The sequence below is a fragment of the Rhyacophila brunnea genome, unplaced genomic scaffold, assembly GCF_057557595.1.
Source record: "Rhyacophila brunnea isolate RB1 unplaced genomic scaffold, BYU_Rbru_1.0 scaffold_5, whole genome shotgun sequence".
Taxonomy (NCBI): Eukaryota; Metazoa; Arthropoda; class Insecta; order Trichoptera; family Rhyacophilidae; genus Rhyacophila; species Rhyacophila brunnea.
The window spans coordinates 3253700-3501605 of NW_028233170.1; the positions used below are offsets into that span (position 1 = coordinate 3253700).

Genomic DNA, 247906 nt, shown 5'->3' on the forward strand with positions numbered 1-247906 from the left:
ACACTTCCAAGCCGATTCATAATTTGAACTTTGCCATGGTACAAAGTATAAGATAAACCAACTAATGGCATCTATTTTTTTGTATTATTTTCGAGTCAGATAATACCGTGTGCATGCAGGCCGGGGGGTGTATTGGTGATGCAGATACGGCGTGCGGCTGTGTGCGTATTTATCGAAGAGAGATTATTCGAACGCAGTCACTTCATTGGAAGCCCTCTATACGCGAACATCACTAGCGCGATTTCATTGTTTCAAGTTTGAAAATCGGTCGTTACATTTTCGTTTTCCCGCGCTCACGTGTGACATTTCTGTTGTTCTGTTGGTTTTGTTTCTGGAGCTGTTAACACAGGTGAGTTTTGTTATTAATAAATTATTATTTTCCTGTTAGAATGGCAACACAGAAAGTGCGTGAACAACAATGCTCGAATAATAACAAATATTTATAATGAGTGTTTGTTTGATAATCGCTTTTGTAAAGTGTTCAATAATATTCACGAAGATAATACTGCGCATTATTTAGAAAACAATAGCTCAATTTTAAATATTTATAAATGTAGTGACGAATTTATCGATGTAATAAATTTACAAAATTAATGCTAATACAACGAATATAGAAAATGAATTAACAATTTTGTATAGTATAATAGTTGTTATTTAATAATAATTGAATACGTTCGTGACAAATTTACTAATATTTTATATTTAAATTTATCAAATAAGATATTTTACTATTATGCAAGTAATTATTATTCCGAATAAAAGTGAAATTTATTGTTTATCATCGGCAGTGATTTATTAACAAATTTAGAAAGTATTTTTTTACCATGACCAAAGCATCATTGGACAGAGCAAGTTCTAAATTATAGATCTCATAATAAAAGTTTGAATCTGTCTTATTTGTGACTCATTCGCGAGGTTACCATCCCTTCATGTGAATAAGATGGTGTGACAAAATAGTAATACTTTGAATTCAACATTTTAATTTAATAAAACAGTCGACATGTTTTTTTTAAATCTAGTCGGGGTCATCACTTATCTACTTCATAGGTTAAATTTATACTTAAAATAATCAGTTTCTTACGTCACTTTTAAATAATTACGAGTAATTATATTTTTGGATATCAACACATGGATTTAATTTAATGAATATTGAAGTCTAATTATATACATATTATGTATATACCTACTTAGTTTTATAATTGACACAAATAATAAAATATGTTTAGGAAAATGCTGGAAATTATTGTGTATTATAATATTCTTTGATCAATATTTAATGGTAATAATGGTCAATTCAAAATATTTAATAATAATGAAAGAATATTGTAATATATATATTCCATTGCGATTTCTTTTTTCGGTTTATAAGGATACGTTGAAGATGCAGACTCTTTTAACGAAACCCATCAATTTTGTACTCATCATAAATTCTCTGACTAAAGGATATCCAACTATATATTATAATAATATGTATTATATTATATATTGTTTGTAGGTATATATTCAAATCAGACAAAAACAATATCCATACTCTTAGGTGGATAGATACATGTTAGATTATAATTGTCTAATAAGGGTTTATCCATATATGAAGTTGTAAGATTTTTTGTATTTTTTGACGTAGGTACTCCATCGTCATATTAACTTTGTCTCAAAATATTTTACCCCTCCTTTCAATAATAAATAACAATATTTTATTATCTCAAACAAACAATTAAACATAATATTATATTACATTGATAATTATATGGTGAATTATTAAATTATAGTTACATATATTACTATATAAAAAACCAATAAAATTATAAAAATGTTTATATTTTGTTGGGTTTATGATGTATTTTTTTTACAAAAACAACCCCACAATGACGTTTTTGTCACAAACCATCACATTATATCCGACCATATTGCTCCCTTTAGGGTGTGACGCCATATATGGACGACTATTAAGTTATAAGTATTATTTATACGAATTTTCACACATAATTTATTTTGTTTAATTTGTCATTCATGCGTCATAACAATATAACGTTGAACGACCCTTCTCCGACATGTTGAATAGGTACCCACTGACATAATATTATAGAATGACATAAGTTGAACATAAAAGCTATGAATTTATATTTTCGTAATACTTCCACGGTACCATAGCATAGAAAAATTATATTCATATATTAATTAACCATACCTCTCCTAACCTAGCACGATTTAAATGTGGACCTTGGCAAAAGAAGTGCCTACGTCGATATGTTTTCCAGTACAAGCGCCTTTCAAACTTATTAATTGATAGTTTTAATAACTATATATTATATAGCATACACTATAGATTTTTTGTTTTGTTAGTAAATTATAAATAGACAAGTAAATTATTTGGAAAAGACTAAAAAATAAAGTACTTTTCAACACTTAACTCAGTGTGAGCAAATTATGATATCATCAGCCTGAATTTATCCACTGCTGGATGAAGGCCTCTCCATACTGGTACATTATGATATAAGCACTTCTTTTACCAAAATAGAGTTGCCACATAACTTTGCACTCCAGATCGAGGGTGAATATGATGTAATATATTCTAAAAATATGTTTTATACATAATATAATATTATCTATTTATTTATTACTAAGTGAATATTATTTGATCTAATTTTATGCGACGTAATCTGGCAAATAGGCGTATTGGTGTAGTAGAAATGCAAAAAAGTGTAAAGTTATAAAACGTAAACTCTAATATTGTTTGAATTAAGTTTACAAAAGCAATCTCAATAAAGTCGAATGGGTCAAAATAGTCATTTTGATAATGGGTAATTTTATTAAGCATAGTTCGAAAAGTCATCAATTAAGTATTAATTCCAAAAATAATCATTCATATTGTAATAAATATTGATTGTTAAAACAACAGTAGAAATTGATAAAGATATTATTTTCATACTTAGGTACTTAAAAACAAAATGATTTTATTATAACAATCTAAATATTCTAAATAGTTACATTCAGCGATTTTTTACCTGGTAATAATTCTCAATCTATATTAATATTTAATAATAAAACTTTGATCTTCACAAGTGTACTTATGTGAGATGCAAGAATTATTGCATAGTAACCAAAATTACTGAAAACTAAGCTTATTTATTTGGTAATAATAATTTAATTTATACGGGCAATGATAATAATTTTGTATATAAATAATGATGTCTATATACTTACGTCAATCGATTTTTTATCGCAGTAATATTAAAAAAAATGAAACAATTCATTACTACTCTAATATAACATATATTGGGTACCTACTTCGATATTTTAAAAGAATTTTGTCCGTTGAGTGAAATGTATCTTTAAGTTTTCCTTTTTCTGCACAGTGATTTTTTCTTTATTTTATTACCACGTTTTTCTTAGCTCGTATTCTTGTTTATCCAGTACAAATCTTGCAATCGATTTTTAACTAACTTCCCGAATAGCTAGACATTTGAAACTTTTAGAATATATCAGAACTTTCTTCGGTTAACTCTTAATACTTTCATATATACTTTTTTAGGACGATTCAGTGCCGGGACAACTGGGCGCCACGCAATCGAATGAGATTCGAAAATAAATAGACGATCGTGAATTATAGGTACTTTAAAAAATATATTTAATATTATTATTTATATTTGAATTATTATATTATTATTAAATAATTGGTTGGAATTTAAATATGCACACGTAAATAATGATTTATATTGTGCATATGTTTAAGTTCCAACGAGAAGAGAGTCCTTTTATTTTATTACGTTTATATTAGCTCATACTCTTGTTTGTCCAGTACAAATTTTTTCTTGTTTGTCCAAGATTTGTATTGGACGATTGAAGATTTTTAACGAAGACATTTGAAACTTTTATAATATATCAGAACACGATGCCAATGCATTCTTTTAATACGTGTAGCCATCTTTAAGTAGAATTGAATTCATTTTCAGTTAATTCTGTTTTGTATGGAAAGTTTTTTCAGAAAAATCCGTAAAAAGTAAAAGACTATTATTGGTTGCTAAGGGGGTGGTCCTAGCAACTAAATTTGTAATATATACACGTTATTATGGAAATCAAAATGAAATGTCAAAATGACATTTCAGTATTCTATATTATTTGTTTGTTTGTTTCTTATTTACTTCATATCAAATACAAGTTTGAGCATATTGAGCATAATAATTCAAGAGAAAATTTAAAAACGTCGTATATAAAAAGTTCTTTTTATCTTGTAATTATTTTTTATTTTCTCATTTAATGTCAGAAATGTTTTTCTTTTACATTTAACACGATAATTATGAAGTTTTAATTTAGGTACCTACTTGGCGCCTTCATTTTCAGTGTCAAAATTATGCCAAAAAATAAACTGTTTTGCAGAAAAAAAAACTAGACTAGACGGTCTATACCAGTAATTTAAAAATACGTTAAAATATATAAAGTTTCTGTACCTTTTATGTATAACTTGGACAAAAACCTCTCTTATAGAGAGTAATAATATATTTACACAATATACATGATAATATTATGCTAAAGAGTGGACTTGCTAAACATATTTTCATGTTAACAGAGTTTATTAGAATTTTTTTAATAATATGACAGTCATACTTTAGAATTTAATCTAGATAGTTTATATTATACATGTATTAAATATATTTAAATAAAATTATCATAATAATCAGCCCAGGTTAATCCACTAGTAGATGAAAGCCCCCCTAGCTCTTTCCACTCTTCTCGGCGCCTAGTTCTTTGCTGCCTCGTACATCGACCAAATTTTATAAGTTCGTCTGTCAAGCGGGTTTTAGGAAATCCTAGTGATAGTTTAGTGCCCTGTATGACGGCATTTTGACGTAAAACATAAAGAATTCATGCGGTATCGAACATTTCTGTAGGGCAACTATGATATTAATATAAGAATGCTCGATTAATAAAAATAATCGTGAAAGCATTTTTTCGTATGTAAATTAGGGTTACCGATTGGATCATATTATCGAGCTCTTTTATCCATTTAATTATAGCGTAAATTTTAATCAATAAGTGAGTGTGTTAATAGTAATATTTTAATTTATTTTGAAAAGCTGCATCGACTAAATAATATGTTTTATTTGATTTTATTTACAATTGAATTACAAGGCATACACAGCCCAATTCAGGCTCATGATTTTCAAGAAATAAATAATACAAATAGGAAATAATGTTATTTCTTCCCTTCGCTCTGTGTTTGAATTGCACATACTTGTAACGTTGAGGAAATCGAAGGAAAATGTGCCTTGGAATCGGGAACACTGTTGAGGAGTGAGCTTTGCCGAGAATTAACGGATCGCGCAATAAATATAAAGTTTTTTAATGAATAACCAGATACAATATATCGTGGGTTGCTGCCAAAAGTTGTCGATAATTTAGGTATTTAGAGTAACGGATTATGTGTATATTTATTATATAAATATGTATGCTAGAAAAAATCATACACATAAAACACCACGGAATCAGCATTATGCCTCATTTTATAGGGCATGTGAAACTTTCAAATTGCAGTTAGGTACTCCATAACATGATTTTGAGACTTAGCAACTTTTTACAGTAGCCGCCCCATTCCAATGATAACGTGTTGAGTGCGTCATTGAGAATATAAAATCATCAAAGTATTTAACTGAACACCTGAAAAATATATTTATACCATCTAGTGCAGGGCTCGAAATGGACCGAAACGCACCGGAGCGCCGTTCCGGTTCGTGAAATATGTAAAGTTATCGCTCCGTATCATGGACAAAATAATTTGACCGTCTGAGCTAGATATGCCATAAATATAACAAAAAATCTAGCACACTTGTGTTTATAAAATACACATAAAATTTGATAACATTGTTAATATCCCCAGAAAATTTTTGAGCGCTCCGGTTCGTAAACTTTTTCATTTCGAGCGCTGATCTAGTGTCAGAAAATCCAACTAAAATAATTAAGAAAATCCATGCCATACAAGTCCCTATGTGCTAATGGCTAAGAAAAATTAAACAAAAAGAAATGAGATGTACGTTCAATTTGTATTTTTTGAGAATATGAAAGGCACTGACTGCCATCTGACAACACTCATGTTTTATATGAAAGTAACCGAAGACGATAACATGGATTGATGGTATTTGTTTTAATAAATTTATATTTTTGTTTTTACACAGTTTAAAGTTATATAACTTAGTATCTCGGCACTCAGTGCTTTATTTATAACATGTTTTTGAATTACAATGTTTGCCAACAATTAGGTAATATTATTAATACCTATTTCTAGGCAAAGTTTAAGAACACTCCACACTAAAACTAAAAGTAAATTTCATCTCCCTATGTTTTTATATACTTAGAAAAATATTTCTTTTGATTTATGTATATGTCTATATCAGTGGCGAAGGGTGAAGGTAGGCTATTAAGATCCCCAATAAATAGTACGCATTAAACTTTGTTAGTCATACGTATATTTGTTTTTTATATTATTTATATATTTTGTTGGTTAGTTTTTGAAAAATCAATTAAACCCTGCCTTACCCAACCATAATAGTTTTGGTATATTTTGGGCGATACGACAAAATAGTGCACACTATTTCAGTCATACTTATTTGTTTTCGTTGGATTAGGAATACATATTACACATACTATTGGTTCATTTTTTTAAATTCATTAAGCCCTGCCTGAACCAAACTATAATAGATAAAAAAGATTATTCTATCTACAAAATATATACAGTTATGTATGATTTAATTGAATATTTATAGATATTTTATAGATAGAAGAGTAATTTTTGGCTATTGTCTATTATGGCTTGATTTTTGAAGGGTTTGATCGAATTTAAAAAAACTGACCAACACCATCTGTAAATTGTAGTCGTATTTCAATGAAAACAAATACGAATGGCTGACAAAGTTTAATGTGCACTATTTATGGCGGATCTTAACAGCCTACCTACACCCTTCGCCACTGGTTTATATGTCTGTCTGTAACGCATGAAAGAGAACATATTATATAAATCAATGTGTAAGAAAGAGCGAGGTAAGACGTATTAAACGGGCATGGTTAGAGAAAATTCTAAATTCGAAAAATAAACTAACAAGCAGATAATAAAGAAAATGTTTATTTTAATCGGGAAAGAAAACTAATGATAAACTACTCTCATAATAGTTTGACAGATGCTTACAGTGCAGTATCGAATATGGTTATCCAGTAATAAAGTATAAATGTGATTTTATATTCTACGTATAGGTACGATTTTAATCAAAATAATTTATGTTGTAGAACTTAGCTACATCCAATAATGTTGACAGGTGGCACTACCACCTGGTATTTTTAGTAAGTATACCTATTATATTAATTGGCACAACGTAGCGATGCAAAATAGCAGAATACTATTACTATATCTAAAGGACATTGCTCCACACAACGAAAATTAATGCAAGCATTATAATATTGTAATTGATGTAATAAGTAACATTGAAAAAAGCGAAAGCTGAAATTGTCGTAATAGTCAGTGGTGTTATCATAAATATTAATAATGTATTCGGTCTAAATAAATACATTGCAACACTTTTTTGACCACACTGTCGAATTACTCGGTAAAAAACAATTCTTGGCGAGTAAGCGCTGCATGAGTATTTATTAATATTGTTTATTATTACTGTATAAAAATCGATTCATCTAAGCAGTGTCTCCCAACGTGGGGCACCTAGGGGCAATTTGAATGTTTTGGGTGGCAATGTGCAAATCATTAATATTTGGTACATTTTTTGTTTGTTAAAAAACGCATTTTCGAATTTTTTTTATTGATATTGCAACCATGAGTTTCCGAAAAAATTATTGTTGCCATTCCCATCATAATATTAAGTTGAATGCGGTGCTTTAGCGCTGTAAATGATTTGTTAGTTTTGTTACTGAAAAAAAAAAGAAATCGTTTTGATATCACAAACTGTGGAGATTTAAGATTAAAATTGACCAAATTAGTACCTCATATAAAAACACTTTGTGGCTCATATCAAGCACAAGGATCGCACTAATTTTCTTCCGAGTCGTACATACAATATAATATACATAAGTACTGACTTACTAAAGTTAAATTAAAAATAATATTGCCTATGCGCATTTTTTATTTGAAGCAATTCATTTTTTTCAGAATTTGTTAGTAATTATGAAATTTTGAAAGGGGGGGGGGGGAGAACATGGAGATTTTTGAAGCGTGGAAATGGGGCATGGTACAAATAAAGTTGGGAAACACTGTCTATATGTCATATACAATAATATCTATTCTGAATTTTAACGCAATCAAAATTCAAACGGATCTTTTAAAACCGTTAATATCTTTCGCTCCGGACAATCAACGACTGCTATCGGTGGCTATGGAGGGTAGTTTATCATATTTATGTATTGAGGTTTATAATCCTTACAATAAGTTAGTTGTAATCGTAATAAGTGCCATGTTTTAACAGCACCACTCTTAGCTGTGTTAATTTTTAGAGCAAGATAGACAGTTTTGAAAGTTTAGACGGCTACATTTTTGTAACGACTATAATAACTCAATACATACTTATGAAAAAACTACCCTCGACAGCTGCCGATAGCAGTCTTATGTATAGAATAGATGCGCAGATGTGTATGTCTTCTAAAAAAGTCGGAGTGAAAGAAAAATTTGTTGCAAGCTAATACTAAAATAATATCAATATTTCACCCTGACATACAAAAAACGTATCTTTTTAGTACACAGCCTTATTTACACAGCGCTTACAAGTAGTTTGTCAATATATAACAATAGTGCATGGCTTGTAGTGGTTACACGATTTTTAATTTTTAATGAACTTACATGGCATTTTTATAACCATTAAAAATATATATATTGCAGCGTAGCACTCAGTTGTCAAAAAAAAAATACAACAGATCACTTTGTTAAAACGTGTACAGAATGAATAGTGCATACTTAATATTATTTATTTATAATAACAACATTACGATCCTGATAGATGCATACTAATTAATTCAATATATTAATTTATTATTGTCTACTTCATACTTTAAACTCATTAAAGAAACAGCATTGGATTGTAGTTAAGCGACCATACATTGTATAATCACGTGAATTTGTTTAGCGTTGACATCTTTGTTGTTCAACACTGTTTCATAATAATATGAGTGATTTGCAATTAGATTTTCTTTCATTGTATTAATTTTGTTTTGAGGTTAAGTTTTGTTTTGAGAGAAAATGTCAACAGATAAATAAATTGCCATAAAGTTGTGATTATATTGAGATGCATGTCGTGTACTGTCACGCTGTCACGGCGACAAATTTAGTCTATGGTTTCGTTATTTTGAACGAACACGATCTCTGTAAATTCAATGATGGAGTAACCTAGTAACGAGTCTGTAAATTCAATAATATTTAGAACGGAACCCTACCCGCAGACCATAGATTATAGAAAACATTATTGTAGAAAATACATAGTTCCAACCGCTAAAAACAAAAAAACACGCGATTTTGACATGATTCGAAAATGTGTAGGCACGTAGAAAATGATAATAAAACGTTCATCGTGCATGCAGTGTGGTACAACGTAAGGTGACCTCATTGTTGTTCTGGTGATTTCGGCAGATTTTGCTAACTGACAATGTGCGTTTAAAGGTTCAAAATGTGCTAGGGATGGAAGCATCATTCAACACCAAGAGAAGCGACATTACACACATTTTTTCCGTAGAGGCAGCTTACTGTGACGTCACGTGATAGTACGCGGCATGCACCTCAATATATTTCGCGCTTAACGCACTAAGCAAAGTATGTGGATTAATAATCGAGGACTAATTGAGGTGGTGAGGATTGAAATGATACAAATTCATCGCTGACTAAGTTGAGTAAATCGATTTCATAGGTATCTATATTATGCATTTATAAATTCTACATAACTGTTTTCAATACGACAAAATTGCGCATATTTTTTCATTCATACTTATTTGTTTTTGTTGGATTAAGAATACATACACACATTGTTGGTTCAATTTTTTAAATTCATTAAGCCCTGTTTTGATAATGGTTTTACAACCGAAATAGCTATCGACAATTTTTTTTTAAAAAAAAACCTGTAGAATTTAATATTATTTAAGTATATTTTAATTTCTTGTAAAACGGAATTCTACCAAGTAAATTCTAACTTAATTAACAATAAATTATTATTCTATCTTTAAAATATCCAAAGCTATCTATGATTTAATTGCATAATTTTAGATATTTTATAGATAGACGAGTATTTTTTGACTATTATTTATCTATTATGGCTTGGTTTTGCAGGGTTCATTGAATTTTTAAAACTAACCAACAGCATCTGTACACTGTAGTCTTATTTCAATGTCATTTTTTTTCAATTTAATTTAATTTAATTTCAGTCTTATTACGTATGACTGACAAAGTTTATTGTGTACTATTTATGGCGGATCCTAACAGCCTACCTCACCCGTCACCACTGGTATATTTATAATGTATCTAATCCAGTTTTATAATATAAATGCATAACCTTTTCATACGATACAATTGTATTTTTAAAAATCTTGTTCCATGCATAAATTCCACGGCTTAAGAGACAACTGTTCAACAATCAGACCGCCGTGGGTGTTGTAATCTCTACCCGATTAATGTGATATCGATTATTGTAAATAACTAGCTAAAATGATAATCAAACGTACCAAACGGCATGAATATAGGAGTAGGTTAGTTAATACACAGAGAAAATTACGATTTTATCGTTAATGTAATAATAATTTAGTGAATCTAGAATTTATTACATCTTATTTCTCAAAGAGTGTTTACTATCGTTTATGAAATATTAAAACATTAAAAAAAATACGGTAAATGTGCCGCAGAGGTGGACATTAGATTTTACAACATTCTTTTTAGACCAAACCTAACCTAACCAAACCTAACCTAACCTAACTTAATCTAACCTACCCCAACCTAATATTACCTCATATAATATTTCTTCTTCTTATTGTGTCATCCCCTAGCGGAGGTCGGCCACCATCAAGGCGATCTTATCTTTGTCGTCTGCTACCCGGAACAGTTCGGTGGAGCTGCACTCGTACCAATCACGGAGGTTTTTAAGTCATGAAATGCGGCGCCGTCTTCTGCTACGCTTCCCATTGATCTTTCCTTGAATGACAAGTTGGGGAATGATGTATTTTTGTTTGTCCTCTCATAATGTGGCCGAGGTATTGTAGTTTCCTGGTTTTGATACTACGTATAACTTATCGGTCCTTCCCCATTCGATTGAGAACTTTAACATTTGTCACCCGGTCAGTCCAAGGAATTTTGAGAATGCGTCTATACAGCCACTTCTCGAAAGCTTCAAGTCTCTGTGACATCTATTGGTTTAGCGTCCATACTTCCATAATATAATCTTAGTTTGTGATAATGGTGTATCAAAATATTTGAATATTTCAAATTTTCAATTAACCATTATTAGATCGAAAAGCCGATGCGCCGACAGAAAAAGGTATTTATTATAATTGTCTACATGGAATAAACTGTTTTCGTTAAAAATATATTATAAAAGCTCGTGTCCACCTCTGCGGCACAATTACCAAAAATATGATTATAACTTAAAAAGATTGCTTTGTGTAAAAAATCCCTGTCATGTATCATAGCTCATATTATATTATGAGTCACAAGACAAAGTTTATTGATTAAAATAAATCATACATTATGAAAAACTATAAAATTACACCAGTATGTAAACATTTCTATAACAGTGTGTCTTTTTGTAATGTTTTACATTTTTTTAGTCATACAAAAATTGAGACTTTGCAGTCGGGAGGTGCCGAGCCCCATAATATTAGTTAACAGACGCGCACATAGAAAAATGGTTTGGGGGAAGGTCCATGTTGAAAAAATATAATATTTTTTTTGGTACTGTTCGGTTATACGGAATACAGCGGAATACGCATTTTGAAAATACCCGATATACTGGATTATTTGTTAGTTTGGGTTATTTTAGGTTAGGTTAGGTTAGGTTTGGTTAGGTTAACCTAACAAATAATCCAGTTTATCGGCTATTTTCAAAATGTGTTTTCCGCTGTATTCCGTATAACCGAACAGTACCCTAAGGGTGTTTGTCTACGAGTTATTCCAAGCCGTCGCATTCACAGGTTATCGAATGCGAGCGCCATACTTAATAGGATCGTTAGTGTCCGTTTGTGGCGTCCGTGCTGTATTGCTTTTTAGACATGCCGCATTTAAATATTAAAACCAACGTTACATAAACATGGATTTATTTATATAATTTATGAGTGACACTAGTCTTCCAGTGGCCACAAGTCGTGCATGTCGTAGAATGCCGAGAGGAGTGTTGCCAACCCGTTCAGAAGGTATTCGACAGCCAAATCATCCGGGTCACTTCTCGGTCCTGACAAATAAGTAATGTTCTATTTACATACTTAAATAATTTGTATTTTTTTCCATTTCTGCGGTGGGTCCAGAACCCGAAACCCCCCCCCCCCCTTTGTATGCGTGCCTGTTAGTTAATAATATAAAAGGTACACCACTAATGTTGAATTACATACTTGGACAAAAATCTTTCCGATTACCGTTTTTAAAAGCGGTGAATGTTAGCAACATTGTTGTCATGACAAAAGCATAGATAATAAAATCACACTATCCAATCTTTAATTAATTGAATATTGTTTTATTATTATTATTATTGATCAGACATAGTTTATATGATAATACGGGGGGGGGGGGGTATAACCAGTGTTGTCAACTGTTTTTTTGGTCAGATCTAAAAAAATAACATCTTTGTAGGAAAAAAATGTATCAGGCAATTAGTAATAAATGTAGCGTTTTTGAGACCGCAAATTTCTAATACCCCAAAATACAGCATCAAATTTCCTTAAACAACTTCATTCATGTACCTACAATATATTTTAATAATTAAATGAATGTTGAATTTATGATAGTATTAAACGATTAATAAATATCGCACATTAGATTATTTTAGTTATATGAATTAATATTAACGAAACAAATTCTTCTTCAATTTTCAAGAAGAAAATGTTCGAGGAGCAGAACTAACCTGCCATTGGTGATGCCAATTGGGAGGGCAATAACTCTGTTCAACCAAATCGCTTCGGATGTTGATATATTCCACCTACGTGAGGATGAGTATATAAATTCTTAAAACAGGGTCCACTTAGCTCATTCGGTGTACTCCCATGATTTATAATTTTTTTTTTTATAATTTTGGTAGGTAACTTTTACTTTACTTTTCATACTATTTTTGTGATAGTGCATATATTTATATCTTCTTTACACTGTTTCTTTGTTTTTAAATGTCATATTGTGAACGTCTTAAATTTATAATTTGTAATGTTCACAGTGTGTATAAAAAAAGAAGAAAAATTTGAATTGAAATGAATTGCATGAAAAAAAAATCTAGATTGTCTGGTTACCTTTTTTGGTCCTAAATGATTGGCCTATAATATTTTATTTATTGAGGAAAATAAACAAGTCAACAAGTATATTTCATACCGCTAGGTGATTAGGGTATCTCTATCCAGAAAATTTTTCTTTTATTTTTTTGACAATTTTTTTTTGTATTTTTTTATTATTTGGCATACAAAAATACCTATAACCCCAAAATTTTAACCCTCCTACCCCACCCTCCCATTTTTTAATAGCGATTTTATTATTTTTGTGTGAACAAATTTAACCGTCGTTCGTATTTCAAACAGAACGAAATTATTTATGTTGTTGAATGACAGATGGCGCTATGTCCGAGAAGAATTCAAGAGAAGCGTCGCGTCATTTTGACATTTCATTCGGCATATCACAACGCAGTGCGTGCAAAATTTTGTACGATTTATTTTAATTTATCTATTTTTATGTGCGTGTATTACAGTGTACAATGCCAGCAAGACGCAAGGGGGGCCATTTAGGCCGTCGAACGAATAAAGCAACAAACATGCGAAATAGTAGAGCAGAAAGAACAGACGAACAAATCCAACAAGAGAACAAAAACGTGCGTGTAAGCATGTCGCAATTGCGTGCATCTCAATCATAAGAGGCACGAGCTGAACGAAATCAACAACGACAATTGGAACGGAGCCAAGCGCGCCGGTTCGTAGTTAACACACGCAGAGCAAATGACCGACAACGCCAACAAGTACATCGAACATTTACATCCGCTTCGTTCCTTCGTCTCGCATTCGAGTACGAGCCAGATATTGAATATTCCGCTCATCCGAAAGTGCTGATTGGTGCTATGGACAAAGAATGTCCCCATTGTCATGCGCTCAAATTCAAACATGAGTCAGCCGGGATGTGTTGCGCATCAGGAAAAGTGCAACTACCAGAAATTGAGATACCACCAGAACCATTGAACGGCTTGCTCACCGGCACGGTTCCAGATTCAAACCTGTTCCTCAAGTCCATTCGCACATTCAATTCATGCTTCCAAATGACTTCGTTTGGAGCAACAGAAATAGTTCACAATACTGCGGCAAATGGTCAACAATTCCATTCTACGTTCAAAATCAAAGGCCAAGTATACCACAAAGTAGGCTCATTGCTGCCAATGCCAAACGAACCACATAAATTTTTATAAATCTACTTCATGGGCGGTGAGGACATCAATCATGTGGATGCACGTTGCGGCTACAATGGCCTCAATTCGCCCTGTTGAATGAGCACAATGAATTATTGAAATTCTTCAAAGCACACATGCACGAATTGCAAAGTGACAATCACGCTAGTGTCATCAATCCTGATAAAACACCAGCTGGAGAGCACGTGCGTCGATTCAATGCACCTGTTGTTGACGACATTGCTGGAATCATGGTTGGCGACCGCACATCGACGCGAGAAATCGTGATTCGAAGAAGAAACAATAATCTGGAGTTCATCGCTGACATACACCGTTCATACGACGCTCTCCAATATCCGATAATTTTCTGGAAGGGATAAGACGGATATTGCATAAACATTAAACAACAAGATCCTGTCACAGGTAATTCATGCATTATGAACATCATTAGTCATTTTGAATTGAGAAAATGAATGGTTGATGTTTTTTTGTTTTTATCGGCGGTCATCGTCTACAACGCTCTATTCCTCTTTCTGTCATAGATCCCATCCCCACACACTTACGATACATTCGTTATTTTTTATTTAACAACCAAAATATTCACTAGAAATAATTTATATGGCAGAACAACGTTTGCGGGGTCAGCTAGTAATAATATATAAACATAGTAAGTTTAAATCACACACATTATTTCCATAGTGTAAACAATATTGTTACAAAGTTAAATCTAATAGTAAAAGTATAGAACAGAAGAATACAATATAAATAAACATAACGATGGATATAATCATTGATATTTTTTAACGAATATATAACAAGAAATCTTCGAAGAATTTTCGTATCCCTTTTGTCATACTTTTATTAACAACACCTGTTGGTACTGTAGAAAGAAAAGTGTAGGTATAGTGGAAAATGCAATATACTTATTTAAATAATAATTACCAACAGGTACCTAAATGATTATTGACAATCGCTTCTTGCTAATATTTTATTATATTATGCAAGCTATTACAAAAGCATTGCATAGTCGGCTTCATACACGTGTTCTGCATGGGAACAGTGAAAACGATAATATGTGTGCAGATGTAATAATATTTGTTTCGATAAGTGATAACCTGCCACCGATTGACAGCGGTGTTGTATCACATCACTTTAATGTATTAATCGCAACTTCTGGTTTGTTTATTACTATGCTACAATGTTCACATTCGATGGAGAGTGTTAGATCTACAAGGGTGATTCACAATAATTATGGATCAAGTCCAATTTTCATAAAATTCGATTTTTTTTATTTCAATGGCTAGATAAAATATATTTCTATATTGTGTATTAATATCACAATCGTAGCTTGACAATTTTCCGCATACATGGTAATACTTGTATTGATAAGACATAAAATTGAATGTGAATAATGTCCATTTTGACAGTTCCTTCAGCAGTATAAAGAGGTGTTTACAAAAATTGATTTGCTTATATTAATAAAGCCTGAATACACTTTATATTTCGACTATTTATTTTAATTGATCCATGTACTATCAAAATATGGTAAGTACCTATATATAGTGAAAACATTCCTGAATTTTACAAAAGGGGTTTTAACTTTAGGTCCAAATATTTCAGGATCCATTTTGATGGACCACCCATATGTCTCTCAGTATCGAAGGGTGGAGGTAGGGTGTTAAGATCCATCATAAATAGTGCATATTAAATTTTGTTAGTCGTATGTATTTGTTTTTATTGAACTAAGACTACAATTTACAGATGGTGTTGGTCAGTTTTTAAAAATCAATTAATCCCTGCCTACTCGAAACCGTATTAGTTTTGGTATAATTTGGGCGATACGACAAAATTATGCACACCTTTTCATTCATACTTATTTGTTTTCGTTAGTTTAAGAAAACATAATATTACACAATATATTGTTGGTTCATTTTTTTAAATTCATTAAGCCCTGCCTAAATTAAAATATAATAGATAAAAATATTATTCTATCTATAAAATATCCAAAGTTATGTATGACTTAATTGCATAATTTTAGATATTATATAGATAGCCGAGTATTTTTTTTACTATTGTTTATTATGGCTTGGTTTTGCAGGGTTTAATTGAATTTTAAAAAAACCAACCAACACTGACTGTAAATTGTAGTCTTATTTCAATGAATACGAATACGACTGACAAAGTTTAGTATTCACTATTTATAGCGGATCTCAACAGCCTACCTCCTTCCTGCGTCACTATCGTCTCTACATTAGAGCTAAAAGTCTAGAAATCAAATTTGAAAATAGATACAAGAGAATATTTTGAATATTATTGTAGAATTACAAGGGGGGCTGACAGGCCTCTGTTATGGGGACCAGGGTCTGGGGGGGGGGGGGGTCCACCGTGGCTGATGAACTTGATTAGGGGTTGCAATACCCAATGAATATATCAATACCGGTATTCGTCAAAACTTATAATAGAAAAAAAAGTACCTGTTAAGTACTAAAATCTATTTATAATATTAATACTTTCGACCGAAGGTACTTGATGGTATTTGAATTTAAATTCTAATGGATTAAAGCTCTGTACTATTCCATGTAATAGTAAAGAGCTTGAATCCATTAGAATAGAAATCAAAATCTATTTGAAATACTATTTTTTTGCAATCTACCTACATTTATTATGTTGACTTTTATAAATATTTAAGAACTGTTAATTTTTACAAAATACTAGTCCGGATACAGGAAAATCTTTCTGAAATACAACGTTTGTTGGATGTACTATCAACGTTGGATCAATAGTGAGTTATAGAATAATTGGAGACATTTGCGACGAATGTCCTATTTTTTGAAATATGTTAATTCATCGCAGATTTGTTTTAATATTAGGTAACTTTTGTTGGTTTCAGTCAATATATTTGTGTTTTGGCAGCATACAATTTATATACTGAATATATATTTATACAATATAGGTAAATAATGAAAAAATAACATTTATTCATTTTCGAAAACATATGCTTATGCTAAAAAACGTATGCTTTCTCAATACCGAAAATACCGGTATTTCGGATTTTTGAAACCGGTATTTCGGTATCGATAAATAATTTAATACCGGTTTTGAAATCCCTTAACTTGATAAGTGAAATAAACACAAACCACAAAATCACTCTAATGATTAAAAATGAGTCCTGCGGCACTATTTTTAGTATATGGTTGTGTGATTAAATTTTTGATTATCGTATGCCGATATTCAAAAAACTATAATATTATATAATTCAAGTGGACGTATTCAAGCACACAAAACATTGCTAAAAATATTCCGAATACCCTTAATTTTACCTGGAACACCATTTGGAAAACGTTTTTGTAGAGCGTCACACTTCTCGTAACCCTAGCGATAGGTAGGTGGGTCCGCAAAGATCGTCTGCTACGCTTACCATTGATTTTTCCTTGAATGACATGTGGCCGAGGTACTGTAGTTTCCTGTTATGTCTTTGCTAATGTAAATAAACAAGATGGCAGGCTTTGTTTTGGTTATTTACTTATGTGGGTATATGCTGTTATTTGGTATGTTTTGTGAAATGTGAATGCAAAGGATTTCAAGTTTTATTTAGTAGGTTTATTAAATTAAATGAAAGCACATTTTGAGAAAACTTATGCTAGATTTAACTAATAAAAATACCAATAACCTAATATGAAATAATAAGATGATGGCTGTCAATAAACGGATATTTTATTACAAATTTCTTAAAAATAAATCATTTACATAATCCATAAAATGATTTTTTTTTATAAATATTTTTTAGGTATATTATATTCATTAATTAAATGCTTTAAAATGTAAATTATTAATACAATGTAGTCATGTATCGAATTTTGTTGCTAGATCTCTCTAATCAGTCTAATCGAATTATACTCGAAGTATCACTGTATTTTGTCTTAGCTACAGTGTCAATCGGCAATTTTCATTGATTTCCACTGGCTTCAATTCTTAATTAATCGGATGGATCATCATAGTTCCATCAGACCATCTTAACAACGATTAATAATATATGTTTTTAATAGATAAAATTATTATACCCAACTATCACACCTTCGTATCTGTCAAAACAGCTTACAATAATACGACAAGAAGAACATAACTTGGGAGATTATTATTGTCATATTATGTATTAAATTAAAGATAATAATTCAAATATTTTTGCAAATTATTACGTAGATAATAATCGTTAGACTTTGGGCGCATAACAAAAGTGTTTGTTATCTGTGAAGTTGAAGGTCGTAGTTTTTCTCATAAATTTATTTATTATATTTATTTTTAAATCGATACAATGTCGCACAAAAAAGAGAATTTCGCTGTCATTCTTATTTTGTCGTTATCTGTCATATATTGAAATTAATAACGATGCTTTTCCATTATCGGACGAGTAAATCACGTTCGATATATACATTTATTACTAACAAAATAGTTTTGTGACTGTATTGCATGTAAATAAATAAGGTTTTATACTTTCATCCTAGATACAGCGGCAAACACATTTTGAAAATAGCCGATATACTGGATTATTTGTTAGTTTGGGTAAGGTTGGGTTTGGTTAAGTGAGGTTAGGTTAAGTTAGGTTAGGTTATTGTAACAAATCAACACAATCGTATTTTTTTTTTCAAATAAATTTTCTAGTAAGTGTATAGTAGTAGTTTTACAGCGCGGCTTCGAGCGGAATGCAGAAACATTTGTCATAACTAAAATTTCCTTAGCAGAAAACACTATGCAGAAACACTGTCCTTAGTTAAGATCATTTTTATTGAAAATAATACCATATTTAAAAATTCTCGTTAGGTAAATTAGGTAAATTATTTTATAATTGTTAAACGATGACAAAAATATGACAACTGCATTTTATAAATGCAATAACTATAAATACATATTAATATTTAATTATAATACTCTTATGTTTCCGTTATAAGTCATTATACGTGATTCCACAGGCACCACAAGATTTTTTTTAACATTGTAACACTAGCATCAAGTGTCATTCTTCATCTGGTATTTTGTATTTCTGCGGCCAGCCCGCATTAAAAATAAAATAATATTCTGCAAGTACATGCCAAACGAATTAACACTATCAATATCCATATTGAGATACATTGTTAAATGAATTTGAGTGTATGGACTGTGTTATAGACATGCGAATTTATTTTGACAGCAGCTGTCAGTGGTAAATGGTAATACAGAAGGGGGCGTGTTCATAACAAAAGTAGTCAATGGTTAAGGATTCCTTAACTCTATACTCAGGATTGTCTATAGTTTATTCATGCTTTTCGGCGACTTATCCTTAAGAACGAAATCTTAGATTGTACATTCCGCTCTTAAGCGTCAGCGAATAGCGTTGTGGGTCCCAGGTTTAAATCCTGGGTCTTGCAAGTACATATATGGTTTTTCAATTTGTGTATGAGTCAGAGTTTGGACCTAATAGGTTGAGCAAGTGGCTGACATCCATTTTGTCGAAAAAAATCAAAATCTGTTAATACAAACCTCCACTCTGAGGCCATGTCCGTTCCTAATAGGATTATAATATGGGCCTCCACAGAAGGGAGGTTTGTATCAACAGATTTTGTTTTTACGAGAAATCGATGTCAACCTATTAGGTCCATACTCTGACTCATACACAAATTAAAAAAAACAATATGTGTACTCGCCAGATCCAGGATTCGAACCTGGGACCCACGACACTGTAGACCGACGTTTAAGCCGCGCGGCCATCGCGGTGGCTGATTATGTATATTAAATAGTAAACACTTCAAAATGTTAAATCATATTTATTTATTACGGATTCCACAATTATTATTATAATACAAATTAGTGACAAAACACACTGCAAGTGGCCATGCGATGCGTACGTGGCGCGAGAGGCGTAAAAACCGTTTACTTTGTGAAAGAGCGTAGTGCGCAAAACAAATTGCGGCCGCAACTAAGACCAGTGTCATCGAAGCAGATATTTTCTATCGGTGCCAATTATGCCAATAAGCAGTGTGGTGTGATTCCTAGCATTAGAACAGTAAGTTCTTTTTGTATTCTTTTTACAGACAATTTTTGTGATAGCGGATGACAACGATTCTTCAATATAGTCAAAGAAAAAGATAATAATATTTCCAATATAAAGTTGAACCTGCTGAAGACAAAATTAATGGTGCTGTAATACGTATGCACTGCTTTAAAAGCCGTCAATCGAGTTTCGTAGGTACGACTGTCTTTGATAACCCACACATTTCACTTTGCACAATATGGCCGCGTAACGTAACTCGGAAATTACTTTCGCATGTGAGAACTAATCGAAAATACAAAGCAATAAATAATTTCGACCGCCATTTCTCCGGAAGTATTGTCGGAACCGCGGGCTATCGATTTAATATTAGACAATCGATATTATATAGCTACGAATGATGGTACTTTATTTTCACATTATCGTTTCATTGCAGTCGATACATTTAATATGTTAACATAATATTGTATCATTAATAGAAGTGTAATATTATTCAATGCATAGTTCGAAAATTGAAAGTATTAAGTTTGATAGTAATTAGTAATTAGAGTAAAAAAAAAGTAGAAGTCTGTTGAATATCATAAATTATGCTTGCTTAATATGAGCGATCCATATTTATTTTGACGTTGATGGTATATTTTTAAATCGAACAAAAATACTTTGGTTCACCTTAAAGTAGGTATCATCAGTATATTGACAAATATGATAAGTTATTATTCACAATTAGTCCAATATTATTCTTCTTCGGTGGCGCTACAGCTCAAGTCGAGCCCTGGCCTCCTCCACCGCCGTCCTCCAGCCGGAACGGTCCTTCGCACGTCTTTCCCAGTTCATGATTTTTAGCAGCTGGTTGGCATCTTTTGTAATGTTGTCACCCCATCGTGTGCGAAGCTTTCCTACTGGCCTTTTCCCCCCTGGGTTTCTTTCGAGGATCTTCTTCGGTATCCGTGACTCAGGCATTCGCTGGACATGGCCTGCCCAGTTCAGCCTCTAGAATTTTATGAAGGTGGAGAGTTTTGAATCTTGGTGTAAGCGGTATAGTTCCATGTTGTACCTAATTCTCCACTCCCCGCTATCATTCATGGGTCCGTATATTCGCCTCAGGATCTTTCTCTCAAATCAATCCACAATTTTAACTGCTTTCACATTTAGCGTCCATGACTTGCACCCGTGTGCAACGACTGTGCGTATGACGGTTTTATATAGCCGGGTGTTAGTTTTTCTGTGGACATTTCTGGATTTGAATATGGGCAGCAATGAGAAGTACGATTTATTTGCAGCGGTTATACGGGCTTTTATTTCTTCCAGTTCCTCGTTTTCTTTTGTAATATTGGAACCCAGGTATGTGAACCGGTTGACAACCTCAAATTGATGGTTTCCAAAACTGGTCCAATATAGCCTTATATATTCCAATATAGTCTTATATGAGATTCACGCGGTAAATTAAGGGTTCCTTCCGCAAAGGTTACTGGTTCTAGTAGGACATGCTTTTGACAAATGGATTAAATATGATTAGCTAAAAATAGGTACCCAGGTAAACCCAGATTAACGAAAAAAATGTAAACATTTTTAATGTGAGAGTTAAAATATTTCCACTTTCTTGTAGGTTGTATTTATTTTGAATCTCAGCTGTAGAGACAAAATAAGATCATCTTTCAACACTAACGAATTTCCTTGAACAGTAAGAATTTTAACTTTAAGATGAAATTTGCAGGGCGAAAAAATTCGCCTGTGGCGCATTATCGTATTTGCTATAAAGAAAATTAATTATTTACTTGACATTACAACATAATAAACTGTCTGCCGATTACTTTGTTTTTCATAAAATAACGTTTCATAATGCATATTGGAGTGTATCCTGTATGATGCAATTTCATATATATAGTATAACTTATTCTCTATAACTCCTTAGTTAGAAGCAGACTTGAGATTGGGTCTATCGTTTGGGCCCCGCATCAGTTGAAGTACGGCCTTATGGTGGAGAGAGTCCAAAAGAAATTTTTAAGACTCCTTTACTTTCGGCTGTATGGATATTATCCGTGGCTCTATCCGACTGATTTTCTCTTAGGGATGCTTACATACTGTAGTTTAAAATTTAGAAGGTTTTAGGATCTTTATTTAGCTACATATTTTTTCAGACTTATGCGCGGCGTAAATGTGAACTCCGCCATTCTTGGTGGTGTTGGCTTGTGTGTCTCTGATAATTACCTTAGGAATCGAGGGCATCCGTTGTTTGTTCTCCCACGGTGCAGAACTAACCTGCCATTAGTAATGCCAATTGGGAGGGCAGTAACCATGTATAATAAAATCGCTTCGAAAATTGATATATTCCACTTACGTGAGGGTGAATTTAGGTGGACGTTGTTTTATAAGTTTTTAAGATAGGGTCTATCAAAGTTCACTCTGTGTGCTTCCATCTACTTTTATTTTGTTACTTATTTTATTTATTTTATTACTTATTCTCTATATTCTTATTTTTAAAAATTATTAACACTTATTTTATGTCATGTCGTGAACGCTTTGAATTTATAATTTGTTATGTTCATTATATGTAAAATAAATAAATTTGAATTGATTTGATTTAATTTGACATTACTAATATTACCGTATTGCTACTTGATAAGTACCTACTTATACCTCAGATTTATAATATTATCACTAATTCCATATAATATTCAGTAATATCCATCGAAGGTTTGATACAGAATTCTTACATAAAATGTTGAAGATGTTTGAATTATGTATGTATAATTCACTATTAACCTTGTCATTAGAACAAACGGTTTTCGCGCCAACTAACTTTCAAACGTACATATTCCGATATATTCTAACATGTTCGTAATAAATAACATATTTTCCTAAATTTTACGTAAGTATCCAAGTTTTATTTGTTTGATTTGGATGATGGCACAACTATTACACAACTTTGTTTGAGTATTCTAATGATTAAACAATGTTTTACAGAATCAATAACGGATATCCTTCTTTAAAATGGATAAATAAAAAAAACAAACAGAAATATAGCACGCAACAATTTGATAAGTGCATTGTAAACAATCAATGTACTTAAAAGGATACATGCTACATCAGTGAAATACAACAAAGTCACAATGAGACACTCATTTTCATATCAATCACCTTACGAATTATACAACATATCGTCACTGTTATGGCAGATGACACTAATTCGAAAAAATGGCATATTGAATTAGTTATACCAAAATGTTCCTTATTTCAAACTTTACCGTCTGGAAACCTTCTTAATAAATAAACAGTCTTTATTTTAAAGTCATCCTTTTTACGATTACTTAACAAACTCACATGATAGACCATTTCAAACATTTTAACAACTTCAAAGTCAAATTACTCAAAACTAGTATTCTCCAGTTAGTGTGTTCTGCCAGAACAGAGACGATATTATTATGATTGTTTCTAAATGTTGCTATGTTTTTGTAAATATTAAGTATTTTTAAAACTATGTTTATTTATCCAATCTTCGAAAGTTAATTTATAACCCATCGCAAATAAAATATCAAACCTTTACGTCGAAATATGGAAGAAATAAAAGCAGTAATCGTCTAGTTTATTATATCTATTATATCGTAATAATAATGAGTCGAACGCATCTATTCGATAAACAAGACAGCTATCGGCCGCTATCGGCAGCTATCAAGGGTAGTTCTGTATCAAAGTATTAGCACTTATTTTAAAAATTACAATAACTTAGTTGTAATTATTACAATAAGTGCTATGTTTCAACAGCACCTATCTTGGCCGTGGTAAATTTTAGAGCGAGATAGACAGTTTTGACTGCTTTGACGGCAAACTTATTGTAATTATTCCAATAAGTGTTAATACTTCGATATAAAACTACCCTAGATAGCTGCCGTAGCGGCCGACAGCAGTCTTGTATATAGAATAGATGTGCAGATAGTAATATAATGTGTAAAAATCGCGTATGTTTTATGAGTATACTGGTAGGGTCAAATTATTTTACGGCCTATCTAATATTTTTAAAAAGTTATCAATATTAAATAATGTAATTTCAGAAATAATATTTTTTAGGATAGTACATAAACTCTTGTTGAGTCAATAACATACATACACAAACGAAGTAAATATGCCGTATACATAATATGTAGCGACTTGCCACAACGTGAAAAGGCGCTTTTACTCGAGCATATGCATGATGTAGGTGGTTTAACATTTGGTCACTTTTTCCACGAGATCAGTTTAGGGATAACTTAACCTATCACCTCCACGAACTGGCTGACGCGTGTCTGGTTTACTTCATTTTTAAGGTTTAATTAATTCAGAAATAATGGGCAGGGGTAGTTGAGTTGTTTACACGTCATAAATCTGTTACTAACGAGCATCGTCTTTTTTGTTTTCAGAATCGTCAATATGTCGGTACCAAGCGACTTCAGAATCGAGACTGATCCTCTAAGCCCAGAAACCATCGCGATAGCGGAAACTGAGCTGAGAGAGACACCGGAGAGGGTTAAGGAAGCCACGCAGCTCCTCCGGGAGATGTTACAGGCTGACAAAACCCTCCACTTCAGAGATGATGACGAGTTCCTCCTCATCTTCCTTAGACCCTGCAAGTTCTACCCGGAAAGCGCATTGGCATTGGTGAGAATTAAATTCATATTTATTCGACTCAGCAAACCACATCTTTATTCATATTTTTAATGTTTATGTCCTTCCTTTGATTAGATTAGATAACCCTGATATTTCACCTTATTTTTAATTTTTATATTCACATTTTCAAACAAGAATGCACTAATTACTTCTAGCGCAAAACTAGCACAAATATTTGTAAAATCTTACTGAATTAGATTTTTATGCCAAATTTATCGTTTTTAGCATTTACTTTTTTTTAACGGGTAGTTATTTCGAAAATAATATTACATTACTTGTCCGGTAGTGACAAAATTTTTGAAAATTTTTGAAAAAAGTTCTGTGACAAAATGTGATATGATGTAGGAGATGTTAGAATGATTCACCTATTCTGAAAACGATTTTCTAAATCCAATCAGAATATTAGCACTCTGATATCCTGATATTATTCCTCAAATAATCAGTTAACCATTGTCTTATTTTCATCATTACTTTTATGCCATTACTAAGAAACACAGTAACTTCAGGCTTTGCCAACAATCTCCTTCCATCTAAAGCAGGGGTAGTCAACCTTTTTATACCTACCGTCCACTTTTTATCACTATTAGTAGTAATTTTTTTAACCGAACACCGGTTCCACAGTAATGGTGATTTATAAAGTAGAGAAGTAACTTTATTTTATAAAATTTATGAAGCAGAGTTTTGTGAATGTTTTTAAAACCCCTACCTTCCACCATGAAAGCTGGAACGCCCACTAGTGGGATGTAGGGACCAGTTTGACTACCCCTGGTCTAAAGCAATCCTGTACGGAACCTGTTGCTTTAATCAGTATTAAAATACTTTGGCGCATGCCCTCGTGACGTCCTCTTTCGATGCCACCAGTGATAAATTTTTTCTCCTGGCTGGTCGCATATTTTCTTACTATATGACTGAAGAATTGGTCTTTTTGGAACAATGCGTCTTTTGCAGTTGATTGAAACATTATTCGATGCCAAAATTTTCCGGTATATAGACGTCTCTACTCCTGGCCGGAACATCTCTTCCAACACCGCTATTCTTCATTATCTGAAAGTCCAGGTTTCAAAGCCGTATAGGGAGATTGAACATATTTAACTAATAATGGACACTACATCTGAATAATACAATTATTACTACCCTCGTAAACGACACTTGTATTCATCTGTTATCAACTCATACAAATTAAATTTCACTGTTTTGTAATGCTTTTAAAACTTTTACCTACAATTATCATCATTAGCCCGGACCAATCCACTGCTGGATTAAACCCTCTCCTAACTCCCTACAATTTTTTCGGTATCTAACTGTTCGCTGTCACGTACATTCACCTAACTTTACGAGTTTGTCTATCCAGTGTGTTTTAGGGCCTTCCAACTTAGCACCTTTTGCGACATATCCGTTATCGGATATTGGCGATGATTTTGAGCATCATTTCCAAGTATGTTGCTACTCTGAAGAGAGTTGTAAATTTTACCATATAAAATATATTTTATACTCTACCTATGCACCTAGTTCAGAAATGAATTCTACCTCCATTGTAATCATTGATATACTACTGGATGAATCATATGCTTCTTAAAATGACGCCTGATTTTCAGCGAGTCGGCCTTTGTTAAAACTTACTGGGTAAGCCCGATCTAGTTTGCATCTTACTCTAACTAATAGTGAGCGCATGACGACTTGCTCTGTCTGCTTTGCGTTGCAGACACCCTTAGGTTCACTATTCTAAGAACGCAAATTTAGTTTTACAGCCATGGCAATACGGGTGAAATTCGGGAATCCATGTTATCGGTCTTAACGCATTATACCTACAAGGAAATATTATAAGACGATATTCATATTATCTTTTGTGGTACACTTTTAAAATGACACTTGTATGGGAACTGCTCATCTAGTAGTATATCAATGATTGTAATATAATTACACATTTAAAATTCACGTTCATTTCTTTGACTTATTTATATATAGTATCCACGTTAATATAGAGATTTTATATCTAATGCACTATTCATCAGTAAGTCAATGACTAGATATTTTTCAAGATTTCTCATTTCTATTTAAGTCTAGAAAATCGGCTGCTATTCTTTAATATCCAATACATCCTTATTGTTGACCATGTCATTTCCTGACAATAACATTTTTTCTACGAAGCAATAGCGTACATTTATGTGCCTATTTGTTCGAAATTAATGTAAAATTTATTACTTTGGGATATGAAATTAATTCTCTATATTTTTGTGAATATACATACTACAATGTAAATAATGAATAGTTAGTGCCTTACAAGTGCCGAGATGTCAAATATTAGATAACACAACGGAGTTATTTATGTCATGTAAGTAAATATGGATAGTTACCTATAGAAAAAAATAACAAAATAATTCAAGGTAATTTCATGAATAGCAACATGTATCTGAAATAATACGTTATTAGCTTGAGATTTTCGGATTCGCGGAAGGATTAGTTTGCTTACTCACATATTATCTCCAAAAAGATATAAGTATATTGTTTTCTAAATATTGTAAGATAATAAAATATATTTCGGAGAAAGATTTCGATCATTTTTAAACTAAATAGTATCAAAGTATGTAGGTAGGTACATACATATCTTTAAGTCAAAGAGATTGGATTTTAAGAAGATTATAAACTTTGGTAAATATACCGAATTACCGCACCGTAAACATAGATTTATCATTGCGCAAACAGTTTGTTACAATAAGAGCTGTTAGAACCATAATTTTGTTTAAAGGTTTATTTCCGGATCCGGTTCTATCAAATCTTTCCACCAAGACTTCAGAACTTATAACTACTTATATAGTTATAGGATACTAGATAGTTTATCTTATTTAAAGTAGGCGTCTATGCAATTCTATCGTTATCAGGCGGATCATAATATAATCGATGATTTAGTGCAAATATATTGTATCTACAGTTTTGTATGTTTTAAAAAAATCAAATTTTAAGATTTGAGATTTATGAGAAATGTACATATTATTATGTAATTGAATGACACAATATCTTCTCAACTATCTGATTTGGACATACAATATTTTTGCAGCATAAAGATACGATGTAGACCAGTAGTCCTCGTGTGCGGCCACCAGCGCTTTTCAGAATAATATTTCAAAAATTTATTTATAAAATTGGTTGAATACACATGACTTGTCTTAAATTTCTTTCCACGCTTAAATGATTCATAATATGTTTTTGTGATGAAATCATGTGTAAATTGGCAACAATTGCTTTATTAATATTGTCAATTTTTCCTACTACTGTATACTGTGAAAGATCATTCAGTGTAATGCACTTCATAAAAAAACAAATATCGAAGCCAGTTGACTGATGTAAACTTGAAGCAGCCATGAGGCTCGCATTGGAAAAATAGTATTGAAGAATTTCCATTTGCATTATTTTTTAATAACTCGATACGAGTATGTACCTACTAAAGTGTTCAAATGTCTTTTATTAAAAAATATCTCTCTTCTTGGTCGTGCACTCATGGCTGAGGATCGTGACCACATTTAAATTTCGCCATCCTTTGAGCTACCAAGACTTTCCATCCTTCTCGATCTTCCGCTTCTCTCAGGGCAGAATGGATGGTGCCCCCAGTCAGCTCTTTCACTTGGTCGCTCCATCGCGCAGACGCTCTTCCTCTGCTACGCCTTCCCTGGAGGCTACCCAAAACTACCAGTCTCTCCAGGTTGTCCGGTCCGCGCCTGACAATATGTCCAAAAAACTGCAGAATTCTTCTCAGACATATCGTCGAGAGCCGTATACTAGTCTACAAATATAATATACTATATATAATATACTATATAGTCTACAAATATAATGTAATATACTAGTCTACAAATAAATTGATCCATTTTTTAGTAAATCAAATTTAGCTTTAATTTTTTCAATCACAACAAAAGTAAAATTTGGTGCGGCCACCAGACGTTTCCATAGAACTGTCAATGTCAATTGTGCGGCCACAGTTAAATATCACGTGAGAACCACTAATGTAGACCAACGTAGATAAAAACTGGATATACAATATCTTTGCACTGAGCAACCACAATTTGTAGGTATACAACCACACTAGTGAAAATACATTTTACATACATCGGAATGTATTACTAAAAACAATAGAATAAAATATTACAATATGAATAATCAATAAACAATTGAACGGAAGACAGATATTCTTAAAGTTATCCATTTTCGGTTCATTTATTCTGGTGTTTCAGACTCAATTATTTGTCTATGAGCTGCTGCATTAAGCTCGTGGAGTCTTTGTAGAGTTCTTCCTCATTCACAATGTTTTGATTTTCTGATTGATTGTGTATGATGCTTAAGGTTACACTAGGTTACAGCACCCTATTCCTATTATAATTACCCTTAAATCTTTTAGAGAACATACTAATTTCTCTTAATCACTTGATATGCCAATACCGCACTGTAAACATCTGTCAAACTATTATGAGAGTATCATTTGTTTTCTTTCACAACATGATTAAAATGAACGATTATTTGATTTTTAGTTATGTGTATCTTGACTCTATATAAGCCACTTCCTTTTTCCGTATATTTACTACCTACTATATGAAGTATGGATACTGTAGGCGATGTAATCCAAGTTGCCGATATCAGCCTCTCAAAGATAGGCGCGTATCTTAGGGACTTACGCACCTAAGTATGGTTCTACATCACGCTCTTAGTGGTCGTTTCTTCAGCTTCACTTTCATAATTCCATGCTTTATAATTTTTGGTACCTATTTACATTTTATTGTACCGTTTTTGTGATTCTGCATATACTTCTTTCTTCTTAATGCGATTTATTTGTTTTTTTTTAATGTCATGTTGTGAACGCCTAAAATTTATAATTTATATTATAATGTTCACTGTAGTGGCGAAGGGTGGAGGTAGGCTGTTAAGATCCGACATAAATTGTGCCACACTGAACTTTGTCAGTCAAACGTATTTGTTTTCATTTAACTAAGACTATAATATTGTGTAGATAGTGTTGGTTATTTTTAAAATTCAATTCAACCCATCCTAATCCATGCTATAGTAGATAATAGTAAAAAAATATTCGTTTATCTATAAAATATCTAAAATTATGCCATTAAACCATGCATAATTTTAAATATTTTATTGATTATGGCTTGGGTAGAAAGAAACTAACCATAACCATCTATAATATGTATTTTTAATTCAACGAAAACAAATAAGTATGACTGCAAAAGCGTGCACTATTTTTACCGGATCGCCCATAGCATACCTCAACTAATATGGTTTGGTTTAGGCAGGGTTTAATTGAATTTTAAAAACTAACCAGCACCATCTGCAATAATTGTATTCATAGTTTAATGAAAATAAATAAGTATAACTGACAAATAGGACTGATTATGTCGAATCTTAACAGCCTACCTCCACCCCTCGCCACTGGTTCACTTATGTAAAAATAAATACATTTAAAATTTTAAAATAATGATATGTTTAGAATCCACCTTCTAGAGAAGGTTAGCTTCAACATATTTAGTAGGTATTGCATGTTAGTATGACGTTTAGTTATTATCTGCAATACTGTATTTTATTATCTTCGTGCGGAAAATCGGAAAATTCCAATGTAAGACGCAAGTAGGTAGTCATATAATCTCTTTTTATATTCACATACAATTACACCATCCGATAAGGCATTTTGTCACTGATTTATCCGTGAGTTAGGTCATTATTTGTAGGTAATTTGACAGAATTGTTCAATTTATTTATATTTTTATTAAATTGACCAAAAGATAATAACAGTATGATTGTATATATTTTTTAAATTATACTTTATTAGCTGAAGAAGATGACATCTCATTAGTTTTATATTAATTTAAAATAAAACAAAAAATACAAGCATGCAGTTTGTTTGCGGTACGAAGTTCAGCAATAAGTATGTCATTCTATATTTTACCAGTTACATTATTCGTATTATGCAGGGTTCACCGAAAATTGACCGCTAGCGAAAAATAGAGTTCATTGTCTCTTGTTTTAATTTCAAGTTTTTGAAGTTGTACTTCTTTTGGCGCGTTTGTGAAATCAGATCACACGAAAAAAAACGCACTCGATCGGTTTCGAACTACCGATTGTTCAGTTATCAGCCGAACGCACTACCTTTACGCCACAGTATGATACTGCAATCGTGACGATTATACATAATAATATTCCAGTTTAGAATTGTTCCGTTGCCTAGGCAGTGAATTTATCATTGTAGGCCATTTGCAATTCCTTATGTAAACAAACGATTAAATGTCAGAGTGACAGTTGGTACTTTAAAAATAAAAACAACGTGAAACCATTATATAATTTAGTAATATAAGTTAAAGTGTATAGAAATAAACCAACGGCGTTCCAATAAGCGGTACTTTTTCTTGAGTGTGTAATTTAACAAGATAATTAAGAGCTAGTCAAAGAATTTAGTTTATCACAAGTTTTGTGTTTGTTTTGTTACGCCAAAGAAGTATAACTTCTAACGCGCGTACATAAGTACACACACCGATTTTTTTTATAGTTTCTGCATTATTCAAGTATATATAAATAAAAATATCTACTTGTGTAACTAAAGAATTTAGACTCTTTGGATAGAATGAGTCTTAATCATACACATTTCGAAGGAAGTTCAATTTTCGAATCGAACGTTTATACACGTGGTTGGTTATATTAGTGGCAAGTTAGTTATTATTTTCTTCTTCGATAATAATTATTGGCAGGTCCAAAAACAGAATGGTGACATGCATTCTGGTTTGAAATTTGTTGCATTGTTTACATAACCTACTTAATATTCTGCACTTCTCGGGATTTTACGTGGTTATTCATTCAACAAATAATGGTAAACGTGTTGTTTTGGTCTGTCTACATACAATCGACGTGGGTGTATCTTTCTAAAAGTATGTACCTATAGCTGTATTTTATGCGGCAATGTGCTTGAAGATGCATGATACTATGTCAAATTTTAGTCGAGTTTAATTATACACAATACAATGCTATGAATGTAAGTTTATTCAAGGGTTATTTTGGAAATATCCGCAAATATAATCATGTATATAGGAAACTAATTGGGTGAATCTGAAATTATAGTGATACTATGTCAAAGTACAATGTTCTCTTCAAATGAACCTGCAATGCGGTCACTTGTAGCCAGGGAGCACAGAATTAATGGAAACTGAAATGCCTAACCTGTGTGGAGTAACAGGCAACAGATATTGAGTGTGGAAAAATATGGGATACACTTAAAAACATGTGTAAAGAATACGTCATTCTATGCTTGCCTTTCGTTTTGATAACTGCTCTTGGTTTATGTAATATTAGTGTATTTGAAGGTTGCAACGCACACTGTTGCGCGGCTATAATGTGTGTTTCATTGCCGTAGGACACTCACACATTCAAAACACTGCTTCAAAATGTAGTGTAGCCTATTTGAATTATATTTATTTATCTGTTCTGTGCTTGTAGCTAACTTAACAGTAGACCACATATTGTCTCATTTTTCTTCAATTTTATATCGACCGTAGAAAGGAAAAATGACGTAACCCACACAAATCAAAATTTTCAGGAAAACGTTTTTGTTATGTATTTCGGTCACAGTTAAAATATAAAATCGACATAAGCTTGAAGTGAATGATAATTATTAGTTTTTATATTTCTAGGCATTGAGTTAATTGAAAAAAAACGACAAATATAATATTCGTTTTTCCTACTTCATTTCTCTTTCTTTTTTAAAATTTCCAGCTAAATTTAGATTATAAATCGGCGTTTGCAGATTATATTCTTTGGACACAACGTTCTTAATTTTAGTCGTGTACTACGTAATTATCCAATAAAACCTATCTTGAAAAATCTGAGGGTTGCGTCCTTTTTCCTTTCAACAGTCGATATATTTAGGCTGTAACTTATTTATTTATTAACCATATAAAAGAAAATAAATTATTGTGGCATAGCTTGTCTATTTAAATTAAGTTGCCAGGACATTCCAATAAATTATATTATATTCACTAATAAATTCTACTATACGCTACTAACTGTCTAAAATGTTAACAAAAAATAAACATTATACATAATTAATAATTGTTGCTATCATCAAACATAATGTAGTTTTAACAAAAAAAAACTAGCATTGGTATAATGACAAATAATTTACTAGCCAGTAAGCATCGTTAAAAATAAATGGTTTTGAAAAAATAATGATACACGGTAATTTGTGTGAGAATTTCAGTAAAATAATTACGAGATTCATTAGTGACTAAACAATATTTTTGACATGTTCAATGAAAAATTATAATATGTAATATTTCCAAGAAAAAATCAGTTTTCTGTAGATAAGTATTATGAATTTCAATAAGCAGGTACCTAACAGAAGCAGATTCACTGCTATGTATGTACCTACTCTGAGTGCTTGCAATCGTAGACCCTCAAAATTAAAAAAAGCTAACATACCACAATATTTTTTAACAGTTTTTTAAAATGTTGACACATGATAATGCTTTTTTACTTATTATGGAACCGTTTATTACACATAATGAATGCAATATTAATTGGTTACTGAGGAAAATACTATATAGCCATGACCCAAACATGGGACTCTGAAAAAACGATAAAGGTTAAATGCTATGTATCTTCAGTCATGTTATATGGAATGGAGGCGTGGACATCGGGGAACTCAGAAATAATGAGAACTGAAATACCTAACGGGTGTGGAGAAGCACGCAACCGATCTATAGTGCGGAAAAATACGGGATAAACTTAAATACGTGTCAAGAATACGTCATACGTTGAATACTGACAACTGCTCTCGGTTTATGTAATGACGCTCATTTAATATTGGTGTATTGAAGGTTGCAACATACACTATTGCAGGTCTATAATGCGAGGTTCATTTTCGTAGAACACTCAACATTCAAAACCTTGCGTCAAAATGTACTGTATTGGGAATTCTATGACACACACAGAAACAACGCTAAGGAAACTTCAAGCTTTCGTTATGTGGGTGTATAGACGTATTCTCTGTATCAGCTTGATGAAAAAGACCAATGAAATAATCAGGGAAATTAAATTTGAAAGTTGGCATACTTTGGCCACATCATGCGGCATCCCGAGAGATATCAAATTCTTCGTCTCGCCATTGCAGGGAAGACTTTCGGTAAGCGAAGCCCTGGTAGATGACGAAAGTACTGGCTGAAAAACCTCATAAACATCCCAGCCCATTTAGAGTAGTGATGGACAGGAAGAGAATGGCCGAACTCATCCTGGCGTCTGATAACGGATATTGCAAATGATCATCATGTTTTAGTTCAATCCTCAGTACGTTAATTATTAACGAATTTTTACATAGTATTTATTTTTTATACTTGTGTTATACAGTAGCACTAATCCATGTTGATACTGTATGCTTGTTTGATATTCTATCACAAAGAGCATAACATGCTGTGATAAACAATACTTATTCTAAGTAATTTTACAAAAGTCGTTTTTACAATCAATAATATCTATCGTTAAAATGCATAAACTCGACTAGAATACCGTCAATAGCTGTGTAAATATTTATAAATCTTATATATATATAATGATGTATGGTGAGATAGTGCATGGTGTCCACCTATTTTATTGATCAAAACAGGTATTTTAATCTTACAACTACATAATATACACTTTTGTATAATGTTTAAAAACAAAAGACATTAATATAAATGCTATTTGATGTTTGTTTTAAGTTTAATTTTACTAAGGTACTCGTACCTACTAAAAATAGAGTAGATATTTCATTTGCACGATATTAGTTCATTTATGTACATAATTATTACATATTCTGTTAATATTAACCAAGGGTAACATTTATTTTGTAAATATTTTTTGTTCGATAATACACGAAAACAAAGTTAGTAAGTATAGATATTGAAATTGCCTTGATTTTAAAATTACAAAAGTTGGTTTTGAGGCTGTTATTATAATATTATAATTATCAGCGTGAATCTATCCACTGCTGGACGAAGGAAACTCAAAACTGAGTTTCATTGCCACGCACGTCTGCTGAATTTAACAATTATTCAATTCAGCGGCCTCTAGCTCTACCTCTTGGACGTTTTCTACCTTAATCTGCATTAATTGAGTCACAAGAGTTTTGATTTTTCGACTTTTTCGTTTCTTGAAATTCAAAAATATTTTCTCTCTCGAGAATTTGAGATTTGTGTATTGATTATTGATTTCTCGAGAATTCTTGAGATATAAATTTATTTCTTTTTTTAAATCATCCAGCCCAAATTATCTATTGATAATTATCAATTTCGAGACTATACTTATAGGTATTCTTGTCAAAATATTTTTGTTCACCGACGAATTTAAAATAATCCATTCCGGTCAAAAGTCAAGTGCTTTTTTTAATCTTTTTTTCAATTCCGATCATAATAAGATCATATGGACCTCCACAGAGAGGAGGTTTGTATTGACAGATTTTGTTTTTACGAGAAATGGATGTCGGCCACTTGCTCAATTTATTAGGTCCATACTCTGACTCATACACAAATTGAAAAATGTGTACATATTTGCCATTTTTTAATTGTGTCGTTTTTTTTTTTCAATCGGCGAAGTTTTTATAATATTGTAAAGTCACAGTACATATATTGTGATTTTCTTAAATCTTGAGCATTTCTTCGAATATTTCAATGCTTCTACATATTACTGAGTACTGTTTCCTTACTACTTTGTTACTACACTAGTGTTGAAAGGAAGAGAAAAAAATAAATATTCATCCAGCATTGAATCGAGAGTGATTGTGTTTTATGTAGCCAAAATCGTAACTTACGTACAATTAATAATTATTCTTGTGTTTCACTTATTATCGCGATAATTCAATGGAATGATTCATCGATGAGATAATAATCAAGGTTTGTGGGAATGCGAGACTAACGACCGAGAATACTGAATACAGCCAGAGGAGGCCTTCATCCGTTCGTTAATCAAGAATGTGTATGATGATTGTGTTTTATGTAGCCAACATCGCAACTTGCATACAATTAATAACTACTTGTTATTTACATACTGGTCGTGACAGCAATTCAATTATTATTAGTCATGACGAGGGCATCGGACACGTTGTCACTAAAATTACGTATACCTTCTTACACGTTTCCAATAATCCATAAGTATATTGTTATTCATTTTGATTTACACCAAGTACAAAGGATATGCAAGACGAATATTAAAATGTATTTTAAAAAAATAATATTATCATCAACAAATAAATATATGTTTACCAATCAACATATACATAAATCGATATGTTATTGGCCTGTGTTCAAAATAGAAAATTGTACGTCCTATCCACAATCAAATCATGTTTTATTTATTCAGAAAAAAAACTTATAACTTAGCGAATAACCAACTACATGATTGAAGTGTTTTACTTATTGTTCTCTAAGTTTTAGTAATAATTTTTAAGTTGTTCGAAAAAACTATTAACTATAACTAAATAGTAGTGGCGAAGGGTGGAGGTAGGCTGTGACGATCTGACATAAATGGTGCATACTAAACTTTGTCAGTAATACTTATTTGTTTTCATTGAATTAAGAATACAAAATATTGCAGATGGTGCTGGTTAATTTTTAAAAGTCGATTAAGCCCTGCATTACCAAACCATAATAGTTGGGGTATGTTATGGGCGATATGACAAAAATAGTGCATACTTTTTCAGTTACACTTATTTGTTTTCGCTGAATAAGAATACATATTACAAATGCAGATGGTTAGTTTTTTTTAATTCATTAAGCCCTGCTTACCAAACCATAATGGATAAAAGATATTCTTCCATCTATAAAAATCACATATGATTTAATTGCATAATAGGAATATTGCGGACAATTAAAATTCTGGAACTTGGTAAAAGAAGTCCATATGTCGATATGATATTATGTTTTCCATTACAAGCGATTATTTAATGCCTTCCAGACTTATTAATTAATAATTTTAATAATATGCACTATAGATTTTTTTTGTTTTTATAGAAAAAAATCAATATTTGAACATTTTTAAGAACTTTTAAAACACTTAGCTCAAAATGAGCAAATTTTTTCATAGGGACTTCTTTTACTAAGGCCCAGAATTATATATTTTGGTTTGGTTTACGCAGGATTTAATTTGATTTTTAAAACTATTCACTACCATCTGCAATTTGTATTCTTAGTTCATTTAAATCAAATAAGTATGACTGAAAAAGTTTAGTGTGCACATTTATGTCGAATCATTCGACTCGAATCGCAACAGCCTACTTACACACTAACTGAAATATCAGTTAAGCAGTTAGGTAAAGTGGTAAAGATAAAAAATAAGATCTTATTGTCAAGTAATCGTGTCAAAAAAAACAGATTTTTGAAATATTTTGGTCATAGTTACTAATTAATATTCTGGCATCTATCATTGAAAGTTCCTCATTTCATGAATCAGGTATTTATTAAATTATATAAAAAAGGCATTCGGTATTTTGTTCTTTATTCAAAATTTATTTTATAATTGAAATTATAGATAAGATAATAAATAAATTTTTAATTTTCTCAGTAACCGGATCTGAGTTTTTTTTAATGATTTCATTATGGGTGACAAGAGACTTTGATAACAGTAATGACGATTCACTTGAATAATTATTGATAATACGGATTTAATAAAAATACGGTTTATTAAATATTAATTATAATAAAATGTATAATGATAAACTTCAGTGAAATGAACAAAAACTGAAATTCGAGATATTTTTCGGTTATCTTTCTCCACCGCGTGTACCGTTGATCTTTCCTTGGATATACTTAAACTAGAGTCTGTTAGAGGCGGCTGTACTTTTGTCCTCTAAAAATGACGTAATATAGGTACTGTAGTGTTCTAGTTATTATACTACATATAACTTCTTTCCTGTTAATATTAGTGGCACGGTTAGTACAAGGATTTTGGAAAATCCGTCTAACTATAATATATCGAAAGCCTCAACACACAAACATATTTTATGACTTATAGCATATGCCAAAAAAAGAATTATATACTTAACAGCAAACAATGCGGAGTTTAATGTCTAGTACCTACTGCTAACACATAATAGATAGAAATTCGAAAGCCAGTCGCCATGTACCAAGTTTTAACAAGAAATACAAAGCCCTCTGATTGTTTTAAAATATTACCAATAGTGAATGCACGTTGCATTTACGTGACAAACTTTAATTCAAATTAATATACAGACATCATGACGTTTAGTACCAGTTTTAGGTTATACTTATAATAATATATCACAATAAACCGTTTTTAAAAAATGATTATTATTTCATATTGAAAAAATGGTTCAAGGTTTCCGCAAAGCATTAGAAGTATGAGCAATACACAACGATCGGAACTCGCAAGTTCATGCCGCCGTCTGATTATAGACGGCCTTGCACATGTGTAAGATATTAAAATAATTTATTGCTTAACCGAATTCCTATAGGCTATTCCCCAATACACTATATTTTGACGCAGGGTTTTGAATGTGTGAGTGTCCAACGAAAATGAACCACACATTATAGACGTGCAATAGTGTGTTGCATCCTTCAAATATACCAATACTGACTCAGCGTCAATGCATAAACAGAGAGCAGTTATCAGACCGAAGGACAAGCGTATTCTTTATACGTGTTTAAGTTTATTCCATATTCTTCCACACTCGAGAATTGTTGCCTGTTTCTCCATACCCGTTAGGTATTTCAGTTCCCTGGTTTAACACATGTTTAAGTTTTCTTTACATTTATTCAAACTCGTAACTCTTAACTTCGAGAATTGTACCTTGTTACAACAATACCCAGAAGATAACGCACTTCCATTATTTTTGTGTACCCTGATTGCGAAATAGTCGTCACATTTTTGGATGTTTTATTATTATATTATTTGGTCGTGTGCGGAAACTTATACATATGCAGTTGGCCGTATCACATTTCACTGTGAATGTTGTATCGGATATACATGGCCGTATATTAAAGACTGTCCAACCTATTTGGGTCGTGCTGACATAAAATTCATGTCTAAATAAAACACGGTTCTTGTCGGTTTAGGCCCTCCTCCCACGGCGCAACTGAAATCTGGTGGAACTGGTTGGTGATGGTACTCATAAACTGACCAATGCGATGATTCGCACACGGCGCTACTGAAACCACTTGATATAATAATCACATAACCTCAAACTGTCAAACTGGACCACCAGCTGTTTTGTACAAAAACCAACAACACGCACGCTGCCGCGTTTACTTGAATAAAATTAGGTTATTTCAATTATGCTTGTCTTGTACTTTTGACGTCTTGTGTTGTAAATGGTTTTTATAGCATGACACTTGTTCGCAGTGCTACCAATTTTGGTACCACTGTTTTACGGTGACTGGAAACTTCAGAGACCGCGCGACTAGCATGTCGCATCTCTTCGCAACCGTTTTGAAGCTGAGAGATTTCGGTCTCGCCGTCAGCGAGCCGCCATTGAAATACATTAGCTAGATACTGGCTGGAATTTTAGTTTCAGTTCCGACGGACATAAGTTGCGCCGTGGGAGGATGGCCTTACTCTTTACAAGAAGCCAGCTGCAAACAAATTTTGAAAATAGCCGATATACTGGATTATTTGTTAGGTTAGGTTAGGTTAGATTTTTATTCTTGAATTCATGAATTTTGCCAAAATCAGCTATGAAAATTGAATCAATGTTCATATTGAATCAAATAAAATTGGAAACCGTAAGTATAGTTTACGGTCATCTCTTTCCGATAAGAAAACTCACGGCGAACTGTACCACGGTGAAATGTTTTACGTAGAATTTACATGTAACCTTATTTGGTAAGTATATCTAGTTAGAAATTTTAAAGTATTATATATATTTTTGAATCTATGTGTAATGCATGGTAGGTATCTTACACGTCTTGTTTCAATGCTAATGTAAAAGAATATAATATAATTATTATTTTTATGTAATACATGAGAAATATTTACATGTTTATTACAATCTTATCAACATGCCCAGTTTACGTTAGTGACTACTGAATGACTCCGATAATAGTACATGCCATTTAAATATGTTACATTATCTGAAAAATTCACTATCTTTCCAGTAATATCCTATATAGTTCAATGTGTTACAATTAAATGAGTAAAAAACACTTTGAACTCTTCAATAAACAAAATCACTTGTAAAATTATTTCTGTATCTTTCAGAGCAAAAGGACTTATGTCAGTTTTGTTGCAGCTGAGATAATCGCATTTAAAATAATATATAATAATAATACGATAAAAACGTTATTATCGCATTGAAAAAACTGTAGCTCAGAAGTTCATTGATATTCATTTAACCTATTTTGCGGTTACTCGGGAAAAGTACTTACGTCAGTCTGGTTGCAACTGAGATAATCGCTTTTGAAATAAATCATAGTGTTCATATAGACTAAATCGTCACTGTTCTGGCAGAAGACACTAATTCGAAATAATGACATATTGAGTTAGTTATACCAAAATGTTCCTTATTTCAAATTTTACCGTCTGGAAACCTTCTTAATAAATAAACAGTCTTTATTTTAAAGTCATCCTTTTTACGATTACTTAATAAACTCAGATGATAGACCATTTCAAACATTTTAACAACTTCAAAGTCAAATTACTCAAAACTAGTATTCTCCAGTTAGTGTGTTCTGCCAGAGCAGAGACGAAATTATGTGTACCAATTAACCGCGCGCGCAAAGATCCAACCGTAGTATATCGCATCGATCAACGAATTGTCTTGATTTTAGAATATGCACAAAAATAGAAGCTAAATAAAATCTTCATTAAAATCACGTGTGCTCTCCACCTACACGTTTTTATATTATTTAATAAATTATAGTTCAATTATTGATAATGTGCATAATCTAAAATTTTAAATACAACTATTAGGCATTTAAATTGACGTAATATATATACATAATTTGAAAAGACCTCAGATATACTTACTAGAAAAAAACTTTTTGCAAAAATATGACGCCCGACGGGATTTGAACATGTAACCACTGTATTCGCGCCAATGTGCCTATCATCCTAATTTATCTAGTAGTTCATACACGAAATGCTTATCAAATTGCGTTAATGTTGGCTATTGGTATTTGTGTTTTAAATCAAGGTATACTACCCTCCACGTAACCATGCAATTTGGAATAGATTTTTTTGAATTATTTGATGAAATCAGCCGATCAGCCGCCTAGCATTTACTAATACATTAATACGGAATGCGTATTTCACACAAATCTTATCACTGTGTACAATTGCAAAGTTACGTGGTGGATACTATATCAATTAAGTGCTCTAATTCCTAACCGCCTCCCGGATCACTCCAAATTTTAGTTATATAACGTTCTCGCACTTATAATTCAATATGTAAACGATTTCTTTTATTCAACGAACAATTCACATGCTTTGAGAATGTAATTTTTTTTATATTATTGAACATACATAATTTTAAAACACCTCAGATATATACAGACTGCTTTGACTGCTCTTAACGAACTTTTGTTCGTTAAGATTTGACAAAATTAAACAAGTGCAATTCTGTCAAAAAATGTGTTTTAAATAATATTTATCCATAGTCGGAGTGAAGGGTTATAGGACAGTTCATATTAATATATAAGTACATATTAATAATATGATATTATGAATAATGTTACAGATTAGACAATCATTAATGGACTTTGAATGTTTTATCAATAAATAATAATAAGTATTAGAATTGTTTACCAGGCCTTGTTATCGAATCTCTTTGATTCATACACATTTTGTACAATGTGGCTTATAACGATAATGAAAATACATGCAATCTTAGACAATCTAAATAACGCATAAAATGAGTCTAAAGGTTTTATTATTAGTTTTTGTTTATAATAAAAGAATGAATAAACATAAGCTTCGAAAACTTGCATGAAGGAATTTGTTCGAATGTAAATTTTTCGAAAGCATCAGGTCGATATAGGATAGAAAGAAAAGTTTCGATACTACATTAATATTTTATTAATTTTAATTGTATATTACTGTCGATACGATACGATAAATCTAAAATAATAAAATTATTAACAGATAAAGCACCGCCGCAGTTCCGCTTTGGTTTCCGACTCGGTTACATGTAAATTGTACGTAAAACATTTCACCGTAGCACAGTTCGCCGTGAGTTTTCTTTCTGGAAGAGATAACCTTCTACTATACGGTCTCCAATTTTATTAGATTCAATATGAACATTAATTCAATTTTCATAATATCTTAAGAATCAAAACATAACCTAACCTAACATAAACTAACCTAACAAATGATCCAGTATATCGGGTATTTTCAAAATTTGTTTGCTGCTGGATTCGTGTAAGTAAAGTGTAAACCGACAAGAACCGTGTTTTATTTAGACATACATTTTATGTCAGTACTATATGACCCAAATAGGTCGGACGGTATTTAATATACGGCCATATAGTTCCGATACAATATTTCACGGTGAAGTGTAATACGGCGAACTGCAGACGTACAAGTTTCCGGAGACGTTACGACTCCATGTCAAATTCAGGCAGCTAGACGTACCAGTGCATTGTTTGCTATAACTAATACTATTGAAATCTCCAATTACTAATCTTAATTATTTTCTTGCAGATGAGAAGAATAGCTGAATTCAAGAAAACGAATGCAGATATTTTAGATGGACTAATGCCAATTCACGAGAAAGACGCCCTACTCGACAGTAATATCGTCAATATCCTCAAAGGACGTGATCACAAAGGAAGAAGAGTTCTTGTGGTAAATGTTGGAGGTAAAGAGTCCTGTTCAGTCTTCTTAACAAATATTTTTTAGATATACATAATTTTAGTGCACGTCTGAATATACTTTTAAGTCTTTTAACCCTTAAATGCATTTAGGAAACCCCTTAAAGTACATATTACTTTTCTAATTGATCGGTTAATATTATTTAAAATTAACTGTGGCACCTGTGAATAAAAACTATAACAATTTTGAACGAAAAAAGTAAGATCGAACCTGCATCTCTCGGGTATCGCGCCCACGCACATAGGCCACTATGCTCAAGGAGTCATACTTAATTGCGACAAATTTTAGCTAAAGGCTTTTAATGTTTCTGAAACGTTTTATAAATTGAGCTACTATTGGCGATCGGTTTTTGTATTTTTAAATCAAAGTAGGTATCACTTTAATAACAAACTGACGTCACGGATCACTCCAAGATTTTTTGTTGTAACTTACTTGAACTTGCTAATGCGTCAAAAAGATTTTTTCTATTAGTTATAATAATATATCTCAGAAGTGATTTCAGAATTATGTACGTTCAATATTCTTAAATCTTGTGAATTATTTGTTGACTAAAAAAATAGTTAATTAAAAAGAATAATAACGTTGAAAGGCAACAATATGGAACTAAGTGCTAATTGAAACTTAAAAAACATTCATATTATCTACAACATTAAAAAAAATCTTAAACCATGACAAAACTTTGACCAATCGACTCCCTCTCTCAGTCGTTATTAACTGATTGTTTTTTTTGTCCATTGACAGGTTCATGGGACCCCAAAAAGGTCAGTACAGACCAAATCTTTAGGCTATTCTACCTTATCCACGAAGCTGCCATGCTGGAACCAGAGAGCCAAGTTCGAGGAGTAGTTGTTGTCATGGACTTCGAAGGAATGGGAAGAACTCAGGTGAGGCTTGGTCTTTAATAAGTACAATACTAATTATAATATTTAACAAATCGAAAGTAGCTAAGTTATAAACATAACCCATTTAGCACGCGTGAATTGAAAACAGAGAATGTCGACTGGAGTGCTATACACAAAATAAATATTATTTTATTTATAATACAATGCATATTCACCATTCGCAGTCGGTTGGTATTAGTCTGAGGAATTGAAAAGAAGTCAGAGCATAAACCGATTCCTGATTGTTTCAAACAGTTCGGTCAACGTCGGGAAATTCAAGCTGATGTGAAGATGTGTGTACGTAGAAACAATACGTAATCTACATACATACATGCCCACAACGAAAGTTACAACTAACCATTGCCGACTCAAATAGAAAGCCGATACATTCATAACGGCTGGTCTTACTTTTTCCGCCCCCCCCGTTGTTGTCTATGTATGAACTGTCATTGCCTGTCATTGTTCTATAGAGTGCTCATACTGACGCGTATGTCGTATTCACACAGGGAATGGTTTGATTTGAATAGATGAGTTACATGATAAATAATACACTAGCATTAACACACCTTCTACAAATGAAATGCATAAACAAATGTTACGTATTTTTTGAAAATCGATATTACTACCGGTTTTTGTGTGAAGGACTAGTCTGACTTTGACAGTTGATGAATAACAGGAATGTGTATTATTTATAATTTAATAATATATTTGATTTGAGAATTTTTTATAATTCAATTTGAAACGAGAAAGGGCGAATCAATATGTCAAGCAATCAGAGATCTGATTTTGACAGCTGAAAAGTGGACCACTCGTTGCTTGTGCAAAAAGTTATGCTCAGGCTTTATTAATCTAAAGATGGCGGTGAACTAACCCATAGGTAACAAATTAGTTACAACAAAGCTAATAATAATTATGGAAAGCTATAAGTCAAGTGTTTATAAACCTAACATTAATAATAGTCACTGATAGCAACAAACAAGTTCAAAAGGCCGTCTGGTGTCTGGTGTATAATATTATTGTAACCTATTTTCTTAACAAATAAGTAACTTTAAAAAATATTTTATTAGATTATGTTGACGAAAGGTTGTCTCCGTAGCAAGATGATTTTATAAATAAATAAATGTCTCACTTATAATATTGAAATGTTTATATTTATTATCCAAGAAATGAGTACGAAGGTACGTGGTAATTTTTATGTAGATTGTAATCAGTTCTAATAAATGGATAAGTGGCTCTCGTGGTGCAATGCGTAAGGCGATGGCCTTCCACCCGAGGGTTCTGGGTTCGACCCAGTGAGGACACAATATTTATGTGATTTTCTCAAAGGCTGGGTGTTTGTGATTATTTAAAATTACTAACAACCACCTTGTACGAAAAAGCAAGAACATGGTTATTAATAATTCTAAAAAAATATGTGGTACGAAACCTGTCCACAGTTTGACGGATGGCTTGTTCACATGGACGATTATGTGCGCCATAAAAATTACGAAGTTGTCTGTAAGTTGCACGAATCTACAAGTGATTTTCAAAGTTAATTTTGATAACTTGGTATCGTTGTTCAATTATTATGACTCTATTCATGATGATTTGCCAAACTGTACTGAGTATAAAAGTGAGCTCACAGCTCGGGTTGAGAGTTAACCCTTTCGCAAGCTTTGTATAAGCAAAAAAACACCGCTATATCGTAGTCATGAGGCTGAAGTGAGATAAACGCACATTAAAAATTTGCTCTAATAGTAAAAAAAAGTTGCCTGCGCTCTATTTCAATTCACGACTATAACATTCTAAAATATATAGTTATGAAATACCATAATAATTATTGATTATTATTTGTCAATACTCGAGAACTCCATAGTTCAAATATATGTTTTCAACAATACAAAAAATTGCTAAAATTACACATAGAGCCTATATTTTTTTCTTGAACACCATTTGAAAAATGCTTATATGGTGTCTAACCTTAGCCATATGTAGACGGGCCTGCTAATGATTCTAGCCTGGGGCCCGTTTCAGGATGTGGAGGCCATGATCGTAGTTGTCAGTAGTAGACTTGCGGATTATAAAGCCGCATTCAGACCAAGCGAGCTAATGTTTGTTCTTCCCCCACTCCAGCGAAATTCTCTTGACGTAAACGCTTTTTGTTGAGCGAGCATAGTCTAAATGCGGCTTTAGGAGAAACGAGAGAACATTGTCAACGTTTGGGGTAATGAAGCTGTTCTGATCAGTGAAGTTTATGACCTTCATTAGTTAGAATAACCACTAATAAAAATAATAATCGCATAAAACGATCACGTCGGTGTTGCGATGATTAAAAAATACATTTTTTTTTGAATTTTCAGGCAATGAGTTTCTCACCAGCATTTTCAAAGAAACTCATCACATTCATTCAGGAAGCCATGCCCCTTAGACTGAAAGAAGTTCATTTCGTCAAGGAGTCATTCCTGTTCAACATTGTTTGGCAGTTCTTCAAACCGTTCGTGAACTCCAAACTCAGAAACAGAGTAAGTTACCTAACACAATAATACTTCGCATATGTACACCACACTCACCGAAAGAATAATTTAGATTCTACAGGAGTTATAGTCTTATTTTTTCATGACGTGCATTTTAATATTACATTATAGTATGTATGGCTTTATTATTTTGATAGTTTAATAATCTATATCGTAATAGATTTTTGGGTTTCTAGCGTGTGTACTTCTTCCTTCTTTCCTCGAGGTTTCGAGCTCGTTGCTCGACGTTTGCATCCATATACCTACAACACTACACTCCATCGTAAAACATAAACCATCTCTTGATAATGGCCTCTGTAATGAGGAAAAAAGGAAGGTGGACACGGTGGAAACCCAAAAATCTGTTACGATAAAAAACAACCGTGAAAGTCTCAAATATTATAATTATAGTTTAATGTATTTTGTGGACGAGCGCAATATGCGAGGAATGATTATTTAATTGGGGGATTATTATATTTGTGAACTGCTTGATTGAAAGGTTTGATATCGACTAATAATTACATCTAATACAATGTAATAAGATAAGTTCGAGTATGTATGGCTTATTATTTTGATAGTTGTATATTGTGGAATGTGGACTATGCGAAACAGAATATGCGAGGAATGATAATTTAAATGAGAGATTATTTACTGCTTGATTGAAAGACTTGATACCGACTAATCATTACATCTAATACAAAGTAATATGATAAGTTCGATTGACGAGTACGTCTGAGAGCGTTAGTTCTATTTTATGTTGATAGATGTTACTACAGATTTTATAGCAGTAGTGGCGAACCTATGGTACACGTGTCACTAGTGGCACGCGAGATGATTTTGCATGGCAGGCGAATGAATCGAAAAATCCTATAATAACAATAAATGACAGATTGCATTGTATAAAATATAGCAGGTAAATACTCTTACGTTTAATGTAAATATATAATTGGATAGATCAATCGTTTGGCTTTATGCGTCACATTATCGTAATATTGTAATATTATTGCACCAACCTCATCAGGCGGCGGGGGAAGTCGTGCCACGAGCCTCTGATTTTGATCGATTTACAATGCTTGAGACTACTGTAGAGAGAGAATGCCTGATCTGATCGGAGCAATTTTTGTGCTAATTTATGCGTAAAGAATCAAACTAAGCAATCCAAAAATGGCTGTACCAAATAAGAAACAGAAAGTTGGTGGAGCTTGTAGTAGTAATTCTGGCCAGTTTCAGGGACAGTTTCAAAATTGGTGTACCGAAATGTATGGCGTAATTGAAAAAAAAGTGATATAGCTATATCTATGCTATGTTCTATTGGAAATATCTAGATTCTAGAATATCATATTTTTATTATATTTTTTCTCCATAAAAACCTGCTCGGCACATCAGACAGTCGAAAAATAATATTTGAGAAATTTTGGCACGCGTACGTAAAAAAGTTAGCCAACCCTGCTCTATAGAGTCTTATACCCTATGCGTATTATGAAATGTAACCGCATGGCTGTGCTCATACAAAATGACGTCTTTGGACGTCCCGCTTTACGGGATTTTACAAACGTAAATCAATTATTTTAAACATACAAATATGTTGAACACACAACGACACATATTGGGAATATTGTCACATACTCAGAATTGAAACAGAATTAGTTTTTACCACTTGATACGTCAATTAATTGATTTCATTTTTTATATTTTTGCAATAAAATTCGCGGCGTGCATGTACCGCCAAACATACACCTACCGGCAGTAAAAAGGTTAAACGCATTTACGCAAAGAATTCTCTCCAAAGTCGGTTGTAGGAAAAAAGCGCATTTCTAGTGAATATAAAATGCATCAAAATAGCTGTCTTCAACTGACAAATTATTTATTTGCATTATTTTGCAGAGCCTGTAATTTCTATGTTGTTTTTCTTGATAAATTTATCAATAATATTATTTCTGTTTCCAGATGCACTTCCACGGATCCAAGATGTCGTCTCTCCACAAGCACTTGAACCCAAGCCACCTGCCCTCCAATTACGGAGGCGAATTACCAGCCATCGATTACTCCGGAGCAGAATGGTTCCCGGTTGTCCAGCAGCATTTAGATCACATAGAGGCGTGGAACTCTTATGGATTCGCTAAAGAATAATTTATTTTATAATATCATAGGACCAGTAAATAATTATTTACATTTATTATAGTAGAAGCTCGATTGATTCTTAAATTGTATGCCTAATTACAAACTATATTTTACAAAAAAACAAATATGTTGTTACGAATATCTTTCGAAGATCAGAAAACTGTTTTCAACTTTAAATTTAAATGAATAAATAAAAAAAATAATAATTTAAGGTTACATAATAATTTAAGGTTACATATCAACAGTTGGTGATGATTTAACATTTTGATTCCATAAGTATAACGTTAAAATATTAGATTTTCTTAAAACATACAAGATTGGATATAATATAGCATATTTGCATAATTTTGAAAAACACTTCTGAGAAAATATATTATATTATAACCAATAGAAAAAATCTTTTTGAAAAAAGTAAGACACCCGGCAGGAATCGAACCTGCATCTCTTGGGTTTACGCCCCGTCCGCGCATTGTCCACTATGCTACTAGGTGACATGTTAATTACGACAAATTTTAACTATTTGCCTTTTAATACCTGCTCATCAGCGCTCTTCCAAATCAAGCTACTATTGGCAATTGGTTTTTGTTTATTAAATCAAAGTAGGTACCTACTACTTCGATTACTAACCGACGTCACGGATCTCTCCAATATTTTAAGATGTAACTTACTCGAACTTGCTAATGAGTTAAAGAACGCTGATGAGCAGGTATTATAAAAGGTAAATAGTTTAAATTTGTCGTAATTAGTATGACACCTAGTAGTATAGTGGACGGGGCCCGAGATACAGGTTCGATTTTTGCCGGGTGTCTTACTTTTCCCAAAAAGATTTTTTCTATTGGTTATAATATAATATATTTTCTCAGAAGTGTTTTTCAAAATTATGTATGTTCAATAATTAGAATGGTACATTCTTAAATCTTGTGAATGTTATAAATGAAATCGTTAACTAGCATATTTGCATTAACACGTCATTGATATTGTGTGTACAGGGAATGAGATTTAGCTGATCGACTTTTGTGGATGCATTAGCAATGAAAAAAACATTAATTATAAAAAAAATCTTAAAATACTCGCAGCACTGAGGTTTAACGGTACACATTTGGATAGCACTTGAAATGGAAAAATTTACGAAGCATTCGATAATTTTCAGAAAATATTCACATATTTTTCTAATTTTATGTATATTTCATAAAAATTAGTGTGTTAGATTTTTTGTTATATGGCCCACATATAATCACTATGTCAAATTATGTTTTCCACGAGACGACGAGATAATCTCGAGGCTTTCATGTACCGGAAAGATGTTAAGATGAAAAGATGTGCTCTGCAACTGGATATACAACAATATATGTGCACTACCCCATCCATAATAGAAAAGTACGATCATCTTGACATAAATTGGATGTATTTTATGTCCTCATACATGACGTTTATTGTAAATTGTAGTGTGTTTTGGATAATCGAGTTTCTACTAGGCATATTAGATTAGACCAAAGCGTTACATTATTCAATAACTGTTTAACTGCAGTGACAATAAGCAATAATGAGTAATTATATTAAGAAAACTAATAATATTTTTTTTGAATATAAAATATGGATAGGTATTCAATTTATTAGTGCTTATGTCCGAAATCTACTAAATTGCGTTCAATTCAAGCGTAAATGTAACTGTAAGCCGGCTCTCTCATCTAAACTCACCTCGTCTGCCGCACAGCCATAAATCAAAACTAATAGTAACATCATTGCGATGCTGCATATGAAGACCACGCACATCTAGCTAGCGACAGTCACGCGTAACCTCTCTAAATGTATATATATATTTGAATGTGACAACCGGCGAGCCAGTATAGGAATAACCAATTCGTAGGTGTGTGTATGCGTTGTGGCGTCTTCGACTTCAAACTAAAAAGTCGCATTCGACCAATCTGCAGAGCTCCATTTGGCAACGTGTGTTTTGTGAATAACGATGACGTCACATCGACGTATTCGATACGTTGCAGACGAGACGAGTTTTGATGTGCGAGTCAGCTTAGTGTGTGTATGAGATATTGATATGCAGTGTACTTAAAACTATTCCATTATTATGAACGTACACATTGCATTCATTGAACGCATTAGTAAATTTGAGATGCAATGAGAAATTTTGAATATTACATTATTTACGTATGCACTTTTATATAAGTACCTAATTGATAAGTTCCAGTTATAAAAAAACATAATCTTTACCTGTATTGCACTGTTGCAATTGAAAAGAGTAAACGTGGACTGCCAATATATCATAATTTTATAAAAGTAAATTTTATACGAATTAGAAAAAATCCTTTTTATTAAATTTTGCCTTATATTAAATTTGATCAGAAGGAGATATTTTGATTACCTTGTAGTGTAACCCTCAGATCGCTAGATTATGTAAAAATCTTAAAAATATAGTTTTTGGCAAACGTTAATAATATAATTAAAAGCCTACTTTAATGACAAAATCAATCGATAAAGCAACAAATTTCAGATTTGAAACCATGATTACTCACTGAATTTTTTTTCAAAAACAATGTTTGAATGTTGTAAAGGCATGTATTAAATACACCAAACTGCATTATTAACTCAATATTGACCAAAACGGACATCCTACTTTGTGCAAGTCATCTATGTATTAGACAAAATTTATCTGGAAGGTAACGCAGTAGCCAAAGCAAAATATGTGTACATTTAGACACATACAATAATATGTGGTTAACCTATTCGAAAAACTAATTAAATTAATTATTATTGTACATAAAAATACATACAAGTAAATGATATAACATCACTTACAAATTTTAGGCTGATTAATCCCATGATGAAGGTGCTATTTAGCATTAAAAAAATGTTTATAAATTTATTGTAAGTAATTAAAAAAAAATGATTTTTTGTGTAATCGATAAAAACTTTTAGAGGCTGTGAGAAGATTATCTTTCTCCATATTAAATCAGACATGTTTTTTGTAAGACACTGATCGAATTAAGCATTAATTATAATAATTGTTATAATATTATATTATTCCGAAATACAAAATGTTTTACATAATATTATAATCATGTATGCCATTAGATTAAGTTAAACTAACAATATATCGATTGAAGAAAGAAAAAAGGAGTTAACTCACAGTTTTTTTAAAAATAGGTTTTAATGGATAATAACATAGAACACGGTTAAATACAGACAAAAAAGATGTAATATTGTAATAGATCCACCAGGAGATATAAGTTACCCACGGAGTGACGGCGCTACATGCTAGCATTTGACGTATCATTCAACACTTTTTAAACTGTGATGAGCTTAGTTCTAAATTCCATTTATGATGGTAGATCTATAGCACCAAATTGCGAATTATTATCTAAATTTGTCTCATTTTTTTTTTTTTTTTTGGACCGAAAACTATAACAAAAACGTTATTGTGCGTCCTGTAAAATTTGATTTGTATTGGCTAACTACAATATAGCGGGTTTTGATTAAGAAGTAAAACTTGCTAAAAGGTTAACTGTCAAACCGAGCTATGCGCTCACTTTCTGCCATTTATGCTCAGTATAATAACTGCTCTGTCAAATCATCACGAATAGAGTCATGCGTGTGGGTTCGGTCCTTTGTCCTTTTAACTCTCGATAATATGTACCTAGGCCAAAAGAAACTGGAAAAGTTCTTCTGTTCTTGAAATTCCTTCCAATACTTACATTCCTTGAATTCTAAATATCTACTATAAAAACATTAAATATATTACTGAATATCCAACGTTATATTATATAGCTATTAATAGAGTAAATTATTTGCTTGTTAAAAATACAGTTTGTTTCTCAATTTATTGTGGCAGATAGAAGCATCGATGAAAATATTTAAAAACTCTCAATTATTATCTTATATTATTTTTACCCACTTTCACTGCACACGTTAAACGGTTACAAAAAACTGAAAAAAATAAATGAAAATATAATAATATCTAATATCCGAACACTCAGTATGTTGCATTAGGGCACAGTCATACAATACAAACTATGTACCTACCGCGAATTTAATTGTGTGAACAGGTTTAGGTACTACTAGCTACAATTAGTATTCTTCATTTTACCGAAATTGAGTTTTTTTTAATTAGATAATATACACGTCTGAATCATATTATATATAGGGTAATTAAAAGATATTTTCTCATTCAAATAATATTAATAACGTGTCCATTTTGTCTTTGATTTTCAATAAATTCAAATTCTTCAAATTTCATTTTCTCAAATAATACGAAATCAGGAAATTATTATTAAAAATATTATTATTCTGTACCTACACTAACTAGCCCATTAAATAGAATAAAACAAGTTTTTATTAGGTTTAGGTTTAGTGTGTGACTTCTCAAATACTTATGTACTAATAAAATAATAGGTATTATAATCTTTCCACTGTCAATACTAATTAATTCAACTGGAATTTACATGGTAGAAATTTATTTTTATAATTATATTAAATAAAATTAAAAGCTGTGAAATCATCATGCTTATATATTCTTTTTTAAACATTCCAATATTTTTTTTTCATGCTTGCAAATTAAGTAATGATATTTAATTAATTTAATTTTGATATATAATCATGTTGAAAGACTGTTGAAAGAATGTATTTTGGATAATATATAAAAAATTGCTCATTAAATATATTTTAAGATGGATGGTGGTGTATGTTTTGATTATAAATGTTTGAAAGCCAAAGAAAGTCATAGTTTCAATTGATTATGCTAAATAGATATTATTATATTATAGGTACTTTTAAGTACATATTCTTATATACCTATATATTTTGTATAAAAATGTTTAAGATAATTATTACTGAATCTAATTTTAAGTTATATTTAGAAACGTGTTGAGTTTTGTCTTTCAGTAATAAATCAGTAATAATTTGAAATATAATTTTTACATCGAAATTGAGTACATTTTTAATATTATTAAATTGTAATAAGATATTAATTATAGTAAGTTACCATAACCGGAATAAAAAAATCTATAAACATGTTGTTTTTTTATTTTTTTTATTGGCGATGTATTATGAATTTGACCTATTGAAATAAATCAATTTTGTCAAATTAAAGGACGATCCTTGGGTGGTCGGGTCATTTACTTTCTTCTCAGGGTTAGCACATTCCAAGGGGCGGAAAATGAAGGTAGACAAGTAAGTAATGTCACCAAGATGTTGGACGACACCACACTGATAAGAAGTCAAAGGTTGGTTGAACTAGATCACGAAAATTTATGGTCGAAGTTGAAATACGGTACAATTTTCCATAGATGAATTAGGTTGGATTAATTCATCCACGGAATATGGAGTTTCGTATGTTTCCTTGACTAACTTTTGAAATTGAAATGCGCGCGCTGCACTGGCGTGAAAATAGTAGTTTCTTGTAACTATTTCATGTAGCGCCATCTTATGGGTTGAACTATTATAATATACAATGTTATATCTAATTATTAATCTATCTTTTGTTAAGTAGATGTCGCTAATACCGCGAAAGGTAGATTTTTAAAATATTAATCAAATCATATTTAGGTACTCGGCATGTACGAAGTTTAAAGACTTTAATTGCATAGCTAGTAGAAATAATGAAATATAGTACTTATCTATTATTGAAATTACATAAGTTAAGAATGGAAAGGGGTGGTAGGAATTTCAATTCTGATTTTTGCATTTTGTCTGGAAAGTGTGAAATACTTATGTACTTACTAGGTATATAGACTAAACATTGCGAGCATTTTTGTAGTTGCCCAAATCTCCGTCCTCATATACATTGCATTGCGTAAATAATTCATGGTCGTCAGGCGCAAGCCCTTGAGATTTTTTACATAATAACAAAAATACGAATTTAATAATTATTATACCGAATATAAAGATACTCACCATTCTCTTGCAGGCAGTGGCATCTATTGATGTAAGTTTTTAATTTAGTCAAACATGATGATGTTTATAATCAATATACTATATAATGGAACTGATAGGTGTCGCAGTTAAACATCAGAAATATGTTGGTGATAATATAAATAATAATATGAAAAATCACCACCCACCATAGATAGCGCAGAGAGATAGATAGGCACGTTGCGCCTCTGGCAAAACAGGTCACTGATTTTAATTACAGTGAATAGAAAAAGATTATGATGTTCTTTCAAATAGGTAATTATAAGTACCTAGATTTATTATGCACCTACTTGAATGTATTTAGTCCTTGCAGTTCAGTGTCCATTGGATTATGGAGTTGTTGAATATCAACACACTGTAATCAAAAATTGCATGACACAACTAGACATTTTAAAATGTTACGACTATAAATAAAACTATTTTTTTCCATTAGGGGAAATTTGTGATGTCTGTTTATCTCAGGTCGACCCGCCACGCCGCACCCCCCCCCCCCCAGAACCCGGGCCCCCAATCTAAAGCCCCGTCAGAGCCCCCCCTTACTCTCTTACTCTGACCATGACCCCCACATCTGGAAGTGGTCCACTAGGCGAAGATCCTTGCCGGGCCCCCTACTCATGCTAGGATTAAACGTAGTGGGACGCTCTAAATAGTCTATATAATAGTTTTCTAAATGTTGTTTCAGGTCAAATTTATTATATATATGGGTATTCGGTGGTTAAATGTTAATACCCTTTAATACATTGGACGCTAAAGACGCGCCCAGCGCGTAACGATTAGGTGGCCATTCGATATAATTAGCATGCTATTTAAATGTGGTAATTAAAAAGTAATTATCTAGTCAGCAGTCAATGTGTTCGGTAAAAAAAGCAGGCGTTTTTTTTCCCATTAGAGCAAATTTGTGATGTGTGTTTATTTTACTTATCAGGTCGACACGCCACTGGAGATGAAGGCACCCATAGACACAACGGTCAGAAAACGAAAAAAATTGAATTAATGTGAACGTTCTCCATATTAGATGGAAAGACAATATAAATTTGATGCCAAGGATGAAAAGGGATAAAGAAAAAATAATCAAAGAACTAAAAACTAGAACGTTTAAACCTTTGTATTATAAACATTCAAGGGAAGATTTATGGTAATGGTAGGTGATCGTACTATTCGCACGTTCAAAATCTCATAGACTAAACCAGTCTAGCTCAGCACTCCATTGTTGTTTAGAACCAGAGCGTTGGAGCAGACCCTTTTTTGAGTTGCTCCGGGCCCTAATACTTGTTCCGGCTCCGCTCCGGGTAAAAAGTTTTAATAAGCATTAGTATATTATGTATATAAATGTTTAAAAAATAAGTAGTTTTAAAATAATCGTCATTTTCATTACTTATTAATTCTATGAAATGAAATTTCCGGCAGCAAATAGTCTCTGATTACTTGCCTCTTCTGTCAAAAAAATGAGGCTATTTATCACTCGGCAGTGTTGCCATATTTCAAATAATTCCAGTGCTGCAAAGTGTCATTTTAGGACGAAAATTTAATAAGCATTAAAAAAAGATCCGGAGCATTGGTGCACTACAATTTTTCGGTGCTCCGGCTCCGCTCCTGTTCCAGGTAAAATCCCATTGCTCCAGTGCTCCGTGCTCCTGCTCCAAGCTCCGCTCCAACGCTCTGTTTAGAACAGCGTTATACAGGGAAAAGGTAACCAACATAATCGCAGGAGTCCGATAACGGATATAGTCGGATATGGAACAGTAAGTCAACAGTCATGTCATCCATCGGCCGTATATAGTATACTATATAATATAATTCGTTTTTGAGTAAAATTATGATTGTGTATTATATATATATATATATAGTATTAAGCTAATATACAGGGAACTCAGAATTTTATTGTTCTGTGGTAATTACAGTAATAATAGGAACATCGAGTGACATAATAAAAAATTATATGCAATTTACTGGTAAAATTTACATTCAAATTAATAATGTGTCTAAAACAATAAAAATGAATTAAAATCTAATAACTTCCGGATTGATAATGATAACATTTCATTAAAATATCGTCACCTTACTATTAAGACCTCGTAAGTCCTATATTATGGAAAAATGAAGTTAGTTCGACAAAATTTAAACAAAAATCATATTAAAACCTCGGTTCTCTAGAGATTAGTATGCTATCCATCTATCAATAAATTTTAAAAACTCGTAAGTCTCGTAGTTTCAAACATGGAATTAAAACCTCGTATTTCAAAATCAGTGTTAGTAGATTCATCGATTAGAGAGATGTTTAAAATATTGTTTTAAATTTTTTTTTCGACCATATCCACAAAGTAGAGGTTTATATTAACAGATTTTGTTTTTTACGAGAAATGGATGTCAGACACTTGCTCAACCTATTAGGTCCATACCCTTATTCACACACAAATTGAAAAACAATATGTGTACTTGCCATACCCAGGATTCGAACCTGAGACCCACGGCGTGATAGTCCAACGCTCAAGCCGCGCGGCCACCGTGGGTGTTTTTAATACTTACGTTTTTTCTTCCCCTCAACATTCTTCTCAAACAGACTTTCGAGGTTTTAATAGTAAGGTGACGATACGGTTTAATCATTTCTATCTAATGTACAATAAACGTTGTTTGATCATTCGGTTCTAATGTATTTATTTTTATTTAGGTATATCGAATCAAGATTCGGCGTGGTCACACTATGTATGGATAATTTAATAACGAATGGTCACTGCTGCGTGTGTAAATTGACCCTTTTGAACTCGCAGACCGCTTCCTTTGTCCTCCATACAAATGTTAAATTAAGAAATGCACTTTTTCGACACTACAGTGTTTCATATTATTTCGTCGTTGTACGTATCTGGTACATAATGACAGAACACTGTGCTTTTATTCATACATTTACCTATACAGTGATGGCAAACATATGGCACGCGAATGTTTTATTTTGAAGAAAAAAAATATTACCGACTTATTAAGATTTATAAAGTTTTACAAATACATATATAGGCAATATGATACTAAAAAAGAATGTAAATAAAATATCCAATCAATATACCGAATGAAATTTATCGGCAGTCTTTCAAAATATAACAGCTGCTTGTTATCTTGCCTCAAAAATAATCGCTAAAAATGGCAAACCGTTCAGTGATGGAAATATATTATGAAAGAAACGAGGATAAATGCTATCATGATCTCTTTGAAAATTTAAAAAATAGGGGAAAAAATATTCAAAGAACAAAATATATGGCTTTGGCTAGAAACATGGTGAAAGATAGATTCTCAAGAACTCCATTGTAATTTTTAAACCTTTTAAATAGAATTCTTAAAAACTATTTTTTTCCATGAAAAACTGCTTGCCACGTCCAGACAGTCGAAAAATAATATTTGGGAAATTTTGTCATGCGTACGTAAAAAGGTTCGCCAATCCTGACGTATAACGTTGAACTGCTCAGGTCATTCAGATACAGCTATACTTGTATTAATTTGTCTTGGTTCTTCGTATGTTACGATATTAAATATCAACAAAATGTATTTTCATAGCGATGATCTGTTTTTGAAAAAAACATCTTTTAGGATTTAGATTTGCAAGCTTTTTTTAGTTATTCCTACCATCATATTTTCCCGTCTGAATTAAAATTTGGGAGTACATTTGGTTTTCTGCAACCCAGCGGGTCCCGATTAGAACCGGACGTAAGCATGTTTTTCCCGAGTCGGCGGAAATAAAGTACTCGTATCTTCTTCGTTGGGACCTCATGACTGAGAATGGTGATCCAGATGATTTGGCCATCCGACAGCATTCTCCACGGCTTCGCTCCGTCACTCTTGGCATTAAGCTGGATATGTCCTTTGTAAGTGTACCTATATAACCTGTGGCATTCTTGACATGGTCTGTCGATTTGTAGGGAGTTCTTCTTCGCCCTCGCTGATCCAATGTCATGGATGTTTCCAGGTTTTGGTATTCTCTACGTTTTATATGGGTAGTAAAATTTTTAAATAAAAGTACAAAACTGTGTTTTTTAAGAAAAAAATATACCTACTTATAAATTTGCATTTCTGGAAATTCAAGAATAATTCTGGAAATTAAGAATACTTATTTTCTTGCGAATTCGGTTTTTTGATTTCTCGAAATCGTCATTACTACGAAATCACCTCTTCTTGCCAATTAAAAAAAATCATTTAATTAAAAAAAAGAGTCATTTTCTTTTTTTTTTAACGAGAAATCATTTTTTTGAGAAAAACCATTCATTTTTAAAATTCCGGTTGCGGTTGACTGTTTAGCCTAGTAATCTCTCGATTTCACGAGAATCTCATTCTTTAAATATGAGAATTCTCGAAAAATTTCGGAAAATTATTTTCTCGAGTTTCGAAAATGCCTTTTCTGAATATTTATCGAGAATACCCGATATGAGATTTCTCGATCGGAACCTCTAATTTAAATGACTTCGTGATAGAATGAGACGAACGGTCATCGTAGCTATACTATATCGCAGTGCTCCGCAACCTTTTCCAACCCATGGCACACCAAAGGCCTTCCCAGAATTCCGCGGCACACTACACGTAAAACAATTTATACACCAAAACATGGACTCCACATCCTGAAGGGGGACCCCAGACCAAGATCTTTGGCGCCCCCCCCTACCTATCGCTAAGGTTAAAGACAGTGTGATACTCTAAAATAGCGTTTTTCAAATAGTGTTCCAGGTCAAATTAATGGTATTGATTTTAGGTTTAGCGATTTTTTGTATGGTTATATTCTAGTCATATAATTAGTGTTAGTTGTCGGGTTAGGAATAATTATTTGTCGAGTAATAATAATAATAATAATAAATTGTGTCCTACAATCACATGTTTAAAAATATTAATACTTACTAGCGTAGTAAAATAGCGCCGCAGGCGACTTTTTTGACTCGAAAATGGGAGCTGAACTGCGATAGCTTTGTCGGAAATCCGAGGATATTTTTTATTAACGAAATCCAGAAAATAGCCAATGGAACATCGGCGAACTTTTTTAGCGTCCCGTCGTTTGTCAATTCAACAAATTCCTCTCGAATTTATAGGAAAAGCGCTTCTATAGAATTTTCGCCATTGGTTGCAAAAGGGTTTCGTATCCTGTCGCATTTATTGTATGAAAGTACTGATGAAATTTCTTTTGCAGCAAAGTCAAATGTTTTTGAGACGGATCTAAAATTAATTGCTTGTTTTCAATGGTGGTTTGGTAGTTCCTTTGGAACATTTGTAGAGATTCTTGTCTTAACTCCTTCTGCCAAAGTTCTATTTTATTTTTGACTTCTTCTAATTTATCAGAGCTCGTCAATATATTTTCATTCTGACCTGGCATTGTTTTATTAAGTTCATGCAAATGCTCAAATATATTACCAGCCATGTACAAAAATTTGGATATTGCACCGCGGCACACCTAGCATCGTCTCGCGGCACACCGTTTGCGGAGCACTGCTATATCGAATGACGTATAATCTAGTACTCAAAAAATAATTAAATGAACATTATAATATTATAATATGTATGGTAAAAACTAGAAATGAATTCTAATTATTGTATGCTGACGTCACTTCACTACTTGATCTCTATCCGGAACTTAATTCAAGTCATATCTTATATTAATCATCTTTTATAATGTATGAAGTAATATTAAAATCATCGAGGTTCCATTATTGAGATGTTATGAAATTAAACACAATTCATTTACACTTTCTTTGATTGAAACGCCTCAGGGCACTGCTAATGTGCATACATGTAACTTAAATAGAGACTACGTAGGTACGTCATCAAAATTAATTCAAAGAATTCGTATTTATATATTATTATGTACATAAATGCGTAACAATATTTTTCTTGTATTCAGTTTGTAATATTATCGTATTATAATAGGGTCTGCGATCCCGGGATTTCGATTGATTTGTTGATTCCAAAATTACGGGATTTAAGATGTTAGGCCATGGGTGCCCAAATTTTTCAGCAGCCGGGCCAGATTCTAAAGATGAGACTTCCTACCGGGCCGCACAACCATTTTTTTATTATACAAAACAAAAAAGAAATATATATTATATATTAATAAAATAAAACAAAAATGAGAATCCAACATATTTAAGAGATTAGACTTTTTTTAAATAATAAAAAATAAACAAACTAATATAAAAATAATAAATTTTAGTGAGAAGTTTGTATTTTGTGTGGTAGAACTAAGTGAATCAATATCGATATCGAGTGAGGTTATTCCTACACGCAAACAGTTTTCCAAATGCACATCAGTGATTCGTGTTCTCATTCGGGATTTGATATGCTTCATCCGACTAAAAAGCTGTTCACACGTGTAAGTGTTTCCAAATAGCGAAGTCATCATTAGAGCATGTTTGTAAAATGAAGGATATTTTCTCCTTGTCCATATATGTTTTGTAAAACTCTTCCAAACCAACCTAATGGAATTTCTCCTTCAACTGTTCATCGCAACATATTTCACAATGTTCCATTTGTAAATTTCCGGTTATAAAACTTTTATTTAATTCTTTAGTTCGAAGCAGACTTGAGAGTGGGTCTATTGTTTGGGCACCGCACCAGTTGAAGTATGGCCTTATGGTGGAGAGGGTACAGAAGAAATTCTTGAGACTCCTTTACTTGAGGTTGTATGGATACTATCCGTGGCTTTATCCAACTGACTTTCTCTTAGGCATGCTTACATACTGCAGTCTGCAATTTAGAAGAAATCTTTATTTAGCTACGTATTTTTTTCGACTTATACAAGGTATAAATGAGAACTCTGCCATTCTGGGCAGTGTTGACCTGTGTGTCCCTGATAACTATCTTAGAAATAGAGACCATCAATTGTTTATTCTCCCAAGGTGCAGAACCAACCTGCCACTGGTAATGCCAATTGGGAGAGTGATAACTATGTTCAACGAAATTGCTTCGGGTGTTGATATATTCCACCTACGTGAGAATGAGTTTAGATGGATGTTGTTTTATAAATTCTTAAAATAGGGTCTGCTTACTCATCCGGTGTACTTCCTTGTACCTATCTAATTCATCTACTGATATATCTCTTATTTTTATGTAATACTGTTATATTTATATATCTTTGTTTCTAAATGTCATGTTGTGAACGTCTTAAACTTATAATTTGTAATGTCCACAACATGTTAAAAAAATAAATGAATTGAATTGAATTGAATATATTTCCGATACAATATTTCACGGTGAAGTGTGATACGGTGAACAGCATACGTACAAGTTTCCGGACACGACACACACCTTAGCTATTATATTATGATAAGTATAAAAAACTATTATTTTTAGCTAAACAGTATTATTTAGTGCATCGACAAGAATGTTGACAGGTGGCACTGCCCCTACAAATTATATGATAATATTGTTATTTAACCTTTTATACCCTAATTTATTATTAATTATGGAGAAAATACACCGAATTTTCATATTTTACTTGTCGGTAACTTTTATTATTATTTTTATAAAAGTGTAATAATTATAAGTGAAGGAATTATCTACTTTTATCGTTATGATGAAAAACAATTCACTCGCTTTCATAGATCCCGGGATTTGCCGGAATATTTGGAAATACTAATACCGGAATTCAATAATATTCTATCCCAGATTGCAAACCCTACTTATAACAAATTAATTCTACATTTTTTCTTGAATCGTATAGAATAAATTTAAATTAAAGGGAACAACGTTGTGGTAAGGTGATTTTAAAAGAACAGGTTTAAAAGGTCACGTAGTGTAAGCCCTTCGTTGACCCTTTTCCATATAAAACGACAAAAATAATCGAATGAATATTGCACAAGTTGGCATTTATATTATAGAAAATTAAAATATTCATTGGCTTAGGTAACTTACAACATTATGATTGTTACGATTTGGTTACTCAAAGAGAAATTTTAACTATGAAAGCATTCCCGTGTACCTACTACAACAGCAGGCATGTGCAACTTGAAATGAAGATACTGATAACTCAGAAACAATGGGATCTGAAGTACCTGTGTGGAGAAGTAGGCAACCGATCTCGAGCGTGGAAGATTACGTGATAAGCTTAAACACGTATCAAGAATATGTTATACGACGAAAATGACAACCGTATCCGGAAATTTGTACGTAAACAGTTCACCGCAGGACACTTATTCGTCCGCCGCAGTACGTGAACCATGAGTTCGTGAAACATTTAATCAAATGACGAGTTCTTCGTAGAACATTTCACCGTGGAGTATATTTGTACGTATGCTACAACATGTGGAGATGTCTTTATTAAGTTGGGTTAGGTTAGGTTAGGGTTAATCTAATTGGAACCGTACTATTTGCAAACTATCGCCGCATTTTGTAAGATACGTACAAATGTATTCCACGGTAAAATGTTCAACGAAAAACTCGTCATTTGATAAAATGTTTTACGGAGTCATGTATCACGTACTGCGGCGCACGAATAAGTGTCCCACGATGAACTGCATACGTACAACTCACATGTAACCTATGACAATAGCGTATCTATTTTATACACAAGACTGCTTTCGGCCGCTACGGCAGCTATCTTACGGTAGTTAGGCGTCTAAACAGTCCAAACTATCTCTCTCTAAAGTCTATTTCTCTCTAAAATTTAGCATATCCGAAAGAGGTGCTGTTAAAACATAGCACTGTAATTATTACAACTAACTTATTATAATTTTTGCGATAAGTGCTAATACTTCGATACAAATCTACCCTAGATAGCTGCCGTAGCGGCCGAAAGCAGTCTTGTGTACAGAATAGATGACGGTTTATGCATTGACTGTCATTTAATATTGGTGTATTGAAGGTTGCAACACACACTATTGCATGTGTATAATGCGTGGGTCATTTTTGTAGGACACTCACATATTCAAAACAATTCGTCAAAATATAGTATATTGGAATATAGTCTATCGGAATTATATTTATTAATCTGTTCTGTGGAATCAAAACTTGCAGTTATCTGGCATACTTGACGTGACGTAACCATTTATTTTTTTCCTCTAAACGGGACAACTTTGAAAGTGTATTCAAGAAAACGCATATTTCTTCATAATTTTTATTTATTAGGTAATGAAAAGAACAGAAATGAACACGTGAAAATAAATAATTTGTGTGGTCCTATATTTTTCTGAAGAACAAAGTACATATTATTTGGTTTTGTTTTTTTTTTTTTAATAAGAATGAAATTTTTGACAGGACTTCTTAAAATTTAATTTGGTAATTAACATTGCTTTAAGAACTGCGACTTGCAACTGTGACTATCGATTTTTTAATTTGTCGCGCCTTTTTTTGAAATATTATTACCGTGAGTTGCTCTCCTTCCGAAAACGGGACATTTCGGCGTCCCGAAGGTGTGCTGGCTAGTGCAGGAGACTACGGGATAGGCTACCTTAAAACGGGACGTGTGGTCACGTTAGGCATACTATACTCTTTCTTCCATTATAATTTATCGAACTTAAAACTTTAACATATGACTTAAACAAACGTATTATTATAATTTTTTTTTTTTTATTTTATTTATTAAGAAAAACAAACAGGTAACTTATGGTAAAGCTAATAACAGAATAATGATAGTTGCTTTAATTACTTTGTCATAAATAAATCAATGTGTATTTGGAAATACATGCTTACGACAAACGTCAGTGTGACTTCTGGGTCTGCATTTCGTTGAATATCAGGCGAGTACTGCATGAAGTACCTACAGCTTCAAGGAATCCTGAAGCTGTTAGCACATCATGCTGGAACGTTGTTTACTTTTCATCATTTTGAGATAATATGTAAATGCAGATTCACACAAATAAGTTGAACCGAAAAATAAGTGTATAATTTCACTGCCAAACTGTCAAACTATTATCCTACTGTGCAAATAGCCTACTGCGTGACCGTAAGAAAAACTAAACCTCAGTTTAAAACGTGAGGATTGACACATTCTCTTTCTCTCACTCCAACGGTAGTCAGTGAGTGATGTAATATGAATCAAGTGATACGACGGGGTAAAATGGGTTTCATTGTAGTCAATTTCAAAACGGTTGTCATGTAACCTGAGCAGGGCTCGAAATGAACCGGAGCGCACCGGAGCGCCGTTCCGGTTCGTGAAATCGGTAAAATTATCGCTCCGTCTCGTGGAAAAAAATATTTTGACCGTCTGAGCTAGATATGCCATATATAATAGAAAATCTAATACGTATTTTAATAAAATACACATAGAATTTGATAACTATGTAAATATCTTTCGAAAATTGTCGAGCGCTCCGGTTCGTAAACTTTTCCATTTCAAACGCTGAACCTGAGTAAGTTAATAAAAATATGAATGGTCAATGCTTCCCCTTCCAAAGCTCAATGAAATCATTATAATTATTATATGACGTACAATTATAATATGAGAGTGGAACAGAGAGAAAACGCACTAAACGTTCACTTATAAAATTCTAAATTTGAACAATCGAACGAATCGTTTATTTTAATATTAAAGAAAACAAATGACATTCTTATAATAGTTTGACAAGCGCTTACAGTGCAGTAATAGCATTAAAATAGGTGTCGAGAAACTATTGTGTTACTCAAGAGATGTAAGGGTAATTCTAATTGAGATAGGATGATGTAACCTACTGTAACCTTAAGCAATATACACAATCTATCAGAAAATAGAAACATTGTGGATGAGGAAGAACTCTATAAAGTCTCCGCAAGGCTGATGCAACAGCTCACAGACAAAATAACTGAGTCTGAAACACCAGAACAAAGATAGTAAGACAAAACATACACATAACATATGAGCGAGAGAGACATGGATAAAACGTATGAGAATGTTGACAGGTGGTACTGCTACGTGGTAGTACCTAATATTATATTAAAAGTGGATGTGCCTACACGCTTTTATGTTAATTCCAAGACTCGATTCTTATGGACCCATCCCATGAGTGACTAATTGGACATAGCTGTGCCTACTACACTCTACGTCTACACTCTACACTCAGTGTTTCCCAAGTTTTCAACTTATGTGTACCCCTTCTATAATTTTCGTAACACTGAGTACCCCTCGTCAAAAAAACAATTGCATATACTTTAGTAACATTCAAAATATATTTATTTTTTTCCTTTTTTAGTTCATAAACAAAATACTAATAAACGGAATATAAAATTCATTCATAATAAAATAAATAAAAGTTATATTATAAATAACATTCATTATAATCAATGAGAAGAATTAAATTGTTTATCTTGAGACAGATCATCATAATTTGGTTCACTGGTTGTAAATTTTAATCTGAAATGCTGTTCCATATCCAAATGCACAAATGATGAAAAAGCAACTTCATATAGACATGAAGTTGGAAAAGGCAAGATGTATTTCAGGACTTTCTCTGTTAAAACTGGATAAACATGTTGCATTTGCAACCAAAATGATATTAAAGCACACTCCTTATATTTATTTTTCAAGAATCCGTCTAAAGCTAATTCCAACAATTGCTCTTCTTATGCATGCGATATATCTTCTAGCATGGATGTTGTATTGATGTCGTATTAATGCTTGTTGCACCAGGCGCAGCCAAAGCCCGGTGCAGCGCGTACCCCCACCAAACTCTTCCCGTACCCTAGGGGGTACGCGTACCACACTTTGGGAAACACTGCAGGAACAAATTGTGTTTTGATGAAGGCATACACATAAATATATATACATACTTATATAAGATGTATTCGTTATAATTATTGTGATTACAATATCGTTCTAAATCATAATATATAACAAAAGTAGTATTTTTTTCCCATTTATTTTGTTAACTACTAAGTACTACAAAAAATGCGTTTTATTAAATTAAAACAACAAAAGTAGTCTTATTGTAATATACATACTACTAAAAATGAACAAAATATATCTTTTGAAAACATTCGAAATATTAAATTGAACATCGTGTACTTAGTAAATAAAATTATGAACGTAGTATCTATTCCTATAATATAGTATTTATATTAAACTTAGTAATAAAACAAGTCTTTATCTGAGCCCGCGTCATAAAATCAAAATTAGGTTTTTTTTTTAAATCTTGACGTTTTACTATTAATCTCTTTAAACACGAAAATACCAGACATCATATTTCTCAGATAATTTCCTTGTTTCGTCATCGATTCAAGTACCACAAGTACATGGTTCGATGTAATTTTGCAATTTGCTTACCTCATTATCCTATCGCTCTTCATACCTTTAAAGTTTAAGCATAGTGAAAACTCATGGTCCAAGAAACTATTTTTTCTATTTAACGAATAATTCACATGATTTAAAAACGCTTCATATAGTTATAATGCCTGCTATAAATAAAACCTTCGAAAAAAATATGACGCCCGGCGTGATTGAACCTACATCCGCTGGATTCGCGCCAATGTGCTTTACAACAATGAGTAATTTAGCCAGACGTTTGTTGGTAATTAATATAATTGATACCTTGATAAAAGTCACTAAAGCCGATTAACAAATAATTACTAGATAAAAAGTACTTTTTATATACCACGTTTTTAAATTTTCTGTTGAATCATATAAACTTGACAATTCTATGTATTATGTCTTATGACAAATAAGGCAATTGTCAACAAATCATTTTTTTGCTATTTTGCAACAAACACATATAGAATACTGAAATGTCATTTTGATTTCTATAGTAACGCACGTATATATTAATAATTTAGTTGCTAGGACCACCCCCTTAGCAACCAATACTAGTGGATTGGATTACGGATTTCTACTGAAATAACTTTTCATACAAAACAGAATTAACTGAAAATGAATTCAATTCTACTTAAATATGGCTAAAAGTATTGAAAAAATGCATTGGCATCGTGTTCTGATATATTTTAAAAGTTTAAAATGTCTAGCTAGTCGGGAAGTTAGTTAAAAATCGATTGCAAGATTTGTACTGGATAAACAACCACCGGACAAACAAGAATACGAGCTAAGAAAAACGTGATAAAATAATGCATTTTGCTGTGCGCTTGAATATGTAAATACTTTTAGTTAGTTTCATCGTAATTAGATAAGACCCACGCGGCTCAATTGGGCTTCTCAGTTTGTTACGTTATGATCTCATGTTGCGATGACGTTGATGTAATTTATAGACTTCTTGTTTCGTGGCATACCTGGACCTCACGCGCCACACACTTTGACAGACTCTGCTCTGGATGAAACATATACACTGGAAAACAAAATGTGAACTTACCAGGATACACGTTCAATAGTAATTTTTACGACATTGCACACTGTTAAAATGTTGACGTCATACGTGTGAGATCAATAATATCATTGTTTATAAATATACTAAATATAAATGTACATAATTATTGTTATATCATCAAGGCCCCCACAAAAGGAGGGCTGACAGGGCTCTACCCTGTACCGCGATTTCCTAACTATCGACTCGTGTGGCACCAGACGACATGACGTAATTGTGACGTCAGCCAATACACGCTCGAGGCATGCCGCCCAGCGCACAGTGCTCACCATAGATATTAATATGATGAAACACCTATATGTGTATGGTGACAATGAATAGCGCCACTGTCTGAGTAGCGTTATTTTCTCGAATGCTATTATCACTCCGGTAGTACGTCACAATGATGTCATATGACGTCATGTCGACCGGGCAGCTGGCACTCGCAAGTTCTAACATATGGGGCCTGGGGGTCCGTGCTCAGGAAAGGCCCGGCGTGGCTAGTCGACCAGATAAGTGATATAAACACATATCATGACCTCTCTCTAATAGTAAAATATATAATATAATTATATATATAATAAATAATAGTATAGCGCTATTTTTCTTCAATAATATTAATATTTAAATGTGGTTGTACGATATAATTTTTAATTGTGTATCGATACTCGGTAACTCCATAGTTCAAATTGATGTATTAAATATATAAAAAAAATATTAAATAATAAATAATTTATCGCTTACACCATTTGGAAAACGCTACTGAAGAACGTCACACTGCTTTCATCTTTAGCGATAGGTAGGTGGGCCCGCCAAAGATCTTACTTAGCCTGGGGACCCGCTTCAGGATGTCAAGGGCCATGGTCTGAGTATACAAGAGATCCAAGTGCATGGGACACCAAGTTTAATCGGCTTTAAAGTTAAGTAGGAATGCAATTATTGTGTATTTTGCGATAAATAATATTTTGCAAACTTTTTATGCAGCTTCTGTCTTCTGTTTCAAATTCACCTTCGATTTTTTCTTCGTAAAATTTTTTCAAATTCTCATTATCGATGATTTCTCGAGATTCGAGATTGACAGTTTTTTTATTATATACCTCAGGAATAAAATTGTCAAGGCGAGATTTATCGATATTAACATCTACTAGCTGAGCCAGCTGGCTCTCGCCAGTCTTTCTCGCTAGTAACATCTATAATGTATTATAATCATGGCCCACACATCCTGGAGCGGGTCCCCAGGCTAGGATCTTTGGCAGGCCCCCCTACCTGTCGTTAATAATAAAGGCAGCGTGACGCTCTACAGTAGCGTTTTCCAAATGTTGTACACGGTAAAATTAATGTGTACCTATATATATTATATTTAGTGTTTTATTGTATATTTTTATACATCAATTCGAATTATGGAGGTGTTGAGTATTGATGCACAATTAAAAATTATATCGTACAACCACAAATTTTAAATAATAATATTATTGAAGGAAAGTAGCGCCGAGCAGGCGACTTTTTTTTACTATTAAAGCAAATTTGTGATGTGTGTTTATTTCACTTACTTGGTCGACGAGCCTTGCCGGCCCCCTCCTGAACCCGGCCCCCTCCTGAACCCGGGCCCTAGGCTAGAGCCCGGTCATCCCCTCCCCCATTGTAGGGACCATGATTATAATTCACTGAGAGAGCTTATTACTGATAGATACAAAACCTACTAAAGAAAAGAAAAGTTCACGAAAAATATTGATCCACATATAAATACTATGAATATAAATAAACAATAAGATGTATTTGTTTGTTTATATTTTATCTGCCTAGAAAAGTATACATTTAATCGAGTGAGATCCCAGGCTTTCTGTCAATAAAGATTTCCACCTGCTTCTTGCACGAATTGGCACGAAGAATTCCGAAAATGCGACGAGACTTCACGAAGTCCCGCTCGAGTACTTAGTGGCAGCGCCGTTTCGCGCTCGAGCTCGCATTCGAAATTCAAAACAATGTAATATATTTCGCGCTGCAGAAAAGAGCGCGCTCCTTCCTAGTTTCATCTACAAACATAGATTTTACTTTTAATGCAGATACATTTGAATTTAGAACATTTTATAAAACAGTGAAATTATTTACTAATCAGTGTCGTGTTAGTTCAGTGTTGTCAGGTTGTCATACATAATTCGTTTATAATAAAATATCATCAACTATACACAATCTTGCGTGAGTCATTTTATGATTTGAATCTGTAGGTATTGTATTGGTCTCTTTTGATTAACTATAATCATTCGTAGTCCGAATACAGGCACGGTTGGACGGTTTCAATACAATTTGGTGATTATCTGTTCTAGTTGTTCGAAAAAGTCATTGTAGTATACACAATATGTGTTTAATACAATAGTGAAAGTTTGTGGTTTACTTGATTTAATTGTTATTCAGAAAACAATAATAGTATTGTGCAAAATGTAAATATTTTATTAATGTACAATAATAATTAATCTTATTAACATTAAGTGAAGACATAATATCAATGTAAACATTATATATTGGTTTATAAATTCACTTTGTTTGTGTTAATTGTTAATTCTTGGTGGAAGAATATTATATTAATTTAAAAAAATACAATATAAGTAATTTTATATATTACTTATACATTAATGTCGTAAAGGATATTTTCTGATATATGTACACTGTATATTAAATAATATATTTCATCATACCAAATTCCAATTTTGAAATAAATTATTTCACTACATTACACTAATTCTATACTTACAAGATTTTAAAAACAAATGAATATAATATGGAATTTTATTTCATTTACATTACGTACTGACGTAGAATTAGGAAGGTATATTTTATTAAAATATTCACTTTTTCGTTACATACCTATTATTGATGATGACTATGATGATAATATTCCAATTTTATGTAGGTACCTAATAATGAAACTAAAATTAAATATTTTTACTACACTAATTTAATTTTGCCAGTCTCACATCACGCCATATTTAACTCCCATACGGAGTAGTACTAGACAGGTAGTATAATTATTAATACTTAATATCGTTTTAGGCCGGTCTCGTTCGCAGGGATATTGTCAACTGAGTAAACTCACCAGTTAATTGTCATCGAGTAGTGTGTGGTATTTTTTAATTGTTTAATTAATACAAGTACCATAATATAAACAAAATACATATTTTAATATATGGCATTATTATGGCTTTAGTTTAGAGGACCAATTTTATTAATAGTGTTCGTATTTATCTCTACAAAAATGACGCGATTCGGTTAAAGTGTTGCGGTTACAATGCGTTTATGAAATATTTCAATACAAATATGAAAACGTATATTATAATATATTCCATTTGATAATATGTTATAGATATTATAAAAATGTAATGTACCTAAACAGTTAGGAACCACATTCATTGTGCAGATAAACTACAAACTAAGATTTTTTGGTACTGTTCGGTTAAAGCGGATACAGCGGAAAACGCATTTTGAAAATAGCCAATAAACTATATTATTTGTTAGTTTGGGATAGTTTAGGTTAGGTTAGGTTGGGTTAGGTTAGGTTTGGTTAGGTTAACCTAACAAATAATCCAGTTTATCGGCTATTTTCAAAATGCGTTTTCCGCTGTATCCGCTTTAACCGAACAGTACCGATTTTTTTGTTATTTCGTTTGATCTGACGTAAAATCCAATGATTAATTTAAAAAGAAAACTAAGGCGCTGTCTAGTACGAGTAGGTACGTAACAATGGTAACCAAGTTGTGTAAAATAGACTACTTCTAACCAAATAATATGCGATGGTAATTATTCTACATTTTTCAATCAACAGATTTAAATATCCTGTAAATGTAGTCTTGGTGTTTTACCAATAATTACTATTCTAGAAATATTGATATTAATATTGCGTTTATTAATGTTTTAAGTGACTGAGGGTAGACGAGTCAGGCCAATTATTATATCCGTTGATATGATAGCTATAAAAACATATTACGTTAAGTCCATGGGATATTATTACAATGTTGGGAATAAAATTCTTAAATATAATATCGTCTCTGTTCTGGCAGAACACACTACCTGGAGAATACTAGTTTTGAGTAATTTGACTTTGAAGTTGTTAAAATGTTTGAAATGGTCTATAATGTGAGTTTATTAAGTAATCGTAAAAAGGATGACTTGAAAATAATGACTGTTTATTTATTTAGAAGGTTTCCAGACGGTAAAGTTTGAAATAAGGAACATTTTGGTATAACTAACTCAATATGTCATTTTTTCGAATTAGTGTATTCTGCCAGAACAGTGACGATATATTATATTCTCGTACAAAGTCGCTACTTGAATCCTGTTACTCGAATGAATAGTGATATAAAAACTCCTTCCAAGCCATTTTTAATTATATGTTACAATTGTTACATAAATACTTAATTTTTATTGTACTTCCGTATGTACAGCGTATATATTTAGATTTACTCTATAAACTCGATCAATACATAACTGATAAATTTAACTTACAATAAAATTATTAGCTAAAATTGTTATGACGACATCTAAACATATTTTATAAAAAACTATATTTAAGCGAATAATTTGATTTCGTCAGATTTTATCAGTTCACTAACAACGACATGACCTATAATTATTATGATTTCATTGCATTCTATAATATATTATAATAAATAGTTATATGTACTACTTATTAAAATATATATAAACAGGAATTGGATATCATGTTTATCTATTGAGGGTAGATAACATTGTAAAATTAAACGATTTTGGAAATATTAAAATACGTATATGGAAACTCTCGCGATGTGTGGCATAATTTTCTTCATATTTACATGTATTAAAATACGTTAAATTTAGATAATATAAATAATCAGATTCTTCTCAATAAAAGTGTATTATATTCTACTTGTATTCATTATTTATTATTAAAAAATAGTTATTTATCGAAAAATATAAATAAACTTATCTAAAATATAGTTTAATTAAAACACATAAATCGTTCACATAAGTCCGTTAGCCTTAACATAATTAATTTTATTTGTAATTCAAACAGAGATATCGTTTTATTGTTTATATTACACTAATTGAGCAATAACACAATTGTAAATAAAATAAATTAGCGGACGTATTGAAATATTTACCTATCTCTGATTTAAAAATTTAGTTGTGTTACTAAAAGTTATGTAGATTAAATTTGGTAATTCGGGTTGAAACTTTTTTGTTTGCTTTGTTTATTTCAAAAGATCCAAAGATAACTTTTATTCATTCGAAGGTGTGTTTGTAAACAGCTGGCAATATTACTAACCTTAATTTATCAAAGACGTAACGACAAAATATGTTTATAAACCATTGTAATATAATATAATATCACGTAAACGCCAGTTCAATTAATAATTAATTAGTTGAACGAAATTTTAGTTTCGGAAGTCAATTGACTCTCTACGTTAAGTTTGCATAAAATTAGGTAAATCTTCCGTAAATTTTTGGCGGATAAAAATCGGATCTACAAACAACACAACTAAAAAGAAAATAAATTAAAACCTATTTATAGAAAATGAATACACACACAATTTAAGAATGTAAGATTATTTTTTTTTAAATAGAAAATCATTGAAATTACATAATTTTGAAAAGCCTTAGAAACATGTTTATTAGAAATATTCTAGAAAAAATAGGACCAAGTTTCAAATATACATTTTAACTCTCCGGATAAGTATTCCCGATAACTGCCGTCTTACGAATAATAACTACGTTATCTGAGAATTGTTTCATATTCCTTCATAAAATAGCTACGATCTTTATAATTTGAATCAATTGTATAACATTAATTGAGTAAGGAGTATAATTGCACACAAAAAAATACTTGCAGTTGCATATCTTAAAAAGTCCCATATAATTTTAACTAAAAGCATAGTTTTAGAACACAACACACATACGTATTGTTGTTTTTCGGTTTCATTATCAAAGTTTTAAAGATAAATTTTAGGATAATAATAATACATTTAAAAACTGTATATATATTAATGCTTAATAGGATATATTATTGTTGATGGATTTGTACAATTTGTATTTTACTGACATACATTTATAATATCTAAAATCGACACTTACTAGGTCAGTAAAATCTACCTTGAAACCTATAATGAATTCACTTCCCTTTTGATCAACATAAGGTTACATACCTACATCATGAATGGAATTGATGTAATTCGAAATTCGTGATGTATACTTCTATAAAAAATATACGTATACGTGTTTAAGTGTTTGTGTCAAACAAAAAAATACAATATCGATTAAACTTCTAATCGGACAAGCACATTTATTTGGGGGCGTTCTAAAATATTGTCATTTGACATACAAAGAATAATAACACTATGTTGTTGGTCGGGGGATTGTATTATTATAAATATAGTAAATTGGATATACTCGTTTTGGAGCTGGAAAGTATGTCAAAACTATTTTTCATTGTTTGAAACTAGGGATTGCAATACTTACCGGTATTTACGAATACCGGTTTGAAAATTAAAAAAAAACGGTATTAAAATAGGAGAATAATTACAAAATAAAAATAACTTTTTATATACAACGTTTTTAAATATTCTGTTGAATTATCATGCTCAATATGCTCAAACTTGTACTTGATATGAAGTAAATAAAAAACAAACAAATATAGAATACTGAAATGTCATTTTGATTTTCATAGTAACGCACGTAGATATTAATAATTTAGTTGCTAGGCCCACCCGGTTAGCAACCAATAATAGTGGATTGGATTACGGACTTCTTTCGAAATAACTTTTCATACAAAACAGAATTAACTGAAAATGAATTCAATTCTACTTAAAGATGGCTAAAAGTATTAAAATAATGCATTGGCATCGTGTTCTGATATATTCTAAAAGTTTCAAATGTCTATCTAGTCGGGAAGTTAGTTAAAAATCGATTGCAAGATTTGTACTATATAAACAACCACCGGACAAATAAGAATACGAACTAATAAAAACGTTATAAAATGATTGAATGATCGCAGAATAGTGAAATGATACCAAAAATGTCCACTATATATTTTTATATATTTCACTTTAATGAAAATTTTTAGCAAGCAAGGAAAAGATCTTTATTTTGGTTTTATGATAGAATTTATCATTTCGAGCCGAAAAGTTAATGACTCCAAGAAAAAAAATGAAGAATACTTACCGGTATATGAAATACCGAAATACCTGTATTGCAATCTCTAATTGAAACTCAAGTACACGCTTCTTATTATTAAGTATTTGATTTGATAATGGTTGTGTAGTGTATAGAAATGAAACAATATAAACAAGTTAATAATATTATGTTTAGTTTAAATGAAGATTTAAGTATGGCGATTCCCTATTAATTTGAAATGGACATGGATAAATTTGCCTGTTCGCGCGTCTGTTTCCAATGCATTTTTATTACTTTGTTTCTACAGCCGTTTAAAATTAAAATAACGTACTTAATGTAAATATGTTGGTCTGTTTTATAAGCTAAATTGCGTATCGTTTTTTCTCAACAGTGTATTAAAAAAATAGCCCATTTTATAATAAAAGGCCAGAAGAGATAAGATAACAATAGTAATTTACTTGTTTAGGATAAAACTTGTCGGTCAAGTAAACATTTAAATAATAGTATGCGCAATAAATTTAATATGATACAAATATTGATTGATGTTTGAACCTTTGTTACGTACCTACATAATAATCTATAATGGTAAGACTATTTTCGGAATGTCTCTACATCAAAAATGATTAAATCTAAAAAAAATACGCATTTATTTTTAATACGAGTAGTATAAAATTATTTTAATACAATAATTTACGTATTATTATTGACGGCTATATGAAATTCTACGTACCTATAACATTTCACCGTGAGACAGATCGCCCTGAACTTTCTTATCGGAAAAAGAAGGCCGTATACTATACGGTCTCCAATTTTATTATATTCAATATGCACATTAATTCAATTTTTATAACTGATTTTGGCAAGAATGAAAACCTAGCCTAAACTGACAAATAATCCAGTAAGTATATCGGCCATTTTCAAAATTTGTTTGCTGCTAGCTTGCTGTAAAGTGTAAACCGACAAGAGCCGTGTTTAATTTAGAAATGAATTTTATGTCATTACTATACGACCCAAAGAGGTAGGACGGTCTTTTATATACGGCCATATATTTCCGATACAACATTTCACGGCAAACTGCATAAGTACAAGTTTCCGGACACGTCTACTGATAGGGATAATAAATCAAATGATAGGATTTAATTTGAATTTCAGTTATTATTTCATGATGTTATCATTCAATTCTTGGTGGAAATACATAATAAAGTTTTTCTTATTTTAAACCATGTCCGATCCTAAGAAGATCATGCGGACCTCCACGGAATGGAGGTTGTATTAACAGATTTTTTTACGAGAAATTGATGTTAGTCACTTGCTCAACCTCAATGTATATTAACTAGAATCAAGGACATTGTGGGTATCTACTTTTTCCGACCATTTCCGATCCTAATAAGATCATAAATGGGCCTCCACAGTATGGAGGTTTGTATTACAAGATTTTATTTTTACGAGAAATGGATGTCAGCCACTTGCTCAACCTATTAGGTCCATACTCTGACTATACACAAATTGAAAATAATAGGCCGACACCTAAACCGCGCAGCCATCGTGGGCTGTTACTTACCTACTTACTCTACATAATTTAACATTGATTAGGACCGATTTCGTTCACTAAAATGGACAATGTTAACTGATGCATTAATGTTTTTTTTCTGCTTACAGACACGGCATGCCTACATTGTTTAATGATTAATAAAGCACTGTGTGTCTATTTGCACAAACGGTTGCGTATGTGATAGATCTCCCGTGTTTCAAGCTGTAAATTAGGGGCGTGATCCTACGCCTGGCAACAAATGCGTGTTGAATTTTCAATATGTGTTTGGGCGAATGACTAAAAACTGTTCCTCGTAAAGAAATCGGTTACATTACGTATTTTTACTATACTGATTTCCGATTTGGAGAGTGGCCAATTTAGATAAAATGGCGGAGAGAATAATACATTTTTTGGAAAATGATTATCAATATATTAAATTTAAATTTAGTGTGAAAAATAGTCATCATAGCTTGGTCATTTAGAATTTATTCAGATTTCGCGTGTGTCATGATCATTAATTAACCTGGATCAATCCTCTGCTGGATCCAAACTGATTCCATTCATCAGCCACGAACTGCCCCAGAAATTAACTACATATTTAATTAGACGGTCATTTTGCCTCTACGTCTATTTTTGTTATGGTTTGTGTGTGCACCTACCAAATCATAGTTGAAAATAATTACAAGATAAAAAGAATTTTTTATATACAACGTTTTTAAATTTTCTGTTGAATCATATAAACTTGCGTTGACTAGCTTAAACGATCAAAAAAAATGTATTTGATAGAAATAATACTGAAATGTCATTTTGACACTCACATTGATTTCCATAGTAACGCACGTATATATTAATGATTTCCTAGCAACCAATAATAGTGGATTGGCTTACGGATTTCTTCCGAAACAACTTTTCATACAAAACAGAATTAACTGAAAATGAATTTAATTCTACTTAAAAATGGATAAAAGTATTATAAAAATGCATTGCAATTGTGTTCTGATATATTTTAAAAGTTTCAAATGCCTAGCTACTAGCTAGTCGGGAAGTTAGTTAAAAATCGATTGCAAGATTTGTACCGGTCAAACAACCACCGGACAAATAAGAATACGACCTAAGAAAAACGTTGTAAAAATACATGTTTCTCGTCACTAGACATATTGACATTTTATTATTACATATCCAATTAATAATCCTCCATTCATCATCAATTACTGAAAATAAAATATTTGTGTTACATGGAAATACGTTCAAATTTATCCTTGCAAATTAAAGGTAATAACGGAAATAAAAGAAATCCGCCTTCTTATGATTTCATTTCGAAAATATTAATTTATCATATTTGAAAGGTATTAATAATGTACATAGTATGCCTAAGGTCATTTTATATATAATTATTATAAATTTTAAAGATTTACCTGTAGGGGCAGGTGTATAAGAACAAATCTTTGTTAAATATTATATTGATTGAATTATATAAAATCTGTTTTATTTTGTTCAGCATGTTTTATAAAAAAACGCAAAAAATACGTTTTCCAGTATAAAACAATGAATGTGGGCATAATAATATATGTACAGAATATGAAATGGTGAATTGCCATCCACACAACCATTCAATTCAAACGTATAAGTATTAAAAATAGCATGTCAATTTGATAATCATCTTGTTCTGTTCATTGCGGACGCATTTATCATTAGTGCAAAAACGTTTTAACCAAAAATAATTACAAGATAAAAAGAACTTTTTATATACCACGTTTTTAAATTTTCTGTTGAATCATATAAACTTGACAATTCTATGTATTAATAAAAACTTTCTATTGTACTTGATAGAAATACTGAATAAATATTATAGAATACAGAAATGTCATTTTGACATTTCATATTGATTTCCATAGTAACGCACGTATATATTAATAATTTAGTTGCTAGGACCCCCTTAGCAACCAATAATAGTGTTTTACTTTTTTACGATTTTTTTCCGAAATAACTTTCCATACAAAACAGAATTAACTGAAAATGAATTCAATTCTCCTTAAATATGGCTAAATGTATTAAAAGAATGCATTGTCATCGTGTTCTGGTATATTCTAAAAGTTTCAAATGTCTAGCTAGTCGGAAAGTTAGTTAAAAATCGATTGCAAGATTTCTATTGGACAAACACGAAAAAAATTGTACTGAACAAACAAGAATACGAGCTAATAAAAACGTGGTAATTAATATTGTTGTATCATCCACGGTGGCCGAGCGGCTTAAGCGTTGGACTATCATGCCGTGGGTCCCAGGTTCGAATCCTGGATCTGACAAGTAGACATTTTGTTTTTCAATTTGTGTGTGAGTCGGGGTATGGACCTAATAGGTTGAGCAAGTGGCTGACATCCATTTCTCGTAAAAAACAAAATCTGTTAATACAAACCTCTACTCTGTGGAGGCCCATATATTATGATCCTATTAGGATCGGACATGGCCGGATTCAATATTGTTTACTCCTGTCGTCAGCTATATATAAAATACAAAAATGTTAGTTTGATTTCATTTTCCTACTTGGCATCAACTGGCATCTACAATAGAATACAAATTTTGTTTGTTTAAATTACCTTTCCTGGCAATTCCAATTTCAAATTTTCCCGACTGATAAAGTTTGAATATTATTTTGGATTCGATTTTAATTTCTTTTGTTTTATTTTGCTGTCAAAATTATTTTCATTTTGACGTGTTGTATGTATGTACGTAATTTTATTATTACTGACAATTTATGATTTTGGAGTTGACCAATTTGAACAACGAATTTTATGTGGTCGTTTTTACTGTCAAAAAAGAGTAGTTTCATCACGGAGTAACTGTTGCTTACGTATTATTGGGACAATGACGATGACATTTTAAATAATTTCATCTCGTAAATAATCCATTATCGACGTAACATCCTTAGTACCCTTTTGGCGAAATAATAAGAACTAACTATGTACCTAACTGTTGTTTGTATCAAATTTATTCAAAGTTGGTTAACTTCCATGACGATCGTTATCCATCATTTCTCAATTTTTGCCTTTGACTTGTTCAGGCTTTATGCACATGGTATGTGGCAGTTAATGAAATACGGATTACGAAAAAAAATCGGTATGAATGTTTCGAAAGTTCAGATAGTTTGTTTGTTTAAATAGATTTCTACCATTCCTCATAAATTCAAATCAATAGCAGTATTAATAATTACAAACGAATACAGGTAGATTATTTAGAATAGCCACAGAAACTTGTATATTTGGAGTTTGAAAAAATACGTGTAATGAAAGTATATGGAAAGGTTGTTTCTGATTCAAAATAACAGGAAATGATCACAATAAAAATTGTACAAAAAGTGATTAAAAGTTATATTATAAACTGTTTATATTATATACTTAGAATTTTTTTAAAGTAATATTTATATAAAAATTACCTTATTATATATTTAGTTTTTCGCCGCGGATCTAAAACATTACATACAAATTAACCCTACTGACAAGTAATTTAGTGTAGCTATATATTTTATTATTTCATCGGAAGTAGCGAAGCGAGGTTTTGAGGAATTTTGTGATTGAAGAATGCAACTTTGTACGATGTGGGCTGTGGGCTGTCCAAACTACATTTAATTTGATAAAAATATTTTTTGCAGATATGAAAATCTGTTGTGTTTCAAACAAATGATTATGCATGTGATTTTTTGCAGCGGCAAAAAGTTTATTAACCTAATTTGTATATATTTGTCTGAACTATTATTAAGAAAGTTTTGTACTGTTAGTCTAATTCGTTAGGCACACGGCCCGCACCGCGATGGATGTGGTTGTGTGTTGTCACATTCGGTACAAATATTTTTGTAATATGTATACTCATAACACACTTTCTAGTTATTACAAAGTGAACCTATTATATGTATAGTATGTTCAATAAAACATAATACATTTTTAATTCTTGTGAATTATACATTGAATGAAAAACTAATATAACACGTCTTTTGTTTCATGTACAATCCAGCAATTTGTTGAGTGAGTGAAGTGATAGTGAATTAATAAGGCGAATTAAAAAAACAATAATTTTTAAAATGTCTTTGGAAATCGATTGTAACAATGTGCCTTACATTAAAATAGGACAATACAAGATTCAATTGGAAAAGGAAGAGTTTTCCCCCCTTGTCAGGGAAAAGGCACGAAAGGAACTGAGGGAAACACCGGAAAACGTGGAAAATGGACTACGAGATCTGAGATATCTTCTAAAAGGTAAGAATGCAATAATAGTCATCATTATTAATTAACATATAAGTGAAAAACTGGAAATTATTTAAAACAGTTAGTTATGTAACTGTTTATTAGCATATGCTATATGTAGAAGTAATTAATTTCTTTATCATCTAAATGTGGGCAGCTGCAGATTCGTCAGCAGGGTGGGACACAAAAAATGCGGTAAAAACATAAACGCATGTTCACAATAATAAACTTTTATATTTGAGAGAGTGTTTTTATAACAATTAATATATTTATAAGTCATAAGTTGATAAAATTTGAATTGATAATCTTCAAAAAAAGACAATAAAATTAAACCTCATTGACGACCTTACAATATTGTTATTTGTTATGTTCATCATCATTTATTTGTTTAGAAAAAGAGTATTACGGCATTACAGCGATTGGCCAATGCGCCATAATACTTAATAAATACAAAATCTGAATTACAAATAACAACTAATATAACAAGAAAGTAGAAAAGACAGCAAGTATTTATATAAATATTAAAGAAACATGATAATATATACAATCATAAATTTAACCTATTTAACACGTCCACAAACATTATATAGTTAATAAAAAATAAATCAACCTTTATGGTGCCATCAAATAACATAATCATCATCATCATCAGGGGCGCGACAATCCGGTGTGGGTCTTGGCCTCCTCCAACAGCTCCCTCCACCTGTACCTATCCAGTGTGGCCGCTTTCCAATTCGGTACCCCGAGAATTCGGCAGTCAATGGCAGCTCCATTCAACCAGCGAATCTTTGGCCTGCCTCTTCTTCTACGCCCTATTGGATTGCTGGATATCCACTCTCTTTGCCGGTTCATTGTCATTCATACGGTGCACATGACCTAGCCATCGCAGTCTCCCAATCTTAGTTGATTGAACTGCGCTGCAATCTTCGTACAGCCCGTAGAGCTCAGCATTATATCTTCTCCTCCAATTGGTGCCGTCCCTGATCGGTCCATATATATGGCGGAGAATTTTTCTTTCAAAAATGTTAATGTCCAGGTTTCCGATGCGTAGGTGAGCACTGGCTTTACAAGTGTCTTGTAAAGAGAGCTTTTAGTTCGGCGAGGTAGTATACGGGACATAAAATATCTTAACAGGCCAAAGTAGCATTTATTCGCAGACATGATTCTCTTGTTGATTTCTTCTGTAATATATATATTCACCTCAATCAAAAAACCTTGCAATAAATTATCAGAATAAAATATTACGTTAAAGGGTAAAGATACACGGACAAGAATAAAATGACATCTGAAGGAAATTAAAATCAATATATTTTTCGACCTTCATAATACTTATTTATAATTTGATTGTTCACCTTAAATTAAAATAATATATGGGAACATTTAAAAAAAATATTATATCTTTATAAAAAAAAGTATAATGATTAGGAAAAATGTCTATCTGTTAGTTTATATGTTTGCATCCTGTCTATACAACTATGTTACTATAGTATTGAAATAGTATAGCAAGCTCATTTCTATTTCATTAAATTTGTCCTAAGTTTTCTATGTAGGTAAATCTAGGCATGTAATGAAGTATTTATTATGTGATTATGTACTGTATGACTATAATATATGACAAAATAATAATATATAATATATGTATCAAAAAATAAGGGAATTGAGTAACCTTTTGGCCGTGGCTGTAGTTTGCCACGTAAATGAAGCGCGAATTCAATATTGGTAATATTTGAGGACGTTCACCAGGATTTGTATTTCTTGCGTTTAATGTCGCCATAAAGTCATTCACCAAGACTGCCTTCAAAATCTTAGTATAATAAGGCGACAGGGTTTCGCGTTTCGGTGAACAATGGTCACAGTAACAGTTCGTCTTATCAGTAGCGGTTTAATACACGTGGATGCTCCAGGCGCTGACTGATTTCAAAACCTCCATACGATTGACATTAAGCTTAAACTTTTACCATAAGATATAAATTGTTTTTTTTGAAAGTATAAAATTTAAAAAGATTTTTTTTTGACCATGCTCGATCCTAATATGGATGTCAGCCACTTGCTTAACCTATTATGTCGATACTATTACTCATACGAAACTTAAAAAACAAAATGTGTAGAATTGTAGATACTTGCCAGACCCAGGGCTCGAACCTGGGACCGATGATGCTATATGCCGACGCTTAAGCCGCTCGGCCATCGTGGGTTAGATTTTATTACTCGCAATTAATTTGCATACACATGTATTTTATTGGTTTATATTTTATGACAAGCTTGGAGGCTACTAGATGAGCAGGCCCTGAGTGTTAAAAATATATCAATATTGTTGCACTGTATTTTATTTAATTGAAAATATCCAATCGTGGAAACCTTTCTGACGAATCGACTACCACTTGGTCTGCAAGGAAACTGCCACTGCTTTTGTTATCAATGTTATCATCAAACTTTGAGCATATTAATGAATAAATTACTTAAGCCATTTTTTGTATCCGCATCGTTTAAAGTCGAAAAAAATGCAAGTAGTAACTCGTAATTGACGGCTTATGAGCTTAATCCGTTATATTTTTGATCTGTATTAATCCTAGTTAGACTATTTAAGTCATATACTTAAAAAAATCATAAAGCTTTACATTCTTATGTGATAATAAGATAAGAATATTGTGTTTAACAAAAAATATATATGATAGGTACAATACAATTAGCTACCTAATATTTGATTGATTGAATATGATAAAAAATAATCCATGCTTTGTTTATGATAACATTGTATCATAATATAGATAAGAAAAATATTTAAAAACGATTCCTTTGTAAGGTGCTGTATTATGTAAATGTATATTACTTAAAATGTTATAAATACTTTTTTTATCATCATCAGCCAGCAGCATTACTTTAATATGTATGGTACTTTAATATGGTGAATGGCAGAAAACTCGACATGATTTCGATTCGACGGGCAGGTAATTGATAATATGTACTTAATTTACGGTCGGATCCGACCATATTTATTTTATTATGGTACTAATTTAAGCATCCAATAAACCATTATAATAGTGGTAATTATACACGGTTACATAATTGATTCTTAACTCTTTCAAATAAAACAAACCCGAGGAAGTTATATTTTGAACGCGACGCTTCTTCAAAATCTGACCTCAGGTGTAAGAATATGTGAGATGTTAGTAGTCGCTTTCACTGGCATGCTAAAAAGACGTGAATTTCAAACAAAAATCAAACTGGCTTTGATTTTATCAATCGATAATGATTACAATAACATACCGGGTCACATATTGTGTTACCGATGTATTATTATGATGGTAACAACTGGGTATCTTCTCTTTCACCCTGTCACGACCCAGCATTGGGGCATAGGTCAAGCACAAGTTTGTGCCACTTACCTCGATCCATCGCCAACTCTTGCGCCTCCCGCCATTCCAGACATTCAGCGCGTAGATCGCTTTCCTAGCATCACTGCAGGGTGAGGGAGGGCCGGCCACGATGGCGGAACCCTCGAGGCTGTGCCACAAGGATACGAAGTGTCGCACTTCTTTCTACTTTCTAAGAAAATCTTATTGTACCTACCAAAAATTCATAAAACACGATTTATCACCGTTGTCAGACGGAGTTGAACCACTGCTAGATGCTATGCCTCTCCTAGCTATTTACACTCGTATTGATCCCTAGTTTTTCGCTGTCATGTAAATTCACTTGACCAGGTAAGTTCGTTGATTCAGTATATTTTACTTGCCCCTTGGGTATGACTGTATTATTTGTCCACTCGTCGGTCGACATTTCCGGCATTTATTGTCATTTTATCCCATGGCGTGTTCTTATATATTGGGTTAATTTGAGGCCTTTCCTTGTTATACCAGACACGCATATTTCCATGCCACGTTGTTCCAATTGTAGTTTCTTGATTTATCTTAGATTGAGGCTCTACGTTTCACATATCGTATACGAGAGTACTGGAAGGACATATTATTATAATACGTTGGATTCTTTATATAATTTAGATGCACTATAACGTTAGTGTTAGAGATACTATTCAGTTAACAAAATGCGCTTCATGCGTACCTACTTACGCATGCATATATAAATTATCTCTAACTAAAAGCAACCCTGGGATAAGTAAACAATACTAGTTTTGAGATAATTGAACTTTAACGCTTGTTTCATTCAAATAAAATAGTTAACTATATAATTTTGAAAACATTTCTGAAAAAATATAAATAACCAATAGAAAAAATCTTTTTTGAAAAAAAATACGACACCCAGCTGGAATCGAGCCTGCGTCTTTCGGGATTCGCGTCCACGCACATCGACCACAATGCTAGGTATCCAATCTAATTGCGACAAAATTTAACTAATGTCTCTTACAAAACTCACTGAAGCGCTTTCCAAATTGAGTTACTATTGGCAATCGGCTTTTGTATTTTAAATCAAAGTAGGTATTAATTACTTTAATTACTAGCCGACGTCAAAAAAGATTTTTTCAAATGGTTGTATATTTTCTCAAAAGTGTTGTCAAAATTATGTATGTTCAATAAAAAGAATATTACATTCTTAAATCTTGTGAATTATTCGTTGAATTAAAAAAATAGTCAGTTAAATATATGTTTATTTTGTTGATTTCTGCATTTTCTAATAAATGATAACTTCACTATGTAGGTGTAGCTTCAAGCAATCGATCGGCAAACTTAAAATTGACTTTTTTACTATATCTCGGTATACGTAGTTGTTATAATTATAGCGAAAGAGGATTGATAGACGTATTCAAACACATACTATTTATATACCTAGCAAATTGTAGAGGTACATCATTTTAAAAGAAGTAGAAACGTACAAAAAAACACAGTGATAAAAGTATATCCGTAAAAATGCGATTACATATGAAAACAGTCACATTTTCAATATATGCGGCGAAGAATTTTCCAATCGAAGAATTATGAGCGAAGAATAATCTGATAAATATTATTGCATAGTTCATTCCACCCTATTTCACAAAGGCGCATCACTATTTTATGAAATGTGTACAGCACACACCAGCGGTCGATCTTAGGGACGACTGCGGGTTAACTTCTTTAGTATTCTTAACTATGTTATTAAGACAATACTAAAATAATTTATTTAAATAATCCTTTGTATAATACGCCATATATATCTAATTTATCATATTATTATCGTCGATACACTTTTCCCAGCGATTTTCAATAGCTTCGATACTTTGTTTATATTGTAAATCGTCGATCTCCTCAAAATAGTCATCAACCGCAGACTCCACCTCTTCATTGTTGGCAAATCTTTTACCACCGAGCCATTTTTTCAAGTTTGGAAACAGAAAATAATCCGAGGAGGCTAAATCTGGCAAATAAGATGCTCGAGGAAGCAATTCGAACTTTAACTCATTGATTTTGGCCATCGCGATAACGGATGTGTGAACTGGTGCATTGTTCTGATGGAACAAAACTTTCTTTTTCGCCAAATGTGGTTGTTTTTTCTTGATTTCATCACTCAAAAGCTGCAATAAGCTTGCATAATATACGCCGTTGATTGATTTTCCTTTCTGAAGATAATCAATGAAAATTACCCCACGCGCATCCCAAAAAACTGGCGCCATGACCTTGCCTGCAGATGCAACTGTCTTCGCCTTCTTTGGAACCGATTCTCCCCTTTCAGTCCATTGTTTTGACTGTTTCTTCGTCTCAGGTGTAAAGTGATGGACCCATGTTTCATTCACGGTTATGAATAGATGCAAAAACTCTGCTTTATTGCTGTGAAATTTCGCCAAACACTCGATTGAAACTTCCTCACGATGCTGTTTTTGTTCCATTGTGAGTAATCGCGGCACCCATCTTGCGCACAGCTTTCTCTTGTCAAAATGTCAATGTGTGATGTACAGCACTTTTTGAAATGCCTACCATGTCTACTAGCTCGCGCAATTTCAGTCGACGTTCATCCAATACCATTTTGTGGATTTTCGTCACCATTTCTGGCGTGGTCACCTCATTTGGTCGACCACTGCGATGTTCGTCTTGGCAGCTTGTCCGGCCTCGTTTAAACTCAGCCACCCAATATTTTACTGTTGTAAATAAAGGTGCAGACACCCCCAGAGTAGAATCTAGCGCCACTTTGATATTGGTTGGACTGAAACCTTTAAAATGAAAGTATTGTATCACATAACGATGACCAATTTTTTCCATGTTTACAAATTCACCGATAACGTTCACTGTTGATGGCTGACAAACAATTACTGAACAACGTAGCGTCGTAAAACTTCAAACTTAAGCTTTATAAGGTTGGTATTTCCTATCATGGTCATTATTTTCAAACAACTACTGCCACATATACGTCAGATCGGGTACTTCTGGGACTACCCGGTATATATATGTCTGTTATCTATGGGTCCTACTCACCTATCATCTAAAATCAAAATCATTATAAAAATTAGTAATAATAATGATATTATCAATCACTTGTCAATCTTATATTAGGTATGTTGTATTGTTATCGGTAAGATTATTAATATTCCGCCAGACGTGTACTTAATTCGGTAGGATGTACTATGTAATAATATTATTCTGTTATCTAATGTCTAAAGTCAAAATTATCTCAATGCGGGTGTTAGTTTATATTGTATGTTAAATGAAGTAGGTATTTTCAATATAAACAAATGTCGGCGATTTTAAATTCATGACTGTATACAATAACAAACAAAAAAAGTTTACGCTCTGCGAAAACGTTTTAACTTGTGCCAAATGTTAGTTTGTAATAAAATAACGCATACGGGCTGCTATGTTATCATGATGTAAATAATTAATCTTCTTTCAACACTGGAAAAAAGATTTATTTATGAAATCGGTTTAAATATCATAATATTATCAAAATTGACGAATGGTTTTATGGTGGAGGGCGTTCAAAAGATTTTTTTTGAGACTCCTTTACTTTAGGCCAGGGATGGCAAATATGATTTGATCGGCGTGCCAAATTAAGCCGTTTTTTTTTAATTCGTGGAGCGGGCCATTCCTTTTTATGTGTACACTCTTGATATAATCTAGCTATATCATATTTTATTGAATATAAAAAAAATATACACATACAATGAAAGAAAATTAGGTAATATAAAAACATTTAATAACACACTAATTTTTGTTTCATATTATTCGCTTTATATATCAGACCTATTTGTCGTTGATTGCAAATTAATACGTCATGCTACTGAATCTTCCTATGTCAACATACTAATCTTTGAATGTACATGATTCAATATAGAAAAAAAAAATACTTTTACATGAGTATATGGAAGAAAAAATGGTTAACAGCGTTAACAGATATAAAAGTATCAGGAATGCTTTTCCATGCTTTTAATATTATGTTTTTAATTCGGCATTCCGATTCATCAATTTGAGAAGTCGATGACATACCAATTCTTCAATGCATTTTCACATGTTTACATTTTTTTCAGCCCAAACAGGATCAGATTGCAAATCAATAATTTCAGTACATTTACATCAACATGATTTCGCTTTGATTTTATATTTTCCTGCAGTAAACATTTTGAATATTAAAAAATAAAAGGAATTATTTTTTTTGGCGTGCCGTCGAAATTTTTTAGCCTGCCAGTTTGGGCACGCGTACCACGTATTTGCCATCGCTGCTTTAGGCTGTATGGATATTATCCGACTCATTTTCTCTTAGTTATGTTTATTATTATACTGTAGTTATAAAGTTTGAAGAGATCTTGGCTACATTTTTTTATGACTTATACGCGATGTAAACAAGGACTCTGCCATTATTGATAAGATTTGCTTGTATATTCCTGATGAAACGGGAGCATCAGCTGTTGTTAAATGTCCTTCTATGGTGCAGAACTAACCTGATATTGGTAATAATATTTGGTAGGGTAATATGGTATATTTCACCAAATCGTTTTGGATATAACATGCAGATATATTCCACTTGCGTGAGAGTTATATTAGGTGGACGTTTTTAAAAATATTAAAACAAGGTCTATTTATTTAGATCATTTTGCCAGTAACAGTAACTAGCTCAGTAACTATGTATTATTCTTATTACTCTGTTTTAATTTAAACATTTTTATCACCTACGGTTACATAATTGTTTTCTTTATTTTTTCGTGTAATACTGTGATCGCCTTGAATTTATTAATTTTAATGTTCACTCAATGTAAAATAATAAGAAAAAAACATTTTAATTTATATCCGAGTGGAGACGGGGTATTCCTGACAGGTGTGGCTGACATTTCATTTTAATTTTAATTATTTGTTAATAATATTTACATATTATTAAGATTTGATTTCGTGAATTAACGATAAAAAAATCAGCCTGACTACTCATATAATACAGAACACAATACGTAAATAGTTTGTTGATTTATCTATAATATAAATATTTGCAAATTAATGAAGGGTCTGTCTGATTTCGATCTATTTGCTTTTTGATAACATTTTGACTACTTATATGCTACCTAAATGAAAACAGTACTTTTGTTTGTCTATTCGTCTGTTTATTCCGTTATGAATTGACTGGACTGTACTTGGACTGGTGCCAATTTAATAGAGTTTCATCGTAATAGGTAACTCAAAAGGTTACTGCTGGTGAAAGGAAAGGGTGAAGCTAGGTGCGTGTGGACGGGCGTACGCCTGTATCCAATCATTGTCGAATAACGCAATTGCAACAATTCATTACGAGTAGTAAACTACAGTGACCAACCAGATATGCGCGGTGGAGTATCTAAGTGAGATTCCGTAATAACCAACAAATTATTATCTATCTCAATAATTTGAAAAAAGAATCAAATCGAATCAGTTTATTTCTTCATTGTTTATTATGTGTACTTTTTATTTAGGTATTTTCCGGGGACAAAGTCGCTGCCTGTCGCAATAAATAATACAAAGTAATAATATTGTTTATATCTATGATTTGCATGCTGTATGTTTTATATTATAGGTTATAAGTTTATCATATCATAAGTTTATTAAGTAGGTAGGTACTTATCCAATACTTCTTATGATTCATTGATGTATACGATTTGTTTTCTCGCAATTACAAATAAATAACTAGCAACAACGTTATTATTATTGAATATCAGTAGTAATTATTATTTCCACACGCAGTGAGGCGTGGATTATAGAATCATTATGGGTAGATAGATTCATCATATCCTTACACTATTATGGTTTCTGCTTTATGTTTATATTTATTTAATATTAAATATAAATATTACTTGAACCGTTTAACCTTGGACGATCTACTTCAGGTTTTTAACCTATACGGCTACCTACCTAAACATTTGCAAAGTGAATATAATACTTGAGACATTTTAATAATAATAATAATAATATGTATTTAAAATAATAAAAAAGTCTTAACTATGACGTATATTATGCATGATATCAAATAGCGAATGGAGATAACCGCTTTGAATCCAGAAAATTACACCAGTCAATTCTTGACTGGACACGATAGCTTCGCTGGCAGGCTCTATTATAGTCTATTAACTTGATCTCAACCCGTTCTACATGTCCATGTTGCGAAGAAATAAGAGATGCAAGTCACATCCTCTAGGAATATCCTAAAATGTATACGGAAAGGGAAGAACTGATTGAGTAGGTTCAACTAGGCCCAATTGGCCACGCGCACCTGATTGCAACAGAGGCCAATTTTGCGGCATTTGAAAAATTTGCAGCGGCGTATGGGGAGCGGGATAATCCCGACTCCTCCGTAGAATCAGAATAAAATCTTGAGTATCAGTACGCGGGTACACATGGCGCACGATGCCGGCGGCCAGCAGAGCTGGACCTCACTTTTTCACTTTCTTTCTAGAGTCAGTCTTAAGCACCGAGGTGCATGGTTGCAATAATCGGTCCCGTGCGGCTCCGTTAGGGACGAAATGTGAGCAATTAAAAATTCATTATGTCGCAATACAGCGCTGCGGAAGGCGGCCGTGCATAATCCACGCCTGTACAGACACGGCGGATATAGGAGGGTGTATTGTAGCTGTTGAGATCATCGGACCGTCCGACCTGGTCGCCACAAAGGTCAATTTTGTGGCATACAGAATATGTGCTGCTTCATATTGCCAACGTGAAGTTCTCTTCACCCAGATTTTTCGGCAGTTTTGTATTAGCTTTTGTTACTTCATACAAATTTTAATTTTACCTCTACGTGCTCTCCTCTCCCTTGGTTACCTACTCTTAACTTAAAGTCATGTAAATTCAGTCAAAACATGTTTGAGTGCATGGCGACCTCACTCTTGGGTAACTGTTCCTAAGTCATTCCCAGTCAAAAAAATGATGCTACACATACGTAGGGTCCCATGATACGCCCGATTAAGGCCGGGTGTGGTGCCAGGTGGCTGTGGTTTAGTGGGGCCATTAATTTCAGTGTTTATGGATGAACTTGCGTAGATTTAAATCTATATTACAAGCAATCATTCGTAGAGTATATCTACGTTTTATAACTTCGCACGTTTTTGGACTTTTTACTACACTGATACGCCTATTTGCCTGATTACCTCGCATAAAATTAGATCAAATGATATTCAATTGCATTAATATATGTAGGAATAAGAAAATAAATAGATAATAATTATATGTCAAAAAAATAAATATATTTCAACAATTTCATCCTAGACCTGGAGTGCAAAGTTATGAAGAAACAACGCTACACGTCACATTATTAATGATATATTTTGTGTGTAAATTACAAATATTAGCTAAACATTAAACGGTCGAATAGTTAGGTGTTCTATCTAGTTTAAAATCTTGCCAATACAATTATTTTAGAATAATTTCTTTCAAATAAAATAATAACAATCGAAGTATAAATTTTAAACAACATACAGTAATATTCATATATGAAAATAATATAATGATCTTAGGTTTTATTGTAATCATTATAATACTTATATAAATCAGTGATGAATAATCTTTTTATCAATAGCACCAATTTTATCTATTATTCTAATGTCAATCGGGAAAAACTATCGCGAATAAAAATTATCTTTTAAGTCTAGACATATTAGCATTTTACATTTAAATATATCTAGGTACTCCAGTCGTTTTCCACCGAGTATAATATTATCATGTATTATATTGGTACATATTTATTAGATAAAACTCAGTATTAGCGAAATTGAGATCGTTGTTGTTGTTGTTGAATGATAAATATTTTTCTCGTATAAAATGTAATGAATTTAAGGATGTGGGAAAATCTACCCTGATGTTTTGTGAATAGAGATACTATCATATAGTTTGATACAATCATTGCACATAATAATATTTTCATGATATCGGTATTATGTTGCAGTGCAACAATTTGCTAACTTTATATCGAAAATTTTAATTTAAGAGTTATTTAATATATATAATATTCTTGATAACACCACAACATGCCAAGAGACACAATAAAAGTAGCAATAAGTATGTAAAAGTACTCTTTCAGAATATTCACAGTGTTAGTATTGATCTTTGTGCAAACTAGTGTATGTATTTGGCAGTGGCGAAGGTTGGAGGAGGCTGTTAAGAATCGACATAAATAATACACACTAAACTTTGTCAGTCAAATGTATTTGTTTTGTATTAAATTTGATAGTGTTTGCTAATTTATAAAATTTACTTAAATCCTGCTTAATCTAAGCCATAGTAGATAATATTCAAAAATATTCATTTATCTAAAATTATACCAATAAACAATACATAATTAAAGATATTTTATAGATAAAAGAATATTTTTTATCGGTTATGGTTTGATAATTTGATATAATATTTCATAGGCGGGGCAGAATGAATAAAAAAGAACTAACCAACACCATCCGTAATATTATAATGTATTCTTAATTCAACGAAAACAAATAAGTACGACTAAAAAAGTGTGCATAATTTTTGTCGGATCGCCCATAGCATACCTATTTATTTACCTATTATTATGTATTGGTTAGGCAGGGTTTAATTGAATTTTTAAAACTAATCAGCACCATCTGCAAATTGTATTCTTAGTTCAATGAAAACAAATAATTAGTATGACTAACATCTTAACAGCCTACCTCCACCCCTCGCCACTGGTATTAGGTAATAGAAGTGAAACAATCACAAACACGCAGACTTTGAAAAAATCATATAAAAATATTGTGACCTCTACGGGAATCGACCCCGGAGCCCCCGGGTGAAAGATCAGCGCCTTACTTACCGGACTACGAGGGCTGTCAAAATTTGTCAATAGCATGGATGGTCGGCCGTATTTTGTGCGCCATTAATCTAAAACAACTTCAGTTATTAGATTTGATATTTGTAAAAAAAATTTACATCATTCATATAGGAAGACCCGGTAATTGGAGAAGTGTGGCGAGAGACCGGAGTGAGTGGAGAGCGGTTGTGGAGGAGGCCAAATCCCACCCCGGGATGTAGCGCCGTGAAAGAAGAAGACGAAGAAAAAATAATTACAATTTTTAGCTCGTTAAAATATGTATTGAAAGTAGTCAAATTTACTCGATAGTATTGAGTAAAATGTTTAGCACGAATGAGCACATAAATAAGTGTAGGAAGAGGAAAACAATAACAAAATGAAGTGCATTTTATATACTTTTATAGACAGTGTATTCTCGATTGTCCTCCCTTACGAAGTGTTTTACTTCCCTGTCCCTATTATAATACCCACACGGGTATCATGATATTTAGTACGCACACAAAAAAATAATGAAGTACATATATGCGGATAGAAAGTTCTATTAATTAATGACGTATCTATCAAGCATATCATTATGTGAAACATTAATATATCATTATTGATAAGAACACAGCAATTAGTTGGACGAACCATATGGTTTATGTGTCGTAAAGACATCTTATATAATATATCTACGTAGTTATTGCAAATAAGTAATTACCAGTGACAGACTATTCATTAGCAGTCATGTATACTGAGTGCCCCTTGGATATTTTGCTCTCAGATTCTAGTATTGGTTTATAATTTATATTTTAAATCGTATATAATATAATGATACATTCGATGCCTATCTAGAATAATTATTATTAATAACATCAAATCATTAATTATTTATTGATTAGTTTTATTGTGGAATTACAGTTGTTGACCAATGCATCACACATTATAAAATGTAATACAAAAAGAATGTATGTATGGCAGATAATATTATTACGTCCAACTTTGCAGACAAAAGATATCATTAAAATAAGTGAGAATTTTACACAATGAATGTTATATGATGAAAAAACGAGATTTCGAACTCAAGTATATTAAACAAAAAAATAGGCCATTGCAATACTGCAGCATGACAGTGCATTTATTATGAGGCTACAATTCTTCAGCTTACAATCACCTACATAAAGCAAATAAGAAAAATTAATATTAACATAAACTACGGGGACTAGTTTATATATTATATTATGAAACTGTGGTAAAAAAAATGTACTGACGATTAATGTATTTTATAAGTAAGCAATTGGCGACACTTTTGAAAAATCGCATTCATTAATTAATTGTAACTATTAAAACACCGTGCATCCAATCGGTTATTTAAGTTTCTCTACAAAATTTCAACTTTGAGGTACCTAAATGACTACCTATCTAATCTTGGTCGTTCCCTCGTGGCTATCCTGCAATGCAATCATGTTCCGAGCGACAAAGTTTCTCCACCCCTCTCGGTCTTCTCCATATCCACCCGTCTGCGATTTGTGCACGGTCACCTTCCATGACGCTATAGTATAAATATATAAAATACTGAAAAGATTTTAGTGCCATACTTCCTCGTACCGTAATGAAGCTGCACGGGACTGATGTAGCAATTATGCGCCTTGGTGTTTAAAAAAGAGTATAGAAATTAAAAAAAACCTTGACTTGCTCTGTCGTCTCTCAGGGCAAAGTGAAGGCTGTCCCCAGTACACTCCTTCACACTGTCGCTCTAGCGCGCCAATGCTCTTCCTCTGCATCATCTTACCCGGAGGTACCCCAAAACCACCAGGTATCCGGTCCACACCGAATAATATGTATAATTTGAACATTTAAAAGAGTGAAAAAATGGAAATAAGCCTTTTTGTTTTTTTCTTATCAACACATATTGTGTACTAGTACTGCTTTGTCTTTTTACTTAGCAGGGCAGAGTAGCGTTAGAATAAAATCATAATATTGTATGTATCATCAAGAAATTTTAAGTGTATCATCGAATTCTCTGACAAGTGTTATTTTACAATCGATAAGTCGTGATTCTCAAACCGGTGATTATCGAACCGTCCCATCAACTAGGCATAAAATTATTTCAAAGCGTGAATTACCAATATATAAATGAAGTACAGAACGTACTTGCATGGTCGAATCTATAAGTTCCACTTCTACCGTGCGTATTATACATATTAATAATATATTATCAAAATTATTGACAGCACAAAATGCCCAGTCCAAAATGTATTCATTTTATTTTTGTTATGCTTAAGTGATACAACTAGATATTGTTATGTTAGAGGATTTTCAATACTTATATGTATATTTTTAAAGATTGTAATGACACAATGTAATTAGTTGGTTGAAAGCCATCATCTATATAATTTAAAATACAGCAATCATTTTGATTGCAGCTACTTAATCCGCAGTTGGTAATGAGGATTACAGCCTGCTTCATCTTTTTTCTGACGGTTTCAAGCTGTATTGATGTATTTTTTTTATATCCGTCTGTCTACAGCAAAAAAACTAATCTTTTAAGGAAATCTTGCAAATTAAGTAGGTATCTCCTGTTTTTTTCTACCAGTATATTATTTATTTCAATGTGAACATTTTGCTTTTGTGAATTGTTCAGTTAATTACACGCAACACTGATTATTTATGAGTAAATTATTCATTAAAATATAATAAACAAAAGAGGTAAAAAGAATACTAATAATGTTCTATATTTAAAATATTAATATTACTGACTGTATAAACATTAAGGCTATACTTCAGTTGAAGAAAGATCGTGGTTAGGCGATGCGCGGATTGTGCGAACGACGCGTGCTGAACGAAATATAATTTGTCATACAAATTCAAGATGCGTTCATTTAATGTTATGTTTATTGTTATATTACTAATAATAATAGTATATTCATTGTCATGTTTTCTTTTTCAAGTACATACGTACAGTTTTTTAGTCATCTTTACATGATTTAAGAATATATTCATCCGATGCAATGACAAAACAAATCGTCGTGCGCACACCTCGACCGTCGGTCTCCGATTGGCGAGACAGGCGACGAGTGTGAAATTTCGTCGCACCTACTGTTGAAAATTATTTGCCGTTTCACTGAAGTACGCTCTTAAATTTATTTATTATATTTGGCAACATTTGATCATAAAATAAATAATAGGTACGTAATTTTATTAAAATAAATTACAAGCATGCTTAGGTTCACTGATGGTTGGTTTTTTGACTGATTTTTTAAAAATATTTCCTTAAAATAACGAGGTGACAATGATATTAATAATACTAATAATAGGTATTTAATTTTTGCGCATCTATTCTGTATACAAGGCTGATATCGGCCGCTGTCGGCGGCTATCGAGGGTACTTTATTATATCTATGTATTGACGTATTACACCCACGGTGGCCGCGCGGCTTAAGCGTTCGACTATAACGTCGTAGGTTTCAGGTTCGAATCCTGGGTCTGGCAAGTACACGTCATATTCTTTTTCAATTTGTGTGTGAGTCAGAGTATGGACCTAATAGGTTGAGCAAGTGGCTGACATCTATTTCTCGTAAAATACAAAATCTGTTAATACAAACCTTTACTCTGTGGAGGCCCGTATGATCCTATTAGGATTGGACACGGTCGGATTATTATGTATGGATACCGTAGGCAACGCAATCTAAGTTGCCGATATTGGCCTCTTAAAGGTAGGCGCGTCTCTTAGTGGCTTACGCCTATAAGTGTGGTTATGCATCGCGCTCTTTGGCGCCATGGGTAAATAATATTTGGCACCCTAAGTGGAGGTCTACGTGGAGTTTTTTTTTTATTAGAATTTGGTGTAGTTTTATTTTTATTTTTGAGAATCTTTTATTCAATAAAGCCTCTATAAGTGTGTTAGTCATTTTTGCAGGTTCATGTTAGTATTTTTTTTTTAGAATTATTAATAACCATATCCTTGCTTTTTCGTACAAGGTGGTTGTTAGTAATTTTGAACAATCACAAACACCCAGGCTTTGAGAAAAACACATAAATATTGTGTGTCCTGACCGGGAATCGAACCCAGGAACTCTCGGGTGGAAGATAAGCGCCTTACGCACTGCACCATGAGAGCCGCCTCATATTAGTATTAATTATATTGTTCAAAATTATATGTGGTACGTACTTTCTCCTACAAGTCTTCAATCATTTAAAAAGTTGATAATTATGATTAGGAATTACGATATAGTTCAAGTGGTTAAATACTTTTTAAATTATTAATTTAATATATGTCTTGATCATTGGACATTGTCGAAAAAAAAATGACGTATTATTGATTTGATTTAATAAAACGATTTTTTTTAGTACTTATTCCACTTTTAATAATTACCTCTGGAACAGTTTCTTCCACCTCAGAGGGACATTTTCAACTGAATAATCTTGCAATTAATTAATAAAACAGGTATCAAAACAAATTTAAGATGCGGTGCTATTCAAATTGCGTTTTATTAAATTAAATCAATAATACAATGAATTGACAGTTAACACAAAAAAAAATATTGATGTATTATAATTGCTACAATAATTTAGCCGTTTAAGCTGTCTATCTCGCTCTAAAAGTTAACACAGCCAAGAGAGGTGCTGTTGAAACATTGCATTTATTGTAACAATTACAACTAATTTATTGTAACAATTATAATACCTCAATACATAAATTTGATACACTACCCTCGATAGCCGCCGATAGCGACCGATATCAGCCTTGTGTATAGAATCGATGCGCTGAAGTAGTCTATAGAGGCCCATGGGGGTTGTAAAGGGTTCAGAAGAATAAGGTTTTATACACATCTAGATTTTATAACGTGATGTTTAGTGTGGTTGAATTGGTAGTCGTATAAAAAATAATGTTCTGTTCGTTGGCGCAGTGAAAGATGGTGGTTAAGCTACAACATACGGCCGTAGCCATAAATTGACAAACTATAATTAAATTAGGGAGTAAAATTATGTTAACGCGTGTGTTTGAACATGTACCTAATCGATTTTTTTTTTATTTTTTTTTAAACGGTACATGTTCAAACACGCGCGTCAATATCGTTTTACTCCCTACTTTAATTATAGTTTGTCAATTTATGGCTACGGCCGTATGTTGTAGCTTAACTACTGGGGAATGACAAAAGCAATGGCGTTTTTCAAAAAAACACTACCTTATTCTTAGGTCAATAATTATTATAAAGCAATCATTATTCATAAGATGTTTATCACACTTGAATGATCAAAGACATAGCTTATAATAAGTATCTTTAGAATCATCTTCAAATGTGTTAATCTTGCCGATTTTTTGAATAATAAAATGCCTAATTCTTGTCAAATTTGGGATCACAGAGATTATCAATATATTTTTTTATCGTAAATATTTTACTAAAATTATGTCGTCATAAATTATACTAATGGTTTTATAAATGCGATTAAAAATTAATAAATGTAAAAAATCTTATCATCACTGCACATTCATGTACCGAAATATGACTATATTCTGAGCGAGAGGTTTAAAAGAATACTATTTTATGTAACAAAAATACTTTATGCAGTCATCAAATGTTTGAAATAAGGCTTCAAAATTATATAAATAGATTATCTACAACGTTTAAGGAGTGTCCAGGATCATGGTTTGAAAATACAATAAAAACTCAATTTTGACCTACGACGAGCATGTGGGCCGTTAAGGTATTACATAAAGTTATCTTTAAAATCTCTTTATTTTGCCATCAGCAAAATAACAATTACACGTATTACATACGTACTTAAGAATTTGATAACATCAGATAAATTTGAAATCCAATAACCTCGAAGTATATCCTAAATGAAGTAATAATAAAATTTATATCCATCGGGGAACGTAGAATATTTCGTAATTTTTAAGCCTGTCCGTTTAAGTATGTACTTAATAAATCGCGAAACCATTCGTATTTAGAAATAATAAGAAATCTTACTTTGTAATGTCGGTAAGGATTTTGGGTTAACAATTGAAATAGCCTTCAGCGATATTTTCGAAATGATAGCAATAACTAATAACATTCTAATTAATTCAAGTCATTAATACTGCCCTAAAATAAATAACATTATGGGTAGGTATGTTATTTGGAACATACATGGTAGTTAGCGAGACTTACACCTGCATTTATTGCATTCTGGGAAGTGTGTTTTACTAATTAATCAACCGGTGCAATATTATTATATTATAAAAGTGAAAATATGTTGGTTTGATTGCCTTTTCCGACTTAGCATCAACACCTACATATAAATAATTACAAGATAAAAATAACTTTTTATATACCACGTTTTTAAATTTTCTGTTGAATCATATAAACTTGACAATTCTATGTATTAATAAAAATACTTTTTTTGTAGTTGACAGAAATACTGAAATGTCATTTTGACATTTCATATTGATTTCCATAGTAACGCACGTATATAATAATTATTTAGTTGCTAGGACCCCCTTAGCAACCAATAATAGTGTTTTACTTATAACGAATTTTTTCCGAAACATACAAAACAGAATTAACTGAAAATGAATTCAATTCTGCTTAAAGATGGCCAAAAGTATTAAAAGAATGCATTGTCGTCGTGTTCTGATATATTCTAAAAGTTTCAAATGTCTAGCTAGTCCGGAAGTTAGTTAAACATCTTCAATCGTACAATACAAATCTTGGACAAACAAGAAAAAAAAATGTACTGGATACACAAGAAAAAATCTGTACAGGACAAACAAGAATACGAGCTAATAAAAACGTGGTAAAAATACACAGTGTGTTTGTTGAAGTTACGTCCTACCTTTCCTGCAAATTCTAATTTAAAATTTTCACGACAGATGAAGTTTTAATTTGATGTTCTTTTGTTTGATTTAGCTGTCAGAATTATTTTTATTTTGACATGTTGTATGCCTAGATATACATTTAAGTAAGATAAAATACGTATATCGATCAATGAAATGACCTCATTATTATATTAAGCCGAAATTTATTATGTAACAATTATGCGTTCGAGTTGTATGTAAAATTCCGTCAATAGTGGAGACCATATTTTGTAATTTTAAATCAAGGTATTTACAATACTAACTGTGATCGGTAGACGGTGTCAAGATCTATCCAAATTTTAGTCTTAACGTACTTGCACTTGTTAATACTTAATTTTATTAAACTACTTATAAAAACAATAGCCACCTATATTTTAAAAAAACACGAATAAGTATGTTTTTTAATTATTCCTTTATATTCCTTCAATTATATTAATAGTGAATGCAACATTCTTATTTTTTGTATTATTCATTAAATCAACATTAAATGTAGATAAATGACTAGGGTTTTATATAATAGATACTAATATTTCCAAAAATACAGTTAGTGATAATACTGATAATTAATAACGTAGACCTCATTCAAATATTTTTTTATTTAATCATAGCAGACGGGTTTCGTCCGTCAAGAGAATTATAGTGTAGATATGTCTGTGATTTCGAAATATTTGCCTTCCGATCACCATTCTTCGCATGATACTTTGATGGGCACACTTTTTTTTTAATTTGTCTGTCTGTCAGTTTGGTCCACCTCAAAAACTACACATTTAGTAAGTACTTACCTAACTACTATTTCATATCAATATTTCAAAAGGTTTCGAACGAGAGATAAAACAACCCAAAAAATAACGCACGAGTAGGTAAAGTGGTCAGATATCAGCGGTGGATAGGTGAGATGTATATTTTACTGATTTGAAAAAAAAACAAGTATTTTATATTTTTGTATTTCATATGGACGAATTTGCGGCTTATTGCTAGTAAGTAATAATGATTGAAAAAAAAAGTTTGATAAAGATATTATTACTGTTCTTGTTTACAATGTTCCTTATTTTTTATGTCACAGTCCAAACGTCCAAATTAAAATTTAAACTAGGTCGCTTAAATTTGGACACGTTACGTATCGTGATCTTGACATTTACCTACTTTTAAACAGAATTGGGCAATCTTCTATAGGTCGAGGTAATGAACCTTCTAGGAAATATGATGAAAACATAATATATTTTATCGACAATCTGTAATGCAACAGTTCACTTCGAATGTTTAATTTTAAGTTTAATTAGTATCTACATATTCCACAATTATTATTACAATATTATCAAGACCGGTTTCAATACTTTGGTGTCAATACATTTCTTTTGACGTCGATAATTTCTTTGGATACGATACCAATTTACCAGTGGGTCTATTCCATACACAAGGCGGTTATCGACGGCTATAGTGATAAATATTATCACTGTATCATATTTTAAGCTAATTTATAATTTCGCGCAGTACGCTCTTGGCAACATAGGAGAATAGTTTGACGATGAGTGCAATAAGCATAGAGAGAAAACTTATCATGACTACAATTAATAGGTACATTCCACAAAAAAATCGAAAGAGATAAAAAATTTCATTTCTGTATTTCAAAATAAGTATCTAAAATTAAATTTAATTTATTGGCGTAGAAAAAACTTTTCTGAAATGTAGAATTTTCAATAAGTAATATACTTGAAGGCTAAAAGCCTTCAAACTATAGTGTAATTTGACGGTAGGTATCACAATAATCTATAAAAAACATGGCACTTTTACGTACAGACTATTACAGCCTTTGAACATATTTTTTTACAGCCTGCTAGTTACTATCTGTAGGATATATTGCGACGACTATTGCATTACACACACGATGGCTGAGCAACGTCGTGTGTCCCAGGTTCGAATCCTGGGTCTGGGAAATACACATATTGTTTTTCAATTTGTGTTTGAGTCAGAGTGTGGACCTAATAGGTTGAGCAAGTGGCTAACATCCATTTCTCGTACAAACAAAATCTGTTAATACAAATCTCCATTTCGTGGAGGCCCATAATATTATGATCTTATTGAGATCGGACATGGTAAAGAAAAAAATACAATAATATTATATATCGATTCCTTTGTAAGTCTGTTACTGATATAATGTAATATATAAATTATTTTTGACAAAGTAGGCTTTACATAATTATTTTTATTAGACAGATAGTGAAATTTAATTTACAGTTGCAACCATTAGCTGGTTTGTTCACCTATTATAGATATATCATCATAAATCGTCCGGTGTTCGAATTTAGAACTAAGCTCACTACAGTAGCTATATCTATAACAAGTATTGAATAATATGTCAAATATAATGTTTGAGGCTTTCACGGTTATTTTTTATCGTAGTAGATTTTTGGGTTTCCACCGTGTGTCCTTCTTCCTTCTTTACTCGACGTTTCGGGCTCGTTGCAGAGGCCATTATCAAGAGATGCTATGTCAAATGTTAGCATGTGGCGCCCTCACTTATACTGGTAGATCTATAGTTGCTGTATAGTGTATACAATGTGTTATAATGTGCGATATGAATACTCAGTTAATTATGTTTATAAACCACGTTGTATTAATCCAATTAGAAAAACACAGCGGATCACGTTAATCTTTATTATTAAAAAAATAGAAACGTTGCATGGTTCATACCGGAAAAATCAATTATAACTTATAATAATTCTCCGTCCGCAGTGACACACAAAGTACTGCATACAACGTACAGGAAAACTTAAATCGAAAATCTACATCGCAGCCACTTTCACGAAAATTAACATTTTATATTTTTTACCGTCTTACATCAAGGACTACTGTGAAAAAAGACTTGGTATAATATCATGTTTTCAGAACGCCTCTTTACATAATATATTCCAAATGTCTTTTTCAATATTTACATATGTATTATAAGTACATATTCTACAAAAATTAATCAGAAATATATTGTCCTCCTGCCATGGTTTAGTGTTTCCCAAACTTTTTCATATCACGGCCCCTCCTCCACAGCTATAAAAAGCCGTACTCGGCATTAATTATTACCATATATAAGTACATATTATTATTAATCACAAACAAATTCAAATAAATAAATTATTGTACGTAAAGCCTATAAAACAATTTAATGGGAGGGATGTGGTTGCAAGTTTTTACATAACAAATCAATATCGGGTTTAATGTTATCAATGGTAATTCGCAGATAATCTTCCAAAGTCTATGTTGAAAGACATGACCTGTGCATATTTTTTTATTATGAGTTTTGATGTAAATGATGTTTCGTATAGGTGTAAAAGAGTTGTGGTTACTAATGCCACTCTTGCAATATTGATAGACGAATTATCTTGTTAATCAAAATTTTGAAATATTTATTCCATTAAATTCCATTTTAAGCAAATTATCTGATCTGACATCGATCAATTAAGTCTTCTTGAGCTGCTCACGTAATATGATCATGATTTTATCTGACAAATTAATATACGTATATTCATAATTAAAAATAGTTGTTGTTCTAATAAAATATTTAGCGACCCATGACTTCGGGAAGTACGGAGGCCAGACGTCACTGGTTGTGTGTTCATTACAGGGTTGTCTTGACATGACAGCAGCACAGAATGATGCATACCGAGGCGCACTAATAGCCAGGCCGTGACACGAAACTGAAACATCGAAGCCAGTGCTAATTAATGCTCATACTTCGAATGAAAACTGGTAAAATGTTTGATGAAAATCATGATTATTGCATATTGAAATAAATGGTAATAATTTTAAAGAAATATACAATCGAAATTGTTTATTGCAAACAAGCTACCTACCGCATTGCATTCGGAGTTAATCGATAACTAGCACTTCCATCGTAGTTTACAGTATCGTTTCATGGCTTGCAGCCGTCTAGTCACATGTCCTATACTCGCACCATCGATTGATGGGAATGCACCCCCGGCTACGGTATAGATATTTGGTCCATGTAGTGAAAATAAAAATAATCATATTCAAAGCACGTTTATGACCTTGTTTGTACCGGCACATCACTATACCATTTTTTTTTTTTAAATCGTCGCACATTTGCAAAAAAAGTTGTTCATTTAAATTACCAGTAACAAACCAGGTATGCCGTAATAAAAGTGAAAGTGAAATATTAGGCACAATGATCTCATTTTAAATCAGATTTTTTTTTCTCATGCACGTAGAAAACCCTCACAAACAATGACATACTTACATAATGATATCTCGATGAAATACAATATTACGTTTATTATGTCTACAATAGAATGCCAATTACTGGGTGTGGTTTAAAATCATTTTAACTGAATACTAAGTGTAATGTTTTAAAAATGTATTTTAATATTACTACCATAATGTGGTTTTGGAATACTGGTATTATTATTATGTTAGTACAAGAATATGTATTTATTGCTAGAGTGAGAAGGAAGATATTATCGTCTCTTTCTGTAAGCTACATAATGTTATAGTTATATTATGAACAAGGAGAAACCGTTTATTTTAATGGTGTAACTGAAATAACTTTTGGTTAAAAAAGTTTTTATAATGAAGAAGAAGATACAGATGAAATCTTTTTTTTTAATTCAGAGATAGCACATTCCATTGTAGTGGTGACTGTATCCATATGATTGAAGTGAAATGCCAGTCGAAAGGGCCTGGCCAGTTTTTACACGTCTGACAAAACATTATTTTATCCATAACCTAAACCGGAGATTCGGAATGAGAATTGTAAGATAATATTGTGTATTCTTGGGCCTACTATATAAGTGAAGATACGAATACTCACAGAAATAACGCTTGGTAAATCAGAAACTTTCGACATTTGGGTTTATAATGTGCATGGTTATGAATGCAGGGCATAAAAAAGGGCGAAGAAATAGTCAGCTAAGTAAAAACTAGAAATTTTGCGTACTCTGATCAGAAAATGCCTCATCCCGAGATATATCTCCCTGGCAGAAGACGTCCTTTTTTAAGGATCTAAGATACTAGTTTGACAGCAAGTACTCCATACTTGCTTAGAACGGCGATAGATAGAGGAAAAATGAGAAAATCTTCACCGACATAATACATGATAACGGATATAGCACAGAAAGATAAAAAAATCTGCTTATCGTAATTGGTAGAAGGGAAATTACCATTTTCGTTAGTGAAAAGACGATAGTATGGACCTCAACAGAGTGGGGATTATCTCTCAGTCATTTGAATGTTGTTAGCCATATATGCCAAATCCATAAGACATTGTTGTGGATCAAACAAATATATAAAATAACATGGACAGGAGTGCCACCAAGTGGGTGTGCTAGGGGTGTGTAAGGAGGCGGCAAAAGTCTGAAAAATATTTTCAATGATATTATTCCATAATATAATAAAGTTAAATATTATTTTATAGATTGCGCTTTCGTGTTCAATTGATATAAATTTATCGATTTAAGACGCTCTATATTATAATTCAGAATGTTATATTATTTTATAAGTATAATATGTTAGATATTTTGGAGACAATACAATAATTGTTTCAACTTTTCTTTGACCTAAGTCATTTTTCAACATTTTATGAGGGGGTGCTTATAGGTGTGTATAATACAACGATAGAGATGTTGCATGGAAATATGCAAAAAAAGCATAATCGAGGGACGGTCTATTTTGACGGGTAGAAAATTGAGGTAAAAATGCTTTGATTTACCAAATTTTTTGTCAATTAGTCTGAATCTTCAATAATCGATATCTTCGATAATTCTATAATCAGCGTCGAATTTACGTTTGAACAACGGCTTTGAAAAATGTGAAATTTTGAATAGTTTTCTTGATTTTTTGCTCTTTCTAACTACGAATATTTTGACTGATACGCGTTAAATTGATGACTAGTACTCACATAATTTTGACAACGTTTTAAACCATGCATATTAATTCGCGTTGGGGTAGCTGTTTCGTCTGTTGTAAAGTTTTATTTTTTAGACTCATTTTTTTTTTGAGGGCCTGGGCTTATAGCTTCTTTAGCCCTATAGTAAATCCGACCCTGCTGAGCATAACAAAGCTGGTATATGATGGTAGCATTGCTGGCGTATCCAACAGCCGCGTCTAGTTCTGTAGACAGGTAGTGAACTTTCGCAAAATGCTTCTCTTGCAATGGCCAAGTGACCCACTGCTAGAAAAATACCTGTCTACCTATATTTCTCTCAATTACATCATATGATTCAAAGGAAATTACATGGCTCACCCTAGTACCAGTTAAGTTGTTTTATCCATATTTGTACATATAAATAATATCAGCGATTTTGATGTGATTTTTTTTAATAGAGAAATAGCCAATAAGAAAATGTTTTTTTGTTTTTATCCTACAAAATACTAACCCAAATTTATTATATTATTTGACTTTAATTGCAGGGATTTTATTATGTTGTAGATAAGATTTTGGCTTAATTTTTCTGACAAATCTATTGAATCACATTCATTAAGTTTAATCGCCCCTGAGAAGAGTTTATTTCTATGTTATATAAGCAATACTATAAGAATTATACCCACGATGGTAACGCGGCTTAAGCGTCCGCCTATAACATCGTGGGTCCCAGGTTAGAATCCTGGATATGGCAAGTACACATATTATTGAGTCAGGGTATGGACCTAATAGGTTGAGCAAGTGGCTGACATCCATTTCTCATAAAAACAAAATCTCCTCCACTCTGTGAGGCCCATATTATGATCTTATTTGAATCGGACATGGTCGGAAAAAAAAAGAATAATAATAATAGTACAATCGAAAAAACCGATACTTCCTAATTATTTATTCAGCTTTTATAAAAATATCTTTCTTTTCATAATTTATTATGAAGACAATTACAGTTGAATTTTCTATGTTTTTGCTCTCCTGTAATTAAAAAAAATGTACACATTTTCGCTAGTTTGACAGGCAGTTTATTAAATATAATATAAATAATCTGTTCTTTGTTAATTATCCAGGACAATCGCACATTCAAAACCTATCGTATAGCCTATCTGAATTATAATTATCAATCTGTTCTGTGATTATATCCCAGTGATGAATAAGTATATGGCGTGTAATACCTACTAAATGTTTTGTTTTAATTATTTCCAGATGAAGCTGGGTTGACCGTTCCGTTGGAAGAAGACGAATTTTTGTTGAAGTTTCTAAGACCCTGTAAATTTTATCCTGAAAGCGCGCTAGAGCAGGTAATTATAAACAAACCTAGATATTATTATAACAAGGGGGGGGGGGGTCTGACAGGGCTCTAGTCTATTGGTCAAACAGATATGTGAAATAAATACACATCACAAATTTGTTCTAATAGTATAAAAAGCAGTGACGTCTCGTGGGGGTAGGCCACTGACATTAATATGGACGACGCATCTGGAAAGAAAAATGACACTCACTTTTTTGTCGGGTCTGCCGAATGGCATAATCCGTTCTAACGTCATTACAATAAAGGTGATATTGCTATAAATTCCCGATGCTTTGTGTCGGGTCTGCCGAATGGTTCGGTTCGAACGGGTTCGCTCAAATGATGATTGTCACTAGAAACACTGTTCTAACGCCATTACAATAAAAGTGATATTGCTATAAATTTCCGATGCGTGATGTCGCATAATGGAAATTGCGTGACGTCTACCTATACATGTGCGAATGTCACTATGCGTGAATTTATTTGCCAACTACTGTATTGAGTGAGTTGTCCATTAATAATGTCATTGGGGTAGGCAGATTGAGCGTCGCTTGGCGGCGACAGTTACCCAAAAGGCGGCAATTCGATAATAATTACTCGGTATATATAGAAATAGCTACATAAACTTAGTAATAACGGAAATAAGAGAGATTTTCTTGTCGGGTTCGCGATGTCTAGTTTACTTCCGTTGTCCTTGTACGACACGTTCTTGGTGAACAGTAATTACACGTGCATACCTAATTTAAAATGGATCCAAATATGTTTGCAAGTCACTCACGAGTTTTGGAAGTTGTCAAGAGTATTTTTAAATGTACCTCTCTGAAACTGTGGACTCGCAATATTGTCTATTGAAGCAGAGATGGCATTTAAATTAGATTTAGTGGTATATATATATATTGTTAGTAATGTATCCATATAACACATTTCTTAGATATTGGAGTCACAAAAGGATGATATAAAGTTCTATGTATAAAAATGTGGCGGCATTTTTTCTAGGGACGTCACTGATAAAAAGTCACCTGCAGCGCTATTTCACAAAGGGATTATTAACATTTATAAAATAGGGTTGTAAGATGCAATTGTGTTGATACTTAATAACTCCATAATTCAAGTAGATTTGTATTAAAACTACAAAAATCGCTAAAAATAAACTGAAGGCCCTTACTTTTATCTCTAACACAATTTTGAAAACGCTTAGGTTGTGCATCATACATGATATTAAACTTAGCGATAGATAGGGAGGCCGCCAAAGATATGGTGGGCGCTTTAAGATGTGGGGTCCATGATTATAACTCACAATAATAATTAATTCTTGATGTGTAGAACAATACGAAGTGCATTTGCTATGTCGTACTACTATGAATATCTAGCGGTAAAATATGAAATATTGTGCAATTTTATTTATAATTTACTGACATTTGAAAGAAGTTATCAAAGTACATTTAAATTTAATTTAAATTAAAATACATAAAAGATTTCAAGTTATAAACATTTTTATTGTTATAAAAATCGATGTTTTTAAAATTAATCTAAAAAATCTTAAAATTATGAATTTATCAAAAATTATTTCTGTAAACGTCACTACAAAGTCATAATGTAAGTAATAATAAAATGGGATTGCGTAACGTTGTTTTTTAATTGTAAGGTTATCTTTGACTTTGAATATTTTTTTTCCTTTTTAGTGCATAGTTCTAGTTTAGATACATAATAATATGACTGTATTAATTAAAACACTTTAAAATATAAATTATGAAAAAGGTGTCGAATTACAAGCTTTGTATTTTTCCGCTAGGTGCCTCAACCTTTCAATTCGTAAATTATCTTTTTTAAATTTAAAAAAATATATTGCTTTTTAATGTTTTAGGTCGGAACCTATGTATCAATTATGTACACTTTTAAAACAAATTCAAAATATTTTTTTTATTAGAATTGTATGTTATTCTGCAACAAAAATTACACTCCACACTAAGAAAAATGAAAATCAATACCTACATTAGAGGTAATACATCAGCTGGCTAGTGATGTGTTACTTAGGTGATATGCTTGACATATACATACGACAGCTCCCCATACCATTAATCCACTATACAAATTGATTTCTTTGGTATTTCAGATTAGAAAATTCTACGAGTTCAAGAAAAAGCATCCAAAAAGCTGCTACGGGCTTCTTCCTAGCAAAGAAAGAAACGTTTTTCAGCAGGGAGTCATTGGTTTCCAAGAACTACGCGACAATAATGGATCTAGAATATTGACAATACAATCAGGAGGTATGTTATAAATATATATAATGAAAATTAACTTGTATAGGTACTTGGAAAAATGGATGTATGGTATCTGAGAGTACAATAAAACTAGTTTTAAATATTAGGTATTATTTTAAAGTAGTTGAATAAATTATTTTTGATTTTAAAAATTACATACTATGTTAATACTTATAATAATATGTTCCCAAGTAGTTCGTAATATGGAATCCGCTGTGCAGAGTTGCATATTTGTGATCACACACTCCCTATCAGTTGTCACACACCCCCTAGGATAGGGATGGTACACACGTGGATATTTTACGTCAAATAAAATAAATCTATACAAATTATTTTTGTTGTAAATGTCAGCTGTAAACAGAGGTGTTTTTGGTGTTCGGGTTACACATAAATTTAATAATTTATCTTTGTCGAATCAGAGAGATTTTTTTCTTTCTACTTTTGGGTAAAAATATGTTAGTCATCAGTGAATTTTAACATTTTCAAAATCTGTGCTTAATTATATGTACTGCAAACGTACTTTTAGATCTTGAGTTTTATTCGTTGAATAAAAATTATTCAATTAATATTTAAACTAAAATTCGGAGAGATTAAGCGCTGTCAAAGAATCAAATTTACTAGTGTCCATTATATTGGTTTAATATTAAGATTACGAACAATAAAAATCAATGTGGAAGTTAATAAATTTCTTTCTTTTTTCTTTCGACCATGTCCGATCCTAATAGAATCATATTATGGGCCTCCACAGAGTAGAGGTTTGTATTAATAGATTTTGTTTCTTACGAGAAATGGATGTCAGCCACTTGCTCAACCTATTAGGTACATACACTGACAGACACAAATTGAAAAACAATATGTGTATTTGCCAGACCTAGAATTTACGGCGTACGGCGCTATAGCCCAACGCTTAAGCCGCGCGGCCACATGGGTGTAAATAAATAAATTAACCATAAATTTCAGATATTTTAAAATATTGATTTAATTGAATATGTAGGAGTGTGGGACGTACCCTCGGTCGAAGGTTCCTTTCAAATATAATGACCTTTGTGTCATCTGACGTGTATATTAAGTGTCTAACTATAATGTTTTCAGTCAAATGGAAACCCAGCGAGTGCTCGTTAGACGAAATGTTCAAGGGAATGCAAATCGCTCTGGAAGCGGCGATGGTGGAACCGAAGACCCAAGTTGGTGGAGTGGTCGTCATACTGGATATGAGAGGATTCTCGCTGACGCACGTTGTTCAGTTCACTCCATCTTTTGCGAAGACTATCGTAGACTGGATTCAGGTTTGTTAAAAGATTGTGTAAAAAAAAAGTGTTAAGAATTTTAAGAATAATAATTTGGTCACAGCTAGGGTTTTCAACCGTCTCCGGGATTGTCCCGGAAAAAAATCTCGGCTCCAGATCCCCGGTGAATCTGAACTGGGACGTATATACCCTGTAGTTTTAAATTCGGATTAGAAAAGTCTTACCAACCCTAATATAATTATAGTATTTTTACTATTTATAATTCTATGTACATTATAAAAAGGTATGCTACGCTAAAATTACTAAAATTTCGCGATTTCCATTTTATAATTCTGAAATAGACGATAAATAATTTAGCGAGGCCAGAAATTTTTTTGGACGAAAGACCTAAAAATGAAAAATTTTGAACGGAATTCGGATTTTTATTCAATAATGAGTATTCTCAACTTAAGAATCTGTGTAGTATAACTTTTGTTGAAATACTATAGTCTATAATTTTCTGACAAAAAGATCTCTACCACTAGGTGAGAACAAAATGTTACACCTGGAAAATTTGAAGTAATGCTAAATAAATAAGAGACTCCGCTCGGACGGATAAAAAAGTTTTATGAAGACGAAGTAAAAAAAAAAGTTCCGACTTCTTTTTTGAAAATTGAATCTAAAAAAAAGGTTTCGGCTGTCAATACCTATCAAATTTATTTCATACTTGTACCGGAATTGTTAGAAAATTTGGCACCCCGATTCACAGCTGCTGACAATGTGATGAAGTAACGAAAACTGAAAAAATTGCATTACTTACAAATTAATCTATGTTGTTATTAATAAAACAATACTATACATTCAAAATTCATTTAGGTGTCAGGAATTATCTTGACAATGTCTGCATTTTAAACATTGTTTATAGAATTGACTGTATCTAAAATTGCCTTTACAATGCCAATGATGCTACTGTCGAACAAGTACTACTTGTCCACGTGTTAAAACGGTGAACTAACAACCTCTTCCAGTGCAGCTTATCACACTTCCGTTTTCAAATAAGGAACACCCCCAAATTTATCATTTCAATTTACGCTTCCGTCGTGTACGGATCTGTCAATTTACGTAATTTGAAGTTTTGTATAATAAAAATATGTCTAAAACGATCAGGAGTGATATTAAAATTATTATCAGTAAACTTTTGGCTTATTGCGAAGAAGAAAAGTAGTAGCACTTAAAAGGAGGACCAATACATTATTTAAACACGCCTCTAGCACGCGTTGCCGCCATGACAGTTACGTCACTAGAAGTCTTCTACATGCGATTACAGCGACTTCCTGTTATCGGACAATAGTATGAAGCTTGTTACAAAAGAATCGGTACGGTTCGGTTTTGAGGAATACAGCGGAAAACACATTTTGAATATACGCGATATACTGGATTATTTGTTAGTTTAGGTTAGGTTAGTTTGGGTTAGGTTAGGTTAGGTTTGGTTTGGTTAGGTTAACCTAACAAATAATCCAGTATATCGGCTATTTTCAAAATGTGTTTTCCGCTGTATTCCTCATAACCGAACTGTACCAAAGAATCTGCTATGAAAAATAACTTACAGCTAATTTAATCATACTGTTTGTAGTCCTTTTCATATTCATTTGCACCGTCTTCTAGAGAAGGTTTTTTTCAGTGTATTTCATTAATTTAAATATTTATTTGTTTCTTAACAGGAATCCATACCTCTCCGCTTAAAAGGTATACACATAGTAAATCAACCCTACATTTTCAACATGGTATTCGCTATATTCAAACCACTGCTCAAGGAAAAGCTTAGAAAAAGAATTCATTTCCACGGTGAAGACAGAGCCTCTCTGATGAAGTTTGTGCCCGGGAAAGCCTTACGAACAGAATTCGGTGGAACGATGGATATGCCTGATGTTCCAGGAAATCTACTGTGTGATTTACTATGCAAATATGAAGATGACTTTAAACGTGAGTTCATAATTATGTTATTTTAATCGCTCATATTATCACGTATTTCACACGTTTTTTCACCAATTTTGTTGATTGTGCCACATTTTCACTGTAATTTAGGTATTCATATTCTTAGAGTCTCATATCATTTTAATAGAATATCTAAAGTAGTCTCATAGTCGTTATACTATAGTGGCGAAGAGTGGAGGTAAGCTATTAGGATCCGACATAAATTAGTAGTGCACTAAACTTTGTCAGTCATACTTATTTGTTTTCATTGAACTAAGACTAAAATTGCAGATGGTGACGGTCAATTCTTAAAATTCAATTAAACTATCCATTCAATTAAAGGATTCGTTTGGGGTTAAGTAAGACGTAATAACTGTGTTACTTGACGATATTTGACAGCTTGCAGTTAACGCGGTCATGGGTGGTCATGTTAAAAAGATCATGCCTGACAGTTAACTTCTCGGGTTAATTAATTTTCCTGAATACGAACATTTATCTTACAAATATTTATCACTTTTTTTTATTGATTAAGTTAATCGCTATTATGTGAGAATTGTCCCGATTATATCCATGTCAACGCCATGCGAACGTGATATCTCGTAGTTATTGCATGTCTTATCCTTTAATTGGATTTAATTTGCCATCTATTAATTTTCCCGGCTTCTTAAATGGTCATAATATGAGATATTTCATAAATAGTTTGATGTTGTTGGATCAAGTAATGACATACGTTCACTCCAATCAGTCTAATAGTGATAATCCTGGCACAATGTTCGTTTGAGAAATAAGGCTTTAATTTTTCTCCTCTACTGACCTTGTGTTTCTTAGCAGTCACGCAGAATAATCATGGTTAAGCGGATGCAGTATTGTCGATAGTATGGTTTGACGTATATTATTTTAGTTTGTACCAGGACCTAATGTATTTTTTATTATTTTTCTTCCAGTGGCTGATACCTACGGATATGAAAGGAGTCCTGATTGCAAGTCGTAATATCGAAATGGACCAACGATGTCTACCTTAAATTGTGACCATACTATGTAAAATGTTCTTATAATATTCAGTATGTCAATGTATTGTTATGAGGCTAATGTGATTATATTTTATATTTTTTTACCATAATTTAGTATACGTGTTAATTTCGACTGTAATTTGTGACATTAATATTAACGAGTTTGCTAAGCCAAAAGGACGTATCTGTATAAGTCAACAGGACAGTATTTTAAAATAAGAATTTTACACACTTAAAATAATTTTAACTACGTCACAGAATAAATAACTCTTGATGCCCTTTTAGGAGTTGAACAATATTCAACTCTGTACAGTCTAACCCTATAAATAATTAATTATCACTGTAACGTCACTTACGCCCTTTTGGATTCGCAACCTCGATATGATACTTATAACTTATGATTGTGTTAATACAAATAAGGTTGATGTGATTTATATTAAAATACTTAAATAAGTAAATTAAAAGTATAAAGAAATAATAATCCAATCACTTTTGATTATCGGGTGTTTTATTTAATTCAATGAATAATACACCGTTTAGACGTGCATGGATTTACTGCTGACAGTACGTATTATCGCGGCCATTATAATAGAATGCACGTATTAAACAAGTTGCAAAATTGCCTGTATGGTTAAAAAAAGTTTGAAAGCTTCTGCATTTCACAATAATTATTATTAATATTTGCATGGTGGGTGAACATGCGCAGTAGAGCGATAGTGGCGAACCTGCTGGAAGAAATACGAACTACACCACACAGAATATTTTGACGTCTACAAATTATCTACAACCTTGTCCGAACCTGTCTGAATCTGTCAAATAGCATCAATACGATGACAACATCGCGATTCACTCACACTTGAAGAATGAGATTGGAGAGACCGTCAGCACTTTTACGTGTAGATTGTTATTATCGCGATAGTTTAATATACATACTATCGATGCAAGTAAATCCATGCACTATAATGTTTATTAAATGTAAATATTTTTTTTATTCATCGAACAATTCACTAGACTTATGAATGTAACATTATTATTATTGAACATATATAATTTGAAAACACCTCAGAAAATAAATAACCATTACGAGAAATGGATGTTAGCCACTTTCTCAACGTACTATGGGATTCGAACCCGGATCCCAGAACATTTAAAGTCGACGCGGTAACCGCTCGGCTATCGTGGGCGTACTACTTATATCTACCATAAAATATAATGAAAATACATAATTATATATAATATATAATATACTTTTCCGTCAATAAATGCGATTATGAAGTGGTGTAATCTCCAAAGCGTTCATGAACTGATCAGCGTTGCCAACTTAGAGTTTTTCTTGCCAGATCTACCATTTTTGAATAGCTTGCAAATATTGCATCTGGCGTATGGCGTTAAATCTAGCGTTTTTCGATGGGTACCACAAATAGCTGTAAACTTCTCATAATAAAGCCAGAATATTATACCAGCACATCTATTCTATACACAAGAATGCTATCGGCCGAGCACTTATTGTAACAATTTCAAGAAGTTAGTTGTAATTGTTTCAATAAATTCTATGTTTTAACGGCACCTGTCTTGGTTGTGATAAATTTTAGAGCGAGATGGACAGTTTTGACTGTTAAGACGGCCAACTTATTGTAACAATTATAATACTTCAATACAAACATATGATAAACTACTGTCTTGTGTATAGAACATATGCGCAGATTTGCATGAACATCGACATGTTGGCCTTTTGTAACCTGTATATTATGAATGTGACATACAAAATGATGATACAATTTCTTACCTGCATTAATTTTGAATTCTATTTTGACAGTTGCTCAATACGAAATTATTTTTCGATCTTGTTAAAAGAAGGTTATTAATTACGAGATATTTTTTTTGAAATGCTAGTTTCTAGACACTTTTTGAGTTTTGGGAAAATCGAACGATTTTTTTCCATCTGGCTTATTTTCTTATCCTATCCGGCATATTTTTGTGAGTGGCAGTTGGCAACACTGGAACTGTTACGACTGGGCCTGGGTGGGGGAATGTACCACAATTTTAAAACCAACGATAGAAGATAATACGAAAATACCAAAAAAATACTTATTTTCAATTAATTAACTAGATATTACTTAGTAATATAGTTTAAGGGGAGAACGATTGTGCTTTGCGTGACATAAATCATTGTTTAAAAAGCGAACATTGTCCATTAAAATATATTTTTACTAAATGAATAAAATGATTATTATAACAATGTTTTTTTGAAAAAAAAAACAATGCACTCTACAAGACAGTAACTAAATCTTTCAAACATAAAATGTAGTGATATAAAATAAATGTATCCAATATTATTTAATAACATAATTACTTATTCTCCTGATTTTTTAATACCTCCTGATTTGATATAAACAGAAAGAATTTATTGTACATACATTATTTCTTATAAAATATCGATTTTTTTAAATAAATAGAAGAAGAACCTAAAACTATGAATTAATCAAAAATCTTTTATGTACCCTTGCAGAATACTTACTAAGATGAGATCCACATTTTGTAACTTTTTTTTTACTTTGAATAAAAATTATGTTTCTTATTAATGTATATAGATACGTATTAATTAATTAAATCGCTTTAAAATATAAATTTTAAAAAATATGTTTCAAATAAATTGTATGTTTCGTATTTTTATCATTCATAATTCTGGACCCGAAACCCTCCCCCCTCGCGCCTGGTGAATGACATTGTTTTAAGTATGTATTTGTCAAGAAATAATAATATTATTATTGAATATATTAGGTACATATGTTTTCAAAACTTATTAGATATTGAAAATTGTAATCTATATTTTTCTAAGAAATATAAATCTATTTATCATTATCGACTCATTTTCTGAACTTTCAATAGTTTTAAATAATAGCTCTGTTTACCTTTTATTATAATCCAAAAAGACATAATTAAGTTAAAAAAAATTAAAAACGAAATTATGAATAATTAGCTAAAAGTAAAAGCATCTCTAAAAAAAGTAAAGGTATAAGTAATTATTTTAGTCTAATTTCTACAAAGGTTGGTAACATAAATGAAATCATCATAGCGATCTCCATATTTTTTGAGACCTTTGACTGGAACAACAAGGTTATGTTTTTAAAACAAGTAAGTATTTACCATAATCGCTTCTATGGACCTTCATATTTATTAAGAGTGTTATATTAACACACTTTTTCGGGGAATGGGGAATGGTTAGAAGCCATTCATGTAATCTATTGGAGCCTAACACTAAATCAAAAACAATGTGCATTTTTTGTGTCCACAGCAAAATAGAACTGGTGATCAGAGACAGCGGTCTACTCACCAGGCCACAGAGGGAGTAAATTAATATATTACTAATATTGATTTATTTTAAAAATAATGTGAAAATTACAAGTTATCGATTAAAGATCTTTACAATATGGAGTATAAACTTAAAACAAGTATCTAATATAAAACAAAGACTTGCGTCTACTTTAAAAACAATATTATATACAGCACAGCACTGAAAATGTCTACGTCAATGGAGAATGCAAAAGTTTTACAGCCCTTGTTATTTCTTGGTGCCTGCTAAGCGTGTGACTAGGTGATACATATGGCACGTGAATACTAAATATGTGCATCTAAAATCATGTTATTAGATTCTTTGGTCATATTCATCAATTATTCATCTACTGCCTGGTTCTCTTTTTTGTAGACTTCTTAGTATGATAAATTGAATTAGGTGATATTTTTCACAACTCCAGTTTTATGGATTAATAGTGTAATATATCTAGAATAAATTTTATTCTCCATAATATCGTGTTTTCTTCATCTTGCCCTTCCTAAATATTTGAAGCATGATGACGTATCATATTACATATTATATTATTATTATTATCGCATGCAACACTCAAAGACGGTTTTTTTCAGTAGGGGTTTTAGACAAGACTCTCAAGGTGCTAACAGATTTAAAGGATCCCTTGTAAAAATATTGCTCACACAATAAACCCTAATATTAATCATTGTAAATATTGCAAATGTTGCCAAGATTTACCTAGGTCTGAGGCTATGTATGATAGAAAACGTTGTCATGTTATTTCAATTGTTTCCTACGATATTGAAGTATGCACACTAAATCAAGAGATGGGTTGAAGCTTTCGAGTTGCGACTGTCTATACAGTACATTGCATCCTCAAAATTCCTGGGACTGATCGGGTGAAAAATTTTGAAGTTCTCAATCGAATGGGAAAGGACCAAAAAGTTCTGTGTAATATCAACACCAGAAAACTACAGTACCTCTACTATATTCTTAGAGGACAAAAGTACAGCATTCCCCAGCTTATCATCCAAGGAAAGATCAACGGTAAGCGTAGCAGAGGACAACGTCGCATCTTCCGTGATTGGTACGAGGGCAGCTACACTGAAGTTTCCCGGGTAGCAGCTGATGATAAGGTAAAGATCGCCTTGGTGGTAATATTGAATGATGAAAAAAAAACAGCGTTGTAAGAAGGTATCCATTGTTTATTTTAAAAATAGATTTATAAATAGGAACTATTTTTAAATAAAAAAAATAACCCATCCATAGGAATGTACATAAATAAAAAAAAGAAAATTTGGTTAAAAGTAGGTACAGTTATAAAACATAATTTCAGTACAAAATCTATTCTGTAATAAAAATTATAATTTTATTAATAATGTTGTCTTATAAAAACCGCCATTTATAAATTCTACAAATTTTGGCTAGTTTCCTAAAATTAATCGAGCGATTGCTGCACTTCAATGTATGCCAATCGACGATTTTATAAGTACTTATATAAATAACACCTAAAAGATTTTCATATAATTTAATGAAAACCACCAATATTACTAACATTTAGCATCACAATATTCGCTTCAACTTTAAGACTAATAGCCTTAAAAATACATACATTAATTAGTATTTGTTAAAGTATAAATTACAATATGAATATTGAAAATTTTTGGCAAGACAATAATAAAAATATTAGTTAATTTATCCACAATATTTTTTGAAATAATACATACATTACAGATTGAGGAACCGGTTGTTTATACAATATTAACTTATAGAAGTATGTAAGAATATTATATTCGTCGGATTGAATTTTTCGTGACATGATAAAGAAGAAAAAACTCATCAATTTTATTTTAATTATACCCCTAATATATCCAGCTCCTCAATTATTACGGTTGAGAATAAAATATTATATAAATTATATATGTAGTGCCAGTTATAGTAATTTACAAATCAATGTCCTAGTTTTAACACCACGTATACCGTTTTTTCAGTATTTATTTTTTAGTGCCAAATATTCATTCTGACATTTTGATCATACTACAGGAGCTTGCGACAACCTCATACAATATGCTTTTCAATTTCATTACATGAAAATTTGTTATTATTTAATATACAATCTATTTCTTTACATAGTAGCATATAAGTATTATTATAACAGTATAATATTACACAATAATTATTATAGGTCAGTTTATCCAAAAAACATGTCAGTAAATGTTAAAATAGATATATTCCTTTTTGTGTAAATTTTACAAAGTGAGCATTACGTGGTATCAGTTATATCAGTAACAGGCCACACGTTACTTAGGGGTGGAAAATAATAAGGAATGAATACTATAGCGACCGTTTTCCACTATGTGGACGATGCGGTCAGAATGTACCGACATATTGATTTAAAGAAATCACAAGGGAGCCTCGAAACTTGTTAGTGCCTCAGACCTTCCCGTACCTAAAACCATCGCTGTTTTAGAGCGAGTTTCGTATAAATGCTTCAATCCTCAGTATATTATAATTTGTTGCATTTGTCAGTTTTAGGTGTGCACCTAAAAATTTTGTATACAATTTAGACTAAAAGGAACGTCACTACGTGGTATTGAAACTAGACCATGGAAAAATATATATTTTTATGGTTTATTATATGACACAATTATTATGACATTATGGGTATTAATCATTAAATTTTTAACTGACCCGCAGTTTTTTATTTATATTTTTAATAATTTTGGATTAGAATATGAATATAAAACATTGAATGAAAAACAAACTTTATTCATTTAATTTACCATACTGTATGAATTCGAGCTATATAAAAAAATCTATGGCTAAAACAGTTCATATTTATGTATACTTACTTGCTTCGATTTAAAAATATAAAGTATACAGTACAAAAATAGTTAGACTTTCTTAATAACATTTCAAACTCTCATTAAAATTATTGTACTCAATGTAAACATACTAAGTATAATGGATAAAAAATGTATTATTTTTGTAAAGGTACTGTTATAACATTTTTACACATTATTCCGTTTTCCAAGCCTCTTAAAATTTAAAACTACAGTTGACATAGATACTAAAAATAAATGAGTCCCAGATAAACGCATCTTAGTAATAATAAAATAATTATAAATAAAATACATTTACAATTTACAAATACAAATTTAATAAAAATGTTTTTTAATTAGTGACAAGCTTGACTGAGACTCTTTAAAATGTTCATTAAAACTATTTCAGTTACTTCAAAGATTTCTTCTTGTAGCCGTACGAGTTGATAGCTGGAAAAAATAAAAATAAATGTTATAAGTTAATCATATTAATAATATTAACCACATGTTATTAGGTATATTAGTGAACAAGACGAATAGAATTATTTTCCAAAATATAATGCAGAATACAATTATTAGTACTGTCCAACAGGATCTTCTTGGCTACGTGTTAAAACTGTGAACTAACAAGCTCCTCCTATTTTTAACTGCACTCCGATTGAAGCGTCTTCCGGTTAACGATGAGTTGTCCACGTGTTAAAACTGTGAACTAACAAGCTCCTCCCACTTTTAACCGCACGTCTTATTATTCTTGTTAGAACGGCTGCTTAACGTCGAAAACTCTGCATTACGATCTTAATATTTATAGTATTTGAATCTTTGATGCCACCTACCAGTGGCGAAGGGTGGAGGTAGGCTGTTAAAATTCGTCATAAATAGTGCGCACAAAACTTTGCTAGTGATACTTATTTCCTTATTTGTTTTCATTGAACTAAGAATAAAGTTTCCAGATGGTGCTGGTTAGTTTTTATATTCGATTAAACGCTGCCTAAACCAAACCATAATAGTTTATGTATACTATGAGCGATCCGACAAAATAGTGTACAGTTTTCAATCCTACTTATTTTTTATTTTCGTTGAATTAAGAATACATATTACAGATGGTGTTAGTTAGTTTTTTTTAAATACACGAAGCCCTGCAAACCACACCATTATCGATAAAAATATTCTTCCGTCTATAAAATATCTAAAAAGGTTTAACGGCATAATTTTAGATATTTTGTAGATAAACGAATATGTTGACTATTATCTACTATGGCTTGGATAAGGGAGGGTTTAATTGATTTTTAAACATTAACATTGTAGTCTTAGTTCAATGAAAACAGATATGTTTGCCTGACAAAGTTTAGTGTGCACTATTTACGTCGGATCGTAGCAGCCTACCTCCACCCTTCGCCACTGCCACATAGCCCAATCATTTTAAAAACATAACTTATATGTTACTATAAACTACCTTTGTATTCATCGTCGCACTTGAGCAATAACTCAAGCCACTGTGGTCCAGTGATTCCAGGCGTTTCCAGGGTTCCACCATATTGGGGAGGCAGGCACTTGGGGCTAACGTGCTTGTGAAGAGAATTCCTATCAGTTCCGTGGAAGATGATGCGGCTCTTCAGTTTCTCCCGGAGGAAAGGCTTGAAGAGAGCGAATACCATGTTGAAGATGTAGGGCTGGTTGACTATGTGGATTCCCTTTATTCTGAGGGGTACGCTATCCTGAAATTCGAAAAACATCCATGAGTGCTTTTGTGAATAATAAAAACACTGTTGCAATAAGTGCACATTAAATTTGATCAAAATAATATAGGTACAGTGAAAACAAAACAATGATTCGGTTGGTTGATGCTGTGATTGCGGATATTTAGCCCTGCTAGTACTACTAATCACCCGGCAGTCGGTGTGCCCGTAGCGCTGACAACGGTATACGTATTCGTACGCATACAATCATGGCCCCCACACCCTGAAGTGGGCCCCCAGGCCAGGATCTTTGGTAGCTCCCCCTACCTATCACTAAGAATAAAGGAAGTATGGCACTCTACAGTAACTTTTCCAAATGGTGTTCTAGATAAAATTAAGAGTATTTAGTATCTATATTTTTAGTAATTTTTAGTATTTTTTAAAACATCCACTTGAATTATTTAATTGTCGAGTATCGAGACACATTAAAAATTGCATTGCATAACTATATGTACTGAAATCACAATCAACATTAATGTTTGAAGTAAATTAGCGCCGCAGACAACTTTCTGTGATGTGTGTTTATCTCACTTATCTGCATGACCCACCACGCCGGGCCCTCCTGAGTCCCGGCCACCAGGCTAGAGCCCTGTCAGCCCCCCTTTGTGGGAGCCATGCATACAAGCCACGAACAGAATCATTGTTTTGTTTTACTTGTAGGTGCAATGTTTTCACACCTAGTAAATAAAAATAGAATACACATTAATAAAAATATTTCACGTTTAAAGTGATCAATCAAACATATAAGAAAGGTTTTGTTTAAATAGAACCGTTTAGCTATGAATCCTTACTATAATAATGTTTTTGCAGATAAATTAATACTGTTAAGCTTAAATTTCATTTGGCGCTGTCATCCAATTTATGGCTAAGTAAGTGATGACAATGCAGACGACGCTGCACCAAAGCAGAGCTTTCTTGGTTTCAAATAGATTCCTATGAGATGTAGGCCTTGTTCACATGGCATGTGTCTCGCCGCGATTTGCCGCGTGTGGACGGCTCAATGAGGTCACATGTACTTGGAATGCGCGCGAGTCAAAACGCGTCATGTGGACAAGGCCTTAGACGATAAAGGTAAGACAAAGGTAAGCAGAGAATAGATGCATTTGATACTGAGTATTATGCACGGTTAAACGGACAAACGAATCAATCATCGGCAATATTCACATTTGAGACAGACTCTCTGTGGTTTGCTTGAATCAGGCTCTAAAATCTTTTAGTTAGTTATATCCCGCGGGTCGAAGATCGGAGAGGATAAGAAAGAGCTCATTCTATAATATGATTGGCCAAAACAAAAGTGACACATACATCTACTTGTAAATGCATTAATATCACACTTGTGTGGTTTTCCCAGTTGTTGTGTTTATAATAAACAATCTTCACGTATATTATTATACAGACACGACGTTTCAATGGATTTTAATCAAAGCATCTTTTAACTGGTCAAATTATATTTTGATTATATTAGCACAAATATTGATTTGGGATTGTTTTCATTATTCAAATTGTATGGTCTGTATCACTTATGGGGGGGAGCGAGGGGACAGTCTGTATAATAATATAATGTATAATATAGTGCTGTTTTTAATTTATGATTTTTCCCCAATATGCATGTATCTTTTGGCACGCCACCCATTATTAAAAAAGATTAAATTGTTTTTCAAGTTTTTTGGCGCGTAAAAACGTTTGGCACCGCTGGTCTATGTAACGTGGTATGCAAGAGTTTCCGACGGTTCGCTCGATAAAAACAGCGCCGTGTGTTTTAGCATTTAGTCATGAGACCCTGACGAAGAAGAAAAGAGTAGGTACAGCAAATCTCACAATAATACCATAATAGAAGAATTCAGAACTGTTTCATAAAAATCTCTCACCGTGAAATATTTTAATAGATAAAAAATATATTTTATGTCTCACAAAGGAGACATTTAATTTTTTGCGACGTAGAACTGAAATCTTAATTATCACGCGGTGTTTGTGGAAAATATGATAGTATGTTACTAATTAATAATATGTTGGTTTTATTATTGAATTCATCAGTTACAGGTGTGGAAGCCACTAATTGCATTGTCATTTGCAAATCGTTTCATGAAGTATTTTACAGGTGATGTAATTAGTAGCAGTGACCTTCACCTCGCGGATGGGTTTTCAGTCATAAAACTCATAAAGATATTTTAAAAAGATTAATAGTCATATAACAGTCATTAAAATATAATTAATGATGCATAGAGCGGTGATGGATCCTTTTCCATTTCAATGTCGATGTTTATTTAGTAATTATTGAGTTTTGCACTTACGTCAACTGTAAATCAATCAGTTTATAAAAAATATAATTTATTATAATTAAAAAATAAAGTTTTTTTCCCTAAGCCCAATATCACATTTATAATATTCGCAGTGGCAAATTGTGCAGATATCAGTGGCGTGCATTCCATAGATTATGTATGTGCAGAGCACTTCCAGAAATAATCGAACTATGTAATGATATTGTGGAATTACAGTCGCACTTGGTTATTAAGATCACAGACGTAGCGAGATCTCGGATGTAATGAGGAAACATTAATTGACATTTCAGTTTATGATTTACTACATACATTTATTCACTTGTATAACGAGCTACTTCTTGGGTATACCGAGCAAAACTATTAATGTATCGATCGTTTAAAAACAACATCGCCGACCCTAAGCAATAAAATCCGTCCATCGGGTAGATCGATGCTGCCGGGATCGAATTACATGTATGACAGTTACGTGTCGAAGTAGGTACCTAATTGGTGTTTTCGCCGACAACATTGAAAAAATATACACGCATATGGTTGAAAATGCATGTAAAAAATCCAAGCGTTGTGCAGTCAGTAGGTATCTACCAGCGTCGGCTACCGGAGGCTCAGCACTTCATTACAATAGACAACTTCTTTTGTAGTTTATGAATGCTATGGTTGTTTCGGGGATTTTTACGATATAGAACGTGGCGCGAAAAATGTTATATAACGATAAAACGAGTAATGTTTATAACAAACAAATTCAGTTGGTCACATCTTTCTCGTAATAACCAAGTTCGACTGTATTATTATAGTATGTAGTAAGTGATGATTTATTACCTGGAGCCAATCGACTATCCTCTTGGCGAAGGGTGGGGTGAACTGCCAAACCTGTTGCAAGGAAAGGCCATCCATATCGAATACGACGACGGCTCCTGCTACTTGGGTTTCTGGCTCCAGCATGGCCGCCTCCAGAAAGAGGACGCATCCTTTGAACACCTCGTCTAAGCTGCATTTATTGTGCTTCCATTTTTCTGAAAAAAGTTTATGTATTTATTACCACAGAAACAATATGTAAATAATATTATTAATATAAATATGGCGATAAACAATGTAAGCTTAAACGTTGGTCAATGAACGACAAACAATAATTATACAGATACCGAATAATTTAACATTGTTTAAATTTAGATTCAATGAGTAGATAATTATTCCAAAATTTAAAAACAGACTTCATGCAGAAATGTAAATTAAAATTCTATGGTAGGTATGTACCTACATAATAATGCCATTTACCAAAAACAAATTGTAAAAAACTTCATTATTTATTTTATTTATTTAAAAAAGACACGTTAAGTACATAAGAAATTATTAATTCAGGACGTACACAACATGACATTTAGAATAAAAATTACAAGTAATCAGTTAAGAAAAAATAAGGTAGAGAAAAAAACAATAAAGCAAAAAATAGTTTTATACAAAAGAAATAAAATAAAAAAAACAACAAAAATTATAACTAATCCTGAGTTCCAATCACGCTAGACTCTAGCAGCTAGAGAAATTGGTGATATTTTGCCTTGTGAAAAAGAGAGTTCAAAAGATTTTTTGAGCCATTTTTACATGGCTTTATCCGACTGATTTTCTCATGGGATATATTTAAATACATACTGTAGAGCAAAATTTAGTCTTTAAAATGTGGTTTTTTCTGATTTATACGTGGTGTGCATGATACCACTGCAGTTTTACTCACGTATTCAATTTATTAATAATTATGGAAAACATTTACCTATGTATTTCTGTTTTAAGTTTTTTTTAAATAACATAGTATTTTTTTGTGTAATTAATTTTTTTTCATATTAAAACAGATGTCTTTTTCTTATATTTAATAATAAAATATTTTCATTAATCGGAAAATGCCTAATGAATAACTTCATCATGATAGAAATCATGAAAGTATTTTAATGCTTAATGATGGCATAAGTAAATGATACAATCCAGTAGCTTGCTGACAAAAAAGCGTATGTAAGTTGTTTGTTGTTTTAATTGAAAAAAAAACATGTTAAACAAGTAATTTTCCTCAAATAATTGTATAAATATACGTAGTACACCCTATAGTATTATACTGCTTAAAAGTTATATCAATAAATTCATTAAATACTCTAAAAATTACATTTTAATCAAAAAAAAATTTTTTTAAATATCTTATTTTACCTCTCCTTCCGTATTTTTGTCAGATTGTGTTCAACCAAATCGCAAATGATAACAATATATTCCACTCCTAGTATTGAATTTAGATAGATGCTGTTATATACTATATTATTGTTAAAATACAGCATATTACGAGGGTGGGTCCTTAGAAAAGCCGACAGGTGGCGCGACTAGTACTGTAAGCGGTTTGTTTTCATGCAGCGGCACTACCGATTCAGTATGCTGCGAAGTTTCAATCAGATTGGTCGGGTTGTTGTGTGTTTCTCGTACATTTAAAAAAAAAATTTGCTTGTGGAAAATGAAAAAATGGAAAATGGAGAAAATTGAGTTAAGAGCTGTTATTAAACAATTTAATATAAAAGGGTTAACAGCAAAGGAAATAAAAAATGAGTTGGATTTAGTTCACGGCATATCTGCTTCTTCACTTGCAACTATTTATAACTGGTTAAATGAATTTAAACGTGGTCGTACATCAACAAAGGATGAACCACGCTCAGGACGTCCTGTAGAGGTGACTACACCAGAAATGATCAATAAAATCCACGATATGGTGTTAAGTGACCGAAGATTAAAGTTGAGTGAGATAATTGAGGTTACAGGGATCTCAAAAGGTAGCGTCATTTCTATTTTACATGACAAATTGGGCATGAAAAATATTTCTGCAAGATGGGTGCCGCGTTTGCTCACAGTCGACAATAAACGCAATAGGGTGGTGGCCTCTAAAGCCCTGTTGTCGCTCATGCAACGCAATCCGGATGAATTTTTTCATCGCTTTGTGACTGTAGATGAAACATGGATACACCACTATACTTCCGAGACGAAAGAACAGTCAAAGCAGTGGATTGCGAAGGCAAACCATGACCAAAGAAGGCGAAAACCGTAAAATCAGCTGGTAAGGTTATGGCTACTGTATTTTGGGATGCACGTGAAATTATTTTCGTTGACTATTTGGAAAAAGGAAAAACAATAACAGGGGATTATTATGCATCTTTATTGGACCAGCTAAAAAACAAAATTGAAGAAAAACGGCCTCATTTAAACAGGAAAAAAATCCTCTTTCATCAGGACAATGCCCGTGTTCACACATGTTTACGATCAATGGCTAAAATTGAAGAATTGAAGTTCGAATTGGTCGACCACCCACCGTATTCGCCAGATTTAGCCCCCAGTGACTTTTTCCTTTTCCCAAACTTAAAAAAATGGCTAAGTGGACAACGTTTTTTTTCAAATGAAGAAGTCATCGATTGGACAAATGCTTATTTTGAGGACCTTCCGAAAACTTATTTTTCTGACGGTTTAAAAAAATTGAGAAACGTCTTACCAAGTGTATTGAGCTCCAAGAAGATTATGTTGAGAAATAAAAAAAAAATACAAAAATAAAAACTGTTTTAATGCTTTTTTCTAAGGAATTATTGACCCACCCTCGTATTTAGCACACTTATTATTTCAATGTTTTACCCATTTCTGTATAATATTCCATAGCATGTACTGAACTTGAAATTTGTAATATTCACCCATGTAATTGCATATATTATGAATTAAATTGAAGTATCCTTACTTCCTAATTCGATGAGCAACATTCTTCTCCCGCACTGGTCTCTTTGCGCCATGACAGTGAGGATATTTTGCTTGAAGATGTTCTGCTCTCTGCTCGGCAACAAGTTGTCGTATACATCGTTGTGCTTTACTTTGAAGGCATAGTATCTTTTGATCTGGAAAATAAACAAAAATGTTAGGCAGCTCACACCTGGCGATATCCACAGCGGCCAAGATTTATAACACAATTAATACCAAACGCTAAATTATAATAATAAGCGGTAACATGTTGGTTTATAAGTCAAAGATCTTGGTAGCGAATTTCGGGTCTGGTAAAATTGGCGGCCCTCGTAGTCCAGGACTTTTATCCGAAGACCCCGTGTTCAACTCGATGAGGTTACAATATATTTATTTGATTTTCTAAAAGTCTGTGTGTTTATAATTGTTATTATCAGTTGAGGCACGGTCTAAAAAGATCGTTGCTAGGCGATGCGCGGATTGCGGGTCGCGGGTGCAAAGGACGCCTGTCAAACGAAATTTTATTTGTCATGTAAATCCAACATACGTCCATTTTATGTTCTGTTTATTGTTCTATTAGTAACAATAATAATAAATTCATTGACATGTTTTCTTTTTAAAGTAAATGTGTAACGTTTTTAGTCATCTTTACACGATTTAAGGATTAATTGGCCCGTCGCCATCACGAAGCAAAGTGACGTGTTTCTAGCTCGACGTTCTCTCAGTGAATGCGAGCGAGTCCAAAATTTCGTCGCGCCTACAGTTGAAAATTATTTGCCGTTTCACTGATGTGTCACCTTAAGTACACTAATATGTTACTACACTACTGTCATTGGGCCCCATGGCCTGTTGTAGTATTAAAAATAATATACTTATTTCAAATAAAAAAGTGTTTTAGTTAATCAATACGAAAATAAACTTACACTTTCAATATAATATTTATAAATCTATGTATTTTTACAACGTTTTTCTTAGGTCGTATTCTTATTTGTCCGGTACAAATCTCGCAATCGATTTTTAACTAACTTCCCGACTAGCTAGACATTTAAAACTTTTAGAATATATCAGAACACGATGCCAATGCATTTTTTAATACTTTTAGCCATCTTTAAGTAAAATTGAATTCATTTTCAGTTAATTCGGTTTTGTATAAAAAGTTATTTCGATACCATTATTGGTTGCTAGGGGGTCCTAGAAACTAAATTATTAAATAATATATATGTGCGTTACTATGAAAATCAATATGAAATGACATTTCATTATTCAGTATTTCTATCAAGTACAATTTTTTTTGATTGTTTCAGCTAGTCAAGTCAAGTTTATATGATTCAACAGAAAATTTAAAAACGTTGTATATAAAAAGTTCTTACTAGCTTGTAATTATTATTTAATTTTGTCAAAATAATGATCAGTTTGATAGGTATGAGGTGTTTGGGTGAGTAAAAATCATATAATGGCACATCATCTTCTAAATATCTTAAGTATTATATTTGGCTCCAGTTTTAGTAATATCTTTATTTTATTAAGTATGTAGGTACTTCTATCATATACTTTTTACCTTTGTCATTTTGTATAAAAAAGGCTAAAAAAATACAAAAACCCATATTTTCTTGATTCCACTGATACACAAAATTGACTTAAAATATAAATTAATAATAGGAAAATTCAATACCTATAAATATTTGAAGGATTTATTTGAATTAAATGAATTGTATCGATTATTGTAGTAATCACTGTGCCTTTTTAAGTGATCTTCAAAAATTCATGCTGCCTCCAATGGGATATAATGTATTTTATATTTATTAAAAAAAAACACAAACATGTGTATTATTTCAAACACCTTTTGTTTATGTGAAATCTACTTTCAATATTGTGAATATATCGATATTAGTTATTATAATATTTCGATAATCTCAATAGACCCTACAAACGCGCCATCTCCGTTCTTTTATCAACACTGATCTTAATCAGATTTTTATAGATACTATGAAAGCTTTCGAAGATCGTCTTGATGGTGGCCGACCTCCGCTAGGGGATGGCACAATAAGAAGAAGAAGAAAGCTTTCCTGTGGGAAATCATAACAATTATACTCTAAAATAAAATTATTCTTAAAATTTATAATAAAAAAAGCAATGAAAATCTACCACCCTTCCAGATATGTTAATAAAATGAGTAAAAATATTCTCATTTGTACAATATTCGATATAAACACAACATATAATAATATATATTTTACATAAATAGACCGATAAAATTGATATTTTCAATAAGCTTTAACGTGTGGGTTTATGCTGTAGGTAATTGATATTTTACCTTCGCGCTTGATTTATCTTCAGCTGTCAGTTTGTGAAGGGAACTGTTACAAAGTAACAAAGGACGCGACCTGTGAAACCTGTCTTATTTATATGCAGAAGGTTTGAGTCTGGGCTTACTGATGGTGTCATGTTAATGCTAAATTCTAGTAACAAGATTTTAATGACCTTAATCTAAATTGTTAGTCAAGGAATGTTATTTTTGTGGCTCTAGATTCCGTTGTCGATTATGGCTGTCTCTCGCAGAGGTTTCTAATCAGATTTATTTTCACAACTAATGATTGCCAGGGGCGGCTCTACCTTAGGGGTTGTAGGGATCATCCCCACATCCCTATTATGTCAAAAATACACATCTAATATTTTTTTTAAATATTATTACCTAATTTTTTTATACATCTCAACTTGTCACTATTTTATTGATATATTTATTATTATTGTAAAATAAAGCAGCTGTTGTAAATTATGTAATTATATTATGTCGGATTTCCGTGGCAATAAAATAGTAGAACCTATTTACAAAAGAAAACTATGGCGTCTATTTCTCGCTGAACGGGATGATTGAGTACCATCCCGTCTCCGCGATACATAATAATATGTCGTTATACAAAGCATTCGAATGTATTAGCATTAGTATGCGCGAACAGGAGAGCAATTCGAATAACCCCGAGAGAGTAAAAATAATTGAGGAATCAACGGGTTTTTAACATAATATAAAATTACCCAATAATAAAAATCATTATATTAAATAGCTTGGTACATAATTTGTAATATGAGAAAGTAGGTGGGTATGTTTAATAATTAATGGCTAAACTCCGCCATCTATAAAGTCGTCCAGCCGCCACTGGTGGTTGTCAACCAGCTCAGGATCAAACAAACATAAATTTTAAAGACACGTAAGTAGTTTACTTTCTGCTTCCCATCTATCGCGGGAAGTACCTAAGTTATATTTTATTATTATCATGTAATATCGAAATTCTGATATCAAATTAGACTACGCACAGATTTGTTTTTCTTGTATAAGAATACATAATATTAGATAATATGGTAATGGTTAGTTACGCCTAAACTGAACCATAATCGATAAAAAATATTCTTCTATCCATAAAATATCTAAAATTATGTATGACTTTATGGAATAATTTTAAATATTGTATGGATAAAAGAATATTTTTCGACTATTATCTACTATGGCTTGGATCAGGCAGGGTTTAAATTTAAAAACTAACAAACAGTATTTACACATTGAAGTCTTATTTTAATGAAAGTCAATACGTTTGACTCAGAAAGTTTATAGCACTATTTATATTGGATTTTAACAGCCTACTTTCACCCTTTGCCAGTGATAATATATACAACATAATAATATATGAGGTAATCTAAGAGCGCTCAGTATCGCTCTTTGAGGTTATATCTAGAATATCACGGAGTCACGTAAAGCAAAAAATTTGTAATTATACCTGAATATTCCATAATAAAAACTTATGATGTACCCCAGAGCGATATATGCACTGTAGGGTTGACATGGTGAGGGATGCATGCCATGGCACTGGATCGAGGGAGCTGGTGCAACCTAATCTATGTATGCTTTTAGGCTGGAGCCTGACAACGCGAAATAAGTAAATATATCATTACCAATTGGCACGCGGGTTCAGGATAATATTTGCAGGGTCTCAGAAACCGGATCAACCATACGTCATTATCCAACGGCACGTGAAGGTCATGTTCATCTGGAAATAATAAAAAAATCAGTGAGTGTGGGCGAGTCAAAAATAGAAGAGGCCTTTTATTCAAGACAACAGGATTTCGGCCTCCCAGAAAGCCGCTAAATACTACTTATAGACGTAGATAGGCTGTTGAGATTCGACATAAATAGTGTACCATAAACGTTGGCAGTAATAGATATTTGTTTTAATTGAAATGAGACTATAAATTGCAGATTTCTTTGGTTAGTTTATTAGATAATGATTTTTTAATTACCACCTTTAAAATGCACGTTAATTACATTGATCAACCGCCTGGTCAATACGCGCCACGTGCGTCTTCAGCATCCAAAGTATTAAATCATATATAATCATAGATAGAAACATATTTTTTAACGATTATAGTTTGGTTTAGGCAGGGATTAATGAATTCTAAAAAACTAACACCACCTGTAATAATGTATTCTTATTTCAACGAAAACAAATAAGTATGAGTGAAAAAGTGTGCAATATTTTTGTCGGATCGCCAATAGCATACATAAGCTATTGCTTTGGATAAGGCAGGGTTTAATTGAATTTTAAAAAACTAACCAGCACCATCTGTAAATTGTATTCTTAGTTAGAAAACAAACAAGTATGACTGACAAAGTTTAGTGTCCACTATTAATGTCAAATTTTAACAGCCTACCTCTACCCCTCGCCACTGCTATATATATATAATGTATACGGTGGAGCTACGGGATACTGGTACGACCTGGAATTACGCAAGAAGATTGGCGAGCGACAGGGATTCTTGGAGGTGCCTTTTGGTGTAAAAGGCGGACGTGGCTGAAGTAAGAAAAATATAGAGCGTAAATAATTGTAAATCAACTAAAAAGTGAATAACTATAGGGCCTAAAAATGCCAAAAGGCAATAGTAGAAAACTTAAATCAATTCGAATTTAAATTAAAAATCCACCAAGTACCATCAGTCGATAGCATTTGTCGAGGTATTTTTAGGACAGCACTATTTCTAGAAATCAGCTAGTAATACTTAATAAGTTAATTGTCTTGTTACATAAAAAATTCTAGTAATAATGACATTTGCTCAGTTCAGAATATGATTTAACAATAATTAAAAGTGTCACTTATAATTAATTCATTTACCTGGGATTTGCACCCGGATATTAATTATTCCGTACGTTTTTTAAAGTATCGTGTCTCTAGTAATTTGTAGGTGAAGGCTTTAGTTCACAGTGGCCGTGACTTTCCTATTCATTAAATAATATCATTATGTGTAAATCATAAGGTTACTTTGACTAATTGATACGTTTATCTTATTGATGATTATTAATTCAATTATGATTATTTTAAACATATTCTTCGAATACAAAGTCAGTTCACAGACATAAGACATATCTTTTTGAAAACATTCTTAACATATCAGTAACTATGTTAATTACTAGGTACTACTAGACTAGATTCATCACCTCAAATATAGTAAAAATATATTGACATTGTAGCCAAATTACGACATAGTATTAATATTTGTATGATGGTACATTTATTAATATTCTAATTAGGTCAACCACGAAAAAGGGTAATATCTCAGATTGCGTCCCTCGAAGCCCAGCGCGTAAGGCATTGGGCTTTTATCTGTGAGCTCCGGATTCGATTATTGGCGAAGTCACAATACTTACAATATGTTCATGTGATTTTCTCAAAGTTTTTGTAATTGTTTCAATACCCTGCTGTCATTGGCGCATAGCCTGTTCTTTACACTTAGCTCATTCGGTGTATTTCCATGTATCTACTTTATAATTTTGTACCTATTTACTCTTTATACATAATGTTTTTCTAAAACTGCATATAGACTATTAATCTGCAAACCGGCTAACTCCATTTTGGCTAATTGGTCAGGAAGGAGAAGAAACTTAATAATTTAACTATCGAGCGGAATTTAACAATTCCAAAAATACACTTGGATTTTTTTACACATAAGCTGCACTATGAATTATTAATACACTATCTTAGTTTCCCTTTTATATACTTAGAGAGCGGAGTTGGAAAATTAGCACCTGTAGTTGGCTGTTTTGTGTGAAGTTTGAAATTTTGTGTAAGCATAGAAAACATACTTTATAAAAAAATGCCATCAGAATCTCAATTCTTTACTGATTTAATATTTTGTTTTTTTGGTACTGTTCGGTTATACCGGAGGCAGCGGAAAACGCATTTTGAAAATAGTCGATAAACTGGATTATTTGTTAGTTTGGGTTAGTTTAGGTTCGGTTAGGTTGGGTTAGGTTAGGTTAGGTTAGGTTTGGTTAGGTTAACCTAACAAATAATCCAGTTTATCGGCTATTTTCAAAATGCGTTTTCCGCTGCCTCCGGTATAACCGAACAGTACCGTTTTTTTTAATGTCATGTTGCGAACGTCTTAAATTTATAATTTGTAAAGTTCATAAAATCGAATTTGAATTACAAAAAAATGTACTGTTCGGTTATCAGGAATACAGCGGAAACACATTTTGAAAATAGCCGATAAACTGGAGTATTTGTTAGGTTAACCTAACCAAACCTAACCTAACCCAACCTAACCTAACCTAAACTAACCCAAACAAACAAATAATTCAGTATATCGGGTATTTTTAAAATGTATTTTCCGCTGTATTCCTGATAACCGAACAGTACCAAAAAAAATAAAAAAAATTGAGAGAGAGAATATTGTGCGGCCGTTTCTGTGCATATATAAATTGGTGCGAACATAGTATAACTTCAATAATGATAAATGGGTATTCTAGATAATGATAAATTCGGGTGACTCTAGGTGACAACGATGCAAGAATGCCATCTACAAATCATGAAAGTAATATTAGCTCGATTTAATTAAAAAATTGGTATACCTTTTTTGAGTAATTTGAAATACCTCGGATAGTGTAGTTATTAGAATTAAATCGCATTAGTCACAGACGAATCGATAACTTAAAACAAGACACTAAGATGTGAGCTCAAAACAGACAACGTCCAACATTTTTTTCCAATACTTATCTATTTTATGTTTCTAACTTTTTCAGCTAATGTCAAAAGATCATTTTTCTTTTTAAATTTAAATAATGATCTGTGTACAGCTCAATAAAGCATTTAACACTGTGGACAATGGAGGCTAGGTTCAAGCTGTATTGTAATTTTCGCACTTCATTCTTGTGAAAAACAAGTTTCATACAATATTATTATTTCATTCAAGTAGTTAGTAAGTACCTACTTAGTTATTTATTAATTAAAATATTGTTAGATCATTTAATAATTTATCTACACAATAAGTATTCACGTCAGTTATTCAATGTATCGACGATTTAGTTGTAGTAATAACAGATTCGTCACAGTATGGAAAATTCTTATCTAATTTTAATATGGGTCCGTAACCTACTAAACAAAATTACCAAATATGGCTTTTTTTGTAGTCCAAACGCGGTTTCTATGCCCATTATACCTTTCCGTCAATCTATGAAAACTTATTGTAATATTTAATAAAATATTTCTTTTATTCAACGAATAATTAACATGATTTTGAGAATGCAACATTCCATATATTGAATATACATAGCTTGAAAACACCTCAGATATATTATGCCAACTAGAAAAAATCATATTTGAAAAAATGCTCGACGGAAATTGTTGGCAAGTTCAAGTAGACGTTATAACTAAAATATATGGCGAGAGCCGGGCGTCGGTTAGTAATTAAGGTAATTAATATTATTTGATTTAATACACAGAAACCGATAGTCAATAATAATTTCATGTAGGAACTACTAGTTTAAATTGTTGCAATTAGATAGGAGGCTCGTAGCATAATTTTTTTATGCACAGTGGCGCGATACCAGTGGGTTATACGGGTTCAAATCCCGTCGAACATCGTATTTTTTTAAATGTGATTTTTTCTAGTCGGTATAATACTCGTATATTTGAGGTGTTTTCAAGTTATGTATGTTCAGTATATGATTGCAATATGATTTAATATTTTCTATATATTTTATAATGTTCTAGTACTACAGTGTAAGCATCTGTCAAACTCTTATAAGAGCCGATTTTTTTATATGTTTTCTTTTATATGTTATATACATGCAGATATGTATAATACTTTTTTCAGTCCCACCCCTCTGAACACCGCGCAAAATACAATACACCGTATCTGCGCATCTATTCTATTCAAAAGACTGCTATCGACCGCTATCGAGGGTAGTTTTTCACATTTTTGTATCGAAGTATTATAATTTTTACAATAAGTTAGTTGTAATTGTTACAATTAGTGCTATGTTTAAACAGCACCTGTCTTGGAGATGTTAAATTTCAGAGCGAGATAGACAGTTTTGAATGTTTAGACAGCTAACTTATTGTAACAATTATAATAATTCAATACAAACATAAATGGTAAGCTACCCTCGATAATTACGCGGGTGTACCGAGAGGCGGAGTGACTGCGACGTGTGGTTCACCATGATATAAAATAAAAATTTGAAGAGTAGGATATTTAAACAGATACACATAATTCCCACTACATAGCAGCCATCTTATTCTTAATATTCTTACTTACCCTTCAAAAGATCTCTCAGCGCTATAACAGCTTCTCTGGAGATATCTGGATTCTCTCTCAGTTCCTTTCTGGCGACTTCTCTGGCCTCAGGAGACATGTCGTCCAGCTCGAACTGGAAAGTGAAGTCTCCAAACTGGATGCTGGGCAGCTCGTCAAGATCTGACAACATGGTGGCGATTTCTGAAAGATAAATGAGAACGGGACATGAGTGATAATACAATTTTTTTGTATTATGTTGATAGGCTGTTTTGTAGGTTTCGTGAAAATATTCGTCATTCTCAATAGATTGTATGTACGTCAATTTTTGTGTATATCTGTTTAAGATAGCTGAAAATATTTTTTTTTAATATGTAGGTAAGTAAATACTAACGAATTTGAAACTAAAGATGGAAGTGGATGGTATTGTAAGACTACTTAACGGTGACACTTTGAGTTGTCATTCAATCTGACAAATGCAGTCATATCCTACTTTGGGTAATGAAATAAACGACCACGTGGACATCCAAAAATACTGTAGCATTGAATAACTAGAGAAAGAGTGAAAAGATTTAAGGGTGACCTTCATTAAACATAAAATGGTGATGATGAAGATTAATATGTGACTATGTCCTATACTACAGAGTGGCTGTACTTCTATATCGCGCAATATCTTTAATAATGTCGAAGCGAGAATACAGCCTTCAAGTCAATTGAATTCGTAATTTTTGGTCCAGACTTATTTTTTTTATTTGCTTTTTTGTAAGACCGAAACTCTTCGCCTTGGTTACATTATTTTGTATTTAAGTAAGGCAGTAATTCAAGGTGAGATTTTGTAATGTCAGTCGCCCAATAACTCTCGGAAAACGAAACTTTACAGTGTAAAAAATATAATTTACTTAATAATGCGTGTATTTAATTGAACAGTTAATATTGAGAATAATAAATATTTATCAAAGACATTTTATTTAGGGATTGCAATACCAGTTTTTCAAAACCAGTATCCGAGTTTTTTCGATACCGAAATACCGGTTTTAAAAATCAGACAATACCTCAGAGTAATGATATATAGAGAGTGCCTATTTTCAACAAAATGAAGCCGTGTTTCTTGCATATAAAGGCCTGTTCGGACTGTTCCAGCGATTTAGTAGAGTGGCGAGTGATTTAGTGAATTAGTAACAGAAAAGTGTCCGAACACAGTGCATTAGGGAGTGACGTGTCAAAATGAACAAAGCGACGGATATTTCAAAACGGACACCATTCGCGCGACACGAGAGTGCTGCCGTCTCTCAGATAAACTTGTAACTTCAAAAATAATTCAAATGGCACTATACAAAAACGGCGTTGTTGAATTGAATCGATTTATGCTCCAAATTCCTATTGATGAATACTCATTTACATAGGATACCTACCTATTATATTTTTGTGGGTTCATAAATTTTTGTATGCTTACCTATGTATTTTTGTAGTTTGTGTAGGTAATAAATAGGTACTTTATGCACACTAGAATAATGTGTACCTACCTCTTTACCTACTCTAATACTTTCAGCCATCTTTAAGTAGAATTGAATTCATTTTTAGTTAACTCTGTTTTGTATGAAAAGTTATTTCGATACCATTATTGGTTGCTAGGGGTCCTAGCAACTAAATTATTAAATAATATATACGTGCGTTACTATGGAAATCAATATGAAATGACATTTCATTATTCAGTATTTCTATCAAGTACAATTTTTTTTATCGTTTAAGCTAGTCAAGTCAAGTCAAGTTTATATGATTCAACCAATGACATTAATATGGACGAATCATCTGGAAAAGAAAATGACACTCACTTTATTGTCGGGTCTGCCGAATGGCATAATCTGCTCTAACGCCATTACAATAAAGGTGATATTGCTATAAATTCCTGATGCTTTTTGTTGGGTCTGCCGAATGGTTCGGTTTGAACGGGTTCGCTCAAATGAACATTGGCATTAGAAACACTGCTCTAACGCCATTACAATAAAGGTCATATTGCTATAAATTCCCGATGCGTGATATTGCATAATGATATTGCGTGACGTCTACCTATACTTGCTAGCTACTGTATTGAGTGCGTCGTCCATTAATAATGTCATTGGATTCAACAGAAAATTTGAAAACGTTGTATATAAAAAGTACTTTTTTTCTTGTAATTATTTATATCTATATTTAAATTGATTGGTAGATACTTCTGTTTATTCCATAATATATTTCACTAACGCCAGTGTTCAATAGAAAAAATACCGAAATACCGGTATTGGTAGTTTCATTCGGTATTGCAATCCCTTGTTTTATTCTGTACTGACAGATTTTAAATAACATGTAAAACACTTCTGTCAATCTGTAATACGAATGTTAAATGTACAAGTGTTTACCCTTCACATAACGAAATACCAAAGTGTTATAACAAAAAACATGATTCGAAAAAACACGATTTCAATACAAAACCATTATAAATAAGATTTAAAAATAAGAAAAAAAAACGCATTTGCTTATTGAATCAATTGATACGTTTATTATCACAGGAAAAGTTAAATAAAAACCAAAATACGTTTTTGATATTTTAATATAAACTTTGATTTACAAAATTTCGCAGTGCGAAAGTGAAATAGCGGTTTTATATACGTATATTAAATTTGTAGTTTAGGAGACCCCTTTGCAAAATCGTTTCTCTCGTAAAATTTGATTGGAATTTTTATGTAGTTTAATTGGTTATTTAATATTATTTAGTCGAGCCCCAAGATGACCGCGTGGCTTAAGCGTTGGTCTATAATATCGTGGGTCCCAGGTGCGAATCCTGGATCTGGCAAGTACAAAATATATTGTTTGTGTTCGAGTCAGAGTATGGACCTAATAGGTTGAGCAAGTGGCTAACATACATTTCTCGTATTCTCATCATGCTAAACGGGTGGTATTTCCCCCCTGATTAATTGGAAGAAATATTAACAGTCATCATAAACACTACTCGACGAAATTGATATTTTTATATGTTTAAATATGCCAAAAGGGTGAATAATTGTAAATTTGGGGTGTTTGAAGTCTGAATAATCTGTTCAATTTGTTGCAGAGTGATATTTCAAAACACTCATAAAAATGTACATATACCTACTAGTTCAAAATAAAAGACTTTTATGATTTGTTGAAACCTGAATAATAAATAATAAAATAAATAACAAGACATTTGATACCGTTATGTGGTTAGATATTTTTATTTATAGAAAATTTCCACATTACGAAGACCGGTTTCATCTTACGACATTATTAATTAGTGAAAAATAGTTCAACAACACGTTAAATTTATTCAGTTTGTTTGGCATTAAGACATTCACAGATTCTAGAATTCGTAATATTGAGGAACCGGAAAGAAATCCATTATTTAAATTTATTTAAAGAAAACATATTATTAATCTAAAATAAAATTTTCATCATTATTTACGATGCAACTATTTCATATCTCTTTAGCAACTATTTAATTTCATTCTGTCAATTATTTCCAGTTTGAATAAAATTAAAATACCCAATACTCAACAAGTGTTTTATTCATTCTGTTATCTCAGGTCTGTTCTATATAAAATAAAACGTAGATGTGATAGATCCTCCTGATTATTCGGTTAACTGTTGATAATTTCATATATACTTTTTTAGAGTCTAGGACGATTCAGCGCCGGGACAACTGGGCGCCACGATGAAATTCGGAAATGAATAGACGATCGTGTACTGATGATGTACTGTGATCGTGTACTGACGTGTACTGTGATCGGTACTTTAAAAATATATATTTAATATTATTATTTAATAATTGGTTAGAATGAAAATATGCACACGTAAATAATGATTTATATTGTGCATATGTTTAAGTTCCAACGAGAAGAGAGTCCTTTTATTTTACTACGTTTTTATTAGCACATATTCTTGTTTGTCCAGTACAATTTTTTTCTTGTTTGTCCAAGATTTGTATTGGACGATTGAAGATTTTTAATTAACTTCCCGACTAGCTAGACATTTGAAACTTTTATAATATCAGAACACGACGACAATGCATTATTTTAATACTTTTAGCCATCTTTAAGCAGAATTGAATTCATTTTCAGTTAATTCTATTTTGTATGGAAAGTTATTTCGGAAAAAAATCGTAAAAAGTAAAACACTATTATTGGTTACTAAGGGGGTCCTAGCAACTAAATTATTAATATATACGTGCGTTACTATGGAAATTAATATGAAATGTCAAAATGACATTTCAGTATTCTATATTTATTCAGTATTTCTATCAAGTAAAAAAAAAAGTATTTATTAAGGGGGGACATGGACATGCTCAGCGTAGGTCAAGTGGATCTTTTGTTCTATATTCAAAGCATGATCCTGGACATACCTTAAACGTTGTAGATAATCTTTTTATATAATTTTGAAGCCTTATTATCCTTTATATTTATTTTAAGCATTTGATGACTGCATAAAGTATTTTTATTACGTAAAATAGTATTCTTTTAAACTTCTCGCTCTAATGTTTTAAAATATAGTCATATTTCAGTACATAAATGTGCAGTGGTGTTAAGATTTTTTGCATTTATTAATTTTTAAACGCATTTATAAAACCATCAGTATAATTTAATATGTCAACATTATTATAGTGAAATATTTACGATAAAAAATTATATTGATAATCTCTGTGATCCCAAATTTGACAAGAATTAGGCATTTTATTATTCAAAAAATGGGCAAGATTAACACATTTGAAGATAATTCTAAAGATACTAATTATAAGCTATGTCTTTGATAATTCAAGTGTGATAAACATCCTACGAATAATGATTGCTTTATAATAATTATTGACCTAAGAATAAGGTAGTGTTTTTTTGAAATACGCTATTTCTTTTGGCATTCCCCAGTGGTTAAGCTACAATTTACGGCCGTAGCCATAAATTGACAAACTATAATTGAAGTAGGGAGTAAAATGATGTTAACGCGCGTGTTTGAACATGTACCGTTTAAAAATAATCGGTTAGGTATAGGATGAACAGACAATTTAAAAACGTGGTACATAAAATGTTCTTTTATCTTGTAATTATTTATACAAAGCCTCGGGCATGATAATTCTCAATCCGCAATAAAAAAACATTATTTAGTAGTAGATAGAAACTGATTAAAATTCCTCGTCTACTTTATGTAAAAATCGTAACGAACGTTTATTTATTAAACATACATAATTTTGAAAACAATTCTGAGAAAATAATATATTATAACCGATAGATTTTATTTAAAAAAAAAAGTAATACACCCCCCAGAAACCTGCATCTCTCGGGTATCGCGCCCACGCACATAGACCACTATGCTAAAGGAGTCATACTTAATTGTGACAAATTTCAACTTATGGTTTACTCACTGAAGCGCTTTCCAAATTGAGCTACTATTGGCGATCGGCTTTTGTATTTTAAATCAAAGTAGGTTTACTTTAATTATTAACCGACGTCACGGATAATTTTATGTATTAATTCGACAGTGCTGCGTCAAATTCTAATGGCGTCTAGTTGTCCCATACCCCCTTTTTATGGTTGGTTTTTATTAGTGCAGTTCCACCTATTTTATTTACCCACTTAGATAGCATGAGAATTGGTTTAACTTTATAAAAATCTCTTATTATAACTTCCAGCTTATGAATGCTCGTGGAAGCCAGATAAAAGTTTTGGATAACAGGTCCGAAAAGCTTCACATCGGTTGCAAGTGAATCGAGTGAGTAAGGCCGTTAAGTGATACAGAGATTCCTATCAACAAAACGCAGATATGAATCTCTCTAATTATAGTCAGTCTTTGAGTAAAACCCACACAGAACACAACAAGCATAGTTACCTACTTAAAAGTCTGTTGATACAGTAAGACTTGACTTGACCCCGCTGTGTTACTTTACATTTTAATTATTGTTATGAAGCCATCACGCGACTTGCAACGCTGTAACCTCAAACGATGTTCGAATAATCATTTTGAATGTTCACTGCAAGTTGCGGCGATGAAAAGTCGACAATCGCAGTGATCCATCTGATGTAAAATTACCTAAAGTTCGGATCAAATTGAGGTGCATGTCGCCTACTGTCACGCTCTCGCGGCGACAAATTTAGTCTATGGTTTCGTCATTTTGCAGAATATTTTGAACGATCACCATCTCTGTAAATTCACCGAAGAAAGCCACTGATGAAGAGTGCCAACTATAATATATTAGTAATTTGAATTAATATTAATTATTCATGTAACAGATTTTACGTATGTGTACGTTAAAATTACTTACGATATGACACCCAGAGATAATATTTTGAACGGAACCAAACCTGCAGACCATAGATAATAGACAACATTCTTATAGAAAATACATAGTGCCAACCGCTAAAAACAAAAAAAAAACCTGATTTTGACATGTCAGTCGAAAAGTGTAGGCATGTAGAAGATGATAAAAACGTTCATTGAGCCATGCAGGTGTCGAAGCAGTGCAGTTCAACGTGAGGTGACCTCATTGTACTGGTGATTCCGCAAGTATTTTGTCACTAACACATTTTTACGTTGAGGTATTTATCGATACAAGAGATATTCTGTGGGTCTATTCTATACTTATCGAACACTAAATTGATAAATAGTATCAAACTAAGGGTAGGTTTGTATCAAAATATTAGCACTTATTGTAACAATTACACGAAGCCGGTTTTTATTGTTGCAATAAGTGCGATATTTTAACAGCAGCAAGATAGGTGCTGTTAAAATATAGCACTTATTGCAACAATAAAAACCGGCTTCGTGTGATTGTTACAATAAGTGCTAATATTTTGATACAAACCTACCCTAAGTTTGATAATATTTTTCACTTTATCACTTTAGCGGTCGATAAGCATAGAATAGACCCACTGAAAAGGCTTGTCAGCCATATTTTAATGCTGTTTTTTTGGATGAAACTAAATCGTATTTTAATAAAAATGAGGGGTGATACTATTATATCTCAGGCACTTTTAAAATAAAAAGAAAACCAAACGTTACATTTTCCAATAAAACCTACTGATTCTTTTATGTTTTGTTTGTTTTATAAATATTTTCATCATAAATATTATTAATAATATTAATCTGACAGGGAATTTCATTTCACTTGTTTCGAATGTTCTATGTTTAAATAATTACAAGATAAAAAGAACTCTATAAACCACGTTTTTAAATTTTCTGTTGAATCATATAAACTTCACAATTCTATGTATTAATAAAAACTTTTTATTGTACTTGATATAAATACTGAATAAATATTATAGAATACAGAAATGTCATTTTGACATTTCATATTGATTTCCATTGTAACGCACGTATATATTAATAAATTAGTTGCTAGGACCCACTTAGCAACCAATAATAGTGAGTAGTAAATATTAATTTTAACGAAATTTTTCCGAAACATACAAAACAGAATTAACTGAAAATGAATTCAATTTTGCTTAAAGATGGCCAAAAGTACTAAAAGAATGCATTGTCGCCGTGTTCTGATATATTCTAAAAGTTTTAAATGTCTAGCTAGTCGGGAAGCTAGTTAAAAATGTTGGACAAACAAGAAAAAATTTGTACCGGACAAACAAGAATACGAGCTAATAAAAACGTGGTAAAAAATCAGGTTCGTTTACACTAAAATCAAACACTTCCTCTTTAGTTATACCTATATACTCCCTTGTTACTTTATTATACTTTGTGACATTTATAGTCTCGTTTTCTTTTCGTTTGGATTATTTAACGCTACCAAGAAGAATGTCGAAAATAGTATATTTAATATTATATCTCATGCATCTACACAACATCTCATGCATATACACACTACAGAATGATTTTTCTGGTGTATATATGCATGAGATGTTTTCAAATTATGTATATGCAATAGATAGAATGTTTTATTCTCAATTCTTGTGTCTTATTCGTTGAATAAAAAATAGTTTACTAAATTATTAGCAAGTCTAAGTACGTTATAAAATCTAAATTTTGAAGTAATCCGCGACGTCGTTTAGTAAGGAATTAGTTGATACCTACCTTAATTTAATATATTAAAACCGATATCCAACATTATAAAGCAATTTGATAAGCATTTAATGTAAAAACTACTAGTTAAAATCATCGTAATTGACAGGATGCCCGTAGCTTAATTGGAAAGCATATTGGCGCGAATTCAACAGATACAGTTTCAAGTCCCGCCAGGTGTCATATTTTTTTCTACAAAATGATTCTTTCTAGTGTGTAGGTATATGCAAGAGATGGCTTCAAAGTATATTTAATATATATCGTCTCTGTTCTGGCAGAACACACTAACTGGAGAATACTAGTTTTGAGTAATTTGACTTTGAAGTTGTTAAAATGTTAAAATAATGGTCTATCATGTGAGTTTATTAAGTAATCGTTAAAAGGATGACTTTAAAATAAAGACTGTTTATTTATGAAGAAGGTTTCCAGACAGTAAAGCTTGAAATAAGGAACATTTTGGTACTAACTCAATATGTCATTTTTTCGATTTAGTGTTTTCTGCTAGAACAGTGACGATATTATTATGTTACATTCATAAATCTTGTGTCTTTTGTTGAATAAAAAAAAATGTTTATTAACACATTGACTGCTGACTAGATAACTTCTTTTTAATTACCACATTTAAATAACATGCCAATTATATCGTTATGCGCTTGACGCGTCGTTAGCGTCCAATGTATTTTAATAGTCTATTTTTCAAAGCGTATAATTATCAATGACATTATTAATGGACGACGCACGCAGTACAGTAGCTAGCAAGTAAATTCGCCCATAGTGACATTCGCACGTGCATAGGTAGACGTCACGCAATATCTATTATGCGATATCACGCATCGGGAATTTATAGCAATATCACCTTTATTGTAATGGCGTTAGAACAGTGTTTCTAGTATCAATGTTTGTTTGAGCGAACCTGTTCGAACCGAACGATTCGGCAGACCCGATAAAAAGTTTCGGGATATAGCAATATCACCTTTATTGTAATGGCGTTAGAAAAGATTATGCCATTCGGCAGACCCGACAAAAAAAGTGAGAGTCATTTTTTTCCCAGATGCTTCGTCCATATTAATGTCATTGGTAATTATACATTTGAAACAATATTACAATATAATTACGATAGTAGTTATTTATTAAAATTTAAAATAAAGGAGACTTTATAGATTAGATTTATTGTGATCGATAATTTATTGTATTTTACCGTTGCTTTAAGAAAAGAATTTTCTTCCAAAAATACATTTTAAAAGATCTATACCGTAAATCAAAAAAATTGCATTGGAAACCCGGGTCATTCACACGCGTTGGTATCAGCTGATATGCACTCCTCTACCTTTCAAGGTTGGTACATATTATGCGTGTTGAGTCTTTATAGTTGTGTTTATTTTGATTGAAACACGAGATCCGATATTATGATGGTATTATTAGGACAAGGATGACTTTGCGGTTAGAATAAGTAATTAATTACCACAATGTATTAATTGAAGCAGAATACTGACACGATAAATTCATTAAGTTGTTCTTCCAACACCAGCTGTATCACATTATATATATATATGGGCAAGCCGCAAAGTTCGCCGTATCTGTTTCAAATATCACAAAGCAGTGCTTTTCCTTTTGTGAGGATCGCAACAATACTATACAGATTATAATTATATAAATCTAAACTTTCTCCTCAAAACTTGAATACATTTATCGAATTTACGAGTATATATTTTTACTGCTTGTGTGTCAATGCAATGTTGCAATTCGAGTGATTAAAGTCAGACAACGTTATCTACAAAAAAAGTGTTTTTTTTTAGATAACGTTATTTTACATTTATGGCTACATGATAGTCAAACAAAATTATGTCAATCTTTTCTAATTTCTTATTAAATCGTCAGTAAAGTTTAACGCTAACTACATAAGTTACCCTTGTTTTCATATTTTTTTTAAACTATCCCTATAAATTTAACATCATCATAAGCAAGATAAATGTACAATACACAATAAATTATAAAATATTAACATTAGGCTTTAAATAAACATTTCCCTTGTTGAGTTACAAGAATCTAAAATAACGATTTTTGGCTCTCCTGTAAAGTTGCACTTTTGTAGATGGTGTTGTTTGACACTAAGACTTCGAATTGGTAGATTGATTTAGCTATTTACGAACTGTAAGAATATTATGATAAAATGAGACAAAAACCATTTCGACAATAATTATAATAAAAAATAGAAAACATTCTCTAGTCAGCTAAAAATATATATTGAAATATATCTACTGGGCCATGGATCCGCCAAGTTTAGGAAGTTTAAGGTCTAATCTAATAAACTTTTTATGATAGTTTTTGATGGGTTAGTGTCCTTTATACTTTATGTCACTAAACTTGAACGATTCAAAGAATGAGTACTTTCATTTACAATTACCTCTGATATAAATAATATGATAAAAAATTACTGAAATTGTCGTATGTTAGCAGTTTAAAATGAAAATATCTATATCAGGCATATTATATTATATAATAATAGCTACGACGTTGATATCCAGTTCAATAAAAATATAATTGATTGCAGACTAACACATTTATTACAAATATTGTGCACCACTGATTTACATAATATACACAATTTATAACAGTGTTTCTCAGTCTGTGATATACGTGGTATACAATTGCACATTTATTTATTAAAAATATTTGACTTATTAGTGACACGTGCGGTGTTACTATTCATTTTGCGATTCTAATATGTAGGTATGCTTTAATTTTTGTGTATTTAAAACAGTAGTCATTTGTAATCTGTACGCCAAAAATACTATAATTTTACATTATTTCGTACAAAAAATATCTCTTATATTTTGACAGCTTAATCTGCAAACCAGCTAACTGCACTTTTGACCAAAAATGAGATGATGGCATTTTATTATTAATCATGTGACCGTTGGAACATGTGAGACATCTGCATCTACGCAGTAGTACGATAGTGACGAAAACTACAAAGCGCAAAACATATTAATTAACGTTTATCAATTTTCACAACCGGTCAAATAGCACCATACAATGACAACATCGCGTCTTGCTTGATGAAAGAGATTGGCAGCACTTTTACGTGTAAATAGTTATTATCGCGATAGTTTAAAATACACACTATTGGTGCCAGTAAATCCATGCACGTGTACAGGCGCCACAAGTTGATAATTAATAGCAACCGTAATAATAATCATAATGTCTCTACATAATTGGACCGCATTAACTAAAAGATTATTTATTAAGTATACGTAACATGTTGTAGTTTGGGAAATACTGCTCTATATTAAAATAGGTACCCATTTTGACTAAGAATGTCGATGACGTAAAACAGAAATCGTTTAATTCACATTGTTTATTAGCAGACTAGATATAATTATAAAGCCAAAAAATATAATATATAATAATATACTGATATTCTGGAAGACAGTTGTAAACAGTAACCTGTTTTTTTAATTGACCAAGAAAAGATGAAAAAAACTCCCACGTACAATACCTTGTACCGGTTGCAATTTCTTATCAAGAGTAAACGAAAAGCTTTTCAGGTCAAACGGGTTATTTTATTAATTAATTGTCCTTTAAATGTATAGGTATATAATTTTAAACCTATTTTCAGAAGCTAGTATTTTTACATATTTTGTCAACAAAAGCTCCAACCGGCTTCATTTACACTACGTAGAATGTATGCAGAATTATAGATTTTAAACACAAGATAGATGAGCGTTTTGATTCTATCAATAATTTATTAAGGCTATACTTCAGTTGAGGCATGGTCTAAAAAGATCGTGGCTAGGCGATGCGCGGATTGTGCAAATGACGCGTGCCGAACGAAATATAATTTGTCATAAAAATCCAACATGCGTCTATTTAATGTTATGTTTATTGTTATATTAATAATAATAAAAGTATATTCATTGACATGTTATCGTTTTTAAGTACATACGTAAAGTTTTTTTAGTCATCTTTACACGATTTAAGAATATTTTCATCCGACGCCATGACAAAACACATCGACGTGCGGATACCTCGACTGTCGGTCTCCGATTGGCGACTAGTGAGAAATTTCATCGTACCTACTAACTGTTAAAAATTATTTGCCGTTTCACTGAAGTCCGCTCTTAAATTAGTCGTTAAAAAGATATCGTATATTTATGAATAATAATCCTATAATGACAAATTATGACACGTCAATTAATACTAATTAATGAAACAGAATTTTAATTAATTACACAGAATTCGCTAGCTATTTTTGTTTCACACCTTAATAACAGTGACCACTATTTCATTGATTCTTATCCGGTGAGACAAATTATACGAGCCGAATTGCTTTCCATTTCTGATTCAGTTAAAATAGTTTTTTTTAGCTTTTCTGTGACTTGTAAATTTTCTTTTCTGAATCGCAGAATAAAATACAAAACTTTTTTTAAATTCAAACGAATAATTCACAAGCTGATATAAGAATTTTATTGAACATACATAATTTGAAAACACTTCAGACAAATATACGAACCAATAGAAGAAAAAAATTTTTTTTTTAATACGACACCCACCAGGATTCGTGCTTACGTACATTGACCACTACCCTATAGGAATCTTATCTAATTGCGACGAATTTTAACTAATGGTTCTTAAAATACTCTCTGAAGCGCTTTCTAAATTGCGTTACTATTGGGTATCGGGTTTGTATTTTAAATCATTGCGGGTAGGTATTGAATTACCGTTATTACTAACCGACTCCAAGATTTTTTGTTTACCTTATTTGAACTTCTAATAATTGAATTAACTATTTCTTAACTTAATTAACTATTCCGATCCAGCGAATCCTGCTGTCATATTTCAAAAAAAGATTTTTCTATATATTTCTCAGAAGTGATTTCAAATTAAATATTAACTACCTACCTACGGAACCTTTTTAAAGTTTACTAAGCTATCTTTTTTTGTATAATGTAAAAAAATATTTTGTTTAATTATAAAATGACCTTCTCCGAAGTAAATGCAAACGCAATCAATTGAAAATGTATTATTCATTGATTCACTGATATATCTACAAGATACACCATCCCATATAATAACTAACATAAAAATTTGTACTTTTTCCATGATCACCCTTATTGCAACTTATTGCAATGTATTTAGGTATGGCTCATCTTTAAGTACATGCAACATGTATTAAAACCAGTGACGTCCCGTGGGGGTAGGCAGATTGAGCGTCGCTTGGGGGCGGCATTTACCCAAAGGGCGGAAAATCAAGGAGAATAATTAGGTATATATAGAAATAGCTACCTAAACTTAGTAATAACGGAAATATCTTTCCATTAAAAAAATCAGCTCACTGGTTGGAAACAAAATGTATTACTTAGGTACTTAGTGTGACACCCCCGTATGGTCCCCATTTGGGGATGTCTTTGTGTATCTGGAGACGCCCGAATCGGTATCAAAGCCAACAAATAATAAAGCGCTGATTACGAAAATAAATAATGTTAAAAGTCGGCCGGCAACATTGTCTTTGACCGTTGGAGATATGCAACGTCGCCCAAGAAAAAAAAACCGTTGGGAATGATTTTTCAAGATGGCGCTCAGATCGCGACAAGCAGCAAAAACCGCGAGCACGCCGATTTCGTACAGATAAAATAAAATTATTAAAAAATGTAACCATATAGTATAATAAACGTAAATAAACTCGCCGCTTCCATCACAATTCCGGTGACTCAATTATCCACCTTCATCCCAAATACAGACGATAAAAAAGAAAACAAAACACAAAGTGACAGTTGAGAAAATAATTCTCTTACCGAAATGGAGGGGAGTGATATTAGGTACCATAAACGTTTTAAGAGGACTTTATTTTTTTTGTCGGGTTCAAGATGTCTAGTTTACTTCCGTTGTCCTTGGACGTCACGTTTTTGGTGAACAGCAGTGACACGTGCATACCTAATTTAAAATTTATCTAAATATATTATTTGCCAGTCACTCGTGAGTTTTGGAAGTTGTCAAGTGTATTTATAAATGTACGTATCTGAAACCGTAGACTCGCAATATTGTCTATTGAACCAGAGATGGCATTTAAAATAGGTTTAGTAGTATATCTTGTTAGTAATCCAGTATCCATATAACACATTTCTTAGATATTGGAGTCATGAAAGGATGATAAAAAGTACTGTATAAAAAAATGTGGCGGCATTTTGTCTAGGGACGTCACTGATTAAAACAATTTTCTGACAATATATCTATAAAATTTAATTATTTCCTTTTATTTTGAATTAATTATTAAAAAAAAATGAATACTAATAAACGGAGCTTAAAAAATAGTCCATATAACAATGGAAGTAAGACTCATTTTTTCTGCCACTTTCATTCGTATTTATTTGTTATTACGAAAGAATTAAAATTTTATTGAATGATTAAAGTCAAGGCATCCAAAATTTTGTAGCTATTTTATTTTTCAAATAGTACGTCAATTCATTGATTAATTTAGCGTTTGTTTATCAAACCGATTTTTTTTTTAGTAGTCTGAAGAAATGTTAACAAATAGTTTTATCAGCATGCAAATTAAATTAAGCCCTTTATGTCGTTATACAAAATATTAAACATTTTTCAGTTTACAGATGGCTTTGCAAGTTCGTTATTAATAATTCATATGGGTATAATAATATTATGAATTCAATTCAGACATCTGCGAACCATACTAGAGATTTTTGTCACTATTTTATCATCACAGATGTTTAACAATATTGTATTTTATAACTACAAGTTATTTTATACTAAAGAACTTAAACTATTTTCCTTTCTACAATTTATTATTTAAATATTTATTTCACAAATAAAAATGTCTTTCTTTATTCTGATTTTGATTCACTCAAGTATATCTGGTAAGTAAGTAATTTTGTAATTAGTGTAAAGTGAATAAATCAGCTTTGCACAGTCTTGTGTATAAACACGAGTATAGCATTTTTTTTTTACATATTACATATTAAATTAACGAAATAAACTAACCATTCGTAGCTAAACGTTTGAATGAGCATTAATATATGTATTATATTATCAAGGAAATAGAAAATACTACAAAATGCGGAAAACCGATCTAAGTATAACTAATTAAGGTTTTTATTTTCAATAAATACTTTTAATAAACAAAAATATTATTTTGAATGTGTAAAAACAATCGTAATATAAAAAGAGGCACTTTAACGATGGTTATAAAACTAATATTAAAGCGATTTTTATTTTAATGTGCCACCTACAATATTTGAAATGAATTAAAATTTAAATAATCATAATAAACTGAATAATTCACATACATACCTACACTGGAAAAATTTCAGAAATATAAGTATGTGAAAATAAACCACGGATTGGGGTTTGAACATACGCTTTTCGTTTTTGACCATATCCGATCCTAAAAAGATCATAATATGGGCCTCCACAGAGCGGAGGTTTGTCACGTACTCAACCTATTAGCTCCACACTCTGACTCGATATTGATAGACAAAATGTGTATTTTCCAGACCCAGGATTCGAACCTGGGACCGATGATATCATAAACTAATGCGTTAACTGCTCGGCCAGAGTTTACTTACTAATATATAATTATATTATTATATACGGCAACTGCAGATGTTATAAATTTCGCCAAATCTAATTTTCTGTTACGTTGTTGTCTTTGCGATTTTTTTATTTTATTTAACAGAGTTACGTACCTTCTGAATGAAAAGCAATCCATTTTAGATACTGGCCCTACGCTCTATCTGAAGCCGTGTGTGCGGGGGGGGGGGTGTCTGATATCGCGTTTGATAAAAATTACATGATGGTTTTTAAGGTGCATTTGATGCAGAGAAATGGCCCAGTGGGTTGGGCGTTATGGCTAATATAATCATTCTTCTCAAAAATCTGTTAATGAAACCGTCACTCTGTTGAGATCTAAATAATGGTAGGTAATTTACTTATGTTTATATCACAGTCACGATGGAATATTAATATTCTTCTTCTTCTTCTTTCGACCATGTCCGATGCCAATAGGATCATATGGGCTTCCACAGAGTAGAGGTTTGTATTAACAGATTTTGTTTTTTACGAGAAATGGATGTCAGCCACTTGCTCAACCTATTAGGTCCATACCCTGACACACACAAATTGAAAAACAATATGTGTACTTGCCAAACTCAGGATTCGAACCTGGGACCCACGGCGTTATAGTCCAATGCTTAAGCCGCGCGGCCACAGTGGGCCAATATGATGAAGTCAAAATAATGGAAACTATTAAGAATTAACTGACAAATCTGTTTATTTTACTAATAAAACTAGAATCACTAATACCTACTCACTGAAAATACTACATTGTTTCTCGTTGTCAGCCTACTATTTACATCAAAATATTGTTGTTTGTTAAAAATACGATAATTATACACAAAACTACTCGGGCTTAACTGATTAAAATTAAATTGAAGGTTAATATTATTAAATTAAAAACAGTGAATAAACAAGAACAAAAAATCTAACGTCCACATTGTTGACACCTGAATAATTAGTATTTATTTCATGGTATGGACGCTAAAACGTAAGATATCAAAAAGAGTTAGGTGTTTTAAGATGTGACTGTATATATTATCTTCAAAATTCCTTGGATTGATAGATTGACACATGTTGATGTCCCCAATCTGATCAAAACTCACAATACCGCAGCCACATGATACAAACACAAAATTACAGCATTAATCAATTCATTATTAAGGGTCGATCAGGGTGGATGTAGTAGAGAAAATTACAAACCTGTGATTGGAGGTAGAGCAGCTCTACCGAAATGTTATAAGTAGCATACGATAAAGCAAAGGCCTAATGACGGTAATGTAGTTAAACAGTAGTTTAATTATTAATATAAGTGAAACAATAACAAACACCCAGGCATTGAAAAAATCACATAAATATTGTGGTATCGAACCCGGAGCGCCCAGATGGAAGACCAGCGCCTTACGCATTGGACTATGAGAGCCGCACCTCCGATAGGGGATGACACAAGACGAAGAATAATTAATTATTTTTATTGAAAATTAATTATTATGGCTATACTACATATTTAGTTATATTGTTATATACCTATACATGAAAACGCCATTTTGTTATTTTTTAACACTTTTAATTCGATTCGTACACTCGCGAAACGGGGAGACCCCCAGTCACTTTGATGCTGATGAAACTGGTCCTGAATAATATTAAAATAAGTGGAACTAGTACTACATAATATTGTGTTTTATTTTGTTAATATCTTACATACTCGTAGATAATATTATGTTATCCATAGAGTATTGATTGGTTACAATACGTGTTATTATTTATAGCTCGCAGTAACCCCAATAAGTAGATAAATTTTTTGACATATTCGCGAGCTCATGTAACGTTGTTTAAGTATTAGATATCCACCATAAAATATGATAAACACATATCGCAAAAATATCCTAAAGACTTGCTTTGGTCTGGTTAACATGATAAATATCACAGATTCTTAAATATTTTTATCGTGTCCAGAAATTTGTACGTATGTAATAACTATCACGCTTCCACGTTAGATGTTGTATCGAAAATAGATGGCCGTGTAGTTTTTTGATCAAATCCATGTTTTAATAAAATGCTTAAAAACTAACATATTACAAGGAAAAAAGAGAAGAAAATAGGTAAGTAAGTAATATTTTAGAAATAAAATCAAATCGCATATATTTATATAGATTTCTGGTAGGTCGTCATAACTATTAAGTCTTACCTATTAAATATAATAATATGATAATAATGATAGCATTATTATAATTCTAATCATGGCTCCCACAAGGGGGGGGGGCTGCCAGGGTTCTAGCCTGGGGGCCCGGGCTCAACGGGGGTCCGGCGTGACGGGTTAACTAAATATTTTAAATAAATACACACCACAAATTTACTCCAATAGAAAAATTCGCCTGCAGCGATTTTTTATTACATGGATATTGAAATTTTAAAATATGTGATTGTACTCGATTTGTCGATATATTATTCTACCCCATAATTCAAGTATCTACTTTTTAATAAATCGCTAAAATACACTGAATACCCACGCATTTACCCACAAATACCCACGTAATAGAGCGTAATACTGCCCTTAACCTTCGAGATAGGTGGATGGGGGGGGGGGGGGGGGGGGCGCCAAAGATCCTAGCTTGGGGTCCACTTCCGGATATGGGGCCATACCTAAGTACGTACTAATACGTACTAATAATGAGGAAAGAATGCTTCCCATTTATGACTTATTTACGGAGTGAATACCATTGTATATTTTTTAGGATTTTTGAATTTTCACCGATGTTCTTTGTCATTCTTTACTCCATACCATTGTAATACCATTGGTTTACAATATTATGAACTTACATTCATGTAATGAAATGCTAGATATCATAACCGTAGTTCTCGATGCAACGAGCAACTAATATATTTCTTGAAGGCTTATTTTTTTTCCATACGAAAACGTCTTTTTTCAAAGCTTTATTTTTCATCAAGCACCGTTAAATAATACATAATATTTATTGTATTTTAATTTTATTTACGTTTATCAATTGTGTTGCGAATCTCCTGGTCTTTACACGCACCCAAGTTTACGCACCATACTAATTAAAAGCCACATTGGTTAACCATAGATAACACTTGTGGAACATGTCCTTATCGTCTAATAATATTTATAGTTGATAGCTAAATTATACATTCTCTCGGGTTAACTAGTATGTATGTTCTAAAAATTTGCATAGGTAATTATTATATCATTGTATTTCAACAAATTATGTCAAAATTCTTTGAAGTTCTATCAAGTTCTATGAATTTAAAAAATATTCAGTAAATTATATTAAAACACATAAATTTTAAATCTTCCTGGCAATGAAGTAGGACTCGAACCTCGCATTTTTTCACTGTCAAGATGACGGGTCATACGATTGAGTTATTGGCCTATTTATTATTATTATTGTTTTATTTAATAAAACGCAATTTTTTTGTAGTACTTATTCCACTTTAAATTAGGACCGGTTTCGTCCTAGTTAGAGGGACATTTTCAGCTTATTATTTATTATTCATGCGAGTTAAATCTAATTTCCGATCTGGTTTGGGCTGAAATCTCAAAACCATTTTTCCACAAAAAAATGGATTTTTGTCGCTCTTGTAAAATTTGCGCAATTTAAGATAAGTGTTGCGCAATTATTACTGTTTGTATTTTTTTTTATTTTTCGGGATTTCGGCTTTCGGGATTTCAACATTCGGGATTTCGGCCTTCGGGATTTCGTCCGGCACCCAGGTGAATCATTATGCAGTGACACCATAGCCACGGTAAAACCGGCTTGCAGTAATAATTGTAGTGGTATTCTTTTCTAGCATTGGTAGCAAACAATTATTCCAATACACCCGCAAATCCCCTATGATGCCACCTTGAGAATGATTGACCTATATTTCTTTTACGGTTGTCTGTTATTGTAATATATTTTTGGGCTTCTACCGCGTGTTCTTCCTCCTACTTTCCTTAATGTTTTTGGCTCACTGCAGATAAGAATTTCTCTTAAGAATGGCCTCCGCAACGAGGTCAGGAAAGGAGGAAGAATACCCGAGGAATCCCAAAAATCTTTTAAGATATATCTCAAAACTATGCCAAAGTAAAGCCATCTGCTTAATAATCTAGCGGAGGTGATATTATTTATTACTAACATGATCTATAGATGGTGCCAGGCGTTACCTATATTTAATTATAACGACTTGACCTTAAGATTTTTTTATTTGATACCGCATACGTATTTGATTTAAGAATTTTGGATTCTTATCATTGAAAATACCTAAGGGTCCTTTCCTGATAACACACACATCAATAAAATTGTTTTAAATTGCGTGCTTAATTACAACGTTTTTCTTAGCTCGTATTCTTATTTGTCCGGTGGTTCTTTGTCCGGTACAAATCTTGCAATCGATTTTTAACTAACTTCCCGACTAGCTAGACATTTGAAACTTTTAGAATATATCAGAACACGATGCCATTGCATTTTTTAATACTTTTAACCATCTTTAAGTAGAATTAAATTCATTTTCAGTTAATTCTGTCTCGTATGAAAAGTTATTTCGACACCATTATTGGTTGCTGGGGGTCTGGGGTCCTAGCAACTAAATTATTAATATATACGTGCGTGACAATGGAAATCAATATGACATGTCAAAATGACATTTCAGTATTATTTCTATCAAGTCATTTTTTGATCGTTCAAGCTAGTCAAGTCAAGTTTATACGATTCAACAGAAAGTTTAAAAAAGTTGTATATAAAAAAGTTCTTTTTATCTTGTAATTATTTTTTATAAAGTTGCACTGAACATTATCTTAAACCCAAACATAATTTCATAAGTACATGGTGTTTTCTCAAGAACTATGAAAGATACAAATGCATTTTTTAAATATTCTAAAGTATACATAATTTAATCAAGGGTAAAGAAAAATCTTATTTTTTGTTTGATAGTTACAGTGTTAAACGAGTCACGAACTACACATGGGTGATCTAAATGGTATATCCATTAGTTCGATAAATCGTAGAGTCTGAACTCCGAAGTAAGTATAATTATTTTAAAAACATATATATGAATAATTTTTCCATAATTTATCATAATCAGCATGACCATGCAGCAAGAGAATTAGCATCATTAGTCATTCATCTGCAGAAGGAAAACCCCTCAGAAAATAACATCATTGTTGTTGACTCCGTAAATATTTGCATCTCCATTATTATTCGAAACGCCTATGATTAATTTTAAGTGAATTATTTCCAGAGTAAAACCACAGCCAATAATTAACATTCAATATTTTGAGAAAATTTTAAATACATATACTCTCTCATCCAAATATATATGGTCATTATGAAGTTATATATAGAAATATTCAAACGAAACAATACCTATATCAATTCGAAAATCAAACTTTTAAAAATAATAAAAGATTATTCATTGTGGGATATTTATTAGCATTTCAATTATACTACATATGTTGATTTTTATTATTCCTTTTCGTTTAAAACACTAGTTTTAAAATTGAATTAATTATAATGGGAAGAAAAATACAGAAAAACTTCGATGATTATTTCTAACGTGAAAATGCTGGACATAAAAAATTCCGGACACAACCTTAACATTACATTCAGATTTAAAAAAAAATGTTTAACATTGGTTTTTCGAATGTTAAACTTGCCAAAGAAGATCATAGATCTACTCACTTTATTTATTTTGTATAATTTAATTTTTAATTTCAACTTTGGACTCGAATGTTTCGTATTTCTTCGACAGACCACAAGACCAACCAAACAATCATCCAGATACACCAGATAAAGGATCGGTTCTCAACAATCATCACAAGTATTCGTCAGTTTTTTGGACATATTATTTGGTATAATATAATAGCAGACAACCCGGATAGACTGCTGGTTTTGTGTAGCGTCCATAGAAAGCAAAGCAGAGAAAAATTCTCAGTGTGCAGGAGCGACCAAATGAAAGAGCTTTCTGGGGACTGCCTTCATTCTGCTTTGAGAGAAGCATAGAACCTTGAAGGGTAGATAGCATGCCCCCCATAAGGTGGGGATTGACAGGATTCCAGTCTGAGGGCTTGGTCTTAGAGGATACTCGATGTGGTGGATCGACCAGTTAAGTAAGAAAAATACACATTACAAATTTGCTCTAATAGAAAAAAAAATATTACGACGATATTGTCCTATTAACATTTAATAATATGTGGCCGTACGATGTAATTTGATGGGATATTATGATTAATATAATTAAATGGTAATTCACATGTAAAATTTTAGTTTATAATCATTTTAGGCATGTTTCCTGACTTACAAAATGTATATTTATCCAATATGGCGAAGAGTTTCATGTTACTTGTCTACCACAAAAAGAGGTCGCGATCAGTGCTTCATAATATGCCGAGTGCTGACAATTCATTAAATCAACTGGATTTATTTATATATCGCTAAAAATTCTGAAGCGGGCCCCCTTACCTATCGCTAAGGTTAAAGCTATTGTGATTCTCTACAGTAGCCTTTTTCAAATGGTGTTCGAGGTAATGTTAAGGGTATTCAATGTATTTTTAGTGTTTTATTTTTAATTACATCTACTTGAATTATGGAGCAGCAGGCGACTTCTTTTCATATAAGAGCAAATGTGTGATGTGTATTTATACGTCGGGCCTCCAGGCTCGAGTCCTGTCAGCCCCCTATGTGGGGGCCATGGCCCTGGTCGTGCAGAGAATAACTATATTTCAGGGTGCTCACGATCTTTAGCCACGAGGAAACGACCAAGAACAAGATACGCACGATGAAAGTGCTACACCAAAATATATTTATTAAAAATCTAGCTTAACTTCAAACGCAATAACAAACCAATCAAGTGCGCGCCTAGTCATACATTGGAGATTTGCGCACAAAGTCTACGTTTATTTAAAACCAAACCACCAATATTTATACAAGTATTTTGTGAGAAATGATAAATCAAATCCTGAAATAAAATTATACATCATCGATGTGGGAAATTAGGTGCAAATTGACGTGTCAAATAGATTTTTTTACATTCCAAAGAAATCACAAGTAAAATTCCAAATGCACATTTTGAATGTTGATTTTCCGTTTATTACGTAAGTATAGGCAACAGTGGTGAAGGATGGAGGTTGGCTGTTAATTAAGATCCCTCATAAATAGTGCACACTAACCTTTGTCAGTCATACGTATTTGTTTTCATAGAAATAAGACTACAATTTACAGGTGGTGTTGGTTAGTTTTTAAAAACCAATCAAACTCTTTGAAAACCAAGCCATAATAAATAATAGTCAAAAAATACTCGTTTATTTATTAAATATCTAAAATTATGCGATTAAATCAATCATAACTTTTAATATTTTATAGATAGAATAATATTTTTTATCTGTAAAAAATAACCAACATTATGGCGTGTCATAATACGTATTCTTAATTTAACGAAAACAAATAAGTATGAATGAAAAAGTGTGCATAATTTTGTCGTATCGCTCAAAGTAAGTATACCAAAACTATTATGGTTTGGATTAGGCAGGGTTTAATTGATTTTTAAAAACTAACCAACACCATCTGTAAATAATTGTAATCTTAGTTCAATAAAAACAAATACGTACGACTAACAAAGTTTAATGTGCACTATTTTATGGCGGATATTAACACCCTATTTCCAACCTTCGCTACTGATAGGCATAGATAAATTAGCTTTACTCAATGAATTGAAAGCGCATGTATTAGGTAATTACTTGCAAAATTAGCACTTGGATGAACAGTTTAGTCATAATAGTCCCTCTCCAGTAGGGATTGCAATACCGGTATTTCAAAACCGGTTTTTATTGATACCGAAATACCGGTTTCAAAAATTTAAAATACCGGTACTTTCGGAATTAAGAAAGCATACACGTATATGTTATGTTTTCATTATTTACTACTGTATTTTATAGTAAATTAAGTTTTATAATGTCAAAACGCAAATATATTGACTGGAAACCAATAAAACTTAAATAATATTTAAACAAAATCCCTCAAATGTACTTTTATAATTGTCGCAATAAATTAACATATTTCGAAAAAGAAAACATTCGTGACAAATATTTCCAATTATTCTATAACTATTATAATTGATACAACGTTCATAGAATTAATATCCACCGAACGTTGAATTTCACAGAGATTTTTCTGTACCCGAGTCTTAATAGTATTTGTAAAAAATAGCAGTTCTAAAGGTAAACATAATAAATGTAGGTAGGTATTTATTAGGTTGCTATAAAATAGTGTTTTAAATAAATTGTAATAGTTATATTTATTCATAGGTACTTCCTTTTTCAATAATATGTTTTGACGAATACAGGTATTAATTGGTACCGGTGTTCAATGAGACATACCGAAATACCGATATTAATATATTCATTCGGTATTGCAATCCCTAATCTCCAGTAAGTGAAAATCCTATATCCGAATCTCACTCAGTCTAAGATTGTTCTTATAAATATGCTACGGAGGATTTTCTAAGTTATGTGTTAATTGAAACAGTTTATGATCATGGTCTATTTTTAGCTCGATCACTTAATAAAGTGGTTATTTATATTTAATTAATTGATTATTATTGCGGTAACAAATAATTAAGTAGGAAGGCCACGATGTAAAAATATTTTTTTCCTACTAGATTATTATTGTTCATTCATTAATTGTCATTGTGGAATATACTATTATGGTACGGCGGGATCATTTTCATATGAACACCTTTTATATTTAAACTGATTTTATTTGAAACTAATTATTATAAATATACCTAAATAAGATTACATTTTAGAGTTACAGTATGGTTTGAAATGCAGTCAATGCGTCTTTCTCCAAGGTTGAATTTAAACTAAATAAAGATTCTTAAAGCTATTTTGATTAAGTAGGTACCTATATTGTAAAACGAACATTGACATTCTCAGACAATAATATCCGTTGGAAGTAATTTTGAAACTATAAGCGATAAATCAAATCGTTATCAAACGCATTGGGAGACATTCATTGTACTACTTATTAACATTGATAAGAATAATATAAGCTCAGATTGCGGGGCTATAACAATACAATATATAACACGATAAATTTACATAATATGGTCAAATTCGTTTTTTAAAGTAATTTCACACAATATATGCATATTTTGGCGCCCGAATAAAATCTTCAAATAATGTGACATCGAATACTATTATTGTACGCATTCTATATATTGAGTGATCGTACACTTAAAGTATGTTATGATTTATCACTTAAAAAATTAAACGATTCAAATAAATGGCGATATGTCCAATTTTATTTTGCTTGTACCTATTTATTATCGGTTAATTTATTAAAATAAACATATTTGTTCTAGTTTGAAATAAAATACAATAAATAAAAATAAACTGATATGCTTAACCACAAATATTGAAAAAAACATACACTTTAATAATATTGTAAAAAAAGCTTTTTGTCCTTTGGATTCATAATAAAACATGTGGTTAATTTATAAAAAAAATTATCGTGAATGACGGTAGAAATTATTTTATATTAATAGTGCACACAATAAAATGATATAAACTTGTATCGTAAACTTTCGTTAAAAAATATTTTATTACAAATAATAAATATAATATATTATCTATGGTTTTAAAATATTAAAATAATAATTGAAAAATAAACTTATTAACCGCAAACTTACACTAGTGATCAGTGTTGCCAACTATCATTGACAAAAATATGACAGATAAGGTAATAAAATAAACTAGTTGGTAGAAAAAAAGAGAATTAATAATTGTGCCATAACTAATAAATACCTAAATCATAAAACCAAAACATAATCAGGTAATTAATTTGGTATTCATTTAAAATTTGCATGTTAAATTATTAATTTATTGTTAATATAAAATATGTCCAAGATACTGAGAAGAGTGGAGGGAGCTAGGAGAGGCCTTCATCCAGTAGTGGATCGACCCAGCTTATGACGATGATGTTACATTATATTGTAGATTTCACTGGCGAAGGGTGAGTTTTGGAAAGAGGTAGGCTGTGAAAATCTGAGAAAAAGAGCACACTTGTCAGGTATGTTTACGGGAAATAAGAAGATAAACGATATTACTACTAGTGAATCGGTACACACTAATGACAACGACACACTAATTCAATGAAACTTCAAAAACTCACTGATGACATAAAATTGAGTAATGAGTTTAAATTACATAATGTTAAAAATCATTAGATAAAAAATATTTTTATTTTTAAAAACAATCGAAGTATATTAATTATTAGTATGCGATTAAGCACCATATAAATATTTTTTCATTTATCTAATTATTAATTATTTTGGATAAAGTGCAGTCATGACAACATTATAATGCGTGAAGATTTTAGGAGCCTACCATATTTCATACAATTCGATAGACTGATTGAGATTACGTGACGTAAACATACGAAAAATATCACAATTCCTTGAGAAATAATCCGACAATTATTTACGTCACGACAGATGGCACGCTGTGGTATATTTTTTAAACCTTTGCAGGTTGTTTGGTAATCTGTATAACACATTCCAACATATTATATGACATCTGTCGTTGGTAAATTAAATTATTTTTATAGAATATAAAATAATCAAGTGATTATTTATATATTATTTTTCTTAAGAAGGTAGGCTTTATGGAGTCTTCGCCAATGGTACATATTGGCAATCCGAGCGCCATATTAGTGAAGTCACCACCATTCTGCCGTAAAAGGCAATAAATAAACGGCTATTAACTTTATTGTTGGTGCACTTCAGTTTATTAATCTGTAGTCGCTTTTCAGCGGTAATTAATTATATACGTGATAAATTTGATGTTCTCCACTTAGAATTTTCCCCTGTGGCGCTACAGTCCAGGGTGGGACTTGGCCGCATCAGGCAGATTTCTCCATTTTACTAGATCTGTCGCTATCGCATGTCTTTATATACGCTATAAAACCACTGAAGCCGTGGTTTCCAAATTGACAAACTTGAATATTACTAAACGTAAGGCACTTTGATGTGTAATCGTAAGCGTTGGCTATTTTATAAATTTACTGTGTGTCTAGTCATATCATTTTAGGATCAAATTATCAAACATTGAATACCATTCTTGTATGCATTGTCTACATATTGAGTAATCATCTCCTCAACTATAAACACTTTTATTGTACAATATAGGTATATGACGTATCTCTTCTCTTCGCTTGTTTAAGTTAACTTCCGTTGATAAGTACCTATTTTTGACAGCAAAACAGACACAGTAATTACTTTCCTACTAGTAATTAAATTTAGTTATGAAACTTACTGACATACAATAATGTATCTACTTTACAGATCCTTTGGAATTATCTATTCGTGTCGAATGAAAAAAAACTCACTGTTTGACACCCGCAGATCCAATTTGGTTGTTCAGAAAAAAAATATCCAAAACTTCAAATAGTTTGGGTCCACTTTCGGAGAAAAAGTTTACCTTTCATGCCCTTATTGATTATTATCTATTATAGTGCCGAATACAGTCTAACGAGATATATTGTAATGTTATTTAAGACAGGTATATATAATTCCGTATTATACGGACCCATGAATGATGGTAGGGAGTGGAGAATTAGGTACAACACGGAACTATTATACCGCTTATAGCAAGATTCAAAACTCTCCACCTTCATAAAACTCCAGAGGCTAAACTGGGCAGGCCATGTCCAGCGCATGCCTGAGATACAAAAGAAAATCCTCGAAGGAAACCCAGGGGGGAAAAGGCCAGTGGGAAAGCCATGCGGAGGACCGTTTCGGCTGGAGGACGGCGGTGGAGGAGGCCAGGGCTCAACTTGAGCTGTAGCGTCATCGAAGAAGAAGAATATATAATTCCGTATTGTATGAACCGGATCGCTCAATAATTTCTATAAGTTCTGTAAACTGAGTCCGATTTCTATAAGCTGGCGTACACGTCATCACGGTTCTTTTATGAACTAGTGGAACTAAATTACTAAATTCACAAAGCTAACATCACTATACAAATTTATAAACAATCAAAAGTGTTTTAAATAAAGTATGACTTACATAATATTTTATTAATTCAACGCGTTGTCACTGAATACAAACTGCATGTATAAAGTCACTGAATATGTATTTCATACTGCATAAAATATATTGGCCACGGTTCCGTTTTGCGGTACATGATTCACGCGCTATGCAGGTATTTACTAACGATTTGTGAGAAACTAACGGCTTATAATGTGAGGTAAGAACGATGCATTGGCACATAAAGTATTTATTATATAGTCTGTCAGTAGGCAAGTCGTTGCCACGGTTATGTTTTGTTTACAGCTATAAACTTTATCAAATCGATTGTAGTGACAAGATAATATGTCAACACAATAAATACAGTCGAATTTGGATATTACGATCACGGAAATAGCGGGATCTCGGATGTAATGAGGAAACATTCGTTGACGATTCATGATTTCCTCCATACATTTATTCACTTTTATTACGAGCTACTTATCGGGTATACCGACCAAACTGTTAATGTGTCGATTGTTTAAAAACAACATTTTCGACCCCAAGAAATAAAACTGACCGGGCAGTTAACTAGACTGATGCCGCCGGGATCGGATTACGTTTATGACACTAGTTAAGTGTATAAGTACCTAATTGGTGTTTTCGCCGACAACATTGAAAAAGTGTCCACGCATATGGTTGAAATTGCATGTAAAAATCCAAGCTTTGTGAAGTCAGTGGTACCTACCAGCGCCGGCGGCTCACCACTTCATCACAATAAACAACTTCTTTTGTAGTTTATGAATGCCGTGCTTGTTTCAAAGGTGAAACTAGGAACTGTATGTGATATGGGTGTGTGGCCAATTAATTATTATTGTCGTTTACGCTAGATAAAAACAAACCTAAATAAAAAATACAGTGCGTAAGTACCTAATTAGCAATTAAAAATATAATTATTATGTACATTATTGCCATGGTAACAAATAAGGAATAATTTATTAATCGAAATTAATAAATGCAATCCAAGATTAACATAGGTAAGTATGGCATTTTATAATCGCCTAAATTTTGTTTGTTGCCATGTTAAAAAAATCTTTATTTATGATAAAACACATTTGTGTTTTATGTTTATTTTATTGTTCATAATTTACAAGATTTAAAAGGTCGTCATGTTATTTTTCAAGCATATTTGATGTTAATATACTTAAATCTAATAATAGTAATATCTTTTATGAGATTTATTAAATCAAAGTATTAAATTACTCTTAAGTGGTAACCGGTGCCAAGACCTTTCCAAATTTTTGTTATAACGTACTTGCACTTGTTAATAATTTAATAAACTATTTTTTTTATTCAAGGAACTATTCACAAGATTTAAGAATGTAACATTATTTATTGAACATACCTACATAATTTGAAAATGCCTATGATTATAGCATGGGTCATTGCTTATTGACGAAGAGCCAAGAAAGTAAACCAAACATCGCGTGATCTGATAAAAAAATACAGTCCTGTTAAGGCTTTTATTTTAATATTATTAATACATTTTGTTTCCACTTTTAGTAATGAATACATCGGTATTGTCAGATTTTTAAAACCGGTGTTTCGGTATCAAAAATTCTGGGATACCGGTATTGCAATCCGTAGACCCGCACCACCTTTTCGCCCTGTCATATTTTTTTAATGATATCTGAGACACTTAGGTACGCTATTAATGTTGGCTGAGTGGGTGCACTCTTACAAAATTGGCGCACTTCTATGGGATTTTCTCTAAGGCTGATCTTGCAGTCCAAATGGGCTGCTGGATGATCGATTGGTTATTATTGATAAATTATAATTGATATGCAAATATTAATTATCTGAATGTATCTCTCGGATGATCAAGTAATTATAATATAATTACTGATACAAATCGTCCATGACAGAGGTTGACAACACGTCGTACTTGAGGAATATTTGTCCGGTGACTATCACAGTATCGCCACCTTGGATCCATGGACTAGTGCGCTCGAAGAGTAGTTGCTGTATGCGCTCTGCCGTATGATCCGGCATTGCACCCATGCCTAACGTTTGTTTTGCCACGGAACATTATCGCGGGTGTGAAGGCGTGGTGAGTAATGGAGGGAAATGTAAGTTAAACAGTATATATGACTATACTACTGTCGAACAAGATCTTCTTGTCAACGTGTTAAAACTGTGAACTAATAAGCCACTCCTGTTTTTAACCGCACTTCGACTCCAGCGGGTTCCGGTTATTGCCTAGATCTCCTTGTCGGACAGTAGAAGGTAGTATTAACACCATGGGCCCGACATCCTAAAGCGGATTTCCAGACTAGGATCGTTGGCGGCCCGCCTACCTATCACTAAGGTTAAAGGCAGTGTGATGCTCTACAGTAGCGTGGTATTCCAAATGGTGTTCGAGGTAAAATTAAGTGTATTTTTTTCAATGTCTTTTATTGGTGTTTTGTGTTTATGAATATCTGCATCTACTTGAATTCTGGAGTTGTCGAGTATCGACGAAAAAGGGTTTTTTCAAGTTATACACATTTATATTTTTATGAAAATCGATGTTTTTTTAAAATAAATATTAAAACGATGAATTAATCAAAAATACACACGATGAAAAATTGAAAACTTAATAAACTAAATTTTAATAATAAATATGACCATAAAATATAATGTAATAATAACGTAACTCGGGAGATAAATAGGTAACAAATTCTGTTTTTTTTACAATTGTATCTTCGACAGTTTAAAATAATTCTTTTTAATGTTTTCAGATACATATTTATAGATTAATACAGTTGAAATTGTAAATTATCAAAAAAATGTCTCAAATTGCTTGCTTCGTATTTTTCCGCTAGGTGGTTCTGCTGGTATAAGGATCCTCCTTCAGTGATAGATGTTAAAATACCCACGCAGAAGTCATTCCTTTATAGTAACTACTTAGATAATATTATGATAATGAATATGAACCATTGGAAATTTTTAAAATTCATCATTCGCCAACACCATTCATAGTGATAAGGTTGATGACCTCTGCTACGATCAATAAAATTTCTTGTGTTTTTACTGTAAAACTTATACGAACGTAAAGGTTTACAATATGAACCAAAGGCAACCGGGTCGTAGTAAATTGGAGGCAATTATAATAATTGCCACAAGCATAATTTGTTCTGCGAGTGTAGAAAATTACTGTAATTTTTAAATAAGTGCACGAACTTCTTACTTCAATAATTTCCACATTCATTGACACTAATATGTTGCTATTTAATACTTGACAGTCTACTATGTATGTTGTGACATAAGATATCATTAGTTTAAGTTATTATATAACTGCATTAACGTTGCACCTATTCTACAACCATAATGCTATTATTTTAGATGTAATTTTATGGCGCCTAATGCAGCGGCGACGGTTTTGGCGGAGGCCTTGGACGTATACAAATATGCATGAAAGTGTGAGATCTGGAGTTTCGCAGATGTATGCAGACATTTTAATACATATTATAATTAATTATAAAAGACAACAAAATTATTTGCAAACTCGCGACAAAAATTGCACGTAGACTTTTCAATGTGATTTTATTGTCATTCACAAAACACATAATATAACTTAACCCTTTCAATACCGGCCATCGCACACAGCATTCGATAAAAAATATGTGTTGTCGCTGAAATATATAGTTCAAAGAGTCACCGCCACCACGCACAGAATACATACTGTTCATAGCGCTTGAATCGATTTTTAAAATAGTTCAATTGACCATCATGCCGTGTCGGTTTGTCAAATCGACGATCGTGGAGAGAGAGCACGAAAATGACAATAATGGCGGTCATAACAAAATGAAGATTTTCAAAGAATTCTTACTTTATTACGCGACTATAAAAATCTTTGTATGATGCACAATGACGTTTATACGGCTTGACTATTTTCACAGCTGAGTACTTGATGTTTTTACTCTATGGATTATGTCGTGTCTATGTGCGTGGGGGTTACTGAAACTATGTTGGCATTTCTGAATTGGGTTTACGTCGCTGTCGCCTGTCTCGGTAGCGCTGCTCGTACTAATAGTTTAACCATAGACATGGTGCTACAGCAAAAACTATAAGTTGTATGCGATTTGGCGAGCAATATCCAATAATGAAATAGAACAAAATGATTTTAAACGAATTCAAAAAAAGAACATGTTATATTTTTTTATTTACTGTAATTTTTAAACACTTCTACATCATTTTATTTAAGGACAAGTAGGTAGCAACGCCGTAATATCCAGGCTATGGCACTGAATTACGATGGTATTGTGCGACAAGCAGAAATTGGCGATAACAGGAAGTCGCTATAATCGTATGTAGAAGACTTCTACTGACGTATCTGTCATGGCGGCAACGCGTGCAAGAGGCATGTTTAAATAATGTAACGGCTCTCCTATTATATGCTACTACTTTTCTTTTTCGATATAAGCCAAAAATTCACTAATAATAATTATAATATCACTCCTGACCGTTTTAGACATGTTGTTATTATAAAAAGTTTCAAATTAAGTACGTAAATTGACAGATCCGTACACCACGGAAGCGTAAGATGAAAATATACATTTGGGGGAGTTCCTCATTTGAAAACGGAAGGGTGATTAGGTGCACTGGAGGGGATTGTTAGTTCACAGATTTAACACGTAGACAAGAAGTTCTTGTTCGACAGTATTGATAGTTATTGATTATCTTCGAATGTAATGCGTCTTTTTTACGTTGATTTTAAAACCAACCTGAGACAAATTATTATACGGTCTATCGATTGTCTGTTAAATGCCCTCGATTGAGTTGTCGGTCCAACGGTTTTAATAATGAAAATTACCAACCAAATATGCTTAAAAATAACACTAAAATTACTATGCAACCTTGTGGGGTAATAAAATATTCTGTTAGAAATCTAGATTCGACATCTAATAACAAATTCAATATTACTTGTATTACGGGGTAAAACGACTGGGTAATTAGTGATTAGTTGCACGCTACTGGAGTGTAGTTGGTAATTATATTCTAGTTGCAGTCAGCTGCTGACCTATTGCACCAAACAACAATCACACACTATTCTCAATTAGCCTTGACAGCAATTCTTGGAGGAATTAGTGATGTGCACATCAGTAATTCCACCCCATTCATAGTTTAGTAATTTCAGAAAAATATGACAAAAAACCGTACGTGAACTAGGTGATTTTCTTTGTGGAGTGATCTTGTGGAAACAATGAGTGTTTTTATAAGTGTATATTATATGTAAGCTCGCATACAAAAAAATGTTATGGAGGGGGGGTATTTTGAAAAATTAGCTTTTCGTAACTTCAACCCCGGGCCCCTCCGCACTTTTTCGATTACATTCCCTATTCTCAGATATTTCGCACTTTGAGTTTAGTAATAGACACCTGGTCTTCAAGTATAACAAAGAATCCTCACCTACGATTTATTACGAGCTGTCGCATCCGCAACTGGGTATCGAATGCGTGAAGTTTATTATAGTCATAGTTAAGTATTAGATTTAACAGTGTCCGTTTGTGTTGTCCGCGTTATTTTGTCTTTTAGACATGTCATATCAGAATATTAAACCAAACATTGGATGCCTTAATTATTAATGAGTGCCATATGTTTTCAGGTAGCGACGAAACTTGCGTGTCGTAGAATGGCAAGATGAATAGAGCTAATCCGTTGATACAACACCTGCTTAATAGCCAAATCACAAGTCATGATCCTCAGTCATGAGGTCCTGGCGAAGATTACGACGAAGTCATATTCTATTCTGATAATTAATTGGTGTGTATTGTTTTCTGTACCAGAGGGGGTCCGGACCCCAAACCATCCCCTTGTGTACGTGGCTATATATGTTACGTTGTCAATATTGATGATGGATACTATAAATAAATAAATCGATAATAAATAGACATTCTTCAACTGCAGAACTGTTATTATTCACTAGAATATATCAATAGAGCCTTTAATTTTTCCCTGGAAGCCTTAAAAATAATGTGTAAGCGTAAACTTTATAAAAAATAATCATCAATATTTGTATTAATACACGTATCATTCAGCGCTCGAAATGGAAAGGTTTACGAACCGGAGCGCTCGACAATTTTCTGGAGATATTAACGTAGTCATCAAATTTGATGTGTATTTCATAAAATAATTGTGTTAGATTTTTTTGTTCGATCCCCTATCTAGCTTAGATGGTCGAATTATTTTTTCCACGAGACGGACGATAATATTACCGATTCTACGAACCGGAACGGCGTTCCGGTACGTTCCAGTCCATTTCGAGCCTTGGTATCATTTCAATAATTTGGGTTGATCAAACGAAATAACTGCATGTTTACTTATTTATCTCAAAATTTTTAATTTTGCACTTATTCCAATTAAATTCTAAATATTCAGAATAAATGGCTTATTATTGAGCAAAAAACTTGTTAATTTATGACAGTATGATCAATCACTCGTCGCAGAACTGGAATATAAATCCCAGAACAAAAAAATGTGATGTTTTGTTTAATATAGATTTGCAATTTCATAATAGCTAGCAACTAATTTAATATTCTAGTGTAAGTTATCAAAAGAAATAAGTAGGGTATTCTTTTTTTTTTACGAAAACGAGTTATGCATAATGTAATAATTCTTCAAGTTTTTTTTATGTACATTGTGTTGCTAAAATAGCTAAAAAAATGAATGTTAAATTATTGTACAAAGTCGGGCTACAAAGTTCATTAGTCCAAATACTTATAAATGATAGGAAGTAATGTTTTAAAATAATAGCGATACACTAAGGTACGTTGAGTTTAAAAAAAATACACGTGCATTTATTTGCGCAGCTGTGAAAGTATACAAACCATTGTATAATTTGTATGTATACATATTTTATAAATTGATCTGGACTTGAGTTAGTCACAGATGTATAAATATATTATGTAATAAAATGAATGCCCTACATTCTCACGCAAACAAATTGTTTCCAATGTACCCACATCTTTGCCGCCTACTATTGAGCTAAAAAACTTGTAATAATATCACCGATTTACAGAGTTGGCCTGCTAATAATAATGTATAAAAAAGAAGAGAAAGTTTTTATTCCAATGTTTAAAAAAAATTATTTATTACGGTGACCATATCGTCACTGTTCTGGCAGAAGACACTAATTCGAAAAAATGACATATTGAGACAGAATTAAGAAAACTGTAAATCAACTGAATAAAAAATTAACGTTTTAACGATATTATTCAAAATTGGATCAACTACGCCCACGATGGCCGAAAAAGATCAAGCATACAAGCAAATCGATGTTCTAATATTGACACCTCTAATCTGAGATTCAATATTTTTGACAAGGGGGTAGTTAGAATGTTATACAAAAATTATTAAAGGTACTGTTCGGTTATACCGGAGGCAGCGGAAAACGCATTTTGAAAATAGCCGATAAACTGGATTATTTGTTAGGTTAACCTAACCAAACCTAACCTAACCTAACCTAACCTAACCTAACCCAACCTAACCGAACCTAAACTAACCCAAACTAACAAATAATCCAGTTTATCGACTATTTTCAAAATGCGTTTTCCGCTGCCTCCGGTATAACCGAACAGTACCTTATTAAATTATATTAAATAAAAACAAAAATACGCTTAGTGTAAAAGTTCATTTTTAATATAACCGTATTTTTTATTATTATTACAACGTTTTTCTTAGGTCGTATTATTATTTGTCCGGTGGTTGTTTGTCCGTTACAAAACTTGCAATCGATTTTTAACTAGCTTCCCGACTAGCTAGACATTTGAAATTTTTAGAATATATCAGAACACAATGCCAATGCATTTTTTAAATATTTTTAGCCATCTTTAAGTAGGATTGAATTCATTTTTAGTTAATTCTGTTTTGTATGAAAAGTTACTTCAATAGTTCCATCCATCATTAGTTGCTAGGGGGTCTTAGCAACTAAATTATTATAAATAATATATACGTGCGTTACTATGGAAATCAATATGAAATGACATTTCATTATTCAGTATTTCTGTCAAGTACAATTTATTTTGATCGTTTAAGCTAGTCAAGTCAAGTTTATATAATTTAACAGAAAATTTGAAAAGATTGTATATAAAAAGTTCTTTTTATCTTGTAATTATGTTTGTTTTTATTTAATTTGATTACTTGATTTTATTTAACATTTTAACACGCCCCTGTCAAAAATATTGAATGTAAGATACAAGGTGTCATTTGAAGTCATTGTAAAAACCTGTAATATATACATTAGATACTCACTATTAATTCATTCAGGAAGCGCATTAAATCGTCATTACTCGTAAACAATGGAATTAAGTAACGGGCTAGGAATTTAATAAAATTACCTAATGAGAAATGTCTCTAAATATATCTATCTACCTACTACAATTTAAAAACAAATCGTTCAAACAAAATATATGGATAACCCCAGGTAACTCAGAAATAATGGAAACTAGACTGGAACTGAACGGATAAGGAGTTGCAGGTAACCGCTCTCGAGTAAGGAAGAATTAAACTTAAACACGTTTCAAGAATACGTCATACGTGGAATACTGACAACTGCTCTCGGTTTATGCACTGATGCCCATTTAATATTGGTGTATTACGCACACCATTGCACGTGCATAATGCGTGTTTATTTTCGTAGGACACTCACACATTCAAAACCCTGCATCGAAATGTAGCGTATTGAATAATATAACCTATCGGAATTCTATTTGTTATCTGTTCTGTGGATAACTCCCCAAAAACTATCCAAGAACGCATGGTCACCGTAGGTATAACTGCTTATTAGTTTTTAATAATATATTACAGTAGTTATCATACGAAATGCTTTTTAACTAAGCATATCTACTTTAATTTGTACATTTACCTAAGGTTATGTAATCATTTTAATCGATTAACATTACTTACTATTACCTACTTCCCTCAATTCATAAGTAGGACTAATTTCATATCAGGTGATCAGGAGAAAATGGCTCTAAAGATCTAAACATAAAATGTTAATTTTTCTACAAATACACAATATAAAGAAATGCACTAAGATTTGCAATTAATTATTCAGTGGACTTATATCTATAACTATTACTGTTAAAGGTTTCTGTGTGCGTATTCGAAACGTTTATATTTTGATAAGTGTTTTATATAATGTATTATGATTAGTAATTGATTATGTTACAACTAAAAACTACTAGACCATTATTGATAAAATTTCCACAGCATTTTGACAAAATTGTTGGTAGGTACCTATACATTTGATACATACACGATATCTCAAAAGGGTCTGAAACTAAGATATAAATTCTCTAAAATAATGTACCTACAACAATTTATCACAAGAAGATCAAGTGGTCGGAGGTCATCGGTGGAGTGTTAGGGTGAGGAGCAAGTTCCTCTTGAGCCAAACGTTGTCTATCTCATTGATTCAGAAACATTCAAATCTAATTAGCCTATTTTATATTGCACACCTGTTTTACTTTTATTTTATAAACTGGCGTACACGTCACACGGAAAGCATTGTGCCATCGCGTTCAACTGTTGCAAGTTTTCAATGGGAAAGAACGAGATGGATGCTGAAGCGGGGGGGGGGGGGGGAAACCGTGCGCCAGCTTATAGAAGACAGAATCTACTTAATTTATTAATTATAAGAACCGTATTAGACCGTTGAGAAGGATATTAATAATAGAAATTTATTCAAATATTTGTTTTTAAATCTTTAAAACGTGCCTGTAATATCAATATTTTTGAGTACAAACAACTACATTTTGACAACAATGTGAATAATTCAATTCTTTTTTAACCGGTACTCTGCGTTGGACATATTAATATGTGCCAAAAATTACGAGAAATCATTTTTTTTTATATATTTAATTAAAAATTGGACATTGAATAATTTTTAATATAGGTACGAGGGTGGGTCAATAATTCCTTAGAAAAAAGCATTAAAACAGTTTTTATTTTTGTATTTTTTTTTATTTCTCAACATAATCTCCTTGGAGCTCAATACACTTGGTTAGACGTTTCTCAATTTTTTTTAAACCGTCAGAAAAATAAGTTTTCGGAAGGTCCTCAAAATAAGCATTTGTCCGATCGATGACTTCTTCATTTGAAAAAAAACGTTGTCCACTTAGCCATTTTTTTAAGTTTGGGAAAAGGAAAAAGTCACTGGGGGCTAAATCTGGCGAATACGGTGGGTGGTCGACCAATTCGAACTTCAATTCTTCAATTTTAGCCATTGATCGAAAACATGTGTGAACACGGGCATTGTCCTGATGAAAGAGGATTTTTTTCCTGTTTAAATGAGGCCGTTTTTCTTCAATTTTGTTTTTTAGCTGGTCCAATAAAGATGCATAATAATCCCCTGTTATTGTTTTTCCTTTTTCCAAATAGTCAACGAAAATAATTCCACGTGCATCCCAAAATACAGTAGCCATAACCTTACCAGCTGATTTTACGGTTTTCACCTTCTTTGGACATGGTTCGCCTTTCGCAATCCACTGCTTTGACTGTTCTTTCGTCTCGGGAGTATAGTGGTGTATCCATGTTTCATCTACAGTCACAAAGCGACGAAAAAATTCATCCGGATTGCGTTGCATGAGCGACAACAGGGCTTTAGAGGCCACCACCCTATTGCGTTTATTGTCGACTGTGAGCAAACGCGGCACCCATCTTGCAGAAATTTTTTTCATGCCCAATTTGTCATGTAAAATAGAAATGACGTTACCTTTTGAGATCCCTGTAACCTCAATTATCTCACTCAACTTTAATCTTCGGTCACTTAACACCATATCGTAGATTTTATTGATCATTTCTGGTGTAGTCACCTCTACAGGACGTCCTGAGCGTGGTTCATCCTTTGTTGATGTACGACCACGTTTAAATTCATTTAACCAGTTATAAATAGTTGCAAGTGAAGGAGCAGATATGCCGTGAACTAAATCCAACTCATTTTTCATTTCCTTTGCTGTTAACCCTTTTATATTAAAATGTTTAATAACAGCTCTAAACTCAATTTTCTCCATTTTCCATTTTTCCATTTTCCACAAGCAATTTTTTTTTTAAATGTACGAGAAACACACAACAACCCGACCAATCTGATTGAAACTTCGCAGCATACTGAATCGGTAGTGCCGCTGCATGAAAACAAATCGCTTACAGTACTAGTCGCGCCACCTGTCGGCTTTTCTAAGGACTTATTGACCCACCCTCGTATTTACGGTAATTCTCAGTCTAACGTCACGAGCTCACCAAATTCTTGTCATACTTGAACTTGCTAATGATGTTTAAATTATAATATATTTTATACAATGATTAATACCCATACAAGATTTAATAATGTTACATTAGATGTTAAATAATATAGGATGTAGATTCGTGTCTCACTTGGTACAACTATTTATTTACCTATTAGGTATGTATCCAAGGTGTTCCAAATTATGTATGTATGTTAATTAATGTTAAGTATATCGATTTTATGTGGGTAATACAATAAATGTATTATCAAATATAATACACCCAAATATTATATTATAGTAGTTGATTGGCATAGCGTAATGATCAGCGCATACAGTGACGTCCCGTGGGGGTAGGCAGATTGAGCGTCGCTTGGGGGCGGCAGTTACCCGAAGGGCGGAAAATCGAGGAGAATCATTAGGTATATAATATAGAAATAGATACCTCAACAGCTTAGTAATAACAGAAATATCGTTCTATTAAAAATATCGGCTCACTGGTTGGAACCAAAATGTATAATTACTATAAAAGGTTTAACAAGACTGTTATTTTTTGTCGGGTTCACGATGTCTAGTTTACTTCCATTGTTCTTGGACGTCGCGTCTTTGGTGATCAACAATGACATGTGGAGATTTGAGAATTACAATTGAATTATAGGTTGGTACATACTTACTTAATTTAAAAATTATCCAGATATTTTTGAGAGTCACTCGCGAGTTTTGAAAGTTGTCAGGTGTATTTTTAAATGTATCTGAAACCGCACTTTTGTCTATTGCAGCAGAGATGGCATTTAAATTAGATTTAGTGGTATACCTATATCTCTTTTCGTAATGTATCCATACAAAACATTTATTAGATATTGGTGTCATGAAAGGATGATAAAAATACGGTATAAAAATTGGGGTGGCATTGAGCTACCTAGGGGCGGCATTTTGTCTTGGGACGTCACTGAGCGCATATATTATATTATACTATACACAAGGCTGCTATCGGCGGCTATCGAGAGTAGTTTATGATATGTATGTATTGTAATACGTAGTTACAACAAGTTAGCTGTCTAAACTGTCAAAACTGTATAATATCTCGCTCTAAAAGTTAAATGTTAAAATATAGCACTTTTTGAATGTTCAGACGGTTACCGTGTTGTAAAAATTAACAGCATCATTACATGAATCTGATAATCCACCCTCAATAGCCGATAGCAGTCTTGTGTATAGAATAGCTACGCAGGACCAGGTTTGGTCTTTTGGAAATACAAAACAATTATAGGCGTAATATCATTTTGTATTATTATTACTGAAATTGACTTACGCATCTACAAGTATTCATTAATTTATATTTTTTTTATAAAAGTATATAGCATAATATAATATATATAAATATATATATATACATAGATATTATGTACTAAACCTTTCATTAATATTTTTAGAATATATTTAAGTAAATTAAATTTCATTAGCAAAAAATAATAAAAACAAGTTTTCGAAACAGTGATCAGAGTAAAAAAAAATGGCCAAGATTAAGATAATTTTTAACGTAAACCAGCAATTGACTCATTGAGACATCTACGTCATCGGTGATAATCATAATAAATTACAATGGATTGTTTTTTCGGTACATTCTGAAGTGGTCAGTTAACTATTTATGCCTAGGGGTGCTACTTATAATAATATAATATTGATAATCAAGGGTGTGAGTGATGTTTTTAAGAAAAACTATAATTTAAAACATTTTACTGATAATTATTATTTTAAATTTTAAATAGGTAGGTACCCAACTAAATTAATTAATACGTATCTAAACGCATTGAACATTTTTTTATCTATTCTAAATTCACTGTAATATTATTTAATTTACCTACATTCATTGAGAATCCGATTTTTATAGGATAAGTATTATCGTATTTTATGTGGTTTGATATTATTTTTCGAATTTACCATAAAAGTGTTTGTATTAATTATAATTTAACGTGTTTTTTATTTATTTAAGAACCATCAAAAAATCTATAAAATAAAAATATGTATAACTTTCAAATCTCAAAAAATAATGGATAAAAATATAATATACAGCTTGTGCTTAGGTATGTCAGTATCATGGAAATGGTTAAAATGCGAAATTAAATTATTTTGAAATTACCAACATTCACATAGTAAACCATTTTTTTTTAATTTCATTATAAAATAAAATACGTTATTCTTGTTTATCGTTCAAAATAGTGATACTATATTATTGTTATTTATTTTCACAACATGATTATTATCTTTTTGATTGCGTTATCTAAGATATGAATCTGATTAAACATTAGGTACTAAGTAATAAGTAACTATCTAAAACGGTCAAAAATGATTCTTATTTTTACATAAACCGTCGTTAACTGCAGCTATCACAATAAAATTAACTCATCTCGTATATATGGGCCTATTCTATACACAAGGCGGTTATCGACGGCTAAAGTGATAAATATTATAACTTTATTTTATTTATGTATTGAGGTATTATAATTGTGACAATAAGTTAGCCGTCAAAGCTGTCTGATTTTTAGTAACTATAATGTTTGATTTAATAATAATTTCTGTGTTAATCTGTCATTAGAACCATCACTTATTCATTTATTTTGGATCTCGTCGCATATATTCTACACACAAGGCTGCTATCGGGAGTAGTTTATCATATTTATGTATTGAGATATTATAATTGTTACAATAAGTTAGCCGTCTAAACTGTCAAAACAAGATCAAAACTGTTTATCTCGCTCTAAAAGTTAATACAGCCAAGGGAGGGGCTGTTAAAACATAACACTTTTTGACAGTTAAGACGGTTAACTTATTGTAACAATTAACCGCGTCAATATATAAAAATGATAAACTACTGTCCACAGCTGCCTCTGCAGAATGTATAGAATAGCTCCGCAGGAGTCTGAAGATCACGAGCTATATATTACTATTGTGTTCTTTGTTTCGTGCAGTGGGTTCTTCAGAAATATCAATAATTATTTTAAAAATAAAACTTTTCAAACCTCATACCAAAAAACATTCTCCTTTAACATTTATTATGTTACGATAATATCTACTTTACGTCTGAAGGGATTTTTCCTGTGATAGTTCTTGAATCCATGCATATTTGTGTCCCTAGATTTCAAAATCAGCCAAGTCCATAATAAATGAATAGGAGAAAAACAGCTTTTTGTTTTCTCAAATGCACAGTCACAAGGGTGAAAGTTTATATTATTTCGAGTATAGAATATTTAAAATTAATAAATTCCACAGTTTGATAATGCATAAATGTTAGAAAGCAGTAGTTCTTCAGCAATTCACAAAAAAGTAAAAAATACCTAAAGGTGGACTTGGCTGATTTTGAAATGTAGCGACACATTTAACCAAACCTAGAATTTGTGATAAATTCTCTGAATAACAATATATATTAATTAAAATGTCTCTAATACATATCTATTAACTGTCAAGGCCACTATCACAATGCAATAATTGTATTACTTAACGAGGAAACCGTTATAGATTTCCAAATTTGCACGTCTTGGTACAATGAATCGAAAATCTGGAGAATGAAAAATGCCAAAGTAGCTATTTAATAAGACTAGAGAATGTATATAATATAGTAATTCATCAGGACCATCTTCCTATTTCATCAATTATCATGACAGTATCGCGATTCTAAATAATTGTCACCACAAAATCTAAATCGTTGTACTATTCATATTTGGCTCTTCTGTGTCAATAGTTTCCTGACCAAGGCTACAAACAAAGTTAACCTAACTAAACCGTCTGATAAAATGTGACAATACTGTATTAAACACAGCATGGAAATGTTTTAATTACGTCTTGTACTACAAAAAATATCAATCGAATAATATATTCATCATTTAAAAGCTTTTTTATGAATAGCAATGCGTTTATAATATACTTACTTGACTATCATAATACGTTATTATTTATGCATAGTTTATTGATTGAGCTTTTTGAATGAAATTTATCAATTAAGTAAAGGTTGTTTTTTTAGCGATAATCTAAAAATAATATACTTAGAATGTTCTCTGTAATAATTGATTAGCATATATCGTGATACAAAGTACCAAAGTATGCTGTTGTAATTATAAAATACTAAGTAATGCATGACATTACAAGTAAACTTTGAATGTGTGAATAAAATAATAAAAATACTCACTCTGCGGCATGTTGTTAGTGATGTGTTTCGATAAACCGAACAAAAACAATCCGGTACACTGTACAAGCTGATAACTGTGAATGTGAATTGATCCAAAACTGAATAACGTATGCAATTATGTTAACTAAATAACTCGATAATGCGGAGCTGTATAGCGGACGCCGTCAAGCTGCGGGACCGACGGAAACTGTCGAGCGACTGAGGTCCCCCCTCGGCGGGCCGCTGTTTTAATGCGGATTCGCCGCGAAGCCTACTGCAGGAGTTTTACACGTGGGCTCGTGGACAATGTGTGGTTCCATAATAGAATGCATACTAAAAATATTTTCTAATTTTAATTACAACGCTGGATTTCAGAATGGAATAAAGAAAATTATTTATTTACTTAATTGTTTTTAAATATTTTGATAATCATTATTGTACAATTTATTTTTCTAAAAAAAGTTATTTTTTTGTAATTTTTTCGGGCTACAGAACGAACAATAATTTTACGATAATAATATTATGTAGGCAATACTCATAGTTATCGTTACAGCGCTCTTAAGATGTGTTTATAGCTTGAATTACTGCCGAAATCAACATATTGAAAATTCATCTTAAATGTAAGAACGTAGCGGTCACGCGGCGGCATCTTGCGCAACTCAAACGTATAACCGTGTGTGAAATGATCGTAGACAATGTGTTTTTTGGGGCATAATACACACGGTTATACGTTTGAGTTTCGCAAGACGCCGCCGCGCCGTTGCCCGCCCGCCACTGTGGCCAAGCGCTAAAAGATTGAAATGTAAGAAAACCAAAAATGTATTTAATACATATAAATTCTTTCATTTTATATTGAATTGAGCTTTGATCAAGTATACATACCATTATTTTACTTTTGAATTTATAACATATTCACATTATTATAAATGATCCTAGGTGGGGAGGGGGGGGGGGGTAACTTTATAAATTATCATGGATTACCACAAAGTTAACGCTGAATCTATTAAAGAAGTGTATCTATTAACTTTTCTACATTACAAACTTTGTGGCTTTGTTTATGTGACAAGTCGGAACGAAGTAAACACTACAATCGTCACGATGCTTGATGACAGTGTTGTCATTGAGTCATTGTCAACTGACAGGAGTCAGCCATTTGCAATATATGCACCGTCTAGAACGCAGTAATGTCACATATTGTAAACGTTTTCATTTTTATTTTGACATTCATTATTAAGCTAAACAACGGCTAAATAACTTACTTATAAGAATTTGCGACATTCCATGCATCGAGCTCTAAGTTAGGTAGGTTATCTTAGAAATAGGGAGCATCAGTTGTTTATTCTACCAAGGTGCAGAACCAACCTGCCACTGGTAATGCCAATTGGGAGGGCGATAACTACGTTCAACCAAATTGCATCGGGTGTTGATATATTCCACTTGCGTGAGAGTGAGAAACACGCGCGTCAATATCATTTTACTCACTACTTCAATTATAGTTTGTCAATTTATGGTAACGGCCGTATGTTGTAGCTTAACCACTGGGGAATGACAAAAAAAATGGCGTATTTCAAAAAAACACTACCTTATTCTTAGGTCAATAATTATTATAAAACAATCATTATTCATAAAATGTTTATCTTAATTGAATGTTCAAAGACATAGCTTATAATATGTATCTTTAGAATCATCTTCAAATGTGTTGATCTTGCCGATTTTTTGAATAATAAAATGCCTAATTCTTGTCAAATTTGGGATCACAGAGATTATCAATATATTTTTTTATCGTGAATATTTTACAAAAATTATCTCGTAATAAATTATGCTAATGATTGTATAAATGCGTTTAAAAATTAATAAATGTAAAAAATCTTAACACCACTGCACAGTTATGTACCGAAATATGACTATATTCTAAAACATTAGAGCGAGAGGTTTAAAAGAATACTATTTTATGTAACAAAAATACTTTATGCAGTCATCAAATGTTTAAAATAACTATAAAAGATAATAAGGCTTCAAAATTATATAAATAAATTATCTACAACGTTTAAGGAGTGTCCAGGATCATGGTTTGAAAATACAATAAAAACTCAATTTTGACCTTCGACGAGCATGTCCCCCCTTAATTTAACTGTTTGATTTTGACAATCATGCACAGAATTGTTGATCTCATTATTTCGTTGTGCCTAGTCACATAAGCATTTTGAACATATTACGTTGATTAAGACGAGATATACCTAGCTTGCAGGCAACACCGAGTTAAGTCCCATTTAATTGAGGCTTTTCAGCGATTAGGAATGCAGAAATTTTATACGGCGTACTGAAGACCTGTGTTATTAAAAATGTATACAATATAATAATATAGATACGACAATTTCAATACTAAATGTTATATTTTTCCTAGTCATGTCACCATTATGTTTCTTCACGGAACTACTGCGATTTAGTATGCAAAGTTAAATATACAGTTAACCCTCCGTAACCACTAAGATACATAATTACTATAAATCAACCGATTTGACAAATAAATAACCCAGCATCAATATTAAAGATTCCTTCGTTCATTTTTAATGGTGTGTTAGATTCAATATTTGTGTTAAGAGCATACTTCAGTAAAACGGCAAATAATTTTCAACTATAGGTGCGACGAAATTTTGGACTCGCTGGCAATCGGAGAGCGAAAGTCGAGCTGTGAACACGTCAATATGTTTTGTGATGGCGACGGGGGTATTAATTCTTAAATCATGTAAACATCAACTAATAAACGTTACCCATTTACTTGAAAAAGAAAAAATGCAATGAATATATTATTATTGTTACTAATAGAACATTAAATGGACGCACGTTGGATTTATATGACAAATTATATTTCGTTCGGCACGCGTCATTTGCACAATCCGCGCATCGCCTATCCACGATCTTTTTAGACCATGCCTCAACTGAGGTATAGCCTTAAACCTGAAAAATAAAATTCAAATTTTCCTGATAAATGGGTAATTTGGAATAAACTTTGGACTTAATCATAAAAATCGTGTGTACATATTATCAACAATTTAGGTGGATTCGTAAATCAATAATGAATTCAATATTTATTTTGTAAACAGTGATATATCACGTCAAAATTGTGTTCTCTTCTCACTGTGATTTGAATTCAGATGTATAGTAAGTAGTTACTATGTTATTTCATATTATGAATGTTGGATTAAAAAAATTATTGCCAATCAAATAATACTTGCAGTCTATTGCAAACAGTATTTTCTTGTTGCACAGTTCACTCATATGCCAGTTGTTAGCCCTTTTGTAATATCATTTAGCCACACGGTCTTGATTTATTTTTTTAATTCTTATTCTTCGGCCATATCCGCCCTTTAGATTAAGAATATAGATACCACACGGCGTCTCTAAGAATCTCTGTCGCTCGTCTCTGCTCGTCTCGGCTCTGTCTTGTTGCGTTATTCCATGTCATTACAGCATCCTGTAGCTCCACCGTATACACTATATAGATAGTATTTAACGGCCTTCCGTACGGTATCCGTAGTACATGGCCGACCAACTTCGCCTCTTTAAAGCTTGTCCAGATGACCCGTGTCTCGCCGCGAGTGTATGTGGACGGATCAATGAAGTCACCTGTACCTCGACCATGTGCGAGACGTGACACATCGCTAGTGCTTGTGGACGGCTCAATAAGGTCACATGTACCTGGAATGCTTGTGAGTTTTTACGCGCCAGTCATCTGGACAAGGCCTTACTGTCAGCGTGATGAAAGGCTGCTTGGTTCATTCTTTTATCTGCTCGTTAATACCCAGTATCCGTCGCAAACATCTATTCTTGAAGCTCAGTATACGGTTGATACGTATGGTGCCATGATTTGCTACCGTAAAGCAGCACCCTCAGAATGAAAGCGTTGAATAGGTGGCATTTGATGTTAACTCAGTATAGTCGTGAGTCCCAGACACTTATTCGTCTTGCGTTGTTCCTGTTCTGATCTAGTTTTCCCTCTGATTAGTGACGGGCAAAACATCGAGAAACATGACAATGAACCGACAAAGAGAGTGATGTCCGGCAATCCAATAGGGCGTAGAAAAAGAGGCAGGCCAAAGATTCGCTGGTTGGATGGAGCTGCCAGTGACTGCCGTGTTCTAGGGGTACCGAATTGGAAAGCGGCCACACCAGATAGGGACAAGTAGAGAAAGCCAAGACCCACACCGGATTGTCGCGCCCCTGATGATGATGATGAAAATATCGAGAGCGTTGACAGCTTCAAATACTTGGGAGTACACATCATGGGACATAGCATTTTGCAAAGAAAGCTTGCTGTCCGATTTAAATACAAAATAACCTGTTAATATGAAGTACACTTGAATATTAATTGTTTAAAGGCTGGGATTATTAAACCAGTGGTTGGTAAACTGTCGATGGTGAAGCATTTCGTGGTGTATTACGTCTGATGTAGAAAACAATTAAATGATCGTACTGAATGTGTACAAATAACAAAAACTAGTCTAATTCGTAGGTAATTTTGTTATGTTGTCTTTTAACAATTATTACATCATTTTAATGAGTCTACAAATATTAAAAAAACGGGCAATGCGCCCCAGGACTCTCGTATAATATAATCATTTTTTGTTATTGATAAGTGAATTAATTTGTTTGATGTGACATTCCAATGAAAAAAGAGAAATTGAATTTATAAAAAATATCCTCTTTTATCACTAAGTATAGAAATTAACATAATATTTTAAGGATCACATAAAATATTTATTAGTACCATTAAATAACATCGTTAATTATATTATTATAATAAAACGTATTCCGTAAACTTTATAATGTTGTTTGCAATTGATTCAAAATTGCGTTAATGTGCATTCTGTTTTTTCCGTGATGTACCAATTTTTTGTTGCTTTGTGGTAATTTATGATAAATAACTAAAAAAAATCAATATTTAAACCTGGTGAATACCAAGTGACAATTTTATTTTATAGTTTCTGTCTCGCCATTCGCATTTCAACGTTATTTTATAATAATGTTAGTTTGTCAAATCAAAATATGGGCAATTTTACAACTAGTACTTTTAATTCTCTTGCATGTATCACATGATAATATATTATTTTATTACAATATTCTAATAATCTCGAATTTTAAAGTAATGCAATTTCATTATCAGTGGATAACCTTTGATTGTATGCCTAAGCATTTAACCAGTTTCAAGCTAAATTGTAACAATTAGTAACATTATTTAACTACCTTGTAATTGCAATGACAATGATGATGCAAGTATACAATAATTATATTATAATTGGTAGTAAATTGCAATTATTACGATTGCAAATGATTATGAAGGGCCTAAATACACAACAATATTTCGGCTTAAATCAATATTTAACAACGAATTATAATATTTCAGCTTAATAATTATTTTTAAAACTGTTTCTCTAACTTTTTTCATCTATTTTTTGCAATGTTAGGTCAACAACTTTTATCGTTTTGGCAGTATTGAACGTAGAAACAAAAACTTGAATCTACATAGGTACGAGTATTATAATATTAAAAAGACACAAGATTTTTCTGCCACGTTTCGTTTTTCCGTTGCATTTTTCTGTAGGTATTTTTTAATTGATAAAAAAAATCGAAACTAAGTAGGTATACAATATAAAGTTATTATATATTATTATTATATATTATGATAGAAGTAACCATGACATAATACATAATATATCTAGTATCTACTCATATGCATGGCCCGGGGGGGGGGAGGGACAGGACTCAGGAGGGACCCGGTGTGGCGGGTTAACCAGATAAGTGAGACAAACACACATCTCCAATATACTCTAATAGTAAAACGTCGCTGCGGCGCAAATTTCCTCCAAGACCTCCATTAAAAATATGTTGTTATGCAATGCAATTTTCTAATTATTATATTATATCAACACTCGACAGCTCCATAATTTAAGTGGATGTAAGTATTAAAAAATACAAAAAATCCCCAGAGAATACCCATAATTTTACCTCGAACATCATTTGGTAAACGCTTCTGTAGGTAGAGCATCACACTGCCTTTACCCTTAGCGATAGGTAGGAGGGGCCCGTCAAAGATCCTGACTTGGGGCCCGCATCAGGATATGGGATATCATATGATATAAACAGAAAAGCTAAAAACTGTAACGTTATTGTGGGTGTTTTGTCACGTTCTCAAGCCTATTTTTTCCCACTGTCCATATATCTATAGACCTTCAATTCGGTACATAGATGCTTATACAGTGAGAATAATAATATATTCTATTAAAATTTGAGGGTGATCAAGCACTCAATACGTTGTTCTTAAAAAACCAACCTTCATTACTAGAATTTTCAAAGACAGTTTCAGTTGGAGGGAAACATAAAAAACACAATATTAAAATATAATATATAGGAAAATTCGCACAGCCCATTTGGCCCACTTATCAAGGTGTAGATCGCGGGTTCATAAACAGTGTGTGTTAAATAATTAATATTGTATTTTTAAATGTTTTAGTTTAGAGTGTGGACGTAATTTGTACGTATGCAATTGGTCACATCACACTTCACCGTGTATTCTTTTATCGCCGTATAGTATTGACATCAAATTCATGTCTAAATAAAACCTCAAAAACTACCGGAATACAAGAAAAAGACAGAAGAAAATTGATAGGAAAGTAAATTAGAAATACAATCATCTCGTATATATTTATATACAATTCTGAATAACTTAAATGTAGGAAAGTACTCCTAAGTATCAAGTGGTTCCTATCAAATATTATATTAAAGTGCAACTGTCGTTGACAAAAACGTGCTAGATGGGGTACGACAACAAAATATTTGGCAGGAAAAAACGCTAGATTTTCTGAAAACAAAATTGCAAGTAAAAGTAATTATTCTGCCAAGAACAAAGTCAATACATTTTATTCATTACAATAATCGTCTAACTGATGTCACATACCTACCTAAGCACACATTAAATAATTTGATACCATTTCACTATAAGCCCATCAATGCTCCTATTGTTTTAAGTGTTCAATTGTGCTGTTTTATTTCTCACTCTACTTAAATAGGTACCGACTTACCTGAATTAAGTATCTGATATTCAGAAATTGGATGCGCATGAAAATAAATAAACTAAATATCAAGCGTATTTTCAGCACATCAAAAATGCTAGTAAAAACGCCACAAGTTAGATGCGTTTTTTGCAAGCTCTGGCCCCCTATGTTAGAACTTGCGAGTGCCAGCTGCCCGGTCGACATGACGTCATATGACATCATTGTGACGTACTACCGGAGTGATAATAGTATTCGAGAAAATAACGCTACTCAGACAGTAGCGCTATTCATTGTCACCATACACATATAGGATTTTCATCGTATTAATATCTATGGTGAGCACTGTGCGCGGGCGGCATGCCTCGAGCGTGTATTGGCTGACGTCACAATTTCGTCATGTCGTCTGGTGCCACACGAGTCGATAGTTAGGATATCGCGGTGCTGGCAAGAAAAACGCTAAGATGGTAACGCTGCACTTGATGAGAATTGTTGCGTCGGTTTATAAAAGAACTGATTAGTTGTTATTATGATTTACGAGACACAACCAAAAAAAAATCAACCCGTAAACTAATATCCTCGAAAGGGGGGACATGCTCGTCGAAGGTCAAAGTTGAGTTTTTATTGTATTTTCAAACCATGATCCTGGACACTCTTTAAACGTTGTAGATAATCTATTTATATAATTTTGAAGCCTTATTATCCTTTATAGTTATTTTAAACATTTGATGACTGCATAAAGTATTTTTGTTACATAAAATAGTATTCTTTTAAACCTCTCGCTCTAATGTTTTAGAATATAGTCATATTTCGGTACATAACTGTGCAGTGGTGTTAAGATTTTTTACATTTATTAATTTTTAAACGCATTTATAAAACCATTAGCATAATTTATTACGAGATAATTTTTGTAAAATATTCACGATAAAAAAATATATTGATAATCTCTGTGATCCCAAATTTGACAAGAATTAGGCATTTTATTATTCAAAAAATCGGCAAGATTAACACATTTGAAGATGATTCTTAAGATATTTATTATAAGCTATGTCTTTGACCATTCAAGTATGATAAACATCTTATGAATAATGATTGCTTTATAATAATTATTGACCTAAGAATAAGGTAGTGTTTTTTTGAAATACGCCATTTCTTTTGTCATTCCCCAGTGGTTAAGCTACAACATACGGCCGTAGCCATAAATTGACAAACTATAATTGAAGTAGTGAGTAAAATGATATTGACGCGCGTGTTTGAACATGTACAGTTTAAAAAAAAATTTAAAAAAATTCGGTTAGGTACATGTTCAAACACGCGCGTTAACATAATTTTACTCCCTACTTTAATTATAGTTTGTCAATTTATAGCTACGGCCGTATGTTGTAGCTTAATTACTAGGGAATGACAAAAGAAATGGCGTATTTCAAAAAAACACTACCTTATTCTTAACCCCACAACCCATATGCGTTTTTTACAAGCTAGATTGGCAACGCTGCTCACGATAAACTGTGATACGGCGAAATGTAATACGTACAATTTACACGTCACCGATCCTAATAGGTTCAGTATCTGAGCAGCTACCATTATTTGTTAATCTTTCCGAGGTGAACTAAGATTCATATCAGATTGTAGTCAATAAAAATAAATGTATACGTTTTAAAACGAAGCTTTATTTTGAAATCAAAAATAATATTTATAGAAACAAAAATTTTCTTCTCACGTTTACGATTATCCTTTGATGACAACACTTTTCTTCGAAACACCTAATTTTATTTGAGCAGTAATTTGGCAGAAGACTGCAATGGTAAAGTGGTTTAAAACAAATAAGAAATCAAACACAGTGCGCGGTGTTATTAGTGAAACGGTTAAAAAAGTACAAAAAACCTGAAATGAAAATTCTTTCTTTTTATTTAAAACTTGGACAGTAAAATTTTATGACCATAAATTCAGTATTTTCAAATCAAAATTTACACCAAACAAATGTATTTATTTTGTAATGAACTTTGGAAGTTTTAACATTGTGAATTCCATATAAACGCCTGTCTAAAAATGTAACGTGCATACAATAATTATTTTACAAAATACACTTCTTTGTCATGTATGAATTGATTAGGCTTGGAACGAAGCACCGTTTGCTGGTCTTTGCCTTGGTCAGGAGGTTAGAACAGAGTAGGTTCCAATTACCAATATCAATTGGGAAGAACGGCATTACTTGAAAAATAATGTTACACAATATGTTAGCGTAGATATTGGGTTGTGAAGCACAGGTATCGGCTAGTATGTAGGTGGTAATAGGCAGTGGCGATAGGCGGAGGTCGGCTGTTAAGATTTGACATAAATAGTGTACACCAGTGGTTCTCATATGCGGCCACCAGAGGATTTTGCTGCGGCCACCAACATCATTTTCAGTATTTAATTTAATTAACTGGGCTAACGTTAAATATGCGTTATTGGAAATGAGTCATGAACAAGTAATTTAAACCCATTTTAATAATACCACAGTTGAAAAATTTTGCTCGAAGTTATACCTACTTTGACCATGACTCAAGTCAATTCAAAGAATTGGCAACAATTGCTTTATTAATATTGTCGATTTTTCCTACTACTGTATACTGTGAAAGATCATTCAGTATAATGCACTTCATAACAACAAATATCGAAGCCAGTTGACAGTGTAAACTTAGAAGCAGCAATGCGGCTCACATTGGAATTTTATTAAATGGACTTGTAAATGGACTTGTCTATAAATGAGTTTATCCATTTTTATAGTAAATCAAATTTAGCTATAATTTTTTCAATCACAACAAAAAGTGAAATTTGGTGCGGCCACCAGACGTTTCCATAGAACTGGCAATGCCAATTGTGCGGCTACGGTTAAATTTCACGTGCGAACAGTTGTCAGTCAAACGTATTTATTTTCAATGCTCTAAGACTAGGGATTCCGGGATCCCGAGCGATTTTCGATACCTATGAATCCCGGGATTGATAAACACAATCCCGAAGCTTTCGGGATTGATTTTTGTATCAATTTTTATGGAAAATAAAATAAAACGAAAATATAACAGAAAAAAATACGTTTAATAACAAATAACTACATTAGAAATAAATTGAGTTTGAATGAAGTTTGATTTATACCCATGTGTAAGTTGCCGATTTATTTTATTTTTTCACATGAATTTAAAAAAATGAGAAAGATTGGAAAAAAACAATGCTTTGCACTATTAACAAAGTAATTCCACGATGATCTCATACGTTTTACGGAAGTTTCATATTTGGCTGACTAATTAAATTTATGAAGTGGAAAGGCCATAAGTACACCATGATTTGCTTTACTATTTTAAATCTCACTAACCCATTCATTAAGTCTTCACTATCAGAAACAGCAATCTCATATTAAATTCACATTATTATTTATATTACAATATTATTTACTCCATTAAACTTATACTTCATACACCCACGGTGGCCGCGCGGCATAAGCTTTGGACTATCATGCCGTGGGTCCCAGGTTCGAATCCTGGGTCTGGCAAGTACACATATTGTTTTTCAATATGTGTGTGAGTCAGGGTATGGACCTAATAGGTTGAGCAAGTGGCTGACATCCATTTCTCGTAAAAACAAAATCTGTTAATACAAACCTCTACTCTGTGGAGGCCCATATGATCCTATTAGGATCGGACATGGTCGAAAAAAAAAAAAAAAAAAAAAACTTATGTATTTCTAACATTGAACGTATACAATATTAACGATAAATGTCTTGAATAGTATAAATTATACTAGATTTATTTTTGACCGATTTTATCAATGTTATTTGTAAATATAAAAATTTTATATTAACAATTGAAAAAATGCCAATCCCGGGATTGTCAAACAATTGTAATCCCGAAATCCCGGGATCAGAATTTTGGCTCGGGATTGGATTCCCTAACTAAGACTATCTATATATTATAGAATATATCAAAAATTATGCAAATAAACCATTAATCATTATTTTACATTTATGTAGAAAAATCTTTTTTACCGATTATGGTTTGGTCAGAGAGGACTTAATGAGTTTTAAAAAACTAACTACTACAATATGTAATAAGTACGTATTCTTAATTCAACGAAAGGAAATAAGTATGACTGAAAAAGTGTGCACTATTTTTGTCGGCTCGCCCATATCATACTTAAACTATGGCGGTTTGGCTTAAGCATGGTTTAATTGAATTTTAAAAACTAACCAGCACTAAAATCTAGTCATTTCTGCATCGACTCAGCGCTTGAAATGGAAAATTTTACGAACCGGAGCGCTTGACAATTTTACGAAAATATTAACCTATTTATCTAATTTTATGGGTATTTTATAGAAATACACCCACGCTGGCCGCGCGGCTTAAGCGTTGGACTATGACACCGTCGGTCTCAGGTTCTAATCCTGGGTCTGGCAAGTACACCTATTGTTTTTTAATTTGTGTGTGAGTCAGGGTATGGACCTAAGAGGTTGAGCAAGTGGCTGACATCCATTTCTCGTAAAAAAAAACAAAATCTGTTAATACAAACCTCTACTCTGTGGAGACTCATATGATCCTATTAAGATCGGACTTTGTCTAAAAAAATATAAATAAGTGTGCTATGAACTGGAACAGCGTTCCGATGCGCTCCAGTCCATTTCGAGCCCTACCTTGGCTGTAGTAAAGTAATAGTCTGACTGCTTCTAAAGAAGCGCGTGCAAAAATTACAAGCTAAGCTACCCAAAAGCTTCCAGGCAGAGTGTAAGATATGAATAAGGATGGATTAATATGATAAAAAGAGAAAGTACGTTGCGGCTAATTGCAGGTACATTTTTTATATAGGTACTTGAACTACATCACCGATATCAATGTTTAAAATTGGAAAACTGACATTATACAGTGGTGACTCACTATAATCGTCTTCACACGGTGAAACAAACAATTGAGATAAATATTTAATATAAATTTTGGTACTGGAAAAACCAAAAAAGACAACAAGAATTTTGGAAAGCGCTGTCGCTGTGGATTCTTGTAGGATCTGCATGACGTCCGTATTGTCTGCAGAAGGAACAAAAATAAGCTAAGAACAAACAACAAAATATACAACCATCGTCATATTGAGTATACTAGCGGGATTCAACATGTTGACATTATCTTTGCACAAAAATAATGTTTTATTAAAATAATGCTGTTAACAAACTTTGGACGTGATAAAATTTTAAACGTGTGACTTTTTCTTTACGATAATCATTTCTACAATATGCATACAACGCAAAAGTCAATAGTAACATTATTATAATTTAAAATTAAAATACAAACTTGTTCAGGGCTCTACGATTGTTAATTATTATTTCATAAAGAAAGAAGTAAGATATTAATATATATGCTATCAGTTTTCAAAACGATCCCAGCCAGCAAGTTAGTATAGGTCTTACAATAGAAATCAATTTCTACTACAGTCTACAAAAGGAGTTGCACGATAGAGAAAGAGCTACAACATCCCTAGCTAGGGTAACACATAAGTAGAAGAAACTTGCGGCATACAGTTTAAAAAAACTATGCATAATGAAAAAAATGAAAATATGTTTGAAATAGTTTTTTTTTTCATTCTACATAATTTATTAACATCTACTTCCCTCTCCAAGAGAATCCCGTATTCAGAAAGATTTAACGATATTATTTGACCATGTCCACTCCCTAGTTGGAGCATATGGATACCATGTAGTGCCTCCATGAATCCCTACTGCTTATCAGTCTTCTTGCGTTGTCTAATGATACCAAATGAAAATAGGTGTATGCCTGGCGGGTCAACCAGTCAGGTGAGATAAATCCATCATAATTTTCCGCTAAAAGTAAAAAAGTCGCCTGCGGAGCTACCTATTCTGTTTCGAAAATATTAACATTTTAAAATGTATAGTGTGCGATGCAATGTGATATTAGTGTTTCCTGACTAATGAAAATGGTTATTTCTCCAATGTGGCAAATGATCGCATATTACTAGGTTACTGCAAAAGGGGATCGCGATCAGTGCATCATTATTTGATACCAAGTACCGACAACTCAATAATTGACATTGATCTATTTTAAAATACAAAAAAATCGCTAGAAGCACACTAATTTACCTTAATTTTACCTCTTTGGATACCATTTGGTATTTGGGGAACAGTACTTTAGAACTTGCCCTTAACCTTAGTGATATAGGGGGCGCTTAACACTCTGGACTAGGGGCCCGCTTCAAGTTGTAGGGGCCATGGATTGAGATTTTATTTTTGGGCGTTTTTTGTATTCTTGGCTTTAATTCTTTCCTCGGCGTGGAAGATGTGCGTTAATATTGTATGTATTCAAACATTCGCCAACACTACGTCTTAAGCGTGTCGATTCTTTTCCTATAATATGATTGTCCGTGATGTTTTCACACCATATAGGAAAATTAAGAATAAAGGCGCTTTGACAATTCATTCTGTTGGTATTTTTGTGGTTTTTCCATACCTTGGTAAGACGAATCGTGATGGACGGAAATTGCATATTATATTATACACTGTTTAAATACTGTTTACCTTACTTAATTATGCATAATATATTGTCGACATCAGTTCCATTTATTTCAGAGGCGTCATTTAATTAAAATAATGAACTTGAATTTTATGCAGTTACCTGTTTTTAGAATACCTGCTTTACGTTGGCTGATTTTCTTTATCGTGTGCGTAATATTGTATGACAATCATGTTTAGTGGCTGGGGGGTCATTTAAAAAAATCATATTCGCAATAATTATTATGTAAATAATTAATACTGTAGATTAGATAGTTAGTTAGGTACCTAATCCGGCGATGCAAACGTTCGCATGTAAAAATACACAATAAATAATATGACACTCTTGATCTTTCGTTAAGTAGGTACATAGAAAAGTATCGTGGTTACCTATGCATTATTATTTTCGAACTGGGATAAATATTAAATTTGTTAGAATAATTTATTAAAAGACAAAAATATCGTTTTTCACCCAGCTGTAGGGTTACTATAGGTAACGCAGCGTTTTTGATTGAAAATATTTTAGTTATTATGCACTTCGTCGTCTTCATAATATCTTAACTATTCCTAGAATCATCAATATTACATTTAAATAAAATTTCATTATTTTCAAAATCGGTGTCATTATCCAGTGAATACTTTTCTACCACATTTCCCTTTTATCTACAGTAACATTGTCAATATCGTGCGGTAAACAATGGTAACGTCATAACCGGAATAGACGGATTGTTTTTGGATCATAAAGGAAATGTTATCAGGTAAGTATATTTATGTATTTTTGTTTTTAAAATTACTGTCCGGCGCGTGAAAATAATACATTATGTTTCTGAATCAACAGTTACTACCCTCCACGTAACCAATTTGGAATAGATTTTTTTGAATTATTCGATGAAATCAGCCAATCAGGCGCCTGGCATTTACTAATATACTAATATGGAGTGCGTATTACACACAAATATTGTCACTGTGTACAATTGCAAAGTTACGTGGAGGATACTATACTTAAGCGAGATGCTATACACACGACTCATGAAACCGATACACGATTGGACAGCCGTCTAGCGGAGTAATATTTTAATTGTAAGTTACAATACCTCTATGGTTACAATGTATTGTCCTGAGATGTTCGATAGTTTTTAATTGTAAGTTACAATGTATAGTCCTGAGATGTTCAATAATTTTTAATTGTAATAGGTATTTTAATTGTAAGTTACAATAACTCTATAATTACAATGTATAGTCCTGAGATGTTCGATAATTTTTAATTGTAAGTTACAATGTATAGTCCTAAGATGTTCAATATTTTTTAATTGTAATATTTTAATTGTAAGTTACAATGTACAGTCTTGAGATGTTCAATAATTTTTGTTATAGTTATCTATTTCCGAAATCAATCATAAATCAACAGTACAATAATTAGATATTATTGCGATATAGAAAACTAGATCATGATCGCTTATATTTCTTTGTTATAAAATAATCTGTTAAAATTTGATAGATAAACATAAAAACATAAATCTTTCTTTCAAAATAATCAGTAGGTATAGTAGGTAGATATATTTTTTATTCAAATACAATTTTTTTTTCGACCATGTCCGATCCTAATAGGATCATATGGGCCTCCACAGAGTAGAGGTTTGTATTAACAGATTTAGTTTTTTACGAGATATGGATGTCAGCCACTTGCTCAACCTATTAGGTCCATACCCTGACTCGCACACAAATTGAAAAACAATATGTGTACTTGCCAGACCCAGGATTCGAACCTGAGACCTACGGCGTGATAGTCCAACGCTTAAGCCGCGCGGCCACCGTGGGTGTATTTTTTTTTTTTTACATACGTTGAATATTACAAATTATAAATTTAAGACGTTCACAACATGACATTTAAAAACAAAGAAATAGTATTAAAACAATGTAAATAAGAAATAAATATACGCATTACTTATCACAAAAGACATTATGAAAACTAAAGTAAAAGGTACAAAAATTATAAAAATTATAAAGCATGGAAGCACACCGAATGAGCAAAGTGGACCCTATTTTAAGGTTTTATAAAACAACGCCCGCCTATAGTCATCCTCACGTAGGTGCAATATATTAATATCCGAAGCGATTTGTTTTAACAGAGTTATTGCGCTCCCAATTGCTATCACAAATAGCAGGTTAGTTCTGCACCTTGGTTGAACAAACAACTGATGCTCCCGATTTCTAAGATAGTTATCAGGGATACTTATATAAGTCAATACCACTAAAAAAGTTCTCATATACACCACGTATAAGTCGAAAAAAATACGTCGCCAAATATTTATATCTTCTAGCATTTTAACTACGGTGTGTATGCATACCTAAGAGAAAGCCAGTTGGATAATACCTCACCTCACTGGGACTCGAACCCACACCCATTGGATCATAACAAAATTAACTAATAGCTATGTGACTTAAGTGTTGATCAAAATAAAATATTTTTCTAAATGTGTTCCAAATTATGTATATATAGGAAATATTATTTTTATTAATAAGATCCTTGTATATTATAATAATTATATCTAAAACTTGCAAATTTTTGTGTTCACCAGTGTAGTCATAGTTTATCGAAACATACATCAGGAATGACTCGAATTAAGCATTTTAATGTTCGAAAATGCAATTCTTAAATGTCACCATACATAGAAATCCTCTGAAAAATTCATCCTCTTTTCCTCATATTTTGTAAATTTTGATTAAAGGTCATTTTATAATTTTATTCCTTGCAACTGGAAAAAGGTTGCAAGTTTGTTAATTTATTTTTAAAGAATCTGCCAGTGCAATCATATTAAAATTTTTTTTAAACTAAATTAAATAATAATTATTAATATAATTAAATAATTATAAAATATAATTAAATAAATATTAAATATAATTAAATACCTAATTATTAAACATAATTAAATACCTAATTATTAAACATAATTAAATAATTAATAAATATAATAAATTTATCGTTCTGAGGATCGGTTAATAACCTGAAATAAATGTGAACATAAAAACTCAAATTATAGTAGAATCAAGAAAAACTTTATGTTAACTTTGCTTTTTTTTACCGATAGCCATAATAATTGTACACACCGCTAAGCACATTATATGACATAGGTGTTGACCAGGAACACAAAAATAATAGTGAGCGCATTCATTTCTGGGTGTGGTTGTAATAAGGTATGATTCTAGAGGGTGAACAAATGTAGGACAATTTTAAATACATCTTAAAAATATGCTATTTTTAATAGTCACATTAGTATCGCAACGCACATTCAATATTGTTAATATTCGAGGATATTTAGAGGGAATTGAATTTACATATTATGTTTAATAACTTTCCCATAATACTTTCTCATAAACCAATACCACTGTAGAAGTCTTTTTTCTTTGTTTTTTGTCTATGGTGATTGGTTTTTGCATTATATCTTATTCATTATTCTGCTCTCTACAAGCTTTGTCACCCTCATATACAAATGCAGGGATAATCAAAATTTCTCAAAGATGTTGTCATATAAGGCGAACCGACTGGCGAAGGGTCTTTTATGGGGCAGTTCAGTTCCTTATTTAAATGTTCATATTATAATCTTCGACGTCCATCAAATCAGTTTTCAAAAGTAGATTATCAACCATCACATATTTATTAATTTCACTAGTCTGCTTGTTTACTATCATTTCCAACCGTAATTGACTGCTTTTATTAGAAGACATATTATTATTAATTGCATATTTGACCACATTAGTTTCAACACCTACCTAACGACATTTTCTTCAAAATTTAGATGCAAAACAATTAATATTCGTAATTTCGTAACCACTCTAAATACATGACACGACGCTAGTTAAAAATCGTTTTTATATTCGTATAAAACCAATTCATCTTCAAAATGGTTAAATTTTGAATAAAGCAATATAAAACAATCATTATAGTACAACGAGATTTTTTCCAAAACGGAATCGAACCGGCGTCTACGGTTTACCAGACGGGCACTGTAGCACCACTCCACCGTGACAACCGTGGGAAAATCAACCACAATGCTAATAAGCCTACTCATCTTTTGTTTACAATTAATTTTAAAACACTGTATTTTTTACTATCAAACAAATTCATACGGTACGTATTTCAGAAGTCAAGGTCACCATTTTGACACAGTAGACAGGCATTTCTTATTCGCCTGCAAATTTGTAAATAAATGAAAGTTTTCAGGGTCGGCACATTATTAATCATATTACCGGTTTTGAGTTGCTCCAGTGGCTAGAACACGTTTCAAAATGCACAGTTTATGTAATATAAAATACAATTTCGAAAGAAGATGATTTTGCAAGCGGTTTTTGACGTTTAGCGACAACGGTTGCGCTTTATATAAAATTTAAATCTCATGTGAAAAAAATATATAAAATCGAATTTCAATAAAATTTACATTTACAAAATTTCATTTCTGAAATAAAAATAGTCACAGCTCATTGATGATTTTTATTTATTTTATTGATGAAAATAAACAAAATTATATGGTCAAAAAGATGATAAATATGTCTAAGTATTGCTACAATCGTATGACGTCATTTATGGACGATCCCCCAAGTATTTTAACCAGTGAATATTGCATAGATAATAATATAACATAAATATTACATAATATAATATATAACTTAATTTAATTTTGTAGACATATTTATCGTCATTGTTACTGAAGACTGGAATGAAGGAGTTTCGGTCGAAATTAGAATAATTTTAGATGACATGACACAAATGACTACATGATTTAGTGTAATATTACCGACGGAAAATAAAGCATTTTATTTTGGGGCTGTAATCGTGTATTCTTCCCTCTCTTTCCTTTTTTCATATTTTTAATCATTATTTATAATAATAAAATAGTATCAGTATCAGTACAAGAATAATTATAGATTCCATAATAATAAATGTAACATTCTTTAGAGAATAACCACAATATTTATTTAAATACTTCGGATTTAAATACTTCGGAAACAACAGCGGATGAAATTCGATATAAATTTATTTCCCAAAATATTGGATTTACTTTAAATTTGTCAAGAGTGATATGAACATATGATTCATTGTATTTACACTGTTTAAAGGCTTCATCACAAGTTTATTTATGGAAAAGCTCATCTCATCCACTATGTGAGCCTGTTGATTTCCTACAACTTGGCTATGAGTTACGAGAAAATAATTTGTATCTAAGACAAATGACGAATGAACCTCTACCAAATTATTTAGTTAAACCATGCAAATGTAATTCTAACTGCCGTACATTATCATGTAGTTATAAGAAATCAGCTTTGATATCTATATCATTGTGCAAATCTGTAAGTAGTGTTTACGGTTAGTACCGATTTCATTTAAAATGACTGGCGCCACTCAGATAAAAAGTTAATTAGAAATAATTATAACATTAATAACATGTAGTTTACATAATTTTCCTTGTAACTCTAATTATTTTTTTCATTAATTTGTATTTAATTGCATGTCTCACAACTTCATCACAACATAACATTTAATATATTTTATACCATACCTATGTTTCCCAAACTGTGCCACGCTTACCCAAAGTGCTATGCGAAAGATTTGAAGATTTGCGCGGTTGAACTGCGTTCTTTTATTTTTGGCGCAACACAAATATAGTCAAAGCAATTTATTTCTTTTTGGATGTTAAAATAGTACTTAGAGTTTTTTTTAATAATTTTTAATACGAGTAACAAAATATGACCAAGATTATACGCCATATTGTGTAACCCATTTGTCAGAAGTGGGATGCGCTGGTAAAATCTATCGGGCAGTTTATAAGCAGTACCACGTGAATTTCGTTTATTGCTATACAAGATAAAATTAGCATAAAGTTCGATTGCAATACAAATTGAAATTGATTTTTTTTTTACATACGGTGAACATTACAAATTATAAATTTAAAACGTTCACAACATGACTTGGAAAAAAACAAAGAAATAGTATTAAAACAGTGTAAAGAAGAAAGAAATATATGCAGTATCACAAAAATAGTATAATAAGTAAATAGGTACAAAAATTAAAAAACATATATATATAAGAACTTATAATACAATGCCCACCTATTTATACTCATCCTCACGTGGGTGGAATATTATACCAATATATAATATAACATTTAATTCTATGTAAGATGTTTTTACGGGTTCTCAAGTTTTTCGGCCACGTGATAAGAAGAGATACTACCATCATAGAAAAAAAGTGATATCTGGTGGCGTAGATGGGAGGAAGTGACGAGTACGTGTGCATTCCAGACAGTGCAATATTATCAAGAAAGCAAAGACCATCGCAAGAATTGCTCTAGACGGAAGGCTATTGTCGGCGACTCCTGTAATTTCGGTGATCACCATCCTCAGGATGTTAATATAGATGTAAGATATATTTCATAATGACAGCAGTCATTATTATTTCTTTATTTTACCACTAAATAGTGGCGTCGCTACTCACTAGACCGTCGATGTCAGCCGCTAATCGTTAAACGGCAGTGAAAGCCATTACGTGTAGGTATATACAGGTATGTTCAAACACGCGCGTTAACATAATTTTACTCCCTACTTCAATTATAGTTTGTCAATTTATGGCTACGGCCGTATGTTGTAGCTTAACCACTGGGGAATGCCAAAAGAAATGGCGTATTTAAAAAAAACACTACCTTATTCTTAGGTCAATAATTATTTTAAAGCAATCATTATTCGTAAGATGTTTATCACACTTGAATGATAAAAGACATAGCTTATAATTAGTATCTTTAGAATTATCTTCAAATGTGTTAATCTTGCCCATTTTTTGAATAATAAAATGCCTAATTCTTGTCAAATTTGGGATCACAGAGATTATCAATATAATTTTTATCGTAAATATTTCACTATAATAATGTCGACATAAACAAAAGCTGCATTTTGACTTACGCTGAGCATGTCCCCCGTTAAGCATCTGCGTCACAAATAAGTGTCTAGGATGGGTGCGAGCATGTTCTCAGTTTAGGAAACACTGCACTTCGCCATACGATCAGATAGTATTGTACATTTATTTTATTGTGTATATTGTGTTTATATTTTTGCCCATTAATTGCGCTATTGAACGAAGTCCGAAATGAATTATGTCAGAAAACACATTAATCTAATCAATCTAAATGCATATTATTAAATAATGACCATTGGCATTCATAAGGTTGCCAAGTTGGTAGAGTGACCGTCCATGAAGCAGTATATAGCGGTTTCCCGTGGCTGGACAAAAAATGCACTTTTTTTAATGCGTACCTATTAATTGATTCATCGTGAAAAATGGTTACATATGTAAATTGTACGTATTACATTTCACCATAGCACAGTTCGCCGTGAGCTTTCTTATCTTATCTTAGCACCGAGACGAAAAAAAACGCGTTGTTCGTAGAGCATTGCAGACAATTACGTTCCAATTTTATTAGATCCTAACCTAACCTAAGAAATAATCCAATATATCGGCTATTTTCAAAAATTTGTTTGCCGCTGGCTTCCTGTAAACCGACAAGAACCGTGTTTTATTTAGACAAGAATTTTATATCAGTACTATACGACCCAAAGAGGTTGGACGGTTTTTAATATACGACCATATTTCCGATACAACATTTCACGGTAAAGTATGATACGGCGAACTGCATACGTACAAATTCCTGACACGAAAAAAAACTGTTATAATTAATAACCTCACTCTGTGGAGCCCGATACGTTTCGCATAGAAAAAGTTGGTAATTTTTTGTTTAATTATTTAAATTTTGTAGTACCTTCAATATTTGTTTTGTTGTCTGTGGTTTAAGCAGGTCAATACTATGAAATTAAAATTGGTAGGTACCTACGTATATATAAGTATTCGAAATCTAGTGTTGTCAGTGAGTATATTATAATTATTGATCAATGATAATGAGATAGGTACATACTTGTAAATATACGTAGGTTCTGTATTTTTTTTTTAAATAAACGCCCACCGAGGGGCAATTTGAATGTTTTGGCGGGCAATGTGCAAATCATTAATATTTGGTACATTTACTTTTTGTTAAAAAACGCATTTTTGAAAATATTTTTTTGACATTGCAACTATGACTTTCCGAGAAAATTACTGTTGCCATTCCCATCATAATATTTAATTGAATGCGGTGCTTTGGCGCTGTACATGATTTGTTACTAAAAAAGGGTACAGTTCGGTTATGAGAAATACAGCGGCAAACACATTTTGAAAATAGCCGATATACTGGATTATTTGTTAGGTTAACCTAACCAAACCTAACCTAACCCAACCTAACCTAACCTAAACTAACCCAAACTAACATATAATCCAGTATATCGGGTATTTTCAAAATGTGTTTTCCGCTGTATTCCTCATAACCGAACTGTACCAAAGAAATCGTTTTGATATCATAAACTGTGGAGATTTAAGATTAAAATTGAATAACTTAGTACCTACCTCACATAAAAACTCTTTGCAGCTCACATCAAGCACAAGGATCGCATTGATTTTCTTCTTAGTTGTAGGTACATCTAATATAACATACATATATATAATATAAGTGGGGCATGGGACAAATAAGGTTGGGAAGCACTATATTATATTATATTCATATTATACAATAATATCTATTCTAAATTTAAAAACAATCAAAAATCAAACGGATCATTTAAAACCGTTAATATCTTCCGCTCACGACAATCAACGGAACACACGTTTTTAAAACATAAATAAACAGGTACGACGCTAAAAGCAAACAAAATGACATATGTCAGCATTAAACAAATCGATCGTAATACTAAAACACAATTACGTGATGTTTTGACACGAGAATATAACTAGGCAACGCTCTTTAATTATTTAATACAATCGAGCGTTTTTTTTATGAAAAAGAAACAAACAGCGATTAAGCCCGGAAAACCCTGAAAAGATTTTCCATATGCATAGAAAGATTTGGCGTTGGAAGGCGTTTGTTCATTTTGTTCGTTATCCTGACAAATACTAATATTATACCTTCACATTGATTAAATTTAACGAATTGAGTGTTGGTTGTATTTAACAGATTTTTGTTTTTACGAGAAACGGATCTTAGCTACTTGCTCAACCAATTAGATTCATCTCTAGGTCAGTGGTGGTGAATCTATGGCACGCGAGATGATTTTGCATGACAAGCGTTTGAAGAGAAAAAAAATTATAAAATAATAATAAATGACAGATTGCATTGTATAAAAAATCGCAGGCAATTACTCTTCAAGAATAAGCAATACATTTAATTTAAAATTTGATTGCATAGGTCGTCCTTAGACTTTATGCGTCACATTTAATATTATCGCACTAACCTCATCGGGCGGCGGGGAATGCCGCTATTTTTGATCGATTTACCATTGACATTTACATTTGAGACCACCATACAGAGATAATACCTCATCTGATCTGAGCAATTCTGGTGTCAATTTATGCGTAAATAACCAAACTAATTAATACAGTTACAAACAATTTCATTTCTACCCACAGAAAAAAAACCGTCGAATAAAAATAAAACTTGGTGCAGCTTGTAGTAGTAATTCTGGCAGATAGTTTCAAAATTGGTGGACCGAAATGTATGGCGTAATTGAATAAATGATATGTGTGCTATTTTCTGTGAGTGGTATATAGAACATCGTCATTTTTTAATAGCATTTTTAAAAACTATTTTTCCCCATAACTTTTCGGCACGTCAGACAGTTAAATAATAATATTTGGGAAATTTTGACACGCGTAGGTACGTAAAAAGGTTCGCCAACCCTGCTCTAGGTACAAACACACATTGAAAAACTTGCCAGTTTTTTGCCAGATCCGGAATTCGATCCCGGAACCCACGTCATTACAGGCCGATACGTTACAGCTCAACCATCATGTTATATTTTAGATCAATATTACTGTTTAATTTACGGGCATTCATATTTTTAGATGTGACATTCTTGTACTGTCAAAAAGAATATAATAAAACCAATGACATTATTAATGGACAACGCACTCAATACAGTAGCTAGCAAGTAAATTCGCGCATAGCGACATTCGCACATGTATAGGTAGACGTCACGCAATTTCCATTATGCGAAATCACGCGTCGGGAATTTATAGCAATATCACCTTTATTGTAATGGCGTCAGAACAGATTATGCCATTCGGCAGAACCGACAAAAAAGTGAGTGTCATTTTTTTTTCCAGATGCTTCTCCATATTAATGTCATTGAATAAAACTGAGCCAAGTACATACAGCATATTCTTTAATATTATAGCATACTATTGAAATGGCGTTTGATTCCATCAAAAAAATCTCAACTATAGACGCCCTTAGCAACCAAGGAATTTCCAGACGCTACATAAACATATTGAACAGTATATACAGTGATGCCACAGCATGCGTGGAACTCCACAAATGGTCGTGTAAATTCCCCATTAACAAAGGTGTCCGGCAAGGTGATACCATTTCACCTAAACTATTCACCGCTACTCTTGAGGACTTATTTAGGAAACTTGATTGGGAGGAAAAAGGTGTTCCAATTAATGGAGAGCACCTCAGTCACCTGCGCTTTGCAGACGATATTGTTATACTCTCTCAAGACCCGAAAGACCTCCACGGTAGAATGCAAGAACTCGCGGATGTCAGTCAAACGGTCGGTCTAAAGATAAATGTCCCAAAGACAAAAGTGATGAACTGTTTTTCGGACCCTGCGATTATCTGTATTTCTGGCACCCAACTCGAGCAAGTCAGCAGCTACGTCTATCTCGGACAGCAGGTGTCCATAGACGGAAGCATGCACGATGAAATTGCTCGGAGAACAAAGCTGGGATGAAGTGCTTTCGGACGTCTGAATAGTACGAGTATCTTCAAGAGTGACCTACCATTATGTCTTAAGCGTAGGGTGTTCAACCAATGTGTGCTACCCGTGCTCACGTATGGCTGCGAGACGTGGACCCTCAACACGAGAGATGTCGAAAGGCTAAGAGTCACACAGCGAGGCATGGAGAGGTGCATGTTGGGCATCACGCGAAAGGACCGTAAAAGAAACGAATGGGTTAGGAAGCAGACAAGAGTACGCGATGTAATAGACGTTGCCAAACAGCTGAAATGGAGATGGGCGGGGAACATTGCTCGCCGAAAGGACGGCCGCTGGACAAATGCCGTCATCCAATGGTACCCAAGGGGTACGAAACGGCCACAGGGTCGCCCTAAAAGCCGCTGGATTGACGAACTGGTAAAGTTCGGCGGAAATACGTGGCAGCGAACGACACAGGACCGAGAGAGTTGGAGAAAGCTTGGGGAGGCCTTCATCCAGCAGTGGATTGACCCCGACTGATGATGATTATTATTAAGGTCATAATTTTAATTATTATTTATTTTATCGTCGCATTTTTTTATTAAAATCTCCACTTGCCATAATTTACATACTACATTGTTTTTACATAATTATTATATATATATATTATAATATGCAGCATGTTATAATGAAGAGATTCCCAACCATGGGTTCCGCAAGATATCTTAGGTTATCCGCGTGTTTTCTGAAATGTTTTAAAAAAGAATTTGATCTTGCAATCTTTTTGGTGTTATTTTTTAATTGGTTTGTTAGTGTGTCACTTTTCCTAAGTATGTCGCTATCTTTAACTTTTCATCATTTATCTCCCGATTACTTACTGTCAGCCAAAGGATCGCTGCTAACACAATTATTTGTACGCATATGCGGAAGTTCTCGCGTTCAACTGTCATATGTTGAATGGTAAAAGTCAATCGATAAGTTGGAACAATATTTCAATAAAGTTGATCATCATGTAAGTTGATCCGAACGAAGCTGAGGTCCTTTATACTTGTGTCGATTCAACAGTGAATTATCATGCGAGTCAACTATTTGTCTAGCAAGTTACTCAAAGTAACCAAGGAAATAACAATAAACTTGTTTGTTTCACTTCACGCCCTCTTGATTAGGACTATCGGTTCAGGGATGCGCCAAGGGTATCTACCTTCCGGGTGCCAGCCAAAATTTTTCATTCAACTAAACCCCCCCACCCCAGTCCAATAAAACTTAAATCAGATATTTTAAAATACAAAAAATATTAAGTACCTGCATAATATTGTACCTATTAAATAATATACTTAACATATTGAGTTATAATGTGAAGCATCAAATTAATAAAACAAATTAATATACTTAATATATATTGTATAGATGAAGCACTGTAGCACAATAATAATTATTGGTACTAGTCGGTTATCCTGGATACAGCTGCAAACACATTTTTAAAATAGCCGATATACTGGATTATTTGTTAGGATAACCTAACCTAACCTAACGTAATGACAGGGCCCCAAAATGTAGGCCCTCAGCCGGCATTTTCCTTAATAAATTAGTGACGTCACAACTTTTCGATCCGATCGTGAATGTCGATTTTATTTGAAAAATACGTGCCCAATCTCTAAACAAAGCTATAGTTATTGTGTATTGAGTCCCGTAGTGCAGTCTGAGTGACATATAGCCCCTCAGAATGAACTACGGATGAATTTTTTTAGGGGACCAAAAAATGGTCTTATAAGGTGGAATGTAAGTAATTGAAATGTATAGGATTAAGGTTAAAAATAGATAATAAATTGTAAACGACTTATGAGATATCATTTGCTAAACATTGTAAATAAATGTCCATTTCTATTTAATCTGATTTTGAATTATATAAAAATAAATTTTATTTTTCTAAATTGAGTCGCGATGTTTTTCCCGCGGCCAAAGTAAAATAACTTAAATAAATAAATTATGATATCAAATATTGTCGTATTTAAAATCTAATGATTACGTTTTGTAAGTACTGATTACGCACACTTAATTTAAATAATAAATTAATATTTCGAATCGTAATGAAAAGGGTACCAATTTAAGTACCTACTTTTGTAAAAGTTAAATGAAGGAATTTCGAAAATAGAAATTCCGATAATGTAAGTCTGAGGACTCGGTTGCTCTCTTAATTTACGAATAAAAATTATTCTTTAAATCTGTCGATTAACCTCGACAGATCAATATTAAATTACCCAAAATAGGTAATTTTCAAACTCAATAAATAAAGACTTGTCATAGAAATTTTGATTGAAACTAATGTTATACCCTTAAGTTGGAGTGTTCCATAAATATGATTGAATAAATTTTAATCGCAACCCTTTCCGATCATCCATAATTAGCCCGCAAAAGTTCTGCATAAAAGAAACGGACAAGTTTGTTTTTCTGCCATTCTCTTTGCAAACACGTAGCCAGTCGGTAGTCTTAATGATTCACGCCTCTGTTGCGTATAATTTTTAGCGAAAATATTTTCATTTTTCTTTTCCGTTAGCTCGATAAATGAACTAACAGATATTTGGACAATTTGTGCCTAAAGCCCTATAAGGACTTTCACGATTGTTATCAAACTTGTACCGCCTATAGGTATTAATTAATTATATATTTTTATTCTATTGAATGATCATAATTTTCCGGAAAAGCCGGGAAATAAACAGCTTTTCTATGATTGGTCCGATACTCTGGCCATTAGCTCTGTGGAGGAGGCAGAACGATCTCCCATTGGTCCATATTTCGAATGACGTCAAAATCTCGGGTTTTTCCCGCCGGGAGTCTATATAACGATCCGTATTTTATGTACCGTAAGCAGTCGGTTTTTCAGTATTCCCGGAAGGTTGTGCCCGGAGGCGGTCTGAGTTCGCTTAGTTTTTTTGAATATTTCTCCGATATTCGTTCGGGAGATATTTCGGCCGCGTCGCAATCTGACGTCACGGTGTGTCACGAGTTGAAGCGTCATCGTGAATGACACGTGGCTCGAGCTGTCAGATGATATAGTAAACATATCGTCATAGTACACGTCATCTATTCGCGATCTATTATATATATAAAAGGAGCAGAGTTTCTTAAAGTTTGCGGTCGGCAACTCTTAGTTATAAGTGTGTAATCGTACATTAATTAAACATAAAATAATTATAATTGATTAACTTTATTTAATAATTAATTTAAATAAGAGTATAAAATAATTATGTAATTATTCGAGATTAAACTAAAGTGTATAATTGTCGATGATAAATAATTAAGAAAAGGAATTAAATTTGTTATCGAGAATAATTTAATAAATAATTTGAATTGAATTACTAAAAGGAGTTTTCATTTTTATTTTGAAAAATAATCAACGAAACATTTCGTGAAAAGCATCTAATACTAAGAGAAGTGACAGATAGTCAGCTGTCTTCGACGCTTACGTAAACATTTATAAAAAAATAAGTTCGATCTGAAAGACTATCGGATAACTAATGATCTAGGTGCTAACCTATCACTAGGTAGTGACCTTAAATAATATAAAGTTAAATAATAATGATCAAGTGCATTCCAAAGGTGTCAATCGAGAACTTTAGTTGATCACCCTCTCCCCGAATAGTATCGAGCTAGCCGAACAAAGGTTCTTAATCGATCCGAGGGCAGGACCGGTTGCAGACAAAGTACCTTTAGGACTATTCCCGGACCGGGGTGAACGTCAGTAACTTAACTTAACCTAAACTAACACAAACTAACAAATAATCCATTTTCAAAATGTGTTTGCCGCTGTATCCAGGATAAACGTATAGAACTCAATAATTTATAAAACAATAATGTCACGTAAGAAGCGACTTTTTGTATATTTTTGTATTAAGTAATTGTATAACATACTTATATTTTAATGATATCAAAAAAAATGTTTTTTCAGACTTTTACCGCCTCCTGAATCCTTCCACCTGAGTGCAGCTTTTGCACCAATAACACTACGCTTGGCGCGGTTCTGTATTGGTTCAACTTAAATCGATACATGGGAATATTCTTTTCGAATATTTTTATTCATCATTTAACAGACAGTTGGACGACAAAAACCACGACATTCGATTTATATTCTAGAATGAAACCAAAAAGGCATCCATAACTAAATACAGTGTTGCTCAGAAATACCAACGACCGTGAACTTAACCTGGGTTCATTATTCACACGTCATCACGTCAGCATAGTCTAAGAAAATCTCGCAAGATTTTATGACTATACTACTAATATAAAACAATAACATACTAAAGTATTTAATGGGTTAAAATCATGTGGTTAATAAAAATTCAATTTTCTAATATTACAGGTTATTCAAAAGGTTTTTATTAACTTTTGTTGTCGGTATAAATAGTTTTTTAGTTGTATTGTTATTGATAATACAATTTTATACTATGTTCGTAGCAAAATATTGTTGCCAAGATATAATAAATTATTAACACCCCGGATCGATTCATTACTCAGTAGTGAGTAGTGACTACTGTATGAAAAATCGAGAGAACAAGCCGGATTCAGAAGAAACTGCAGTAAAATATATTTTTTATTACAATCCATTCTTCTCCACTCTCACGTGGTATAGTTTCCAATCCCGACATTCCGAAAAATTTGAATTTTTATGCACCCGTCAATTACATGCGTGGTAGTAGCCATGACATATTTTGGGTGAAGGCTGTTTCATCATGTCAGGCTCACCAGACGCCAATAGAGAGGGCTGTGCGGCTTGTCAATGCACTCCCTAGAGATGTAGACATTTTTAGCGATGCATTATGTATTTTGTTTTTAAAATTCTATTTTATTGTTTAATTTGTATTTTTCTTGAATAATTGTTGTTTTTTATTTTTATTTTGTTTCTTTCGCTATGAAATGATTTTTTGCTTTGTTTTTTTTTACTAAGTTAATTTACCTGTACTTTTGATTATAAATGCCATGTGTTAAACGTCTTGAATTAATAATTTGTTATGTGCTAAATGTGTTTTTTTTTTTAAATAAATAAATAAATCAAGTTGTCAGTGAAGTAATGACAAGAATAAAAACGAGCGGTTCACTTTGGTTTCATTCATACATCTGATTCAATTAAAAAATCTTCAATGTCTGCTTACACTATCAAAGAATCTCAAGGCGCTATATTAAAACTGAAATTTTCACTTCCTTTCAGACCAAATTCACTTCTTTCCAGCGACTGCAATCGGGACTCCATTGCGTCACCCGGAGACCGACCTTCCTTCGAATATAAAATAAATAACAAAAGATGGTGGCCAGTCTGTCAATTGACCTAAGTGCAGGCATCAGAAACCACCTACCCTAGGTATTAAAAAATAATAAATAACAAACCAAAAAATAGATCAAGAGTAAAAGCATAAATGATAATACTTGTATGCTACTCGGGGGAACTGCATAAGCCATCCAATCGCCGAGAACCTGAACGAGTATTTTTCCCGAGGCAATCAGCTTTCGGGTTTTGTACGCATAATGGTCTTTCTGTTGTCTCTGCGATAATATTATTGGTATTATAGATTCAATTTATGTTTCCCTGGTATGTTCTCATTTGTTTTAGCAATCATGCGGCGTCATGACCCTGGAAGGAATTGACGACGGTCCAGGTACCAAAGTCACCATCAAATATACTTCAATCGGCCTCTGGTGGTCGCGAAAACTCCAGAGGTCGACTTAGAATCGCCAAGCACTCATTGAGACACTTTCATAATATGAAGGGGATAAAGACTCTGCGCCTAGGTGCCCCAAACCAGCTTATACACCAAATAAAATAAAAAAAGATCTAACATTAATAAAGGTGTCCGGCAAGGTGACACAATCACATCCAAACTATTTACCGCTATTCTGTAAGATCTACGAGTATTTAAACGACATGAATGGAAAAACAGAGAAATCACCATTAATACTCCGTTTACACGTGCATGAATTTACTGTTGAAAGTATGTATTATCGCGGCCATAACAAGAAAATTTACGTGTAAACATGTATTATCCTGCAGTTGCAAGATTGCATGTATGAATAAAAAAGCTCGGAAGCTTCTAAATTTTCATGCGACAGTTGAGATTTTTCGATCTCCGCTTGCGCAGTAGAACGATAGTGGCGAACCTGCCGGCAAAAAAACGAACTACACCGCGGAGAGACTCATTTTGAGATTAATCGATTTTTACGACCGGTGAAATCGTCCCATAAAATGACAACATCGCGTCTCGCTTACTTCTGAAGAATGAGATTGGAAAGACAGTCAGCATTTTTACGTGTACATAGTTATTGTCACGATAGTTTAAAATACACACTATTGCTGGCAGTAAATCCATGCACGTGTACAGGCGCTATCACAATAAGTACTTCAATCATCTGCGCTTTGTAGATGACATAGTTTTCAAAACACCCATAAAACTTGGCAAAACAGGGGTGCGAAATATGAACCATAAAATAAAAGACCCTTTAAAACAGTGGTGAGTCGTTTATAATAACATCGTTTTTACAAGAACAAAGATCGAATTTAACGAAGAAAACGATTATTAAAACTCCAAACTTTTACGCTGTTAAAACTGAACTATCTAAACTCTCATTCATTTCATTTTTCATTCCGAACATGTCCAATAATAGGATCATATGGGCCTCCACGGAGAGGAGGTTTGTATTAACAGATTTTGTTTTTATGAGAAATGGATGTCAGCCACTTGCTCAATATATTAGATACTCTGACTCATACACAAATTGAAAAATAATATGTGTACTTGTCAGACCCAAGATTCGAACCTCGGATCCACGACGCTATGCCGCGCGGCCATCGTGGGGAACTCTAAAAAACATTTTAATTTGTTATGTGTAATTTCCACACTATGGAGGCCCATATCGTCACCGTTCAGGCAAAAGTCACCAACCCTGAAAATGGCAGTTTTGAGTTGAGTATGTCACCCGAAGCGTAAAATTATGTTCTTTAAGATGCAAAAGTCACCACGGTACATTAGTTAGTAAAATGTTGCTTAAATCCGAATTATTTGTTTTCCACTAAATGACTTTCGATAAAATCTTATCAAGCAAAAGTCATTATAGGTGAATAGACATTATTGACTCTATAAAAAAAAAAATCCTTCGTTATAAATATACAAGCAAAAGTCACTATACTTTGGATGGTGAGTTTTACTGATTTGTCATTTGAAAACTTCTAACACTTGTCTGAAATACGCAAAAATAACCAAACAGGAATAGTTTACCTTAGCTTGTTATAATACGATCGCTTTGGTCTAAATTAAATCAAACAAAACTCACCATAGCTTTATGGTGACTTTTGTCTGCTCGTAAATGCAGCACAGTGATGAGTGATGACGAAATAAACAAGCAAAAGTCACCATCCATCCATAGAGAGTTATGATTGACAATTATTTTTCGTTTATGGTCAGTTTCGTCCATGATTATGCATTTTGTCACCTGTCATTGAACGTTTGGATCTTCGGGTTACGCTATTGTTTCGATTGTGGATTGTTTTATGATTAATTGTTTGTTATTTTACTAGATACCGTAATGCTTTGCAAGATTTGTAATATTGATTTGTCGAACAGGAGTTCTGTTATCATGCATTACTCGAAATATCACAGTGCATCAAGTGATGTACCGGTTAATGACAATGACCATATTATGATCTTAGGATCGGACATGGTTTAAAAATATATTATGAATATTGATATTTTACGTTTATTTCCAAACATACTCAATAATTAATTACAATATGGTTCTTTATAACAACTTATGATGACGTGGTATATTTTTTTCATATTTAATTTTAAGTGCCTATTTGATTTTTACATACGTATTACCTACCTAACGATAAATTTAATAAACCACGTCATAGGATTCATTGCCTTCGGTATGAATAAAAAACCACATTTCGATCAATTCTATAATGTATACGTATCAGTAACAATGAACACGTCAGTATTTAGGTGAATAGACGGATGATTTATTCATTTATTTAAATACTGTTATCACGAGAAATCACATCAATAATAACATTGTTTTTATCCATTTCTTATTTAAAGAGGTTCTAACTAAACTATAACAGTCATGAGTGAATGAAAAATAATTATCCATCATCTGACTCCATGCCAGGAGGTTACATGTAGAGTTGGGTGTTTCCTGAGAAAATCTCAATCTCGAGATTCGGGATTTCCAAAAAAAAATTCTCAGGAATTCCCGAGATATCAGGAAATTAAAAAAAAAATCCTGTAAAAATCCTAAAATCAGTGTAAAAACAGACAAATTCCAAAAAATATGATATTATTTTTTATTTCTGTTAGAAGACAAACAAAATAGTAGTAGGAAAACAAAAATATTTAAAAACATTACTTATTAAAATGGAATTTCAAAAAACACAGACTGTCAATCGCTGCGTTTGCAAAAATTGCGCCCATTTTGAGTGGACGTTGGCTTAATTGTGTTAAATGCCCCGATCAGTCTTTGAACTTTTGTATCTTCTGTCCACTTTTTTCATATAGAAAATCGTTTTTCATATAATATTTGATAATAAAGAAATTCCGAATCCCGCGATAAGATTCTCGAGATGCGGGATTTCCCGAAATGTTAAAAATTTCAATTCTCGAGATTCGGGATGAAAAATCTCGAAAATTTCTCGAGAATTCCCGTCGGGAAATTCCCGAAACCCAACTCTAGTTACATGTAAATTGTACGTAAAACATTTCGCCATGGGACAGTTCGTCGCGAGCGTTCATATCGGAAAGAGATGACCATATTATACTATACGGTCTCCAATTTTATTAGATTTAATATGAAAATTAATTCAATTTTCATTGCTGATTTTGGCAAAATTAGTGAATTCAAGAATGAAAACCTAACCTAACCTAACAAATAATCGAATATATCGGCTATTTTCAAAACTTGTTTGCTGCTGATTTCCTGTAAAGTTTAAACCGACAATTGTTTTATTTAGATATGAATTTTATTTTTTTACCGGAGCGCCGTTCCGGTTCGTAAAATCACCAAAATTATCGCTCCGTCTCGTGGACATATTAATTTGACAGTGGGCTAGATTTGTCATTTAACGTAAAAATCTAAAAGTTTGTCAACACTGGTAATCTCATTAAATTTCACGATAATTATCAAAATTTGTTTGACCAAAAATTTTTAATCGAAATTTAATGAGGTTGCCAATGTGGACACGGCATAACACACTTATTTTTATAAAATACACAAGCAATTAGATAACTTTGTTAACATTTTCATAAAATATTGAGCGCTCCGGTTCGTAAAATATTCCATTTCGAGCGCTGAGTAGCTACTTATAGTACTGACGTACTCAAAGAGGTTAGACGGTCTTTATAATACCGCCATATATTTCCGCTACAACATTTCACGGTGAATTGTGATACGGCGGAACACGCTGCCAGGAACCTTACCTCTTCTTCACTACATACACAAAACTCAATAAGTACAATCATATCAGTTTCATAATCTTGAAAAGAAAATGGACGACACACATGTTTTCCTTTCTATCGGAATAATTATTATGGTCTATTATGTATGACGTTATTAGGAAGATCAGATCGATATTGTCAACAAAAAATATTTTTGTTGAAGAACTTTGTATGGCAATTCCAAGTTCGTAGAGTACTGGACCTAAATTTGAATTGATTATTATTATCATCGCCAGTGTCTAGGTATACGGGACAGAAGAACATAACGGAAAAACATTATAGAATAAACTTGTTATAGATTAGGTAGATTATGTTGATAATAAAATTATTCACAATATTCAACTAGATTACGCCGAAAATAAAGTAAGATTTAGCAGCAATGAAATCAAACTAGGTATCAGTGGCGAAGGGTGGAGGTTGGCTGTTAAGATCCGCCATTAACAGTGCACATTAAACTTTCTTAGTCACACGTTTTTGATTTTACTGAACTAAGACTACAATTTACAGATGGTGTCGGTTAGTTTTTTAAAATCAATCAAACCCTGCCTAACCAAACCGTAATAGTTTTGGTATATTTTGGGCGATACGACAAAATTGTGCACACTTTTTTATTCATACTTATTTGTTTTCGTTGAATTAAGAATACATATTGCACATATTGTTGGTTTTTTTTTTAAATTCATTAAAGCCTGCCTAAACCAAACGATAAAAAATATTATTCTTTCTATAAAATATTCGAAGTTATGTATGATTTAACTGCATAATTATTTTAGATATTTTATAGATAGGCGAGTATTTTTTGATTATTATGTAGGTATTATGGCATGGTTTTCGCAAGGTTCAATTGAATTTTAAAAATTAACCAACACCATAATAGTATGTAAATTGTAGTCTTATTTCAATGAAAACAAGTATGTATGACTGACAAAGTTTAGTGTGTACTGTTTATGGCGGATCTTATTAGTCTGCCTCCACTATTCGCCACTGCTGGGTATTATCTTAAAGTACGACTACAAAAAACCCTCATTAGCCCGACTCTGTCACAAGGGCTTTTTCTTCTTCTGATCACCATCGCAAGGTTAGGGTCGATCCTGAACATTTTAGCGTAGCTGGGGAAATTGTCACCATGATACACGATGATTGAGCTTATCAAAACCTCCTTATTTATGAGTTGCGGACCCTAAACCCAAGGCAAAACCTTTAAATAGTGTTCTGTTGGTGCTATTAATTTACCACAATATTATAATATGTAAGATAGGATTTTTGTTAAATTCTTGTATTATTATGTTTGACACATTCACAATTTATGACAGTTTGTAAAACAATCTTAGCCGCTCATTGGTATTAGTCGTTGGTGGCGCTTTTTGCAAGTAGACTGTAATTTTAAGGATGATGTGAATTCTGGATCTAGGCGATTTAACAGAATGCCAGAAACTGACCTTTATGATGATGTACGATGGCTCCGTGGTCTGGTTGCACTGTTACTCGCGCGGTATTTTTTGTTCGTGTTACCCGGTGGGCAGCACTTGACGGTACTCTTTTTATGGATGATATATGAGGGTAGATGAATGAACAGATATGTTTTGAGTTAACTTTTGAGTCACGCTATTGGTAGGAAGAGACGGTGAAGTATAAAAACTTTCCCACATTTACTTGCTGGATGTCATTCGAGCTAACTAAATGTTATTTGCATCACGGTCTATAATGACCCGTGACCGCCGGTTTGTTGTTCTAGTGACAATAATACTGGGATTTGAGGGAGGAGGGAAGTAAGGATTACGGCCACCGCAATTTGGCGCAACCAGTCGGTATGCAGAAAATTTGGTCTCGGCTGATCAGTATGGAGCGGTTCCAGCCAATGATATTTTATAATATCACTATATGCAAATTAGCCCAAACTGAACGTTGGCTATGAATGTAGATACGATTTCGCTTGTAAGGGTGGCTCCATGAGCGCAGCGGACAGATTCAATTTTCGTTAGTGGATGCCGCATTTCAGAAAATGCCAGACTGTATAATTAACAGAACAAATCAATCAATCATTCAGAGATCCAAAATAAAAGAATGGCAATCGATAATTTATATTTATATCTGCGATGAATTCTAGAACTTTTCGAACATGCTATTCGTCGTGAAAAGAAGAACCTAGAAACATAATTGATGGTAATGGGTGGTTTTCGGAGAAGGCGAAGAAGAGAAGGAAAGTTAGTGCGCCGACCTGGCTGACTGAAGGGGTTTTATAGAGCAGTCTTCGCTATGCTTTGAGAGAATCAGAGAACCGTGTTGGTAGAGCCTCAAAACATCTCAGCGATTAAGAATGGTGCTCATGAGGAAAGAAATATTTAGTATTTTATTTAATAATTTAAACTCATCCAATACTCGACGTAAATCTGTTTGAAACGACATATTATTTATGAGTTTGTCCTCGTCTACGCAATAAACTAGAGGTTTATTGCTTTTGCAATACCAATTTCTTTGCGAAGTAACCTCAGGACGTTTTTTACAACTGGTATAGGAAGGAGACACGGTCGATAATTATATAATGTATATAATAATACATTTATTAAAGTGTGCAGTGTACACCAATGTATCTGAATAACTGTTTGGATTCATTTTCCATCCGTTGCAGATACGTAGCAATAGAGCGTTAATTAATGACATTTCATTGATATATATTATGAATTTTAATGTACAATAACACAATACATATATAATTTATTTGAAAACGGTATTATTCCAAGATTATAGATCATAAGATTATAGATATTAGATATAGAGAAGATATTAGAGAAAAAGAAATATGAACATAGTTCACAGCACAAGTAGTCTGCTTTGAAAGACCTGGAGAAGGAAGACATGATGATTTTTAACACCTGAAATAATATTCCTGACTTATATGATCAGTCGAAAAAAATAGCGTTTCCTGTTCTTTCCCTTTCCGGTTCTATATAAAATCATGCTAACAATCTTTTTCAATCACGAACCTTATCAAGAGTAAATTGAGAAGTCGTCTTATTGATGAGAACCTGGAATCGTGCCTAAAATTAAAAACAACAACATACAAACCTGACTTACCGAAACTTTTCAAGGATATGGATATCACCTAAGTGTTTGTCATGATTTAATTTTATGGATACCTTATTTACAATTTAATTTTTATTAATTAATAAAATCATTATTAAAAGTATGATATCAAGTTTTATTCAGTGTACTTACCTATAGTTTAATTAAGATTTAGAACTTTAATTAAAGTTTATTAAGTTAATAAGCAGTGTACCTACATATAGTTTAAGTTTAAGAAATTTGGCTTTCAAAAGAAATCTCAATCGTTGTACTGTTGATATTTGGCTCTGTCGACTAATGAGTTTACCGACCACTGTCCTAGGCAAAGTGTAAGTAATTGGATGCAATACTATATATTATTATTATTTACTTACAGTCCTGGCAGTGCAGCCCTTGAGCAGAATTAGAATACCGTCCTCTCTTATTTTAAATTCCAAATTGTCTGCAAGTTTTATAGGTTAGGTATGTACCCATTTACTTTTAGGTCCGTGGGGCACCCCTATAGAAGATTGGCAACCACAATGAAGTACATCATCTCCCTATCCCGAACCATTCGTATCAGATCACCAATGCCTTAGACATTGTGCCACTTATCCGCCCTTAGGTAGACTTCAGAACGAGAATGTTCCCTATTATTTTTAGTTATGTACCTACTACCTATTGTAATATTTATTTTTGGTTATCTTAAACAGACAAATCCACAAAAAATCTTTAAATCGGCATAGGTACACACTATCTATTGACAATTACGAGCATTTATACGAATCCTACTCAGAAACAGTGATGGTTTTAGGTACGTGAAGGTCTACGACGCTGACAGGTTTGGAGGCACTATTCTTAAAATGTGCGCTAAACCGCCAATAGGATATCTTTTGCAATGGGCAGAAATTACAATGAAACAATAATAATTATGATACCAAGATTTTTATGCATCGATTATTTTGCAATATGGAAAATCAGCACTGCTCTCAAAAGTTGTAATATTTGTAATCGTTCCCTCATTTTCCGCCCCTATGCAACGCGTGGCCTGTCTACATTCACGGCACTCCAATGCCCAAATTGCATAACCCCAAGCTTATGAAGTCGGGTTTGAAGCTTAGGTTTGGAAAATTCAGATGTTGTTTTTAAAACGTTCGTTTGGACTCAGAGCCTCGAACTAATAAGTTGGGCAAGTCGCCAACATAAATAATTTCTCGTAAAAAATATAAAAGACACATATAATAATTGACCAAGATACATATCGGATTATAGAGCCAATTTAAATGTGACCTCCATACACATGTGGATCGAGGTGATTGATGATTATGTATGTCTTGAATTCCATAAAAAAAATTAATTTTATTGTAACTGGTAGTATACATTTTAGTACCCACCCACATAAATACACCCTTAAATTCGGTACCTACTAATATTCAGTAGATAAACTTGGAAATAAAAAAATAGACTTACATTTAGCTGAGTAATCTTCAATCAGTTGCTTTACATTAGAACCAGTCCCAGATTTCATTCAGATACTCACTTTAATAGTCACAATGAAAATGTATAATACCTGTCACTTATTTAAAATAACAATGTATACCTACGAAATCTGTTTACAGTGTTTACACCTTGAAGTTTTAAATTTAATTTAGTTTAAAAAAAATAAAACGCACTGCACTAATTTTTCTTTTCACATTACCAATTAAATTTGCAATAAGTGCAACAGAATAAATTAATTATTCCAAGTTGTCATGGGTCAATGATAATTAATATAAACGAATGCATTACCAGCTTGGAGTGACATCTAGTGATTCCAATGAAAATTAGTTAGAAAGAAAATTCAATTGATGGCATATTATACTTGTACATCTTTATAAAAAATTTACTAGATGTCTCGTTTAAACATTTCCAAATGCGATAATAATAACGCAAAATATGTATTTCACATCTTACATCATTATTAAAGACCGGATCTTTCGAGTCTTTAACCGTCAACCCATAAAAAAACACATTAAAATGGTGGACGAATCCAATATCCTAAGGAGACTTTTGCCCAAATGATTCTTAGTATGGATTTCTACAATTAGTCAGTTGTTTTTTCTGGCAGCTCAGGTGCGATGGTAATTATTGTAATTAAGATAATCGTCTTGCCAATATTTTAACGCGACGTGCGGGCGACTCACACGAATTCAAATTCGCAAACTGTAATTAAAAAGGTCGCATTACAAAATTTATGGTTTGTTTTATTGCAGGTAAGTAATGGTAAACCATTTTTATAAAATGCGTGTAGAATATGTTTTTTCATAATTAAATATCGAATAGCTTTTGCGTACCTACCACTAATATAAATACAAATATTGAAAGATTTTGTCCGCTGACCCGTTTTATGTTCTAAGTGTATCATATTGATACCTATTAGTATTACCAAGCAACAATACCGTACCTACATATCGATAAAAAAGTCACATACCTACTTGTTTATTTCTTTAGATATTTAAGTATTTTGAGGATGCTCTGCCCAAACTGGTCTATTTGATTATAAACTATTGACATTGAAGAATTTCATCAAATCGATCGTAAGAAATTTCATCTTCAAAATACCAGTGGCGTACATCTGTAGATGCGAAACATCCCTGAAAATATTCGTTTGAACCTACTATTATAATATTATGTATTGCGTAAGCCGTAATTGCATTCTTCTAAAGGTTTTGCAATATAATATTGCTTCAGATTTTCACTTAGTCATTGTATTACGTTAATATTTATTGTTGTTTAATTTAATAAAACGCATTTTTTTGTGGTACTTATTCCACTTTTAATCAATAAATTAGGACCGGTTTCGTTCGCATCAGAGGACATTTTCAACTGAACAAGGGAAGATTCAGTTGAAAATGTCCCTCTGAGGCGGACGAAACCGGTCCTAATTTATTGATTAAAAGTGGAATAAGTACTACAAAAAAAATGGAGCAATTGTCGAAAACTACCCAATCAAGACTCGTAACTGGACAAAATCTAACATTCGAATGAAATTTTCAAAATGGCGTCCTATGGTAGTTCGTAGTTCCATTTTTGGCCATTCTACAGGTAAGTTTGTAGGTGTGTAACGTTAAAAAAAGTCCCGCTGTCCCATTTAATACTTCAGATTTTCACTTAGTGATTGTATTACGTTAATATTTATTGTTGTTTAATTAAAAAAACGCATTTTTTTTTAGTACTTATTCCACTTTTAATCAATAAATTAGGACCGGTTTCGTTCGCATCAGAGGGACATTTTCAACCGAACAAGGGAAGATTCAGTTGAAAATGTCCCTCTGAGGCGGAAGAAACCGGTCCTAATTTGTTGATTAAAAGTGGAATAAGTACTACAAAAAAATGGAGCCATTGTCGAAAACTACCCAATCAAGACTAGTAACTGGACAAAATCTGACATTCGAATGAAATTTTCAAAATGGCGTCCTATGGTAATTCGTAGTTCCATTTTTGGCCATTCTACAGGTAAGTTTGTAGGTGTGTAACGTTAAAAAAAGTCCCGCCGTTCCATTTAATACATTGTATGCTAAAGGCGCGCCGATTAGGCGGCCATTCGACATAATTAGCATTATATTTAAATGTTGTTATTAAAAAGTAATTATCTGATATATGATTATATTATGTATTTGATTTAAATACTTACATATTATAAAGTGTAAAGAACTATTCATCACATAAAACGACTGGTACCTAGATAAATATTTCATTAAAACACTTTATAATATGTACTTTCGTACTTTTTCCACATTTATTCCATAATGTTGATATTCAACCGATTTTATCCTAATGGACATTTTCAATTGAATAACAGTACAAAATATAGGTAGGTACATATTATTGCATATAAAGTCAATTAAGTATAGAGGACGTGGGAGTCGATTGTTTACTTGAACTAACTTGTTGGTGATATTTGTCCTTATTTATTAAATGACTGATTTATATACATTAAGAAATAGCGTAACTTCAAAACTGTGAAAAATTTGCTGTGTTTAAAATTCACCTGCCGTAGGTGTATGTATCAAAAAAGGTTCCCGACCAATGACAAAAACTTGAAGACGATTTTATTGCTTTCGTTGCATGATACGTACAAGAAGTTCACAACTTAAAAATGAATTATTTTCCATACGATAGTATGTATCATCATCAGCTGTAGTATATACCAATATTGTATATAAATTTATGTTTACATTTTAGATATAATAGTGCAACCATCTATAATACCGTGGATTTACAAGAATAAAATTACAAAGCAAAGGATAATCTTAAAAAAATAACAATGCCAATGTGCTTTTAAAATAATATGAACGGCAGGTTTACATAGGTCGTAAGTGCATTTGCTAGTCACGCAGCCTTCGCTATCGAGGCTTGATAATTATATATTATATACTTACACAATATTATATATGTGACAATATTATATTTCATCCATTGTTGTTATTTTTAAGTTAATAAGTCAAAAGAATAATATCAACTAAGATTTAATAACAATAAACAAAAATGCAAAATGTACAAAGTGTTTAAAAGTACCTTATATACCTTCTAGAGGAAAGTGGTATAATGGTCCCTATATCTAACGGGTACGAGTGGCAAAAATATTAATCAATAAATTCTAATTGATTTATGTTTTGTACTAGGTATTCTATTAGTCATTATTTACGACCCGGCTTATGCCTTTTGGCTTCTTCGTGCACTATGCGCACTCACCGATCGTAAATGCACATTGACATAATAAAAGATTGTTAAAACCTTCTTACCTATTAGTAAAGGATCAAGTAAAAAACAAATTTTGATTATCTGAAGTGTTTGTGAAAACTCGTAATGAATATATTACATACTATTAATACATTCAATATGTAAGCCCGTTAAATCGTCATTTCCCGCAAACAATGGAACCAGCTAATGTGAAATATCACGAAATATACCTACTCACTAAATAAAAACAAATAAACAATTTTAAGCTATAATCCATAATCGTCAAAACTGAGTGATCTCGGATTTTAAGAAAATACGTAGATCAGTTAACAAACGCGCAGGTTAAGTTTTTTTTGTTTTTTCTACCATATTACTATAACATCAAATTATTGTTTCATGTGTGAACTCCCAGATTGGATAAAGCAATGAACTATTAGAACCAAGGTCAACTTGTTAAGGCAAATGGTAGGCACTGCAACTGTGTTATACCTATTTATATCTAATATTTTCTTGATAAAATAATTTATTATCAATGGTATTAGGTACTATATATACACAATGTATCAATGTCGACTAATTATGATTTATTATTTTGATAACTTCCGAAATAAATAATTATATCGGGTTTATATATTTCATTGAAATAATACTATGATATATAATTTATAGTATTAGGGAGTAGCAATTAACAGAAAACGCATGTACTTACATATTTTGCATGATGAATATAAAGTGTTTGAAAATGGCCTATAAAATGTCAAAAAAAACATTACAACATCAGTACCTATATATTAAAATTGAATATCTCAATATGTCCAACCACTTGCTTGAAACACAAAAGTACGATTTGAAGTATATTTCGTACGAAACTTTTTCTAAAGGGTTTCATTAACCACGTAGGTCCGATATTCCCCATTTTACCTATCCATAAATCCATATAATATAATAATATGTTTTCATATTATATATTTTCGTAGTATCAACATAATATACGAAATCATTCAGAATTGGTACAATTTTAATAATACACTAGCTGTCAGGTCCTTCTCATTATGGGAGCAAGTGTGATTTGTTATTTGATAGTGAAAATAAAAGTAGTTTAGTAGAAATTTTAAACATTGATTTCAATAATAGGTATATAAGTGGAATATTATTAAATATTATAGATATTACTATTTACAACTAATTCTTCCACTCTATACGTAAGCGCTTCATTAATTTCTCTAAGTAGTATAGTATATCTACTAATAGCAGCGTTTCTATATAATTAAGTATCGATAAAGTCTCTTGCACATATTATCAATATCATTTATTTCATATTTCATTGTACCTACTACATCGTACAACTTATTTTTCTGAAAAACATAGGTTCCATAAATTATTAACGCATTTTTTAATTAAAAAATGTTGTAATATTCGAGTCCGTCCCAAAAAAAAAGGACTCCAGATGTCCGGTGTCTAATCATTATAATAATAATTATTATATATTATGAGAGTTTTTTGAAATACTTAGATGCTTTTTAATATTCACATTTTATTAAATTTATTTTGTATGATTAAATACATTTTATTTTCATTTTACCTGCAGTCCATGACCATATTTTTTGAACTTTGGTCTTCTCGAATAGAATGAAAACACTGGATATATTTTTATTATTATTTATTATATACAGAATGTATTGTATTATTATTGTGAAATAATGTTTAATTTATTTTAATTGTTTCTATTTAATATTTTAGTTAAAATAAAACTTTATGAAATATTTTTATTATTAATAAATTAAGTAAAAAGAGTCTTCTAAAACAATCATGAATATTGCAGAAAACCTTGCCAAAGTATTGAAATAGTACATACCTATCACTTTACTAGCAAACATGTGTGAGGAAAACTCATTATAATATACAAAAACTCTTTTTTTAATATTCCTAATATTTTTACAGACTCAGATTATCTATTCTCTGATTTTTTGTACATTGTATACAAATATAAGGGAAAATGGATTTGTTATTGCAAAAAATACATTCAAGCCTCATTATCTCAGAAATGTTGATTAATTATCACACAATGAGTTTTACCAACAAACCAGCGAGTTATCACTAAGAAGTTTGTGAAAGATATTATATTATTAAAATTGATATTGAAAGTTTGTCGAATTGCCACAATAAAAATATAAAACCAATTTTATTAATAAATAAACTTTCTAAATCCTGCGAGATGTTAGTAGGTAGTATTGTATTCAAAATAGTGTTAGGTATTTTGATTTTCGGCCAAAAATGTCTGTATCTGATTTCTATTTTGACACAGAAAAATAATATTACCTACTGCCTAGTTGCCAACATAAAAATGATAAACTTTCCGTGTCCTGCGAGACACAAGTAGAAATATTGATATTGGGTTTTTTACGTTAAATCTGAGTTTTTAATCTAATATGAAAATATCATAGTACCTATGTATTTAAAATATCATAATATTATGTTTTTGGTAAAAAATGTGTAAGTATATAAATTCTAATATTTTTTTTAATTAATCGTCAATAATGACATCCGCTTGAAATTTGTACTACATTGTCATTTGAATCTAGTCTAGCTAGACTGATATCTGCTCGTTAACAAAAAAACTTGTATTTATAAAACTTGTGCAAAAACTCTAAACAGACATTTTTATCAGCGCTCGAAAGAGTAATTTTACTAACCGGAAGACTTGATAACTTATATAAAAAATATTAGAAGTGTCCTCAATTCTTTTGGTAATATAGATACTCGACGAAAACAAATCAATAACAACATCCATGAATCCGTGTTAGTGCCGCAGGAAAAGTCTCATTTTTATGATTTTTTGTCAATAATAAAATTATTGTCCTATTTCCTTTTTTGTTTCATATCCAATACATAATCAATACATTGTCTGTCTATCCCCATAGGACGTCACTGCTCTGAACTTCCAAATAATATGTTATGTACGACTGTTTAAATAGTTAATTATGTAATAATATACACAGTATACTATATCCATAGACCCCGAAGAAGTGGGAATTCAAAACACGGGACAATAAACCCGAATTCTATAGAATATACGAATATATATTATATATATATATATTGTTTTTACCATGTCCGATCCTAATAAGATTATATGGACCTCCTCATGGTGGAAATTTTGTATTAACAAACTTTGTTTTTACGAGAAATGGAATGGAAATGGGATTTGCTCAAACTATTAGGTCCATATTCTGACTCATACACAAATTGAAAAACAATATGTACACTTGCTAATCCCATGATTCGAACCTGGGACCCACGATGTTATAGGCCGACGCTTAACTTTCGGCTCTATGGATATTCGTGGCTCTATCCGACTGATATTCTCCTAGGGATGCTTACATACTGTAGCTTAAAATTTAGAAAGGATCTTTATTTAGCTACATATTTTTTCAGACTTATACGCGGCGTAAATGTGAACTCTGCCATTCTTGGTGGTGTTGGCTTGTGTGTCCTTAGGAATCGAGGGCATCCGTTGTTTGTTCTCCCACGGTGCAGAACTAACCTGCCATTAGTAATGCCAATTGGGAGGGCAGTAACCATGTTTAATGAAATCGCTTCGGATATTGATATATTCCACTTACGTGAGGGTGAATTTAGGTGGACGTTGTTTTATAAGTTTTTAAGATAGGGTCTATCAAAGTTCACTCTGTGTGCTTCCATCTACTTTTATTTTGTTACTTATTTTATTTATTTTCTTATTTTATTAATTATTCTCTGTATTTTTTTTTTAAATTAATAACACTTGTTTTATGTCATGTCGTGAACGCTTTGAGTTTATAATTTGTTATGTTCATTATATGTAAAATAAATAAATTTGATTTGATTAAGCTACGCGGCCGTCGTGGGCGAAATTTTACAAAACTGCAAGTATTATAACTATTATAAATAAGAATTTGTTTGTATTACTTGGGTAACTTTGATTATCACGCGTCGATATCATGATTTTTTTAATAAGGAACATCCCACCTGTTTGCTGAAAGCTACATTGAATAAAAGGCGAAAACGCATACAAAATCTTCATATCAAAATAGCATAAAAACTTATTATTATTTGAAAAATAAAGGTTTGTGACAGTTCGTAACTGTCACTTTTTATCATGCATCCGCAGTTTCGTATTAAATGTTGAGAAATAATATGTAATTTAGATTTTAGATGAAATCGTTGTTACGAGTATTTCACGAACCGGATTTGCGCTCCGGTCAGCTCTGGTCCATTTCAAACCTGATTTGTATAAAAACATTTTTTAATCTTTTGGATTCCTTATAGGAAGGATAATATGAATTCCCAATTATGTATAACTCGATTATACAATAAGTATCTGGTATATTATCATATTATATAGTTCTGAGATATAAACATTGGGTCTACTTACCTCGTATTTATAAAATTGTAGACTTCAGGTTACGAAATGAAAAAGTTTACGAACCGGAGTACTGTCTTATTTTCTGAAGATATTTAACAAACGGTCAAATTATTTTTTCCACAAGACAGAGAAATAATTTTACGGATTTCACAAACCGGAACGGCGCTCGTGTGCGCTCCGGTCCATTAGGAGCCTTGAGGTTACCCCGCCGTTTATAACAATTATGCCAGTTACGCAAATCTTGTTATGTTTTCGGCAATGGAAATCCTTACTAACGGGCCCCGATCCTTCACGTGGTCCAGTGGAAGGTGTAGTATGTCAGTAATATTAAGACTCGATGGATGTTAATCTCCAGAGATCTTTATTCGTCAATAATTCTCAATTTACAGTTACACGATGTAAAAATAAAAGAGAAGAACTCAGGAGAGTTCGATCAGCAGTAAAACAACTCAATGAGCAGAGCTGAGTTAAGTTTGAACAAGTTAAATGGTCCGAGTTGAATGATATCAGAATAAGTTACAATAGTATAAGTAAATATGAAATAGAACTTAAGTAATATAAGTGACGTTTCGTTCATGTACAAGGGTTTATATGTGTGTAGTAACACAGCTAAATAGAGTGGATAAATTTGGGTTGATAAATAATATAATATTGAGTTGGTACCTTCATTGCAATAGTCGAAATCACATCGATCAAATATTCTTAACAATCGTACATGATTAGGAACTTAGGGTGTCGATGAATTAAACAAAAGACACTTTACTGTCATTATGGAGATAACATAGAGAGGGGAGTTACAGATACATAATAATCTAAATACTTATGTTATAAGAAAATTATCTTGCTTAGGCCTCTAATTTTCATTCCGTTTTATCTGAAAATCGTTTGTAATACAGGTAGTACCAATCACAGACGTTAGACGTAAGTACTGGGCAAGTTAAGTTAAGTGATGTCGGAAAAAACAGGTTTGTCTGGCTGTTCCGACCTGCATTAACCGGAGTGGCAAGGTAAAGTCACAGAGAATACTAAAAACCTTACCTGCAGGTCGTGTGATAAGGTGCTACGTATATTTTAAATTGACACTTGATAGATATTTAAAATGCTCTACCTTTCTAATATTAGTAATATTATTCATACGGATTCAGTGGCGAAGGGTGGAGGTAGGCTGTTAAGATCTGACATAAATGGTGCACATTAAACTTTATCAGTCATTCGTTAGTTAGTTAGTTTAGTTAGTAGTTAGTTTTTAAAAATCAATTAAACCGTGCCTAAACTGAATCATAATTGGCGATTCGACAAAATAGTGCACACTTTTTCATTATTAAACGTAATTTGTTCATCAAGTGGTCAATTCACAATTTTATTATTATTATGACGTTATGTCTTGCTTCACCTCAGTGGCGAAGGGTGGAGGTAAGCTGTTAATATCCGACATAAACAGTGCACACTAAACGTGCTCAGTCAGACTTATTTGTTTTCGTTGAATTAAGAATACACGTTACACATGTTGTTGGTTAGTTTTTGAAAATCAATTTAACCCTGCCTAAACCAAACCATAATAGTTTAGGTATGGTATGACTAATCCGACAAAAGTAATGCACACTTTTTCAGACATACTTATTTGTCTTCGTTGAATTAAGGATACATATTACAGATGGTATTGGTTAGTTTTTTTTAATTCATTAACGGCCCACATGCTCAGCGTAGATCAAAATAGAGCTTTTATGGTATTTTCAGAGCATAACCCTGGACAATCCTAAATTCCTAAAGCAATCATTATTCGTAGGATATTTATCACATTTGAATGGTCAAAGACATAGCTTATAATGAATATCTTTAGAATTATCTTCAAATGTGTTAAGGGGGACATGCTCAGCGTAGGTCAAAATGGAGCTTTTGTTCTATTTTCGAAGCATGATCCTGGACATACCTTAAAGGTTGTTGATAATCTATTTATATAATTTTGAAGCCTTATTATCCTTTATATTTATTTTGAACATTTGATGACTGCATAAAGTATTTTTATTACATAAAATAGTATTCATTTAAACCTCTCGCTCTAATGTTTTAGAATATAGTCACATTTCAGTACATAACTGTGCAGTGGCGTTAAGATTTTTTACATTTATTAATTTTTGAACGCATTTATAAAACCATCAGTATAATTTATATCGATATTATTATAGTGAAATATTTACGATAAAAAAATATATTGATAATATCTTTGATCCTAAATTTGACAAGAATTAGGCATTTTATTATTAAAAAATAGGCAAGATTAACACATTTGAAGATAATTCTAAAGATACTCATTATAAGCTATGTCCTTGACCATTTAAGTGTGATAAACATCCTACGAATAATGATTGCGTTATAATAATTATTGACCTAAGAATAAGGTAGTGTTTTTTTGAAATACGCCATTTCTTTTGGCATTCCCTAGTGGTTAAGCTACAACATACGGCCGTATCCATAAATTGACAAACTATAATTGAAGTAGGGAGTAAAATGATGTTAACGCGCGTGTTTGAACATGTACCGTTTAAAAAAAATCGGTTAGGTACAAGTTTGAGCATATTGAGCATAATAATTCAACAGAAAATTTAAAAACTTGTACATAAAAAGTTCTTTTTATCTTGTAATTATTCTAATTATTGTTTACTGATGTATTTCTAAAAAGAAAATATTGTATTTGCCATCCTAAATGTGCTTGATGTTTTTTTTCGATTATCTCAATAATAGCGGAGACTCACGACTTTTTATCAGCCTCATTTCATATTCTATGCACCAACCATAAAGAAAATAATTAAATCGTAAAACAAACCTGGAAGCGAAATAATATAAAGTTAACACTCATTTGTCAGTATATTTTTCCATGATTGAAAATATACTCAACAAAATTATGAAGCTGATTTATAAAAGTAATGTTAACCCTAGTGGCAATTCATGGCATCATGAAAACCAAAGTCAATCTGTCGTTTTTTCTAGCGAAAGGAGATAGGTACATATCATCGCTGTCTTTTTAGTTCACAAAAAGTTGGTTACTACTTTGAAAGTTGACTTTAACAAAAAATCTATTTTTTGTTAGAAATAATATACCTACTGGGTTTTTGTCATATTAGAATTGGATTATTTTTTATAGCAGTTGAAAAAAAGTTCTGTCAATCAGATGGGATAAATTATATTTTAAGCCATCTATTACGATATTTTTTATATCGTTTTTTTTAGGTTTACTTTCATGAATCTGACTTATGGAACGAAACAACGCAGTACCTAATTAATAATTCCTGCGTATGTGCATATTCATTATTTATACAATCCTACTTTGAAGTTCACCTCTACAAGTTCTTGATTTAACTAGAAGCCATCAGTTATTTTTTCAATTTGAGATTGCCATCTGCTTATAATGTAGGTGACTCAAATCTTTCAACCTCCAATTGCCTTCCACTAGACAGAGGTGAAGCAAGATATCAATGTGAGAGATTTGTATGTATATTTAATTAAAAACAGAAGTTACTTTGTATACAAAAGTTTACCATTCAAAAAGAAGCATTACAAACACGTGTTTACACAGTTAACGATGAATACATAACGTGGGGGTCGGTTTAAGTCGGCAAATAGTGGCGGTTTTTTTGTGAACCGGATTAGGGGATCGATTCTTCAGAATTTATCATGATCATAAAAAAAATCCATAATTGGAATTACGCACACTCTAGTCCTAGTGCACGCCAATGCCATGATCTTGAGATGTTACTTCTGGGACACTTTGGAGGGCACCTACCATTCGTTACGTCACGGTATACACCTGCGTAACGGGTGTGAAGACGTGGTTGGTGGTGGAGGGGAAAAAGGAAGTGTATGTAGATACGTGAGAACTCGGTCGACAAAAAAATAAAGAATTTGGCTGAAAGTGTGAACAAGCCGTTGTAGACACAATTAATAATAATTGCAAGATAAAAAAAACTTTTTATATACAACGTTTTTAATTTTTCTATTGAATTATTATGCTCAATATGCTCAAACTGTCAATATATGCAAAAATGTCATTTTGACATTTCATTTTGATTTCCATAGTAACGCACGTATATATTAATAATTTAGTTGCTAGGACCACCGCCTTAGCAACCAATAATAGTCTTTTACTTTTTACGAATTTTTCTGAAATAACTTTCCATACAAAACAGAATTAACTGAAAATGAATTCAATTCTGCTTAAATATGGCTAAAAGTATTAAAAGAATGCATTGGCATCATGTTCTGATATATTCCAAAAGTTTCAACTGTCTAGCTAGTCGGGAAGTTAGTTAAAATCGATTGCAAGATTTGTACTGGACAAACAACCACCGCACAAATAAGAATACGAGCTAATAAAAACGTTGTAATTCAAAAAAATACAAATAATATGTCCACAATCAAAAATAGGCAGTTACGGGTGGAAGATTATTATAAAACTACTAAACTGAAACCAAATATTTTAATCCTTTCTAATTTAAAAGTAGAAACAAATCCATTGCTAAAAACTGTGTTATTTATCAGTAAATAATCTGACACAAGTAAAGTGATTCACATGTAAAGCGTGTAAACATCATTTGTAAAAAATTCATAAATATGGTCAAAGTGAGAGAAAATGACGTGATGATATTAACATTTACGTGTCAAAATTTAATGTATGATTATTTTGAATCTGTTTGGCCCTATTAATATGCGTTTTTTATGCAAACACAGTTTGTAGGTGTCTTTTTGTGAAAGCAGCAAAAACTTACATAAATATGTTTTGAATGAAATTAAAATATAAAGCTGTCATTTGAATATTTTTTTAATACATTGAAAAACTGTCTTCATCTTTTCTACATACGTCAATCTTAAAGTGACATTAAAACCTCATCTAATATTAGAGAGAAAGTAATTTAAAAAAAAAATGGGAGAACTCAAAAAGAGGTTTATCTTTAAAAAATATTTAAACAAAAAAAAACTGTTATAAAACCGGATAAACTACTTTTTTTAAAGATTTTTTCTACAAACAATATTAAATTTCAATCAGTATTATCTGCTGACAATTTTCATATATGACATAGGCTGTTGCTCTTGAAACTTATTGAACTAGATAGTTTTTTTATGATTTAAAACAGTGGGGTCATTTTTATTTATCTCGGACTCTTTTATAAAGTAAGTCAAGCGATAAATAAAATGCCAAATAAACTTCGCTAACATGTGATGCTAGTTTGCATCTCTTCTAAAGTACAGGGCCGTTCCAAAGAACAACTGTACTGAGTCCAGTATAATTAACGTATAAATAAGGATGGTGGGTACTCAGCAAACATGGTGAGAGTAAGATTTTATAACATTATCTTTGAGAGGAGAGACTAGGATGTTAGGCTTGGAAGCAGTGATGCCAACCGTACTATAATTATATTACAATACTATAATTTAAATTCCGCGAAAAATGTAAAATACTATAATTTTACGCCAAATATACCAAAATACTATAATTTTAAAGGATTCAAGACGAAAAATGTTCCTGTACTATATATGTTTTAGAAATGCTATAATTTTTACGCCTTTGTACTATAATCAGCATAGAAAAGGATGGCAACACTGCTTGGAAGCCAAGGTATAATGATAAGCTATACTTACTTCACGAGCTGCGCTAAATCGTTCATATTGTTCATAGAATATTACCGCAGTGACCATCAAGATGTGCGATGTACGTAATCTCTGATCACATCAGAATGTTTGGAGGAGACTGAAATAGCTGAACGTGAGATATGTGGGTCTATTCTATGCTTATCGACCGCTAAAGTGATAAAGTGAAAAATATTATCAAACTTAGGGTAGGTTTGTATCAAAATATTAGCACTTATTGTAACAATTACACGAAGCCGGTTTTTATTGTTGCAATAAGTGCTATATTTTAACAGCACCTATCTTGCTGCTGTTAAAATATCGCACTTATTGCAACAATAAAAACCGGCTTCGTGTAATTGTTACAATAAGTGCTAATATTTTGATACAAACCTACCCTAAGTTTGATACTATTTATCAATTTAGTGTTCGATAAGTATAGAATAGACCCAATGATGGTGTTCGACCAAAATAAAAGATATAAGTACTTAGTAAGTTTTTGAACTCGCTAAGGGTTTTAGATCCAAAAATTAATGAATGAATAAATGATGTTTTAATAATTATTATGTAATCTATATCGGGGGTGTGAATTAATCGCACATTGCCTCAGTCAAAATTCATATCAACAAAAAATATTCAAAGATTTACAAAATAGTTTTCACATAAACTAAATAATACCACACAAATGTAACGTAGGATAACATTTAAAAAATATAAGTAAACTTAGTTTTGACAACTAGTCACATATAAAAAGGAAGAAATTATTCACAAAGCGAAAGAATATTTTTCACCAAAGAAAATAATCCTTACTCGTAGCTAATGTCACTATGGTCGGCTATGGTCACGCCACAATGGCGCCTGTACACGTGCATGGATTTATTGGCGGCAATAGTGCGTATTTTAAACTATCGCGACAAAAACTGTTTACACATAGCAGTGCTGACTCCAATTCATTTTTTAAGAGTGAGTGAGACGCGATTTTGTCATTTAATGGTACAATTTCGTACTATTTGACAGGTAGTGAAAAACGGTCAACCTGAAAATTCATTCGTAGTTCGTTTTTTTGCCGGCAGGTTCACCACTATTATTTCGATCACTTCGTAGATCGAAAAAAGCCTACTGTCGCATGAAAATTAAGAATCTTCCAAATTTTTTTGATTCATGCATGCAATCTTGCCAACTGCAGGATAATACATATTTACCCATACAGTTTCTTACTGTTAACAGTAAATCCATGCACGTGTAAACGGGGTATAATATTATGTCAATAAAGTGTAAATTTACCTTAGAAATTGAAGTTCCAATAGCCCCATAGTATGGGTTGTTAATATATTTTTGAAGACATAGAACATACTATGTATGCTCTCTCTATATAATAATTATAACCTTTAATCAAATCGATTGTTTCTTTTTGAATGAGTTTATTCATAGTTTTATATAGGTACTTACTATATACTATCATATTATATAAATATAATATGTATTTACAATACTATTAAGTATACTCATGTTAAAATATTCTTTTAATCAATTTAACTGCAAAGAAGAGCAAGATATATTTTCCATCGATACACCTATTTATTTTTAAGTGTAAAAATAATCTTTTGACAAGTTAGAACTATTTCTTTCCTTAGTGAAAATCTGCCATATCGTCGCTACAGGATTGGTTTGTCGAATATCCGTTTTTGTCGAAATCGACCTTTTAACGCAGAATGATTTTTTGTATCTAAATGGACTTGAACTATCCTTTTCTTTAAATTACATTGTAATTAACACAGCATTCATATGCTGTAAAAATAACAATTTAAATACCTCCATGGATTTAAATATCGGATAATAAAATTTGTATTTCGTCTCCTGGACATTTGACATTTGGTCTATTCGACATACCAATCCTACAGCGACGATATGACAGTAGTCGTTCAATTGTGAAACCATCCATTTCCGTTGTGAGTTTCATCTTTTTAAATGTTGTCAGCACTGTAAAAACAGTCTATTAATAATAATTGTGCAAATATATTATTATATTCCCCTTTAAGTATTCTTCTTTAGTCGTCACACGGAAAAGCTTGTGTCCATCAATGTTTTATTGTGCATATATTTATAGAATCATTATTGCTCTTTTGATTGTAAAAATCATGACGTGCAATAAAAATATTAATATTTTATAATATAATATTCTTTAATTAAAATTTTACCGCATTTTGTTCTTTACATTATTTTAATTTCGTCGTTAATCTGATTTTATTTTAAATCTCTTTTCATCGAATAAGAATAGACAAGGATTAATTCATTTTTATGAAATATTTAAATTATGATGGCCACATTTTTTTTAAAACAAGCCCAGTATTTATACATTTTTTTATTATTGCAAATTTATATCTTGCAATAAAATGATGAAAATGATTGCATACTGCTATAAGAAATATCTAATTAGATTCATGAGTAATAAAACTGAATTTGCCAATATCGATTATAATTATAATCACGAGTTCATAAATGTCATCCATTACTCGTTAGTCATTAATCTTGTTAGCAATTAAATATTAATCTACTATGTACCTATAGGGTTTTTTTCAATAGGGGAATGGTGATTTGCTAGTTGATCGAGGTTATGTATCAAAAACTTTTACCACCATTAGTTTTACTGACAGTTGGGTATCTTCGTTTGAATCTACCATAATATAATATTGAATGTATTTCAACAACGTCGTTAAAAAATTAAATTGCACTAGCAGAGCCAGCTGCCTTGCTAGGTGTTGCAGACAGCTTGGCGTCTTAATGACATGGTGATGGATTTTAATAAAATTGTGAATTATGCATAGGCGGCGCCGTAGTTTTCCTTTCAGGATGGATTTTCACTCACCTCAGATAGTTTGACATTTCGCTGATTTCTCAATATTACGATTTGCATGTCGTCACTGCCAATATTAATTATATGAGGTAATATACGCCTACTCTATTCTGGAGTTTGGCATTCAGAATGTCGTCTGACACCACCTCAGGCTGCTAGGTCTAGCAAAACAGCTGGCAATTGCCGGTTGCTACCACTGACATCTTGATTATTCCGATAATACCCCGATTTTACCAATGAAAATCGTGTTTAATGATGTGGTACATTTTTGTCTAAAAAATTGTCGAATTTAGATAATTAAATTTGAAAATCTGAGATCCAAGAGCATATATTGCATTCTTAAAATGAATGACCATCTGATGCAGACTTTGGGTATTTCTTCGAAGATGAGGCTCTGCGCTGACCGTTAATGGCGGCATATACCGTTCGCTGTTTCGGGATTTCTTTTAACCTTCATTGGGCAGTATGAATCACCACATGTCATAAATCTCAATAACCTTTTTATCCACCCGAGTAACGCCGGAAAATTCAGACCTTACTTTATAAATAATATTTTTAATTTCTGCGTTAGCAGTCCACGAAACGTTTCTCGTATTTTCAGTAGTCCGCAGGTGTAAAAAGGTTGGTAAAAGATGATGATCATCCGCCTTGGGTTCCTCACGAACTGACATAATAATATTTGCTATTGTGTTATAATATAATATATAACAATAAATGAGTCCCTATTCGGAATATCTTTATTTAGAGGTAATTATTAATAGTAATTCAACACACCGCGACAGTTCAAAAATCATTATTCCTGTTATTGCTGTAATAATATGTCGACACATTTAATATATCTGAAGAATGGTTCAATTTTAGATTATTTCGACGCACTGAAATCAGTCATTTTGCAGGAATATATTTTTTTATTGTAGGTAACATTTCAGAAAATTTAATATTTAATTTATAGAAACGCATAATAACTCATCATATGCCGGCAATTATATAACATAAGGTTTGACATTAGAGCCAGTCTCATAAAAAATATACTTGTAGTGTAGGCACATGTTATCAAATCCATCTCTACTTTATATACATAAAAGCTTCACTTATTTATATTAGGTATATAAAAAATATTATCTGAAAAGCCTAGTGATTTTTAATTCTATAGAATAAATAAAAACTCCCAAAAGTGCAAGATTAATATAATTATTTAAAGGCACAGATTTACGAGAATGGAGTTTTATTGGAATCAATTTGTACGCTCGTAAGTCAATCATCGTTAAATAATTTAGCCTTGTACTAAATCTGGCATTACTCACCGAGATTATTGTAAACATTTATTGTTGTGGATGCTGGGAATAGTACGGAGTGACGTGTCTGATTGGATTGAGTGATATTAAAAATGCAATATAAAATAATTACACCAAATATAATGCTAAATATTTCGCACTAGCTATTCAATAGAAACGAGAAAGCTCGTTCGTGGTTTCATGGGCATCGGGTGTATATTATGTAAATCTCATTGTGAGTCAAATTTACATATATTTTTTTGTAATCTATGCATGACCCAGCTTATTAGTTTGATATAATGGTTAATAAAAAATATTTAACCCGCATATTTTTACGCAATCCTGCATTCTGCATCCAAGACCAGTTTCATCCTGACAGACATTTTCATCTACAAGGATGTCTAATTATTGAGAACGTCCACCAAGACGAAACCGATCGAGGATTTATAATCAGATAGGTCATCCAACATCGTCTGAGCTGGATTACCATATCGGACGTAGTAGCTGTTTAAAGAAAAGTTTATTTTACTTTATCTTCAAATATTGAATGCGCATTATGTTAACGTGACAAACTTCAATGCATATTATGAAACAGGCGTATATATTGAAAATAAACTTTAGTTTCACAAATGTTTAATACCCCGTTTACACGTGCATGGATTTACTGTTGACAGTAAGAAAATGTATGGGTAAACATGTATTATCCTGCAGTTGGTAAGATTGCATGCATAAATCAAACAAGTTTGGAAGCTTCTGAATTTTCATGTAACAGTAAAAAAAAATCGATCTGCGCCTGCTCAGTAGAAGATAGTGGCGAACCTGCCGGCAAAAAAACGAACTTTCAGACTGACCGATTTTCACTGCTGTCAAATAGTACGAAATAGTATCTACCATAAAATGACAACATCGCGTCTCGCTCACTCTTATAGAATGAATCGGAGAGACAGCACTTTTACGTGTAAACAGTTATTGCCAAGATAGCTTAAAATAAGCACTATTGCCGCCAGTAAATCCATGCACGTGTACAGGCGCTATAAGTGTATTCAAGATTAGTGCCATGTTATAACTAGAGATTGCAATACCGAACGAAAATACCAATACCGGTATTTTCTATTGAATACCGGTATTAATATCGGTATTCGTAAAATGATTGGAGAAATAAGAACTATCTATTAAATATTATATCTATGTAAAGATCTCTTTAACATATTAGTATTTTATAACACGTGTCATTGCTGGTCACCAAGGACGATAAAGAGCCACGGAAGTAAACCAGATATCGCGTAACCCGACAAAAAATTACCTGTTAAGCCTTTTATGTTAATTAATACATCATTCCACTTTCAATACCGAATATATCGATATGGTCCGATTTCGAAATACCGGTATTTCAATCACTAGTTATAACACACCCAGTAGGGTAAACCAATCCCCTATCAATTACTTAACCACACGATATATAGCATCATTATTTTCTCTTGAATGTACTCCTTATAGACATAATTTAAAGTTTAGAAGATAAAAAGAATATTTAGCTAGGAATGTCGTATAATTTATTTACAATTAATAATAATTCTACCAATTTTGCTAGCATTTATTTGTGACCCCTGGCTAACCATCTTATAAATTGGAAGGTTCGACATTTTTACTTCCGATGTGCAAAACTTAACTGCAATATTGGTGATAAAAATATGCTTGAATCGAATGGCTTCATCTATCGATATAATTCCACATGCGTGATTGTGAGTTCATGTGGACGCTGTTGTTTACATTAGTAATACAATATTATTATGTCATAATTAGATCACTCAGTGTAGTTTGTTGTTATTTTGTTCCCATCTTCAGACACCCGCACCCACCCCAATTTAACAAAATATACGTTGCCGATTTTAGCTTATATTTCTATATTTTAGAGTACAAATTTAATACTACATTATTAATTATCTCACTGTTTTCGTGGTGTTACTTAATTTTCTTTTCTTCATATTATGTTAAATGTCATATTGTGAACATCGCGGTCTACTAATAATTTCTAATAGTCACCCATGTAAATAAATGAATTTTTATAATAAACTAGCTGAAGTACCCGGCTTCGCACAGGGTCGCTTCGCGGTTATATTTATCGTAGATATTTAAAAAAATAAAAAGAGGTAATTACTTTTTTAATATTAAAATATCTGTGCAATACAATATGGCAATATGAAAATAATTCTAATAGGAGTAACGGTCACACAAAAGACCACTAAATTAAAATCGAATCCAAAATATGCAAACGTTATTAATGTTATTAATTAGTAAAAAAAAAAAAAAACAAAATTGGATGGAACAAACAAACAACAAACTTTGTATTTTATATACTTAATACTAATTTAGAAACCTTCGCAGGTGTGCGCACAACAACTGACAAAAGTTTCATCGCAATCGGATGAATGGTATAGGAACGCATACGAATAGAAGAAGAAGATGATTTTTTAATTCAGAAATCTTCGTGGGCATGCACACGACAACTCACCAAAGCTTCATTGCGAATAGAAGAAGATAAATAGAAGAAGAAGAAGATGGTTGTACTAATTCAGAAACCTTCGCGGGTGTTGGCACAATTACTAAAGAAAGTTTTATTGCAATCGGATGAATGGAATAGGAACGCATACGAATAGAACAATATAAAATAGAAGAATAAGATGGTTGTACTAATTCAGAAACCTTTGCGGGTGTTACCACAACAACTGACGAAGGTTTCATCGCAATCAGATGAATAGTATAGGAACCATACGAATAAAAGAAGATATAATGAAGAAGAAGGTGGTTGTACTAATTCAGAAACCTTTGCGGGTGTTGGCACAACCACTAACAAAAGTTTCATCGCGATTGGATGAATGGTATAGGGACCATACAAATAAAAGAAAATAGAATGAACAAGAAGAAGATGGTTGTACTTATTCAGGAACCATTGCGGGTGTTACCACAACAACTGACGATGGTTTCATCGCAATCAGATAAATAGTATAGGAACCATACGAATAAAAGAAGATATAATGAAGAAGAAGAAGAAGAAGATAGTTGTACTAATTCAGAAACCTTTGCGAGTGTTGGCACAACCACTAACGAAAGTTTCATCGCAATTGGATGAATGGTATAGGGACCATACAAATAAAAGAAGATAGAATGAAGAAGAAGAAGAAGAAGATGGTTGTACTTATTCAGAAACCTTTGCGGGTGTTACCACAACAACTGACGAAGGTTTCATCGCAATCGGATGAATAGTATAGGAACCATACGAATAAAAGAAGATATAATGAAGAAGTAGAAGAAGGTGGTTGTACTAATTCAAAAATCTTTGCGGGTGTTGGCACAAGCACTAACGAAAGTTTCATCGCAATCGGATGAATGGTATAGGAACCATACGAATAAAAGATGATATAATAAAGAATAAGAAGAAGATGGTTTTTATAATTTAGAAACCTTTGCAGGTGTGCGTACAATAACTGACGAAAGTTTCGTCGCAATCGGGTGAATGGTATAGGAATCATACGAATAAAATAAAATAGAATGATGAAGAAGAAGAAGATGATGATTTTTCTAATTCAGAAACCTTCGCGGGTATGCATACAACCACTTACCAAAATTTCATCGCAATCGGATGAATGGTATAGGAACGCATACGGGACAGACAGAAAGACAGACAGACAGACAGGCATACAGACAGACAGACATTCATTTTTATATATAAGAATATATAGCCTATACTCTTCGCGCAAGTGCAAGCAATAAGTTCACATAGTTTTATCGCAATCGGATGAACGGTATGGCAGCGCATAAAATACGAACAAACAAACAAACAAACAAACAAACAAACCAACAAACAAACAAATAATAATTTTTATATATTAGATTTCTATCAAGTACAAAAAAAATACGTATACGGTGGAGCTACGGGATGCTGGTTTGACCTGAAACGAAGCAAGAAGACTGGCGCGCGACAGGGATTCTTGGGGGCGCCGCGTGGTGTCCATATGCTCCAGTTAAGGGGCGGATATGGCCAAAGAAGAAAAGTATGTCATGTCATCGTGTTATGACATATTCTAAAAGTTTCAAATGTCTATCTAGTCGGGAAGTTAGTTAAAAATCTTCAATCGTCCAATACAAATCTTTGACAAACAAGAAAAAATTTGTACTGGACAAACATGAATACGAGCTAATAAAAACGTGGTAACAATGACATCTCTCCTACGAAGGGAAATCTTTTAGACATAATAATTGACAAATAACACCATTGAAATACTCCATTAGGTGACGTGGCGATTTTGCAAGTTCTAGTAGAACCCCGGCACTACTTCCAGGAACAGTCGTTGGTAATCACTGAGACCATAGCTTTATTCAACTAATGTACATTGCGCAACTTGACGTATCGTTTTTCTTTGTTGTCCGAGATAAATAATAATTCGATATAAAACCTTTTTCTATGATACAATCCGAACGTAATATTAATAACATTCGCCCACTTTCATAAACCGGTTCTGCTCAAAAACGAAAGAGCGTTTGCATCGTTTTTGTCGATATGTTTTAAATACATCTATGGCGCACCAAATGATTTTTATGCAATAGGCACTTTAGTCAGCTTTCTCTGCACTTTTACACGTACCTTCCAGTTCATTATTATGCAAATAGGGTTTTAATTGTGCATTGAATAAATATTAGCGACCGATAAACGTTGGCACTGAATACTTGATCAGTTAACTCAGTGGTCGGCAAACTCATTAGTCAACAGAGCCAAATATCAACAGTGCAACGATTGAGATTTCTTTTGAGAGCCAAATTTCTTAAACTCACTATATAGGTAGGTACACTGTTGACGTGATATCATTCTTAAAAATGATCTTATTTATTGTCAAAAATTAAATTGTAAGTAAGGTATCCATAAAATTAAATCATGACAATGACTGACAAACACTTAATGTGAACAATGGCCTTGAATCTTCTTGATAAATTTGGATAAGTCAGGTTTGTATGCTGTGGTTTTTAATTTTAGGCATGATTCCAGGTTCTCATCAATAAAACGACTTTTCAATTTACTCTTGATAAGGTTCATGCTTGAAAAAAATAGTTCGCATGAATATGTAGAACCGGAACGGAAGAAAGGGAAAGAACAGCAAACGCAAGATTTTTCAACTGATTACATGAGTCAAGAATACTATTCCAGGTATTAAAAATCATCATGTCTTCCTTCTCCAGGTCTTTTAAAGCAGACTACTAAACTTGTGCTGTGAAACATGTTCACATTTGTTTTTCTCTAATATGTCTATATCATCACAGAGATGTTCAAATTTAGAGCTCCATAATTCTTTATCCATAAGCTTTATCTATAATAAAGTTGATAATCATAATCACCAATTCCATAACTCAAGACTCGTTAACTGCTATTGATAAAGCTGAAACCAATTGAAGATCTTCAACTTGCTAGTTGGTTATATTCGAAGACATTGTGACTGTTATATCTTTCACTGTGTTAGCCCGTACGTGGTCATTTGTGGCAGAGCCACATTTGGCTCGCGAACCGCGGTTTGCCGACCACTGAATTAACTCATCGCGTCACATCACTAATATAATATAATTATTATTGTCAGTCTATATTATGTGAATTGACTACTTAAGATGCATACATATTTTGTGACTCGTCGATTATTTTGAAATTCATACATGTACTTAGTAGCACAACGTGGTATGGATACGTGCATGCTGGGCATAACGCGAAAGGACAAAAAGAGGAATGAGTAGATACGAAAGCAGACAAGGATTTGCGGTGTAATAGCGTTCATTAGAAGCCTCAAATTGAGATGGGCTGGACACATAGCTTGAAGAAGAGACAAATCTAGTCATCCAGTAGTATCCAAGAGGTACAAAACATCCGCAAGGTAGACCTAGAGGCCGCTGGATCGATAAAATGATAAAGTTCTGCGGAAGTACGTGGCAGCGCAACAGGACCGAGAGAAGTGGAAGCAGCTTAATGACGCTTTCATCCAGCAGTGGATAGATTCAAGCTGATGATGATAATGATGATGAATATGAACATCAAATTTTTGAGATGATGCACAATATTAGTTTACAGTGTTTACACTATGAAGATATAATATTAATACTATCGACCGAAGGTACTTGATTCTTATTTTTTTTCATTTTAGTCATTTTTGCGACCCGGTTTTCGCCTTTCGGCATCTTCAGGCACTATGTGCACTCAACAAAAGGTAAATACACACAGAAAACGAATGCCTACAATTAATTCTAATTTATATAACAAATAAACACAATAAAGTAGGTAAAAACTTTATCACCTACCTATTAAGTCAAGGATCACAATAAAAATATAACCTAGAAATTATAAATAGTTGAAGTGTTAGTAAAAAAGCCCTATGACTAATAAATAATACAATCAATATATTGTGTATACATCGTCAAGACCCTAATAATAGATAATTAAATAATAATCAATAAATACTACATTCAAGAGGTATAAAATCGTCAATACTAGGAATTTAATATAATATGATAAAGATAAATGTTGCGGACTGGTGTTGTGTGTATAAACTAGGCGTACAATATATATGCAAAAACCCATAGATATTAAGCCATCATCCTTAACCAGGGTCGATGTACTGCTGTATGAAAACCTTCCTTAGCGCCTTCCAAACTTCTCGGTCCCAATTCTTCGATCATAAAAATAATAGGAAAATAATTACAAGATAAAAAGAACTTTTTATATACAACGTTTTGAAATTTTCTGTTGAGTCATATAAACTTGACTTGACTAGCTTAAACGATCATAGAATACTGAAATATCATATTGACATTTCATTTTGATTTCCATAGTAACGCACGTATATATTAATAATTTAGTTACTAGGACCATCCGATTAGCAACCAATATAATGGTGTCGAAATAACTTTTCATACAAAACAGAATTAACTGAAAATGAATTCAATTCTACTTAAAGACGGCTAAAAGTATTTAAAAAATGCATTGGCATCGTGTTCTGATATATTCTAAAAGTTTCAAATGTCTAGCTAGTCGGGAAGTTAGTTAAAAATTGATTGCAAGATTAAATTTGTACCGGACAAAGAACCACCGGACAAATAAGAATAGGAACTAAGAAAAATGTTGTAATAAAATGGTTTGAGTTCGAACTCACAATTTTCATTTTCCGAGCGATGGTTTCGATCTACTTGTCCTTATTGCGAGTAATTAGTAAAGAATTTTAAATCTTCTTTATATAAAATCTTAAAGAAAAAATAATATTTATTAATACATCATGATTGTTTCTTTTTAAACACGACTTTATTTTGTTATTTTTCGATTTTTTGAATCACGTTTCTTTGATCTTGAAAACGAAGCACGCCATAAACTAACGGCTATGTGATAATAGCCATCAAACGAAAAATATTTTATGGGAATTTTCCGGAAAAGCAACAAGATTTGACATTGAATTTTACGACATTCATCCGGTATTGGCAGTTGCTTATATTGAGAAAATTGTTATTTGTATGTGTACAAAGTATACATGCACTTCTTAAAAACAAATAGTAAACTTCGAGTAAATTAATACACGGTCTATAAAGTATCTGGAATTTATTAAGTAACTCCAGGCAACTTTATTTTATGAAACAACAATATCATAAACTGAAAGTTCAACTGGGCAATGTGGAAAACTCACATATATAATATAATAACTCATTTTCGACCTACACAGTTGGTATTTTCATCAAATTTAATGTGTTTATACAATTCATTTTACTTGTTGAAATAGTAAAAAGGCATGAAAGTTAATTAAGTCTTCATGTTCATATATACTTATTTATATTAAGAAAACTATGTTTTTTTTAATTTAACCAATAATTCATATCGATTTAAAATACAAAATCCGATACCCAAGAAGCAGTGAAATTTAGAAAACGCTTCAGAGAGTATTATAATGACATTAGTTAAATTAGTCGCAATTAGATAGGACATGTATAGCTTAGTGATAAGGGCACATGAGCGCGAATCCTGGAATGCGCAGGTTCGAAACCTGCTAAGTGTTTTAAAAGAGTTTTTAGAGTTTTTATATATTTTTGTATGTGTTTTCAAATTATATATCGTCATTCTTCACCTAAATAGTACATCTATATAAGTTAATTTTCACTGTTTATAAGATAGATATTGCATATGATTATACATTTCATTATCTACAAAATGATAAAACTAGGTAAGTCAGAGGTTAATGGGAACTGTATTAATTTTGTGTTTGAAAATATTAGATAGATAAAATATATCTACAATATATTTTCATAAAATTGAAAATTATTTAATTGTTCCCAATTAGACAAGCACAAATTTCCATTTTTATTTTAAATAATAATTATAGCCTAAATAATTTATGTTAATCAAGTAAAGTTTAAATTTAATTTTCCCAACAATGACCAAATTAGAGTTATCTAGTTGTAGTATTGAGATGACGATATTATGTTTCTTATATTATTCATGTTTGGCATCTTATTTTATGTCCGCTGTGGTTCTTAACTAATTCACGGTTATAATATTTTTTTTAAATATTCTAAAATAACTTTAAATTCTTTTTATGTATATCGAATCGAATAGGTGTGGTTACAATGTTAAAGCTTATTAACAATTTTTATGTTTTTTATAAACATTAAATAAAAAATATTTTTCTTTTTAATGTTTTTAGTCACTTTAAAATGCAAATATCAAAAAAAAATCTCAAATGGCCGGCTTCAATATATGCACTTTTCAGAGTATTCACCTTAAGTGGTAGGTATGCATAGCTGTTCTTATGACATTTTTACTGGGACACCCATCACAACTTTAGAAGGACCTTCTTGCTAGTTATGATACGATATACCCTTTAAAGGTTATGGAGACATGGTAAGTAATAGAGGTTAGAGCTTCCAAGCCAGGTTAAACCGAAACCGGGTAACCGAGTAATCGTGCGGTTTTTAAATAACCGAAAATCGATTAATATAACTCGGCTAGCCGGTCAAAATCTTAGCAGGATTTTAAACGAAAGAGACAATTAAATACAATAGAACAGATCGGTAACAAAAAAATGGTAGGAAAATTACTTTATACTCTAAATAATCGTGTTCGGAAACTTGTATGTATGCGGTTCGCCGTATCACACTTCACCGTGAAATGGTATATCGGAAATATATTATGGCCGTATATTAAAGACCGTCCAACCTCTTTGGATCGTATAGTACTGACATAAAATTCATGTCTAAATAAAACATGGTTCTTGTCGATTTACACTTTACTTACAGAAAGCCAGCAGCAAACAAATTTTTAAAATAGCTGATATACTGGATTATTTGTTAGGTTAGGTTTTCATTCTTGAATTATTCATGAATTTGCCAAAACCAGCTATGAAAATTGAAATAATGTTCATACTGAATCTAATAAAATTGGAGACTGTATAGTATGCAGTCATCTCTTTACGATAGAAAGCTCACGGCGAACTGTGCCACGGTGAAATGTTTTACGTACATTTTCCATAAACAATACCTTATCTGTACCTATTTATTACACAGGCCAATAAACTAGGTTAGCTGTCTTGCATCTCTTCTTGTAGAGTAATTAAATTTCCAAAAATAACGATTGTCCACTTGGCCGTATAACAATAAGAACTCACATTTAAACATGACATCGGACGGTTTAAACTGGTGAACCGGTTACTTATTCCTAAGTACACCGAAAACCGGGTAGTATTTTTACTCCGGTTATTTCAGATGGAGGGTAAACATGTATTGTATATTATATTTCCCTATACATATAATGATATATGTATACTCTCTCGATATATTTCGAGCGCAGTGGTAAAACCTTCGCCTGTTCTGTTTCTTGTTAACATTACATTTGATTATGTAAACACGTGGGACGTGGGAGACACGTGCTATGCTGAACATGTAAGCAAACATAATGCCAAATCATTCCAGACTAAACAGCTGTTGTTTTTCCGGAAAATTCCACCGCCAACTGATTTCCGTTATCTTTGCTAATCGAATGTGGTAATCAATACATTGTTTTCTTTTTTATTGCAATCTGGATGTATATATTACAAGTAGTGTACACAAAAATTGTATACTCACATGCAAAGCTATTCTAACATATATCACTTAACTTTCAAAGCAAATGGTTGATTATTACCATTTCTAAACCCGTTATTAAGGCCCGTTTCAGACGGGACACCGGTGTAGCGCTCGTATATAATATAGGAGGCCTTTGTATTCGAATAAAGGGCCAATTGTATTATGTTTATGAATGCCCCAGAGCCAATGAGTCAACGCATAATTTTGCGTTATAAATTAGAACATAAAACTGGCTGCGCTAATAAATACAAGTGTACCGGCGGCTTGAGAATGTAGCGGCCGACGGAAAAGTTTACTGGACACGCGTTGACTCATTAGCTCTGGGGCTTTCATAAACATAATACAAAAACCCCTTTATTCGAATACAAAGGCCCCCTATATTAATACGAGCCCGACACCGGTGTCCCGTCTGAAACGGGCCTTAGTGTCAAATCTACCGAATGCAGAAGCCACATAATAATATGTTCTTTTAATATTTATAATATTATGTTGTTACATAAGTGCATATTATTATCCCATTTTTCTTTCATGTTATGTACTAATCGTTTTAATTCGTCTTGTAATTTGTAATGTACACTCATGTTAATAAATGATTTTGAATTGGAAAAGTTTAACCCGTGTAAGTATTTCGCGTTATATAATATTATAATAATATTGCGGTTACAAAACCATATACCAATATAAAAATATACCACAAATCAATATTGATACATTTTATGTCAATTGAAGTGGCTACTTATATCATTATTATGGTAAGGTGGATAACTGTATTGTTTCTAAAGTCGAAGCACGCTCGCGCATACAAACTCAATGCATGCGCAACTAGTCAAATTTTAATTTTAATATTATATGCTCACTCCTTAAGCTCAAATTACATTGGCATATTTTCAGGCTAACCATAGGAACAATTCCTATTTTTAAGCACGATCGTGTCGAAGATTACCGAGATCATACGAATTAATCATTGAGCTTCCAAGAGTGGCCGTGCGAGCGTGTCCTGTCTAGCGTTTGACAAAACAATACAAATTTTTGACGTTTATATAATGAAGGCTTCCTATTATTTTAACAGACGATAATAATACTAACCAAAAATAATACACAAGTAAATATAATCAGCAACTCGTTACATACTTGTCTAAATTTCATTTGTTGCTTTACTTATAATGATTTACACTTACTAGCAACTGAGCGTATCTTACGGAACAATCAAATCAAGCACCAATACGATTGTGTTGGTAGTTGAATCGTTTCATGCAATTGCTATTTAAAGTCGACGATAGTTGAATCTGGTTGGATCTGCGAGTCTGCTGGTGTAAAAGCGTTTTGGTGGTCCAACGCGGCGCCCCCAAGAATCCCTGTTGTTTACATATATTATCTTCTTGCGTCTTAGCCGGCTCTCACATAAAAACTTTCCTCGTCTGCCGCACAGCCATAAATCAAACTCTCCGAGAACGGCGATCCAGTGTTACATATGAAGACTGTGCAGATATACCTAGCGACAATCACACATAACCTTCGAAACGTATAGATATTTGGATGCGACGATCGGCGAACCGGCATATGAATGACCAATTCGTATGTGTTCGACTCGGAGCCCGACAAGCATGCAACTTGTCGATTGCAACATCAGATGTTAGCAATTGCATTCGACCAATCTGCGGAGCTCCATTTGGCAACTTGTGTTTTGTGAATAACGATGACGTCACATCGACGTATTCGACACGTTGCAGGCGGACGAGTTTTGATGTGAGAGACGGCTTAGGCTTTGCGTGGATTATAAACATGTATTATATTACCAGTAAGTTTTCTGCAAGAAAATAAATATTGAAATATTTAAGCAATGACATGTCAGGTTTAGACTATCTTGATACATCTTACGTAATATCTTTACCTCATATATGAAGAGAGGCTGCATCCTCCACTGTGACTCCTCTCATCGTTTCTGACAAAATATTCGTAATACAAAGAGATCAAAATAATAATATGCAAAAACTCGTAACATCTTAGGAACGGTTGTTATTCTATAAAAAATCAGGTACTTATTTCTAAACATTTAAACGCTAGTTTAATGCTTTACAGTCCTCAAAGACTGACAGTTGTGTTTTTTATCCATTATTTTTCAAAGCAACACTTTCACTGAACCTATTCATTAAATATTTATCTTGACAGAGAATAAAAGATTGGATTCATTTCTCCGTTGTTGAATCTAATAGTAATTTAGTTGGAGACTGGAATTATTAAATGCGTGACTTTTCGTTTTCCTCGGCGGGCTGTGTAAATATTATGATTTGGCATGAAATCATACTTACGTCAAATTTTTCCAGAACATATTTATTTACTTACTTACTCAGATTGTATTTTTACACGTCAAGAAGTAATCAATTTATTGTTGTAAAATGGAGAGAAAATATCTGGAATCTTTTGTTTTAAAACACTGACAAAATAACATGTTTGACATTGACGAGATGATTGGCCTGATTGTTATTGTTTTAGTTAGCAAGAGCTTTTTTTCTTTTTCAAGATAATAATTACATTTGGTACCTTGTCATAACACTTAAAGGTAGGAGAATGTTCAAAAAATTAATTGTTAAATTAACTTAAGAGCGTACATCAGTGAAACGGCAAATAATTTTCAACAATAGGTGGAACGAAATTTCGCACTCGTTGCCAATCGCAGAGTGATAGCCGAGCTGTGAGCACGTCAATTTGTTTTGTGATGGCGTCGAAGGAGTATATTCTTAAATCGTGTAAAGATGACTAAAAAACGTTACGCATTTACTCGAAAAAGAAACATGCCAATGAATATATTATCTATTATTATTATTACTAATATAACAATAAACATAACATTAAATGGACGCATGTTGAATTTTTATGACAAATTATGTTTTGTTCCGCACGCGTCGTTTGCACAATCTGCGCGTCGCGTAGTCACGATCTTTTTAGACCATGCCTCAGCTGAAGTATAGCATTAATACTCCGTTTACACGTGCATGGATTTACTGCTGATTTACGTATTATCGCGGCCATAACAAGAATATGCACGTGTAAACACGTATTATCGTGCAAGTTGCAAGATTGCATGATGCATGGATCAAAAAAGGTTGGCAGCTTTTAACGAATGAATTTCCACGCAACAGTTGAAGCTTGTGGCCATATCTGCGCATGCGCAGTTAAACGATT

At 32.2% G+C, this 247906-nt stretch overlaps 3 protein-coding genes across 4 annotated transcripts; 2 read left to right on the top strand and 1 right to left on the bottom strand.

Annotated features, from left to right (window-relative positions):
- The first annotated feature begins 201 nt into the window (after positions 1-201).
- On the top strand, positions 202-48756 carry LOC147065909 (clavesin-1). The gene is made up of 6 exons (XM_085955930.1): positions 202-349; positions 25002-25239; positions 42907-43063; positions 43819-43961; positions 46298-46459; positions 48398-48756. The coding sequence occupies exons 2-6, from the start codon at positions 25012-25014 to the stop codon at positions 48578-48580; spliced, it is 873 nt and encodes a 290-aa protein (XP_085812056.1). The 5' UTR covers positions 202-349; positions 25002-25011; the 3' UTR covers positions 48581-48756.
- A 31677-nt stretch (positions 48757-80433) lies between these two features.
- LOC147065910 (alpha-tocopherol transfer protein-like) lies at positions 80434-113294 on the top strand. The gene is made up of 6 exons (XM_085955682.1): positions 80434-80631; positions 106758-106852; positions 108956-109109; positions 110196-110389; positions 112051-112312; positions 113248-113294. The coding sequence occupies exons 1-6, from the start codon at positions 80457-80459 to the stop codon at positions 113292-113294; spliced, it is 927 nt and encodes a 308-aa protein (XP_085811808.1). The 5' UTR covers positions 80434-80456.
- Positions 113295-117814: 4520 nt separating this feature from the next.
- LOC147065911 (alpha-tocopherol transfer protein-like) lies at positions 117815-217252 on the bottom strand. Of its 2 annotated transcripts, none has more exons than XM_085955932.1 (7): positions 217183-217252; positions 135779-135958; positions 131141-131235; positions 127200-127353; positions 124274-124467; positions 120896-121157; positions 117815-119892 (listed from the first exon to the last, which is right to left on the bottom strand). In XM_085955932.1, exons 2-7 carry the CDS (start codon positions 135945-135947, stop codon positions 119852-119854), a joined length of 915 nt encoding a protein of 304 aa, XP_085812058.1. In that variant the 5' UTR covers positions 135948-135958; positions 217183-217252; the 3' UTR covers positions 117815-119851. The 2 variants fall into 2 exon arrangements, with proteins under 2 accessions (XP_085812058.1, XP_085812057.1); XM_085955931.1 differs by lacking the exon at positions 217183-217252 and adding an exon at positions 178817-179016.
- Positions 217253-247906: the final 30654 nt, after the last annotated feature.

Coding starts and splice junctions, on each gene's coding strand:
- LOC147065909 (XM_085955930.1), top strand. CDS start 25,012: ATGTCGGTACCAAGCGACTTCAGAATCGAGACTGATCCTCTAAGCCCA. Junction 25,240..42,906: donor CGGAAAGCGCATTGGCATTG/GTGAGAATTAAA, acceptor ATTTTCTTGCAG/ATGAGAAGAATAGCTGAATT. Junction 43,064..43,818: donor TCTTGTGGTAAATGTTGGAG/GTAAAGAGTCCT, acceptor GTCCATTGACAG/GTTCATGGGACCCCAAAAAG.
- LOC147065910 (XM_085955682.1), top strand. CDS start 80,457: ATGTCTTTGGAAATCGATTGTAACAATGTGCCTTACATTAAAATAGGA. Junction 109,110..110,195: donor ATTGACAATACAATCAGGAG/GTATGTTATAAA, acceptor TAATGTTTTCAG/TCAAATGGAAACCCAGCGAG. Junction 112,313..113,247: donor ATATGAAGATGACTTTAAAC/GTGAGTTCATAA, acceptor TTTTTCTTCCAG/TGGCTGATACCTACGGATAT.
- LOC147065911 (XM_085955931.1), bottom strand. Junction 127,354..131,140: donor CTGAACCCGCGTGCCAATTG/GTAATGATATAT, acceptor TTTATTTTCCAG/ATCAAAAGATACTATGCCTT. Junction 124,468..127,199: donor GTTGCTCATCGAATTAGGAA/GTAAGGATACTT, acceptor AACTTTTTTCAG/AAAAATGGAAGCACAATAAA.